The sequence below is a fragment of the Suillus fuscotomentosus genome (assembly GCF_016647785.1).
Source record: "Suillus fuscotomentosus strain FC203 chromosome Unknown F5891scaffold_86, whole genome shotgun sequence".
NCBI classification, from domain to species: Eukaryota; Fungi; Basidiomycota; class Agaricomycetes; order Boletales; family Suillaceae; genus Suillus; species Suillus fuscotomentosus.
The window spans coordinates 1-202,340 of NW_024539598.1; the positions used below are offsets into that span (position 1 = coordinate 1).

General features: G+C 47.1%; 59 protein-coding genes across 59 annotated transcripts; 27 read left to right on the forward strand and 32 right to left on the reverse strand.

Annotated features, from left to right (window-relative positions):
• Positions 1 to 74: 74 nt before the first annotated feature.
• On the forward strand, positions 75 to 1,358 carry F5891DRAFT_962141 (uncharacterized protein; the record flags this gene model as incomplete). The annotated part of the gene is made up of 7 exons (XM_041375880.1): positions 75 to 214; positions 267 to 363; positions 402 to 616; positions 664 to 796; positions 848 to 976; positions 1,032 to 1,177; positions 1,229 to 1,358. Coding segments are annotated over 7 exons (990 nt in total), but the record flags the coding sequence as incomplete, so codon positions are not given.
• A 2,346-nt stretch (positions 1,359 to 3,704) lies between these two features.
• On the reverse strand, positions 3,705 to 6,647 carry F5891DRAFT_1063893 (uncharacterized protein). The gene is made up of 11 exons (XM_041363024.1): positions 6,374 to 6,647; positions 6,149 to 6,318; positions 6,002 to 6,083; positions 5,825 to 5,949; positions 5,142 to 5,771; positions 5,080 to 5,089; positions 4,931 to 5,028; positions 4,641 to 4,878; positions 4,378 to 4,589; positions 4,254 to 4,327; positions 3,705 to 4,204 (listed from the first exon to the last, which is right to left on the reverse strand). The coding sequence occupies exons 2-11, from the start codon at positions 6,199 to 6,201 to the stop codon at positions 3,834 to 3,836; spliced, it is 1,893 nt and encodes a 630-aa protein (XP_041219563.1). The 5' UTR covers positions 6,202 to 6,318; positions 6,374 to 6,647; the 3' UTR covers positions 3,705 to 3,833.
• Positions 6,648 to 19,348: 12,701 nt separating this feature from the next.
• On the forward strand, positions 19,349 to 20,105 carry F5891DRAFT_1152713 (uncharacterized protein; the record flags this gene model as incomplete). Its single annotated transcript, XM_041365171.1, has 3 exons — positions 19,349 to 19,410; positions 19,458 to 19,578; positions 19,674 to 20,105. The coding sequence occupies exons 2-3, from the start codon at positions 19,567 to 19,569 to the stop codon at positions 20,103 to 20,105; spliced, it is 444 nt and encodes a 147-aa protein (XP_041219564.1). The 5' UTR covers positions 19,349 to 19,410; positions 19,458 to 19,566.
• A 2,180-nt stretch (positions 20,106 to 22,285) lies between these two features.
• Positions 22,286 to 23,083, reverse strand: F5891DRAFT_962133 (uncharacterized protein; the record flags this gene model as incomplete). The annotated part of the gene is made up of 2 exons (XM_041375878.1): positions 22,286 to 22,783; positions 22,847 to 23,083. 2 exons carry the CDS (start codon positions 23,081 to 23,083, stop codon positions 22,286 to 22,288), a joined length of 735 nt encoding a protein of 244 aa, XP_041219565.1.
• Positions 23,084 to 23,446: 363 nt separating this feature from the next.
• Positions 23,447 to 23,923, reverse strand: F5891DRAFT_1195684 (uncharacterized protein; the record flags this gene model as incomplete). The annotated part of the gene is made up of 1 exon (XM_041368176.1): positions 23,447 to 23,923. The coding sequence occupies one exon, from the start codon at positions 23,921 to 23,923 to the stop codon at positions 23,447 to 23,449; it is 477 nt and encodes a 158-aa protein (XP_041219566.1).
• A 1,883-nt stretch (positions 23,924 to 25,806) lies between these two features.
• F5891DRAFT_1195685 (uncharacterized protein) lies at positions 25,807 to 26,990 on the reverse strand (the record flags this gene model as incomplete). Its single annotated transcript, XM_041368177.1, has 3 exons — positions 25,807 to 26,307; positions 26,361 to 26,719; positions 26,783 to 26,990. 3 exons carry the CDS (start codon positions 26,988 to 26,990, stop codon positions 25,807 to 25,809), a joined length of 1,068 nt encoding a protein of 355 aa, XP_041219567.1.
• Positions 26,991 to 28,475: 1,485 nt separating this feature from the next.
• On the forward strand, positions 28,476 to 28,922 carry F5891DRAFT_1195687 (uncharacterized protein; the record flags this gene model as incomplete). The annotated part of the gene is made up of 1 exon (XM_041368178.1): positions 28,476 to 28,922. The coding sequence occupies one exon, from the start codon at positions 28,476 to 28,478 to the stop codon at positions 28,920 to 28,922; it is 447 nt and encodes a 148-aa protein (XP_041219568.1).
• Positions 28,923 to 29,235: 313 nt separating this feature from the next.
• Positions 29,236 to 31,121, reverse strand: F5891DRAFT_1131068 (uncharacterized protein; the record flags this gene model as incomplete). The annotated part of the gene is made up of 6 exons (XM_041364620.1): positions 29,236 to 29,495; positions 29,545 to 30,027; positions 30,174 to 30,248; positions 30,299 to 30,488; positions 30,539 to 30,738; positions 30,791 to 31,121. 6 exons carry the CDS (start codon positions 31,119 to 31,121, stop codon positions 29,236 to 29,238), a joined length of 1,539 nt encoding a protein of 512 aa, XP_041219569.1.
• Positions 31,122 to 33,844: 2,723 nt separating this feature from the next.
• F5891DRAFT_1256555 (uncharacterized protein) lies at positions 33,845 to 34,462 on the forward strand (the record flags this gene model as incomplete). The annotated part of the gene is made up of 1 exon (XM_041370027.1): positions 33,845 to 34,462. One exon carries the CDS (start codon positions 33,845 to 33,847, stop codon positions 34,454 to 34,456), a length of 612 nt encoding a protein of 203 aa, XP_041219570.1. The 3' UTR covers positions 34,457 to 34,462.
• Positions 34,463 to 34,924: 462 nt separating this feature from the next.
• F5891DRAFT_1131069 (uncharacterized protein) lies at positions 34,925 to 37,325 on the reverse strand (the record flags this gene model as incomplete). The annotated part of the gene is made up of 9 exons (XM_041364621.1): positions 34,925 to 35,373; positions 35,473 to 35,720; positions 35,835 to 36,054; positions 36,107 to 36,192; positions 36,322 to 36,480; positions 36,530 to 36,741; positions 36,793 to 37,028; positions 37,187 to 37,205; positions 37,239 to 37,325. 9 exons carry the CDS (start codon positions 37,323 to 37,325, stop codon positions 34,925 to 34,927), a joined length of 1,716 nt encoding a protein of 571 aa, XP_041219571.1.
• A 625-nt stretch (positions 37,326 to 37,950) lies between these two features.
• On the reverse strand, positions 37,951 to 39,569 carry F5891DRAFT_737666 (uncharacterized protein). The gene is made up of 5 exons (XM_041373030.1): positions 39,093 to 39,569; positions 39,019 to 39,036; positions 38,816 to 38,963; positions 38,568 to 38,765; positions 37,951 to 38,517 (listed from the first exon to the last, which is right to left on the reverse strand). Exons 1-5 carry the CDS (start codon positions 39,246 to 39,248, stop codon positions 38,207 to 38,209), a joined length of 831 nt encoding a protein of 276 aa, XP_041219572.1. The 5' UTR covers positions 39,249 to 39,569; the 3' UTR covers positions 37,951 to 38,206.
• Positions 39,570 to 39,642: 73 nt separating this feature from the next.
• On the forward strand, positions 39,643 to 42,376 carry F5891DRAFT_737682 (uncharacterized protein). The gene is made up of 6 exons (XM_041373031.1): positions 39,643 to 39,919; positions 39,972 to 40,437; positions 40,498 to 41,083; positions 41,133 to 41,371; positions 41,428 to 41,965; positions 42,027 to 42,376. Exons 1-6 carry the CDS (start codon positions 39,739 to 39,741, stop codon positions 42,231 to 42,233), a joined length of 2,217 nt encoding a protein of 738 aa, XP_041219573.1. The 5' UTR covers positions 39,643 to 39,738; the 3' UTR covers positions 42,234 to 42,376.
• Positions 42,377 to 43,589: 1,213 nt separating this feature from the next.
• On the reverse strand, positions 43,590 to 44,947 carry F5891DRAFT_1063916 (B-cell receptor-associated protein 31-like-domain-containing protein). The gene is made up of 7 exons (XM_041363025.1): positions 44,821 to 44,947; positions 44,740 to 44,773; positions 44,564 to 44,685; positions 44,383 to 44,511; positions 44,195 to 44,318; positions 44,050 to 44,140; positions 43,590 to 43,992 (listed from the first exon to the last, which is right to left on the reverse strand). Exons 1-7 carry the CDS (start codon positions 44,829 to 44,831, stop codon positions 43,889 to 43,891), a joined length of 615 nt encoding a protein of 204 aa, XP_041219574.1. The 5' UTR covers positions 44,832 to 44,947; the 3' UTR covers positions 43,590 to 43,888.
• A 119-nt stretch (positions 44,948 to 45,066) lies between these two features.
• Positions 45,067 to 47,216, forward strand: F5891DRAFT_1131072 (uncharacterized protein; the record flags this gene model as incomplete). Its single annotated transcript, XM_041364622.1, has 12 exons — positions 45,067 to 45,225; positions 45,279 to 45,314; positions 45,367 to 45,442; positions 45,498 to 45,526; positions 45,581 to 45,606; positions 45,662 to 45,739; positions 45,789 to 45,967; positions 46,019 to 46,148; positions 46,201 to 46,315; positions 46,365 to 46,520; positions 46,570 to 46,918; positions 46,975 to 47,216. The coding sequence occupies 12 exons, from the start codon at positions 45,067 to 45,069 to the stop codon at positions 47,214 to 47,216; spliced, it is 1,575 nt and encodes a 524-aa protein (XP_041219575.1).
• A 48-nt stretch (positions 47,217 to 47,264) lies between these two features.
• On the reverse strand, positions 47,265 to 47,999 carry F5891DRAFT_985353 (anti-silence-domain-containing protein; the record flags this gene model as incomplete). The annotated part of the gene is made up of 4 exons (XM_041377580.1): positions 47,265 to 47,391; positions 47,441 to 47,786; positions 47,838 to 47,925; positions 47,979 to 47,999. The coding sequence occupies 4 exons, from the start codon at positions 47,997 to 47,999 to the stop codon at positions 47,265 to 47,267; spliced, it is 582 nt and encodes a 193-aa protein (XP_041219576.1).
• A 171-nt stretch (positions 48,000 to 48,170) lies between these two features.
• Positions 48,171 to 53,068, forward strand: F5891DRAFT_1195697 (uncharacterized protein; the record flags this gene model as incomplete). Its single annotated transcript, XM_041368179.1, has 5 exons — positions 48,171 to 48,354; positions 48,403 to 48,556; positions 48,621 to 50,028; positions 50,079 to 52,289; positions 52,349 to 53,068. 5 exons carry the CDS (start codon positions 48,171 to 48,173, stop codon positions 53,066 to 53,068), a joined length of 4,677 nt encoding a protein of 1,558 aa, XP_041219577.1.
• Positions 53,069 to 53,260: 192 nt separating this feature from the next.
• F5891DRAFT_737879 (quinon protein alcohol dehydrogenase-like superfamily) lies at positions 53,261 to 55,179 on the reverse strand. Its single transcript, XM_041373032.1, has 8 exons — positions 54,815 to 55,179; positions 54,494 to 54,755; positions 54,287 to 54,439; positions 54,216 to 54,230; positions 54,138 to 54,161; positions 54,002 to 54,085; positions 53,792 to 53,950; positions 53,261 to 53,741 (listed from the first exon to the last, which is right to left on the reverse strand). The coding sequence occupies exons 1-8, from the start codon at positions 54,886 to 54,888 to the stop codon at positions 53,454 to 53,456; spliced, it is 1,059 nt and encodes a 352-aa protein (XP_041219578.1). The 5' UTR covers positions 54,889 to 55,179; the 3' UTR covers positions 53,261 to 53,453.
• Positions 55,180 to 56,355: 1,176 nt separating this feature from the next.
• F5891DRAFT_1131075 (riboflavin synthase domain-like protein) lies at positions 56,356 to 58,604 on the forward strand (the record flags this gene model as incomplete). The annotated part of the gene is made up of 11 exons (XM_041364623.1): positions 56,356 to 56,538; positions 56,587 to 56,861; positions 56,910 to 57,185; positions 57,235 to 57,362; positions 57,408 to 57,580; positions 57,675 to 57,776; positions 57,832 to 57,940; positions 57,988 to 58,131; positions 58,179 to 58,401; positions 58,453 to 58,496; positions 58,522 to 58,604. The coding sequence occupies 11 exons, from the start codon at positions 56,356 to 56,358 to the stop codon at positions 58,602 to 58,604; spliced, it is 1,740 nt and encodes a 579-aa protein (XP_041219579.1).
• A 2,328-nt stretch (positions 58,605 to 60,932) lies between these two features.
• F5891DRAFT_1256575 (uncharacterized protein) lies at positions 60,933 to 62,542 on the reverse strand (the record flags this gene model as incomplete). Its single annotated transcript, XM_041370028.1, has 5 exons — positions 60,933 to 61,412; positions 61,468 to 61,664; positions 61,720 to 62,094; positions 62,149 to 62,262; positions 62,283 to 62,542. 5 exons carry the CDS (start codon positions 62,540 to 62,542, stop codon positions 61,072 to 61,074), a joined length of 1,287 nt encoding a protein of 428 aa, XP_041219580.1. The 3' UTR covers positions 60,933 to 61,071.
• Positions 62,543 to 63,003: 461 nt separating this feature from the next.
• Positions 63,004 to 65,720, reverse strand: F5891DRAFT_738039 (cytochrome P450). Its single transcript, XM_041373033.1, has 14 exons — positions 65,375 to 65,720; positions 65,221 to 65,318; positions 65,079 to 65,170; positions 64,984 to 65,027; positions 64,836 to 64,933; positions 64,607 to 64,779; positions 64,299 to 64,549; positions 64,178 to 64,244; positions 63,937 to 64,134; positions 63,862 to 63,891; positions 63,574 to 63,807; positions 63,477 to 63,509; positions 63,394 to 63,422; positions 63,004 to 63,345 (listed from the first exon to the last, which is right to left on the reverse strand). Exons 1-14 carry the CDS (start codon positions 65,499 to 65,501, stop codon positions 63,203 to 63,205), a joined length of 1,617 nt encoding a protein of 538 aa, XP_041219581.1. The 5' UTR covers positions 65,502 to 65,720; the 3' UTR covers positions 63,004 to 63,202.
• Positions 65,721 to 65,907: 187 nt separating this feature from the next.
• On the reverse strand, positions 65,908 to 67,419 carry F5891DRAFT_1063946 (uncharacterized protein; the record flags this gene model as incomplete). The annotated part of the gene is made up of 4 exons (XM_041363026.1): positions 67,351 to 67,419; positions 67,080 to 67,295; positions 66,554 to 66,931; positions 65,908 to 66,493 (listed from the first exon to the last, which is right to left on the reverse strand). Coding segments are annotated over exons 2-4 (1,046 nt in total), but the record flags the coding sequence as incomplete, so codon positions are not given.
• Positions 67,420 to 67,498: 79 nt separating this feature from the next.
• Positions 67,499 to 70,165, forward strand: F5891DRAFT_1063965 (guanine nucleotide binding protein, alpha subunit). Its single transcript, XM_041363027.1, has 10 exons — positions 67,499 to 67,634; positions 67,710 to 68,093; positions 68,142 to 68,162; positions 68,220 to 68,835; positions 68,886 to 69,004; positions 69,054 to 69,103; positions 69,159 to 69,447; positions 69,525 to 69,607; positions 69,725 to 69,758; positions 69,811 to 70,165. Exons 2-10 carry the CDS (start codon positions 67,886 to 67,888, stop codon positions 69,858 to 69,860), a joined length of 1,470 nt encoding a protein of 489 aa, XP_041219583.1. The 5' UTR covers positions 67,499 to 67,634; positions 67,710 to 67,885; the 3' UTR covers positions 69,861 to 70,165.
• A 286-nt stretch (positions 70,166 to 70,451) lies between these two features.
• On the reverse strand, positions 70,452 to 72,950 carry F5891DRAFT_1063972 (sodium/hydrogen exchanger). The gene is made up of 6 exons (XM_041363028.1): positions 72,653 to 72,950; positions 72,459 to 72,467; positions 72,328 to 72,404; positions 72,059 to 72,265; positions 71,764 to 72,001; positions 70,452 to 71,693 (listed from the first exon to the last, which is right to left on the reverse strand). Exons 1-6 carry the CDS (start codon positions 72,914 to 72,916, stop codon positions 70,560 to 70,562), a joined length of 1,929 nt encoding a protein of 642 aa, XP_041219584.1. The 5' UTR covers positions 72,917 to 72,950; the 3' UTR covers positions 70,452 to 70,559.
• Positions 72,951 to 73,288: 338 nt separating this feature from the next.
• On the reverse strand, positions 73,289 to 75,052 carry F5891DRAFT_1116359 (60Kd inner membrane protein-domain-containing protein). The gene is made up of 5 exons (XM_041363797.1): positions 74,926 to 75,052; positions 74,824 to 74,872; positions 73,949 to 74,773; positions 73,783 to 73,893; positions 73,289 to 73,728 (listed from the first exon to the last, which is right to left on the reverse strand). Exons 1-5 carry the CDS (start codon positions 74,985 to 74,987, stop codon positions 73,501 to 73,503), a joined length of 1,275 nt encoding a protein of 424 aa, XP_041219585.1. The 5' UTR covers positions 74,988 to 75,052; the 3' UTR covers positions 73,289 to 73,500.
• A 61-nt stretch (positions 75,053 to 75,113) lies between these two features.
• Positions 75,114 to 75,973, forward strand: F5891DRAFT_1063976 (uncharacterized protein). Its single transcript, XM_041363029.1, has 4 exons — positions 75,114 to 75,185; positions 75,241 to 75,401; positions 75,486 to 75,776; positions 75,832 to 75,973. The coding sequence occupies exons 1-3, from the start codon at positions 75,172 to 75,174 to the stop codon at positions 75,737 to 75,739; spliced, it is 429 nt and encodes a 142-aa protein (XP_041219586.1). The 5' UTR covers positions 75,114 to 75,171; the 3' UTR covers positions 75,740 to 75,776; positions 75,832 to 75,973.
• An 8-nt stretch (positions 75,974 to 75,981) lies between these two features.
• On the reverse strand, positions 75,982 to 77,530 carry F5891DRAFT_1176220 (uncharacterized protein). The gene is made up of 2 exons (XM_041365756.1): positions 77,302 to 77,530; positions 75,982 to 77,240 (listed from the first exon to the last, which is right to left on the reverse strand). Exons 1-2 carry the CDS (start codon positions 77,353 to 77,355, stop codon positions 76,338 to 76,340), a joined length of 957 nt encoding a protein of 318 aa, XP_041219587.1. The 5' UTR covers positions 77,356 to 77,530; the 3' UTR covers positions 75,982 to 76,337.
• A 2,297-nt stretch (positions 77,531 to 79,827) lies between these two features.
• F5891DRAFT_962145 (uncharacterized protein) lies at positions 79,828 to 81,936 on the reverse strand (the record flags this gene model as incomplete). Its single annotated transcript, XM_041375881.1, has 8 exons — positions 79,828 to 80,001; positions 80,060 to 80,152; positions 80,206 to 80,334; positions 80,405 to 80,608; position 80,658; positions 80,709 to 81,232; positions 81,305 to 81,366; positions 81,426 to 81,936. The coding sequence occupies 8 exons, from the start codon at positions 81,934 to 81,936 to the stop codon at positions 79,828 to 79,830; spliced, it is 1,698 nt and encodes a 565-aa protein (XP_041219588.1).
• A 1,201-nt stretch (positions 81,937 to 83,137) lies between these two features.
• F5891DRAFT_1131085 (uncharacterized protein) lies at positions 83,138 to 84,108 on the reverse strand (the record flags this gene model as incomplete). Its single annotated transcript, XM_041364624.1, has 4 exons — positions 83,138 to 83,268; positions 83,327 to 83,489; positions 83,546 to 83,873; positions 84,050 to 84,108. 4 exons carry the CDS (start codon positions 84,106 to 84,108, stop codon positions 83,138 to 83,140), a joined length of 681 nt encoding a protein of 226 aa, XP_041219589.1.
• Positions 84,109 to 86,909: 2,801 nt separating this feature from the next.
• F5891DRAFT_738446 (uncharacterized protein) lies at positions 86,910 to 87,624 on the forward strand. Its single transcript, XM_041373034.1, has 2 exons — positions 86,910 to 87,384; positions 87,441 to 87,624. Exon 1 carries the CDS (start codon positions 86,965 to 86,967, stop codon positions 87,298 to 87,300), a length of 336 nt encoding a protein of 111 aa, XP_041219590.1. The 5' UTR covers positions 86,910 to 86,964; the 3' UTR covers positions 87,301 to 87,384; positions 87,441 to 87,624.
• Positions 87,625 to 89,015: 1,391 nt separating this feature from the next.
• Positions 89,016 to 91,083, forward strand: F5891DRAFT_738455 (uncharacterized protein). The gene is made up of 8 exons (XM_041373035.1): positions 89,016 to 89,514; positions 89,570 to 89,649; positions 89,701 to 90,186; positions 90,234 to 90,437; positions 90,485 to 90,637; positions 90,689 to 90,781; positions 90,830 to 90,878; positions 90,934 to 91,083. Exons 1-8 carry the CDS (start codon positions 89,334 to 89,336, stop codon positions 91,041 to 91,043), a joined length of 1,356 nt encoding a protein of 451 aa, XP_041219591.1. The 5' UTR covers positions 89,016 to 89,333; the 3' UTR covers positions 91,044 to 91,083.
• Positions 91,084 to 91,197: 114 nt separating this feature from the next.
• On the forward strand, positions 91,198 to 93,454 carry F5891DRAFT_738472 (uncharacterized protein). The gene is made up of 6 exons (XM_041373036.1): positions 91,198 to 91,848; positions 91,903 to 91,979; positions 92,024 to 92,371; positions 92,428 to 92,772; positions 92,820 to 92,900; positions 92,955 to 93,454. The coding sequence occupies exons 1-6, from the start codon at positions 91,308 to 91,310 to the stop codon at positions 93,099 to 93,101; spliced, it is 1,539 nt and encodes a 512-aa protein (XP_041219592.1). The 5' UTR covers positions 91,198 to 91,307; the 3' UTR covers positions 93,102 to 93,454.
• A 985-nt stretch (positions 93,455 to 94,439) lies between these two features.
• Positions 94,440 to 96,449, forward strand: F5891DRAFT_1152750 (uncharacterized protein). The gene is made up of 5 exons (XM_041365172.1): positions 94,440 to 94,530; positions 94,583 to 94,888; positions 94,942 to 95,080; positions 95,130 to 95,309; positions 95,359 to 96,449. Exons 1-5 carry the CDS (start codon positions 94,516 to 94,518, stop codon positions 96,021 to 96,023), a joined length of 1,305 nt encoding a protein of 434 aa, XP_041219593.1. The 5' UTR covers positions 94,440 to 94,515; the 3' UTR covers positions 96,024 to 96,449.
• A 732-nt stretch (positions 96,450 to 97,181) lies between these two features.
• Positions 97,182 to 99,239, forward strand: F5891DRAFT_738537 (WD40-repeat-containing domain protein). Its single transcript, XM_041373037.1, has 3 exons — positions 97,182 to 97,569; positions 97,619 to 98,434; positions 98,489 to 99,239. Exons 1-3 carry the CDS (start codon positions 97,327 to 97,329, stop codon positions 98,942 to 98,944), a joined length of 1,515 nt encoding a protein of 504 aa, XP_041219594.1. The 5' UTR covers positions 97,182 to 97,326; the 3' UTR covers positions 98,945 to 99,239.
• A 494-nt stretch (positions 99,240 to 99,733) lies between these two features.
• F5891DRAFT_738566 (uncharacterized protein) lies at positions 99,734 to 100,644 on the forward strand. The gene is made up of 3 exons (XM_041373038.1): positions 99,734 to 99,891; positions 99,949 to 100,081; positions 100,136 to 100,644. Exons 1-3 carry the CDS (start codon positions 99,858 to 99,860, stop codon positions 100,329 to 100,331), a joined length of 363 nt encoding a protein of 120 aa, XP_041219595.1. The 5' UTR covers positions 99,734 to 99,857; the 3' UTR covers positions 100,332 to 100,644.
• A 2,889-nt stretch (positions 100,645 to 103,533) lies between these two features.
• Positions 103,534 to 106,075, forward strand: F5891DRAFT_1064054 (uncharacterized protein). Its single transcript, XM_041363030.1, has 3 exons — positions 103,534 to 103,841; positions 103,897 to 105,360; positions 105,410 to 106,075. Exons 1-3 carry the CDS (start codon positions 103,638 to 103,640, stop codon positions 105,713 to 105,715), a joined length of 1,974 nt encoding a protein of 657 aa, XP_041219596.1. The 5' UTR covers positions 103,534 to 103,637; the 3' UTR covers positions 105,716 to 106,075.
• Positions 106,076 to 108,608: 2,533 nt separating this feature from the next.
• Positions 108,609 to 109,018, forward strand: F5891DRAFT_962183 (uncharacterized protein; the record flags this gene model as incomplete). Its single annotated transcript, XM_041375883.1, has 2 exons — positions 108,609 to 108,678; positions 108,735 to 109,018. 2 exons carry the CDS (start codon positions 108,609 to 108,611, stop codon positions 109,016 to 109,018), a joined length of 354 nt encoding a protein of 117 aa, XP_041219597.1.
• A 1,845-nt stretch (positions 109,019 to 110,863) lies between these two features.
• F5891DRAFT_1064074 (uncharacterized protein) lies at positions 110,864 to 112,402 on the forward strand. Its single transcript, XM_041363031.1, has 8 exons — positions 110,864 to 110,970; positions 111,027 to 111,077; positions 111,190 to 111,236; positions 111,328 to 111,412; positions 111,468 to 111,491; positions 111,546 to 111,800; positions 111,850 to 111,908; positions 111,931 to 112,402. Exons 1-8 carry the CDS (start codon positions 110,872 to 110,874, stop codon positions 112,001 to 112,003), a joined length of 693 nt encoding a protein of 230 aa, XP_041219598.1. The 5' UTR covers positions 110,864 to 110,871; the 3' UTR covers positions 112,004 to 112,402.
• Positions 112,403 to 114,307: 1,905 nt separating this feature from the next.
• F5891DRAFT_1064080 (uncharacterized protein) lies at positions 114,308 to 116,460 on the reverse strand. The gene is made up of 6 exons (XM_041363032.1): positions 116,251 to 116,460; positions 116,022 to 116,193; positions 115,683 to 115,837; positions 115,117 to 115,631; positions 114,710 to 115,067; positions 114,308 to 114,650 (listed from the first exon to the last, which is right to left on the reverse strand). Exons 1-6 carry the CDS (start codon positions 116,302 to 116,304, stop codon positions 114,642 to 114,644), a joined length of 1,263 nt encoding a protein of 420 aa, XP_041219599.1. The 5' UTR covers positions 116,305 to 116,460; the 3' UTR covers positions 114,308 to 114,641.
• A 2,450-nt stretch (positions 116,461 to 118,910) lies between these two features.
• On the forward strand, positions 118,911 to 120,290 carry F5891DRAFT_1166271 (origin recognition complex subunit 2-domain-containing protein). Its single transcript, XM_041365422.1, has 2 exons — positions 118,911 to 119,024; positions 119,045 to 120,290. Exons 1-2 carry the CDS (start codon positions 118,965 to 118,967, stop codon positions 120,173 to 120,175), a joined length of 1,191 nt encoding a protein of 396 aa, XP_041219600.1. The 5' UTR covers positions 118,911 to 118,964; the 3' UTR covers positions 120,176 to 120,290.
• Positions 120,291 to 120,363: 73 nt separating this feature from the next.
• On the forward strand, positions 120,364 to 122,268 carry F5891DRAFT_1064088 (ERG4 ERG24 ergosterol biosynthesis protein). The gene is made up of 7 exons (XM_041363033.1): positions 120,364 to 120,787; positions 120,841 to 121,055; positions 121,110 to 121,325; positions 121,377 to 121,617; positions 121,674 to 121,755; positions 121,810 to 121,944; positions 121,996 to 122,268. The coding sequence occupies exons 1-7, from the start codon at positions 120,418 to 120,420 to the stop codon at positions 122,060 to 122,062; spliced, it is 1,326 nt and encodes a 441-aa protein (XP_041219601.1). The 5' UTR covers positions 120,364 to 120,417; the 3' UTR covers positions 122,063 to 122,268.
• A 2,619-nt stretch (positions 122,269 to 124,887) lies between these two features.
• F5891DRAFT_1256601 (uncharacterized protein) lies at positions 124,888 to 125,786 on the reverse strand (the record flags this gene model as incomplete). Its single annotated transcript, XM_041370029.1, has 3 exons — positions 124,888 to 125,148; positions 125,313 to 125,501; positions 125,775 to 125,786. The coding sequence occupies 3 exons, from the start codon at positions 125,784 to 125,786 to the stop codon at positions 124,888 to 124,890; spliced, it is 462 nt and encodes a 153-aa protein (XP_041219602.1).
• Positions 125,787 to 127,644: 1,858 nt separating this feature from the next.
• Positions 127,645 to 128,687, reverse strand: F5891DRAFT_985375 (uncharacterized protein; the record flags this gene model as incomplete). The annotated part of the gene is given in 5 exon segments (XM_041377581.1): positions 127,645 to 127,861; positions 127,881 to 127,972; positions 128,025 to 128,290; positions 128,333 to 128,386; positions 128,528 to 128,687. The coding sequence occupies 5 exon segments, from the start codon at positions 128,685 to 128,687 to the stop codon at positions 127,645 to 127,647; spliced, it is 789 nt and encodes a 262-aa protein (XP_041219603.1).
• Positions 128,688 to 130,397: 1,710 nt separating this feature from the next.
• On the reverse strand, positions 130,398 to 131,578 carry F5891DRAFT_985376 (uncharacterized protein; the record flags this gene model as incomplete). The annotated part of the gene is made up of 6 exons (XM_041377582.1): positions 130,398 to 130,516; positions 130,568 to 130,850; positions 130,881 to 130,940; positions 131,034 to 131,098; positions 131,154 to 131,418; positions 131,468 to 131,578. The coding sequence occupies 6 exons, from the start codon at positions 131,576 to 131,578 to the stop codon at positions 130,398 to 130,400; spliced, it is 903 nt and encodes a 300-aa protein (XP_041219604.1).
• Positions 131,579 to 132,421: 843 nt separating this feature from the next.
• F5891DRAFT_1195717 (uncharacterized protein) lies at positions 132,422 to 134,465 on the reverse strand (the record flags this gene model as incomplete). Its single annotated transcript, XM_041368180.1, has 11 exons — positions 132,422 to 132,482; positions 132,548 to 132,732; positions 132,789 to 132,965; positions 133,019 to 133,192; positions 133,239 to 133,291; positions 133,341 to 133,773; positions 133,825 to 133,920; positions 133,971 to 134,072; positions 134,120 to 134,143; positions 134,197 to 134,280; positions 134,334 to 134,465. The coding sequence occupies 11 exons, from the start codon at positions 134,463 to 134,465 to the stop codon at positions 132,422 to 132,424; spliced, it is 1,521 nt and encodes a 506-aa protein (XP_041219605.1).
• Positions 134,466 to 141,226: 6,761 nt separating this feature from the next.
• On the reverse strand, positions 141,227 to 144,363 carry F5891DRAFT_1256603 (uncharacterized protein; the record flags this gene model as incomplete). The annotated part of the gene is made up of 15 exons (XM_041370030.1): positions 141,227 to 141,273; positions 141,359 to 141,532; positions 141,575 to 142,022; positions 142,105 to 142,132; positions 142,674 to 142,682; positions 142,740 to 142,766; positions 142,817 to 142,841; positions 142,957 to 143,015; positions 143,067 to 143,089; positions 143,377 to 143,483; positions 143,537 to 143,738; positions 143,836 to 143,949; positions 144,008 to 144,127; positions 144,180 to 144,181; positions 144,321 to 144,363. 15 exons carry the CDS (start codon positions 144,361 to 144,363, stop codon positions 141,227 to 141,229), a joined length of 1,428 nt encoding a protein of 475 aa, XP_041219606.1.
• A 5,069-nt stretch (positions 144,364 to 149,432) lies between these two features.
• F5891DRAFT_1195722 (uncharacterized protein) lies at positions 149,433 to 150,296 on the reverse strand (the record flags this gene model as incomplete). The annotated part of the gene is made up of 3 exons (XM_041368181.1): positions 149,433 to 149,931; positions 149,986 to 150,132; positions 150,205 to 150,296. The coding sequence occupies 3 exons, from the start codon at positions 150,294 to 150,296 to the stop codon at positions 149,433 to 149,435; spliced, it is 738 nt and encodes a 245-aa protein (XP_041219607.1).
• Positions 150,297 to 150,377: 81 nt separating this feature from the next.
• F5891DRAFT_1195723 (uncharacterized protein) lies at positions 150,378 to 152,588 on the forward strand (the record flags this gene model as incomplete). The annotated part of the gene is made up of 10 exons (XM_041368182.1): positions 150,378 to 150,542; positions 150,596 to 150,795; positions 150,858 to 151,584; positions 151,635 to 151,667; positions 151,717 to 151,824; positions 151,887 to 151,900; positions 151,953 to 152,255; positions 152,305 to 152,404; positions 152,462 to 152,488; positions 152,541 to 152,588. 10 exons carry the CDS (start codon positions 150,378 to 150,380, stop codon positions 152,586 to 152,588), a joined length of 1,725 nt encoding a protein of 574 aa, XP_041219608.1.
• Positions 152,589 to 153,131: 543 nt separating this feature from the next.
• On the reverse strand, positions 153,132 to 156,359 carry F5891DRAFT_1195724 (uncharacterized protein; the record flags this gene model as incomplete). The annotated part of the gene is made up of 11 exons (XM_041368183.1): positions 153,132 to 153,568; positions 153,616 to 153,827; positions 153,885 to 153,959; positions 154,010 to 154,215; positions 154,261 to 154,542; positions 154,594 to 154,722; positions 154,768 to 155,767; positions 155,814 to 155,967; positions 156,062 to 156,191; positions 156,242 to 156,264; positions 156,314 to 156,359. The coding sequence occupies 11 exons, from the start codon at positions 156,357 to 156,359 to the stop codon at positions 153,132 to 153,134; spliced, it is 2,694 nt and encodes an 897-aa protein (XP_041219609.1).
• A 3,520-nt stretch (positions 156,360 to 159,879) lies between these two features.
• On the forward strand, positions 159,880 to 161,167 carry F5891DRAFT_962136 (uncharacterized protein; the record flags this gene model as incomplete). The annotated part of the gene is made up of 7 exons (XM_041375879.1): positions 159,880 to 159,986; positions 160,068 to 160,200; positions 160,249 to 160,442; positions 160,496 to 160,628; positions 160,682 to 160,810; positions 160,867 to 161,012; positions 161,062 to 161,167. Coding segments are annotated over 7 exons (948 nt in total), but the record flags the coding sequence as incomplete, so codon positions are not given.
• A 1,964-nt stretch (positions 161,168 to 163,131) lies between these two features.
• Positions 163,132 to 164,458, forward strand: F5891DRAFT_985383 (uncharacterized protein; the record flags this gene model as incomplete). Its single annotated transcript, XM_041377583.1, has 4 exons — positions 163,132 to 163,389; positions 163,443 to 163,819; positions 163,860 to 163,971; positions 164,051 to 164,458. The coding sequence occupies 4 exons, from the start codon at positions 163,132 to 163,134 to the stop codon at positions 164,456 to 164,458; spliced, it is 1,155 nt and encodes a 384-aa protein (XP_041219611.1).
• Positions 164,459 to 167,280: 2,822 nt separating this feature from the next.
• F5891DRAFT_962167 (uncharacterized protein) lies at positions 167,281 to 167,928 on the forward strand (the record flags this gene model as incomplete). Its single annotated transcript, XM_041375882.1, has 1 exon — positions 167,281 to 167,928. A coding segment is annotated over one exon (648 nt), but the record flags the coding sequence as incomplete, so codon positions are not given.
• Positions 167,929 to 171,574: 3,646 nt separating this feature from the next.
• Positions 171,575 to 172,350, forward strand: F5891DRAFT_1195728 (uncharacterized protein; the record flags this gene model as incomplete). The annotated part of the gene is made up of 4 exons (XM_041368184.1): positions 171,575 to 171,787; positions 171,836 to 171,979; positions 172,025 to 172,218; positions 172,290 to 172,350. The coding sequence occupies 4 exons, from the start codon at positions 171,575 to 171,577 to the stop codon at positions 172,348 to 172,350; spliced, it is 612 nt and encodes a 203-aa protein (XP_041219613.1).
• A 10,140-nt stretch (positions 172,351 to 182,490) lies between these two features.
• On the reverse strand, positions 182,491 to 185,284 carry F5891DRAFT_1116393 (GMC oxidoreductase-domain-containing protein). The gene is made up of 16 exons (XM_041363798.1): positions 185,138 to 185,284; positions 184,826 to 185,077; positions 184,680 to 184,771; positions 184,447 to 184,626; positions 184,378 to 184,388; positions 184,212 to 184,328; positions 183,918 to 184,144; positions 183,775 to 183,870; positions 183,670 to 183,718; positions 183,484 to 183,621; positions 183,373 to 183,433; positions 183,228 to 183,316; positions 182,955 to 183,178; positions 182,887 to 182,906; positions 182,705 to 182,827; positions 182,491 to 182,655 (listed from the first exon to the last, which is right to left on the reverse strand). Exons 1-16 carry the CDS (start codon positions 185,181 to 185,183, stop codon positions 182,554 to 182,556), a joined length of 1,827 nt encoding a protein of 608 aa, XP_041219614.1. The 5' UTR covers positions 185,184 to 185,284; the 3' UTR covers positions 182,491 to 182,553.
• Positions 185,285 to 185,784: 500 nt separating this feature from the next.
• Positions 185,785 to 187,752, reverse strand: F5891DRAFT_1064123 (uncharacterized protein). Its single transcript, XM_041363034.1, has 7 exons — positions 187,662 to 187,752; positions 187,570 to 187,612; positions 187,233 to 187,508; positions 187,124 to 187,184; positions 186,190 to 187,074; positions 186,096 to 186,132; positions 185,785 to 186,046 (listed from the first exon to the last, which is right to left on the reverse strand). Exons 1-7 carry the CDS (start codon positions 187,698 to 187,700, stop codon positions 185,897 to 185,899), a joined length of 1,491 nt encoding a protein of 496 aa, XP_041219615.1. The 5' UTR covers positions 187,701 to 187,752; the 3' UTR covers positions 185,785 to 185,896.
• Positions 187,731 to 189,046, reverse strand: F5891DRAFT_1064125 (uncharacterized protein). The gene is made up of 5 exons (XM_041363035.1): positions 188,868 to 189,046; positions 188,736 to 188,798; positions 188,465 to 188,521; positions 188,370 to 188,409; positions 187,731 to 188,318 (listed from the first exon to the last, which is right to left on the reverse strand). The coding sequence occupies exons 1-5, from the start codon at positions 189,017 to 189,019 to the stop codon at positions 187,962 to 187,964; spliced, it is 669 nt and encodes a 222-aa protein (XP_041219616.1). The 5' UTR covers positions 189,020 to 189,046; the 3' UTR covers positions 187,731 to 187,961.
• A 40-nt stretch (positions 189,047 to 189,086) lies between these two features.
• Positions 189,087 to 192,035, forward strand: F5891DRAFT_739101 (uncharacterized protein). The gene is made up of 3 exons (XM_041373039.1): positions 189,087 to 189,105; positions 189,156 to 191,602; positions 191,654 to 192,035. Exon 2 carries the CDS (start codon positions 189,169 to 189,171, stop codon positions 191,599 to 191,601), a length of 2,433 nt encoding a protein of 810 aa, XP_041219617.1. The 5' UTR covers positions 189,087 to 189,105; positions 189,156 to 189,168; the 3' UTR covers position 191,602; positions 191,654 to 192,035.
• Positions 192,036 to 195,130: 3,095 nt separating this feature from the next.
• Positions 195,131 to 195,289, reverse strand: F5891DRAFT_962106 (uncharacterized protein; the record flags this gene model as incomplete). The annotated part of the gene is made up of 1 exon (XM_041375876.1): positions 195,131 to 195,289. A coding segment is annotated over one exon (159 nt), but the record flags the coding sequence as incomplete, so codon positions are not given.
• Positions 195,290 to 198,810: 3,521 nt separating this feature from the next.
• On the reverse strand, positions 198,811 to 198,981 carry F5891DRAFT_890789 (uncharacterized protein; the record flags this gene model as incomplete). The annotated part of the gene is made up of 1 exon (XM_041373288.1): positions 198,811 to 198,981. A coding segment is annotated over one exon (171 nt), but the record flags the coding sequence as incomplete, so codon positions are not given.
• Positions 198,982 to 200,653: 1,672 nt separating this feature from the next.
• On the reverse strand, positions 200,654 to 201,578 carry F5891DRAFT_962126 (uncharacterized protein; the record flags this gene model as incomplete). Its single annotated transcript, XM_041375877.1, has 2 exons — positions 200,654 to 201,026; positions 201,082 to 201,578. Coding segments are annotated over 2 exons (870 nt in total), but the record flags the coding sequence as incomplete, so codon positions are not given.
• Between the last annotated feature and the right edge of the window lie 762 nt (positions 201,579 to 202,340).

A 202,340-nucleotide genomic window follows, 5' to 3' on the forward strand; every position in this document is an offset into this window, starting at 1 on the left:
GGGCCCGCAAAAAAGGGTGAGTTGTCCCTAATGTTTGGGACAAATTTTCCAGACTTATCCCGCCGCCCAGCTCTTTATCAGACCCCCTTATATCACATGGGCGTCACTTTGGTCGAACTGTGTTCGCGCTGTGCAACTACCCTTCTCTACTGACCAATGGTATCCTTAGATTGGAACAAATGGAAGAAACTCCTCTGGAAGACTTCTCTGCTGAGTGAAAAGGCATCATCTTCATTTGCTAGTTCATGGACTGACTCGTTTGGCAGAGAACGACGAGAGCATCGCGTTTTCGAACAGCTTTTGGACTCTTATCCTGGCCTGTTAGAGCGACTTAGGAATGGATCCGAAGAAGAAATTTTGCATGTTGGAGAACTAGTGCGTTGTTTCTTACGTTGCCGGAGTTCATACTTACAATTTTAAGATTGGTAAGGGAGCGTCAGGCGCAGAGAGGTGACGACACTAAATCATTGAAACCTGCAATACTCGATTGGATCTCCCCAAAAGGAGCAGCGATCCAGCCTCCGTTACATAGGAATTCGAAGATCGATCGAGGATTTAACCATGAACTTACCGGGTCATTACTTTGCCCCGCTGGGTTGAACTGGCACGATGCAGAGTATGTTTTCATTTTCTGGCATCTACAGTCCTAACAACTCGAAATAGGACGAGAGAGAACCTTCGCAGTGGCGAAATCTTGGTCTGCGGAGATCAATGGCCCGTTTTTTTGTATGCTCACCATACCTATGACGCGGAGGACCCATGGTGCGGTCTCCTCAGGAGTCGCTTGCTGACATGTGTAAGTGGGCACGCACAAATTCTACGTAGTCCTTCACTATATCATTTTCAGGCTTACAAGCATGTATTCACATCCCCGAGTTCGGTCGACAAAGACCCAAAAGCCACGCGATCTGGAAATGCTCGGCTTCATGGCATGAACCGCGTCACCGTTGCCTCCATAGCTTACATTGCTACTCAGGTTCGTAATAGCATATCTTTATAGCTCGATAATCTTGACGTACATACAACTCCAGGTCCGATTTGCCCTAAGCTCATCCTCGGTATTCTCACGAACCGACACATCCACAGACTCTGAGACATTTTACCACAGCCTCCTTGACCTTTTCGAAGACCCGGACGAATCCAAGGAAGTCGACGAGCTACTGACATGGTGGAATCGGTATTATTTTAACTCTTCGACATTTCGCTGAGCTCATTACTATGTACCCAGCCAGGTTTTCCCTACATCCTCTGCAGCTAAACGGCCTATTAGCGCCAATAGTGCCTTATCCAAAATCCGAATCAAACGCCTTGCGGCCAAAAACACCTCTGATTCAAATGTAACTGTAGCCTCCACATAGTCTTCGTTTAAGCACTTTATTATGTACTAAATACAAACACAACCTAATACCAATATGTTTTGGCCCTCGCAACCAAGTTAACATGCTGAAGAGAACAAAAATAACAGAGTCTGTGGGGAAAGCACAAGCTCACTTAAATTGCAACGGATGGCCAGACCTCGGCGGTTGCTGCAGTATGGTACTGCAATACCATCGCTCCGCACGCTCGAGTCGAAGGCCGCTCGAACCGAGACAGCCTGCCCTTGTAAGATATCACCTGGCGTCGGCATCTATGGAGAGTTTGCGGAGACAGCACAAACTCGCTCACCTTGCAACGGATGGCCAGACCTCGGCGGTTGCTGCAGTATGGTACTGCAATACCATCGCTCCGCACGCTTGAGTCGAAGGCCGCTCGAACCGAGACAGCCTGCCCTTGTAAGATATCACCTGGCGTCGGCATCTATGGAGAGTTTGCGGAGACAGCACAAACTCGCTCACCTTGCAACGGATGGCCAGACCTCGGCGGTTGCTGCAGTATGGTACTGCAATACCATCGCTCCGCACCCTTGAGTCGAAGGCCGCTCGAGCCGAGACAGCCTACTCTTGTAAGACATTATTCGGCGCTGGCAATTATGGAGTCTCTGTGCAGGACAAAATAGTAAGCCAACATTATATACAATGAACATATGTCGTCAAGATTGGGAAGGATGACAGCACACTGTCATTGGTTACTCACATTGTGTACTCAGCGAAGTTATCCCATCCAATCTAGCGTTATAACTATATATTCCACAGCAACGATGAGGAAGGCTTTGTCGAGATTACAATGGCTTGCATGCGACAGCCGTATTGAGACAACATGGTAACGCACTATCATGGTTCCACATCCTTGGACACTTGGCAGCGTTGATCCCACGTAGTCCAGCCATATATAGCTTTATCTGATGTTCGCGTTCATCTAGAGATTGTGAAGAAAAAATAAAATGCCGAAAGTTACATGCCATGACCAGGGCAGGGCAAAATTGTAGTGTACGACAAGTAATACTCAACTAGGTGATTGTGCGGTATTTTAACAACATAATATTCCTTTGTCATGCTGGTGGGTGTTACAATATAGGCCATCTTGATGATCAGCTGGTAGATAAATGTAATAAAACCGTCACAAATGTGTATTTGGCGGGTTGTATCCAACTTAGTCCAGGTATACAAAGCTTTCTCAAACGAAATACAATTATGATGCATATTATACAAATTGTACTTCAGATAAAGCTTTCTCAAATTTTATCATTTTCGCATCGGTTTCCTGATGGGGGGGGCGGGCCATCAGAGAACCTGTGAGAAGAAGATATCGTCATATATCGTCATATATCGTTATATATCGTAATATATAGGAAAGGTTTTCGTCACATTGGAATATAAAGTGATATAAAGCAATATATGACTATGTAAAAGCACCATAATCAGCATGATCCCCAGCAAGAACTCACCGGTTTACTGATGGAGAGGCACTGGTACTACTGGTCTTCTTGATCACAGCAGTGTTCATGACTCTGTCGTCGAGAGACTCGATATCAGATATTTTGTCCTGATACTTCTTACGTTTGGAGACATCTTCCCACAGTAGCCTTTGCACCAGCTTGTCTCTCTTCTAGAAAGAAAAGCGGTTAACACAACGACGCAAAGTAAGACCAGGTCACCAACATCAGCGCGTGCGATTGCCTCATCCCTCGCCCTTTCAAGTTCGCGCTTTTGGGATTCCCATGAGCTCGCAGCATCAGATGCGGTTGAACAAACCTTTCCCTTGGCCTCTTCAATAGTGGCATGTTCCAGCTTCATCGTTTTCGTGCGTTCATCGACGGTCTCGTGGGGGGAAATGGGGATTTGGGTGGTGAGCTAGAGGGAAACAAGTCAAAGTCAAGAATTTTATGGTTAGTACTGGAAAGGAAAATAAAGCGAAATATTGTGGAAGTACCTCGCACAGAGGGTCATCTTTGTCACAGTGGTACACATGGATAGCGGATTTTAACTCAGAATTCTTCGAGTTGGGTGGCATGCTGATACAGAAATCATTAGGATGTTTGTCCACCATGTACCATATTATGAGGTTGGTAGGTGGAGCCATGGCGGTTGGTGAGTTCATCGTGATTGGGTACTGGAAAGATGACAACTTAGGAGAGTGGGCCGCCCCTGTTTGAGTTTCGGAAGTCAGATGCTTATTACATAATATATTGAATCCTTTCGGCGATTTCGGAGTGGACACGGAGCCTCGAGGCCTCAGGTCGAGGCAATACTAGTACTGGAGCCTCGTAGCTTACTTTCCGTGCAGAACATCATGGACGAAGCATGTCAGTTAGACTGATCCCTCACTTTTGACTTCGTACAAACTTCACATACTATTAGAATCCATTATCATGTACAATAATCTTCTAGGATCATAGTAATAAGCTATAACGATCGCTGATCACCCGTGTCCTTCATCCTCGTTCTATAATCACTTCAGGGGGGAGTCGCAATGTAAATACCAATACCATTAGGTAGGAAGTTCAGACCAGTGGCATTGGTATTCTGTGAGACAGAGAGTATCCGTTCTACCTGCGTGGTCGTGTTGGTGATCGCGCCCAATCCAACATCCTTCCACGGCACGTAGACCTGCGCATTTACCAAGTTGGCAACGATGAGCAAGTATGCAGTGCCATTGTGCCAGAGACCGGCATCCACACCCAAATAGTCGTAGGTGGTAAATGTGGCGTTCGGGTCGACGATGAATGGCTGAACGATGTCTGTGATGATGACAGTGAGGTTAGTCGCTGTCCCCTCGATTGTCGTAACATTGCCGGTTGTGGTTGGGTATTGGAAGGACTTGGAACCTGGCGACGCAAGTCAGCGTTCTTCGTATCTGGTTATCGCATGACTTACCTAGAGCACCATGGTTAAAGGAACTGAATCCCAAAGCAGCCCATTGCTGCCCAGTGGGAGTGGTGTTCCAGTATCTGCAATGAGAGTCAAGATAGGTCGCATCGGGGGGTTCGTGACGACTTACGCGCCACTGCCGAATGCCTGGGGCGTAGTCCACACAGACTTGGTGCGGTCAAAGCCCAAAATGTTGAGCCTGTCTTTGAAGGTCTGGACACGGGCCTTGACATCATACAAGGTACCCTTGCAGTTGTCGCAACCACAGTGACCGAAGTCCGGAGTACACGCTGTGTGCCACACAGGAGAAAATGTGGCGTTGATACCAATAGGATAGGCATCCTACACCAGAGATTAGAAACACGAGCGACGAAAACGTGACGAATGACTCACATGAAGAACAATATCGGCTCCATTGACGTAAGGTGAGAAGTTGTAGTCCTGGCAATTCAGAACAATAGAGATAGGGTGGTATCCGTCCAGCTGGTATATCAAGTCATATGTCGACTTGGCCGCATCTAGGGGGTCGGAGTTGCCATCGGGCTCGTGGGCGGTTTCCCAGTTCAATAGGTTGGGAATCGAGGCGTAAGTCTTGACTTGTTGAGCGACAACGGTCAAGTTTTGGTAGTTTCTGGATAGAAGATATCAGCAGCCATGTGATAAGGCGGTGAAGTCTGACATACGATCGCATATCATAAACGATGTACATGCCGGCACTGATGGTCTTGTTGATGACTTCTTCGAAAATAGTAAGGTTGTTATAAGGAGGAATTGGGTGAATCTATGGCATAGACGTTCAGTACATGATAGATCAGATGTTCGCAAGACATACAGTGTTGAACCTGGAAAAGATTTGGGTAAATTTGCAGGAGGTGATAAAAATATAAAACGAACCCGTCGGCTTTAAGTTGATCGATCATAGTCAAATTTCCCGCCAGATACTCGTCGAAATTTATGTAGAAACCTTGAGGGACGAAGGGTGCAAACGCTCCACCCTTGCCATCTGCGGGCCTCACCCAGAGTGCGCCAGTGCGCAAGTCAGTCTTGGTGACGGAAGCATTTGTGTCAGGGAGATACAGAAGAGATGCGCCAGTCTTGAATTTCTGGGACTTTGAGGACGAAGGGGCAGTGTATGTAGCGGAGCAGGTGACATTGTATGCAGCCTTCCGAGCCTGGAGCTTGCTGATATCTACGGGAATTTGGAATTTGGTGGCATTCAGAGGGACGTTTGCTGTGGTCTTAACGGAGCCCACGTTGATTGTGACACTGACGGTTCCTAGGCCAGTGGAGTTGCTAGAAGAGCCGGAGGTAGAAGGAAGTGAAATGGGCTCAGCACCGGCGATCCAGTCGTAAACAATTGATGTATCCACGATGAATGCTGCGCTCTTTGCATCCTCCTGGAGGTATGGGCGGAAGACAGGGGCACAACGGAACGACAAAAGCGGATCAACACTCTGTGCAGGCAATACAAACTGGCCACCAGGGGGCACAACAGATTGATTTGCCATATAATTCTTTCCACACCTGGAAGGATTTAAGAGTCAACAAGCGATGTGCAGGATCGAAATTGTATGTACCATGTCTGAGCTAGCGAACCTCGAACCAAGGCGGCGACAGCCAAAGCCGCGAAGCTTTTATTGTATTTCATTTTATCCTCAGGCAGGAGGAAGATTGAAGGAAGGAGGTGCCGGCGTGAAGCTCTCTGAAGATTTGAGTCCTTGCTTGCCCACTACAACTTATATAAGTTCACGCACAGCTATTCGTTCAATTTCGCTAAACCCGGCAAAGGCAATCAGGATGATCGAGCGGCGCTCTACTACCGTGTGTTGATGGTGGCTTGCGACGAGTCAGGACAGATTTGGTTAGTCAGAACAGGCTAGAGCCGGATGGCTGTAACTCACCAAGCTTGTGACAGTTTAACAAGGCGGCTGAGTCCAACCGCCGTCGGTGGCATATCATTTGGTGATCCATGGCAATATGTAGGTGTCAATTACATAGCATTTTTGGTTGTCGTGAAGAAAAGTCGGACCGCAGACCGGCGGTAAAATGGTTTGTATAGAAGTCGGAAGGCCTTATGCGATGGCATTTAGTGATGATCATCGAATGTTGACCTTGACAATGCTCACTGATAGTTGTCTTGTTCATATCACAGTAGTGGATATAGTACGGATGAAGCACGAGTATAGCCTACCTGTGAGTCCAATGCAACCCTACACAACCGCCCGCTCGGGGCCCGCCAAGCTCTGCTTAGAAACATGCGCGTGTCGTGTCAGGACCATAATCATGATGCGGCTGTCACGGTTACAGGCTCAAGTGCGCGTTCCTGCGGGGTTGTTGTGTAGTAGAGTGCATAGGTGGTTCAAGTTACTTATTAAGGCAGTGACAGGTACCGAGTCTTCCCGAGGCTCCATCGCTTCTCTCTCTAGTGATGGATAAGCCTGGCTAACTCGAAGCAGACTAGAACCTTGGGGCGATCCATTCTGGGATCCTCAGTACTCGTCAATTCCAAATTATAAATACAGCATCGTTCCGGACTCGGAGGTACCGGTCACTTGCCGCTCTACGGCCACTCTCCTGATGTGCACAGTTTTCACTCTGTGCAAGTCTTGACATTACAATGTGCACAATGTCAGACTTGGACCAACTCAGCTAGTCTATACTACAGGTTCATACTAGTCACCAAGTCGAGATGGCCAAGTACCTCCTCTCACTCAAATGACAAGTCTTGGAGCCGCCGTGATCGGCACGAAGGAGTGCATTTGTTCAGATTCGCCCATCCGGTTTACCAAAGGTCACCGCATCCTGAGAACGTCGGTCACGCTGGTCAGCTGGCATAACATGACACCATCAACATTTCCGGATCTCATCACGACCTCATGACAAATTCCATAAAGTTAGTAGTGGTGATGATGATCGAACTGTTCCAACTATTTCTAAACAGGTCAGATGAACTCACTGCCTTTGTTCAGTTTTAGAGGGGCCAGGTGAAATTGACGCGGCCCTGCCGCGGTCGTGACGCGCCTGTGACGCGCCTGTGACGCGGCACTGACGCGGCATATGTGACGCGGCACTGACGCGGCATATGTGACGCGGCACTGTAAGAGCTAGTTCGGCAACTCGATATTTTCGATATTTTTCAATATTTGCTTTGGCATGTTTGCGAAAATGTTCACCGGCATCGTTCCGAGATGTCGGAGCTCGAACCTTGCTTCTCTCCTACTGTACATATTATCAATGGATGTATACCCTCATCTAACCCTAGAGCGGCGTAAGAGGCTTTTTGCTGGTGCGGTCGCGATCACTGCGATCTGTGCACAGTACACTACTCTTCTCATGGCCCAACCTGAAGTCAATGCTCCCCCTAAGTCCAAGGCGATTCGGAGCTTGAATTTGAGCTTATCAACAAGATCAGTGATAATGAGGGTAGGGTATATACCTTGATGGATCCCCAACCACTGGGGTTCGCGATGGAGCGCCAACGCCTAGCAGCGCTCATGACGAATCCTCGGCCAGAGGTCCGGGAACGACTCCTCAAATGCATGGTACTCGTAATCAGCATCGTTGTTGCTTCTACGCACGGCATCCTACAATCAGTATATCCCAAAGATCCCGAGCCCTATCACACTTCAGCGCTAACTGGGCAAGACTGGGTGATCGAGTTGCTCACTGGTCACCCAGAGCGCATCAGGTGTGAGCTTGGCATGCGCGCCAATGCATTTGTGGAGCTTATCTCCGAGCTTCGCACCATGGGCCATTCAGACTCCAAGTTTGTGTCCCTCGAGGAACAACTTGCGATTTTTCTTTACACCTCTGTGACTGGCCTATCAATCAGGCATGTTGCGGAGAGATTTCAACGCTCGAACGAAACGATTTCACGGTGAGTTTATTTTATTTTATTTCAAGTGACAGTATCTAATAGTATGTAGTTATTTCCGCAAGATGCTTATCATCTTCACGTCGGACCCGTTCTATTTGTTAAGGTCGTACTCTCGTAAGATCGGATCCGAAGGACTTCGGCCTCAGCTCGTACGCTGTGCCCCTTTCCCAAGTACTGTCCCTTATTTCAAAGTACTAACGATAACGCGTCCGAAGGTCCGGACGGGTCTCGTAGTATATCCGGAAGTCTTCCGGATATCGGAAACGCGTATAAGGCTAATCCGGACGTATCCGAACTAGAAACTAACAGAGTAAAGACTACCCGAAGGTAGAGCCGAGGATATAGACTATCGGAATCTATCCGAAGTCTCGGAGAGTGACAAGAGTAAGGAGAACTCAAGTCCGGAGGACAGAAAGAGGACAAACTAAGATGATATTCGAACTGAGGTACTACAGGACATATACACGAGTTTATATACTATGAGGATAACGGAAGTATCAGTAAGCAAGGGTCCGAGGCTATGTACGAAGCATGTGCAAAGGTTATCAAACGCGAGTCGGAAATGAGACATAGGTTAACGGATCAGTAATCATACCGGTAATAAGCATAACCGAAACACCGGGAAGAGGAAATACCGAATAGGCTGTGTTTAACGTTATATGAAACAGGAAATGAATTAGAAAGCTTATCGTAAATCAGATCGGAAGCGGATCTATACATCGGACCGGACCGGATCTCAGGGTCCGAAGTCCGGAAGAGAAGCGTGAATATATGGGATATGACAGTATCCCCCCCTTAGGGCCGATCCCTAGAGGCACAAGAACCATCGGTCCGGACCGGACGAGATTATCGCGAGATGATGGAGAAGCGTCTGAGTTCGGAATCGGACAGGTATACTCAAGGGCGGACGTCCCAGGATGATTCTTCCTTTCCCACTTTTTACTCTCTATAACGCTCTATCGAAAATGTCTGGCAACACCTCCGGATCTCAGAAGACTGCTAAGCAGAAACTGCTGGAGCTTCAACAGCAACTAGCGGACGCTGAAGCTGCGGCTCGGAAGGAGGAGGAGGAGATTCGGAAGCGTCAGGAGGCGGAGCGGAAGCGTGAAGAGGAACGGAAGATTCAGGAGGATCTTAAGAGGATTCGAGAGTCCGAAATTCGGGTGGAGGCAGAAAACAAACGGCGCAGGGAGATAGTAGAGGAAATGGTGAGTTTCGGATGGTTATGATGGCTTTGCCTGACGGATGAAAAGTCTCGTGCCATTTCCGCTGACAAGGACGGATCCTGCAAGCGTTGCAGCGACAGAGGCCGGACTTGCCTTTGGACGGATGCGGAGAGCAATGCTCTGGTGAGTTAATCCGTGTTTTTTTTTTGGATCCGAGTGTTTTGACGTCCGGATAGGTCAAGTCTTGCGATATCTGCCGGAAGGACAAGGCCACGTGCCCCGGACGACCCGGAACTGTCAAGGTGCCCAAGGGCAAGAAGAGGAAGCATGCTGCCGGATCTCCATCTCCGAAAGGTAAAGGTAAGAAACGTCAGAAGAGTCCGACTCCTGAAGATCCGGAGGAGATGGAGACGGAATACGATGATCAGGCTTGGGTGGCCGCAGCCAACAGTATAGTGGCGGAGCTGGCTAGGACTAACACCCTTTTGGAGAGAAGTATTCAGGCGGCGGAAGGCAGCAGGGCTGCAGCGGACCGGATGAGCTCCGGAATTGAGCTGTTCCTTCAGCAACAGAGGGAATTTCAAGCCATGTTGTTCGGACATATTCGGAAGGGATTTCGGACGTCTCCGGGTCCGGAGGAGGAAGATGAGGTGATGGAAAGGGCGTCCGGAAGTGATGCAGGCGGATCCGGAGAGGCGGATGGGTCTATGGAGATGTAGGAATTTCTGGTCCGTTTATGCTTCTTCTCTAAATGTACTTGTATTTCGTATGCACACTATGTACTTCAAAGTTGAATAGGACCGGGTTTGTTCGGATATGCAGCGTGGAAGTCCGAAACTAGTTCGGATGCGTTACCGAGCTCCGTAGCAAGTAACCATGAAGTCTCCTCGTCCGTTCCTTCATATCCGGACCATCGGACGAGGTATAGGAGTTGACATTGTCTTCTCCGACGGTCTAATTTTGAGTCCAAAACTTCGGATATCTCATATTCGGGTTCTCCGTCGACTTCGACCGGAGGCGGAGGCGATTGGATACGATTAGGAATGGTATTGAGTGTGGCTGGTTCTAATTGCGAGACATGGAAAACTGGGTGTACGGAGCGCATGGAATCCGGAAGTCGGATGGTGAAAGAATGCGTACCCGGACGAGCTATGATTTCGAACGGACCTAAGTTCTTTTCCGAGAGTTTCTTGGACGGACGGGTGGATCGGAAGTATTTTGCTTTGACGAAGACCGAATCTCCGATTTTCATATCCGGAGCAGGTTTCCGTTTGGCGTCCGCAGGTCCTTGATATCTTTCTTGTGCGTGGGCCATTTCTTCTCGGAGGAACTGATGGAGTTCGTCAAGGTCTACTGCATAGTCTCGTGCGCGGGCGGATGAGAGGTCACGTTCCGGATGAACGGATAGGTTCGGATGATATCCCTTATTGGCGAAGAAGGGTGATACTCCGGTAGTAGCACTCGGAGCGTTGTTATAAGCGAATTCTGCCAAGGGAAGTAGTTCCGACCAGTTATCCTGCTGATAGTTGCAGTATATCCGGAGGTATTGTTCAAGGGTTTGGTTCGCTCGTTCGGTTTGTCCGTCTCCTTCCGGATGATATCCGGACGTGAAGTGGAGGACCATATCTAATGCTTTTCCTAAGGACCGGAAGAAATGCGATACGAATTCTGTTCCTCGGTCCGAAGTGACATGGGATGGAACTCCGTGCTTGGAAAACACGTGGAGGACGAATAGACGAGCGAGATCCGGAGAGGTAATGGTGTCGTGGGTAGGGATGAATATAGCTTGTTTGGATAGACGGTCGATTACGACGAGGATGGCTGTAAAGCCGGATGAGTCCGGAAGGTGCTCGATGAAATCCATGGATATAGAATTCCAAGGCTTTTCCGGTATGGGTAACTGCTTGAGCAATCCGTAAGGTTTGTGTCTCGGAACCTTAGCTCGGCCGCAGGAAGTACAAGACTTGACGTAGTCTTTGACATAGGTACGGATTCCTGGCCAAGTGTACTCGCGTCGGATGATATCTAGCGTCCGGTTCTGTCCGAAGTGTCCGGACAACGGATGATCATGAGTATTCTGGAGGACGCGAAGACGGAGATTATTAGATTCCGGAACATATATACGGTTGTCGCAGCGGAGGAAACCACTATCGTCCACCGTCCATCTCGGATCCGAAGGTTCCGGAAGATGTTCGGATGCGATAGGGTCATTAGGAAGTGCGGTCAGGATGTCTTTCCGGAGCTGGTCGATATCAATCAGAACGGCTGCCCTAAGAACCGGAGTGACTAGAGTTGAGGCTCGGAGGGACGAAGCTAACTGTTCCGAAGTGAATACCGGACGGAAATTGTGAGGGTTAACTCGAGCGTAGTCCTTATCCCCCTCTTTGGGATAGACGTCCCAGCGTCTAGTAAGGGAATCCGGTTTAGCTCCGAGTTTTCCGGGACGGAAACGGATGACTAGGTTAAACTGATGGAGGAATTCCGACCAGCGGGCCTGACGGCGAGAGAGGAGTTTTGTGGTAGAGAAATACTCAAGGTTCTTATGGTCCGTGACAACGTCTATCGGCTCGGCAGAGCCTTCAAGGTAATGTCGCCACGTCCGAAAAGCTTCATGGATGGCTAGAAGTTCCTTATCGTGAGTGTCGTAGTTGAGTTCCGGAGCGGTAAGCGTCCGAGAATAAAATGCCACCGGACGAAGCTCTGAGTCCGGACATACTATGGAAAGTATTCCGGCTATAGCGTAGTCAGAGGCGTCGGTTTCTACGACTATCGGAACATTCGGAATCCAGTGCGTAAGCACCGGAGCGGACGTGAAAGCTTTCTTGAGTGTTTCAAAAGACTTCCGACAATCATCGGAAAAATCCCAAGTAACCCCCTTGCGGGTAAGACGGGTGAGCGGAACTACGATGTCCGAGTAATTGAAAATGAATCGACGATAGAAATTTGCGAATCCGAGGAAGGATTGAATATCCTTAACTTTCCGAGGTTCCGGCCAGTCAACGATGGACTGGATCTTCTCGGACGACATGGTCAAGCCGTCCGGAGATAGGATGTAACCAAGGTATTCAACGGATGTGGTATGGAACGCGCATTTTTCGGGTTTAGCATAGAGTCGATGTTTTCGGAGACGGAGAAGGACTTCTCGGACATGTTCCTTATGGGATGCAAGGTCTTGGGAATAGATGAGGATGTCGTCCAGATATACGATAACGCATACATCCAGCATATCAGCAAACACGCTATTGACAAAGCGTTGGAATGCAGCCGGAGCGTTAGTGAGACCTTCCGGCATTACCAACCATTCATATGAGCCATAACGCGTTCGGAACGCGGTCTTCCATTCGTCTCCGTCCGCTATCCGGACGAGATGATAAGCGGATCGGAGGTCGATTTTGGTATAGACTTTAGCGCGGCTCGGAGAGTCTAGGAGGTCGGTAATGAGAGGTAACGGATATCGGTCTTTCTTGGTAATCTGGTTAAGTCCACGGAAATCTACACAGAGGCGAAGGGAGCCATCCTTTTTCTTGACAAACAGGACAGGAGCTCCGTGAGAAGAGGATGAGGAACGGAGGAGTCCGGAGGAAATATTTTCATCAAGAAACTTCCGGAGGGCTGCAAGCTCAACTGCAGATAGAGAATAAATGGTTCCGAGGGGCGGACTAGTTCCTTCCTCTAACTCGATTTTGAGATCATAGGGACGATGAGGAGGAAGTTGGCTAGCTTTGCCCTTATCGAACACATCCGAGAATTCGTGATATTCCGGAGGAATTCCGGACAGGTCCAGAGGATCGGATGAAAGGGAAGCGGACCGGAGGTCTACACCGGTCGGACGAAGGTAGATGCTGAACTGTTCCGATCCTTCCAATTTGCAGGCCCGGCAAAAGGCAACCGCATTGATCAAGGAAATGTTGGGGATGGTTTTATCAGCGGAGGTTCCGGATGTAGTCGGAGGAGGTAAATCTTCCATCGGAGGATGCGGATCCGGAGACGGAAGCGACGTCGGAGGTGTCGAAGGCATTCCATGAGAAGTCGTTCGGAAATCGATGCTGCCCGAAACCCAGTCAATCAACGGATTGTGTAGGGTGAGCCAGCTATATCCAAGAACGATAAAACAAGAAGAATCCAACGGAGTAACGTAAAACGTATCGGAGGTAACTACACCGGACGGAAAACAGATAGGCAAATCTATAGCTTCGGAAATCATATTATTACAAGTACCATCAAACAAACGGAGAGAAAGCGGAGATATCGGATATGTAGGAATTTTATTTTTTCGGACGAAATCAGAGTCTATAAAACAGTGAGAGGAACCACAATCAATTAGTGAAGGAAAATCAGAAATATCAGGAAAAGTAGGAATAGAAACGTATGGACAAAGAGAGTTCGGATCGGAAAGAGAAACAGCATTGAGACGTAGCTCCGTTGCACGGGTAGAGTCAACGCAACCCTCATCCCGTGCGGAGTCGGGAGGGTTGCGGACTATTTTTTTGCTTCATCCGAAGCCTCCGGTTTGTCTTCCGGAGTTACTACTGCAGCGCGGCCTTTGGCAGCGCGCGAAGTAGACTTGGTGCATTCCCGAGCCGAATGGCCGGGTCCACCGCAGAATAGACAGAGTTTGTTATCCATCCGTCTCTTACGTTCTTCGGACGTGAGCTTCCCGTCCTTTCCTAACTTGGAGGTAAGGTCCGGAGGTTTAGAAACGGAGGATGATGCGGAAGTAGCGGGTTTGTCGGATTTGTACCTCGAAGGTCCGGACGAGTTGGAATTCGTCCGATCGGACGTGGTTTGCTTAGGAGGAATGGAGGTGGTGGGTTTAGTTTCGCGGGCGACTTCTCCCTTCCGTTCCCAGTATCGAGCGTCGATAGTCTGGGCAAGGATCTTGTATTCGGAAAGGGTGGAAGGTTTACCCATGCGACTGATTTCGTCTTTGATACGAGCCGGAAGTCCGTTATAGAATTGGCGTCTTAGGGCACCGTCACCCCAGCCACGGACTTGTGAAGCAAGACGCTGAAATTCAACAACATATTTATTAATGCGTTGTCCGTCACGCATATGAAGTTGCTCCAATTGCATTTCCGCATCTCCGGACGGATCGTGCGGTCCGAAATTGGTTTGGAGTCCAAGCATGAACGCGGAGTAATCATCCATCCAATCCGGACGATCATCGTCCTCGTCGGCTAGGAGATCCGGTTCGAACCACTCGAGTGCCATACCCTTAAGGTAGGATTGGGCGAAGTTGACTTTTGCCCGTCCGGAACGGAAGGCTTTGGGTTTGCTTTGGAAGTGGAGCTCGCATTGGACGAAGAATGCACGAAGCTTCCGAGGCTCAGTGCCATCGAAAGTATCGGGCTCACGGATCTTGACTTTAGAATCTTCGGACGAGGTCGGACGACGATTGTTGCGTGCGAGATTGTCGATGGCTTGAGAAAGCCGAAGCATGACACGGTCTTGTGGGTTTAACCCGTCAAATTCATCATCGTTGTCATCCGGTTCATCATCCGGATCACCTCCGAAGTCATCCGGAGGGTTTCCACCAGGAGTATCTTCATCGTCCGGAGGTCCTTCGTCATCCGGATCACCTCCGGCAGGAGTGCGCGTAGGGGTTTCCGGATGCGGACGATTCATGAGTTGCGAAATACTTTGAGCAGGACCGCGTGATACACGGCGCTGAGAGAAACTGGTGAAGGCGTTAACTACGGATGTCGGATCGCGTCGGGTGGACGAAAGTCCGACAGCGTGCAAAGCGGCTTGGTTTACTTTAGTAGGAGCCATGATATGAGTAAGTGTACTTGGAAAGGTGTGAGTTCGAATATACTGTTAAGGTCGTACTCTCGTAAGATCGGATCCGAAGGACTTCGGCCTCAGCTCGTACGCTGTGCCCCTTTCCCAAGTACTGTCCCTTATTTCAAAGTACTAACGATAACGCGTCCGAAGGTCCGGACGGGTCTCGTAGTATATCCGGAAGTCTTCCGGATATCGGAAACGCGTATAAGGCTAATCCGGACGTATCCGAACTAGAAACTAACAGAGTAAAGACTACCCGAAGGTAGAGCCGAGGATATAGACTATCGGAATCTATCCGAAGTCTCGGAGAGTGACAAGAGTAAGGAGAACTCAAGTCCGGAGGACAGAAAGAGGACAAACTAAGATGATATTCGAACTGAGGTACTACAGGACATATACACGAGTTTATATACTATGAGGATAACGGAAGTATCAGTAAGCAAGGGTCCGAGGCTATGTACGAAGCATGTGCAAAGGTTATCAAACGCGAGTCGGAAATGAGACATAGGTTAACGGATCAGTAATCATACCGGTAATAAGCATAACCGAAACACCGGGAAGAGGAAATACCGAATAGGCTGTGTTTAACGTTATATGAAACAGGAAATGAATTAGAAAGCTTATCGTAAATCGGATCGGAAGCGGATCTATACATCGGACCGGACCGGATCTCAGGGTCCGAAGTCCGGAAGAGAAGCGTGAATATATGGGATATGACACTATTCAAGATACGTGCGCTTTCCAGATGGTTCGGTCCCCCGCAAAATTCGGAAGAACCCCAAATGGTGGCCCTTTTTCAAGGACGCTATTGGGGCGATCGACGGCAGTCACATCCACGTCACGCCTAAGGCCATCGAACGTCCGGTGTATCGTAATCGCAAGGGCTTCGTGTCGCAGAACTGCCTTTTCGCATGCGATTTCGAGCTCAACTTCACATACGCACTTACAGGCTGGGAAGGGTCGGCCACTGATGCTCGCGTCTACGAGGACGCCTGCTCTTACGACTTTCGCACTCCCGCTGGCAAATATTTTCTTGCCGACGCAGGATATCCTCTACGTCCTGGGTTGCTGGTACCCTACCGAAGCGTGCGTTATCATCTTGCCGAATGGGGTCGCGCCAATATACGGTAAGTTCATTCTCGATTGATTTTCAATGTGCTAAGTACTAAGTTTACAGGCCTTCTAACAAGGAGGAATTATTTAATCTACGTCACGCGTCAGCACGAAACGTCATTGAGCGCATCTTTGGCGTTCTCAAGCAACGTTTTCGCATACTGCTCTTACCACCGGCCTACGCTATGGAGATTCAAGCGCAGATTCCAGCCGCGCTTTGCGCCCTACACAACTACATTCGTCTTCGTGACCCTAGCGAGGGTCATCCTCCTGCTGATGACGAAGATGAAGATGTTGAGGATGGTGGTGGTCTTGGCGCTGACGTGGCTGCGGAGGATGACGCAGCAGCTATTGAGGAGGATAACGAGGAGGAATTTCGTCAAGGAGCTGCGATGCGTGATCGCATTGCAGCAGCGATGTGGACGCAGTATCAGCGCGTCATACAGGAACGGGGTTTAGACGCACTTGATATCATGGACGATGACGAGGATGCTGCTGCTGATGCCGCTGATGATACTGATAGTGATGTGTAGGCTTACTTTGTACTTACTACTGTGCTCCATACTGAACAATGAACAATGAAGTGAGAACGCGCTTGTTATTGACACACAAGAGTTATTCTATTCAGTTCACAGGTGGTAGGTAGTACAACATATAGCAACACAACACAAGAAGTAGCGAGCGAACACACACAGCATGATGAGATTTAAAACATTGAAAACGAATATTGTCCTGCTGGCAGGCGGCTCAGCCCGTCATTTCAGCATCAACACGCGGCGCTGGACCGGCATCACCTGCATCAACTGCCTCGCCGATCAGCTTCCCCACGAATGCACGCCTCCTACTCTTCTCCTGAAGATTCACGTAGAACTTGAGGTAATGTTCATTGCCCTTTGAACCAATGAACATGATGAGAGCAGCCTGCTGGTCCGGCGGTATGTCAGAGTCCTCGCCTTCCAGGATTTTGACGGCTCGCATGACCAGGTCCTCACTACCTTGTGCACCATCAGGCCCTCCTCTGACAAACCATTCAAAGACGTCGGTGAGCCGGTTGATGGTGCCTTGCATCCCCACCACAGCAGCTGCCGGCGTGATCTTTGCAGCCTTGGCGGCACTGCTGATCTTGGTGACACGGCTGTTCTGGGACACCACCGGAGTCCGTGGTTTCTTGGATGGGGGGGCTGACACCAGCGTGGTGGAAGGAGGTCGCATGGACGATGACAAGTGCGTGGAGCCAATTGACTCCATGTCCCCCATCACATCCGAATATGGGCGCTTGCTGGCGTTAGAGCCAGCAGCGGTAGACGCAGCGGTAGACGCAGCGGTAGTAGAGATGGCGGTGGAACGTGCAGGAGTGGAGCTAGTGATGGACGTAGAGGTGGCGGCAGTGCTTAATGGGCCTGCAGAAGCGGGAACAGCAGCAGCGCTTGGAGCAGCAGGAACAGCAGCAGCGCTTGGAGCAGCAGGAACAGCAGCAGTGCTTGATGGGCCAGCAGCATCCGCAAGATCGTTATCAGCATTGGTGGTGGAGGGAGCAGCGCCACCTGGACGGAAGACGTGCCGCCCTCTAGCGCCGCCCAATGGGATGATGGTCTGCATTTTTTCATAATGCTCCCATCCCCTGTTGCGGAAAGGACGCATGAGGTTATTTGCCTGACAAAAGTCAGCGCTCAAATCAATATGACGAAGAGGGGACATACCTTGACATACGATGTCCATACAGCCGCAGCCGCAGTTCCTTCAATCCCAGCTCCAGTCTCATTGTCCCAGTGGACCCCTGTCTGGTTGCGGTACTTCTCGATAGCATGAAATATGTTTTTAAGCTAGATGAGACTCGTCAGCTTAGATCAGATGAGATCAAATAGGGCTTACTGATGTCCACTTGTTTCGAGTTGATTTCGCTGTCTTCAGTGGACCTGCGCGAGTGGATTGAAGCGCCTCATGATTGTTGATGAACTCTGCAGCAGAGCCAAGAACCTGCTGCTTGAAGTTGCCTGCCCCTTCAGCCTCTGAGCGATGATCATAGAGATAGTCTACAAGGGTAACAGTCTCGACATCATTCCACTGCGCTGGTGGGGCCTTGGAGTGAGGGGGAGCATTGACTTCAGGTTGGGCCATGAGAAGAGTAGTGTACTGTGCACAGATCGCAGTGATCGCGACCGCACCAGCAAAAAGCCTCTTACGCCGCTCTAGGGTTAGATGAGGGTATACATCCATTGATAATATGTACAGTAGGAGAGAAGCAAGGTTCGAGCTCCGACATCTCGGAACGATGCCGGTGAACATTTTCGCAAACATGCCAAAGCAAATATTGAAAAATATCGAAAATATCGAGTTGCCGAACTAGCTCAAATTCTCATGTACAAATCATGTTTACACAACTTCATATCGCATTCCAAACACTTTGAATCATCGTTAATGATCAACATATGAGTGTCTGCCTGCGTACAGGCTCTATAGTGCTGTATTCACCTCTCACCAAATTTACAGTGCTTGTCCTCTGCGTTCATACTACTAGTATGCATCTTGCCGTCAGTCCTATATTGTTGCATTACCTCTAATTCGTTCATCTATGTTGGTTTTCAGATGCAGTGTCAAATGTTGTCTCACTGTGTCAAGCTTCGACCTCACCCTGCCAAGTTTGATCCACTCTCTATACCCTACACCAACACGTCGAGCCCTAACCATGGCATGTCAGAAGCCTCGTTTAGGCTGCGTCAAGCACTACTCACACCACGACAAGTTCTCCCAAATATCTTCGCAGTCTCTGTACTAATATCAACATCCACACTCTATGCCGCGTCGAGACCTACTACAGTGCCGCGTCAACCATAGCACATACCGCGTCAGTGCCGCGTCAACAAGTTGTGCCGCGTCACAGGCGCGTCACGCCGCGTCAAACCTTGTCACTGCCGCGTCACCCGCGCGTCACGCCGCGTCAAACTTCATTCATGCCGCGTCACAAGTAGCACATGCCGCGTCAAACCTCACCTCCTCAACTGTCACACTGTCCGTATAACTTAGGTACATTTTACTTTACATCTGTCATAATAATTGATATTCTAACAGTGTTCCTTTTCATCCTGACAGAATTAGACGTCGTACACTGTAATTGTCCATAGGCAGTAATAAATTTATTTTACTAAGCATTCTTTCGTTGTCTCCTCTGGGCTCGAGAAACAACCGTTATTATCGCGCTTTTGTAAATCGTATCATGGCCTTTGTGAGTTCTTTAAAATACGGAGTAAACTTGTTATAACCATCTTTTAGCAATTAATCAAACATATATTCAACTTTTTCTATCCCAACGAGACAGAGAATCAAAATTATCCAGATCGGCCGGGTCCGCTGCTGAGTTTTGGGGACCTCATACCCTGCTATGACCGTTCAGGTGCGTCATCCGACATATTCTCCTTGTGAACTCAGATTTGACAAATAGAACTGCCTTTGGTGCATGCTTTCACTCTCGTGGTTGCTCACCGAAAGGCCAGTGATTTTGAAAAACGCATCGAAGCTCGAAACGAAGAATGGAACGATAGCATGCTGTTGAAGATGGCTTGGGCTGATCTCATGATAAGCTATCCTACCAATAGCTTCGTGGCTGATGTCGACCTCGAGTGTCTGACCGCACTAGAAGGAAGGATGTTCGAGGATTCCGAAGAAGCAGGACCTGCAGGCAACCAGCAGTGGGGTTTGGATGCTGGCCAACATCACAGGCGATGGAAATTGTATCTTGGAATTCCTGATGAATGGGTTTCTGCAAGAGATTATAGCGAGAGTGAACTTGAAGTGAGGAAGACATTACCTGCTCCATTCGATAGATATCTAACTTATGTGATTGACAGCGCGGCCCCTTATTCAGTGATAACTCTGATGCTACATCTTTGGAGTCTGCAGACGAGCTATCCGAAGCTGTAGTTCCTTGTCTGCCGGCCGAAGAATGTCCGCCCGTTAAACGTCGATGTGCTCCACAGGCTCGAAGGGTCCAGAGAGGGAGGAAAAGAAAATAGTCATTGGCTTATGTATACCTAGTTGTACATGGCTCTGAGGCAAATAAAATAACAAAAGAGTGGTCGTGAACTCATCCAACTTGATCTGGAAGTTGAATATAGAATATAGGAATGGCGCGTCAGTGGTCGCGTCAAGGATCGTTAGTGCCGCGTCAAGGCTCGTCAGTGCCGCGTCACATGCGCGTCACGCCGCGTCACGGCCGCGTCACGACCGCGTCCATCAGAGAACCTGTGAGAAGAAGATATCGTCATATATCGTTATATATCGTAATATATAGGAAAGGTTTTCGTCACATTGTAATATAAAGTGATATAAAGCAATATATGACCATGTAAAAGCACCATAATCAGCATAATCCCCAGCAAGAACTCACCGGTTTACTGATGCTCAGGCGCGGCAGGACCGCGTCAAAATAGCTACGCCCGTTTTAGAGCGAAACACACAACTGCCCCGCAACTCCCTGCCCTCCTTCCCTGATTGGTATGTCACATATTTTTAAATCCAACTACTCTACGTCACTTACAAGGGCTCGCTGGCACGATGACTAGCAGGCCTCACAAGCCACTAGTTCAGTCCGCTTGGTGACCACACAGCACTCGGCAGCCCAGTGATGCTACACTTCCAAGTTCCAACCAGCCGTAGCCCTGACATTCTAGTTCAACACCGTCAAACAAACCGCGCCTCTCCAAATTCTTTCCGATGGTCTGTAGCAACAACATCGGTATCCCTCGCGTCCTGATACACACTGTGACTCTTGTAGAAAACCGTCCGGGGTACGCTCTTAGCTCCGAGTCCACACGAGCTTCAAGGTACTGATGACTGTGGTGTTTGAGTCTTAAATGCGACGTTATGCTCCTCACTGTATCATTGAGAGCAATAGACGAGGATGACCAGCTTGCGAGGGCTTTTTAATGACGGGCCCTGTGAGCCCCGAAAGGCAAAGCGCGCCATTGACAATACGACAACTAGAGTGACTGAGTGACATGGCCAATTTCAATGTTGGCAGACATTGTGACCATTATCGATTAATGATTGACGGGCTCTGTCATGTGTCAACGATTCCCTACCATCATGATGGTGGACATTATGACGCTCGATCCCGAAGCTGTGCTGCCGCGGCGCCTTTGTTGACATTACACTTTAAAGAATCTGAGTTCATCGATTTAGAAATAGCTGTCATTTGGATCTCGTGCCTAATCAACATGTACATGTGGAAGAATATGGTATGGCACCCTTAAATAAGCGTATGTACAGAAGTGCGGGCCAACACACATCGTATAGAACCTGGTCAACGGCACCCTGTCATGAAGCAGCACCGCGACGATTGCAAATCGGTTACCCCTATATATATCGTCTGTAGTACGTGATGTATACAGGGTTACCTGACCCGTGCGCTAGACTGCTTAGTAATTTGAAATACGTTCAAACGTTAACGTTTGATCAGAAAGTCCACATGTTCGTTATGTGATGTTTACCCAATCTCCAGTGGTCTAACTAGTACTGGACTAGCACACACCTGTTCTGCCTTCAGCACAGGTCGCAAAAAAAGAGCACTTCGTGCTCTTTTTAAGCTCCCTGGCCTCAGCTTCATCCCAATAATTCAGAAGGCCCCTGATGAGCATTGTTCCTTTGTCACAGGAAGCCAAGGAGGGCTGTGCCCTCTTTTGACTTCCTGGCTTCAGGCTGCATCCTAATAAATTGTACATTTTGGATAATTTATAAATACATTTATGAGCAGCTTTTTAAAAAAAACTCAAAGTATAATCTATCACACCACATAAAAGTACATCTACAATATGTAAGGATGAAACATTTGATCCTGTGGAACCAATTCACATGACTTTCCTGTCTGTGCTGGGCCATCATACAGATTTGTTCACACACAGTCAGCTTTACACTGAACTATTGAGTGTGCAATGTCAAAGAGACATTCAGGCACTACTGTAGAGCTACGACACTAGCTTTGTCACAGGTCACAGCCCTTGATGAATCAAATCTATTTGGTGTGACCGTCACATGAATTTTGGTGGGACGAAGCTAATTTGTGACATTCGGAAAAAAACATAGGAAAAAACATAGGTTGTGCACTAATGGGACCAAAAATCGTTATACATCGAATTTGTGATGCGTCTATGCTTTCCACACCCATAAACAACCTCCGGAACACTGTTCGAGCCACCTTCCACATCTTCAGCAGCAATGTCACCCACATCATAGACTTCAGAGTGGTTTGCACACGAAAGTCCACCATCTGCATTGATATGGTAGTCAGAACAGACCTGTTCACCCTCAGAAGCCATATGGTCAAGAAGTGCATCCATTGGCACATCACTGGCATCAAGATCATGCTCACCGGCATCATCGAACAGGGATTCAACTCCAATAGCATTAGTACTAGCCTCGTCCTCTGACTCAGAATTTGTTGCCCATTTGACACCATCAGTCTTGTACTGAGCAGTAGCAATCCTCGCCCATCTAGCTGGATCATTCTTCTGAACATCACGTAAATATTGCAATGCCTCCCAACTTGTGAGACTTGCAAATGAGAGATTGAACTTCTCCCCAGCCTTACACATGAAGAATGCCTTTGAAATAGGATTTAGCTCTGTGCATCAAGATTCAACAATGCAAGTAAATGAGAAACAAACCTGCTTTACGAGCTCAGGCTTGTTTATAGCATGATACCCATTTACAACCCACTGCAATGACCGATCACGAAGGGTGCCAATTGTCGTGTCAAGTCGGATGAGTGATGCAGAACTGTCATGGGTGAGTCGAGCGAGAGACTCATTGACTATATCAGCATGCTTCATCTGTTTGACAGCGAGTTTGAACGGACGTTGAATACCAACATCACATGGCTGACCAACACCAGTGCAGCCCATGGGGACGAAGTGGTATTTGATCCAAGGGTAGGTCATATCCAACCACATGCAAAATTGAATTGATCTGTGCACACTCCACACATCGAGGTGCAAAACACACTCCTGGTCAGCTGGTGCATCAAGTAACACTTTCTGCTCTTCCCAGTATGGCACCAGAATGTCATTAACATACTCGCACATGAGGGGAAATGTTGACCAGTAGGTGTGCGTGCTTGAGTACGAGATTTTGAACTTGAGTTCCATTGCTTCCTTATATTGCAGAGTTGACTTTGAAGGAAGGGAGCGAGAAGTTTTCTCCTCATAGATCAATTGCAAGGGGAGGGTGTGACCTCTGGCCAATATTCCATTGACGATGGTAAAAGCTCATTTTTCTTCCTGCCCAATCACAGAGACTTGCTTTGAGCCAGTTGTTTCGAAAGTCGAGGTGTTTGATGGTTGATAGACAATATTTGTTTGGTCAATATTGACAGTGAACACAGCATCGAAGATTGCGCAGTTATGAATTGGGAGTGACAGATGGAGGAACTGGTTGAGGAGAATCTGATCAACATTGGGTGGTGTTTTTTGTGTGGCACGTGTTGCCCTGCGGAAGCTCCAACTGAGGTGTTCATAAAGAAACTCCTTCACCCAATTCTCAGTACAGCGGAAGCAAGAACCATCCTTGGCAACAGGCTCAAAAATTTCAGGAATGGAGCATTGCAGGCGTGCAAGGATGATACCATGGCAGCGGAGAGTGTCCAGTGCAACACCAACTTGACGGAGAGACTGAAGGTCATTCATGATCAATTTGACTACATTGGGATAAGAGGATAGAATGTGTTTCCGTGTGTTTTGGTACATGGGTAGGCTGCATCATTGAATGCGAGCAAGAGTTGCTGTGCTCCAAACAGCTTTGTCACCCGAGCAGTGACCTGCACCAAATTGGTTTGATGCATGAATGACTAATGCTTTCTCATGAGCCTAATTACCAAAGAACCATTATGAAACAATTTCTCTCTATTCTGAAGTGACAAGGCAGTTCAGACAATATTCCAATTCACTAGGACTAAGATAGGCTGAATATTTTTGTACATTTAATTTTGCGATAAATCTTGATTAGTCACCCTCAATGATGACTCAGAATAAATCCCATGCATGTCAGGCAACTATGAAAAACAATCCTCGCATGACTTACCCTATGGAAACTCCTTTAAAACCCTAAATACATGGCTCGCATCATTTCTACGGATACAATGTAACATCAGAACAAGGCACCAACTGACCAATAAATCTTGAATACGTCTTTTGCAAGATATAATCAACTTATTACATAATTTTTAGTCACATATGATATAACCCCGACAGTCAGGTGACCTAAGACCTAACACAAATTATGACAAAGCTATATCTTGAAGTGACTAAGGACTGATGACACAATCATGATACAAATGACTCATGTAACTAGTTACTGGTACTGACTGAATAAGCCCATTTCTCCTATAGAATGTGGGAAATAGTAGCACAGCCACCATATTTGTCTATATAAGACCCCAAATTTTGCTCATAATAAAAAAAATAAGGCCCCCACTTTTGAAAGATAAATTGAGCGTGAAGTGTGATAAGTGCCAAAACACAGTGGCAAGAGCTGTTAAAACAGCTAGCTGAGAGGTCATTGTAAGCAACAGCAAGCAATACTTTTAGCTCATTGTCAGCGAAACTGTGAAATATTTTGAGCTCACTGTGCTCAACAGTGAGCCAGATAGTTTTTTTGATTTTCTGCTGGTGAACCTCTCTTTCTTTTTTTTCTTCTGTTTTTTTTTTTCATTTGTCTCTTTTTCTCTTCAATTCATTCGCGTATTAGTGTTATTGTTCTGAATTTGTTCCAGGATCTTCATGTTGTCTTTACGTCCATCTAGGCAAAGGCTTAGTGGGAAGACTTCAGGAGTTGATAGTGATGCTTGACCTCACTCATCTGAGTAGCGATACTGAGCCAGGGTCTTCCTTGTCTGCTAGACTTTAGTTATTGAATAGGGGACTTGGTACTGAAAGCCAAGGACGTCCATTCCTGATTCTGTTTAATACTCATCGTGAGTTCCTTGGCAGCAGGTTCAATAGTGAGCTAAGAGTTCTACTGAACATTGATTAGTCCTGACCTTTAATTCTACCTGTTTGTGCTGAGGGGGTGATTGTTGTAACTTCGCATGACTTTCTGTAGAAAGTTTATTACAAAAAGCATTATTACAGAAGGAAGGGTTTCTCTTATCATTCTATTTTTTTTATCAGCATCATACTGTTGGGCTGATTTTCTCTTTTTTTTTCTTTGATCACTGCCATACTGTTGGAGTGATTGCATTTGTTGCTGACCTCACAGAAGTACTGTTGTCTGAATGTAGCTTGGAGAAGTGTAAACAGCCACCCACGAACAACCATGTTATCAGTCATTGGTATTTGTCTGAATCGCTGACCGTGGAGATATTTGTGTTTATAGGTGTTTATCTATAGATCATCTATCTAAGAAGACAGCGGTCAATCCACGTTCCAACTACCTGCAGAGTCAATGTCCGGAATCGTGTTTAGTCCCTCTGCTGAAGATCCCGCACAATCTCTATGGGAGACATGCCAATCCCTACTCGAACAGCAGCTTCAGCAATAGTAGCCCATAACAAGGGGTTTTGCCAGTTGACGCGAACCACAAGAGTTTCTTCATGCTTCCATTTGCGTCCTTCACATGCCCTCGCATCTCTTCAAATCTTGCGGTATGGGCAAGACACTTCTGCAAGGTCCATCATTGGCAAGGAAGGAGCAATGTCAGATGGGTCATTCGTAGTGGCCTTCTTCATAGCCTTTTCACGAGCGTGTTGGTTCTGTTTCCGTTCCCTATTTCCCTCACGTCGGTGGATATCTCGTTCTACTGCTTCAACACGAACCCTATGGGCATCCTGCTCACAATTCTCTAGCTCCCAAGAGAAAGAAACCCACACCGCTTGGAGATGTTCCTCACATGTTGTAGTTGGAAAGTACTTGAACAAACCAACAGATTTATCCTCTTCGCAAACCCTAAGATTCAAGGTAACACGTTCCGAGCTAGTAGATGTTGGTGGTGGAGGGGAGGGGCATGATGCTGGCAATTCTGGTGATGCTGGTACTGGGCTGGGATATGATGGTGGACACGATGAAAATTCGACACTAAAATCACTGGCATCATCTGCAAAAGAGCCATCTGAAGACTCAGAAAGCTGCTCAGACTGTTATGAAGAAATGAGTTATTTTGAGTCATAAAAACACAGTAAAAACAAACCTCAAAGTGGCTCTTTGCTAGCATCAAAAACACCTCCATGTAAAGTTGATACTTTGAGTCATTGGTAAACAGTGAGTGCCTGAAGACAGCGTGCTTGATGGTATTAAGAGCTGTGATTGCACACGAAAAGGAGTCTGTTTGCTCCCCGTGAGACAAGGATCCTTTGCCAAATGGTGCAAAGCCGTGATTTTTCAACCAGTGGCGCATAGCATCAACATATGAACTGGGCATGGACCATTCAAGCGAGTCACCATACAAGATCATCTGTGTACTAGCATCCATGCTAATGATAGCCCAATGAACATTGGCGACATTGATAGGGAAAATGACATGCTGTATGGTGCCATCGTGGAGCAAGTCTCCAAGGTAACACAGTCAAGTAAAGGCTCTGTCGAAATGATACTTTGACCACCGCATGTCACCTAGGAGCAATACATTTGCAAAATCGAGTGTCTCGACAACAGTACCATTGTGTTCATCCACATGATCATTGATAACGGCAACAAGAGCATCAAGTAAACGACCATTGACCATCGAGTCAGCAAGTAGAGGGAGAAGCTCAGATGTGCGAAGACTGGTGTGAGCATCAAACCCCTTCAATTCAACATCCCATGGCACATGCTCAAACATGCTGAGAACCTCGTCTATGACTACTGACTCAAAAGCACAGTTATTGTCATCTTCATCTTCAAGCCTCTGAAGGACCCAATCATGGGCCGATATCCAGGTGAGACGGGCCTCGAGGGTACGTGAGATCTCTCTCCAGTAGGAAAGAACCCAGAATGGTGAAGGTACAACAATTCAGATGGTGAGTCTGAACAATGTGTTGGGTCTTGCAGAACCTAGCTGCTATTCGACCCTAAAGGGTTTCTGGACCAGGCTCAAGGCTCAGAGTAGAGGAAATATCATAAAAACTTGCTGATCTCTCAGACTCATACTGGTAACTGGTGAAAAGATAACTTCATTATGTAAGCTACAAAAGTGCCAACATAAGGTAAGGTAAAAACAGTCTCTACAAGCCCAGCCAGAAATGAATCCCTACAACGGAAGATGAAATGTTGGGGAAAGTGGATGGATGACTGAAGCATGACCATTGAACCAAGCCTGACTGAACTGATTGAGGAGCCAAGTGACGCAATGGAGCGGAGGAATTGACCATGTCATGAAATCATTGGGAAGGCTGAGGAGAGGAGGATTTGTTGAAAAAACGATGGTGTCTGAGCTAAGAGAGCAGTCCAGTAATACGCAAAGATCAATGTTGAGTAGCTGCGTGACAGACAGAGTCTGAGATGAGATGGTTGGCTGCATTGAAGTCAGGATGCTGAGTAACCGTTTGATCTCACATCGTGCAGAGGGTGGCAGTTTGCTCTGGTCAAAAACATGACCATGCGAGAACGACTCTGAAACAGTGAATGTATCAGTTTGTGACAGCATGACAGGCACTTGAAAATGGATCATAGACTCACCTGGCAGGCTTTAAGACCACGGAGTCTCCAAGTCCACTCATTACAATTTAGTGCTATGCGAGGCAAATCCTGAAGCAAGTTGCTGCAATCACAAAGCAGCATGTCAGAATGACAGGCACTTGAAAATGGATCATAGACTCACCTGGCAGGCTTTAAGGCCACAGAGTCTCCAATTCCACTTGTTACCATCATTAGCACTATGCGAGGCGAATCTTGAAGCAAGTTGTCACAATCACGAAGCAGCAGCATGTCATATGGTTGCAAGCAGCAAAGCATCTGTGGGCGAATCTATTTGGGTGTGGTCACAGGTCACATGGACATTCGACACCTGACCTTCCCAATAAGTCAGCCTTACTATGCTGAGCTATCACGTGTATGGTTGAGTATTATTTGGCTAAGTTATGACAATCCTCAACACCGGCATTAAATCATGTACTAAATAATCTTATACTTCAGGTATTCTACTACAGTAGTAGGTGGCTCGGCAACGTGCGCCCTACGCGCTTTCGGCAAAGGTGCACCATTTCCCGTAGTGGGGTTCCCACACCCCTTGCCCTTGCTCACCATTGTTGTCAGTGCACTCTCTTGTCCTCCTCACCGTCCCGGGGCCACCAATCTCGGCCTTCTGGATGCCATCATCAGCTTCTTCATGCACTTCTGCCATCCTGCACTGCTGCCATCCTCTCTTGTCCTCCTCACTGTCCCGGGGCCACCAATCTCGGCCTTCTGGATGCCATCATTGGCTTCTTCTTGCACTTCTGCCATCCTGCACTGCTGCCATCCTCTCTCGTCCTCCTCACCATCCTGGGGCCACCAATCTCAGCCTTCTGGATGCCATCATCAGCTTCTTCTTGCACTGCTGCCATCGCCATCCTGCACTCCTCGGCCTCTCACATCTCCTCAGCCATCTCCTTCCATTTATCCCCTGTGGTATCTCTCATACATATCTGGGTATCTCTTACCTCCGCCTCTTTCTTCTCAGCCTCTCTGGCATCCCTCGTACCTCCGCCTGTCCTCTGCTTCCCCCAATGTTGCCAATGGTGCTCTCTCGACCCATTATTCTCCTGTCGAGCAAGACTCCCAACCTGCCGAGTAATACTCCCAGCCTGCCGAGCAAGACTCCTGAGGATCTCTCAGACTTTGTTCATTCTCATTGGTTGCCCTTCTCGTACAATGAGTCAACATACAATTAATGTTTTTCTCTTTCCTGATATGAATTTAATTTAATTCCTTGTCCCTCAATTTGATTGGCCAACAGAGAGAACATTTGACAAGCAAGGTAACTAAAGTCTATTTGAAGTTTATGAAGTCCACACATTTGACAAGTAAGGTAACTAACATCTATTCAAAATTCACGAAGTCTAGCATACCTGAGATACCTGAGATACCATCAAAATTAAATTCGGACCTCATGTCAACAGATGTACCAGTGCCGCGACCTGCAGGCAAGAAGTCCATGCCAAACATATCACCATTGAAGAATGATCCAAGACCGGCTGTTGACGTGAGCTCGGGGATGACCAGACTTGGGACAGTGGGAGGAGTGGATGATGTGAGCTTGGGGACGACCAGACTTGGGACAGCGGGAGGAGTGGATGATGTGAGCTCGGGGATGACCAGATTTGGGACAGTGGGAGGAGTGGATGACGCGAGTTTGGGGATGACCAGACTTGGGACAGTGGGAGGAGTGGATGACATGAGCTCAGGGACGACCAGACTTGGGACAGCGGGAGGAGTGGATGATGCGAGCTCAGGGATGACCAGACTTGGGACAGTGGGAGGAGTGGATGATGCGAGTTTGGGGATGACCAGACTTGGGACAGCGGGAGGAGTGGGCTCAGGCATTGTTGATATGCTGCCAGCAGGTGTATGCTCATGGGAAGCTGTATTGTTAGGGATGTCTGACTCATCATCGCTTATGACAGTTTGAGCGCTCTTATATGTCTTCCTGCGGTGACTGGAATGGTCTGAAGGCTGCTCGCGCTTCTTTTCTTTATCAGAGCAAGTCTGGCAGCGTTTTTTGATGACCTCGCCACTGCTGACCTTCTCACAACGTTCTTGACGAAGTTTCTCGTACTCATCTTCGTCCAGATGCTTCCAATGGATTTCTCCAGTCTCCCATTTGTCCAAAAGCATCTCCAAATCAGGTAGGGCACTGGATACCGTGCTAAGGTTGACAAAAGGAACATTTTCAGGCCAACCTTCGATGACAACAAGGTAGCGCTGGACAATATTTCACCAGTAGTGTGCCCAGTGCATCTGTGCTTTCGGATCTTGTGTGATTGCCTCTAGAAATATTGTCATAGTCAGTAACATAAAAAAAACAGTTCAAATGCAGAGCACTTACAAAGTGTCTTATTGATTTCCTGGTGGATTGCGCTCCGAATATCTGACGTGCATTTTTGGTGGTTCCTCACAGCGCCTAATAGATGCAGTCAGCGGAGAGTAAGTCTTTGAAAAAATGATCCCTACCTTTCATCCCCTGGACAGCAAACCCCTCCATTTTACTCACAAGGTCCTGGTTGTCGATATTCATCACAGAGCCCATGAACTCATTGACGCCTTCAGTTGCAAAAGCAATACCACGGAGGGGGAGATCTGTAGAGCCATGCGTGGTGTAGAGGATACTCTCAGCGCCTGTACGTGTCCATAAGTTCTTGAGCTAGTAGATGTGTCAATAAGTAGCATCAGAACAGATATATAATGACTCACCTCATTCTCGACAGCCTTGAGTGTCTGTGTTACATCATTGACTTTTGATTTTGTTGAGATACGGATGCCGGTAGTCTTCGTCTCCTTGTGTTCGCAGTACTCCTGCAAAAGCTGTGCCTTCTCGTCATCTGTGAGGTTGCGATATTCAGCGTGGTTCTCATCCCCAACAAGATCTTGCAATACAGCCTTGCCTGCGGTCCCTTGGTGCATTATCAGTTTGTGCATGCTAAGGACAAAGATGTTGTTACTTACCATTTCCCTTGTCTTCATGGTGCTTCTTCCAGCAGAATGTGTTCCATGCGCTCAACTTAGAGTGTTGGTAGCATAACATCCCACGGCCCATGCATAAGTCATTCTGGACACGACGGAAACTCTTATGGTGTGAGGACACAATGGTCTTCATAGTCTCGTCGAGCTCATCCCAAGCATTGTGAAGAGCTACCCTAAACTGATGGGATTTATTGCGACGTTGGGCAGTTATGGCTGCACGAGCCTCCTTGCTGAGGGTCACCTTTGGATGGCGAGGGGGTTGGGCTTGAACCCATCTGCAACTGTTTGTTGCCACAAAGCTGTGCGAAACCATCGGTGCCACAAAATTCACGCTGTCAATGAACAGATTTTATAAGTCAACAGCGGACACAATTTACGATACCAAAATGACAAATGGAAGCAAAAAAACAGCAGGTGATCTATGAGAAGAACAAATAAAATAGATAAATTGCGCACAAGAAACTTAGGCTGCCAACCATCCTGAAAATGTGTGTAAGTAACGAGAGAGGCGGCTGTGAATGACCACATAATCAGCAAACTAAAATGTGATGGAGGGGACTAACTAAACCTGTTGATGCACTCCCTGGAGGTCCACAAGGAGGGCTCTAGCTAAATTTGAAGCCTGTTCATACATTAGATCCCATTTCGGGGATCGAAGCACCGCTTCCCAATGGCTGCTGCAAACAGATCCGACGAGTGCATGAAGCCTAAGAAGTATTGTATCGTCCATTTTGAAACGATCAAGCATGGCATCTGTATGTGGGCCGAGGCTAATTAGTGGTGATGTAAAGGATGCTGCTGCTTGCATCTCTTGTATCTCGGGCCTGGGAACTGTCAAACCCTTAGTGAAAAATGTGTTAGCAGGTCGACATTATCGGATCTTGTTAGGTGGCATGTTGGAGTCCAAAAGCGCCATAAGATAGGCGTCACTCTTATCCAGCACCGCTTACATCAGCAAATTGAGAGCCTCGCCATTGCTCAAATTATGGGCACATATATTTATTTCTGATGTTATTGGATCCTAGGAAATATTTAACAGCAGTATAGTTTGAACTGCCAGGAAGCAGAAATAAAAAATATTCAAAACTGAATGAGATTTTCATTGTCCAATTTTTTTTGTTCTATTAAGTCAGAAAGTGGTTCACAAGGCCATGAGATGCCAGGGAATAATTTTGAAGTTCTCGACTCACCAACATTTGGCCGCTTATATAATACATCACGTGATGTGTGCCTGGGCAGGACGAGGAGGAGAAGGCAGCAAAAATCAGTGATATTACCCACAAAAAGCATCTCACAATGGGTGCAACATCTAAAGCTAATAAGGCTCGTCTCAGGAATATTCAGTCTGCACTTTCCAGGTCCCACAAAACCACAATTGAAGATGTCTCTGACTCTGAGGAGGAGTCGGACTCGAGCTGCAGTGATTCTGAGGATGATATAGGGTTCCGCACACTTCATTTCTGCGTATGCGTAAGGTCTTACTGGTGGCGAGGCAGCTTGGGCTAACCATCAGTACCATGGACATCTCACTCTACCTCCCTCCATGATTCTCGAGGTTAAGGAGACACTTAGAAAGGCTTAATGCACTAGAATATAGTGTTACTGCATGTAGCATGTACTAATCACTCATCACTCGTCACTAATCCTTCTTGCAGCAGTCTCAACTTTTGAAAATTTTCAAGTCGAAGGTTTGGCCGCATTTAGGGTTAGGGTTATGATTATGTAAGATGTGTTGGAAAAGAGTGACGCCTATCTTAGCTGTACCCTCCCAAACAGCAGAAGAGGACACTGTGTTGGACTGGGCATTGGCTTGAAGATCATGCTGAAACAGCTGAGGAAGATGCGCTGAACAATGAATGCGGGAACCTGTAGCAGCCATAGGTGCTGGCAAGTGTGGGACTGCAGATGAATTGACCTGACTCTCTGGGTCTTGTAGGAACAAAAATGCAAATCAATTTCAGATCGTCATGAGAGAAAAGGAAGGTGCTGACTTGCAGTGGTGAGGAGGGACAACGCCCTCAATGCGGCAGCGCTCTGTGAAGCATTGCAAATGTGGGATTGCAAACTCTTCCCCAAAAGCCTGCACCAAGATGGATATATCTCCTCCAATGTGGTTGGGAGATTCGCATAATTCACATGGTGTGATATAGAGATCGAGGGAGAGATGCTCTGGTGAAAGAGTTGGTGTAGCTTGAGAGCCAGGACAACGAATGACAAGAGAGATCCCGCCATCAAGACGGTCTTGCATTGTGACCTATTGTTCCCCATGCCATTAGCATCCTCCAGGTAGATAGGACTAGTTGTACTCACTGCATCAAAGAGGTCCTGCAATGCTGCCTCAACAAATTCCTCGTGTGTCATAGACTTCTCATCCAAAATCATGTATGAGTTGAAAGCAACGTATGAAGGATGAAGGCCAGCAGGTTTCCTGGTGTGAAAATGAGTGCTGTCAAGGTGGGCATCATGTCTGAGCAGTGCGCATGCAGCCGCCTGGTGTTCTGTCTTGGTAAATTCCTGAGCAAACATGTTTGAGTGTAAGGCAGCAATGCTGGCCAGCGAAAACCGAGGTTGGTTTGTGCTGGGCACATCATTTATGATGGCAGGTGGCATCTGAGATATAGACTGCAGCGTACCACGGAGTTGCAAAGGTACTGATTTGACTTTCGAAGGTGAGAATACTATGTTCGAGTCCATAGTAGATGTTGGATTGTACCAAGGAGTACTGAAAGCGATTAGTGAACGTGTCCGATTAAGTAGCATGGCGCTTACCAGATAATACAAGCCCACCACATTTTGAACAGCTGTGCAAGGATAGACAGTAATAAAGATCATTCGCATCCAGTGTAATTGCTGTACTAGTAGTCCTTACTGTTGGCAGTCCAACCAGTGAAATCAATTGGAAAATCTACACACGTGCACTTCCAAATGATCTACTGTTACAAACTCAGTACTCAAGTACTAATTGAGATCGACAGACACCCAGTGGCACAACCAACCAACCACAACCCAATTTATCAGATCTACCACCTATTTACTATGACCCAGCCAACCACAACCCAATTTATCAGATCTACCACCTATCTACGACCCAGCCAACCACAACCCAATTTATCAGATCTACCACCCATCTACGACCCGGCCAACCACAACCCAATTTATCAGATCTACCACCCATCTACGACCCGGCCAACCACAACCCAATTTATCAGATCTACCACCCATCTACGACCCGGCCAACCACAACCCAATTTATCAGATCTACCACCCATCTACGACCCGGCCAACCACAACCCAATTTATCAGATCTACCACCCATCTACGACCCGGCCAACCACAACCCAATTTATCAGATCTACCACCCATCTACGACCCGGCCAACCACAACCCAATTTATCAGATCTACCACCCATCTACGACCCGGCCAACCACAACCCAATTTATCAGATCTACCACCCATCTACGACCCGGCCAACCACAACCCAATTTATCAGATCTACCACCCATCTACGACCCGGCCAACCACAACCCAATTTATCAGATCTACCACCTATCTACTATGACCCGGCCAACCACAACCCAATTTATCAAATCTACCACCTATCTACGACCCAGCCAACCACAACCCAATTTATCAGATCTACCACCTAATTTCATTGTCTGCCTGCCTGCTCACCTCTGATCTCCTGAGACGACCAACCACAACCCAGTTCATCAGATCTACTACCTAATTTCATTATGTCTCTGCCTGCCTGTTCACTCTGATTTTCATTCTCACTGGACCACCTTGTAGATTAATTTGATAAAACATATGATTATTCACAACATGAGGATAAGCGCTGTAAATAAATACTAGTCTCCGACTGAGAGCAGATAGCTAGCGAAATCATCCGTCATCTGCGCTTGATCCTCCTCGAGAACATCGCCATTTGATTCAAAAGAGATAATATCAGTTAAGTCAAGTCTCTCAGCACGCTCTCCATCGATACCAGTTGCAGAAATGCCTGAAAATCATCAATTAGTGAAGTAGAAGAACAAACAAAGTCCACACGGACCAGCGTTTGGCAATGAAACTGTTGCCTCTGGGTGACCATTTGGCGACACTGACAGGTTTGCAACTCAGACACCAATACCACATCTGCCTGAAAATGCAGGCTGTGACTCTATTCGACTTAGTCGGTAAAGATGGACAGCATTGACAGTGGCACGTGCCTGCCACCTCCTTCTCAACTCCATGGCAAGCAGGGAATTTGTGATGAGGAGTTGGTCTATCGTTGCAATGGTCTTGGTTTCTTCATCATGTATTGCCGTGCGCAGACGACAAATTTCTATATTCAGACACTGTATTTCTTCACGAGCACATTGGAGCTTGAAGTATTTGACTGTAGCTTCCCAATGAGCGGGTGTGGTCCACTCAACGTCTCGAATGTCAGTACGTGAGTGACGCAATAAGTCAAATTCGCCAAGGAAGCTATATTCAACGATATCCTTCCACATTAGTTTTGGCCTAGGTGGGACCAGAGCGGCAGCCTGAGTGTTGTAATGATTGATAGTGTTCCGAATAGCATCTGAACATCATTGAAGGGCTTTGGTAATATGTTGATGTAGCTTATAACCTAAACAAGCTACAATTCAATCCCAAAACAAAATGAAGACAACTCGCTTACCTGTTCCTGATAACGAAAGTTTGGACAGTTCAAACAGGCGCTCAAGTTCATCAAGCACTGAACAATATCTGAGAAGCAAAGCTTCTTCTCGAAAGCAATTATAATGTTCACCTCTGATTTCCCAGTGTTTGTCGATGCCAAGTTGAACCTCTAAATATCCAGCTAGCTGTTCTGTGTTCTGAAGTTTTGAATATGCTGTATCGACACGAACCCGAGCTTGATTGAGAGCAAGGTGCATATGACTCAGGCTGCCGACATGAATTTCAACTAGTGAGCAATTAGCAGCTTCTCGGGCTTGATTCCATTCCAACCTCGGTCAAACTTAATAAATAAATTAACTAGTGTGAAACATTGGAACTCACTGGCGCTCAGCAAGCTTGTCAAGTACATTGACATATCGGATGCTGACAAGATCCTTGACTGGTGCTTGTTTCAACCCATCAAGATATTCACGTTCTTGCGCATGAAACCGAATAAAGTCAGCATCAGTAAGATTGAGGGTTTCCCAGATGACCGAAAGTTCTGCTGTGAGGGTTTGTATATCTGCAAGCGCCTCCCGATAATGATTCCATATAAAAACACCTGGACAAGGGTGTCATGTTTGGTCATCGAGTAGATATTTATAAAAACGTACTTAACGCTGTATACTTATCCTCATCCCAAAATGTAAAGTGTTGCTCGATTGATTGATGTTGGTGAAAAGTTGTAGCATGCCGCGTGCTTCATGCAAGCTCATTTGATGAAGAAAAAATGTGTTTGCATCCTTCACCCTCCGTGTGTCCAGTGCCTTCGATATACATAGGATGCCAATCAATCTGGCACCTTCAATTATGTGCATGGCCGTGAAACGCTCCTACCATGATCCGCAAATTGAGGGTGGAAGCACGTGGTCCCAAAGTACTGTTCCCTAGCATCTTAGCAAATGCACAACCAATATTGTACGCACAACCTCCATTTTTGCCATATACTGTTAGCAGTTGATCGACAACCGCCAATGGATATTCTGCACTAACAATGATTAGCAGATACAAATTGAATGGAAGATAAAATAGCTTACAGTTCGCCACTCTTAACCATGTCGCAAGCAAGAAGGATGAACCAGTGTCGACATGCAGCAATAAATATCCCTGACTCATCAAACACTGAAAACATCCTTTTGCGTTGTTCTGGACCAGCATTTCGCCACTGGTTGACACAAGTAAAGGAGGATGACGGCACTGTTTCGGTTTGCTTGATGTCTTGCCCGTTTTCAGTATCCGCAGTCGGGTGCTAGTCAGGTTGAGTTGCAGCATCATATAGAGTGGCAGTGAGAAGACTTACAGTGTGTCCTCGCACTTCATCCTTGAACTTATCAACTCTCAAGCGATCAAGCCAGTAGTCAGAGCGAAATGTGCATGAGTCATTTCGGGCAGTTGATGACATCCATCGTTTGAGGCTATTGTTGCTGTCCATAGTCACCAGCCACTCCAGAGACATGTTTTCTTCATCTTCTAGCTTGTAGAAGCAACACGGGCAGGAATTCAGGAGACGCCAGTTGAGCGAGTCGCAGTTAAGCGCTTGGTTGATGAGGACATCAATGTGATGCAGGATTTTGAGATAAATATTGTAAGTGTCCGAAAATTGCGCATTTAAGTACGATCAATACGGAATCTAAAAGAGTTCGAAATGAGTAAACGATTATGACAGACTCAAGAGCTTACATCATGGAGATGACACAACACCTTGCATTGTGCCTGAATGCTGAATCGGGGACAAGTTCAGTGAACCTGCCGATATGCTGTGAGTGTGCAGATGGAGGTGGCGACAGTAGGAAATAATGGGGAGCAGCCTAAGTAACCATGATGAATGAGCATTTTGTTCGGATACCGGTGAGATGGACGAGGCTGCAAAGATGCGTGCTTCCGACCTGGACAATGTTAACAATAGAGCCATACAATGTGACCCGAACTTACTAAAAATATCAACTAGTTCAATATTTTTGAGAGATAGTGAGGAGGACGAGAGAGTGCACTGACAACAATGGTGAGCAAGGGCAAGGGGTGTGGGAACCCCACTACAGGAAATGGTGCACCTTTGCCGAAAGCGCGTAGGGCGCACGTTGCCGAGCCACCTACTACTGTAGTAGAATACCTGAAGTATAAGATTATTTAGTACATGATTTAATGCCGGTGTTGAGGATTGTCGTAACTTAGCCACATAATACTCAACTATACACGTGATAGCTCAGCATAGTAAGGCTGACTTATTGGGAAGGTCAGGTGACATTCGAACCAGTGACACTGAGTGTGACATAATCACACGCTGCACGTGACGAAGCTAGTGTCGTAGCTCTACAGTAGGTCCGTGCCAGGTACAAGTTCGGATCCAGAATCTGGCTTTATTATGAGAGACCCCTATTTTTGAACGTACTTTGGAGAAGCTGGACAGATCAATTGGAAAGGTGATTAATATCATCGACGAAAGGATGATATTGCGGATATGCGGACAGGGGGAGGCAGAGGCCTCCAGACTTCAAGGACCAGAAGTACGGAGGTGGATTGTTTATCGAATCGACTAAAATGATGGTACTACAGCAGTGTATGCATTATCACAAATATAAGACTTTGAGGGATAGCCAGTAGCAAAATGTGTCAACGATGTTAAATGTAATACAGGTAGTTGGATTCCATATCCATGAGATGACAAGTATCAGAAAGGCGGATGAGAGTCTTAATGAAGCACAACGCAGGATACATTAGTCAATGCAAACAGTCCTGGCAGAAGCAACTGGTCGCTTCCCAGTGCAAAAAATGCCAAAATATTGGGCATTTGTTCGAGTGAACACCCTTCGAGAGCGAGAAGGTTCCTCGTTGTCGCCCGATTGAATGTTAGCCGCTGGATATTCCTTAGGCACTAAAGGTCTTGCCCAGTTGTCACCTGGGTCACCTGCTGGGTATTGCTTAGGCACTAGGTGTTTTCGTGCGTGTGACTCCCTCGTAGGTTGCTGCTTTATAAATTCCCCAAGCCGGTTGATTCTCGCTCTTTTTTTCGCGATAGAATCTGGTGCTAATAATCGTTTGTCAATCTAGGGTTCGTATTGCAGCAGGTTCACATACGTGGCATAGCCTCCGCCACGTTTGGTTTTGTTACTGATAAAATAGCAGCAGCAGGCGGGCAGGTCATTTTTCCTGCGGCTGGTGCGTTCGGAGCAACGAGTAATTCCTTGATGCCCAGTTGGGTACGGGCAGTGTCAACTCCCCCGTAACGTATGGCGAGATGAGTATATAGCGGAAGCAAGAGCCGGTTTACTCTATCTGTACGGATCGTGAGAAGAAAATACAGCAAATCAGCGGTAAATGTTCACCGTCCAGTTCCAAAGGAAAGGCATATTTACGGTGTCTGATTAAAATCAGCATTTTGAAGTACGCTGATTTCAACGGCAGCAAAGTCTGTGAACAAGTAATGAACAGGTACAATTTCACTCCCATACGTGTAAGAGTGCTGCGTGCGACCTTAATTACCGAGAGCATTATTAAAAGGGCTTGCGACAATTTAAATTATATTCACCTCAGTCAGGGCGATAATCTTCACAGAGAAATCATTAGTTGACTGTAAAATGGAATTAACTAGAAAGACAAGACTTTTCGACCGTAGCGCTGAAATTCTGAATCTTGCGAGTGGCTGAACTTCAGGAGGTCGTTGATGCCATCTTGAACACGTTTTTGAGAACAAAGACGTTCAGTGAGTTCCAGAGTGACTCGTCGACGATGAAGTGTAGGGGGGATGACATTGTTCATGACTAGTAGAAAGTGGGTGTGAGTGGAGGGAGGTGGAAAGATATGGAAAGAAGAGAGATACTGGCAACACAGAACATGTAGTAATATTAATGTGGCACAGCTTGAGTGATCTCTTGGTCCACGAATATGATTACATAGAAAGCCTTGCCAGCCAGTGCAGGCAATGTAGTCATCAAAAGAATGAATATAGATATCATCACAAGCCCTTCCAAAGTCACCTGTGGATTTCCATCGTTCCTAGAATGTGCCACAGCCATGTCTGGTGGCATACTTTGCGCTGCACCATTCACAAATGACTACACCCTAGTCACGGTGACCCACTGTGGAACTTTGGTGGAAAAATACAAACCTGTCATATTTACGTACAACATCATCAAATAACACGTCCACAAACCACAACCTTGCCAACATCTCAAATACAGCGGCTTTCATTACTACAGCGTGTTACTCGGCTGTACCAACCACCGCGCGTCAATCAAGGCGACACTCAATGGAATCATCTACGAACAGAACAGAACAGGAGATACAGAAACAACTAGAAATTCGGAGAGAGATCGAGCGCTTGCAAGCTCAGCTTACACCCTTTCCCGACTCCGCCAACGATGTAATCGGATCTCCCAAGAGGAAACAGTCATCTGAAGCTTTGCTCGCACCCGCTACGCCATCTCCTAGTAAGTAAGCGTGCGTGCTCTCGGGGTTTTATCAAATGAACGCTGATGGCAGAGAAGAAGAGGAGGGTCGATCATGCAGGACATACACACCATTCATTACTTGGCAGAACGAGTGCCACCTCAGGGTCCCTCTCAGCATCTGGAGCTCGGAGCGTGAATTCTCGGCCTTCGGGTAAAGGTCCGATTGCTGCAGTGCAATATCAGAAACCTGCTCCCTCGAATCTCCTGAGCAAGCTTTCTAAATTATCAGGCGGCACAGCAAAGCAAGAACAAGCAAATTCAGCTCAAAGGTCTCACAGCTTATTGGCTCGGCCCGAACCTGAGCTTTCCATTGCTTCAAATCCCAAAATGATTGCAGTGCCACCTAGTGCCTCCCAGCCTGTTTGGGACATTGTGCCGAACAGAGATGACCGACTGGCTATCATCGAGCAGCTTAAAGTCGGCCCCATGGATCACAAGCCGCCGCTTGACGATCCCCATTTTGAGCGACTTGAGCCAAATTCTGGCATCAGACTTTCGTACGTGTTGTCATCGCAATTGAAATCGATTAGATCATTGGACTCAAGAATCGTATGCAGGTCTCGTTCATTATCGCACGATGATTTGCAGGAGTATCTCCGAGGTCGATATTACCTCTCACCGTCTACATTTTACTCTTGCATACGACTGTTACCCAACCAGTCAGGCTACGATGTGCCCGTCGAAGGTGACTGGATCACTATCGCTGTAGTTGCAGAGCGGGGCCCTATAAAGACTACGCGTGCCCCCGTAGACATCGCTCCTGGCGACGATGGACGTGCAACCGACGATGAAGGAGGCTCCAGTAACACTAACGATCGTAAAGCTGGCGACAATTCTCGTACCCAGGACCCGCAGAAACAGAAGTCCTCGAGAACTCATGGCAAAAAATTTGTCAATATGAAATTAATTGACTTCGGGGCGCGTTCACGACCGTCGTCATCGGGCGCAGTGACCATTCGAGGAGACGCATTTCTGACCCTCTTGCTATTCGAAGCTGATAGTTTTGACCGTGTCACGAGCGACGATGGCAAAGTCAAGAAGCTCTACAAAGGTGGCAGCAAAGGCGCTTTCGAATCGATGTCAAAGCTTAAAGAAGGGGACGTCATCGCTCTTCTCAATCCAAAGGTCCTCAAGCCCTTCCAGGTGAGCTTGCACGAGTAGCATTACCCATGATAGTGAATAACTTGCTCAGCGAAACAACAAAAACGGCAAACCGCACCCAACCGACAACATACTCGCTGTCACACCCGAGTCCGCCGAATCCATTGCTGCCATCGGACGTGCACAAGACTTGGGCATGTGCAAGGTGCTCAAACGCGACGGAAAAATATGCGGAAGCTGGACCGACAAGCGAGTGAGCGACGTATGCGACTGGCACTTGACGAACGCTGTGCAACGGCAAAGAGCCGGGCGAGCTGAGTTCTCTGCAGGGTAGGTAATGTGAATGGTTCTATACCTTTGCTCCGACTCACAACCCCGTTCCTCAGGACCTCTGGAATGACAACTTCGTCATCAAAGAAACGCAAAGCAGATTATGATCCGCAACGCCAGTGGGGACTGAAGCCTTCTGAAGCATCTGGCTCGCGTGGAGACAATACCACGTACGTTGTCTCAGGGCACGTCGTGAGCGGATCGAATCGGGATGTCTCGTCAATGTTTGTCGCTGAGAACATGGGGCGCGAAGGCCAGGCGCGCGCGAAGCGAAAGCTGATGCAGGATGCTGATCGCGAGCTAAAAGGCCTACTCGAGAGGGACCAGGAAGGCATGCGTGCTGTTGCCAAGGCCAGGGAGATAGGCGCGATGAGGGCGAAGCGAACCTCTGATAGTGCTAAGGATAAGAAGTCCTCAAAGCAGAAGCAAGCCGCGAGAGATTTAGATGGTATTTCAGAATCTGATTATGCGGAGACATCGAATGCACCTCAGACGAAGCTGGCCTATTCGGCAGATATCATTAAGAAGCTTGGATTCGATCCTGCAGCGAAAACAGGGCAAAAGCGGGCAGTGCAGTCTTCTGTGCAAGATAAAGTGCGTTGGTTAACAATATCTACTTGTTCTCTCTAACAGAGCCTTGGTGCTTGTTTCATAGATTGCAGCTCTCGCAGCTGTCCGTGAGTCCCGGAAGGAAATTAATCTTGGTCCGCGACCAGGCCCTAGAATTCGTTCTGGGGTGACTGTTCCTGCGTTCATGCTAGAACATGAACTGGACAATGATGATTGTGGTGAGGAAGGAGATGACAATGTCAGTACTGGAGATGGACATGAATGTGACGAGTTGATAGATCTCGATGACTGATTCAGAGGTCACAACGGACAGGTAGTACTCAGAGATACAGACAGCCCTAGTTTTCACTTGCATCTCTTCACGTTGGCAATGCAACTTGATGTGGTGCCAAAGGAGCGTGTCGTGCAAGAAGATTCTGCTGCTTGTACTCATACGTTCTATGTGTACTTTCAAATACTAATGACCACAGATCTCGATTCTCCAAGTTGCATTCAAGCTCCTTGCAAGGTGCCATGCTACAGGCTCGGACCAGCTGGGGTCATCATCTATGTACGTGAAAATGTATTATAAGGGTTATCGACTATACTGACACTCAGGGCAGCGTTCGACGCTCGTGCATTCTTATTTTAATGTGCAGCGAGAAGCATCAGATACGTACCAGTGTTGCAACGTTCCTCCCGTGGAGCATCAGGCCTCTCAAATCTCAACTCCCCCGGCGCGATAGATTTCAGCGGCGAGCACAAATTTGCTTCTCCCGTCTCATACTAATCCTGCCTCTAAAAATTTATTCAGTCCCTGAACATGCATGGAATAATTTATGTGATTGGGACACAGAGGCACTTTCGATTCTGGAAAGCGCCAGTCGTACTAAAGATGCACAGAGATGCACACGTATTACTGCGATACGCACAAAAGCTGCCGCTATTATTTCTACCATCACGCACCAGCTCGCACTAGCTTTCCCGGTGCGCATTCGAGGCAATATCGAGGAAGCAGTCGAGGAAGACAAGATGCTCCTGTCGCCTAGAAATTGTCGCAGCGATCTGTCTGTGTATGCTGCCATGGCCATCAATTATATCTGCCGCTCGTCATCATCCGAAGCAACGACTATATTTGTTCTTTCATGAGCAGCCAACTGTGGCATGTCAATGTTAATATCGATCAGCTTTTTCGACAGATTTCGCAACTTCGGCTTCGGAGGATCCAATTACCACTGCCGGATGTTGGCGTCTATCCAATTCATCTCACAGACCCGTTTCCATGCAAAACTGGAACATCTCTCTCATGTGGATCAAGAAAGCTTGGCTGCGATGCTTGGAGCATTTTCACCTGTTATCTTGAATTCATCTGATGGGGAAATGTTGAGATCTATGATCACGCTTGGCTCTGCAACTCTGTGACAGACCCTTTACGCTCGAAGGAATAAGTTATAACGCACGACACGAGCACCTTGCATGTTGCTGCCTTGGTTTCTTTGTACAAGAACCATCGAAGCCCAGCGGTAGATGGTTCGTTCCGCTGCCCGATTTATCGATTTCTGCGCTGGGTTCTTTGGCCTAACACGGCAACAAAATTTGAAATATATTTCCTCTGTTTACGGAGACAACACTGCGACATTGGGCGTTGTACTCGACAGTGGCCATACTTCGCTTACTCTCTCATCATCTGGTTATAGCAAGAGACTCATTTATCCTTGGTATTTTTATCATGTTGGGTGAGGGTTCTATGCCAATAGTCAATGAATTAGACATGGCTTGGGTCTGTCGGACAACATTGTGGTTGGCATAAATTTCTCAGAGAAGGTACTGTACCCTTCAATACATGTCACTGAATTTGCTACTTACTACACATTCTTAGGAAGGTCACGGGAAAGATGGGTAACTGATCGTCAACAAGAACTAAAAGAACATGAGAGCCAGTACACATGACAATTACGCAAAGGACCTCTAGTCCAATTTCTTGTCCGAAACAGCCCCAGTCGCCTCATTGTGCTTACCCACAAGCCGATCAACTTCAGCAGCCTGTTGTGCGGCCTGCTTTTTGAGGTTTGCTGAGGGATGCATGTTGAGTTTAGGAACGAAACGTCGATAAAAAGCGATAAACGCACCAAAGTCACGGTCCTTTGCTTCGCTCGCGGCTAATTTTTTCTTGAGTTCTTCGATTTGCTTGGATTGGTCACCCTTGGCGCCAGCACCAACCTGTAAAATCAATGATATATAAGCAGGAGCCAACCCCACATGGAGGGTACTCACAACTTTCTTCAATTTGGCGTATTCCTCCTGCGTGTGGATGAGGTCCAAGATGATGGAAAACGTGCGGGTGAGGACCAAAGAGAGGAAGAGGCAGAAACCAGTTAGGTAAGTGTTTCGTTGAGCGCTGATAAGGAAAATAGAACGCGTCAAATTGAATCATACGTTATGACAGAGGATGGGGTGCGCACTAAAACTTGCGAGCGGCGAAATCAGTTCGTGCGTCATGTGTGCCCTGGCCGCCTGTTTTTGCCATTTCGGTTTCGGCTGTTACACGGAACATGCGTTGGAGGGCATCTAGGAAGAGAATGCCTACGAAACTGTGACATGATATTAGTAAGTGAGTGAGGTGTGAGCGATTAGAGTGCAAACATGAAGGAAATCTTAAGTCCATACGCGACTTTGGCGACGATGGGGCTTTCAGAGAGAAAATGGAAAAGTTTTTTGCGGACTGTGAAAGGGAGTGGGGATACAAGCAGGCAGAATGTTGCCATCTAGTTTGGACGCATTATGAATCATGAATTGAAGTCAGGTGCTGCCAGACTTACTTCTGCTGCTAGGAGTAAGAATGTAAGCGAGTAACTGTGGAATCATGAGAGCTTGTCGAACTCGGTTTGTTCAATACATACTAGATTGTCATCGTGCTTAACGTCGTTGTTGCCGTCAATGTCAAGGTCGTTGTCGAAGCTTTGAATTTAAAGGTCAAAGTCTACGTCGCAGCCTTTAAAACGGGATGGGTGCACTGCTTTGTGGAACGTGTTCAGCGTGACGTCACAGACACGTCCCCATCATTACATAATCGATTCCCATCTACCCCTTGAACGCGTCACTCTGATCACCCGATTACGCTGCCGCAGACCTGCACATCCAAATCAATGGCTCCACTACAAGTACACGTTAAACACGCAGGAAAAACTCTCGATGTTGACCTAGAGACATCACTTCCACCTGCCGCGTTCAAAGATGCGATTTATCAGGTCACGGGCGTGCCACCGGAGCGTATGAAAGTTATGATCAAGGGTGGCGTGCTCAAGGTGCGAACTTTTCATGTTATGCGGATGCTTCGATAGATAGCTTATTCGTGTAGGATGATACGGATTGGAAAAAGGTGGCTCCTAAAGCGGTGAGTGCGCTCTTGTTTTGTTTTGTAGAATGTGTATTAAATATGTGGTTAGGGACAGACGTTCATGGTTATTGGCGCTGCGGGTGAGCTCCCGAAGCCACCTGAAAAACCGATTGTTTTTCTTGAGGGTAAGCATCTCAGTATGCATGTGATTTAAGGGTTGTAGTGATCGCTTTTGCGCAGACATGGACGAGTCGGAAATCGCAGAAGCCGTACGTTTCTTTTATTTGCGCTCGTGTGGATTACTCAGGTTTTTATTCTTGCAGCTCTCTTTACCAGTTGGATTGAAAAAGTAGGTGCTACAACAATCTACAGTGTACCGTGAAGTGACAAGTATATGCTCGCAGTCTCGGAAATACCTGCTACATGAACGCCACCGTCCAAGCGATGCGTGCAATACCAGAACTTCAGACAGCTCTTTCAACGTATGCTTCTATTTCTAACATACGTGGCTCGTGATCCCATGTCTCATAGGTCACCACATTTGGATGTCCTACCTCGTGCGCTGAGAGACTTGTACGGCGACATGTCTCGTACGACGGAGGGATATATCCCTAATACGTTTTTGAGCGTGTTGCGTCAGATTGTGCCTCAGTTCGGGGAGGTTGATAGATCGGGCAAGAATGGAATCTTAGGGGGGTTCGCGCAGCAAGGCGAGCGGTTTTCTGCCGTCTTTTTGGTTGGGTCGTTGACTTAAGGTATAGACGCTGAGGAGTGTTGGACACAGCTTGCGAATGGCTTGAAAGAGGTTCCTGGGATTGATGCTACGGGTAACACAGTAACGGGGGGGAGGAGATTCGTCGATCAGTTTATGATGGCAGAGATACGCAGAGAGTGATCTAGATTTTCCCTTTTTTGCTCAGCTTCAGCTGACTGATTCGGACAGATTGAAATGCGACGAAGCGCCTGAAGAGCCTAGCACTGTCACGATAGAAAAGGTGCTGAAAATCGAGTGCAATATTTCGGCGACAACGAATTATATGCATACTGGTATCAAGGATGTATGCATGTTTTTTGTGCTTGAGTTGGTCTTTGCTTATGCGTATGCAGGCACTGAACTCTCAATTGGATAAGAACTCTCCTTCGCTTGGACGTCAAGCAGTTTACAGCCAGACATCGCGTCTCTCGCGTCTACCGAGTTACCTGACGGTGCACATGGTTCGTTTTGCATGGAGACGCGACATCGGAAAGAAGGCCAAGATCATGGTGAGCATGAATCATTTCTAGTTCTGCCTCACGTCTCACGGTCCCCTAGCGCAAAGTGAAGTTTGCGTCAGAGTTTGATGCGTTGGAAATAGTGACCGATGAACTGAAATCGAAGCTCACGCCGGTGTCCAGCCGCCTAAAGTCTATTGAGAAAGAGCGTGCCGAGCGGCGGAAGGTGCGTAAACGGACGAAAGTGGCGCAGGAGGCGTCGTCGTCATCTAGGCCCACAGAGGAGAGTGCGGATGTTGAAATGGCGCCTGCGAGTGAGGTGGTGCCGGGGGACCTGGAGGAGGAGAGCATATATCGTGCGCGGGAACTGCAGGAGCTGGAGGGATTGGCCGATGCTGACCTGAAGAATGATTTTGGGTGCAGCGTGACTGGGTTGTATGATCTTGTTGGTGGGTGTCGTTGTGATTTTGCTTGGGGATAATCTGAATTTTGGAATTTTGGACAGCCATCGTTACGCACAAGGGAGCAGATGCTGATGCGGGGCATTATATCGGTTTCGTGAAGAAGAGCGTATTCCATGCAAAGTCAGGTGATGGACGTGCGTTTGATGAAGACGATGAAGATTGGTACAAATTTGATGATGACAAGGTGTCGGTGTTTCCCAAGGAGAAGCTGGGGACGATTGATGGAGGAGGGGAGGACGCATCTGCCTATGTGCTTTTGTACAGGAGTAAGCCGTTAGCATAGTGTTCGATAAATGACGGTGCGTAGGTATAATGCAAGAATACAATGAATCTAAGTACTACGATTCGCATCATCACCATCCAGGTCGTTTGCACCATCTAGGTCGTTTGCAGAGGGAACGGCGGCTGATGCTGCAGCGCCTGCAGCGGCGTAACCTTGTGATTGTGGCACGACGTCCCTTTTGAGTAGATGAGATTCAGATCACAAACATGAAAAACAAGACGAACCACTTGATTTGAAAGCGGGTGACGCGTAGTTTTGTGCTTATATCGCGTACAAGTCTATCAAACTGAATTTTCTCCGGAGGAGTGGCTTTCATGTCCTCGTTATCGTACTCTGTGTTCTGATAGTACCCAACGCGTACAAACTCTTGATCACGATAAGACCCTGTGAGGATAAGAGCAGCGACGCCCAGGACGTCCTCTGTTGGTATTTTCGCGGGATCAGGAGCGAGACCCTCGAACTCGAAAGAGTTTACGCCGACTGGGACTGGACCTACGAGGCAGTCGTCTAGTTCTTGGTCTAATTCTTCATTCCCTGGTGAAGATACATAGATGAGCTTCCATTCTAGATCTATTTTTGAAAATTAGCAGGTGAAAGCTACGAATGAAGTATTGTACTGACCGTCTTTGAGAGGCGCTATGCACTCAAAAGTGACGCGAAAGTGGTACGGATCCAAGAATCTTGCTGGATTGTTAAAGAACTCGACATTCTACGGATTCGTTGACGATTTTCAGTGATTTTTTGGTAGTGAATTAGACGCACGCGGATTGTAACTATCGACATCGTGGAAGAGGATGATGCGGGGTAAGGCACGTGGTTTGCATGCGGTGTCACTCTGCTTTTGTTTCTTCGAAGCCACTTATGTCTTACTGACAGTCAGCCGCGACTACGACACCGACCACGACGACCACGACGACCACGACAGTGAGGGTGGGGCTGAATATGACGTCGGCGATGAGTAGCGCGACGACTGACTCAGAGATACCCACAGACGAACTCGCACCAGCAAACCTCTTGCTCCCAATTCCCGCACCTTCTTTAAACAATTCACAGTCTTCGTTCTCATTCTCCCGTACATCAGATACAGAATGGAAATCGCTCCCACAGGAAGTAGCATCTGCAGACATTTCAATAGCTCGTATGTTCTTTATTTGTGTTGGTCCGCATGCCTCTAATCTTTTACCAGCTGATGGCAGCTTCGTCGAGACTTCATCTGGTTCAGCTGCCAGAGAATTAAAGAGGCGCTACGATCAATTTCTTGGTGTAGGTAAAGATGTCCGTTCTCCATACGCCATCACCGCCTTCGTCAATCAGCACGGAAAGCAGATGTATCGTGTCAGGTGCGGTTACTCCTGTGTCATCGCCACCATGCACAGCTAATTTCGTTACTTCCTTATTTAAAAGTCGTCGCGATGCAGTCGCTCCCGCCGCTGCTGCAGAGGAAGCAGAGCAAATGACTCACAAGGTGTCCATGTCCGTTGATGCCTCTCGTACTCGTGCCTCCAAAACCCGTTCCCGCATGAGTTTTCTCACCCAGAATAGAGTAAAGTTCACCGCCCAGGAATCTCAGTCTAGTTCCACGACCACGCAGCCGCGCAAGTTAGTACGAAGGACCCGCTCTATTCCAGACATGTTCGGTATGGCTGCTAGCTCGTCTGTCGCAGGCCCATCCACACAACCCACCTTCACTGGTAGGACTCATTCACACAGTGTCACTGGTGCAGATATGCCACGTCCGCATCCAACTGCGCTTTTCCCTGATTCGCCAAAACAGCCTGTCGCAGACATTTTTGCGGAAGTCATGCAATGGCCAAACGGCTCCGTACCCACCTCTCCATTTTCGAATTCTGAGTCCGAAAACAACGCTTTACCAGGTCTCATCCCACATCCATTTGGACTCAGTACTACTTTCGAATCGCCCACTAGACCTTCTTCTCATGGTTTTTTACCCATGCCGCGCGCACTACGGGAGATGCAGTCGTTTGAGTCCGGTTTGACTGCTCGCGCAGGAGATACCACACAACGAGCAGATACCCCTGATTCCATCCTCCCCCTCCGTGTCTCACCCGACCTCATCCAAGATTATTCCCCCTCCCCACCCCCAGGCATCGTCCCATCCGACCCAGAACTCATCCCACTGCCAGAAACGAGCATGCATTCCCGATATTCAACAGAGGTGTTCGATGTTCTCCAGACTTACCGCGGTCTTCCACAACTGGATAGACTGTTTTCAGATTCTGCAGGGGAGACGACTATCAAAATGTCTCTTCGCGCAGAGGATAGCGCTGCACCCCGTAATGACCCCCGTTTTGTCCTCTGGGGGGAAATACACGTTTCTTCTGATTTGGATGGTGATGATGTCTCAGTGTCGCAGAGCAGCCGTGGTGGAATGTCTTCTCCTTCTAATTCTCGCAGGGGCCGTGGGCCTATAGATGTCCCTGTAGTGCGTGTCGACGGGGAAGGTATGACCACCAAGGTGCTCATCGCAGCAACGATCGAACGATGGATCGCCCAGCTAACAAGCGATCTTGATTACGACGAACTACTCAACTTCTTCCTAACCTACCGAACATACATATCTGCCGTCGACCTCTGCCACCTCCTCATCTGTCGTTTTCACTGGGCGCTGAGTGGTAAAGATGATATGGTACGGAAAATCGTGCGCGTGCGGACGTTCGTAGCTATCCGATACTGGCTCTTAACGTTCTTCGTCATGGATTTTTTACCGAACCAAGAGTTGAGGCTTTTGTTGGCAAGTTGGTTAAATACCCTTGTGAAGGATCCTATTTTGAAGAAACATCAGGATGGTCTGGTGAGTCTTCCCTCTTTTATGGGTTTTTTGAGCTCAAGTATGAAACACAGAACATCGTAAGGAAACTCATTAAAGTCGTCAAAGACTGCAAAGAAGCCCATACCCGCAGACACCGCTCCGGCTCCGTTTCCGCGCGGCAAAGCTTAAACATTCCTACCAGACCCCGGCCCACGCACGTCCTAGGAGAAAAATTTGCAGAAGCCATATCCTCCAAACAGCAAGACGACTCTGATGTAGACCTCGATTTTGCACCCGACGAACCACCCGCACATCCCCAATCTATCTTTCATGGCGACAACAGCCACGCATTTTCGTTCAATTCTGGCAGCGTGTCTTCTCCACCCAGGGCTGCTGCGATTTTGCAACAACCGTTGCAGATGAACATACTCCAGCAGAGTCGAGCTTCTATCTCAGCAGCATCTTCTACCACAAGCGATACCACCCCTACGAACAGCTCCCCCCCTCCTATTGTGTTCCCTCAGAGTGCGATCTCTCGTGCATTCGTGAAGACAATCGGGCGTTTGGGAAGATGGAAAAGAGTGTTGAACTCGAGGCAGACTGTGGATACGGGCCTTGCAGTTCCTGCAAACGTTTCGGCGTTTGATTTGGAGTTGAATGCGACGGGGGATCTATTGATGGTCAGGGGCGGTGTTGAGCAGTATCTGAAGATGATTGAGCCAGCGGGTGTGGGTGGGTGTAAAGGAGAGAAGGTGTTGGATGGGGGTGCGTGCCCCGTGATTGGGAAGCAGAGTCAGAGTGTGGTGGAGAGTACAGTCAAAGGGCTTGAGGCGAAGCTAGACCTGTCATCGCTGCAGACGCAATTACGGGTTGTTACGGAGGTGGAGGAAGAGGAGGAGCGGGACAGTGTGGCGGTGGGTTCTTTGAGTGATAAGCGCGTGTCGATACAGGAGAAACGTCAGTCTACTCAGGAGAGACGCAAGTCTACACCAGAGAAGCGCCTATCCATATCGTCGGTCTCCCGCGCGTCCACGCGCACACATTCAACAGACTCCTTCGGCTCAATCCTATCCTCACGATCACGGATCAACCCACTCGTCGCCCAAGTGCAGGCACAACCACCATGGCGTTTCGATGTCGTCTCCATCGACGATCTAGATCTCTCAGATACCTCTTCTGAGGTGCATGGCGAAAATCCACCCGCACCACCAGGTCTGCGCAAGCCCCCGCGTCGACTGCCTCTTAGGCGGGATTTCGAGTTCATACGCCGGTCGGTGGACAGCGTTTCCTCGTTGGGGATTCGTTCTCGGGACTCGATAGCCTCGGGTGGATCTGCTGTGTCGTCTGCATCTGTCGGAGCTGCATTGGGGAATGGTATCCAGCAATGGCAGGTCAACGCCCTCGTGGATTCCTTGAGCGACGAGGAGGATAATGGGGGCGTCGAAGAGGCTCTGAAACGTCTTGAAGGCCAGATCAATCCTCAGAAGCGGAAAGAGAAAGCAAAGAAGGTGGACGGGTGGGTACGTACGATTCAGGAGCGGATAGCTGTGGGTGATTTCGGGGATGAGCAGCCGAGGTTTTTTGCGTTGGATAGTGAGGATGAGGAAGAAGAGGAGGATTATGAGATCGATCAGCACGAGACTGGGGTATTGAGGGTGGATGAGCAGACTCTTGTGGGCACTGGATCGCAGGTGACAATTTCGGGGGCTACGACGACGACGACGGATGGCTTCTTCAGCTCGGTGGCTTCGGAGTTGACAACTAGAACGGTGGAAGCCATGTTTGGAGGGTCGGGACCGACGTCACCGCCCGTGAGGATGAGCGATTTGAAACCTGCGCCTGAAGATGCTGTTCCACTTGAGATATTGCAGAGCAGGGTACCGTCAAGACCATCTACGTCCCACGGCTCGCCTACAGCATCCCCCTTTATAATAACCTCTCCATCCAAATTCATATCTCCTGGTCGAAAACAACACCGAAGCTGGATCCTGAACGTGAGCGCTGACGCGATCGTACAGCATTTCTCGATGATCGACCGAGAGCTTTTCTTGGGGGTCAAGCCTGAAGAATTGATCATGGACGATTGGATGTCGTGTCAAGAGGTGAATGTGTTGGATTGGGCACAGTATCTCAAGGACCGGGCGCGTTGGAAGGCCGAGTCACGGTGGAGCCAGAAGACGACTGCACTGGCTGCTGTTCGAGGGCGGTTTAATTTGCTTGCGAATTTTGTGGTTGCCGAGATTGTGATGACGCATCCGAGCGATAGGGCGATGTTGGTGGGCAAGTTCATTCGTGTCGCTTTGGTGAGTTTGCATTTCGATGATGTTTTAGTTTAAATCTGACTTTGCGCGACGTGTTTCAGAAAGCATACGTCCAGAGTAATTTCAATACGTTGGCAGCCATCATCACCGGTTTGCAAAACGAGTGGGTCGTGAAGGCTATGCATCGGCATTGGGGACGCGTGAGGTTGTGGGAGAACGGGGTGCTTCAAAAGCTGAAGCAATTTGTGTCGCCGGACAATGATTTCAAGGCTATGCGCGATGCTATCGCTGCTATGGCAGACCCGAAGACTCTGAGTGTGACGACGCGGACGTCTACGGTCTTGAGTAGCAGCAGCACAGACCTACCCTCGGGAAAATCAAAAGGTTCTCACGACGCCAAGACGCCATCAGCCTGCGTCCCATTCATTGGGGTCTATCTTTCTCAACTATACCGCTACAGCAGACTCCCAGATCTGATCGACCCAACCTCACCTCACGACCCCGTCGGCATCGATTCCCAAACCGTCAATTTCGAATCTCCAGCCCATCCAGAGGTATTCGATTCGCTGACGCCTCTCCCGCCTTCAATGCAGCTGGAACCATTGATCAACGTGCATAAGCAACGGCTCATTGCTGGCGTGATCAAGGATCTGGTGGGCGGGCAGCATCTTGCGAGCCGGATTCAGTATCAGGTCGATAAGAAGTTATTTGGGAAGTGTCTTAGGATAAGGGGCCTTGATGGGGAGACGATACAGATGGCGTATGGTATGTATGTGGAGTCGGAGACGGGGGCGGTGCGTCCGACGGGGTTCCCTTTGTAGAGTGTGTCATGCTGGATGTTATTCCGCTATGCCAGTGGGTGGCACTTTGTGCTGCTTTTGTTCTTCGACATTCTCTTATTTCATTTCATGCGCAATATGGATATAGAGCCTTTTTCGATTTTTGTTGTATTGACAAGAGTAATGTATGCAATACGTAATTGAGTTTAAGGTCTTGCGAGGACTGATGCCTTTCCCCGTACTCATAAGTACAGTAATAGTCGATCATTGTATATCATCACTGCTGATCATTCACAGGGAGACTGCACCTAGAGAATCTGACCATGAAGTACTGCATAGTAGTGTTGGTAGGGGAAAAATAGTAGTAAAATAGACAAGAACGTCAGCACATAACGAGAAGTAATGCAAGTGATGATACGCTGCTTCATCAATTATGGCCATTCGTGTTGTCAACAGAGACACAGCAGATACAGAGCACTATGCGAGTCCATAGGCCGATGAGACTGTTGACAGCAGGACGCGACGGTGTTGCAGTTGCAGACGCAGGAGTTGCACCAACAGCTGCAGATGTCGTGGATGCTGTGGTAGCAGAGGTCACGGGAGGACGAGACGATGATGCCTGGCCATGGGATTGACCTTGTTGTTGCTGTTGGCCTTGAGTGTGGGTACCTTGCAAAAGTTTTTTTTTCTGGCGCGGTGGGGAGACATACAAGGCCTTTGAAGCGAATTATCATCGAATCAGGCAGAACTCGGAGGTAGACATACCTTTCTATCCTGGACGGTGGGCACCTCAACGACACGAGGCGTAGTGTGGTCAAAACGTGGGAAGAGCGAGGAAAGCCGACCAAGGATGGTACCTGATGATGAGGGTGTTGTACGGCTGCCACGACCATGACGGGGAGGGGGACGACGCGTTGCAGAAGACTGAAAACTTGATTGTCATTAATATGTTGGACCATGATTCCGGAAACTCACGCCAACGTGTACATCATTGAAAAAACCTGGCGGCAATCGATGCGCATCCGAGAACTTCTGATTTCGACGTGGTGTGGCATCCGCCTGGCACAAAAATGAATAAAAGCAGGCCATGTTTAAAGAAACGACTCATTACCTCTAAAATTGACATGCCGCCAACCTGAGATAATACGGATCAGTACACATCATTTTCAAACATTCAAAGTTGAGATACCTTTGGGGCGGAGGTCTAAGGCACATGCCATGTCATCAATGTGATCGATAAGAAACAGGAACCAAACTCACAGTCAGAAGTTTACCAAAGCCAGCTTCCTTGACGATAGCAGCGGCATCCCATGTGTATATGTGATCATCACAGACAGTAGCTAGCAGTTTGCCATCAGGAGAAAAGACCGCAGATCTCACCGCGCCTTCATGGAGGAGGGGTGGTCCAATAGGCTGACCGTTTTCAATGTTCCAAAGTCGCGTTGTCTTGTCAGATGATGCGCTCACAAGGATACGGTTATTGGGAGATAATGAAAGGGCTTTAACAAGATGTTGATGTCCTTCGAGCACAGCAGTTTGTGTCCCAGTGGCGGTGTCGAATTTTCTAAGGGAGTGGCCTTCAAAATTAAGTGACCCGGAGATAATTGTGTTGACATCCGAAGACCAAGCCAAACATAAAACTTCGTTAAGCACTGGCATGTCTGCCTTGAGTTTTTTGAGTAGTTCGCCTGTCTTGACATCCCAGAGTTTCACCGAGCCCTCGTTGACGCTGTTGTGCCCGCCCGTTGCAATCATTGTTGCATCGGGTGAATAGTGAACTGTGCGCACGTATATATGCCCAGTCTTGATTGGTTCAAGGATGGTCTCGCCGCTGTCGACATTCCACAATCTTGCTGTTCCATCGTTTGATCCGCTCACCAGTCGACCTCCGTCCGGACTCCAAGAGATAGACGACACCTCCGAAGTGTGGCCTGTCCATCTTGCAGTGACTTTACCTGTCTCAATGTCCCATAATCTCACTATTCCATCATCACTCCCACTTGCCACTTCCTTGCCGCCCGGCGACAACGCTATGGCCCACATTGTTCCACTGCCTTTGTCCTCCCAATTTCTGCCTTGCTGCTTGCCACTCTCCAAGTCCCATACTCGCAACGAAGCGTCGTCAGAACAGGTGATAGTGCGCCGTCCATCTGGGAGGTACAAAATGCCCCAGACTGGTTCCTTTTGTCCTGTAATCTTCCTTTGTGGTTTGACCGCTGACATGTCAGGTGAGCTATGGATGATGCGCGGCGAATTTATCTACACAGTCCAGCTCTGCTCTGATCTTTTTCTATAGCGTTCTTCAATAGCACGAATCTTTATTTCGCTGGACAGCAATCGCTGGTGCAGGTCTATCCCTCTTTTGCCTCAGTGGTTTTGGCTAAAGCGTATAATACATGTGGTCACTCACCAGCAAATTTCAATAGAACTCGATGTCCACACACTTAGCATGAAAGACCGAATCGAAGGATGTGTTTTGTTGGACGCAGAGGCGAGTTAGGATGCGTGCTTGTATGGGTTGTTTAGTTGCATACCAGGTGCGCCACAATAGCAGCGCCTAAGTCTAAGCTGCCATGCCCAAGTCTGCGTCATCGACACTTGGGGCGCTCCCCGCATTACTGCTATGAACCGCCTGGCTCCATGAAAATGAGCATTCATATCAATATGATCGTGTATTGATGACATTGGCATATGTCCACGGCGCAGTACCGTACTGTCGTGCATATTATGACTAAGAATTTGACATTATTTCATGGTTGGGTATATTCATAATTTATGCCAGAATTGCCCAACGGTTAGTTCTCTGAGAGTGTTCTTGATGCTTCTGGTCAAGTCGAAAAATGGCTCGGTGGCATGCTTTTGGTGCACGTTGTCACTCTCGTTGCTCATTGAAGGCCAGTGATTTCAAAAAACGCGTCAAAGCTCGAAACGAGGAACAGAACAATAGTCCATGCTGCTGAAGTTGGAATTCTAAGTTGTAGTTCTCTGCCGGCTGAAGAATGTGCGCCCGACGTGCTCCACAGACTCTGAGGATCCAGAAAAGGAGGAAAATAAAATAGTCATTGGTTGATGATGTACTGGTTGTGCATATCCCTATGATGTATAAAATAACAAGGGGGTGGTCGTGAACCCATGCAACTTGATCTAAGAATCAAATGTAGAACATATAGGGATACTTGCATTAATCATGATGGTGCGCCAGTGGCCGCGTCAAGGCTTGCCGCATCCGCGTCACGACCGTGGGAGGCGCGGGAAAATAGCTACGCCCTAACCCTAGGGTCAGGTTCTGCTCTCGTTTCATACAGCTGAAATTTTTGATCATCCAACGTATGTCTACACACGGTGACCATAGAACAGGAGAAGATGATCAACATTCATCTGCGTCTCGCGAACTTTTGATTATTTACGCTACGGAAACAGGTACAGCTCAAGAGGCTGCTGATCGCATTGCGAGGGAATGTCGAAGAGTCTATTTTCACTGTCGTGTGAAGAGCATGGATGCGTATCCACTAGTAGGCGGCTTTTCAGTCGTTACAGCATAATATTCAGGTCCGGTGCAGGAAACATTGATCTTGGAACGCTTGGTCATCTTCGTAGTTTCGACCACTGGCTGGGGAGCTGAACCCAGAGCTATGACTTCGTTATGGAACATGTTACTCAGGTCTGATCTCCCAAACGACCTATTCGAGGACACGGATTTCTCCGTTTTCGGCCTTGGGGACACCTCCTATGAGAAATTCTGTTGGCCAGCGAAGAAGCTGTCGAGACGGATGCAGAGCTTGGGAGGTCATGAAATTTGTTCACGAGGAGAAGGAGACGAACAGCATCGCATGGGGTGGGTATCCTTTGTTTACTGCGTTTCCCGTGGCTGATCGATGTGCAGGGTGGATGGTGCATTGGACCCATGGATCGAATGTCTCCTAGAAGTTCTCATACAGCTCTACCCACTGCCGCACGAGCAAGATAATATTCCTGCTGGTCGACCACCACCTCGCGTATCCTTGAGCAATGTGGCATCTGATACGTCGTTGAATCCAGATCCTCTAGATGAGGACACGAAGCTTCACACAGCTTCGGTGAAATGTAACAGACGGATCACTGCGGAAGATTGGTTTCAGGACGTACGCCATTTTGGGTTTTCCTTCGAAGACGATATAAAGTACGAGTCTTTGTCTTTTGGATTCGCGGCTACTGATTGGAAAATTCAGATATAGTCCTGGAGATGTTGCTGTGATCCATCCGTCTGCAGCTGCATCAGAAGTCGACTCTTTCCTTGTCACCATGGGCTGGGCGAATGTTGCCGACGATTTCTTCACAGTAGAACACACAATGTTAGGTACGACAAAACAGGACCCAGTAAACCCCATCTAATATCTTACAGATCAAACGTTGCCCGACCATCTACCGAAAATCGTTTCCCGTCGGATTCTATTCACGCGCTATCTCGATTTCAATGCTGTTCCCCGCCGCTCTTCTTTCCAATTGCTGCGATATTTTGTTACCGATGAGCTTGAAAGCGAAAAACTTCATGAATTTGTATCGATAGAAGGAGCGGTACGTCGGGTTTCGTCATTTTTCTTTCTTTTATTGAGGACGTGCAGGACGAAATGCATGATTATTGTCACGCGTGAAACGCACAACCTGGGAGGTATTGTCTGAGTTCCGGTCCACAAGGATACCGAGAGAGTATGTCTTTGACTTGTTCCCTCCGCTGAGACCAAGAGAGTTCTCAATTGCTAGTTCCATCAAGGTGAGCTCGAGTCAAAATGTGTTCACTGCAGTTCAATTCACCTCTGTTTCGTCAGCTCCATCCCCGTGAAATACATCTTTGTGTTGCTATAGTGCGCTATCGCACGAAATTAAAAATTCATCGGAAAGGCGTCTGTACTAGTTATCTATCAGGGCTTAAATTAGGTCCGCACGGCGTCCTAGCGTAGTTCCTGAACTCATATCATCTCCAGGAGATACCCTTCGTATCGGTTTCAGAAAAGGCTTCATCTCACTTCCTACGGATCCAAACACACCAGTGGTGTGTGTAGGTCCAGGGACAGGCATCGCACCTATGCGTGCCGTCATTAAACAACGCATACACGAGGGACACAATAGTATGTTTGGCTGTCTTTGTATATCAGCTGATCCTTGATGACCCCAGATACTACCTTATACTTCGGTTGCCGTTCTGCACACAAGGATCAACATTATCACACGGAATGGGAATCTCATGCGAAAGAACGAAAACTCCGCTACCGCGTTGCGTGTTCTCGTGATGGACCAGAGGGTGTCAAACGGACGTATGTGCAAGATCTGATGAAAGAGGATGCACAGTATATCTGGACAATGCTGGGGCAACAACGAGGCATCCTTATCATCTCAGGGTGGGTCAAGATTATATGTGACGTATGATGAACCCTAAACTTTTATGATAGTTCTTCGAACAAAATGCCTACTGCTGTCCGTGACGCTGTGCGACGTGCAGTGGAGAGGTTCGGAGGAAGGCCGAATGCCGAATGCCGAGGCTGTGGAGTATGTTGCTTCGATGGAGAGGGAGGGAAGGTTGATCGAGGAATGTTGGAGCTGAGAATATTCGAAACCAGTGAGCATAAAATCGTGAAGAAGGCATACTCTTTGATAAGCAGATTTCGCAATTTCCGTTGGGTCGCATCAAACCTTCAGGCAAAACGGTCTCAACTTCGCTCGGCTTTGTAGTCCTACACGGCAAACGCTCTGGCAACGTGCTCGCATTACTGCTGCTTATCGTGCCGTACACATCTTCCTGGAGGTGATACTCAACGAACACATTTTATCGCCAGCTCTTTGGACTGCAAATCTCAGACTGCAAACCTCACTCAAAGAACTGTCAATTTTTGGACGAAGTGGCTTCGGCTTCGGCTTCATGCTAAAGTCTGATCGAATCTGGGAGACGAAGCTTTCTATTCTTCCACTTAGAAGTTAGTACCCCAATTAACCTGTAAACCAACCTGCCGGTGGGTCATGAGTATCAGGTATGCACTTGGTTGCAGTAGTGAACAAACCATCTACTCCCTAGGTGGTATAAAGGCTTAGTGGTATCCTCCTAAAAACTGTGCGGTAGGTGTAGGGGTAGCCCCCTGACAAGAACCTTCGCAGGTTCAAAACTGCTGCCTCCTGCCCGTCTAGCGTCCCTCTAGCTCTAGTTAACAGACTCTTACCTTGGGAGATCGGTGCCTGCGGCAGGTGCCAAGAATGTGGTCTACTTCGCGACACTCAACTGGATGCTCTGGCTTCGGCTTCGCTTCGTAGCCAGTCACTAACTCTCAACTTCGCGCTTGGAAATTGATTGTCCAAGCTCCACTCCGCTTTGCAGTTCTAGTGTCGGCAGCTACAACTTCATTGTAACCGTCCTAGCAACGTGCTCGCCTCGCCGCCGCTTATTGTGTTTAGTCTGGTACTTCCTCCCACTGGTGTTGTTACCAACCCGGGTTGTGGCTGAATATGTTATAACTGGTGTGTCCTGCTTTGAATTAATCGCAAAATGACAGGTGGAACAACAATTAATTACTCAAATTGCTAGCTAGTCCGAGTCGTCAATAACGATCGAGCTCGATGACCATTTCTCATGCCTGATGACACCGCCCAGACATTTCCGCTAGTACTCTCTTCCTCTTGGGGTAGATGTGACGACATTAGCTTATAGAGTAAAGCCTCACTCGCCATGTTTTTCACGCCTTGGAATTCTTTCAATCTCAACAGACGATTGAGCATGCCGTGGATGCAAAATACCCTCTTCTAACCGAAGAGGGTTGTTACTCTCGGGTCTCGTCGACCTGCAGTATTTCGTGTGCCATGGCCTGCTAGCAGATCCATTTAACTAACTTAACTGGTTACGAACAGGTCAAGTTATAATTCTCAACGGGTCAGTAACGACATTGCTTTCTCCTGCTCATTCCGACTAGAGCAGACACTTCATCCTATAGTAGATACTTTGATGAATACATTTTTTTCACCACCGGACTGTAAGCCTCACCCAAAGGATCGTCCATTTTTACACGAATCTAAGCAACGTCGACTTACCGGCAACTTCCATAGCTCCTGGTGAGAACGCGTTCAGTCTAGTCTTATGATAGTGACCTCCACATCGCCACGCTGTATTATCTAGTCATTTCATCTTCGATGGAACGCACGTCTGACACTGCCGGCAGGAACGGCGAACTGATGGTACGCCTCACACTAGGGCATTCGTGGTCCCGAAGGTACGGAAGGGACAGGGGTTCCCAAGGCTATGGTGTATTACCCTACGTCACGGAGTACTACTTTTATTGGACAAAAACTTCCATAACACAGTGACGACTTGCAAAGCCGCTTTTCGCTCTCTTTTACCATATTCTTCCAGTATTCGTCCGTTCTTTGATCGAGTTCCATTACCCTGTGTAAGCACGCATTAATTACTAGAGTTCCCGTAATCTACATAAATACTAATATCCGCGATATCAAAACACAAGCTTTGCCTTTTGGCGTAATAGTTAAGCGGACGACAGTCTTGACTAAGTCACAGCCTGTCATTTTCTCCACCATGACGCTACAATGAATATAACAAGCAAGGTTTCACCCAGCCGATGCACAGGTAACACGGTTAGGCGGTGCGTTATTACGATGATTGAGTGGAGCTTCGTGTCGAAAGATCAAACTTAGGTTTAAGATCACTGTCACCAATGGGTCAAGAACACAGGTTGCTTGTATGTCATTCCGGTAGTTTGCGGAATGAGGAGATCGACCCAGACTGGGGCACATACGGGGATATAGTCATCTGAATGAGATATAGCTTATCAACGGTGACAAAATATATTGCACCACACGAGTTTACCGCATTGATTCTGATAGGAATGGATGTCTTCCGATGGACGGAACGGAAGATCCAAATCTTGAAGCTTGAAGAAAGTGATCCGATCTGTGAATGCCTGTAATAGCGACGATGGGGCCCGAACGTTGCGACTACAAAAGAGCACGGGGATCTCGGACGCTTGCTTGACGGAAATTAATCCTAGTGACCGATTATTCAATGACACATCCTATAACACTCCTAGACCGGCTTTGAGCTGATCTGCGAGATCGTCTGCTTCCTGGGTGTTGCTATCTGATTCCTTCCAAACCTTCTCTTCCGTAACACAGCGCTCACAACGGCAAGGTCCGAATCCCCACTCCGATAATCTCCGGCGTCGATCCCTGAGACTGCTCTGGGGGTTGGTGTATGTAATGAGGAGCTCCTGGCCTATTTCGAAATCCTCCTTTGCGATCACTGTGATGCGCGAGAGCGCGGTGCGCTGGTCCAAGTGTCTTATCGAAACATTGGGAGTGCAACTGTGGTTAAGGTGAGAGTGCAGCCTGTACAGTCCGCCATGGGCCTCCAGATCTACGAACCGATGTAAAACAGCGAAAAAAAATACGATGGTTATGGAACAACTTACTGAGACTCATGCGGCCCAAGCCACGTAAGAAGGCCTGATATTCGAAAGTAAATTTCTGTAGCTCTTCGGAAATTGGCTTTTTCAAGACGCGTGCGAGTTTTTTCTGTTCTGCAGGTGTCCGAGGTTCTTTGAATGCTTGCAAATACAATTCAAAGGCTCTCCGCCAATTGTCGCGATCGGGCTCTAATCCCTGCTCGCTATTAGAGGGTCAGTAGCCATCCACCATCGAAGTGTTGGAGTTCAACGGCTCACCGAAGACACTGAGCACGTTCTTCCATCCCAAGCTCAGCGAGGCCCTGGACTACTTCCCAGTCCAAGTCGAACGTTGCAGCATCCTGCTGAGAAGCCAGTAAAAGTCGGCTGGTGCACTGCGCGAGAGCATGCAGGGCCATCCACTGCGCATCTCTTGCGAAGGCAAGGAGTGGTACAGATGCGGGATTGCGTGCGGAACATAGGAGAGGGTGTACTTTTTCTGCCTGCAGACGGCAGAGCCTATTGCAGTATCTTGCCGTGCAGGGAGTTGCGGTTGTGGAGGCCTCGCAGGATATATGCAACGGGGAATGATCGCGGATGATGCACGAGCAGAAGGAGCACGCCTCAGACAAGTGCTGGAGATCATAGATCTCCCTTTCTAGACATGAGCTCTTCCATTCGAGAAACGGAACGTGTAGGAGTGCTCACCATTCTGGGGCCAGGATGAAGGGATCCTCTTTCCATAAAACATCCCCTTTGGCTATATTTTCTTTAGCAACGAGGCCCTTGCCCTTGACCGCGTCGAAGTACTTGACTTCTACCCTATTGGTCCACTTGTTGACATCGAGGCTTTATTGAGCCGAAAAGATGGATGGATGATGTTGGTTGTACTGTTGGGCGTCCCAGGGTCTGAATTGATGAGCCCTTCACTCTGCAAGATCTTTCGGACGCGTTTTTCGCTGACCGTCCATGATGAATTTGCGTGAAGTAAGAGGCTGTGGATTTTGGCGACGCCAGAAGCAGGGTTGCCTTTTTTCAGCTCAATAATAGCTTTCCTGACTTCATCTTCGGTGGGGATGACATTCCTGCTGGTGGATGACATGATCGTTGGGTTCGACGAGACGGTTTCAAATCATGATCTGTTCTTTGAGCCCTTGGTAATCAAGAACGGACGAGAAACTCCTTGTCGAAGCTCTACCTGGTCCGGACCGAGTCTGACTAGCTAGTACGTAAAACTTTGAAACCAACTTGGTACTCAGGCTGTTACTACATCTCCTATGGATAGTAACAGTGCAATGCATGCCACTAAGCTACTGCAACGGGGCCAATTTTCGTAGCAATTGAGAGCTATCCCCCCACCGAGAGCCACGGTGAACACGAGGTAAATATTGAAAGCCAAGTAATTTGAATCCCCGGTCGCCGCCCCTTGGACTAATCTCATGGTTAAACAAGACGCCAGGACGCGGGACGCTGATCACGATGCTCAAGACGACAACGACAAGTAACAGAGGAGAGTACGTAGATGAGTCGTGCTGAAAGAGTGTAACACATAATATCTCAAAAAATAGTACTCACCGTGAATGCATTTCATCTGACACTAAATTACTCCACTGTACTGTCCGTAGACTCTAGGAACGGGACTAAATTGTCCCCAGTTCACTTCAGACCGACTAGTATACTTCAAATATCACATAGCAACTACAGCTCGAAATGCCGCAGGACCCCTGATTATGTTTCTAGCACCGCACGCATCGATGTGATATCATCTCGACTCGACTCGGAGCGGCAACTGCCACTTAGCATCCTCAGAACCTTTGACGTTCGGAGATGACACATGCAAGGTCCAATCGATCTCTTTCGTCGGAGTAAACTTAAATGTCTGAATGAGCATGCAAAGGACGATTTCTGACCAACTTGTTAGCCGGAATCTGATTAAGAACGAAACCTACGAACTCATCTCGAGTTCTGAAAACTTGAATCCGCTATGTATGTCCTCATCAGAGACCGAAAATCGTGGCACAACGTTTAAATCTCACATGCACGCTCTTCCACCACCAATGAATGTCATTCTGGAGGAGAAACGGATCACTGGGTATGAGTGTTCTGGGATTAATATTCTCAAATACCACTCACAAGTGGGAGTAAACCCCTGGAATCTCGGCATCGATAACACTTTGTGGAAGCGGAGACAGCCATCTTTCCGGTTTCCACTGGAGCGCGTCGTCTCCCCAGATTTCAGGATCTCGGTTAGAGTTCAGGATTGACACAACAACATTCGTGTTCTTGGGCACAAGGACCTCGCGCATGTATGTCCCATCATTCCCTTTGATGGGACGCGAGAAGGGGATGACTATATTGTCACCTGCACTAGAAAAAGCAGGTTTGTTCGAACATATCCGGCGAAATTTGGGTGGGACATACGTGCGTGTGACGGTGGTGACTGGAGGATACCTACACCCCTATGAGTATACAAGTCAATAGAAAATGAACCCTTACAAGCGCAGTGTCTCTCGGTATACTGCGTCGAGGTACGGCAGATTGACCAGGGTATCATAGTCAAGCACGCCAAGTTGAGTCATTGCTTGTCGGATTTCCTCGCCCAGTCTGTCTTGTGCATCTTGGTGATGAGCCAGAGTCAAGAGAGTGCGACACAGAGCACCGGAAGTCGTATGTGTTGCGGCAAAAACAAGTGTGCTAAAGTAATATTAGACAGATACATGAATGCAGTTACGCCCACCTCATTTGAGCCACAAGCTCTGAATCTGGAAGACGGTCTTCCACTGAAGCGTTCATGTTGGCTCGCACTATTGCAATAGATGGCTCAGTGGTTAGGGACGCAATTGCTTTCATGAACGCACGTAGTATGCTCATGATGTCTTTTCCTTCTTGGAACTGGTGCAATACCGCGCCGTCTCCCTTAGAAAGCGCACGTTTCTTTTCCTCAAAGACCTTCGTCGTTATCTCGTCCATAACGTCGACAATACTACAGATCTCCCTCAGTGCCTTCCATGGAAAATTCTTCACGACGAATCTCCTGAAATTAGGAGAACCAACATTGATAAGAAATGGGAGAAATTTCCTCGCAACAGACAATTTGAATAATGTTGGCCTGAAATTCTCGTTAACCCTCACCTATAGAGCTAGAAGGAATCATTGGAATGCGTACAGGAGGTTCTTGACGGCAGCACTGTAAGGATTGGCATAGCCTTCCTTCATACAATCAAAAGAATACCCCAGTCCGCACTGCCCCACAAGTTCAAGAGCGGTGCGATCGAGCCACTCCAACATATTGATTTCACAGGGCCCGTGCTCTACCTGCGCTGCAATGCCGTCTCGGAGCTATTATATGTGCGCAATCAAGAACGCCACTGACGCCAGACAGGTAAGGCACTTACGCATTTCGTCACCTCGAGAAAAGCAGGCACCATGTCTCGCACGTGGCTGATAGAAAACACAGGGTTGAGCATCTTCCGTTGCTTTCGGTGGTGTTCGCCTGCATTTGGAATAAGATATAGGGACAACACGACAAGAGTCCCACCGCACCCAACGTCGACAGCAGGCCATTTCCAAAAAGGACCTTGCTTGTCCTGCAGGGCTTTCCAGTGAAGTGAAACATCAAGTACAGTGGAAATCCCTACGCCAAAAAGGTATGAGTCACTTCAAAATTGTTCTGATCTTTGACCATGATATGGTACATGGCCTTTGGATCAAATACATAGAGCTCCCTTGTCTGTGAACATCGTTCTCAAAAAATGCGATGCGTTTGTGCGATTGACGTACCCCAAAAAGCCCATAGAATTTCGATACTGGACCATAGCGTTCCGCAAGCATCTTGTGGAAATCCCATGCATACCGCGCAAATATCTGTTCCAAGTTGCCTGAACGATTTTGTCAGTGCATTAACTCCCTAAGATTGTGCGCTCGGTACCCTTACCTGTCCACCAACGCTGACAGGGGGGGCCAGGAATGTTATCTAGCGGGTTTCTCGCAAAGTAGCTACCCCAAACAGCGTAGAGAATTAGCCCTGCGACGCACAACAACTGCCAGACATAGTAGTGCATGATACTGAGTGAATACCTTTTAGTTAAGATCAAAGGGTCATGTATGCCAGAACGTTAAAATTTATCTCATTGATGTCACCCAGACCCTTCTTCCGTGGACCATGTCACGAACAAGAAGCGAATTACTATCAAGCGCTGCGCGATTATCCGGTGATCGGGATCTATTCGTATCCCCGAGTTACTTTTGCACCAAGATGGTTAGCATGATAGAAATATTGACACCAGAGTTGAGGAACAAGCTAATAGGCAAGAAGCGCAAGTTTTTCCGCACGAAGGCGCAAAAACTGTTGAGGTTCGCCGTTAATGCAACAGGAGATAAAGCGCCAAGATGCGGCAACTTCCCCAGATGCGGGGATAACCAACGGAATAGGTAGAACGCACGGTTCCACGCATATCAAATGTCCGTTGATAACACAGGGCTCGGAATATCTAGAAAAGGCACTAGAAGTAAGATTTATGTGATGCTATCATACAGCTGAAAAGATAATACGAACTACATAACCTCAATCAACTCTCGCACGTTTCCCGGGCCTGCCTTCTGAGTCATCACCACTACCTTCCTCTGGTCGATTTCCAAGCTCTGTTCGTACTTCACTCTCACCAAACGGACCTCTGTTAGACGGCCCATCCTGTCCTCGCTCGACTGAACGTGAACGAGATTTATATGGAATCGTTGGGGCCTGGCCCGACACACCCCTCAGCACATCGAGTTCATTCTCTGCTCTTTGTCGTGCAATGCGTTCCTCCTCCCATAGCCTTCTTATGTCCTCCAACTGTGCTTGCAAGTCACCCATTGCTTGATCCATGAGCAACTTCTCTAGTGTCCATTTCTCAATGTTGCGCGCCTCGTTTTCTTTCAGATGATGGATATACTGCACAGCACGCTGAAGAATTGCGCCTTTTGCCTTTTCACCAGAACTGTTTGGTACTATGCGACCGAGTTCGTTGATGCCCTCGTTGATATTTCCTCGGCGTCGACGCTCGACTTCTTTCTAAGGAATTACATGAGTACCGATGACAAGAGCACACGAGGACTCATCAAAAACACCTACATGGTTGTCCTTACGCTGGCGGGTCCACTCATCGGTGCCCATTGCAGCGCTCCTGGCGGCCCGGGATCTTCCCGTTGTTCCGGACGGCGGTTGTGGAGCTGATGAAGGAGGCTGTTCTCCAATGTCTGTGTCACTGAGGGCGTCCCCTCCATCCTGCGTGTGTTGGGTGGCTGGAGGGGTGTGACCTGCAGCAGCTGCGGCTGCAGACAAATGCCCAAGGTTAGGAGGGCCGCGGGGGTGTGAAGAAGGGCCAGGATCGCCAGGGAATGGTATTGGGTGCTGAAGTTGGTGTTGATTTTGAAGAGGGAACAACCCGGCTTGAGCGAGAGCCTGCAAAGATTGAGCAGCCTCTCCGGTCATATCGCCCTGAGTAGGAGACTGTTAATGTGACAAAAAAAATAGTGTCAGCGGCACATTCAATAAAAATTGACGAATGCGACAGAGGCAGAGTAAACTTGGACACCCGTAACTCATCAACCATAAAAGGGTAATCCGATATAATATTCAAGGATACTTGGTCACGAACCTTGTGGAAGAGACTAGGTAGGTTCTTGAGGAGATTAGAAACTTGAGCAGCATCCATACCCTCTATCTGCAATGGAATGCGGTCGCCATTGGGAACAGAAACTGCAACTGGTGCTGGTGAGCTCTGACCGACGCTGGTGGTGGATGCGCCGGCGGGAATGGAAGAGTGCTGTGCAGAGGCCATGGCGAGGGCTGGAGTCGCCAACGAGCCAAACAACTGCTCATGTTATTTTATTTATTTTGTGGATTGTTTTGAGAGTTTTCTGACTCACAGTTATAACAGGGATGTAGGCACGGGATGACTTTGAGGGAGCAAGGTGTCGTGCTGGTCACGGGGTAAGGAGGTCAAAGTCACGGGAAAGTCACATGTCGCCTCTTATATCGCGAAACTGATTCTCACAAATATAAACAAATATATCACGCCACATTACTCACGCAAATTGTAAAACGTTAGTTAATAAGCTAGGGACACGGGCAAACCTCCCCACTCGGTGGCATAGTCAAGACAATTTTCGTGACGGTCCTGCAGGACTGACATAGCACATTTACTACTTCCGCAAGTATCTTGCAGAGACAGTCAATTATGATGATCAAAACATGGTTTATCAATTTATCCAACTTACTTCTTCAGGTTCTGACATGCGCCAAGGCTTGTGAACTCTCCAGGCTAGTTATCCATATGCCGTACGGCGTCTATTGATCCATTTGGTCGTCTCCCTCGGCGGAGTAACAATTCATCGTCTTTTCTCTCGTCTTCATCCTCCATCTGGTAACCTCTTTGTTTCTGATACCATCTAATCAGTGACAATGCGCATATCTCTGGAAGACCCTCTTACACTTGCAATCGCACCACCTAAAGATGAAACACCCAAAGAGAAAGAGACACGGGAACAGGCTGAGATCGAAGCTCGTCGAATAAGCGAGGATATCGACGAGCAAATCCGTCAAGAACGGACCGTACTCAAAAAGAAGAAGAAACCCGTCAAAGTACTTCTCCTTGGACAGAGCGAGAGCGGTACGTTCGTCAGAGCATGATTTCGGCAGTGAACTTATTCTTATACAGGAAAATCTGCTACACTCAAAAGTACGTTTCGAGGGCACTCGTGGGTTACTAAGGAGTTAAGATGATCACATTTCACAGACTTCCAATTACAACATGCACGACGCGAGTGGGCGGAGGAGCGAGCTTCATGGCGGATAGTCATTTATTTAAACCTCGTTCGCAACATTGTCAGGGTCCTGGATATCCTCAGTCGGGAAATTTCACTAGCCGAAAGCGAAAAGCGCCCAGGGTCTACAGGAATAGAGTATCTCAGCGATTCCGACGACGAGACAACCAACCATGAAATTGTTTATCATTTCTCGGACAAGCATCGTTTCATGCAACGGCGTCTCGGCCCGTTACGCAGCATTCAGGGTGACCTCGAGAACAAGCTCGGTCCTGAATCGCAAGAAGTTCGCTCAACGGCTTCCATATCCGCAACGCCATTTGATTCTCCGAGCTTTCAACTATTACCCAAACGCCCCTCGCGAGATTTTGGTATCAATTCAACAAATGGATGGAAGTCCGCCTTGGAAAAGCTGCGCCCGTCGATGATGGCCAGTGCCCGACCTCAAAGACGGAGTGATAGCGATCACGACGAGATTACTGATGTGCTTGTTGCGTGCAAGGAAACCATGCTAGAGTTGTGGCAAGATCCCATCGTCCAGCAAGTTTTGTCTCATCGCAAGACAAAGATAGAAGATTCTCCGGGCTTGTGAGCGTTCCCTATCCCGTATCTCAATAGCCTTACTTATTGGGTCGAAGCTTTTTGGATGACATTGACCGCATCGTATCATATGACTATGAACCTAGCGACAACGACATTGTTCGTGCGCGTCTACGAACGGTTGGCGTTCAAGAACACAGAGTCGTAATGGACGACAGTAAGTTATTCAATTCTTCCGAACACTTACATTAAGTAGCATTCCGCAGGCAACGGGAAAGAATGGCTATTGTATGATGTTGGCGGAACGAGGTCTTTGGTAATCTTGATCACTGATCTAGTCATGTTTTGGAACTAACAACCCTCCTATGAAGCGTGTAGCATGGGCGTCGTATTTCGACGATGTCGATGCCATCATTTTTCTTTGCCCAATCTCTTGTTTCGACGAGCAGCTCCGTGAAGATCGTCGCATAAACCGCCTGGAAGATAGCTATCTCCTGTGGAAATCAGTCTGTTCATCTCGTATTCTAGCCAAGACCGAGATCATTCTCTTTCTTAACAAGTGCGATCTCCTGCACAATAAGATCAAGCGAGGATTGTCCATAAAGGATCACATCCCGAGTTACGGCAGTCGCAAAAACGATACTGTTACAGTAATGAAATGTAAGCCCAAATTTGTGTACTGTTTGCGAACAGGTCATCGCTATATGTCGATGCTCACACAGTCCTCTTATTTTCAGACTTCCAACAACATTTTAGGGAAATTTTTAAACAGCATTCCCCGGAGCAACGGCCGTTTTTCATCCATTTCACATCGGTAATCGTGAGTATCTCCCATTATTTGACGTGCCTGGGTTCCATGAGAACGTTCCATCGTTGAGGGATTGCGTACCCATGGCCACGCTGGTACGGGGGATGCCTAACTGGTTTTTATTTTTAGGACACCAAGGCGACCGCAGCTACGCTAAGCGTAGGTGAGTGTCCACAACAGCTTAGGATGTCTCGTTCTCACATGAGTACTCGTAGTCGAGGAAAGTATCCTTCGTACTCATTTACGGAATGCGGATCTTCTGTAATATTGCTGTGTTATCTTATCACGACCTTAGTATACCCCACCACCACTTCACTACTTTCTAACGCGTTGTACCACCATCTTACTAATGTATTTCTCTCCATACTCACTAACATTATCGATGCTATAAATGGCGACGACCCTACCTACATTTAGGTGATATATACTATGCATAGGGCAGTAAGACTGATTAACACGCTTTACTGCACCTAGATTGCTATAATCCATTTGTGGTGAGGGGAATACATAGGGGGATCTCTCTGGCCATGGAATTCCGCAGCTCACAAATACAGCCATATATACGTCTAATTAAGATACATCAGGAGTGAGCCCTGAGTATACTCTTACCAGGTGCATGAACTTAAGGAAAAGACGTTCGGATCCGAAGTTGTTCAAAACGCGTGTGATGCTGCTGTGATTCCACTAACTAGAACTTGCCTGGTAAATGTGTAGTGATTCAAGTTTCATGTCACTGGTCGACTGCACATTACACTTACTGCTATTCAAAATGTGCAGGCAGGTGAAAGACCTGACGAATGCACTAGGTACCTGACTGCCTCTCGGACATACCACTAAGGTTCACCGCTAATTTTGGTCTAGTGGAAAATCAACGACTCTCAATTGAGTAAATCCTTGGTAGATCACTTAGCAAAAATACTCTAACGAGGTACATAATACCATGAAACGACTAAGACAAATGTCTTTACGAACCCGCTCGACTCTGTCCTTCATCTCTACCGTTTCCGTTCCGCAAGACGGGCGTGGCGAGTCCCCTCTCAGAACGCATTTGCTCATCTGGAGATTGTGAAAACTGCCTGCCAGGCGTTATCGTACCCACTACTCCAAGCTCCACTTCTGGGCTCTCAGCCTCGTCTTCACTGTCCTGCGGCGTACCCAGTGCGCTTAGATTCGCACCTGCGGGTTGACCGGATATAGAGATATTCCTCCGCGCACGTCTGGCGTGGAACGTGCGGCTAGCAGTGGCATTCGAGAACAAAGGAAGAAGATATCTCTCATCTAACGCCTGGAACCATTTGCCATCCTCGTTGACCTGTCTGTCATCATGTCTTTCCGCAGACGGACCGGCATCCGTTGAGGTCGTGGCCATGGGAAGTACTTCCGCTTCTGACTCAAAGGACTCCGATGATGCTGCAGAAAACATAGTATTACCGATCGGTGATGGTGGTGCTCCCGAGTGGTGATTATAAGCTCGTGATGCATAGTGTGACCCTACTCTGCCTGCAGCCCGCCCATATCCATGTTGCGATGGCGAAAAATATGGTAAGGGCTCAGAATCATCGGTGTACCTGTTCCATGAACCACTATGGCGGCGATTCTGCCATGCGTTGCGTCCTGGAGGTGCATCTTCGTCGCTGCTGCTAGCAGCTTCGTCTTCAACGCCTGTGCGAATACCAAGGATCTCTAGCATGCGTGCAGTTGTACCCCCGAAAACGAAAACAGTAAGCACCACTACAACAAGGACAGTCGTCCGCAGTGTCTGCGCATTCTCGCCCTTGAACCCAGCCGCGAGTGCCACACCCACTGCACCTCGCAAGCCAGCCCAGAACAACATCATCTGGTAAGAGTGTGGAATCTCCTCTGTTCGCTGTCCCCGAGCATGTCGAGTGAAGAAGTTGATTGCTTCAGATAGTGGGAAGACAGCTGCGTATCGGGTGAACACGACTGCAACCGTCGTGACCACAATGAAGAGAGGCTTGACATAGTTGGTAACGCGCTCAGATGATGGAGGACTTGTGAAAAGTGAGAGACCGAGGTAGATAAAAATGAAGTTCTCGGAGAGTTGAGCGAGAGTCGAGAAGATGTATTTTGTTGTTCGCTTGCGTTCGCCGGGACATGGTATGATATGCATAGTGTTTCAAGGTGATTCCGCAGAACAGGAGGGATACGATGCCAGACATTGACAGGCCATTAGACAAGAAATAGCAGGTATATGCGCACAGGGCAACGAGACAAGATTCGATGGAAGGATACAGACTCATTGACGAGTGTTTCAGGGTCAGGGACATTGCCAGGCCGAAACTAACGCCAAGGGCCATGGATACGCTGAATGAAAGCAAGAAAATTCCAATGCCATGGAATATGGACGAGATGTATATCTCTGTGCCGTGGAATTGCGCGAGAGTTCTGAAAATGACAGGATAAGTGACGAATTCTAAGGGGAGAAGGGCAATTCGAACTTACTCATACATGACAATACTGACCGCATCATTTAGCAGACTCTCGCCAAAGATGATGGTGTAGAGCTTTGGGTCCACCTTATACTGATTGAATATGGCAAGAACGGTCACTGGATCAGTTGCAGATAGTGTGGAGCCGTAGATCAAGCACTCCAGCAGTGTAACATCTAAAGATTCTAGTCCCAGGAATGAGTAGAGATACACCAGCACACTGTCCTAGAACAGTTAAGCAAAGTATCGATAATGCAAGTAGCGTTTTCGCATTTGACGCACCCGACACCGACAGCTGATATTAATGTGCCCAAAAATGCAAAAGTAAGGATGGAGGCGAAATTTCGGAAAAAATTCTCCTGCAGCAAGGTTGTATATGTCTGAATCTATTTGGATATCTGCGCATTACTCACTTGCTTGAGCTCGTATCCGGAATTAGAATGATGGGAGGAAGTAGCAAGTTGAAGAACAGAGTATGTTTGAAAGTCTATGAATCAAACTTCAGCCACGGCACTCGCAGTTTTCAAGTATCAGAGACATGCAAGACACCAGTCTGGCATCTGCCAGCAAAAGCAATGCAGAGACGTGACGACGAGTGGATACTCACCAGCATTTCTCGAATCATCGTTCCTGGTGCAAGTCTAACCACCAACCCTACAAACATCCCTGCAAAGATAGAGACGGTGGTCTCATGAATGGCCCGGATTTTCCTGATTTGCAGGTAATAAGATGTCCATAACGAGACGATGAGTAGCAAGCAAACAAGAAACAGAGACCATGACGAATAGTACTCTTCGTCTGCTGGAATGGGGGCTTCAGGGGATGCTGCGGATGGCGCCTGTACTGTTATTGAGCTCAACTTGAAGGCCATGAAGTGTACGCAGCCGAAAGTACCACCGTGCGGCTGTAGCCAAGTCGGGATTATGGGTACTCCCACGCATTACAACCGTAGCATTACGTAATAAATGCGGTATCTTCCTTTTACTATTAGATCGTAGCGGCGGCGAGCGCCAGTCCCCGACTCCGATACTCCGATAATACCTTGATCGTTTTTTGTACTCTCACAATTTCCATGCGAATTCTCATGGGCTCGTCTAAGTCCTCCCATTCATGGATATAACAGTCAGTCAGGCCTAAGCTAACATCACAATGTACGAGTCCCACCACAGGGCACCGGAGGTAAAAAAAGACAATAGGCAATATTGGGTCGAGAGTACGGAGTCTCTTGAGAAGGCTGAAGGCGGTGAAAATAAATGAATAAAGACAGTGAATCGTAATGTCTCAGTTATGTACGTAATCAATTCCCACGACACGTCCATTGACAGAAAAATGAGCATGTTTGCGTCTGACAAAACCCTTCTCCCACTTCGTGGGAGTTGGGGAACGAGCAGAAACCTGGGTGTATTAATGGATGAGATATACAATAGGACACTCTATGCATGTTGGCTGCTTATTTCATCTCCTCCGGGTCTTTTCTCCCTGAGTTCGAGCAGCGATAATCTCACTCCTCTTGCTCATGTACCACGATTTTGCATACTGCATAGATTCCATCATGGTGGGTGGTTTGACCTTTGGTTCTACACGGGGAGTTATCTTGAGCCACCTGCGCACTGTTGTACGTTGCAGGATGAAGGACTGCAGGCATGACACTGCTACACCAGTCAGAATGGACAACCACAAACCCTGAATACATAATTGTTAGAATTGAATGTGCAGAAATTAACAGGGAATCCCTACGCTAGGCAGTGAGCCCATGAGAGGGACACTCATGAACGAAAAGATGCGCATGAAATTCATGAGATGGGCCATGTCGGGACGCTCAGCAAAATTAACGTCATTTTTCATCACCTGCGACCACCATTTAGTGTCAATTTCCCAGTGCATGACTTCTAAACACACGCACCGACATTTGGATGTTGATGGCAACAGTGGACAAGATGGGTAGGATATAGTACGGGTCTGACATAGTCAAGTCAGGCAGAAAAAAGACGCCGCTCTGCTTGAGCTGTTCTACAGGAAGCATGGTCATCTTCCTGACAGCAAAGAACAAACCCAGTGTGACTGGGATTTGAACAAAGGGCATGATAATCGAAGGAAGCACCCGGGCTCCCGCTTTTTCGTAAATTTTCTGTCTCTTCAGGGATATACGCTGCAACGCAATGCGGTCGCTGGTGTCGATTGATTTCCATTCCGCCGTCACGGCCTGCAGTTTATCGGTATAGGGAAGTAAACGCGACGAGTTGCGAAGGCTCATGATATTGGCAGGTAAAATGAGCACACGCCACAGAAGTGTGCCAGCAATGATCGTGTAAAACCACGGCATTCCAGTGCTGACCTGTAGAAGTTCGAATGACCACCTTATGATACCAGCCGGTGACCAGCCAGCGAGGCCTAGTTCTGCTAAATCTCCATATTGAAGTGGTCGAATGACGGTGTCAAGCGCAGGAATATCGATACCCGCACCGCTATCAACAACGGCTGTTAAACTATCCTGCGTGGTAGTCACTGGTATCGGAGCAGAGTCTAGCTCCAGTGTCGCTGCACTGGTTGTTGTTGCTGATTCCAAGTCCACAACAGTGGTACCGATGTTGCTACTGGAAGCTGGTGCTGACTCCACTACCGACGCCGCCTGCTGCTCAGGTATCGCCGATTTTGATTTTGACCACCAGAAGTTACGAGTATGCGGTATGTGCCGGGAAGAGATCACCCTCGGCGTAATTTTTGAATGCTACAGGAAAACTGAGTAAACGAGCGTATGCGATACCCTTTAACACGCACCGGCAAGGTTAAAAACCGCGTTTGGTTTTGAGACACTTGCGGCCATATTCTGTGGTGTCATTAGCAGTGCTATGTCGGTAGACTCATTCATCAGAAACGTACCTTGCACCAGAAACCCTTGGACCCAGGCGAATGCCTACGCGTACCGTTGAAGGCAGAAGCATCAATTTTTAATGTCAAGCCTACACTCTGCTCAAGCTGACCACCACCTTCGCAACTCGAACTGTAAGTAAAGGCTAGAGAAATAATTTAATGTGCCGAACCGAGCCGAGCCAATTTCTCACAGTACTATCGATCGATGTCGATAATTTTGGACCCATGATATGATATTGATGCTTCACCTTCATCATGCACACATACCGGTGAGCTCTACGAAAATAACTTGCGATCATTAATATGGTTGAATTATTATTATAGAGGTCATAGAGCAGACTCGTACAAGCCAATTGATGTCCTTGAGCTCAATGAACTTCGGGCACGCAATCGCACATTCAACGGTGCTTACCGCCGTACCGCCATTGCTGCCCTTGGGTATGCACTAACGGCCCTCCGACTGTTTGATTCGCGTTTTCTTCGAAGTAAGTCTGCTATCTTATCGTCTTTGAATTCCTCCATGATGACCGTCACCTGGTTCTCCCTCCGCCAACCACAACATCGAACAGTTGGTATTGTCTATCTAGTTCTCTCCATTCTCCTTTTCGCTCTCGGGTATATTCGTGCTCGACACTCACAGCATGACTTTTCCGACGGATCAAAAACTAGCGCTCTTTATGAACAGGCGCTCCCTACTGTCGGGCAGGAAGACAAACGAGAGTATGGTCGTCCATTCATAACGGCTGGACGTGATGTTATTGCTGTTGGTGCACTCGTGATGATAGTGGAAATCCTGTTGCTTGCGTTTATACTTCAAATGTGATTCTTTTCTGTGCTGCAACAACTTCATGTTGGGTATGGTGCGATGATTTACCTTGCTAGCTCGGAGCTCCATCTAAACTCATTTGTATATAGCTATCTATTCATACCCGCACTTCCTATCCTGAGTCGTTGTCAGCTGAGGAATGTGGAGCACTTGATACGCTACTTAGTGTCGATGTAGTGTAACCATTGTATGAAACTCAGATGCATTTCCAAGGATTCGATCATCCATCAACCGCTGATACGTTAGCAAACTGTACTTGTTTATTTGGATACTGTAAGTATAGAACAATTCTAAGGTCTCGCGGCACAGCCGACAAGCTTATTGTATCATTAATGAGATGAGTACGTTGGTATATTGAGCCGACTTGGTACCGGGCAAACGACTGAAATGATTCCAAGCACACCATGTCCACAAGGATCGAAAAGTGAAAGGGAAGAAGACAAATAACTTCAAAGATGATGCCGGGAGAGTATTTGTCTAAAGAGGAATTGCAACAGGTATAATAATAGACAAGTCCGTTCCAGTCACCATAAACAAACCATCAAAATTCCACAACTATCAGCTACGAGTCTTCCAGACTTGTATAGTGTAGGCCTCAGAAAGCTGTGACCGCGAGACCTGCAGCACCCAAGATAGCACTGACGAGCAACGATACATCTGCATTTATTGACCGGGGACTGCCACTGATAAGGCCACTGGACAGACCGCCGGCGGCCTGCACAGCGCCACTCAAGAAGCCACTCGAGCAAGTTGTCGTGACGGCATTGTAAAGAGTAGACTGACCACCGAGCAGTAAGCTGTTGTTCAGGCCTGGGGCGTAAGGGAGACTGGACTCGAACGTGATGTATGACGTGAGAATGTTGCGTGTGCAAGTGGTGCAGAGTTGAGTCGAATTCATTTTGGGATCAAGGAAGAGGAACACGAGATTGGTATCCTGGAATGTCGTGGTGTTGGGAATAAGTGCAGTGGTGGAGTTGCTGACATCCCGACGTGCGGAAGCCCCGCTATCAGGCGTTGTATACAGGTATTGCTGCAACGCCTGTTGTTTATTGGGGGTCACCAAAGCCACATTTCCAGCAGTAGAACTGCTGGACGTGGTGTTTAGCTGTGTGACACAGTATTGCCCGTTGTCAGACTTTGAGCATACGGCTTCTCTGAGTGGCGTCAGGACATAGAGAACATCATAAGTCCTGAGGACATCGGTATTGACATTCGTCGTGAGTTCTGCTGAGCATGCCGAGTAGTAGGACAACAACTGAGAACGAACAGTGCTGTCAGGACATGCAGCGAATGCAGATGTCGAGCAGAGGTTGCTCAATACAGTGTTGATAAGGCTCGTGGTGATGTTGCTCGAGTTGACCCCGGGTGCAAAGGCAGATGTCGCAGATGTAATCGGCGTTGTACAGGAGGAGAAGCTGCTGTTGCTGTTCAGACTAGTCAAATAGTCTGAACAACTTTGACTGATTCCTGAAGGAATGTAAGGATTGGAACTGGAGGACTGGTTTCGAAACAGTGTCGTCAGTCTAGCAACCAATGATTTCACCAAATTTAATACTTACAGACTGTGCCAAAGAAGCAGTAATAAATAAGGAGAGAATAGCAAATGACTTCATTGCAAGGTGGGTATGATAGATATCAACGAGTGGACGGGTTCTTTGCAGTCAATGGCGGCGATGGCGACGAAGTTTCTGTTGTGAAAGAAAACAATCATGGAAAAATATCATCTATCATTTATAAACAAAGCCAAATACATAACACACGTGGTGACCAGTCAACTAGCGTTTTGCTCCAATATTTGTAGCTAGTCTGCACTAGCAACGGGGTTTGATCAAAACATGCGCCCATTGTGACAGATATCCTAAGATGGGGAATACGAGGCTTCAGGAAGTTATATCACCCTCAGCACTCTTCACTCTAAATACGGCATGCCGCCGCCGCTCGTCCCGAGCGGACTATCATCGATTCATCCCTGTATATACGGCCCGCACCTTTTTAATGTACCTTTAGTCTTCAGTAAGGATGCGGGGGATACAGGGACGAATCGAGGCCTATCGAGGCACTGCTCTGGTTGCTCTTTCACCTTATCGGTTGGTCTCTACCAGTGTGAGTGTACCATTTACCTCGGTACCTGGCTAAATCCAACATTAATCTGTTCCACGCGAGTCTCACTCCACAGATCAGTTGGTTGATCGGGCCGCAGTTCGGTATCTCACACTACAAGGAGCATGCAATAATTTATTGCGAGTCGTGACTGAGCTTACCCATATCCGATCAAGCACGGATCTTGCAGACACCTGCCAAGTGGCCCATACGGCTGCATCACAAATGTCCTACCTGAAGTATGCACCTTTGATTCCTTCTCAGACACTAGGCTAGTGATCAGAATTCCCAGTACAGAAGATTGCCCTCTCCTACTCTCACCCGGATTCCAGGAAAAACCTACTAGTACGGACATGAAAGAGTCTACGTTCTACTCCAGTAAGTCTATCGCCGCTTAATCTCGCCTGGCTCATGTGCGTCATGTTCAGGATCCGCACTGTCGTGCTGACACCGCTTCTGTTCACATACCCCCAACCTATCTGGATTCTTGTTCAGTTAGGTTACTTCTGCAGACAAATACATGACATGTACATACAAGGAAAGCACTTTGAGAGTACCAGGACGCTCGGATTGGATCGTACTTGTTACAGCAAGTTGCTTGACCAGAGTCCTGGAACTCCGCTCAGTTCAGGTTGCGAATCCTCTTATCTGCGCTAGGTTGTACATGCGGCAAGGCCAGCTGATATTCTACCGGCAAGAGTTCATCTCCACAACGCGGTAAGCACCGAGTGTCTCCCATAATTGCTTATCGTGGCGACCACTTTTTTGCCGCCTTATTCCATCTAGTATCCATCGAACTACCTTGGCTTCGATTACCCTAGTCGTAGGCGGGTTTGCCCCGCCGGATAGAGTACTGGCCTGTCTGCACATGACATATAAAACGGTATGATACCCATTTCGCCAACAATCGCTTTCGATGCTCAAAGCCATCTTTGCATGGAGGATATGCATGAACGTTCAAGAGTCAGCAGCGCCAGCGTGCTGGTTGTCCACAACCATTTCGAGTTGGTCAAATAGATCAGTGAAAATAATCCGCATTTGGGTCCATTTCGAACATAATCACTCATTTCCGTCGAGGTGCTGCATGAACCATGCGCTCATGATCGTTCCTTGTGTGGCATATCGTCATCGATGTCGCTACCAGTCTATAATATCGGGAGCGCATTTTAATAACACGTAACCGCTCAGCAGACCACACCTTTTTGTATTTGAATGAAATGAGTGAACGGATGAGCTCCCGGGTGGGTGAAATACATAATGCAGAACTGAGGTATTGGCAATAAATTGGAAATATAGTCTGTCCAGCTGAGGAGATTAGCGCAAATCGTAACTGTATATCATTCAAATCATGGGGTGCCACAAAGGTCTAGTCTGCGGAAGTCGGAGATTTGTAGAGTCGTGTTTTATGCATCTATGTTCGGCACCATAAACTCGAGGAATAGAAGACGATCTGTCGGATTGATGCGCAACATCAATTCCCGCAAAGCCTCGCAACCAACATGAACCTTGTCGTGAAAATAGAGGTGTCGGCTGGTGTCGGACACCTCACGATGATCTTCGATTGATCAATGGGGCGGCGATGCTTACGTCATAGCCAACCAATGAAAATAGTTTATCAGTTTAGATGTAAAGCCGGACACAACCAGGAAGCAAGAACACGCCAGCTGGATATGTTATCTTATCACTCAAGTATATCAAGCAAGAACTTTGGCACAGCACGGAAGTCAGGATCTCTCATTGGTGGAAAGGACTCAGCTATGACTAAAAAGCAGCAATATTATTTCCGGAGCTAGCACGAAAACGACGCGTCAAAGCGTTTTCGGCTTTGCTGGTTCATCAGTAGATTCTAGGTCAGCCCGGGAACTCCAAGAGCTCTTACAGCAGGAAGTTCTGTCCACGCTACCTTCCCCCTTCCCACAATTGGCGCGGACTTCCGTGTTATCTTCCAAAATAAGAATTACAATGTATTTTACAAAAAGTTTCGTCTACAGTCTACAGTAATGGGAAGGCGGATCATCCACCTTGGTCAGGCTAAAAATGCCCCGTAAGCTCTCACGTTCAGACACACTAAAAGACCTCCAGCGTCCGACAAAGGAACGTCTATTGTGGATGTAACCTTCAAAGATCCATGTCCCACGTCCCTCGTCACCCGAGTATTTCTGCGCAAAAAATACGTCATAAGAACGTGAAAAATACGTCGAGCGAAGCAAGGCTAACTGGTTTTCTCGTCAGAGTGACAAGTCCATCAGATAAGCGGATTCTTCCAAAGAAGATAAATGCACCCCAGGTGGCTTCCAGCCTGCGTGGAGTCTAGATGAATGCGTGAGCAATCCAAAAAACCCTTTTTATAACGAAATACTCACTTCACCAGTAATCACGACATCCAGGGCATGCCGTGGGTCCCTGTAGTTTTCCGAAGAATCAGTTGGGCGAAAAAGTTCATATCGATGTTTTGATGATGATCCTGTGGCGTCCGAAAATTCATTTGCTGTCTTTGAGGTGGGAAGGCATGACAATCGTGTCAACAACTATGAACGCAGTGAGAATCATACGCACAGTGACTCCTTCACAATCATTCATGGATAGATGCTTGAACGCTGACTCCCCAAAATCACCATTTTGCGGAACGCTGGGCAATGGAATGCATGGTGTGAAGCAGAGGTGTTCCTCAAGTCGGCATTGGATAGGATGTCTGGACACGAAATCAGGCAAAACCGTGGGATCCGATTTCTGGGAAGGGCATCGACAAAACGATGTTGGTGATGTCTAAGGAGGTTTTAGTCGAGTTCTCGAAGCCACATTGACCATCGCCTACCCTGTGAAATTCATCATCGATTAGGACTAGTAAATGATATCAGGCACTCACATATATGTACCTTCCCAAGTTCCACTTAGCAACCCAATGCACGACCGAAGTTCCCAAGTGTCATCCGGCAAGCCCAGGCGATGGGCAATACGATAGAACTCTTCATCGTGAGCGAGACTTCTTGATGCCCGCATCTTCCTTCCCGCACGATCCGCAAAGGGCTCACGGGAGGAGCTTTGATGACCCGAATCAGCGACAAGAGGTGTCCTTCTCCTTGTGATGGCAAAGAAGTCTTCTATAGTGGGACCATCATGTTCCGTGGGGCGTGCAACCACCTGAGTTTGTGGCAAGTGTTTGGGCACTTGCAGAGCGATCGCCTCCTTCAGTGCAAAAGTGAGAAAGATTGACGCGGAAAGAAGGCTGGGAGTGGTTAGCGTGTATTCCTTAGTGTAGATCGAGGATACGAGCGCCCGGTAATTATTTCCGACACAGGCGCCGGGCATTATTTCTGGTCCTCGGCTGTACGAGCCGTCCAATGATAAAGGGCATCGTCTTGTCCCGCTGTTCACATGAAGCGAAGGAACCTAATTAAATGATGTCAGTGATGGTTTAATATGTGGGCGCGGTCACTTCATCACATTTGACGACCCTGTGACAAAAGGTCTTAGTTCCGAAAGCGTCTGACTGCGTTCCTCCGGCGGCATATCGGTAATAAATTCTGGACGATGCATTAAATCAGGAACGCCTATATACTAGAAAGGTGTGCAATAGCCTCACTGTGAGACCAAACCAAACATGCCACAGATATAGCTAATGCGCGAGCCGTGTCGTCACGGAAGGCCCCTTGTTGGCCAAGGCAACGTTTCAAGAGCATACGTATATATTGCGCAATGCCGGCAGAGTGAAGCTGAAATTCGTTCATCCCATCGCTCTCCAACAGCATTAGGTAGATTGTCCAGAGGTCGGGAAGGATACTGTGATCGGCAACATGGCGATGCCGGATACGTCGAAGCACCGCACATCGGCGCTGTAACTCCAATGCCAGGTTCGTAGTTGTTGGAGATGGTAGCTTGCTGCGACGGAGATGAGCAGCTAGGTCGAATCTACTGCGAAACACCCGCGCATAAAGCTGGGGGCAAGATTTCAGGGAGAGGGCGTCATGTAGGTTGCGGCTACACAAAAGTAGCTGGAGAACAGCACCAAGACCAGTGAGCGGCGCGGAAGCAACAGTGAAGAAAGCTATCTGCGACAGAACATCGACAGGGATTGATTCGAGGTGAGGAAGCATCATATGCTGTGTAGAATCATGACTGCAAGCCCCTTTTAAACTAGAAAACAGGTGAGTGGCGGAGTGCCGTTCGAGCAATGAGATCACCGCGCGAACTAAGCGGAGGTTCACTTTTCTCATTGAGAAAATCGAAACGTCTGAAAGAGAGGTAAACACACGTTCTCCAGATCAGATCTTGATTGTAATCGTGGCTACATACCCGTGTGCCTGGTTGAATTCATATATCCGTCTTCACAGCAAGTGCTATCGGAAGCGCACCGTAATTCCTGGCCAAATAGTTTCCACTTCTAGCACGGGGCAATATATGTGGCGTTGATTGCGCAACTGCTGTCCTAGTAGTCGTCTCCCAGACTAGTACTGCTGAATCAGGGCCGACCGCTAAAGTTGAACGTGTACATCACTCCAAATTTGAGTGCAAAGCAAGAAGGCGGATAGCTTGCTGCGACACCATTGCGCAGTAAATGACTGCTGAGCACTCAATGGATCCACCATATCTTGTGAAACATCCTTTGAGCTTCCAGCATCTGACGAGGGTAAGAGAGCCTCATCGAGAGCCGTCGCTGCCAAAGCAACTTGCTCTAGCACGGAGATGAATAATCCAGACTCGTTGTTAGATGGCAACAAGCGTTCCGAGCATCGAACTACTCCGATGGTGCATTGGCATTATGATAACGGTCAAATGGCGGTGGCAAAACGCATTTCCTAAGATACGCTAAGAAAGGCAACATAGGTTTGCACTGCTTTGTGCATTCCCCCATCTGTTTGAAGTTAACCTTGTCCACTGACTGATCTAGCGTGACAACCACTCACAAAGTTGTGCGTGAGTGAAGCGAAATGTGAACCCGCGCGTTGCCTATGCACTGTGCGCAGCAGCTATTTCTTCTCTGTATGTAAATGCCCTAAAATTTACAATCGATATTGATGCGTGTTTTGTGCATGCGGTTGGCCGATACTATGCAGTGTCAGCGTTATGAACAAGCCAACTCATCATACGGTTGGGACTTTGCCTTGCAGGAAGCGTCTGATGTGTGGGTCCATTTAATTGGCACTAGTACATTCATCACGCACATTAACAATGATCGTATCGCACAAAACCTTCACATTTCCTAGAATGATGCTTCTTCTTCTTAACTTGTCTTGTCACAGCTTACAAAATCTCGCTCATCCACACCCAGTTTAATTACAGTTCTTTAGGAAGAAGTTAGGTGTAAATCGTTATGCAAGATACAGGAGGATGCTTACTCTGCATGGCAGCGATATCGGAACTCTGGACGTAGTCATCAAATTCAGCAACCTTCTCCTGTAGATCGTCCAAGGAAACGAGTTCGTCCTCTGTTCAAAACAGTCATGAATAACCCCTTCATTGATACGATGGGGAATGATAACTCGCCAACAACTACAGTGATTTGAAGCTTTTTGATGCCATAGCCGACAGCGACTAGTTTGCTGGCACCCCAAACAAGACCTTCCTGTTCAATGGAACGTACCGCGTCCTCGAGTGCTTGCATGTCGGTTTCATCGTCCCAAGGCTTAACCTCCAAGGTTACGACAGACTATTTGGAGGCAGCTGTCATAAGCGCCGCGATATAAAGCAAACGAAAAGACCAACCTTCGCAGCTGCTTTGGGTTTATTGGCTTTCTTTGCATTGTAAGCGGCAACACGTTCTGCTTTGAGCCTCTCTGCCTCTGCGTCTTCTTCATCGTCATCAGCGAAAAGGTCAACTTCGTCTTCATCAGCAGCAGCAGCAGCGGCCGGAGCCGGAGTCGATGCCGATTGAAGGAAAGCCTGCCCAGCTGTGCTTGTGCCAGGTAAAGTCGCATGCTCCGCGGCGTAAGACTTGATGTGAGAATACCATCTGGCAGAATGCGGGTACTTGGATGGCTCTGGTGCCGTAAGCAAGTTGTAAACGTGAACGTCTGCCTGAGAGGGCGTGTAGCTGGAAACAAGAGATTTAGCTAAATATAACAAACATTAAAGGCCAAAGGAGAATCAGAAGGCTAGGTGAAGAGTTATCGGCATATCTGAGCAGCGGTGTCTAGTCGCTTCTTGGAAACACGGACCATAGCATAGTGATCATCACGAAAAAATGTTGAAGGATGGACAAAAACTCACCCTTCGATGTAGGACCTGGTACTTAGGTGTTGCTCAAGGGCGTCGAAGTTCAAAGACATCTTTATCGTCAAGACTGCAGCGATGGTTGAGTAGAATGATAAGTTTAAAATTTAAAGTTGTTTTCGACATGCCTCTTTAGGGCCGGCCCACCAAACAAGCTCGACCGCCGGGCGACTTGTACTACAACTCGAAGTACTAACAACAATTATCTTGGTGCTATTACATCTGCCCTGCGGGATACTACAAGCTGTCATTGGCAATCCATAGAATGCGAACCTGACGATACCCGGACCAGCAGTTGACCCGATGTGATTTTTTCTGTATACTATGAGGCTGCAATTTATTGACTATCCTAGACTTTCACCAGTGCTGAGCACTGAGTACTGAGCATTTGTAAGTCGTCCTTGTATTCCCTTCGTGTGTAAAACTTGTTAAATATGGTGTCCTCTGCATTTTATAGAGCCAAACCATTTCGCCATATCAGACACACCCTTGCCTCATGGCATCCTGTGCATTCATATATGAACTTTTCTATCACGGTGTAGAAAGATCTACGTGGATGAACATGCTTTTGGCATAGACGAAATGCACCGGTACCGGGGTGAATCGATCCCATTGGCCCAACTGCGTGACTTTCATCTGACTTTCAAGTTGTCTTGGTGCTGAGACTTCTCAAGATGATATGACGCTATTAATTTGCCTGAATTATGGGACTAATGACACAAGGCAAGTGATTATTCACTCCTCTTACAAAGCCTTTACTCATTTCATGCAATGGGTAGTAATCAAGCAACGGAACAGCTTGCCAAATATGATGCAAAACTGTCATCTTACCTATACTTGGAGGGAATTCTTGTTAATTCTTCGTGAGTACTGCTTGCCAAGCCAGTGACAGTTGCTCGTATCGTATGCCGGAACAGGAAAAATCAATTGTTGGTGACGATGGGCCACACAAGACCCCTACTCAAATGTCTGTCCGTCTCGCTTCATAAGGCGGAAATTGACTGATCAGAGTTCGCTTATGGAATACCGCTTGATCCCGATATCTCAGCCCTGCAAGGCCTAGTCCCAATGAGAACACGACATTTATACCGCATACCCCCCTTTCGAATAAAATATATAGTCACTCGTTCTGGTCTCCGTCTTCCCCGCGATGAAGCGCCATCTTGATACTGACGTTCCTCGCATACTATGCGCTTCCGTCATTCCTCGGGTACTCACATGATGACCGTCAGGCTACATTCCCGCTATTCTATCCGCCTAATAGACCCTCGCGCTTCGATTACGCTGATATGGTTTCGATATGGAGTGGTGCGAATGTCATTATATTTATTATGAGATCAAGGGTTCGCAAGCAGTCTGATGCGCGTCCATTAGCGATGGTGTCGGCATGGAGCTCCTAATGATTGAAAGCTGGGTGGCTACTGACTACCGTGAGCGTCGCGATCATCCTGCGAAATTGCCTAGTTCTCACCTGATGGTTGTGATTGTCTTCAATCCATCATGATGTTCCTCTAAGGGTACTTTCGCGTAATATTCCACTTCATGTCACTCCAGAGTGCTTACTTGTTGACCGCAGCGCCGTGACGTCAATCAACATTTGCAGTACTTACAAAAGTTAGTACAGAAAATTCGAATGTGGTGTGGAACGTGTGGATGCCGTCAAGGCTGTATACATGCGTTCGGACACAATCTGGATTCGCGCTCGACGACCGTTGCTCGTGCTTTTTTTTTTTTGGGTTCTGCCTGATGTATGTAAGCGTGTATAAGGCTAAAGCCCAGCTGTCATTGTGGTGATTGGCATGAGTGGTGACGCGCGGGTTTCCGAAGTCGTCGGAATTTAAGTACTCCGTCGGGATCACATCATCTGAATCCTGGAAAGGATACAACGACTATGAGGAGTCGTGTGAATGAGTTTTGAGTCATCGAGACTCATTCACACGACTCCTCATAGTCGTTCGTCTGCATGCTTGCAAGGGTGCGACCATTCATCTATGAAGCCTTGAGGTGAAAGGTAACGTGTGAAGGGTGACAAGGTGGTAAACATTGTATTTGGCGAGTTGTGAGAGACGCATATGAACACATCTTGATATCAAGCAGGAGGTCATCAGATTTGACATGAGAATCGCAGAAGTGCTGAAACGATAAAGACTCTCGTAAGCCGCAACGTGCGTTAAGGAGTTGTAACATACTTCTGTATCCTAGATCTCGAGAATTGCTGTGGTACAGCATTCGTGGCAGTTTTCTGTTCGTGCCTCTACTTACCTACGAGATAAATTACTCGACTGGGCGTAGTATGAAGCCTATTAGTGCGGGGAGCTTCATCCACATGCCCAACAACGAAGGCGCTGAAACGCCTACTTATCACCTCGGGATTTGGTGATACGTACTGCCGGCGTATCGATGAAGAGATTGTGCCATTTGACCCACGATCAGTGGCGGCTGGGTGTTTTACGAACATGCTCGGACCAGAACGTTTTATCCGAGACTGTGGCGGGAAGCATGTGGTACGTGCGCTGTTAGGAAGTCGCGAATTGCACTAAGGCTTTGGACCAAAACCTTGCGTCATGACCCCATGATGTTGAGAGTCTGTCCCACGGAAGTACTCGAAATAGTTAAGCTGAGTCCTAAGAAAGACCCTGTTTTGGAACATAAAGTTAACATCTCAACAAGGAATAGAAAAGGAAAGCGGTTAAACTCACAGCCATGGTCCTGAACGTTGACAATAAGTATTGCGTGTTGACGAAGCGTCGCAAGAACGGAAGGGATGATTATATCACCACATAATCTTACGTGCAACTTTTTCGTGAGATAAAACTCTAGTAATGGTGGATTATCCCCTTCAGCTGAACATATTATTCAACGGTGGCCTTGAAGGCTGAGATGGGCATGAAGAAGTCCTGGCGCAAGTGTCGATGGTGATACTGTTATTGGCCCTACATCCGCTCACGCCAGTCATAGTGACTGTTATGCCTCGTTGCAACTTGAAGTTGGCGATACTTTTGGGAATGACAGTGATCCCACCTTCAGGACAAAGGTTTGCTCTTGCGAGTTTTGCTTCCAATGACGTGAGAGCAGCGTGCATAGATGCAATGTTTTTTTTTTCATCAATGGTCGCAGAGTACATCGATGGGAACTGGTCATCTGATTCCATTTTCCATCATGGTCATGCACTAACGATGGCAGAAGGAGTCGTGGACTTTTACCGGGCGGAGGGGCGTAAATGCGGCACAGCAGTAGTGTGCCTATGAGAGTATCGAATTAGCTGATTCTTGTCATGAGTCATACAGTAAACGCTCAGTCGGGTTCCTGTAGCAAATGCAATATAACACATTGTGAGTTGGTCTACCCTGAATCGCGGGCGAAAACTTTGCTGACAGGCCCGTCATAGTACTTGCAGTCATCTGGATCGGCACTGACGAGAGAGTGGAGCTGGGGTGTAAAAGATGAGGGGAAAAGCAGAGGCCAGATTTAGTGTAGACCGCAAGATGACACGAGGAGGTGCCCAAGAGTTGCGGAATGATGACTGATTGAAGAACGGGATGATGTTCTAGCTATGTAATTAGCTATAAGCGTAGATATGCAATTGATATACAACCAGGACGCGTCCGACTCGGTCCTCGGAGTCTTCGAAGCGAATCTCGGGACGGAAGGCTTGTCCGAGTCGAACTCTAATAATTATCGAACTCATTATTTCTTTAACAAGTTACCTCCCCGAGGGTAATCGGGACTGAACAATTGAATGGTTTAATATTATCAATATATATCATTCAAGTATACCACTTGACATCGGGTAAAAGTTCGCGCGCCGACTAAACCGTACATTAACGTTTCAACAGTGAGCCGCGAATTGTTCTCTTTTGCTAGCTGATTATCTCCGAATGCACTTCTGGTAATCGAACACTTCAAATACCCGCCTGCACTGAGGTCAGTGCGTATTATCGTACATTGTATGTCTGTCGAATTGTATCTTCACTCACAAGGCGCGCGGAGCTCAATTCGACGGAAGCGAAGGTCCTGCCCCATGGGGAACCCATGTCCACTAAGCCTATGTAGTGCAACACCGTCTGCTTCGTCGAAGAATTATACGGAGTCGAGATCTCGGGATGATGATCCAGGCCCAAGGTACAGACAAAATCGTTTGATCAGGATGGAAAACGCCATGTTAATTGGGCACGGCGCCACTGCTATGGGTCCGAAAAAGCATGAGGTAAGTTGTTAGTTTAACTCTCGCTTGAGCAATTACGCCTACCAATGTCGGGCACCCTATGCTCATATTTCCTATCGCCGCCTCTTGTCGCCTTGAATCATTTCACGTGTTTTGGCATTGCAGCCCTGTAGGGCCAAAGGTCGGCCAATCGAAAGAAATTTAATGTCATCTCGTTGCACGTAACAGGGAGCGGCCAGGGTACGGAGTCCGCGATATTCAACGAGCTCCTACCGTATGGAGACATTAATATTAGTAAGAGTCAAAAGGTTTTCAGTCTAATAACTGGTATTATTTATCGAAGGAAGTACCCGAGATGATGGCACTTACTATTACTAGTGCGCCTCGGATACGACCTCATGACATGCTGCGCATACCGTGATCCTCTTGCTGCGTGTTGTAACCCGTGTGCGTTCTTCGTCACTAGTACCGAAAGTTTAATCTGAGATTCTTTTTTCCTATTTAGGTAATATGCGTTCCAACAGCATGGCGCAATCACATTCCGGATATAACCGGTAAGTTGGTTAACAAGACTGAATTATATTGACGTCCTTTATATGAGCGGCTTACTTTCGCCTTCCAATGATATCAGTGACCGTACCATAGCTTCTTCGCGGAGCGCCCTTGCGATCTTGTTCACATGAGAATCTCGTGCCAATCTATACCCTTCCAAGCAATGATTCGCAAGTCGCCGTTTCACTGAAAAGCAGAGTCATTCTTCGAGTTTTGTCCCTCCTCGAGCATGTCCGCCTCTCTTATCACGACTCCAGCTGAGCTTTTAGAACAAATCGTCCTAATCGCAGCTCGCCAGCATCTCCAAGGCCCACCAAGTGTCTTGCGTTCCCTACGATTAACGTGCCGCATGGCTAACAGTGCCCTTTCACCTGAGTCAAACTCATATATGTACTTCATGTTATTCAGGGACAGATTTTCTCCTTGGAGACATTTTCAGGCGGTCAGCTCACAGTCGATAACATAGAGCATGAGCTGAGGAAACGTTTTCGAGCACTTCAACGCATTCGGCGAGGCGATGTTGCTGATCCTGACATCCTAGAGTCCCTCTCCACCATCTATATTATGATGCTGGAGGATGATGGTCGGAACTGGGACCAGTTACTTTGGGCTCGACTTCCAATTTTTATGACGCGCTTCCTTCGCGAACGTTTAATGGTTGGTGCCGAGAATAACAAAGGATGGCCCACAGAGAATGAGGTCAATGTCTTGGCGGTTTCCATCTTCTGGTTGATGTCCTGCTCAGGTTAGTATTTACCCAGTCTTCATTACCTGCATCCGTGATTATCATGCCTCCGCAGAGTCCATATGCGATGAAACCGATGAACTCAGGAGAGAGTTCGTGCAACTGCTATCACCATACTCCTTTGCTGGGTTTCGAGTTCGTTCTCTATTAATTATGCTTGTTATATTTTTACAACACATTTTCCAGTATCCATGTTTCACTGGGCTGGAGTACGATTTCTGTCCTTTGGAAAATTCTCCCAAGACTGTTGTCACATCTGCTTATGGGGTATATTCTCCCATTCGTCCAGTTTCAACTACCATATGCTACTTTGGGCGGCCAGTACCGTTCAACCTTCCACCTGTTGCTCCATATGCTATCCTCGTTCACTTTTCTCGTTTGGAGACTCGCCCTCTTATGATCCCTCCACATCTACCAGAGACTCGAGCAGAGGCTGTCGCGAACAGTATTTCAGGGCCTACAAAGGAGGACATAGTATACTTTAATACTCGTTGCAAGACTCATTTTCCGGGCACGATGTACGGCAACCGCTTCGACACTCTGCTTAAGAGCCGGCGACATGATCCTGATTGGACGCGTTCCATTCGTGATCCTCTCTATCGCTCCCCTTCTTCCTTACCTGGACAATATATCCCTGGTACGATTTCCGGTCGCTGGCAGGGATCTTTCATTGTTGAGTTTTGTACTTGTTCATCCCACACATGGACTAATATGAATAGGCCCCATATTATGATGTATACAAGGATATGCTATCGTCTCCCTCTGCTCCGTCACCTTTTCCAACATTTGGCCGGTTCCCTCTTTATGTTACTTTCAGAGAGCTTTACTGTTACTCTCCGTCAATCCCCCTCCCCTTGGGAGGCAATGAAGGCGTATTTGAAAATGCATTTTTGCCAATCGGCTGTCGGTGGCATGAGACCGAGGCTAGTCCTGTCATTAGTTCTTGAGCAAAGGTTGACATTTTCAACAGACAGGGATTGAATTTACTGGAAAAAACGCGTCGTTCAAGGCCTATTATTCTCCACCGAGGCAAGAGCACCTCGAAATTGGCCTCGTCGGAGGCATTGCCGGCGAGTCAAAGCCAAGTGCGCATGGTGCTTTTGATGTCATCATTACAGGAGTGGTATGCGCCATAAAATCCTTCCTGTTTCGTATATAGTAATTTGTTCAACAGACAGAGGATCGATATGCAGCTGCTTGGGGTGGCTACCGCTACATGGGACGGATACGACCCTCAGATGGTCTAATCGTTCTTCTCCGTGAACCAGTAAGGAACGCTAGTCTGCTGTCATTTCTACGCTCAAGCAGTATGTAGCTGGACCCTCAGATGGTTGAACTTGGGCGAGCGTTATTCAGAGGCTACAGTGCGTTAGGTCGATTCAAACGATTGGTGTGTAGTCGCTGACAAGGTTGCATTAGTCATCTCTTCTCGCAACTTTGTGGGTCGCTGGAGACGTGTGTCCAGCGGCGTTCATCCTCCTGAATGGGAGTCAATATTCAGTTTGTGCAAAGACATGTCATGGGAATAGCGTCAATGTGATTTGCGTTCTCCTTAATTGTTGTACATCGCCATAATACCTATTAGTATAAAATACATGTTCTCACACCGAGTGTTTGGGTTAACTTCACCTGCTAAGGAAAAGACTGGCCGACGGCGGCCCGGCAGGACATACCGGTACTACACAACAACTCAACAACTACAGTGTTTTTTGAACAATCTATGCTCACTGCCACTGCGACCGACATAATGTCCACTCAAGCCGTTGCGTTTGACTGGCTTCCCTCAGGAGGTGATGGAGAACATTGCTTTCTTCGCAGCAACAACGACAGATATAGGACCTCCCTCCGACCTGCTCCCTTTACTTCTAAGCTGCAGGAGCATATATCATGCTCTATCACTTGATGCAAATCTACATCTTTGCGCACGCATATTTGAGTATAAATTCGATATCAGGGCCGCCGTTCGTCGTCTAGGCCAGCATATCGCTACGCCTGATGTCTTATCGAAGGAGTTGCGCAAGAGATTTGTTTACCTGAAGCGAATACGGGCGCGGACAGATTCTCGAATCTGTGCACACAGTGCACCAGACATGTCGAATTCGCCGATGATCAGCGAGTTGCTTTGGCTCGCCTACCTAATGATGCTTGAAAACGACGGAAAGAATGTCAAGCAACTGAGGGAATACGCTGGAATGGAGCAATGGTTGATGGAGTATTGGTTCGATGATAAGGGTGCATCGCTCGCCTCGAAGGCGCTCCTGGAAGATGTGTGGCTGCTCGATAACGAGCACAATTCTCTGGCAATGTGGTTGTTTTGGTTGTTTCTCAGACCCGGTGCGTCGTATGGGTTATCTCCACCCTGTACTTCTGTTTAACCCTCATTCACAGACCGTTTCCAGCGTACTGAAAGAAATTATCGGACTTTCGCAACCGTTTTGAAACCGACTGCTTTGGCAGCCAACAGGGTATGTCCTTATTTCTACCTCCATGCACCTGCTGATAATTCAAGTATAATATATGTCACACTCCATGGGAGGACTTCATCCCCAAGTTCTGCCTGCTTGAGCCTACGTGCATAAATCACTATTCTAATCCATATCAATTAACTCCACCGACGATGGCTATTCCTGCAATCCTCTCTTACCTCAGCTTGGTGGGTCCTCTTGTGGGTCCAGCAAGGGCTGTCTACAAAGGACTACATACACCGAACGGCTTTCCATCCTCTCTGAATCAGAGTCTTGAATGGGAAGCTGACTGGCAGAGGTGCATAAATCTTGCTAGAAGCCCTCTCGCTAGCCAATTCTCAGGTGCATATAAGGTGGGCAGTCTACAAGGTGTGTGGGAAGGTGTCTTTACGGTATGTCGATTCATAGCACAAGCCTGAAACCCTCCGATTAAACAAGGTATCTTTAGTACACGGAATTCACTACCTATGCTGCGCTCCTGTCTGGACGCCCACCTTCGATCCTCCATAACTCTATGGTTGCGCAGCACCGTCAAACCTGGAAGTTGCGAGAGTATTACTTAACTGTTTCGAGGGGCGCTGATGGCATTGCTGGCGGTCTAGAATTACCACCGCTGAGCTCGGGTGATCCGCTCAAGGCATTTTTTCCATCTGGCATCCGTATTCACGAGCATGCAGGCAGTGCAGAGGTGCACGAGCCCGGGAAAATAGTTCCACTTTCCTACAGACAGCCATCGGCTTGTGGCGTGGAAGCCGAGGGCCTCGATATTCAAGATATTATTGTCGTAGGAGAGGTCATTAATCATTTACTTATCTTAAACTGTTCTCATTTTTTTGCCAGGGTCATTCTGCTTGGGGCCAATTCAATCTCATTGGTAGGGTACGACCTTGCGACGGTTTTGTTAGTTTTTTGAAAGAATATGTACGTCTACTCAATTCATATTATGTATCGTGCATGAACTCGTCTGTTTATTAGGTCGAAGGCGATCGAGGACAATGGCTTTATCGGGGTTATCTGGTCGGTAGCATCAACGGGAGCCTCTCGGGGCGCTGGCGAGATACACTCAGTCTCCCCGATGCCAATGGTTATGAGGGTTGTTTCGTGATGAGTAGGCGGAGATGATGGAATCATCATATACTGATATCTAGTTATGAATTTAGTTTACCAGCATCCTTACATTCTTCCAGATTCAGGCGAAACCAGAGCGCGTGCATCTCACCTGGACTAGTCTTACGACAAGGTTTGCCGGTCTGTCCAGGATGAGTCCGACTGTTGAGTGACAGAACGAAGATCTTGGGTGAAATGAAAAAAGGGAGCTGATTAATGATTATGGGCGAGTAGGTAAAATATGATGTCTACGCTGGTGTCTATAGCGTTAGTTAAATAGATCATAAAGGATACAGACTGAGGGATGGGGCAGATAATACAGGCAAGTGGTTGGGGTCTAGGAGGACGATGGAATTATTCGTGGATGTCTTGTCAAAGGTCATATGTCAACGTGCATTTGCTTATCAAGGATTCGTACTCACTGGTTAGATCTGAGACTTGGGCGGTATGCTACACAGAAAGTTAGACAATATTGCTGGCAAAATTAGGGACCTGAAATAGAGTAAGAATAAATGAAATGAATCAGACCGTCACGCATATATCGAGTGGCGTGTTCCCGGTGACATCATATCACCAGATTAAGATGTCAAGCCGCATCGTGCGTGGCTAATAGGAGCTTGTGCCTGGTGATTGTCAGCTACGATGATGAAGTGTCCCCACTTGCATAAATCGACTTGTATGAATAATAATCAATTGAAATGCAACAAAATAATCGGGGAAGACGTACTCAGCGGCCGCGGCATTTGACGCAAGGCAAGCTAAATTTCGCATCCTCCGATACCCGAGGGGATGGACATGGTCGTCCGCCCATGCCCTTAGAGCAAGGCTCAAGTACATAGAATCGTACCTGGTGGAGTGAACAGAAGTAGGCTTGAGAGATGCACATCGTTAATATTCTTGCGAGGAGTAATGGAGTGCTACTGTCGACTCACCGCACATTTTAAAGTAGAGAGGAGTGACGACGAATTGAGATAATTATCTCTTCGGGGACCAAGTAAAACTGATTGTATTTGGTACTCACGAGGGCAGTGAAGCTAAGCAACGAGCTTCGGTGGCGTCGGGTGGATGATGCTTGTCAGGATTCCTCGGGAAAGCGGGCAAGACATCCAACTACCATAATTCTGGCGTATACTATACAGGTTGTGCTGGATCGCGCCCATTTAATGCGATAGATCGACTTCATGAGCAAAGCCAAACATAGACAGTCCAAGCGAAGTCATTTCGCTTGGACGGTGAGCTCAGTCTCACTTGAGCATGCAGTATTGAAAATCGTCTCGAAGGAGAACCGAACGTAATATTTGTAGTATATGTACTGCCACGTGCTTCATCTCATCCATTTGGGGTAACTCTAGTATTAACCATTATCGAATCGATCATCTCATGAAACACAGCAGGGAAGGAACGTGTTTGCTCTTTCAAAGTCACCGACATGGAGTACGCAAGTGTAGGTCCAACTATTACGCCACATTTTTTGCAGAACTGAGCCCCGCCCGTAGAAGGACCTCACCATCCGCAAACTCAGGCGCACAACCGATTTCAAAAATCTCACTTTCCGTATAGGCGGCTATACCGAACACGAGCTGGGGCGCTTCTACCATCTGTGGAAGAATGGCCAAGTCCTATCTATCCAAGCAGAACCATATCGTCGTCCTGGCTTTGACTATCTAAAATCACCCTCGACTCAGAACTTAGGCTCATCTGACAAGGAGGCCTTTTATTACCTGCAAGAAGTGCTGCAGACGATGCTCGATAATCTGCAGTTTGGTACAGAGAACAATTGGGCACATCTTGTGAGGCAAAAGGTGAGAGTAACTGAAATCATCCTCCATTTCGTTATTCACAAACGATCACCAAGGACAATACCTACAGCCTGATCTACACTAGAAAGGAGTTTGTTCGTTTGAAATGCCCGGTTTGGACGAAGAAGGTAAATTTGGATGATATAGAAATTACTCGCATTGTGGACTGCGCTTTATGGGAGGGAATACACGAAGGTCATGTAGTGTAATGCCCTCTTGAACATGATTCTCATACCTCATACAGGAATGGAAGTCGACCTCTTCATGGGCGTACACGCACTTTGGTCTCAATTTGTTGCTGCAGAGAGTCTTGGGCATAAGCTCATGAACGAGGCTGGTGTCAGCCATTACACTTATAAACTACTCGCCCACGTTTACAAAAGTGGGATGATCATTGGTGTCATGTGTGAGCCCATTATTGGACGTAAGCTGAAGTTATACTTGATGCCGTCGTTCGCGCTCATTTCATACAGGGCGTGTGTGTCCTACCGATCGTGCTGTTGTTTTCGCAGCAGTAGCTGATATCCAGAGACACGGAATTCTATTGGGATCTCTTCTCCCTCACGATATCCTTATCACTGAGGAAGGTGTTCGCTTCCTGAATATTTCCGGTGTTCAATTTTACAAGGATCACGACAAGCTAGCAGCCGAGGCCGAGACATCTCACTGGGCTGAATTGGCGCAGACTTTTGGGTCAGGAATGATAGCACCACACACCCCACTTGGCTCTAGGGCCCGTGATGCCCTATCCTACGTTATACCTCGTCTGCCTTCTCCTGGGCGTCCAGTTTACACCACTCCCGAGCTGGCCATGATGCGATTTGTCTGGTCGGTGATGACATCACCAGGAGAGTTTGCTCGTACAGACGTTCTGCCACTGCTCAAGTTCAGAGACTCGGAGCAGCAACGGAAGAAATCCGCCGTCACTCATGATCCAAACCACAGAAGACGTGCAAAGATCAGTCGCAAAGTGCTAATCGCACCTCTTGATTGTTCGGAATCGGAAAACCGCTTTGAAGAACTTGACCAAATCGTCCCTACTGATGATGAACCCTACAATCCAAAACGGCGTTCCTCACAACACACCCCGTATGAGCGCCCGAAGAGGAAGCTCCTTCTCCCAAGGGATGATGAATGATCCACGAGTCACAACTCACAGAACGCATGTCGGTGGATCAATCCACGCTCAATCTGGAGGGTCTAGATCCACACGTCAAATCCACCTTATATTTGATCTCAAGGAAATTATTTAATTCGTTCGTACTTTGCTGCTATCTAACCTAGCAGCTATGGGATGAAGTGTTAATTGGACCGCTATTCGTGTCAGTGATGTCGCGAGGTAGTGGGCATTGCGGAGATAATCTCGATGGTCTTGATTGTGTGTTTGCCGAGTCCTGTACATATGTCTTAATTACAGTGTACAAGATATCCCTGTTTATAGATTTTACTAGAGATGTTCGGGTGGTTATGCTATCATTTCACTCGCACGGTACAGCCCAGCTCAGGATGAACATTTGTCTTCAGAACTCAACGTACGTACTGGCAGGTACTTTGCAAGCCCAGCGGGGCCCAATCACTTGACATGAGGTTGACGGCGTTTTGCGATACTAGTAGTTTCTGATCCCTAGTTTACATAACTTGCAATTGCCAGGTTTCGGTGATGATGCATATGACCCGCCACAATTGTACATGTACAAGCTTAAAGCGAGCACGTCACTGTCCTTTCACTGGATGGCCAGGACTACCACAGCGATCGACACCAGAATACAACTACGCCTTAGAAGGAAGTCGCATTTTTAACCAATCTTGTCAAAGTGTACAACAGTGGCGCTGCGTGTGGACTCGGACTTGGAATGGCTTACGATAGCATGATGGTCCCGACATCACGATTCTGCCAATCATTCACATTTGATTCAAATACTATATATCCAAGTATTTATCTGTAAAAACCAAAGAAGGTGGCCCAAAAAGTTGTCAACCAGCAGCGCCCTTCGTTAAGAAGTATAGGCTGTGTCGTATCGGGTGTCGCAAAAACTAACATCCGACTCAGAGTCCGAGTGACTCAGTGGCCGACTTCGGGAAACTTGGTAGGTATTGGCAGTGCAGTGGTGCGACGATAGTATGATAGATATAAGCCCAGGGAGTAACTGTTTCAAATGACAGCGGTGCTTGCCAACTAGCCCGCGGGAGTCAATTGAATCAAACTTCGGGTTGAAATGACGCTGTCGTAGCCCGTGTGACAACCGTATCATATAGAATGCGGTTGTTTGGTTGTATCTTTAGACTCAAACAAACACTGATACTATCCGCTGGCTGCCTTTCTAACCGTAACAACGACGGACAACGCGTCACGACCAAGAGTCACTGGATTTTGGCTGAAGTTGGAAGAAGTTATCTGTTCACTCTCTGGATTCCCTTCTTTCATACTGCAGCAAACTATCATGTCCTCGTTTGTATTCCCGTGTTATCTACAGGCGGGAACTAATGAAATCCACAGTAAATATGACAGTATTACAGAACCCATCACCCCAACGTGTGCCACGATAAAGCGCACTCCATCACGCGCTAGTGTTTCGAGCACATATTCAACCCGGAAGCGAAGGCGGGTTTCCGTGGCTTCACTTCACTTGGGACAAGATTTGGCAAGACCATCAGTACCGGAGACTCCAATCGAGGAGATAAACGTAAGAACATTGCTTAGCCAACATATCATGCTACACAGAGGAGATTTAGGGAGACCGATTTGTGACAGTCCGAACTTCAACGTCATTGCCATTGAATATTACACCGAGAACAAATCGTATCGCCAAAACATTCGGTCTACTTGACGACCGTGTATTAAGTCCCACCAACTCTCCCTCACTCTTTTCAGACCGTTGTTTTCGTTCATTGCTTCGCCGAAGTGCTTCAGAATTGTTTTCAACTTCGCGTGCTGCATCTTTGCTCTCAGCAAAGGCCAATTTAGGGGCTCGGAACCATTTTGTACTAGCACTCGATGGACCTGGGATGTCTACGGACCTTTTTGCCTCTCCAATGGCATGGTCGCATGCCAACTGCATCGGGGTTGCTTTCAAATATGACGTGTATTTTCAGGACCTTGAATCCCGGGCAGTGGTTCACCTATGTCGTTCCTCGCTTTCAGACGGGACGGTCCACAGTATTGATTGGGGTGGCAAAGCCAAACCTTATCTCCTCGCCCTTGGGACGACATTTGGTGATGTTAGAGTTATGGATGCTGAGAAAGGAATGCAGCTCGTAGATTGGGTCGATGATGGTCATGGCATGGGAGGCATGCACTGGAATGGTGATGTTCTTGCCGTTGGCAGAGCTGGCGGCAATGTGACTCTGTTCGATATCCGGATGCGGGCTGAGATAGCCAACATTATGGGCCATAAACGCCGAGTACACGGTGTAAAATGGTCGATTGATGGACACCATCTGGCTACAGGGGATGACAGTGGTATTGTCCACATATGGGACCATAGAGCAAGTAATCTTTTAACGAATGGGGACAAAAATATCCGGATGAAACACAAAGGTCCGGTCAAGGTATGTAGCACAATGAGATTACCTTTCCGCGGTAGTCATCACATTTTCTTCAAGGCCTTATCATGGAGTACATGGCAGCATGGCCTGTTGGCAACTGGAGGGGGTTCCCCCGATGGTGCAATACACATTTGGAATACCGGAAAGATGGCCCCGTCCTCTGGCCCTGTGCATACCATCCCCTTACAGACAACTATCACATCTTTGCACTGGTCCCTCCACTGCAAGGAGCTCTTGAGCACCCACGGATCTTCGTGGGCTGTACCCCAAAGTAACGTACACCCGGCAGCTCATGCATCACCCGTAGGTGTAGAAAACTCACTCGCCGTTCATTCTTACCCTTCCTGCCAACAAATTGTTAACGTCAAAGCACACTCCGCTCCTGTGGGCCACTCTTGTATGGCCCCTGACGGATGTTCTGTATTTACTGTCAGTCCCAAGAGGAGACGATTAAGATGTTTAGGGTGTGGTCCGCGCCCGATGACAAGGACAAAAATGAAGGTAGTGACATGACCTTCAAGTCCGCCATACGATAAGCATTAATATTTTCGATGCATGGACCACTACTACTGCTACCCACGTACTTATTCATTCATAGCACGCCACCCACATGCTTCTATATTTTTGCACGTATACCTGTGTTAATGATTTCCTTCTCTTCCTAAATCTGCATGCATACTTATTTGGATACCTTGGGCCCACCTGGCTGGTATCTACATATCATCATTGGCGCCCTTGCGCTCTGCCTCTGCTTGGACTGTCCATATGGTTCACCCTATATATGTATGACGGACGTGGTAGGTGTGTCCTGGATTAAATTGTCCTTCTACAACAAATTTTTTTGAATGGATGTTATCTGGTGATTACCCCACAGGATAGACTTCAGGCCTCGGGAAGCTATAATCAGCGGATCCGGAGGAGCACAGCACGTTGCCAATCTGTTGGGGGATCAAAGCCGCCACAATTTCGCTTTGACCAGACACCTCGAAGTTGATCCATGGAGAAAACTTCATGTTGAACTTGTGGGCTAATCTTGGGCATTTCCCTATAAAAATCTGACCAATGTCGGTGTCTCGATCTTTCAGGGCGGACTGAGGGATATATGCATGAGACGAGAGCTGATTCAGATAATGAGGCAATATGTCGTCGTGGCTTCGTTGTGGTTCAACTGAAATCTCTACATACCTCCCAACGTTGGTCTTGCATGTATATCGCTTTTCGATGCTATATATACATAGATCACCCTGTTATTACCCTGGCTAAGGCTGGCTTGGTAGTAGTCACATGACGTCTGAATCGGTTGGTGAACCTATCTTGACTCTTGAAGCTTGAAGCTTGAAGAGAGAACTGTTCAGTGGGAGTAATTATAACTGAGTAATACTCATTCACTTCTTCCCATTTCCCCCTGCTTGTTTCGTTAAAGGATATGGCACCTAGTATCGTACTAGTAGCACCTGGAGGTCAGCCACAAAATCAGACGCCTTATTTCCCAACGCTAATCTCGCTTCTCCAAACAGAACCTCGCGAAGGCAATAAGCCACAGCCATTGGGAAATTTTGTCCTAATATTCCTCTTCACCACTTCCACGTTGTGCTTGCTTTACTTGCTTTGGCGTCGTGCAAGTACTCTGCGTGCAGTAGTATCCCACCAGTGCGATCATTCAGTTGAGTTTGTGCTACATAATTTGGACTTATACAAACACAGACTACAAACGTGGACAAGACCGGAAGGTCAAATTCGCCTCTCCGAGGACGACGGTCCATCTGCTACCGAGTTTCTGACTGATGGGGACGACGAAGATGTTGGGATAGTAGATGGTGTGATCCTGGATCAGGACGAGGAACGACCAAGGAATGAGGTTATCACTCTACCTTCTGTCAGACCTGGCTCCTCATCGTAAAACATATATTCCATCATTTGTTTTGCCATGACCTGCCGCTTGATTCTATTCCTGGGGACGGTAATGCATGATGGTCATTTTCACACTGGGTTATCTGACCTTCTCTATCGTCTCAGAGTATCTCGTTGGTCTAACTTCAACACCATGCCTTGCTGTTTAGATTCCATTATGTCTGCAAGCTAGCGGATCTTGTTTTACTATTGGCTTGTACGACAGGCTCCATGTGTTGACATTTCCCAGATCTGATGTTCAGTGGTCACTCCTTGTCGGGTCTTGTCTCAGCAAAGACAGTGTCCATACAGGTCTCTGGACATAAAATATCTCGAATGGTCGATTCTTGTCATGCGCACCCTGGTGTCTTGTCTTAGGATGGCACACTGGATGTATCAAGCTATTCTATGGCCTACCGCCTTCATAGATGACGCCCATTTTCTCTGACTCTTCCATTGTTATCTTTTCTTCCAGTCACAAATGGTGTAGCCGCACTGATTTACTTCCGGACGATTGGCTTGGCGTGCACTTGCTGTCACTGGCTTTGCGGCGGATAAAAGAGTTACCTAGGCACAAGGCGCGGTATGTCTACTCCCAGTGTTTGCTATGTTTTGTGGCTAACGCGAATGTTTAGAGCAGCACCTTTGCTGCTGATGACACACTGACTCAGTACTTTGCCCCAGTACCATGTTAATATACATGACATTGTTATGGGCACGAAGTCAGTGGTCTGATGGGGTTATGCATAAACGCCCACAATTCTCATTTCTAAGTTGCAGGAAACTTTTCATGCGAACTACTGCAGTCCAGGTTTGTCAAGTTGTTCAGAGTGCAGTTCATACAAGGCCCAATCCATCATTCAAAGTTGAATGGGAGTCTGGTCCAGGTCTTCGGGACTGCAAACGACGCACCTATAACTTCCGAGTCATTCTATTTCAAACCATATACACGTTCAAATTGGCCCGGTGTCTATGCGAATTCAGTTACCAATGATGTGCTCTTACGAAGTTGTCCAAGACCAAAGATAGATTCTACCGAACATTTTTGGTGGAAATGGCATTGTTGCATCCTTTGGCGTCTGCGTCGGTGATCATCAAGAGATATACGAGACACTCGTGTACTATTAAGTTGGTTTGCAAGTTTCAGACGACGTCGCATTCCCGCGAATAGATGACAAATGGGTCAGTGTTGCGTTTCAAAATTTTGGACACGTTCGCTGAAAGTCTGCGTTTCAACATTAATCTCATACTTGCGCAGTATGATTATGTTATTTCTTTCCTCTCTCTCTCTCTCTCTCTCTCTCTCTCTCTCTCTGATGAGTCCCCGACTTCCATGTTAATTTTTTTGTTTCCATTAACCACTCACCATTCAATAGAAATCTTGAATTCAATCTAAATTGACAATTCTGTGATATGGCATACATTTACCGCAGATCTCTGCAGAGCGAACACAGCATCATCTATGGTAAATGCAAGCACCTGGATACCCAATAATCGATTGCCTCGCTTCCAACTGGGCGCAGTCATTTCAAACACTCTTGGGAGCCTAGTGATGACTGTCCTCATTTGTGTACCCCCAAGCGAGGTACGGGTTTAGGGTTAGAATAAGGACTTCGTGCAGCGGCTGTGCAGCATGTGGCTTCTTTGCTCCGCCTAATCACCACACGGTGCCAGGCTCCAGCAAGGTCTAACGTCCTGTCTGCAGCCTGCCACCTTTCGTATTTTCTTTTCCCCACCCACGGCTCCCTTTCTTGCACAGCCTATTACCTTACGATTTTCTACTATGCTCATACTCAAGTCACTTGGCTACATAGTCACATCCTTACTAGTCTACTAGTACCGTGACTAGGGCCCCGGGTGTCTACCCGAACCTGCCAAGTTTGTGGCAGTGTGGGCGGGCAGCTCATCTCGGCTCACTTTTGCACAGGTCGGAACCGCCGTGTTACCCTTTCGGAACTTCCACCTTAGCTACTTGCAATCAAGCAGACATTTTCTTTCTCACTACTTACACAACTGTACAAGAGTGCCCACAAAGTTTGTCCGACTTGTCAACTGCTGGCTGGACATTTCCATGACAAAACAATCGATTACCACGGACCGGCGCATCTTTGTCAGCAACCGAAACTATAACAATTAAGGAAATGCCGTCGGCAGAGTTTCGACCACATGGCCGCCAACAGACAAACAAGTTTTTGCGTGCCTAGTACCTACGGTTTGGTCCCCTGGCCAGCTGCGGGCTGCGGTTGGACCGGTAACATACAGGTGCCTCATTTACGGCTAGACAGCGTGTCGATTGAAGATGTGAGTTCTGCAGCACCTTGCCTGCTGCGTGTCCGCATATTGGTGGTCATTGACTTCTAAGAACGCACCATTGCGTAAATGCTAGGGTTGCTCGACCTTCGCATCTACAGTCGGACACTGGAATTACGCTTCTCCAGTGAAGGAGACTACTGAATTTGGTGCATTGCGGACGAACGCATATCTCCGGTAGTACATGATGGACTCGTTTCGTCTCCACAGTGGATGCTAGGGCCAAGCGCATCTCATCATTGGTGGTGGCCTACTCAATTTGGGGGTCCTTTGGCCAACGAGATATACAGTCCGGAGTGTGAGTTGTACTCTACAATCATCTAAGTAAGCAAGGGTTCTGATGTCTACACTACTAGTTAGTCTCCGAATCTGCAACTTGCCGGGCAACTCGAAATCGAATACCTTCGGCGAAGCACCCCACTTGACGTCATCAAGCCCCAAACCTACACGACATCCCACCTATAGTCACCGCTACTACATCACTACCACTCATGGACACTTACTCATCCACTTGCCACCGTCCCTTAGGCTCGTTAGATGCGTCAACCTTCTTGAGGTGCGCAGCCCCAGCGGCCTGGCAGGACATAGCAATTATTTCCTCTCCTCTCAGAGTATCGCCAAATGGAGAGCCTGAGAATGATAGTATTAGGCTAGTACTATATTTATGTAACTGTGCTACTCTAAGCGCCGGAGTGCAAAGGTTTGGACGAGGCCGCCGCAGGATGCAGTGGGATGTAATTCCTTCGCATCGGTTACCATACACTTTCACGTTTCTGCAGGCGCAGCTCCTCAGTTGACAGGGCTCTTGTAGTGTCATGACCTTACGTGACCCGTATTTGTCGCTGTAGGGTGCCGCAGTGCCGACGGTGCGTATATATGAAGTAATCAATGTCATAACCCGTACGTACATAGCCGCTAAGCTGGCAAGATACTCAAACACTTTCTTCCTGCTGCTCCTTGATGGTCCTTTGAGTGTTCCGGGTTCGCCCTTCTTCGTAAGACCATCATGTTCTCCAGTTTCTCCTCCTTCCTATCATCCATTCCACAACCAAGTCAGGAGCAACGCTCACATCAGTCACCATCAACTCCAAATAATGACACTCCAACCAATGACGCTCCAGAGCCAGATGTTGATTCTCGGCCACTGGATTACGCTGCTAGTGATTCCAAGGCGAAGAAAAAAGACAAGAGGGAGAAACTTGTAAATGAGGCGCGTCTCATACTGTTCAGGTCGAATCTGAAAGGCTCAACAATATATCGTTCAGACATTCATTGTTGTGCGACCTCCACCGAGTAAATCAAATCACCCGCTCAATCTCCAGGTTCAACTCGTACCCCCGCAATCTCGTCATGATCGACCCCATGCGACTGTCCAGGCGCTCGACCAGTCAGCCCCAGATACAGTTGACACCACTTCTGATTCTACGGATCTTCGAAGAACTCCTTCTGGCCAGTCAGAGACGTCTTCGTATTCAGCTTACACCTCTGCAACCTCTATATCATCATATAATTCGTCGTCAACTGCGAGCTCGGGACGTCGCATGATCATTCCACTTTACAATCTTCAAGCTCATAACGTCATGACCAATGTTATAGTTGATGCTGGCACTGATGCCAAAGTGGCTAAATTCGCTAAGAGAGGTTTGGAAATTCTTGGTCTGGCTATCCTCGAACCCATCGAAGTCTGGGGCACTGTTCCGTTGCCAGGTACTTTACTACCAAGCAGCAGCGCGCGCACTAGCATTGATGAGCCCAAACGAGAACTAGGTTTATTCCCTCGATCACCCACCCACTCTTCGAACAGCAGGCCTGTTACGCCCGAAATTTACACCACTCTCCTTCCGCCTTCTTCGCACACGGATATTCCTCGTAAACCCAGCTTTACCTTCATCCCCGCTACCACAGAAGAAACCATAACAAGCAACGCACAGCCCCAGCGCGGAGGCGCTAAAAACCTGTTTACCAAGATTTTCAAGAAAAGAGACACGTCTTCACGAACGCTCCCATTAGTGACGGCGGCTGCCGATTTGCAGGGTTTGCCAAGCATAACTTGTGTCCCGTCTCGCCAATCGCATGACATACACCTGTCGAGTCCTCAAGTTGTGGATGTACCTCGTTCTCATGATAACCCCCCACGCACTTCATTGTCAGGAATGTCACCCACTGTCACACTCTGTCCTCCTGTCCTCGGTATCCAAGCTTCCCTTTATCCGTCAATATCTCCACTCAAAGGCCGACCTACTAAGTATGTTTGGGTGGTCCGTAAATGGCTGAAGGGCACAGACACAGGCCTTTTGAATGGAATGATGGGCAAATTGAGCGTAAATGGGCGCGGGGATCTCGCTGGAGCCAGCGCTCCGCAGGTGGAGGTGCGTTTTGAGTGGTCACGAGGGCTGAAAAAGGAAAAGGAGCGGGGTAGGAAGTCCCGTACTGATAGGAGATCCCCGACGCAAGGCCCCGAGAATGGGAGCGTTAGCCGCCGCGGAAGTGCGGTTGTGGCATCCGAGCCTCTATTGATGAGGTCGGTTCACCAATCACCATCTCGTTTGTGTGACCCCCCATCGGCCCTCGATACTTTACCAACAAGCCACAGTCAATCAAGGTCCTCGCACCACAGTACCAGTTCAGATGGTAGCAATAGCATCGGAAGTAGCGCTCACCGCGCAGACGATTCCGGTGACGACAGTGAAGCCGAGGATTCAGAGACGCCTTGGACGTGTACTCTCACGGTGCAACGCACAGGGCATCCGCCACTTGATGCACAGTTCTGCACAACAGCAAGATCATGTCCGACTGAAAGTTGCCACACTTAAGCCGACCCCACACCATCCCAAAGTCGTCGGACTCCTGAAAGTCCCCTTTCCGTTGCCAGACATAGACGTTGAGCGCCTTGCGGTGCACCGTCGTATGGTTGCTGCGCAGAGCGTTATCCGAACTGCCTCTAATTCGGGCGAGTTAATGCTTACCGCTGAGGAGATCAAAGATTCGATTTCATCCACCGCTTTATGGCTTGTCGTACGAGAAGCGTTCGGAGGCGTTGGCCGAGAGCGCAGAAAGGGCGACGGGTGGCGAATCAGAGCCTGATCGCTCCCGGTGCAAAATAATGTCCGTTTACTGCGTTCTGGCCTGTGACATATCTCTTCCGACACCGAGCCATTCCTACCTTATCTACCTTGCAATCTATCCACCCCCCTCACAAGGTATCAATTTATCTTCCTGGTTTTTTTTCGTTTGGCAAGTAGGTACATCGCGCTAATGTATTTATCTCGAACGCTCCTTTACTGCTTGGTCGCGTTTAACTCATCATCTTCACCTGTCATCTTTTCATCACTCATATGATACACTGAAGTCATCGCAGTTTTGTACATACTAATGATCTGATTATATTATCTGATATGTACTCAGCATTGTACCTGATCACAATCATACATCTCGTTTCATGAATCGTATGCAGGCAATTCATGATTGGTCGCGTGATATTCTAGTCATATTGGCAGCAACAGAACAGGGTCTCACGGCTCACGCGATGATCTGAGATGATGCGTGCCGACGGATAAGTGATCCCCTCGGTGGTCGAGGCGAGCAACATGCATAGCCTTGAGACTCATAATTCCGACATTAATTTAACATTCCCATCTTTGAACCCTTTCGAACTGAACCAGATGTAGATGCTGGGAAGAGAAAACGAAATCTTTCCCGCTCTAGACGGACGGACTATGTTCCGCAGTAAGCAGCGCCTGTGAAAGGTTTTTTTGAAACAAAAACAATACTTTTTGTGTTATTCACTAGGGCTACACTCTAGGATAAATCGCGTGCAATCGCGTGCAATGAGTACGTTGCCTGGAGTATGTATTGGGCCGATCCCGCGGCGAGCACTCCATATACTTGCCCCGCATATTACAAAAGCGGGTGATCCCGTCGTCAATGTGTTTATCAGATTGACGCGTGGATCAGATGAATCACGATCATACCGCGGACCAGCGGGGCCGAAATCATTGCCAGCGGCTTCAAGGCAACAAATGGCTTTTTTATTGGTTCGCATGCGTCGATGGTCCAACGGAACAGATCGAGACGAGCACGCAATCACCTCTATATGGGAAGTGGTCGGATAAGCGCTGACTCGGAGTACCTTAGTACTGCACCCTGTTTTTGCGAAGAATCGGACTCGGGCTACTAGGAGAGGGAGTCAAGGTGGACTAGTCCTCCACGGAAGGTTATAATTATCGGTGACAAAGTCAGCTTGAGTAACGATGCGTTAAGTCCAACGCTGGCAGGCGCTGGCCTTTAATAACCTATAATGAGATCGCAACATGGTTTTGGCTTGGTTACACGCACGACACCGCACGACAGCGAAATAACGGACGATACCAGGCTATACCCTCAGGAGAACTGTGCAGTGGGTAGCCCTAATAGATTCTGCTCCGTGATGCGGCGTTTGGAGTCCATCAAGATCTTGGCTATCGGCGCATCAGAAATGCATCAAGAGTAGTACCATTCATTTCCCCGCACTTTTTGGGTTGAACGTAACCTTCTTGAAGCCCGATCCCCCTACCGTTGTGGATTGGGGTGCAGATAGGCCCACCAAATCTTGGATACGCTGTATTTCGTGACTGGCACAACCCCTGATGGCCGCACCAGTGCCTCCGTAATCGGCATCTCCTGGAAGAGGAAATGCTAAACGGTTCATATGTGTGTTGTCTTGTGATGAAAATGCTTCCCAGAGAGATCTCGGTTCTATTTGTACCTTGATTACAGCTAATCAAAAGACGCGTATGCGGCAAAGAACTACCACTTACACTTCCAAACCTTCTGTCACTTTGCTAAGTTTGGGCGAGGAAAGCTGTGGTTTCATTTGTCCAAGAGAGACGTATGCGGTACACTGGTCCAGTCATCGGGTCGGATCAAATTCGACCAGGATGAAATCTTCCGCAGAATTTGATACATGGGGCGCCAACAGGCGTCCATAACACCAGATATTGATGACCGGGTAGATATCATTAACGCCCAGTTGTCTTGAAAACTCAATAAGGAGACACTTGCAGAGATTTCATCACCGAGAACTCCTTTTGAAATGAACACGACTTGGATACAGTTTCAACAAACATTATTGTGTGAGCGATCTGGTGTTTCGGGGATAACAGTCGATGATACACTGGCAAGTTTCGCGATTAGTAGCCTGAATCGTGTAAGCCGGGACCGGAGAGAGTTGAATCGAGTAAGATGTTGGCTGCACTGTGAAAGCTGAAGTCAGCAAGGTGACCTAGGCCTGGTATTACGGCATGACTACTTGAAGAGACGATCTTAGATCGGATTCTTCTATGTAACGGTATTCGACGAACTCGGCAGTTTCTTTAATATCGGGTATAGATACTAACCACAACCCTCTCCGTGGCCTGCAGGGATTCGGCGTGCTAGTGGAGAGCACCCTCGGCTTTCTGGCTTGATCGGTGTGATAGGCAGTCTACCTCCGGTTCATGACCTTTCGCCACTTGGTCCATTACCACTTGATTGGTTGATTGAAGCTTCGTAGAAACAGCCTGAAATAAGGACACACGTACGTCTTCTTGATCGTCTTGTTGGCACGTGGCATTTGGGGGCAACTCATGATACCGCAGTCAGATCTTGGGCCTTCACCTATCTCTTCCCGATGTAGCGTATGAGTTTTCATACTAGCGCGAGATTTAAAATAACAACGCCGAAGCGGATTCTGGCTATACGGGCTGTACAGATGGATATACTTATTTACCCGACTTATACGAGGTTGGTTCTGCATTAAATTCTCTAGGGACATCATAAATTGCACCAGTCATTCCTGCCCTTCCTCTCCATCATTCCCCTTCTCTGCTTCTCGTAGACGTCGCTCTTCGTACAACGATAATACAGTTCTAATGTCTTCACACGTATGTGCACACAGTTCGTATAGCAGCTCCCATCTGACCCTCCTCAGTCTACTAGTGGTCAATATAATTACAACCCTATGGATGACGACATGACAGTCCCACGGGTCCCGCGTAGGACAGCTATGGCTTGTCAATTTTGCAGAGGTTGTGCTTTTCTAATATAAAGTACCGATACGCGTACTGAACACTTCTTCTTCATCAAGGTCGCAAGCTAAAATGTGATGGAAGTCGACCTAGTTGTGGTAACTGCAACCGCCGGGGCTATCCCTGCGTCTATACCCCTGTGTATGACATTCTATCTCATTCAAGGCAGAACTCCTTTAATCACTCTTTCCAGCGGTTCGGAACAGCAAAAATAGCCACATTGCTATATACTTCTCGCAGGATGCGTTTATTCGCCTCGTGCAATTCTCGTTTTCGTGGCTATAACTTTCTTCGTCGCGGAACATTCTTCCGGCCGATTCCGCTTCTTCAAATCGTACAATGAAAGAGCATCCCAATGGGGAAAGTTAGCATCTCTTTGACATGGACTTATCAGATATACATAGGCTACACCTGGGCCTGAGTAATGAGCACGCAGCCTCCTGTTTATAGTATTTGATCAAGCATTTTGTAGATTTAAATTTACTTTTGGTTCTCTTTTACCCACTGACCGACTCACTGGCTCCGCGTTTCCGTCGCCTTAAAAGCATCACTTATAAGCACGATCATTTCGGAAAAAAATTATCACGGCATCCATGATGGATAACCGCACTTCGTAATCTCGAGCGGGAAGGTCACCCAGGAGAACAAGTGACACGTTTAAACCACGACATCGTATTGTTGGCCATTCATTTTCATGGTCACAGCGGCAGTGACGGCACCAATCAATGGGATAGATCCCGATAAGCCCGTCGATCGCAAGTTTGAATACTTACAGTTGTGTGCGAATAACAACCTGGTCGCAACCTGATGTCGTAGTCTGACGGCCCAATATTTGGTGCATTGAGATAGTCGCATGAAACGAAAAGCCGACACCGGGCCATGTATAATGCACGGTCTTCCGGATCTCGCTCAGGATCTCGAGTACCTATATCCGGTTCCCTGTCCTGTGTCGTAAACTGCTGCCAATGAAGCATATAGCCTCAACACCTTCAATGAAGTGCACCCGCGCCTGGTAATTTTCATTTCGACTCACTGGCTGTACTCTTCTACTTCATGTAATATTTTCGAGTGCCTGTCAAGTCGGGTATGTTGATCGAAGCTACACTTTTGATAGAGCTTTACACTCAACTTAACTGGACACTGGTCAGGTTCGACGCACGGAACCGTTTTTGGCGCTACGTTTTGCCATCCGATAACGAGAGGAACAGGTTATCGGCACCGCGAAGGGTTCTGTTGATATCCAGGGGTCAACTTCGAATCTGATGTATGAACCTTTGGCTGGCTCCTATAACATACCATGAATAGGGAACGAGCGTCTGAGGTGTCCGCGAGATCCCCGATCAAAGTCGAAGGACTTCCTTTTCAAGCACGGACATGGTCATGCATGACTTTTGCACAAACCGTAGTAGTATTAGTATTAGACAGCAGTGCTGCACATGACAGTAATTTGCATACCATTTGAGGGCCCCGCGAGGATATTATATGGGTTTAGAAATATCCGAGATCCGCAACACTAGTTAGTATTGCTGCTAAAGCAAATCAGCTCTCCCTTTTTCGAATGTTTCTGCATGCCATGCGACTAACCTATGTTTGGCTAACTTGACCCCGAGCCAATATTTGATATGACCCCATACGAACGAAGAATTATAAGGGCAGTACCTGCCGCCATGAAGCCTACGCCAACCATAAAAATACACTGATCGCGGATGGAAACGTAAGTGAGTCATAAAATTGTACCATCATGATTATTTCTGATGGAGTGCGGTGAGAACGGATCGTGGAAGCAGTAGCCACCCGAATACATCCAGCCAGTCCATAGATGTTCAATGTTCATTGACGGAGATAGGCGTGCCTCCGAACTCTCGAAGGTTCATGGAGAGGACCTTATCACAAATGGGATATTAAGACAAGTCGCAAGACAAGCGAACCAAATGTGAAGTAGCCCAGTGAGATGGATTCAGGGTGGCCGCGTAGCCTGACTAAGGCAAAACTAGTTGTTCGAGGACTAGTCGGGGTGGTTTCTCTGTCTAGCGAAAACGGTGTGTGAAGGAAGTAGGTTGCACTACTCACCGCACCCAAACCGCACCACCGCACAAACGTGGCCCAGATTTGGCCCAGATTGTACTGAAAGGACATGACGTAAGAACCTGAGTCTTCCCAAGCGCGATGCCGCTTCTCGGTTCAGATGATACCAATATGGACCTCCTTGCTGAACACCACCTGCAGGGAACTTCAGCTGTATTCTATATCCCAAACTTCATCTCCGAAGATGAGGAACAGTACTTACTACGGAAGGTGAGTTCTAGCTAAACCAGTTAGTTTCTTAAGTGCGCTCCTTAGCCAGTTGTCAGATAAAAGATTCCCCAAAGCAGAAATGGAAGATGTTGAACAATCGCAGGTTTGTCACTGCACACCACTTGCGCAGCAATTCGGAGGCTAATTCGTTATCTTTATTTAGACTACAATTATGGGGTGAATAGAGTCATCCGCTGCTGGTTGAGATCCCTCATGCAGGCTCCTTCATTCCATACAGGGGGTGAAGTCCTCCAGAAGAACATTCTGTTTCGCCAGGAATTCCTGCATTCTTGAATGATTTGTGGGTCGATTATCATGCTTCGCGTAGTCTGTCTCAATCGTCTTATCTGATAACAGTCCCGATGTTCTAGGACGTCTCAGACTCCTTGGCGCCTTCAACCAATCCCCACACAAAGGACCCAATCACGTTATACTGAACGAAGTGAGATCATTTCATCTCACGAATAATTGTTACACGCCTCTCATCGTCGTGAAAGTATCATCCAGGACAAGGCATTATGGTACGATCCGAAATATCCGTGTTTCAACGCCGGTGATTGATACCCAGTTTGAAGCCCCACGAAGACGGTCCCTCATATCACCCAGTCGTCGCAACTATTTCCTTAGGATCGCATACTATCTTCCATTACTATCAGTATAATAAGGATAAAGACAGTTTGAGTGTTGACCCCGGATCGACTCGGATGGGACGTAGCGTCAATCCAGCACCTTCATTGTCATTGTTTTTGGAGCCTCGCAGTGTTGTGGTTACGACTGGGGAACTTTACACAACGCATCTGCATGGCATAGACGAGGTAGATGCCGACACAGTTCACCGGCGATGGTTTCCTGCTTCTTCCCAATGGATTGCACTCACAGATCGTCAATCGCCACATGATCAAAGACGAGACTGTCGTGAGAATGATTGAATCGGGAGGGTACGGTCGAGAGGACGACTAGGTACAGTCTCACTTGTCGCGATGTCGAGAAAGTGGCAAGTGGGAGGGTAGCAGGAGTCGTCAATCGTACTTGACTATGGTAGCCTTTGGCCTAGAAGGACGACACCCCCACGTTCAAGTCCTTTGAGAGCCTTGAAGAATAACATTCTTACATCACAACAGTTACGCTTGGACTTGATTTGGTCAAGGTGTCGATCGAGGTATAGTATATCATTTGATCCCACAAGGCGCTTCCTTTCCTCTTCCCCACATAATTGTCATATACGATAATGATAACCTACGTGGCTTCCTTGGGTGCAAGGGACACTTCAGCAACTTCTGCTTCCCCGAGGACGTCCTTGATGCCAGGACAGCTATCATCTTCGCATAGTGCGCCACTGTGCGCGACGATGTTTGCTTGTGGTGCTCACTCAACAGCACCGAGTATCGCTCGGGCGGCACGTTGGATTACAGCAACTAAGATTATGTCTGCCAGGGTTAATCTCATGATTCTCAGCGACGAGGAATTTGAGCGAGCGTTTTGTAAGCACATCGGCTTACCTGAGTTCCCATAATTAGTACTAGGGTTCGGGGCATTTGGGGTGGGCAAATTTGCCCGGCTAATCAGCCCTGTCGTTGATATTGCAAGCTTAGCTTTCAGTCTTCTACCTTTTGGTGTAACGGTTGTGCGCGGGCGGCAGTCTGACCTACTTACACGTTGTCGCATTAAAACACCCTTAAAATCACATCGAATTCCTATGTACAAAGACTGACATCTTCATTGTAAGCCTGGAATAACCGCAGAGCGGTCCAGTATCTGGATTGCGTTCAGTCAGTAGAACTCATCAAAATAGAACATAAAACAGAACTGACACATTTAGATTGGATCAGGAGCACCTCGGAGAGTGCTGTTAGGAGCCATCGGGTTCGATATAGGAACTCCGAGACGTTCTAGTAGTGATGGAAAGCATTGTTTCGTTGAACAGCCTCTTATACTAGCTGCTACGCAGAGTAGACTCCACAATCAAACAGTTTTCCGAGTATCGGCTTTTCCAGAGAGCCACGACCTGTGTCCGTACTGCGCCATGCTCAGTCTCTGAAAATGAAAAAGCATGTCTTTCAAATCCGCAACTAACCCTAGCATGCATATTCCAGAAGTGAACAACATGCGGGGATTGTCAGGGACCGGTGTCAGTAGTTTGAATGCTTCGCGGATCAGAACCGTCACCTTCAGATGATTTTGAGAACTTTGTCAACCGAGTCCAAGGAAAAGAGGGAAAGGGTTACTTTCGATTTTAGATCTGAGTATGGCTATGTACGCTTAGAAATACTGATCGCAGTGAAAGAAAGGACGTACAATAGCAATGTCTGGTACTGAACGTGGTTACTTTAATTTGTCGAACAAATTCTGGGGACTTTCAGAAGAGATGTGTCTCGCCCCTGTACATCTCACGTACGCCAGTCTTCTCCGGTTAGAAATGACACGCATGAGACACACGCCCAGAGACTGGCTGGTACGCACGCCACGGTTAAGATTTGCAAATAGACTCACCGAGGCTTGAACCGCCCGAGGTTGTATTCCTCGTAGATTCGGAGATTAACTAGTGATTGTAGCGCTGGCACTATATTAAAATAACATTAGCGTTCCTGATCATGGCGGAGTATCTAGGAGCACATACCGTTATCATGCAACACATGTTGCCTCATTGTTTCCACACTTGGTGAATGGCAGGCACTGGCAGTGCTTGCTGATCAGTGTTAGATACTGATGCTCGACAATTCCTTGCTAGAATTGGGATGCACCGCCCAGACTAACGTCTCATTGTGATGATGGACGGAATTATCCACTAGTCTCCCGTGGTCAGACCATATAGACTCGGAGGAAGACAGTCGTTCTTTCTGTATCACCGCGCTAGCTGGAAAACGTTCATTCAGGGGTGCAAAGAACGACTGGAAAGATTCTAGGGACGGTCATCTTCCTTCTTTAAAGTCTGGGTGACAACGATGGAAGGAAGCGTGTGCTAACGCTTAAGTTTCGCCTATCAAAGTTTTGATGTCAAGTTATGAACATTGAACCTTCGCGCGGAGACAAAGTTTAATGATGCTGCGGAAATCAGAATGGTCAAACCCAGTATCCAAATTCTTACTTGCTTCGTACTGCTTCGGTACAAAGGACTTCATAACCTCTTGGCTATGTTTGATCGAAGCTCGAGGTGGATATCCGCCGGCACCACTTTTGTCGCAAAGGATACTATTGCCTAGCTCGCGCATTAAGTTAGTCTTGGTGCATCCTCAAATTCAAAAACCACATAAAGCTACTTGATCATAAGGCTCCAGAATGCCCTAAACCTATGAACTGATTGCCATCGGACAAGAAATTAATGAGGACGTGACCGATCGCAGCATGAAGCGGCTTCGGAGCTTGAACATACACGGGTGTGCCCTCGAGATGCCGAGCGGACTACGAAATAGGCCAATGTGACTAAACTGGTTGTACGTAATCGGATCGGTAACGTCAGTTTACTTGACGATGCATTCATCTTCTTATCAACTTCTAAGTAAGAGGCATCGAGTGTAACACTAGACGGTATGTGTGTAACCACTGCTCTTCCACAAACGTAGGTCAACAGATGGCTAAAAGTAACAAGATCTACATATAAGAAACACGATGATACACGAAATCAATACTGCAGCTTCCCAAAAGTCCCGCGTTCTCCGGCCTATCAATACTTTTTACTTGAACTGCAACGCAGATATCAGCGAAAAGTCATGAAACACGATAGAAAGAAAACAACACTTACGTTCTTTCCATCTGCCCATTTCTTGCCATCGACCTCCAGATCCCATGCAAGTGCGCCCTCAAAGAAGGCTTTGTCCTCTTGATTACCAAATACATCCAGTTTGGTGTAATTGTAGCTTTCATAGTCTGGTGCGCAGTCTACGGCCGCCTTTGACTCTTGGCCCCTCAGGATGAGGACACCAGTGATAACAGAAGCGTTGGCCTGGCCAAGCACGCCCACTGATCCGAAGAGGTACTTGCGCGATGCCTCCAGGCGGTTGAAGAAGCCACCGATCTGGTTAGAGGACATGAAGACTTGCGTGAGTTCCTCGTTGTATTTGAAGTCTACGCGCCAGACGGAGAAGCCCTCCTTATCAAAGCTGCGAGTGCCTTAGTCAGCACGACCAGCAAAGGAGAGGTGTGGCTTACTTGGCGTAGAACCACTCCAGCGAACCATCAGCGCCGCGCGTATCTTTGTTGCTGTAGGCACGTTTCCAGTCCTCGAGGTTGAACGTGCTCTTTGGGAGCAGTTCCAAGGGATTCTTCTCCTTGGGTTCCTCAGGAACAAGGTTGCCATCATCCTCATCATCGTCCTCAGCAACTTTCTTCGGCTTCTCTTTCTTCTCTTTTGATGCGGCCGGGGGGGCGGGCGCCTTCTCCTTTTTTGGAGGGACGTATTGCAGCGCCTTCTCGGTGTACTCAGTAGGACCGTAGATAGCTTCGAGTTTGGGCTGATGCACAATAGTCTCCAAGAAGCGAACAGTGTTGATGAGGTTGGCGCGTACAGCGGCATCTGCGGTGATGCCAACGGCGCGCTGGAGAACAGACGCAACAGTGATATCAGCAAGAGTGATGCGGTCGCTGACGAGGAAGGTACGGGTGCTCAAATGAGCTTCGAGGGTGTTAAGGCTGCGCAAATGGTTCTCAGCCATGATGGTGTGGATCTGTAGGAGGTCATTGAGTGCGAACAGTCTGGTGGCGAGAAACTAACTTACGCCTTTGCTGTAGGGGATGTAGTTATTAACCATCCCTATAATTACATCGGTGAACATGGCCATTTCTAATTCGGCGAAGTGAATCCATTGATCAACGGCTGCGACCTCCTCTGGTGTTGAGCCGAGAAGGCCAGAGTTGGGAGCAAGGCCGGCAACTGAAATCAAAACGTTAGTATATGCGTTTCAACCCCACAACAACACCACATGAAAGTGAGAACGGATAACACAATCAGAATTACATGAAGCTATCGACATAGAATTAAGACAGGGATAACCGTAGATCTTCTCATCCTTATGATATCCTAGATCAAAATCAACATGGAAAATGGTATGACTCACGATACCGCGCGATCGGGACACCCTCCGTGAGGTTAAAGCCGTTTGCGCCCTCTAAAGCGGGGATCTTTCCATGAGGGAACTTGGCGAGAAACTCTGGCTTCTTGTTGTCCGAAAAGTGCTTGTACTCGGGGATCTCCAGCTCAAGACCTGCTAATGCACAGACGCTCCTGATCTATGGGTTATTATGAGTCATATTAAAAAAGCGAAATGATACAAGTGCACTAATTACCGTCTTGGTCTGAGACATGGTAGAAACACAATAGAGCTTGCCCACAGGTGCCATTTTGAAAACTTGAAGGATGTGGAAGATGGGGAGAAAGATGAGATGACCGATTTGATTGGCGCACCTCCTGAAATTTTATCGGAGCACAACCAAAACACAGGTCAGATAATCGCAATGAGGCCCATCTGATCCCATTAGGGCAGGCTTTATCGATCAGAGATAGGAAAGTATGACTCCAGTTTCTTTCTAACACAACGTTAACGAGTCACCCTACTAAATCGATGTACCCCAGCATTCGATATCCTATGATCAGCTTCCCATTCAAAGAGCATCTGCGTCCACAATCGCGCTAACATCACACACCGCGTCACAACACTTCGGGTCCGTTGACAGTTTCACCATAGTGCTAAAAAAAAATTTCAATCCGAGTCTTCTGGCAGCATAAATCACTTGCGCCTAACTCTTTCTTGGACACTTCCTTAGCCTGCGGTAAGCTCTTAATCTGGTATCGTGCAACTTTCGGCTCTGGACTAGAACACGAGTTGACCCACGGGGCTCTCGTATTTGTCGGATGAGCATCAGTGATCAATGTTATTGTGTGCATCGCACTAAGTAGTCCTAGTGCGCTTACGAACGTTGGACCCTTGGTCCTAAGCGGCAAAACTAATGGTTCCCGACGGTTGCTTTGCTTTCCAATCTAGGTATCGAGTTGTCAAAGTATTTGTGCATGCTGGATCTCTTGGTGACGCCAGTACTGTACAGGCGAATGAATATTCAATATTAACTTCCGACACGGTGAGGCCTCCAAGTATTCGTAGTGACAGTTGGCATGGATAGTAATAAGTACCATGTCCGTTATTGAATGAGGACAAGCCCGGTGATCGCTGCCAAGTGTGCCTCGGTAGGGATGATGCTGCAGTAGTTGTCGCAATATAATTCGAGACGAAATAACTGAGTAAACGGATCTGCCTCGCGCCCTGTCTCCCAGACCTGCTTGTCGCAATGTAATTCGAGACGAAATATCTGAGTAAACAGATTTGCCTCGCGCCTAGTTTCCCAAACCTGCTTGTCGCGAAACGAAATATATGAGTAAACGGATTTGCCTCATGCCCAGTCTCCTAATTGAGCAGGTTTGAGAGTGAACGGCGTCTCTGATACAGTCGACTGGGTCATATTCCTGGTATATTACAGCCGTTGGCTACCGTGGACGGATCGATTCTATAGGCCGACCTGAATCGTTTTCTCCGGAAACTAGTTAAATAGCATGATCATATAGCATGAGATGTATTTGCGCAAATGTGAATCCACACAATTCATGGAGTTTGAGGTCACCGATGACGACAGAGCTCTTGGTGAATTATCGGAGAACTCCTGAGGCTTGAAACACCATCCCAAAGTACACCGACAAGTTCTGTCTTGGTCACCGAGTGCTGTACTTGGAACTGCTGAATCAAAGTTTTGGAAACCACTGGCAAAGTCCTCGGACCCCCTCATCCACAATGTGTATCGTCGACAATAAATATGACATTCATCTTGTGCAAGACCAGAGCGAAGCAGGGAGTCGATGGTAGTGGAATGATCAAATAGAATAGTTCTTGTTGGTGAGATATTTTCACCTGAAGAGATGATGTCGCGGTGAGGGTCTTTCAATGGATGCATCAGGGAATAGACAACTTATTCCTCTAATAGAATCTAACCTTCCTCCCCTTGGTGACCTCCTGCACTTGGTGGTGGTGGTGGTGAAATGAAGGAAGGAGGAAGAAGGCCACTTCTACACGATGCACCCGCCCGAGCTACGTCACTGTCGTCACCAAGAAATGTTACATCATTGCACCACGATCGTGGGGTGAGCATGCACGTACACACGCTCAGCCAACCCGCCAAGCTGTCTCCCAATGCCATATTTTGTACCAACGAAAACGTTATGTCAGCCCTTGCGCTTTGCACCAGTTACTAGCGCAACAAAGACTGATGACGAGATTGACATGAACAGCTCATTGCAACCGCTGTAGCGAGTTCCCGCATCAACTGGGACCCACGAAGGCGAGTGACCAAAAGACTTTACAATGTAATGGTATGAGAGGGCCGTTGCACATTGACTACTCAGTGATGTGGTCAAAATGCTAACATTGATGATGATCAACACAAGTGGAGGCTGGAACCTGCTTGAACTGACCTAAACATTCAAGAACGACATAGGTCGCTGGTTCTTGAAGCTCAAAGTCTTGGAAGTCCCGACTCGTGCTGTAGTCCACCGACATCAACCAAAGGAACTTGAATCTAGAAATCCTTCAAGATTGTACAGGATGGGTAGGTGCAGTCTCCGTACATTCATGTTTCTTTGCGCACCATTTCTGACGTCCTCAAGTATGGAGATATAGTTTTATTACTGGCGTAAGAGACGTGCGGGTAAAGAGAGCAGTGTTTGACACACAAAAGATACAAATTGAGTGAACCATACTAAGGCTCTTCCTTTCGTATCTTTTATGTGCAACGTGGTTGTTGTTATGCGGTGATTTGATCGCTTGCTAATGCAGGTGCAAGTTTCCTTGTTCAAAATGCATTGTAAGCTGCAGAGCGAGCTCCTTGAGAAGGATGTTGAGCAAGTGGTTGACGTGACAGTGGTTTGGTTTGAATCCAGAGCTAAATAATAGGTCACAAACAAACAACCTTAAACGGACCCCACATCGTGATGGACAGCGACGAAGGATCAGAGCTATATGCCTCAGACGTCGAGCACAACTATGCCACCAACATCTTCAAAGAATCTGAAACTGACGGTCTGATCGACTCTTACCAGCCATCCTTTGATGCTTATTTTACGCATGCTTCATCACGCACGCGCACATCTACCAATGTCTTTTCACAGCGTGTCGTGCCCCTCAGCCCTGAGGAGCACAATGCTGCTCTCGCACGAGCTTCCGTGCATGCTTGTACGCTACAAGTTCCCTTTGATAGTTCCAGTTTCAAGAGATGGGCTCGCGAGCTCGACGAAGGCTTCAATATATTGTTCTATGGACTGGGTTCGAAGCGCGGTATTCTGAACGATTTCGCAAAACATGTATCGAAACTTGGACATGTTGTCGTAGTCAACGCCTTTCACCCTTCGGTAGCCATGCGCGACATGCTTGTGTCCATTGCGCGCGTCCCAGGTGTACAATCCACCTCTACTTCTACTCTTACCCTGGAGCGTGTAGCAGAGCACTTTGGAAACTCAGACAGCCCCCATCTGTTTCTGATAATTCATTCCCTCGACCGCTCTCCAAAACTTGCACGTGCCATTTCTTCACTCGCACTCAGCCCCCACATTCACATTGCCGCATCTATCGACAGGCTTAACGCGCCACTGCTCTTCAGCGCGTCTCAGCTCGCAGCTAGGAAAGGTTCTTTCTTTTCTTCGGATCGTCCTACAAAAAACGTGGGGTACAGCTGGCTCTGGCACGACCTGACCACTCTTGCACCATACACCACCGAACTCACGTTCGCTGACCGTACCTCCATTTCTGGCGCCTCATCATCCCGTGCACGCGTTGATATTACCAATCCTATCTCTGGCCCGCTCACAGAAACAGCGGCAATGCATGTCCTTGCAGCAGTGACCGCTAAAGCCAAGAAATTGTTTTCCTTGCTCGCCGCAAAGCAACTCGAGAACGCCGACTCTTCCGACGTCTCGGAGGTCAATTCCGCACATAACCCTCATGACCAGCAGCATTTTGGCCTGACATACGATGCTCTCTTTACTTTGGCGCGGGACGCGTTCATTGCTACAAATGATACTGCACTCAGAGCTCTGCTTGGCGAATTCAGGGACCACGGACTTGTGGTAAGCGCAGCACAGCCTGGTACTAGTGGAAGTGAGGTGTTGTGGATACCTCTGAGGAAGGAGAGGTTATCAAAGCTAGTTGAGAACCTAGATGGGAACGCAGCATGATCGTGCGCCTGTCATACTAATTATTTAGAACCATGTTCTCGTGCTGTCTTCGTGAAGAACCACTGCCTGTATATAGGAGGCTGTAGGACAGAAAATACAAGATTTTGTTATTTCATACAAATATGGAAGCAATCGGACCAAAATAGCATCAATTCCGTCGGAAGCACAGGCGCGCACTGATCGAACCACTCAAACAGAACCACCATTTACTGCGCGTTTCATCGCGTTCAAACTTCTTGACAATGTCGACGACGACGAAAGACGAGTCAGAGCCTGTGGCAGACTTGAACCCCCGCTCGACGACCTATGAGTTCCTGGGCCCACCGGGTGCCTTTCTCATCTCATTCGGCGTCCCTTTCATGACGTATCTCCTATACTTTGGTTGTTCAGAAGAATCTGGCGGCTGCCCTCCCCCCTTGCAATCTGTTCCAGACCGGTTCGTGGAAGCATTGAGTGACAAGACATTTTGGGCAAGTCTGTGGGATACCGAGGCCAGTTTGATTTACATGGGATGGTACGCGTTTTGCGTTGTTGCATGGGCAGTGCTACCGGGAGATTGGGTTGAAGGAGTGACCATGCGTACTGGGGAGAAAAAGAAGTACAAAATCAATGGTTCGTGTCTGATGATAGCGACGAGCATTGGCGCTGATGCTGTTGTTATGCAGCTTTTTCGACATTCCTTTTTGCAATGGGCATCTCTTGTGGCTATATCGTTCGCAACGGTCCCGAGTCCTTCACCTTTTTGTATCAGAAATGGATAGGATTCGTCACTGCTTCGTTGGTCATGTCCTTGGTGCAGGCCTTCTACGTGTATGCAAGTTCGTACCGCACGGGCGCTCTCCTCGCGCTTGGTGGCAACTCAGGAAATTTCATTTATGACGTACGTTTCAAGTTCGCTTGTCAGTGCCGTTCATGACTCAAGTGACCCATTTAGTGGTACATTGGCCGTGAGCTGAACCCTTCCATTGGTTCTTTTGATATCAAGTCTTTCAATGAGCTCCGCCCTGGCCTCATCCTTTGGGTGTTGGTGAACATGAGCATGGTCTGCGAGCAAGCTGCACGTCGCGGAGGTTTCGCAAACGTGACCGACTCGATATGGGTTGTACTCGCATTCCAGACTTGGTATGTCGCTGATGCACTGTATAACGAGGTTGGTCTCTCCAATTCTACACAATTGAATTTGTACTAATCCAATATGCAGCCCGCCATTCTAACGACCATGGACATCACAACCGATGGTTTTGGGTTCATGCTTGCTGTTGGAGACCTCACCTGGGTGCCTTTTGTGTACTCGCTGCAGGCACGCTACCTTGTGTTCAAACCCGTTGAACTTGGACCCCTTCGTACTGCTGGAATACTTGCGTTCAATCTCCTTGGGTATTATATCTTCCGCGATGCCAATGGAGAGAAGAATGATTTCAGAAATGGACGTAACCCCAAGAGTGATTTTTTCCCCTTTCACAGATGCCTTTATCAATATTGATTTATTGCTGTTTAGATTTGAAATATTTCACGACGTCTACCGGCTCGAAGCTTCTCACTTCAGGATGGTGGGGTCGATCAAGACATCCCAACTACTTGTGAGTTCCTCTTTTTGTTCCCTGTGTTCTTGAGATTTGATTCGTGTTGTGCAGCGGCGACCTGCTGATGGCATTTGCATGGTCGCTTCCCACCGGGTTCGATACGCCAATTACATACTTCTATGTTGTGTACTTCGCGGTCCTGCTCATCCACAGGCAGCGCCGTGATGATGAAAATTGTGAGAAAAAGTGAGTCGGTCGTTCCTCTATGGTCGATGTATGCTGACCAGTTAACACCAGGTACGGCAAGGATTGGGAGACGTATAAGAAACTGGTACCATACCGTATTATTCCATACGTTTACTAGGAACGATAAATCGCTACTCACTTTATGGACGATCAACTTTTGGGAACGTTAATGTATTATGTTCTGCTGTCCAGGAACAATGTAGATTCCCTGATCAGGTAATACAGAGATATTTGTTTGTCGTCTTGTCACTGTCCAGCATCAAATTTTATCATGCAAACGACAGCTGACCGTTTCGCTCCCAGACTGGCGCGCTTCCAATATTACGGGATGACACGCTCCAAGGTTGGAGCTCGAGGCTTGGCGCTTAGGTCCTGCCACTGGTGATGTATCACATCGGGGTGAACGATATTTAAAAGAGGTTTATATGTTGTACAAAATGTGCAGACAATATTTAATATTTAAACTAACATAAAGATGGGTGCACGACTTCAAATTTTGGTGGTGTTTTGTGTGTAATCCAAAATATCAAATATTCACAACCATATTCCCACAGACAATATGTCAACAAACATAAGAAATATAGTCAGATTTTTCATGTCTGCTTCAACTTAAAGTTCAATTTCCATGTAAAACTTTGGAGAAAACTTGAAGTTTTACAGATGACATGACATTAAAACTCGATTTAAATGTCAAGCTTTGGCAAAACTTCAAGTTTTCTCCAAAGTTTTATGTAAGAATCAAACTTTAAATTGAAGCAGACATGGAAAATATGATTATATTTATTATATTTGTTGACATATTGTCTGTGGGAATATGGTTGTGAATATTTGATATTTTGGATGACACACAAAACACCACCAAAATTTGAAGTCGTGCACCCATCTTTATGTTAGTTTAAATATCAAATATTGTTTTCACATTTTGTACAACATATAAACCTCTTTTAAATATCATTCACCCCGATGTGTATGACAGAAGTCTATGATGTGTATCATTAGCGCTACAAATGCTGGAAAATCCATTTCCCTGAAGGTATGCATCAGTGGAGCCGCTTTTATTACGAGATCAATTACATAATCAAAATTAACTTTCGAGTCGGAGAGCGCCAAGTTCATGGACCAGTGGAGACAACTTATTAGTTGCTCGCTCCACTACACACTATAGCTAGACCGATTTGCTACTTGAAAAGAAGGCAAGATAGGGAATTCAAGATCGTTAATTTTTAGGTATATCTTCTCGTGCAAAACATCCACGCTGTCACGCTTGCTTGCACTTCTGGGATCCATCGCGCTGTTTACCCAGGCGCTCTTCCTAAACCTGGAGATACTTCTTACTTCGAAGCGATCTCCAACCACAGAGTGCGTGCGACTCGAGCTACTCCAAGGATGTCATCGATTTTCAGACGCGGGCCGTATACTGCCTTCCTTGAAGTTCCTGCATAATGTCACTCATGGACACGCAGACAGACGAGAAAGGACGTGGTTCGATATCTGAATCCATCTTCGTGTTGGCGAGAGGAAACTTGCCTTCCCATCGTGACGTCCACGGACATCACAACTGATGGTTTGTACTGTTTGGGACCTCAGTTGGTTGCCTTTTTGTGTACTCGCTACAGGTGCACTACCTTATACTCAAGTCCGTACTCAGGCGTGCGTCAATCTCTCGACCTCATCAGAGAGAATCGTTCTTCAGTTTCGACACTCAAAGAAGCAGAGCAGGCTCTTCCAGACGCACCCGAACATACGCCAGACTACCTCGCGATGTTGACACGTCCAAACACGCCTCCCCATCGACTGGATCTGAAACTCAATGCCGTATGCGCAATACAACGAAATATGTACGTCGAAACCGGATTAGTACGGAATGCTAGAGTGCGCACCTCTGCAGATTCGTTGAGGTTCAGATTCCTCATAGTACCAGAGAGATACATTACCTGCCTCGGATCTCCTTCTCTTTCAGTTCGGCGTGTTCAAGCTGGACCATGAATCGCGACAGTTTCCCCTGCGGTCTGCCTATGCGACGACGCTCGAAAAGACCTCGCTTGACCTGCACACGGATTCGTTCGCACACGGGCAGCTATACACCAGCACTTTCAAGAGTACGATGTCACTGGGACATTCGAGCGCTATTTCTGAGAAGATGAAAGACTACCACAAGTGTACAGACGTACGGACATTTCTTATTACAATTCACGATAGAAAACGTCTGACGGTGAACGGACCGAAGCCTTGTATGATTTTAGCAACACAGAAACGCAGATCTATAAAAATATCTGAAGTACGTGTGTACATTCATATGAGTCCAGCTTCGTCTGGCCCAAAAGTCGCTGACCTGATCTGACAGGTTGGGCTAGACCGAGCGTTAGCTCAGAGTGGGACACAAGCAGGTAGAGCTCTGAGGGATAACTGCTTACAAATTCGACCATGTCGAACGACTCTTTGAGTAACCACGAAACGATTATGCATTATATAAAAACTTCAATAAGAACAATCGATTAGGAGAAACTATGTATGAAGTGAGGGTGCGAAGACGAAAAAAAGGAGTGGCTGTACGACGAACTCAAGTGGCACGTGGTAGAGGGAGAAAACGAACGTAGGAAGCGAACAGCGCGTTCGCTTGGCAGTTGGACTCGTGGTGCCAGTTCATTCCGGCAGGCTACATCACCTGGCACCTCTACAAGCACTGGAGTTATCAACGTGATTTTCGGCTGATGGAGCTCGACAATCTAATGTGCGAGTAAATACAGAGTCTCAGAAATTTGATGGCACTATAATCGAACGGCAAAGAAATTGAGTGAATGAAGGATCCGGTATGTGCATGCGTGAATAGCGGTGAAGGTGATTGATCATAGCATAATTATGGTCGAGCTGAAGCGACGATTATTAGAGCATCTCTACGGTTAAGTTGCATGTTGACTTACCTAGTTGCTCTTTGCGGTAGAACTAGAAGTAACCTAGTACAATGACAGTCTGGCAGGTCAGCGCCAGCCAGAATGGAGCGGAGGCCATCGGGCTGCCCTTGAGACCATGCGAGAAGTCCCATGTTCCGACATCAGGGAATACGCTCCCTGGGCCGATGCGGTTTGATGCAGTTGCGCGGGCGGCCATGACACAGATAGACCCAATGACCTGAGCGAGAGCGAGCGCGGAACAGACGTGTAATCTTGACAACGTCTGCAGGAGAATCATTCCCAAGCCAACACCCTGTACAGCATCTTAAATGCCGAGCCAAAGCCACAGAGAAAGACCAAGGTATGGTCCCCCTGAGCCAGCCCACGGAATATAGAGCGCAAGAGACGAGGTGCCCCACAATGTCTGTGACACATGTTAGATGACTGAAGATTGATGCAAGATTGACAAGATCATACCTGGCACCATCTTGGAGCGCCGAGGCCGACAGCGAACACAGGCAACAACCAAGTATGGGTCTTACTCAAAGACGTGAGGATATAGAACATGAGAACCCAGACACCGACGAAAAAGAAGATTATGAGAAGCAAGATCGCCCACTTGGGGATTGAAACATTCCACAGGAAACTCCAGTTGCGACCGTAGGGCTGCAATAAGGTCAGAACATAAGGATATCAATGCATCAGGCCTAACATACACCGCTGAGCCAATAATCACATAAGATTTCCGATGCGAGGAACCTTGGGTGGAGTCACTCAGCATCATCAACTTGGCCGCGAGCAAGAAGACCCTAACCAAAGAACTAGCTTCCTTCGGAAGAGAGTTTTGAGGAAGTTTGGAACTTTCGGAGGAGTTTGTTGGTAGTACTCTGTTTTGTAGTTGGTATTATTGTCCTGCTCGAAAATTCAGACAGGACTTACCTGGCAGTCCATGCAGCATCAAGTATGCAAACGCAAATGACATCACTGAGAGCGGCCACAATATAAAGACAATCCACCAAGGCGTAACGGACCCAGGCGTCGCGGTATTCAGTGTGTTACCCCAGTACCATAGGGCAGCCACCCAGATCTGTTGAGAACCTTGTACAATGCAAGCGCGCAGTGTCCAGACTTCAGTAGGGGCAGCCTAAAGAACAAACATCAGCTGCATACAAATGGACCCCAAAAAATGACGCACCGCTTCTTCTCCAAAGTTCAAGCCGAAAAAGATGAAAGCAGCAGCAGAAGCGACAGCATATGACCAAGTGGCAATGTCCGATAAGATGGTATGACATCAGGAAATCAACCCGGAATTGATATGACCAGGTAGAGCTGACAAATACAACCCATTATGATACATCTAGATTTGGAATTAAATACTATTATGTTTGCACAACATGTATATGAAAGAATACATGACTTTGCCTGGGGCATGTCATTGTGATGTGCGCATTGCAAGTATGCATCACATATATGAGAGAATATATAGCTTTGCCTGGGGCATGTCATTGTGATGTGCACATTATGTTTGTACAACATGTATATGAAAGAATATATGACTTTGCCTGGGGCATGTCATTGTGATGTGCACATTGTGAGGATGTGTCACATATATGAGACTTTGCCTTGGACATATCATTGTGATGTGTGCATTGTGAGGGTGCATCACATATATTAGAGAATATATGGCTTTGCCTGGGACATGTCATTGTGATGTGCGCATTGCGAGGACACATCACATATATGAGATAATATGTGGCTTTGCCTGGGGCATGTCATTGTGATGTGTGCATTGTGAGGACATATCACATATATGAGAGAATATATGGCTTTGCCTGGGACATGTCATTGTGATGTGTGCATTGCGAGGACGCATCACATATACAAGAGAATATATGGCATTGCCTGGGACATGTTATTGTAATGTGCACATTGCGAGGATGCATCACATATATGAGAGAATATACAGCTTTGCCTTGGACATGTCATTGTGATGTGCACATTGCGAGGATGCATCACATATACAAGAAAATATATGGCTTTGCCTTGGACATGTCATTGTGATGTGCACATTGCGAGGACACATCACATATACAAGAGAATATATGGCTTTGCCTGGGACATGTCATCATGATGTGTGTATTGCAGTGGAAGGAAGACAACTACTGAAGAAAAAGACATATTAATGGATTATGCTCCTACTGCATCAGCAAAATCTCTGATTCCCTTTTTCTACTTAAATGACTTAATGAGCACAAATAAGCAAACATCAACAGGAGCACTGGATAAGCAAGTGCGACTTATTCAGACAAGTCAATCGTCTTAATCCTCTGGTATTGAGAAGAAAAGTGTGCATTGTGCTCAACTACTAGTAAAATAAGTAAGCTAATGAAATGCAAAAAAACAACTCGAATTGATTAATACTAGTAATAGGATCCAGCAAACGCAGATGATTTGAACTTGGAATACTTCGCAATTGGCAGACAGAGAATAATGGTAGTGCAGAGGATAGGAAAAATAGTGCCAGACTGGGAGTCTGTTGAGATTTTTTTAAAAGTAAGTCGGTGAGGTGGGGGAGAGACAAAACTTACAAATGAGGGCGCACTCACCAACACTCTCAACATCATCATCTGAGAAATTTCCCCTCAGAGACTTCTTCATAAGCCTTCACGCACAGGAATGATTGGACAATGGCAAGACGTGCTGAAACAAACCTTCTCCAGCTGTTGCTTTTCCTGCAAGTTCTAAGATACGACCGGACAATGCTTTATCGAACATACAAAAAACTTGCAAGTACAGCCTGAGTGAACATTTAAACTATTCGGCTCATGAGCAGTGCTTGCATGAGCCACTCCGTGACGTGACCACTAGATGAGACCGTCAACATTGTGTGTAGGTGGATAAGTAAAGGTGCTTGCCAGAGTATTGCCACAAAGTTGATACGGTAGTGCATTGAGTTCTCAATTAGTGCAATGGGATCACTAGGTGTATCGCGAAGGTCTATCCAGATCACCTCAGTATATTTGGTACTGCAAGCAAAGCACTTACAATTTGCCACGAGCTAACCTCTGCTTAAGAGAAGTAAACACGCTAACACTGCGAATGCGCATAGAATATGTGAGCCAGAAGATCGCAATGATCTACAGAAGGAACATCAGCATCAGATCTGAGCAAAATCTGACAGTGTCTCACATTAAACACAGCGAATCCAAAGACAATGCCCAGGTTTCGCCAGTGATCACTATATTTAATGTTGAACCTCAAGTACATATACTCGTCTGTGGTCTTGTAGGGACAGTACTGGCAGCCCTCTACAGCTCCAGGGTTTGTGAGGTAGCCACCAGCGAATTTGAGAAACGGATCCATGTACTCGCTGCAAGTCATACCCATCGGCAGGTTGACGGAGACTAGTTCCGTAGAGGAGCAGATAATGGTTTGACTGCCAACAGCTAGGAGGACTAATATAAGTACAATTGTTCGGCAAGAAATCATTCATGAACCTTGACCAAGGAGGCCCTGTACATCCATTTCCACCAGTTCAGCTCGAAGAACGGCTGAACGACACCATCACTGGTAGATTGTTAGCATGAGCTGGCGTGGCTCAAAATGTGCGTCTCACAAGATCAGCATGAAGATCATGAGAGTTGTGAAGTATATGGATGCAACTGGAGCGGTTGGTGCCATGGATGCGATACCATGTCCAAGTGTGGTATAGTAGAACAGGAAGGCGATGGAGAGGGCGAGGAAGGAGTAACCAGCCCGGCCTGTGGGGTATCCAATGGTCCAGTACCAGCACAAAAAGAATATCGCTGAACTTGTGATATTCCAAGGAAGCTCAGCGACAAGCTGGGACATGACAAGAGCAGTCCAGTTATATGTTCTAGTGTGAAGAAGTTTGGACGCGATGAAACGCGCGGTAAATGGTGGTTCTGTTTGAGTTGTTCTATCAGTGTGTGAAGAACAAGTTTGAAGTCGACATACCAGAAACAGAAGAAGTACAGAAGCCAACTCCGAGAGAGCACGCTGCATTCTTCCATGAAAGTTGAGTAAGATGTGGGTGAGGATTGTAGCCTGCATGATATTAGGAACTCCAGACTTACCATTGGATCAGTTAAAGAAGTCTGTCTTGGTATTTTTGTCATTTGAAATTGGCCCTTCGTGCTGCTTCGATGACAGGTTCAATATCAAGTGAGTGAAGCCTTCGTTGAGGTGGAATATCTGCATGACTCAGAATGTTCTGGAAAATGATCATGAAGTATAGTAAAGCCTTGATACAAATGTGTCACTTGCCATGCATTTCTGTATGGTCTCTGCACCGTGTGCACACTTACTAGCCAGTGATAGCATACTACAACTTTCAACAACTTGCTCCTTGGTCTTTGTGACCCAATCGGCGGCGGTGATTCAGAGCATGTGTTCAAATTGAAGTTCGAGCACCATGATCGGACATGTTGATGGAGAGTCCAGTATGAGCTACCTAGTAGCACATTAGCGAAATAGTAGTATGTCATGTGAGGTAGTACCAATAGTTAGTAGACACGTCAGGAAGAAAATGAGTTAAGAAAGATAATAAGTAGTCACAGATGATGGCTTATGGTAGGAAATACTAGTATATGCCGATACAGCTGCAAATGTGATTGGTATACTGGGAGTCCGTGAGCAACATGTCATATTGCTATCTACAGACTCCACTTGTAACACTCCGCAACTAGTATCTCCAAGGTCATAGCATAGCACACACATCCAAGTCATTGAATCAGTAAAGCGGCTATGGGACCACAAAACGCTGTGAGTAGCTTCAATATCTGCATTGATCTCAGTCTCGCACTCAAATCACATCAGCGGGCATGTGGATTTCATGGCTTGAAGGAAAGGCTGAAGGCCGGGATAGAAGGGTCGCTTTCGCAGAAAGTAACTATTAGACCAAGGCTAGTGCGAACTAGTAAATGGTGCGTACCTCGCCTTTCATGTCTGATTGCACTGATATCCATGATCCAGTGAAGGGAAGATTGGGGAAGATTGTGAGATGACAGGTGTTGAGAGGCAAAGGAGAGTCGTCACGGACAGCGGGGGGCGGAAGTATGGTCTCCCGTTGGGGAGGAAGACCCAGGTGAATTTGAGGCGGTGGTGAGATAGGCTTTTTAGATCGGTGAGGGAGAGTCGTGACCGATGAGATATGGAAGTATGGTTACCCTCGAATATACCTACAATGGCTCCAACAAGGGCCTGAGATTGTGGGGTTTTTTTCTGCTAAAGATGACATGAGTACATTCATAAAATTGGCTCGAATATGATCTCACTATTGCGCAGTCTAGTTTGTATTTTGCTACCCACAGGAACTCAAGGCTTTAAATCTCGTTAATTTTGTCAAAATGTCGCGCTCAACTGACAGCAGTTGTTATCACAAGTAAGGAATACAAATAACATAGATGAAGTCCAACTTACATACAGCCAACTGATGGAGAATACCATATAACAGTGATAGTTATCGTGGATGTATACCAAAGACTTCGACTGTAGAAGGAGAATAGCTACATACCGGGAGTACAAGTAAAACCAAGAGGATCACAAAAATTCAATATCGGAAGAGCCATACGAGGTCGACACCCAATCGTCAAACTGATCTTCGATATAGTCGTCAGGCAAAAGTGATGCATGTGTCACAGCGCTTACAGAAGATGTAGCTACAAAGAGATTCTTAGTATGAGAAAATGAAAGTATAAGCTACTGCCCACCGTCATCACCAAACTCAGAAATGTGTGATATGGCTTCGGAAAGCATGTCCACTTCAGATTGCGTGCATTGCTTCTTTAGGCCCAGAATATAGATATCGGACTTAAGAACCTCATGGGTTTTCTGCTCCTTTGCTTTGAAGCTATCATTGTCGTGAATGTAAAGGGGCTTGGCTTCTGCAAAGGTCGCATTCATGTATGCATGATAGGTGACATTGTCAACCCAAGCTTTCAATGAGCGAGGGAGGGAAAGAAATTGATCGTTAGACTGCCTAGTGTCAGAACCCTAGTTCACCATAGCATAGATAGGACTTACTCTGGGAGAAATTTCTGCTGTTTTCAGGGAACCAAGTGTTCCAGTTGCATTGGAATCAACCTGTGTGATGTCTAGAAAATGGGATGGTGCATGGAGCCATGCATTGCATTTGTCTCAAATGACCTGTGAAGGTTCAAAGTGATCGAGGCTGACCGGGTTGAGCTCTGGGGATGCCTCTGCATATGCAATAGTGTTCACTGGGGGCTTCTGTGTGCTAACTGCTAGTAACATTTCATGAGGACCGGGCACAGTACATTGAACATCATGGCTCACTTGGGTAATTTCTAGTTTCCAGGTATTCACACAAGTTTGCAATAGCATTACTAAATAATGAAATTTCCATCTGAGCTCGATGCATCCTGTCTTCCTTCAAACATGCCCCCTGCGAATGGAATCCTGTGTAACTCATATCTTCCTCTTGCTGAAGCTGTGTCTGCATTGTGATCTCTCTTAGGCTCATGTCAAGGAGAGCTGTGATATCATGAGTGTTGACCCATCCAGATAGTATGGAAGCTGTGGTCAAGAGAGAGTCTGGAAGCTAGAAATGAAATCAGAAAAAGTACTTGAAGATGCACCAACGAGCTTACCATGTCACATCCCTCGGCTTGGAGCCAAGCTAGTAGGGCTGTCTCATTCTGTTCAATTCCAAGAAAATTAGTCTTGGAAGTAGTTTCACATGTGGAATTGATATTTGGCATGTCAACATTGGAGAGGAGGTTAAGGTGTTATTCTTACGATCGATGAACACTCACACAACCCACAATAGGTTTGCTTATATTTGATCTGGGTGATGCATTGTCGCTGAGGTGGTAAATGACATGTAAGCGAGTGGTGTACAGGAATGGCTGATGGCCATCAAACTCTAAAAACATGATAGGTTAGATTAAATGGATAAAATAATAAATAAATAAATAATTTTACGACAAGTCCGAGTCTTGGCTGCCTTCCTCGCGGGTCTGCAAAATAATGGCGGACGTGGATGAACATGCGAATGCAAGTAATGAATGTGGTACACACCGCAGGATAGCAGCACCCCTCCCTTTCCCAACTATGGCAGGGATTGGGTGTGATCGAGCGACCTGCTAATTTTTAAGAGCTGCAAGGATTTTAAGAAGTTGGATTTGTACCCGGCATGAGGAATATCACAACTGCAGTCTACAAAATCAATTTCATGGATAGAGCAACTCTTAAACGAGAATCAAAAATTACACCAAAAAGAAGTTTATTGCTTTAAGCTATGCTTTTATATAACTGTATCAAGGTGGTGATAGTGCCTACTATTGCGCATGGTCAGTACTTATAGCCTTGATCCAGAACAGAATGCTTATGGTGGAATTGTGGGCATATGTGTATGGGTTGAAGCATGGTGACATCATGATAGCAGAGTCAATGGTATCTGGCAGACATCCTACAATCAGACTAAAGATTACATTTGGTTGTCCGCAATTTTTACATCATAACCAAGGTTTGCAGTCCAATGGTCACAAACCTGTACATTTCAAAAGCAGGTGTTACAAATAGAACCATGACAAACTTAGATATCAGTCAGCATTGGACGGCCTGGCAGCATTTGACTGCCCAATACGGTACACATCCATTTCACTGGATGTCCATTTCATTAGAAGTAGTACAGTGACCATATTCCGTTGTATCATAAGCAAACTCACATTATGAGACACAATTGTCTTAACTCAGCTCTGAGACGTGCAATGTTCAGATCATTCTCCTGCTGGAGCAGCATGACAGCCATCTCGCGAAGTTCGCTGTGTATTTGAGCCGCGCTAGGATAATCTGGCATCATCTCATTTGCCCCGCAGAGGGACAAGAGTCTTGCCCAAAGGGCTTGGTAACACTAATGGAACAAAAAATGTGAACAGTACATCCAGATTCGGAGTAAAAGGCACTGACACTGGATCCCACCAAGGCCAATGTTTCCACTGGTGGATTGGCGACAGTCCTGAATGTAGCAGGCTCTAAGTCAGCGATGGTAAATCGGATGCAGCACGTCGATGTGGTCCTGAAGATCATGTGATAAATAAGCTCTTTAGCAATCTGATGCATGAGGAATGTGGCGAAACCATTAATCTGCGGGCAAAATAAGTGTTGGATAGCGAAGGTAAAGTCTGGAGAATATTCACCTCAATTGGGAGCATATGTGCATGGGGATACATGAGCATCTTTAGCAGGTCAACAATGATCCCCCTTTGTGCTAACCCAAAGAAACCACACAGGCCAAAGATACGAGGGTCATCCATGCTGTTGACCACTACATGACGATTGTCATACAGGAACTGCGTAACCCATGGACTAGCCTATCCTAGAATAAGACCTGATAAAAATGAACAAAAGACAACATACGAGCACTAAGACATCACTGTGTGACATTGGAAGTTGTGTGACTTTGGTTAGCACTAGGAAGGATTCAGCATATGCAAATATTAGAGAAATTGAGTTCCTGACCTGGTTCCAAGTCCTCAGAGGCGACATTAGCGCGTAAAAGGCATTCAGGCCAAATGCTGCGAATGAGCTCCAATCGACGCATAGAAAAATCCACGTTGACGAGGAGATGGGGATTATCACAGTGACCACAACAAATAGCGATCCTCAGAAGCATACGCAAGTATGCGAGAGCCCTGCGCCAATTCAGGCACATCTCCATGATTTGGTGCAAACTGTGCACAGCTTGGACCTTTTTGCCTGGGCGTGGCTGCTGGTGTCCCACAGTGGTGTGAGGAGTGTCGAGTGTCATGGCCGAGGAGCCGATCCACGTCATCTGGGCGATTGTCAATCTGTCAACCGAAGTATCAATACCAGGAACTGAGACATAGTTCCCGAAAGGGTACGCCGTGAGGTGCACTTTGACTTCAGACTCATGGGCACGAGCCACATCCATCTATGATAATTCAGTGCAAGAACAGATACTAAAAGTACAAGGCAGACATACATAGTGATAAACACCATGAAGTACAGTGTCAAGGCCAGTCCTGCCCCACACCCACCGCAAATTCAAAAAAGGAATAGTGGTTTCCATAGCCTGTGCCTACATGCATAATGAGTGCCAGTGGGATTGTTAGATGGGATTGAGCCTACTACTGCAGCAAACAATGGAACCTCAAATCCAGGGAGCTCCAATGCCGAGCTATGCACGATGGGGGTTTCCAAATAACCAACTACGGCAAGCTGGCTCTTGAGCTGGAAAAAGTCAGGATAGTGTGGGACCCATGGAAAAAATCACCTACAGCGTCGAGGCCAAGAGGGGGAGACTATGTGCATAATAAAGATATGAAATAATTTGGCAAAACAAATAGATACTCACATATAGAGGATATATCACTGGCTGTTCTGGGTTCGGGTACTGCAGGACGTAGCCAATGAATTCAATGTTGATGGTGGGGACACTCTGATGGGACGGTGAGTAAGATTTTCCGTCTTCGCCAGGCGCAAACCACTTACTGAGAACGACACAAGCATGTTGAAGGTGGGCTCGAACAGAATCACATCATGGTTGTTGTCCACTATGGTGATCAACGTACTGGTGTTGATGCGCTCCGATGCAGAGGAAGCATGATTGAAGGAGGTAGACATGTTGGCTAAGGAAAATACGAGCAATGCTGATGCGTATTTATGTAGGGCTCCTACCAGTAACCGGATTACTGTGACTGAGTGTAACAAGTCACAAAGTGATGCATTCAGGCTGAAAAATACATACCTCACTTAAGCTACTTCGTCAATAAGAGTCATAGGATGACAATTGGCCATCAGAACACTACCAAAGAACAAATAGCGGGGAACTACATACATACAAATTTCTGAATGTTACCTGACATTAGACAGGAAATGGCAACTAGTAACCACAGACAGGAGACTGTGTAGGGCATTAGAGCAAGTCACAAGGTATTCAAGTTACACATGTACGTACCTATTTTGAAATTGTATCACATGTGGCTTAGAATGCCAATGGACCATCGCAGCGCCATCGAGGGGCTCATTACGTGCGCCATCATAGCATTATATTAGGGTGAATGCCTTATGCCTTATTATGTGCAACATCACACAGGTATGTATCTCGGTGTAGAAACAACTATACAATGAGGAACAAAAGAAGCTCCTGACTGTATCTGTAAAAGTTGTAAGGTCGCGCGCTGCCTAGTCTGCGTTACTTGAGAAGCAAGTGCGTTCGACCCTATAGGGGAAGTGAGTGCAGCAAGGATCTAGAAGTGTGCGCTTAAGCGAAGCGCGAGAAAGCGCGCAAGGTACAAAGGCGCGGGAACGCGCGCGCGTATTAGCGCGAAGCGCGGGAAAGTGCGCGCGCGTATGCGGAAATGAGAAACTAAGCTTAAGTAGTGATATAAAGCAAGATAAGAGATATAAGAGTGCAAAATGTAAAGGAATAGCTTTCTACTATATTCTGCTAAGTAGTAAGTGGGTAGTAACTAGTAAGTGAAAAGTAGGAAAAGTAGGTCCTGTGTAGTATGTACTGCTAGCGCTTATATAGCGCGCCTAAGCGCGCTCATGCGGAGCCGAAGCGCTACCGAGTAGGTATGTAAAAATATATATGAGTGAGAAACTATGATAAAAATAAAGGTGGAACTATGCTAATAAAGGAAATGGAAATATACATACTAGGGAGCTTGGTGGACAGTGGATGGATGCATCTGGATGGCTGGCGCTATAGGGCGCGCCGTATACATTGTGAAGCGCGGGAATGGTGCGCGCATGGCGCGCGTTGCGTGGGAAAGCTGCGCCTCATATAGAGATAGCTGCGGGTAGCGCACAGAGTAATGCTATGAGTTCGTGCTGTATACTCCTTGGTGAAAACTACCATATCACGCCATGAGAGGCATGATTCTCTACATCGGTCTTGTATTACATCACAACACCCGCCCACAGGACTTAGATAGTAATCTATGAGGTAATGTGATAAGGCCTGGGATTTAGTTCTCATAATCAAGTTCTAGTTCACTATTGTACATCTCATCAAATTGAGATGATAGTGATTCATTGCTGGAGCCATGCAAAATTGAAGTCTCATTGTCTTCAGATGCAGAATCTTCTTCATCTTCTTCGTCACCTTCAATGACCTCGAGGTGGTCTATGGGGACTTCAATAGCATGTGCAATGATGGCTGGTCATGTGCTGGCTCCATTCGGAGGCTCAGATTCCGAAGTGCGGTGATGAGAGTAAATGTGACCAACTCCCAGGCCAAAATGGAAACACATGAGCATATCATGGTCCACGAAACTGAAAATGATGAGCTCGACACAAGTGATGTGTGACCCTTGCTTACCGATTAACATAGTACTCCTGCCAATCATCCTTGTCCCCTGCACATGCTGACACACCTGGTCCACGGAAGTGCTTCTTTTTGCTGGCGAAAGATGGTATAATGTGGCAACCCCTGATAACATCCGCTGGATCCAGAAAGTCAAGCGAATGTTTGTCTGCCAAGGGCAGAAATTTAACCCAATCTAGAGTTGATGTATTCCATGTAGAGACTTCATCTATGGGCTCATACCATTGCACCCATAAAAACTCCATTTGGAGTGGAGTGTAGTCAACCATCCCCCTTCCGATCACGATTATATTGACATGGTATATCCCCAGTACCTTACCATAAACAAACCTGTGACCTTGGGACTCTATATCATTGTCGCCACTCAGGACCATGACGTTACAGTGGGAGGTCCATGGATTGATGACATCTTGGGCTCTACGAACATCATACGTAGTGAAGTTAAACCTGGCAATATTATGTTGATAAATTCGATCGTCTTTGAGGATAATTGTGTTGATGTCATTCTCATCTGCTGACAGGATATTTCTTGACTCGGTGGAGGAGATGAGTCTTGAGTTTCGTCACAAAGTTCTGCCAAGGGATGTGCAAGGTCATTTGCACAAGTATCATTAGACTAACCTTAATCGCCGGATCACCTTCATGACCACGCAAGAAGGATCCGATATGTACAGTGTGTTTTTGTGTGAGCCCAATGTGGTGGTGGGCATCTGGGCTTCTCACTAACTCTGCAATTTCGAGGTGGGGATGATGAAAAATTCTGTTGCCTATATGATGAATACGAGCCTGGTGGCATTCAATCTGAGTGAGCTGTTTCACAAACAGCCTGCGATCGGTGCAGCGGTATCTGGCCTTGGGCGAATGATATTCAAGTTCGCCCTGGAAAGTCGGTCAGCTAAGTCCAAATATGAATGACAGGACTGACTGGTTCGGTGCTGTAAGAATCGGCCATACCGTACCAACATATTGTTGATACATAATCCCCCAGGGTGTGGAACTTGTATGTCTGGAAATTAAAAACCTTTTTTTTCGTATGTTTTTGACAACATTATCTAACACCTCCACTTGCTCAGTAACATGAGCAGCTTGCTTGCCCTTATGTTTTGCAGCTTTCTTTGCATTTCATTGGGCGCAAGCCTTGACCTCCTGGGAAAGTTTGTGAGTCTCATATGTGGAGCAAACTTTAGCTTTGAAATTGTGAAATTGCCGGCCGACAGCCGAAGTCACTTGATCCATGATGTCTAGGGTTAAGTCAGAATGCATTCGGAGCTTAGCCAGCCCATGCCAATGGGCCATTGTAAACAGTAACTGGAGGATGACTGTGTTGTGTGGTCCAGGCAGAAGACCATCAAATACAAGGATGGAACACTGCACACTTCGTCAGCTCTATCTGACTCCAATGGTGGTCTTGGAGGTCATACCTGAAGGAGGTCCTCAAAATTATGAGCTGCCATCCATTTCATGTCCGAAGAGTTGGATGAAAATTTTCGAATGGTAGCCTGGCCAAACGTCGGAGTCTGCCTGTATCTAGTGGGAGAGCTCAATTGAATGAGGCAAGTTCATTCGGATGAGCCATACCTCCGGTCCAATTCATGGATGAGACATTTATCATGTGAAACAATGATGCGGAGCAGATGCGAAAAGCATCTTCCACACGCCTATCTCAAACTCGTGTAATAGATCTACCATGAGTGCACAGAAGATGTTGAAACCCATATGACCAAGATGGTCAGAGAATGCATTCTATTGTAATAGGGTTAGCTGTTATCACTAACGGGAATCCAAGTCTTACGGAGGTAGGCACCCAGGACTGTGGTTTGAGAATTTTTTCTATCGATGTGCTACCGACTGCTAAGTTCCTGTCATAAATCAGTGAACATGCAGTATCAACCATCATGCGTCTTTTTGAATCGTCACGCTCCAGAGTCTTGCGTTGTTGTCGATCTTGAGGCATTCCTATATTCTGAATCTGATCCTTGGGTATGAGACAACGAGGACACGGACACCCTCCCAGGTTTTGAAGTACCCTGAAACAGAATTGAATGTCATCCAATGCAACAAGGATATCACGTACTTTTCTGGATAGTCTCCAGAGTAGGTGAATATTCTTGGGTAGAACCTACGCTTGATGCCATTGCAGCAGCAAATGACGATACCATGCTCGTACGCTTCAAGAAACTTGTCATCGAGCAAGATCTTCCACTGCTTGTGGTAGAATTCCCTGCGACAGTGCGTTGCGCATTCAGCAGTCATACCTTTCCCATTCATAAAATCTTTGATTGAGTCTGGGAGCTGGTATGGTGAGATTAGCTATACACTAAAGGTAAATGCGGACAGGCACACCGTCTCAAAGTAAGCCACATGGTTACTCAAGTTGAGTGATGGCTTGCAACAGCAGTACTTGGACTCATTGCTGAAGTATATGTAAGTAGGCCATAGCTTGGCATTGCCAAATGAAGTAAGTTGCGTCGTGTCAGACCAAAACATAAGGCCAGCTACAACACAAGGTAAATTACAGCCAGGTTCTCCCAGCAATTCTTGCAGTTTGGTGTGAGCTTCCTGGAAAGCTGGGGATGTGTATAGATCTCCATATATGGAGACCTCAGCGTCCAGGTGGGGAGGAGCCCAACGCAACTCGTACAGTTCATAATGAAACAGTTTGTCATCTCGAGGATTGGCTAGCTTCTCCCGCAAAACAGCGATGAGCGAATGATGATATAAGTGTGCTGCATCATAAACCCAAGGACCTGGTGTTTCTGTGGTGTGAGACGAAGGTACCTTAATGGAGACCGGTGTTTTCTTCCATCCGGCGTCTTTGTCTTCCCATTCTTCCCCTTCTCCCTCATCATACTCATTTGTACCCAGTTTTGAGTTAATTTTCTTCCAGGATGTAGAGCTCACATTGGCAGCATTGAAGGAACTGTTGCCTACAATCCCCAAGAGTTTAGTATAAGCCGCCTGAAACTTTTGTACCCCCTGGTTCCAGTACCAATCACCAAGGTGAAAGGAGGAACAATTGGGATAGGGGTGGTAGATAGAATTATTGCTCGAAGTAACACCTTCCTGGAAGGACTCATTGACTTGAGGGATGCCAGAAATTAACAAAAGGTCCATGCTCGTTATGTACTCTTCCAGATTGTGAGATGCTGGTTTACCGGATACGTATTGGCGAACTAGACCAAAGATGTTCAGGGGAGTGCGGAACACAGCACGGACTGGATGGGCTAGATGGGTTTCAGCACTGACAACAGATCCGACTGATTCCAGAAGTAGGTCGTGCAATTCTGAGGGAACAGTAGATGGAGGTTGAGGTAGTACATCTCTGAATCTCTTCAGCAACTGTCGATTCTGACACCTAGGTCTGCGCTGCGCCAGACTCATGTCCTCCCCTTCCTCCATGTCACCTCCTTCACAGTCATGGTTACCTAATTCTTCAGAAGCTCATGGTGCAGACATCACAGTTTCGGGACGTTGAAACGCTGGTGGTGAAGGATTGACTTCACTCGCGGGTGAGGGGCTGGTGCGCAAAGATACCACGACAGTTTCATCCTTGGAGGTGCGTAGCTTTTTCCTACGGCTTACAAACTCTTTGAAAGAGGTTATTGCCAACGAAAGATGCTTTTTTGTCATCAAGCATGAGTGTTGATGTTGAATGAAGTAGTTCTGCGCCATAAAAGTGCGCCCGCAAATGCAACTGTAATGGGACACTGACATGTGGGGTAGATAACTAGAGCAAAAAGTGTCACTCGAGCAAGGAGTCTACGGATGAAGGTAACCAAAAAACAGCAAGATGCTATGGCGCAGTGATAGCAGCTTAGATGTGTAATGGGTGCCATTACTGCCATACATAGCCAGGAACACAATGGTGCTGAGATGATGGGCCACAGACGGGGATATATACTTTCAGGTGTGTGAATGCCAGGCCTATCCAACAGCAACCTGCAATGTCTGTGCCACCTTCCCCATCTTCTTCTGCATACTCAACCATGGAACCCACAAGATTTAAAGCCGACCCCAAGGTGGTGGAGATCTTAGTGAGGATCATAACTGCATGCCATGGTATACTTCATTACCATGGCCAAACAAGAGAACTGGCAATGTTTCAATGGTAGATTAGTTATTTGCATGGAGATCATAACTAAAATAACACATACAACTGATCTACAGGCCAACCACTCGACATGGGCACAAAATCCACCCTTCATCATTTGCTGAATATTGTGAGGTGCATGCTTTCTGATACCCATGTTGCCTTTGCGGCACGGGTGACCGGTACATTGAGGTGTCAATATTCCAATGAACTGAAGGGATATGTTGGGGGGAGTACATCGCTGAATGCACAACCCAAACTTGCGGCTACATGCGTTGGGTGACTTTCTTCAATCAAAGTGGGTGGTTGGCTGATCTTTTATTCATTAGTAAATGTTGAGAAATTCGTTGGCAGAGCCGACGTACTGGCTATCTATTATCCTCAGCTCCAGGAGGTGCATGTTCATGATTGGCACGTCCTCATAATTTCATCTTGAGATCCTTGCAGGTTGATCCATGAACCATGGCTGCAACTCCATCAGTCTATATTAATATCCACCTGGGCAGGAGGACATCTTACCGTCTTGTCTTACACACTGCGAGCATGTGCTGATGCATTGTTTCACCTACTATAAATACATTTACAACTCGGATATATAGTACCACAATAATTCACTTACATGTGCATAAGTTTCACTACTACAACTACACTACGCTTAAGTTCAACCAAACATCAACTGCATCAATACAAGTACATGAATGTTCGGAAAAAGGAATCATGTGAGCCAAGTAGCGTTTGTATAGAGACTGACTTTGAAAATGGAACTCCGCCGGCAGCATCCGACATACATGAAATGCTGAGTAAGCGAGTCCAAGCATCTTTGTATTGCGGTCTGATGAGCCCTTCATCTGATTTACATTTACTATGTGGTTCTCCGTCGCATCACTTTCATTTTCTCATTTTCAGTTGCAGATATGATACACCACATTGCATGATTCAGGTATACAGAAATAAGCTGTACTTCTAAAAGTCGTAAGTAAAGAACGAATATTCAGGCCACCAACCAATGTCTACAAATATTTTTGAGAAACATCAGTGGGTTAGATCATGCTACAGAGTGCTATGGAGACTCTGGAATGATGTGTAATGAATTACATTTCCCTGATGAATACTTCTTCACCCCTTCCGTACCATGAACTAATGCCCCAACCACTCTGTCTGGCCGTATCACAAACACCTTTGTCTGACCAGCTTCCATCAGGTAAGCTGAATAAGCATGGCCCTCCTGATCAATGAGAACGAGATCAGCAGGAGATACGACAGACATTACTGATGTCGATGATGGCAGAACGACTGCCGATCATATGACACTTTTGTTGTATGTCTCCAGTGCACCCAATATCAGGGTGGCATCAGCGAGACCCAGCGCAAATACAAGGATTGTGTGGTACCAGGGTCTGTACAAACTAAAAAGTGTAGTTGTGCCAGGCTCTGTGCGCCCCACCTGCAGCATATTGGGTGCATCAGGCACCCTGTCCCCGGCCTCCAGATGCCCCTCGTCAAGCACTCCGTATGTGTTGATTGGTTTTGTGACTGAAGTCACAAATTCATCGAGTACGATGGTGCTGAATCGGCAGTTGATGCCGAGCATGAACAGGATGGAATTTTGTTCGATCTGCGGCTCTTTAGATGCCATCGTCTTGTTGAGAATCGAGGTGGTCACACCGAGCATCTCAGAGATCACAGGCAGACGCTCAGCACTGTATGTCTCGAGAAGAGATTTGTTGGCAAGCCCTTTCGATGAGCGCAAGCTTCCATCCTAGATTGAACTGGTGTAGTGTTACGACGGTAGTCGCGTGTGGACTGGGATAATCTAACAGCGACGATCATGACAGTGATACCTCGTGCTGAGAGTCCAAAGGTCGGCTCCTACAGACGAGTAAGAGTTGCTTATGCTCACGGAGGCGAGCAATGATAGCAGTTACAGACAGAAGGGGCTTCAAGTCCTTCAGAAGGTGCGAGTCGAATGTCGAGCAGGTAGCTTTAGCAAGACAAGGAGTTCAAGGTAAAACCCAGTAAGATCAAAGTAAGGAACATCTACTTTAATCTATCGACCTTATATAAGGCTACTCTATCATATCTAAGCTCAGCTTGAAGCTGGGTTCTAAGTGCTTATCTATCGAGTCAGAGATACCATGCATGAGGCAGGCTTCTATCTATGATAAGGACATGTGGTCGTCCTTCTATCATTACATGAGGCAATCATGAGGCTTGCCTTCTATCTTGATAACATTAATAGGTCTTCTAGACCTATGTCGTCATATCATGTAAGCGATCCAGACCGCTTATCTAATCTGGCATCTTCCAGACTTCTCTTCTAATTGTTATCTGTCATCAAGGCCTAAAGGCCCAGGTATCGTGTTGTTGCCGTGCAGGGTGGCAGAGGGCATATCTGTAGCTGGGGGCTCACGTCATGTTACTGTAACATGTAGGGCGCAGTCAGTTGCAACACACATGCTGCATCTACCCGACTCACTGCATCTTGTATGCCTGAATTGAGTCCCTGTTCATAGACAAATGAGCAAGTATTAGGAACAATCAGATCAACCATACCTGACCACCCATTGGGCTATGGACACTTGGATATGTGTTAGTGGTAGTTTACGAAGAATCATTCAAATATAGCATACTGAGCAGCATCTATGATGACATTCATGAGCATAGCAATGCACATCTTGAACAGAACCACATACTGCCTGCAACGAGCACTCGACCCTTGCTAAACTTATTCACCATCCAGATATTACTAGGCCTGGAACGAACCAGGTGAACACACATCAACAGACAGAAACACAAAACGCACTTGAAGTAGCTCATCCAAACCAGCTTGTTGAATGAAATCTCCATTGGCATTAACAACGTGATGGTCTCGAAAACGAGCTTTCGCTCTTGGTGATCTTAGTCAAATCTAGTTCATGGCCAAAGAAGAAAAATTGCCAGCCATCAGCATCAATTTCGTCTGCTGAGCGCAATGAGAGGCTGCATATAGTCAATATACATGTCTCCAAGCTCAACTGAACATACCCTTGTTCATTCCAGTTTCCAAATCAGTGCCAATACTTCAAGACTACATTAGAAGAGCTTTCCATGAGATATGTGAAAAATGGACGTACCAGTCTTTCGAGGCCAACGTCTGTCAAGCAGATATCTCCTGTCACAACCTGGGCATCATCTCTAGTCTCGCCCAAAAATGTGAGGCCAAGTTGCTTGCGCACGATGCCTGCAAAGCCACTTTCAGTCTCGTGTGTCCCAACAGATTTAGCTGCATCTCACTTTTAGTGCCATCAGCGCCAATGATCCACTTGGTATCAAAAGTCTCTGATATGCCATTCTTTGCTAGAACAACAGTGACTCCCTCATCAGACTGCTCGAACGAGCGGAGTTTGGTGCTGATCTTGACATAACAAGAGAATTTCTCTAGGTGGTGTTGCAGAATGACATCTAGGAGTTGTTGACCCATCGATCTGTGGCCGTTCTAACAAAACCGAGTCAGAATGAAGGTTTGATCAGGCGACAGTGTTGCACATGAATGGTATTGCTGGAGTAGATTCGACATGCGGGACCAGCACTACATCTTTCAGACTTTCCAATGTTCTGGGCTTGTAAAAGCGGATGAGAGGGGCTGGTTTTGCCAGACTAATGACTTCTGAAATGCCCAGGAAGTTGTAGAGTTCGTGGGAACGTGGCTAGATAGAGCATGCCTTTAGTGAGACCAGCAATGTGACAAGTGGATGTGCGACAAACCCACATTCCAGTACCACACTGTCCGATGCGAGGATGGGGGTCTTTATTGATGATGCAAACTGAGATACCATTTTGGAAGAGTGTCAACGCTGCTACCAGACCCACTGGCCCAGCGTCAATCTAACAAGGAATTCAGCTGAGATGTAAACATGTGTCATAGGTCGCCACTTACAACTAGTACGGGGATGAGCAGTATTCATGGATAACACTAACACTGACAGGAGGATTAGTTGGTTCGAAATCCAACGATTTGGAAGAGAGGCAGGTAGCTATAACTTCATGGAGACTGGGCCGATCCAAAGATGGTGCTAACTTAGCTGCACCAAGTTGGCCCGAAGCCGCGTTGTTGACACCATGGTATCACATAATTTGTCCGATATGTCTCACTGCAGAAGGGGCACGTGCTGGGGTGTTTGAGAGAAATACAGACATTCTAAATATGAAGCTAATTCTTCACTGTAGAGACGAATCAGATGACATGGGCCTCACAGATGATGGATTCGAATCACTACCACACATTCATTCTGACTCATCATCAACTGTACAGTTTTATAACCAAATATGTTCCCATGCATCAGCGTATAGGTGCCTGGATGTTTGGATCCGACGAAACCCTCTTCCTACCAAAAGTGGGAGTTGGGGATCGAAATATATATAATTAGAGGACTGGGAAGGTGCACCAGAGAGCTTCGTGTGTCAGGAACAAAGGTACATACTGTGCTAATACCAATGTGCGTTGTCAGCAAGCCAAATTAGATAAGGGATGACACACACTGATTGAAGTGCAGCTTACAGAAGAAACTGAGGGCATACCTCTGAGTGAAGGGACAAAACATGCTATTTGTCGCCATCATACTCTGGATACTGTGTTAGACTCTACAAGAACTGGAGGATATCAGGTCACCTACTCTACCATGATACCGAAAACGATCATAATGTGGTCTCCATCCTCGAGAGTAATAGAGGCTGACGGATTGCAGGCATGTCGTCCTCTCTCTGTTGTTCTACCATAAGGTTCTTAAACTTGTTATTAAATAGTTCGAGTCTGGGAACGTATGCTATATCGGCCTAGAAGGCTAGTGAGCTGAGCTTCATGTCCAAATTTAGTTCATACCATGTTATCTGGTGTATATGGGCCCACTCTGAATTCATAAGCATCACGAGAAATCTTTTTGTTGTTCACGACTAGCAGTTGCTCCTTGCGACAGACCCTGTAGTTTTTTCCAGCCTTAAGCACTTTAGTCTCTGTAATTGCAGGTGAGTGTCGAATAGAAGAAAAGAATAGTGGTAGAGACGGACCAGTATAGTTGTCATATCCCCCTGTTCAATGCTATCGAGTGGACCGGTGATGAGCCACATGATAGTCTGTTAGAACTAATGAGTCAATCATTATTGTTATAAGAACGATAAAGTGCTGGCATGAATGAGATACTGCAGGAACTGGGTGAAGTATAATAGAGAGAGTTGTTGCACAAGGGGTCAAACACGCAAGGTATGGTATGCCATACTATTTGCCACTGTAGCTACAAAATGTTCAGTGATATTTGCGGGTAGTTGGTGATGCCCAGTGAAAATCGACAAGAATGAGGTAGATAGGTAGCAATAGACGTCTAAGTACAGATTGAGATAGATAGAAATCTAAGAAATTCGAGATGAGAAATTTGCAAAATGAGAAATTAAAATGCAAAGTGCAAAGTTCTCAAACATGCGTTTCATTTTGCAACATATGCTATGCAAATTACAATCAAATTTTGCATATTTGGAAACTTTGATTGCAATTCGTGCATGCTTAGATCAGATTGCATCGACATTCGAAATCGCTAAGTCCGAATCTGCTTAGTATGGACTCCATCCAGGCTGGCGCACACAGATTAGATGACGGCACCACTATCTATGTCTGCGACTGTGATGCCTGTCTTCATAAGACAGGAGGACGGAATACACAGGTATCGCGAGCTACTTACTTTAGACACAAGCCCATCAGACTCGCCGCATCAATTCTTCTTCCTCCGATCGCTCTTAGCATTGCGCCAGATCTCCCATCACCAGATCTTCGACACACCCCTCCACCAGCTGCATCCTCATCCAGCAAGAGGCCACAGGAAGATCTCGATGGTGGGGGACCTAGAAATCAGAAAAAGGGACGTTCTGACAGCCCAGAACTAGTGCATACATCTGAGGTAAGTCCGATTGTTTTATTCCAGAGGCTCACTCACATATTTCTAAACAGCCTGACACCCACCCTGATGAAGGTACGAGTCCTTCTACTTGATCATGATCGAGAATTAAATATTATCTAGATTTTTATCAGTATGATGGCCTCGAGTATGACACCATACCTGAGGCGCTTCCTGAAGAGGAGCTTCCTGACGATCGGCTTCCTGATGAGGCCCTTCTAGAAGAGGATCAAAATTCTGACCAACCTCGCGGTTCTCAAGGTGCCGCACAGCCAGACCAACAACCTCCGGTGGCACCTATTGATCATATTGACGATCTTGATCAAAACGGAGAAGAGGGGAACGGAGAAGAGGGGAACGGATCAGAGGGGAATGGGGCAGAAACACGAATGATGGGCTGGACTGATGAAGACTTAGACGGACTTCACTGCATGGCGTGTCTTCAGGATGCTCAATACGCCATGGCTTTTATCACTGCCCTTCGAAAAGCTTCTCTGGACGACCCTTTTGCCTGTCTACCTCCTGATGCGCTCGATCGACTTCGAAACCTACCACGTGCACTCCCCGACGTCACAGATCCCGATCTCTTAATGTCCCTTAAGCTTTTTTTTGCCGACACGACGATCAAGGCATACGACCTCATTCGCGCAGCCATTTCCGAACGACACCCCGATGACGACATGTACAGCCACTACCGTGTCAAGCAGCTCTGCACTGAACTCGGTGGGGTTGTACCCCTTGTGCATGATATGTGTATCAACACGTGCTTGGCCTTTACAGGCCCCTTCGTCGATCTTGATCAATGCCCAAGGTGCGGGGAAGATTGTTGGGATCAGAAGAGAAGCACCCCGCAAAAGAAGGTTGCTCGACAGAAATTCGACACATATCCTATTGGTCCCCAATTACAGGCTCTATGGCGGCATCCTGATCACACCGAAAAGATGCGCTGGCGTGAGCAGCGCACACAGGAAATTTTGGAGGCGTTAGGCATGACAGATGGGATTCCCGACGTCTATGAAGATGTCCTTCATGGGAAGCAGTATCTAGACGCCTGCCAATCGGGGAAAATTAAAGAAGGTGATCCCGTACTCATGTTCTCAATCGATGGGGCCCAACTGTATGAATCCAAGCAGTCAGACTGCTGGATCTATATCTGGGTCCTGTTTGATCACTCCCCGGATAAACACTATAAAAAGAAGTACGTCCTCCCTGGCGGCATAATTCCTGGCCCCAAAAAACCTAAAAACCTTGACTCGTTCATATTCCCCGGACTCCATCACTTATGCGCGATCCAGGCCGAGGGTCTTCCAATCTGGGATGGTGCACTTCACAGATTATTCACCTCCAATCCTTTCCTTTTTGTCGCAACTGCAGATGGGCCTGGAATGGCATTTCTCACCGGTCTCGTCGGACATCACGGCAAAATGAGCTGCAGGCTCTACTGTGGGCTTCCTGGTCGACATAAACTAGGTGCCCCCACTTACTATCCTGTACTTCACCAGCCGATCGGTAACCACGATCACCCCGATATTCTCATCCATCAATTACCCCCCGCCGGATCATTCGATTACGAGGCAAATCTCCATCGCATTGTCTCCTGCAGAAACACTGCAGAATATGAATTCGCGCGCCTGGAAACAGGCATCACAAAGCCTAGCATCTTCTGCGGATTTCATTCTGATCGCATTCTCCCAGTGCCACACTCATTCGGTTCAGACATTATGCATGTAGCTGCCATCAACGCTGGAGATCTACTGATACCACTCTGGAGAGGGACATTTAGAGCCGACCCAACGGATGATAAAGCCACATGGCGCTGGGCTGTACTCGTTAAGGAAACTTGGAGGAAGCATGGATCGAGTATTGCTGACGCGACACCATACTTGCCCGGATCATTTGATCGCCCCCCTCGAAATCCCGCTGAAAAAATTCATAGCGGTTACAAGGCCTGGGAGTGGCTTCTGTATCTCTATGGAATGGGGCCAGCGACACTCTATGGAATCCTTCCAGAACCCTACTGGTCCAATTTTTGTCACCTTGCTCGAGGTTTGCGCCTCATGCAACAATATCATATTTCCCGTTCCGAACTTCTTGATGGCCATCAGCACCTTCTGTACTTCGCCGACGAATTCGAAGAAATCTATTACCAGCGCCGCAACGATCGGCTTCATTTCATTCACCCATGGATTCATTCCCTCACTCATATCGGCCCTGAGACAGTCAACAAAGGCCCTCCCATCTGTTCTTCTCAATGGACTATGGAGAGGACAATCAGTAATCTCGGCCAAGAAATCCGCCTGCATAACTCGTCTGCCTACGCCAACCTTTCTCAATGTGCCATCCGATGCTGCCAGATCAATGCCCTCAAGGCCATCATTCCCACGATCGAACCATCAACAAACGCACTTCCTAAAGGATCCTTCGATCTCGGCGAAGGCTATATTTTACTCCGTCGACGAGAAAGAACTGCACACATGGTCCGGCCTTGCGAAGCTCAAGCTATAGTTAGATTCCTGGCCAATGACAGTGGCATCGAGATTCCTTCTGCACCTCCAATTACCAAGTGGGCACGTCTTCGCCTTCCCAATGGCCAGGTTGCAAGGTCGGCTTGGAAGGAAAACGCCATGACAAAACAGCCAAGGATGGCATGCAATGTTAAGGTATGTTTATTGCATCTACATAGTTCAGCAAACTTATTTTTTACAGTTACACCTCGACGGACAGACAGCAATCGGCGAAGTACATTACTACTTCAACATGACTATACATGATCGTCGCAGGACCTTTGCCATGGTCTCGGTATACAGCGATCCACATCAAGATCTTCTTCATTGTTCCTTTCACACCGTATTCGCATGTCACCACCGCGGGGACAATTCATTGCGACTGATCGAAGTTTGTGCCATTCAATCCGTTGTGGCTATGGTCCCGCATCAGTTTCCAGGTATCAACGGTATACTTTTCTATCTTATAGAGCGACCGGGTTTGGATATCATCACGATGAGTGGTATCAATGAGGAGGACATACCTGACGAGGATTAAGGTGAGTATTCTACTAGTATTTGACAGCATTAACTGACTACATCCCAAGACTAGAAGCTGACAAGGGAAGCTGATCGCATCATTGATCGCATTGATTGCATTGATTGCATCATTTTGAACATCGTTTGTATAACTTTCACGCATTTTTGAGTCGCTCATCTGTACAATGCATTCTAGTATACAAAAATACAATTCATTACTCTATTCTAATGAAGGTCCTTTAAGTCTTGTTTGATTTGACGCACTGTAAGAAAGCTGTTGTCGGCATGCGCACGATCATACCATTTGGCGTCTTCTTCTCGTGAAACATACTTCCAATAACAGGAATCTGGACCAGGGGGACTCGGAGTGTCGAAGAAGCTTTTCTTCTTGATCGGGGTCTTGATCGGTAAGTCTTCGACATCACTCTCCGGCTCAGTGACACTGCTGGGATCGTTTTTGGGAAGACTCTTGATCGAGGGCTGGGGTAAGGGCTGGGGTAAGTCTTCGACATCACTCTCCGGCTTGGTGACACTGCTTGGCTCGTTTTTAGGAAGATTCTTGATCGAGGGCTGGGGTAATTCTTCGATGTCACTCTCAGGCTCAGTGACACTGCTCGGCTCGTATTTTGGTGGGGGAGGGATTGGTGTTGTTTTCGCCAAAACAGATGGCACTTCTGGCTCGCTTTCTGACTCCATGACAGACTCCGTGGTGGATGTAGCTACACTGAAATTAATGAAGTCAAATGCACAAACTTACATTAAAAAACTTAAAACTCACTGTGTCACTGGTGGTAAGTCCATAAATGATACCAGACGTGCCCGAATCCTGAGAGCATGAGAAGAAGGCCAGCATGCAGGATTGGCAACCAAGTCGTCTGACAAAGTCATAACAGGTGTGCTCGAGCGGGTGTCGTTGGAATCAAGACTTAATATAATCGTTCGGTCAGATCCAGATCCCGAAGCAAAGAAGATCCAAAGCAGAGAACTTGATACTCACCTGGTATCAGCCTGGTAACCGTTATCAAGGTCATCAAGATCTGGATCCAATGATAGATCCAGAAAGTCCTGGACGGCTGATGGCAATGGCATAATGTGTTTGGACGATATACTATGGACTCGGTGAGTTGCCTTTCTTGACTTGAATTCAACCAAACACATACCTATACCATCATGTCCATCAACGACATTTCGGACATGACAGCGATAACCCCTGCTGGATATGCAGAGTTGATCAAAACTCATCTTCCCCCACTATCATTTCCCCCGTCTTGTGATCCGAGCGGTTCCCATCAATACTATTTCATACATGGCGACGCCCCCGATCCAAATCATAATGTGAGTTCTTGTCTGATCATGATCGGAGACATGAAACACTTACTTGATATCAGTCTCTTCTATCACAAAGTTCCAGCCTGCGATCTCTGCTCGATGATCAAGACCCCGCCGTGCCTGCTGATAGTGACAATCTAGTTGTCGAACTCAAATGCCAACTTATGGAACTACAACATACAGTAGTGAGTCTCCGAGCAGATTTACTTAGGGTTACGAGTGAGAAAACATCATTACTCTCAACCTGCCAAGCATTACAGTAAGTGCCATATCATTTTCACGCGCATATATTCACTCAAATGCGCATATATGCTTGTACAGGAACATTATTGTGAATATACGAAGCTCTGCAAGCTCTGTCGCATCGAGCTCATCAGCCTCACCCCCTTCCGACACATCAAATACCACAGATGAACGCAAGCCATCTTGCCTACTGGACGGAATGATTGAAGAGGAGTGCGATCGCGAACTTGATCCGGCAGACTATCGATCGGTGAACTCCTGGACGAAAAAGGATTGGCAGGAACACTTCCCAATGAGCTCGTCCGCTGTACCTGGATCTTCTTCGAAGAAATCAGCACGTGGTTCCAAGCGTATGGCGCAAGGTATCAATGTATCTTGTACTTACCTCCAGGACGAGAATGGCATACCTGTGTCAGCTCAGCGCGCAAAGGTAATTCGGACAACAATGTTGTCATGCTTCCAGCAGCTACATACCCAAGGATTTGCACCAGAATCGATCGGGCAAGCTTCACTCGACGTCATCAAGTGGCTGGTTCACACGTTGCGGAAGGAATACCTGGAGCTTCGTTTGTGCGCCGACAACTGGAAAACCACGAGGCTCATGATCGATAACTATTCCCAATGGTACAACTACCACATCAAGAAAAAGGGTGGCAAGCGTGTGAAGGCCGAGTCTGAAGACATGGGCCTAGAGGAAGAGACTGCCTCCAAAACGACCCCGATCATTAAAAAAAGAAGATTGTCTGACTCTGACGAGAACCACACCGCAAAGCGCCCACACGTAGATTCGTCATCAGAGGATATAGTAAGTTTTCATCTTCTTTGCTTGTCGCTACTGACATGATCGGTCTATAGCTAGCATCACCCCCTTCAATATCAACCGAAGAAGTAAGTTTTAATATTATTGTTTTATACTACTGACATAGTTGGTGTACAGTTAGTGTCACCCCCTTCGCCATCACACGATGGCACTACACCCAACCGTGAGCCAACCCCTCCACCACGAATGGACAAAGGCAAAGAGAAGGAAGTTGTTGCTGTCGAGGTGAGTCTCTCATTGTAGTACATGTTGTACCTGGCACTAATTTCACGTGTCTGATCTTACAGGTCAAAAACCCTCTGTAAGTCATCAATTCTATTGATGCGCTACACTGATGCGATCAATTCATTTAGCTCTAATCTTGTCCTCAAACCTCGACCCACACCTGTTTCACAGAAACCCCCTTCACCTTCTATTGTTTCCTCAAGTTCAGGATCCAACCCTGCTGTAGTGCCGCCCTCCACCAACATCACGCCAATCTCCAGGCCAGAGATCTCATCGAGTTCCGATTCAGCTTCCCTTGCTGTAAAAATGGAACTTGTTGGAGTGACCCACGCCGAACAAACGAAACCCACGATCAACTCGAAGCCTGATGCCATCAAGAAGCGACAGCCAAGTACCAAGCCGATGCGTGTGAGCCCCAAGATCACGGCGCGGTGCGTTCTATATATTATTTTCATAGCTAGATTAACTCTATCATTCTAGGAATCTTTGCGCCCTCGAGTGGCAATCGAACGGCAATCAAAAGGAACCAGCGAGCATCTTCGCGACTTACTGGAATGGATTGTCTACTGCCGACAAAGAGGTGCGTCATTTTTTTCTTATATTAACATCTATTTAATTCTGTCTACAATTGTTCTAGTTATACAAGCGCAAAGTATCTGTTCAGGTGAGTTCTGTTGCCTGCATTCTATCACATGTACTGACCAAGTGTCCTATAGGTGGCTTCCTCAGGACTGGTTCAAGTGGACGACAACCACGATGACTAGAGGGCATATGGCGGGATGGCGGGATGGCGGGTGGGATAGCGGACGAGGCGCAGCGAGCAGCGATACCCTACTCACCTAATGATAGCGATACCTATAGATAATGTCATTTGCTCTCGTTAGATTTGTTTTTGGATCAAATCGAGTGATATTTCGTATGTAAATGTGTATTGGTAGGTCTAAACAGATCGAGAATCGTATCTAAACATCTAAATTTTTTCTCGATGTCTTTCTTTTTCCATCTCGAAAAGTCTCATTTGTCTAAATACATTGATAGATTTCATGGGCCTTTATTTTTTTAGATATCTATCTACATATATCTACCTCATTCTTGTCGATTTTCACTGGGGGTGATGTACGATGCGAAATATAAATACCCTAGCATGCTCACAATGATTTAGTAACATGCTGTCGGTATTGCCCAATGCCAATCAAACTCAAAAATGGTAACTTTAAGTGGAAATGGTATGGGTAGTAGTATGGACTGAGTAGGACTGCAGAGATATCTCGAAAAAAAGTATAGTACAATAGTGCACAATGCTAAGTCTATCTGTTTTGTTCAAGTTCAACAAGACAAACTTCCTCAAAACACAATGTGAACATTAAAGCAGTCCCACCCATAAGGGTCAGCTCCACAGTCCATGATTTGACGTTACACTTTGCCACAGGAAAAACGAGTCCACGATACTGCCTGTTCAGAACAAGGCAGAGTTGGTTCTTTCGGTGCGGAGGTGCTGGGGTGAGATCCTTGGCAGGAATATGATAGTGTTTTAGGGCAGCTCCTGCACTGTTGGATGTGCAGTATGCTGCAACAGAACCCTCGGGTGTGGGACCATTCGGACCGCAGAAAGGGTCAGGGCATGCCGTCGACATGAATCGGTTAATTAGGCGGCCTCCCATGACATTCGGCGAGACTTTCAGCAATACGTGATATTCCGATAGCATTGAAGAGAACTCCTTATTCATCAACCAGGGTAGTGGACCTAAATTCAATGAGTTCCATGTTGTGATGCCTTCATTGAGGACTCACCCGTGCCTGTAAGTTTCTCCGCTTCAGCCTCAATGCGATCATGGATGTCATCGAGATTATTGGTAGTCCAGGGGTCGAATATCGATTCAGAAGTATTGACACCCGATGGATGGTTAAGCACCATATTGTTATCCTTGACGCTGGTGGACCAAGGGGACAAGACGTTGGAAGGGGGCGAAGAGGAAGAGCCCTGATCTGTGTTCAAGGTGGAGCTGGATGGAACTGATGCTTCGGGTGGGGGGGTGACACTTCATTGTGGCGTCACGAACAATTTTTTCCGCATTTTGCAGAAAGAAATTAAGTTGTTCCCTTCGATTATTGCACCATTCAACCTCAATGCATAACTTGACGGTGGTGAACGATTAGTTCACCATGAAAAATGCACACTGCTCACCTGGTAGCAACATCATGGTGTTTGAGTGTGACAAGCCTCTGTCCATGAACAGCGACGGTGCAGGTGTTGCTCATAACACTGTACAGAGTGGCTCGGTAGCCCTTGAGATCGCCCCCGATAATAAATACTTCGCTCCCGATTACACCCTTGAACTCATCCAGGCTTTTTTTGTGCAACATCATTGTGAATCTGATGGGAACTTCGATCTGTCATGAGTTAGAGATGCACCAGTTGAATTGAATTGGACTTACGAGTGCGTAATCACTAGAAGACTGTATCCTCATGTGAGCTGTTGGAAAGTCGACGCTGTGCATGAAGCCCATGGTCCGATACTTGGGTCCATGAACGACGCTCACAAAGTCTCCAGGCTTTACATCATAAGCCCTGTCCTTGGTGTATTTAATTGTTGGGGCAAGGTGTGTCCGCCGAACCATTGCCGTGGGAACTTGAGTTGGCTGCGGTCCTTCCATGTCATCCGCATTCACGTCAAGGCCCGCATCCCACAAAAACAGGGTGGTACTTCCTGCGGGAAACTATTCCACAATACCAGATTTCCCCATGAATTCTCCTTCGAATACTTCTACATAATCCCCAACTTCAATAGGGTCATGTTCAGGGGGAGGCTCCACAACTTGAAGTAGTGGCAGTGCCAGCTGTGCTTGCAGCATGTGTCTCAAAGGCCGATGATCCAGGTAGTACTTCAATACTTGGATCTACAGGCTGTGTTAGATACTTAAGTAGGAATTTGTACAACATACCTCTTCCTTTGTATCCTGTTGACAAACATCAAACATCTCATCAGACATTCCAATGATATGCCCTTCCAACCCTAAGTATGAAACCACTACAACTCTAACTGCGTCACTGACCCAAAACACACGCTCTACGTCCTGGACTTGAAGGTCTATTTCTCTCTGTAATCCATCGGTGTTAATTTTCAACCACACGGAATCAAATATATGATCTATTGAGATGACTTTGCCGATCTCTGAATGAACCTCTCCTGCAAGAACCCTGGCCGCATCACCTTCGCACAAAAACTGCATAGAAAACATAAGTTCCGTGTTCTTGATGAAGCGAGTGTCCCATCTGGATTGGAGATGCAATCGAATATTGTCAGGGTGAGGGATGATGGCGAGCTCTAGAAGATAGCGGTGAAACTTTTTCAGTAGCAGTCCCATGTAATACTGCTCTCCTTTGTACGTCCATCCGACAACTTTCCCATCACGAATGATGTCAGTGGTGAACTTGCCAATCGGAAGGCGGGCTAGGTCAAACAGCGCTACAGACCCCTGTGGCATGGGATAGGGGAAATCCCATGGAGGGATTAATACCTTCACGAAATTGTTGTTTTCCTCAGACTCCTCGAAGATGCAACCTATGGCGCCGTTGTATTTGTTGCACATGCTTGTCTTAATTTTGACCCATGCGGGGCTGGGAAAGGTCAATCGCACATGTTTGACTGCTTCATGCTCTGCATCCGAGATGTAAAGATACTCTTTCACCAAGGGATGAAGTGAGGTTGGAAGGGACAATGAGATGGTTCTGGGACTATCTGAAACCACATAGAGCTGGCCTTGTCCCCAAAGCAACACAGTGATGGGGAACCCTTTTCTCCGAAGGTGTGCAGCGATGTATTGGGTAGATGTTCCTGAAATGCAATGTGTGACACGCGACTGGGAGCGAAGATAAGGACCTACTATAGACAAGTAACAGATACATCCTGCTTTGAATGGTCTCGGGGGACTAAGCAGCTGTCTGATGGAGACATCTGTCTGGTGAACTGAACACGTTCAATTCGTACTTGTCCGTGATATTGTTGATAGCTGCAGCCAAAGTATGTTTGGCAGCCGGTCCTGGCAAGCAGGTAACATTCAGCAACCACGTAGAGGGGCCACTATCACCCTCTTCCTCGGCATCACGAAGGGAATCATACTCATCCCCGTCAGAACCTTCTTCTGCTTCAGCGTCGATGTAAGGATTCTACAACTGTTATTCAGACTGCTTCATTAGAACTGCATGTTTCACTCACCCTGGCAGTGGGTCATTGACGCAAGGACATATTGTTCCCTGACCACGCAGATAGGTCACTGTCACCCTCCTCCTCGTTGGCAAGTTCAGTTTCATCTGTGTTCTCATCACTATGATCCTCTGCTTCAGTGTCAATGTACGGATTCTTTGACTACAGTTATTGTTAGAATACTAAGTCAGAACTGAATGAATTTCACTTACACTGGCAGTCGCTGCCCGACTCCCTGTGTAAGTGGCAGTGAGTAACAATATTAATGGTTTCGTACAACTCACAACTCACCTCCATCACTTCTAACGTGCTTCGAGACTCATTCACCATTACTGGCACTCGGTGCTGCGCGCCGTTTGGACATTATTCAACTTCAAGAATAGGCCTGTCTATAGTCCATCTGATTAATTTTCTATATAACAATTCCAAAACATAACATGATCCTACTGATGATATTTGTGTTGAAGTCTACTCAAATTAAGCTATCTGTTCTAAGCTTCAGGTATTGTATGGCATCGAGGTGGAAAGAAAACTTGCAATGATGTTCATGATTAGTATTTATAGTGAATGACTAATGCCGAACACTTACTACAATTAATCGAAAACTGTGAATTATGGTTGGACATCAATTGCCAGACTCATTGAATGCGCAACTGTGTCCTGTGATTGTACACTTAGCAATTTATTTTCCATGCTCATTAGTGTTCCGCTATAGTACAATAGGAAGTAATTCCAAACTTTACTAGGTAGGCGTAAATTTAAGTGTATATTGCTTACTAGTAGACTATAGTAGGAGGTCACATAGTAATCGGTAGTAAACAGTACTAGTACCATTATGCACCGTGTGGTGGACCTGCCCAGTAGCTTGTTGAAGGTCTTGGCGATTCAAGGTAATACTACTTCTAGAGTGCCAATGACGGTGTCTTCTTAGATAGATGATCTATAGATAAACACCTATAAAAACAAATATCTCCACGGTCAGCGATTCAGACAAATACCAATGGCTGATAACGTGGTCGTTCGTGGGTGGCTGTTTACACTTCCCAAGCTATGTCAGACCACAGTACTTCTGTAAGGTCAGCAACAATGCAGTCAATCCAACAAAAATGAAACTGAAATGAAATCACTCCAACGGTATGGCAGTGATTGAAAGACGAAAGAAAACTAGTCAACCCAACGGTATGGTGATGACAAAAAGAAACAAAGAAAAAAAGACACCTCTTCAAACCTTCCTTCAACAACAATGCCTTGTAACAATCGTATCTCAAAAGAGTTGTGTGGAATTACAGCAATCAACCCCCTCAGCACAAACAGGTAGAATCAAAGGTCAAGACTAATCAATGCTCAGTAGAACTCTTAGCTCACTGTTGAACCTGCTGCCAAGAAACTCACGATGAGTATTAAACAGAATCAGGAATGGACGTCCTTGGTTTCAGTACCAAGTCCCCTATTCAACAACTAAAGTCTAGCAGACAAGGAAGATCCTGGCTCAGTATCACTACTCAGATGAGTGAGGTCAAGTGTTACTGTCAATCCCTAAAGTCTCCCCACTAAACTATTCGGAGTCTAGATGGACGAAAGAGACAACACAAAAGCTTCTGAAAATATGAATGAAAGCTTAGCACTGAAACTTGAAAGAGAAGAAAGAGAGAGGATCACAGAGAGAGAGAAAAGAGAGAAAGAGCGAAAGAACAAAAAAAAACAAAAACAAAAACAAAACAAAAACTAAAACAAAAGAGTGACAGAAAAGAAAGACAAAGAAAGAAAGAGAGAGAAAAGAGAAAAAGAGAAAGAAGAAAACTAGAAAATCAAAGAGGAAAAAAATAAAAAAAAGTTCTGTCAGTCGTTGAGCACAGTGAGCTCAAGGTCTTGGTCATCGTTGGTGGTGATGAGCTAAGGGTGTTGCTGGATGCTGATGCTGATGCTGATGAGCTTAGGGGCTTGCTGGTTACTGAAAGTTGCTGGCTGACTACTGGTTACAATGACTTTGCTGAAGGTACTTGACAGCCCTGGTCACTGTTGTTGACAATGATCACACTTCACACACAATTTTATTCTGAAAGTGGGGCTAAAAAGCTCTCTTCTTTGGGCAAAAATTTGGGTCTTATATACAAAAAAAAGGGTGGCTGTGCTATGTTTTCCCGCCATCTATGAGGGGTGAGCTTAGTCAGTGGTACCAAAAATCATTTTGCAGGGGTTGCTTATGTTGCACCAAATGAGACCATAATTAGTCAGCATTAGTCAGCATGCTTGGGCTGAGTGTTCTGTCATCACTTGATTTGGATCAAAAATCACCTGACTTAAGATCATGTGATTTAGCATCATGTGACTGAAGGGTCATGTGACAGGCTGATTGTGCACTGCAAGAGAAATATTCATGATCATTGGTGTTCCGTTCTGATGTCACTTTGTTGAATGAGAAAATGACGCGAGGCAAGTATTTAGGGTTTTGAGGAAGTTTTCCCAGGGTAACCCATGCGAGAACTATTTTTCACAGTCACCTGGCATGTGTGGGATTCAGCCTGAGTCATTGTTGAGGATGACTAAGCAAAATTCATCGCAGAATTAAATATACAAAAATATTCAGCCTGTCCGAGTTCCATTGAAAAGATGAAATGAAATATTTGTCTGAGCTGCATTCTGGCTTTAGAATAGAGGGAAATGGTTTTGTAGTGATTTCTAGGGTATTAGGCTCATGGGAGAGCATTAGTCATCCATGCACCGAACCAGTTTGGTGCAGGTCAACGATGGCGGCGGTTCTAGGCCAAATTGTGTGGTGGAAGTCGAAAAGAAATCTATTTTGGGAGAGGATACAGTTGATATAGTGAATGACTAATGCAAAGTTTAGACCCAGCTGGCAACACCCAAGTGCGCAGTCTCGACTGCACACTCGGGTGTTGCCAGCTGGGTCTGAACTTCATTCACTATATCAGTACGCTCTTGAATCAAACATGTTCTCTTTTCCACTTTTACCTTAGCATTATCGACAGCTTAGTATACTTATGTCATGTCATGGTGTTTAGTATTAAATATTAGATACTCAACATATTGAAAATATACTACTTGACCAAAGTTGGACTTCAGAATAGGCTAATAGGATCGCATTTGTTAAGGCTCGCACTACTATAGTATCAACTCGGAAATGATATATAGTATAGTTGAACCTCCTTTCAATGAGGACACTACTAGTACTAGCAGTGACTACTACAGTTCGGAGTCTGGGTCTTGAACTTGGAGTCATTGTAAGTCTAAATTGAAGTCGTTCGCTATCTTTGATCATCTAATAGCACCCGCAGACCGGAATATACTCTCCCTTGGATTGATTGATAGAAAATACAGTAAGCGTGGTTATTTTCTGTAATGCTTGATCATCGTTACTAGATTGCTGACATCTATGTCTTGAGTCAGTCTGAAGTAAGTGCACAAGTTTCAGTACTGGATTTCATTCTGAACAGCTCAAAAATTCTCTAGTGCAACATCACTGCCAACTTGGATGCAAAGTTCTTGTAGGGCATCCGAGAGGGGGCAGTCCTGAGCCACACATCAAAGTATGTAACATGTTATGATATCTATGGCACTCAAATGGCACTTTTTTTTTCTTTACGACATTGATGGCGCTCAGTCGATGAGGCTGTTTTTCACAGTGTGCCTGTTGGGCTTCACACATATAAAGCATCTTATTTAATGCTAATTCAGTAGAACCCAACTTAATTGGTATGAGTGGCGATGAGAATCATCCTCCTCCTAGCGGTCCTTCGTGCAAATGTGGTGGTTCAGCACTTCATATGGGGCCCCAAAAAAAGGCATAAGCGAACTTTTAGCCTCAAATGCTAGTCCTACCTGACTTGGAGTCTTGACCAGGACCTCATCAAATCCCCTCGTTCTCCATGAACAACATTTTGGTCGGATGGTCTTTGCGTTATGCAATTACCCAGCTCTTCTGACTTCGGGGATCCTGTGACTTTAAGAATTACAGGATTCTCCCCTAGAGGATTTTCCAGTGGAGTGAGTACAATTACAATAATTAAATGTCCTCAGCACTGATATTACTATCGACACTAGTGTTCGACAGGAACACAGAGTATTTATGGAACTAGTAGATTCCTACCCTGGTCTTCTGGATCACCTGACGAATGACGAGGAGGAGGATATTATATACGTAGGAGAATTGGTAAGCCTTCAATACTGAAAGGTCATTACTATGCTCACCGTCTTTCAGCTAGGTAAAGGAGTGTCTGGTGCGAGAGGTGATGACACTAAGACCCTCAAATCTGCCGTGCTCAAATGGCTTGTTCCCAGGGGACAGCCGGTCATACTGCCTCTATCTCAAAACATTAAGTCTGACCGTGGGTTTAACCATGAAGTAACCGGTGCTTTGCTCTGCCCCGCAGGCCTCAATTGGTCCAATTCAGAGTGAGTACTATCATTCCCACCAACCAGTAACTAACCGTCATCATGCTCTTCAGTACTAAACAGAGTCTCAAGAGCGGTGAAACCACAGTGCGTGGCGACCAGTGGCCCATGTTTTTGTATGCTGGATATGCATATGATCCTGAAGATCCCTGGAAAGGTCTGTTGAGGAGCGAAATACTTGTCTTTGTAAGCTTATCATATTGCCGGTACATTCTCAATAAAAGCAATTTCTTTCATAGGGCTTCAAACATGTCTTCACGTCTCCAAGCTCGGTAGAGAAGGAGCCAAAAGCCACATGCTCCGGTAATGCTTATCTGCACGGTATGAAGTCGGTGACTAAAGGATCTCTTGCCTATATTGCCACACAGGTGCGCAGCAAAATCAGTGACCCATCGCTCCTTACTATTTTTTCCTTTCCTGGCAGGTTCAGTTTTTGTTATGCTCGTCATCCGTATTTTCCCATACTGACACAGTGATGGACTCAGAAAATTTTTATCATAGCATTCTTGACCTATTGGAAGATCCTGATGAAAGCCAGGAAGTAGTCGAGCTGATGACATGGTGGACGTGGTTCATAATGATTTCCTCACCTTAATATCTAAGTTGACGCCTTCCACAGTCAGGTTTTTCCTAATTCTTCATCTGCACAGCGCAGTATCAGCAAAAACAGTGCTGTCGAAGATTCGGGAAAAATGTGCTGCCCTACAAGCCATTGCCAGTGCTAGCATCAATTAGCTCATTGTTTTTAGTTGTTTTTCATAATCACGCTATCTGTAAAGCCTGTGACCCCTAATATAATCGATGAAAGTTTCATCCATAATCTATAATACAGCACCAAAAGTGTGAAAAATATGTTACATGAGGATCCCCTATCTCAAAGGCTTGTCTGAGATAATGAAGTGTCAAAATCTAACATTGTGATGCAGCAAGACAACCCAGTGTTACCCCCTGAATAATTGATGCTGATTAAAGACTTTGTCAAGATATGAACAGTTCGGTGGACATGATATGAGAATATCACCCTGCAGCACACAGTTGCTAATTGCAGCCTCTGCTATCAGAGGCTGCCTATATAAACCCAGATATGTTTGGTGTACATGATAAGGAAGTATCGCCCTACAGCACATAGTTACCAATTGCAGTCTCTGCCATCAGAGGCTGCCTATATAAACCCAGATATACTTGATGGACACGATAAGACAATATCGCATCACAGCAATCTGATGGACATGATAAGGAAGCATCGCCCAGCAGCACATAGTTACCAATTGCAGTCTCTGCCACCAGAGGCTGCCTATATAAACTCAGGTATGCTTTGTAGATATGATAAGGCAGTATCACTCTGCAACACCTAGTTGGCTATTGCAGCCTCTGCCATCCAAGGCTGCCTATATAAAGCTAGATATAGGTAGATACATTAGACAATGATACAGCAGTGTGATAGTGAATTACAACATGACATAATGGGTCTGCCAATATTATAGCTGTGGGAGATTCCGTCAACGTAGTCTGACTTTCTATTGCTTTAACATATCATCTGTAATTGTGATACTTATTTTTAATATTTTTAATTAGACAAAGCTAGCCAAACCTTTGCCATAGTCGAGTCAAAAGCCTGATGCAAGCGACACAAAATGTTACACATTGTAGCACTTGTAAAAGGCATAAATAATACTAGCTAGTTTGTATACATATGCGCAGCGAGAACCACCTATTCACTATGCTACATGGTCTAATATTTTCATTTTTATTAATAACAGTGGTCCTATGAAATAAAAATGTACTTACTACTTGGTGTCATGCTTGAATAGTAAACATTGTGATACCACCTTTCCTCCAGCACTCTGAGTGCATGCGTCCGATGTCAAGGTCGGCCAATAATAGACGCTGGTTTGCAGCTTCTGCCCAGTGATGGGAGATATGGATAAGTATTTTGTGCTGTTCCAAAAGGCAGTCAGCCAAGTGTTTTTGAACTTGACACACTTTGTGTTTGGCCTGGGCTGCCTCGAGCGTGAGGTTGGAGTCTTCTTCTTCTGCAGGCTGATCAAACAAGTAGTTGGACTCGGCTGAGTCTCGTTCCTGCAGGTATGAGTAATAAAACAACAGATAAGCGGGTACAACTCACAAAATGCATTGGTATAGGTAAGCTCTCGTCATCATCTTCCTCCTCCTTGACATAATACGATTGCAGAGGATGTGTAGGGCATGGATGTCCTTTATCAGGCCAACTTGAAAGGGATGATAAGGCTCAAGGAGTTGAGGAGCCATCAGAGCCGTGAGAGTCAAAAGAAGGATCATAGGAATGGTGAGAGGGAGGATAATAGTTCATTTTAGGAGAGGAATGAGTAAATATCTCAGAATGAGAGAACATATGGATGTACACGCGCCTAGACTGAATGAAAGATGTATAGGAACTTCAGTGCACACATCATCAATGCCGACACCTACCTGTCCAAAGTGTGGGAAAGTCTTCACCAAGGACTCCAGTGTTACTCGCCATCTAAGTCAGCCTCGTACATCTTGTCACAGTTCCATTCGTGACATCATCAACATCTTGGAATTCACGGACATAGTTCCGCCACAGCGATCCCTCAATCTACCTCAGAATTTGGATACTAGTAGTGTTGGTATGGGTCAGGTATTTGGGGTTGGGGATGACTCGCAATTTGATGATCAGGCCAGGGATTCCATGGATATAAACTTAGATGGAGACCTTGCAAGAAATTCACCTCCGACCAATGAGGAATGGTATGAGGGTGCAGCCAGGTGCTATTCTCAGGACGGCGACACATTTCTAGATCTTTTTGACGCCAATGAGCATGCAGAATACAGGAAGGAGAATCTGTTCTATCCATTCACATCGAGGGAAGAGTGGGAGGTCGCCGATTTCCTCCTGTGTTCTGCCCTTAGCATGGCTGCAATCAACAATTTTTTGCAGCTCTCTATGGTATGTATCTTCCTTGTTGCTTTTCACGCTTCAATCTTGACATTACCTCGCAGATAAAACACTTACAACTATCATTCAAAAATGCCAAAGATTTGCAGAGTCGGGCTGAAATGCTGCCAAAGGGACCAAGCTGGAAATGCCAACTCATTCCCTCGCTCCATGGCATGAAGAGCCCAATTCGACTATTTTGGAGGGACCCAGTTGAGTGTTTGGAGAGTCTCTTCAGCAATCCTCTCTTTCATGACAAACTTGACTTTATCCCTCGTCATGTTTACAAGACTGCAGCACGCCTCTTGCATGTGTATTCAGAATGGTTGACGGGTGACGCTGCTTGGAATATTCAGATATGTGCTGTTGATGGACTCACAATGCGCACAATCTCACAAGACTGTAGGATCAACTGCCCCAAGGCGCAACAATCCTTGGCACTGTGCTTTCGTCTGACAAGACCAATGTCACGACGATGACAGGTGCCAGGGTCACACACCCGCTTGTGTTAGGCCTTGCAAATATTCACATGCGCACTTGTACGAAGCTCTTGTCCAAGGCCTTCATGCTCGTGGCTCTCCTCCCTATCCCACAGTACTTACACCCTAATCAATAAATGCGGGGTATGCTCGAGGATTGTCTCATCCACGAATGTCTCTCAATTGTTTTGCAGCCCTTGATGAAAGCCGCCGAACTTGGAATTATGATGTCTGACCCAGTGGGAAACATCCGCCACTGTTTTACCCCCCTTGCTGCATACATTGTTGATACTCCCGAGGCATGTATGCTCACATGTGTTCATGGTAAAACTTCTCCATTCACACTGGTGTCGTACCTGCAGTTCGGGGACAACTTTCATCACCCTGCATGTACACGTGCCATCACTTTCAAGCAGCTCGCCAGTGTCAATGTCGATCCCAACGATCTTGAAGCTTTTTTTGCTGCATGCGCAGAATTACGGCTAAATGGTGTCTTTACACCTTTCTGGAAGGGCTGGTGCTTCGGTGATCCTGCAATATTCCTTACACCAGAAGCTCTGCATCACTGGCATAAGCAATTCTACAACCACAACATGCAATAGTGCCTTGTAGTTCTTGGAGCAGTGGAATTTGATTTCCAGTTCTCGATATTGCAACCCATCACAGGCTATCGCCACTTTGCCAACAGAATCTCCAAATTAAAACAGGTCACGGGTAGAGTTCACCGTGATATACAGTGTTATATCGTTGGAGTGATTGCTGGTGCAGCACCTCGTCAATTTGTGGTTGCAATTCGTGCTCTAATGGATGTCTGATACTTAGCGCAGTCTCCCTCACCTGATGACAATGTCCTGGCATCTATCGACAGATTGCTTGCTATATTTCACGATAACAAGAATGTCGTCATGACTCTAGGCACTCAGATGGGCACAAAGAGAGTCATCAATAATTGGCACATTCCCAAGCTGGAGCTCATGCAGAGCATTACTGCTAGCGTAACCCAAGTTGGCATCCTCATCCAGTGGTCTGCAGATGCGACTGAACACACACACATCTCCAAAATCAAGGATCCAGTGCAGCGCACGAACAACAATGATTACGATCCCCAAATCTGTCGTCACTTAGATCGAGCAGAGAAGCTTCATCATTTTGCAATTGCCACAACTCTCAAGAGCCTTCCCACTGATCCTGATCCTGAAGAACTTCATGAGGATGAAGGGGATGGGGACTGGGATGAGGACGAGGACGAGGAAGAAAACAGGGCACCAATGGATCCATGGACCGCACTTTTAGAAGAACTGAATCACACACATATGAGTTCCAACTACTTCAGCAAAATCAGAATGTTGGCTACTGCAAGGCGCAATGAAATTCCTCAGGCTCACCCTCCTTGTACATTCCTTGCTGGCAGCACCACCATTCATCTCAACTGCAACCCCACCTGCACTGGCTTGAAGATTAATGAGGTCGCCGATGAATTTAACATACCAGATCTGCGGTATGCTCTCTCAGACTTCCTTCAATGCGATGCAAGGAACGGAGATGGAGTTTTTGGGGTGGGGGTCCCCAGAAGATCACTGATTGACTGCCTCTTGAATATTCCTTTCGAGCGCGTTCAAATTTGGCATACTATTCACTTGCAGCAAGTTTGTCTCCATGATCCCAGTGTCATTGTACCTGCACAAACCATGCATGCGTCTCCTGCATGTGTTGGGTGGCCAAAAGGTTGAAAGGATGTTGCCATTCTCAATGTCGATAGTGTGTATGATTGGCCTAAGTCTGGGTTAAAGGGTGAGCTCTTTAGTACTTGTATACATTTTGATTACCCTTGACACCTTTCCCCTCTTTTGAAGGTCATGCTGTCTGCAAATTGCAGCTCATCATGCGCCCAATACCTCAATGAGGCTCACATATCACATGGCATGATCAATACCTTTGTTATGTGTGCAACTTCAAGATCGGTGCGGTTGATCCCATCACTGAGATGCACACATTGACATGCGCAAAATATGCCAATGGTACTCTGGTGGGAGATGTAGTGCCTCTGATGCAGCTTCGAGCATTCGTCAACATTATCCTGAGACTGGGTACTGCAGCGGATCCTCGTCTGACTAAGTCTACTTCCGCGCATTACCATTCCTCATTCTATTTGAATAAGTACTTTGATAAGCAAATTTATGATACCCTGTACTTTGCGTCACAAGGATAGATACCAGCTGTTGGATTATTTTGTTTCTAGTGATACTACTATGACAGGCTGTTTTATCTACTCCATATGGAAACTCTGGGAACTCAGTGGCATTCGATTGATGATGCACCAAAGTGAAGGCCAGGCCCACGCTGCGGCTGCCTTGCAACTGTGCATAAGCCTGAGGGAGCGCTTGCTCAGCAAACTTGCCAACCATTCAGACAAACAGGTGAATTGTCATTGTAGGGTGCATTGGTCCACAGTACTCATTCAATACTCCATAGCGTTGACTGGTCTTGACTCTGAATTCATTAGATGCCACCATGACATCTGACTCACTTGCTCACCAAACTTCCCCAACTTCACTTGCCACTACTTCATTCGACCTTTATCTCTGTGGCCCTTCACTCAGTTCAACGGGTTTCCTGCCTGAGGGCGGTTGCACGAATGATCTCATCAAAGACCTGCTCAAATCAGAGCTCGAGGGCCACGTCATCTTTGAAGGTGACCTTAACATCAAACACAGCGCTAGCCTTTTCCACCACTTCATTCCCAAATTCTTATTGAAGACTAAGCATATCGCGCAGATCAAATACTACGGCCAAAATAACGGACTGCCAGTATCTTTCCAGGGCGCATGGAACTTCAATCAGAAAAAAAAGCCCAAAGCGAATGAAAAGAACAGCGACTCCGAGTCAGACAACTCTGACGATGAATCTCACAATAGCACAGAAGTTGCTGACACAGATACTGAGGCCTTGGATTCTCAACATTCTGGGATGATGTCTCAAGACATGGATGGCACCTGGAGCTGCGATGAATATGATGGGACTGCAGAGCCAGGATCAAAGAGGGCATGTAAGCCTTCATTGACTGAGAAAGACTTACAGTGCCTCTTCAAAGCCGTTCAGTACGCCCTGCACCGTAGATCGAACATGCGGGCCAAACTTCCCTTCCAAATATTGAATATTGAATGATACTGGTCTGCAGAGTTTGCTAACTCACCAAAAGCCTGATCTTGCTCTGTTTTATTACAAGAGTAAGGTTTTCGAGAAAGCATGGACAGACATACTTAGCTTTGTTGAGCACACATCCTCTGATTTTAGCAAGAGGCATGACCTAGGAGTGTACTGGGGGTCCACCACTAAAGCATATCTCATCATGTGAGAACAGCCATGGCGTCGCTTCGTCCTCTCATTTTTTATCTCTGCTGAACAACTTTATGCCCATTTTTGCGACCGCTCGGGCCTCATCATAACTCTTCCAACTTCCATCCAATCATCACCCGCTCATGTCACTGATGCAATCACTACTCTCTCGTTAGTGGATCTGACCCTCTTGGGTCTCGACCCCACAATCCACATGTGCATCCCTTCTTGCAAGGGTACTCACACTGACCTAGCAGAGGGGGTGATTGGTTGGGTAACCAACAATCATGGTAAAATATACTCAATTTTGGCTGTTCTATGGAAGAGCCAGGGTCTGTTTTGTCGTGGAACAGTTTGTTACCGCATTCGGGATCCTGTAGATGGGAAGGAATATACAATGAAAGATTGTTGGGTGGCTGAGGCCAAGAGATACCACGAAGTGGACATCCTTGAGAGGGTCAAGAACATCTCTAATGTGGTCCAGCTTGTAGACCATTGGGATGTCCTATTCGACGGGGAGCCTGACTGCACAGCCCACATTCAGGATAGATATGGTATCCTGCCTGAGGACAGGCCAGACAAGAGGTTTGTAAACAGGTATCACCGACGCCTTCTCTTGACCCCCTGCGGAGATCCATTATGGCATTTCAGCTCCAGAAAGGAACTGATTTGCACCTTTTGCGATTTCATGGTCAGTGAGTTCAGTTTCATGTGTTTTATTTATTGTATTATCTAACATTTTACCTGTAGCTCATGAAATGATGATCCAACAACGAGTTCTACACGGAGACCTTAGCCCAAACAATTTCATTATCCATGAAGGCATTTGGTATTTCATCGATTTTGACCATGCATCAATCATGAAGGAGGGCGAGACATTTACTATTTCATTTGGTACTGTAAGTTTGAACATGGAGTTCGCGGTTCTCATTACTGATCATTGATCGCATTATTGCAGGGAACCGTGCCATATATTTCTATGCGCATTTTGAAAACAATGTCAAAGAACGCTGACATCCTCAAGAAGTCAAAGATGAGCATCAACGCAAAGAAGAATAGCACCAACACTAACAGCATTGTGCAGCTGAAACTGGTTGAGCACAACCCCAGTGATGACCTTGAGGCACTGTTCTACATTTTTTTCGAATTCATTTCGAAGTATGGGGGTGCACATGGTGCAGTTGCTCCGACTTGGGATAAGACAACTATGCCATGGGTGGATGCTTATGAGAATTTGGGCGCTACAAGCAGTTTGCTTGCCACCTTTTTGGCAAAGAAGGGAGCCATGTCCAAAAGTGATATCCTGATAGACAGGGTATCAGACTATTTTTCAGAATTCAAGCCCATTATTGACGAATGGCACACTCGAATTTATCATATGGAGTCCAATCTCGATGGGGCCATTGTTCACGATCACATCTTCCAAATTCTTGTCAAATTCATTATGAAACTTGACAATGAAAAACCCACTCCATTGCCCTCTCCAGTAGCTCTGAGTCCCCCTGATGCTCCCCCCCCCCCTGGTGCCCCAAGTCGTACCGGGGCTCCCCCCACGGCAGGGCCTTCACTCTGTTGTTCATTAAGGCTCAGCATGATGGTAGGCCAAACCTAATGATGCTGGCATAATTTCCTTTCATTAGAATATCTATATACCTCGCTATATGTCTCCCTTGTTTCACTACACCACCATGATTATGTAACATTGATTATGTCATGTTCTTTGAGCCCATAACTAGCTACATTCGTACATGATAATGTCGTCTGATCTGATACATGCCTCCAAGGAAGAAGCCCAGGCGTTCTTCTCCAGATCTCGAGGTGACTGCTCGGCGGAGTTCAAGACCTAATCGTGGTGTTGGCGGTCATGCAGCACAGCTGCAAAGAGTTGGAGAAACAGTTGCTGCCCCAACAAGGAAACAACCAAAGGACAACGATCTTCAAATCAGCAGCTCAGAAGAAAATCCTATGGCACCTTCGCAGCTTCAGAAAGGGAAAAAAAAGGTAATATGAATTTATTCTGACTGTGTTTAAGCTAATTTTTCAGCCTCCTGCAAAATCTTGCAACATTCCCAAGACCAAACAGAACAAATGCCAGCATCCTCTGGCCCCCACTTCCCGTCCAAATCCATATGTGGCTCGCTCTTTCGAAAGGTTCGGATTCAAGGAACCCCAGTCCAATGGCCGTGAGAAGGCCAGGGAGGGACAGCCTATGCAGAAGGACACACAGTCCAGTGGTCATGAAATGGTTGAGCAGGACATGAGTCAGTGAGACACAAGTCATGAGAGGGAGTCCACGGAACGTGATAGCGGTCGCCAGAAGGACAGGCAGGATACAGATGATGACAGGGAGTTTCCGCATAGCTCTCATGAACGTGATGGGTCTGATGATGACAATGATGACAATGCTGACCGCGATTTTGACAGCAATACACAGATGTAAGTGTTCTTCTGTGTCGCTTGTGTGCTTCCTGATATTATATTCTCATTGCAGTGATAGAGATGTTGGCCGGTATACGCACCAGCGAATGGACAATGACACAGGCGACACAATGGATTTTGACGAAAATCTGGCACAATCTGAGGATGAAGCTTGGGGGGATGTTCAACAAGGAGATCCGGATGATGAGCTCGCAGATTCGGAGCAGGATAAGGTATTTACATTTTTCCTCTCAAATCCTGTGTTAATAATATGCACTAGGTTTATGATGTTCTCGAGTGTCATCACGCAAAGAATGGGCAGTGCAAAGCTCCTTCACCAACCCATTTGTCAAAGGGGAAGGGATATGAGTATGTATGTACCTTCAATCACTCAGAATCCCCTCAGCGACGCCCATCCCAACATGTTCGTTCCAAATCTTCTTGCCCATGCTCTCCTCAATGTATCAAGCCCTCGAAGTCCCCTCATCGATACACATCATCTGGAGCTGTTCGAACGGTTCAAAGACAGTCACCTGCACGCTGTAGAAACAACAATACAATGAGGAACAAAAGAAGCTCCTGACTGTATCTGTAAAAGTTGTAAGGTCGCGCGCTGCCTAGTCTGCGTTACTTGAGAAGCAAGTGCGTTCGACCCTATAGGGGAAGTGAGTGCAGCAAGGATCTAGAAGTGTGCGCTTAAGCGAAGCGCGAGAAAGCGCAGGTGCACGCAAGGTACAAAGGCGCGGGAACGCGCGCGCGTATTAGCGCGAAGCGCGGGAAAGCGCGCGCGCGTATGCGGAAATGAGAAACTAAGCTTAAGTAGTGATATAAAGCAAGATAAGAGATATAAGAGTGCAAAATGTAAAGGAATAGCTTTCTACTATATTCTGCTAAGTAGTAAGTGGGTAGTAACTAGTAAGTGAAAAGTAGGAAAAGTAGGTTTGAAAGGTAAGTAATAGTATGTACTGCTGGCGCTTATATAGCGCGCCTAAGCGCGGTCATGCGGAGCCGAAGCGCTACCGAGTAGGTATGTAAATATATATATGAGTGAGAAAACATGATAAAAATAAAGATGGAACACTATGCTAATAAAGGAAATGGAAATATACGCACTAGGGAGCTTGGTGGACAGTGGATGGATGCATCTGGATGGCTGGCGCTATAGGGCGCACAAGCGCGGGAACGCGCGTGCGCGTATACATCGCGAAGCGCAGGAATGGTGCGCGCATGGCGCGCGTTGCGTGGGAAAGCTGCGCCTCATATAGAGATAGCTGCGGGTAGCGCACAGAGTAATGCTATGAGTTCGTGCTGTGTACTCCTTGGTGAAAACTACCATATCACGCCATGAGAGGCATGATTCTCTACAACGCCACTCATGTCGTTCCTCTCGTTCAAAGTCTCCACATCAACAACAATCATCTCAGCAAGTAAAATATGCATGTGCTTCATCCTCGTGCATGCACTCTCCTCTTTGGCACCCATCTCAACCAGTTACTTCCTCAAGTCATAGTTGCACACAGCCCACCTCTCGTGGACGCTCACTGTCACACTCTTTATCTGGCTCTACTCTGGTTCCAAAACGTGAATGCTCTTGTAGCACTATACCCGAAGACGCTCATCGATCTGGCAGCAACAAACGGAAGGCCAAGACAAACCAGGAGAACCCCTCAAAGCTAGGATTCTATCCGCCCACTTGGCAAGTATTCCTGCAAATGGCAAAGTTAGAGATGCGCTTGCAGGCCGTTCTAGCCCACCCAATTCCAGAATCGCAGGATGCCCTTGGCCTTGCTTGAGAAGTCTTGGACACTGTGCTATGGACATACCACGAGAAGAAGAATAAACTCGAGAGAGGTATATTCTCCTTACACCACTGTTCACCCTTCTCACACATTTTTTTAAGGTTACTTTCTGGAGTATGATACAGATATGTGCCGGCTGGTATGTTCTTACTTTATTGATGGCGAATGCACTCGCTGATAGTTGATGAGCTGTGCGACGATCTCTTCACATTCTGCACAGAGCTCAAAAAGGTCACCATCCCCATTGCAAAAAGGGCATATGATATCTTCCCGCAGGGCTCCACAATGCGAAAGGAGGAGGTTCAAAAGCAGGTCACCGCAGCTGCTACTAGGCTCCTCAAGAGCGGTGACTACCTCCGGCTCCCTGACTCGTCTGGTGTAGGTCGTGACTCCTGATAATAGCGTCATTTACATTAATTCTTGCAGGGAACATTCAAGAATTTTATGGTGCAGGCTCTCAAGGATGCATGTCTCGAATTTTACTACAGCAACAGCAAGAAGGCATTAAAGAACACAGACAAATTCTGCCACACAATCCCCGTCAACACAATGCTTCTTGTAGCAGCAGTGGTATGCTTATTATTATTTATTCTTTCGTCGCTAATGATTCAACAGTTGAAGGGTGTTATCTCTGGCTTTCAGGAGACCGGCACTGACAAGGTCCCTGACCTAACTGCTGAGCAGTGCAGGATCCACTTCGCCAATTTATGGAAATCAGTTGACAAACTACTCGAGGTTCCGGAGCGCCGCAAAGAGCTTGAAGACATGTTAGACCAATGGGCTAGGACTGGCATGGGCAACTTTGATGGGTATGTGTTATGACTTGGATAGGTCGAGCCTCCTGATGCCGAATGGCAGATCTCTAAGCGATCACGCAAAGATGGAAGGATGGTGTTCTAGCCTTGGATGAAGCCCAAGGGATCCTCCATCGAGCTTGGTAAGCGCAGTGGCTCGTTAAGCTGAAGGGCTAACAGATATATGGCTAAGGTAGCATCAGCTTGCCTTAGAAGTGCAGTCTAGACAGAGGGACAGGGGTCACTCTAAAAGGATGAACAAGTACTGGGATTGTACTAGTTTCTAGGGAATACCAAGTAGATCAAAGTAAAGAATACAATGATATCTGTCTAGTCTATATAGGTTTATCCTATAAGGTTCAGTAGGAGCCTGTATCGTGAATCTATCTGAGTCAGAGATAAGATGAGGTGAGGCAAGCCTGGCTTGTCTGATAAGATGCATAAGGCACCTCTTCTATGTCAAGATACGTACATGAGGCGCTCCGGCCTAAAGGTCCATCAACACATGGGATAGCATGTGTTGGTCTAGTTCTACATGAGGCGTACAGCTGTCATGATGGGATCGGGAGGCTTTCTGGGCCTCAGAAGGAGTCATAGCAGTTCCAGACCACTGTCAGTCAGGACCTAGGCAAGGTCCGGCAATGTTATTGTAACAGTATGCAGCTGGGAGTGCAACAGGCAGTGATGCGGAGGACTTTAACATCATACTTTGATTACCATGTTTTTGTTACACAATCATTACAGTTTATGTGAGCCTTACCAGGCGGTATGTCATGTTTACTGTGTGAAGCCTGTCATTAAATGTATCCTTGGTACAGTCTGTGTTGTGTGTACAGTTTGTGTCATATGTACAGTGTGTATTGTCTGTACAGATTGTAGGAGTATGTGACAGTATTGTAACGGGGAGACTTCCTTGTGTAAGTGTAATGTCTGTACAATAGTGTACAATCTGGTACAGTATTGTACAGGTGCCCCCTAGTTTGCTGATGTACATCTGCAATGAGGTGCACAACAGTTGAGTTCAAATCCTGAATTTGACCTTTGAGTGTATTGTGAGTATGATGATAAGGATCCATGTGTGGTGTTGCTGGTTGCTGACGATACTGTATACATTCGACCTTAGGTTCATCACAGCGTCGCCGACACCCCGAACTGAACCTATTTCGTGTGACAGTCACAAGCATCTGGCGAGGACAAACTTAAAATTGTGACATCTGGTTCTCTCATATTTATCTGCAAGATATAATAAATTCTAAATAGTGCATGTTGTTGACTAATAATCAATTGAGCTAGCATAGATTCAATCAAATTCTGAGACTCCAAGTCCTTCAAGGGTAGTCTGACCACCCCAGCGAACCTATCTTAAATTTGTCACAGGTCACAGTGGTGAACAAACATGTGAATCTACCATTATGTCATGTCACACCACAACCCCCATGAACCTAAGGTTAAATGTATGTATACAGTATGCCAAGTAGATCTGCTGAAACCCCTCATGAGAATCACCTCCACTTGGCACCTGTGACTGTGATCGCGATGATGGCTCACTGCCTGTGAATGGTGTGTGCGAATTATGGCCAAAGTAAGGAGTTTCACCTTGCTGAGAACCTGAGTTTGACGAGTAGTTGGGTACAGCAGGTCTTATCAGCAGCGCTGGCGCTTGTTGCCCACCTCCATGCATATGACTCAGATACTGCCCATGATGGTCATGACCTAGGTCTGGTGACTGGTGTGGGCTCGGAAGATGTGCACGTCCATCATGAAGCTCCAGAAATGATCCTGGTGTATACGGTTCCACAGGCTATGTGAAGTAAGATATCTATGTCAACAATATCTAACGATCTGCTCACTCTCTTTGTTGTATCTAGACCACGAGAAAAGATGTTGTCAGGCTATGGCAGCGCATGGTTTCTGACGAATAATGGTGATGCATGAAGTGCTGCATTAATATTCATCTGGCCCGGGGTGCAATATGTGTCTGTCATCTGGTGAAGGTCCTCTCAGTCAATTCCTCCAGCACTTTGGCTTGGATTGGTCACAGCACCACTGGGACAGCGTTGACTCGGAGGGGCTTGACCAAACATTGAGGGCTAGAAGGAGCGGGGAGGGAAGGAATTAATTGTTTCAGGAAGGCCCACCATGGGGAACGTGAATCCCATCAGCAAAACCCTGATTTTGGTACAGCGCCACAGCCACACAGCGTGTCACAGGTCACATATTTTTTTTTGCAAAGGCTCTGTAGCATCACAGAAGTACTGATTCTATGTAAAAATAAATGTAATGTAGTCATAAACATATATATAACAAGATGGTATACTAATAATTATGTTTTATTGAGAAATTGTGTAGTGTGCAGCCCTGTGCAGCACTGTACAGCACTGTGCATGGGGGGACCTCGCTGTGACGCTGTGATGCTGTGCAGGGTTGTGCAGCGCTGTACATAGGGTTAGGGTTTTGCTGATGCCCTAGAAGCCATGGGGAACACGAATCCCCGGAAGCATCATATAAGATAGGCCTCATTCATACTCTGGTTCATCATGTGACTTTAGTGTGACATTTCACTGAATTCACCTGTAGCTCACTGTACATGAAGTGTAATTGAAAATGTTTCCATGATTATGTGCATAGAGTATGTGGCAATACACCCATGTAATTTTTACGAGTTTAATCGAGAAAATGAGGAATGAGTAGGCATTACAGTTATCAAAAAGCTTAAATGTGCAAAATGAGTGACATCAGCACCACCCGCATACCAAGATGGGTTAGATAGAAATGAAGAAAAAAGAAATTCGGCAAGCATCTTGAATGGTCAACCAACCTCAACATGCCACGGAAGCACCAGTGAATGGAAATGCTCTATACTGCTACCTATGTGTGATTGACTGAAGTAGCGCTGAGCGCTCCGCCGCTGATTGTGGCGCCGTTCGACGGTCACAGATGGTCACCAAAGTCACAACGAGTCACAACAGCGCATCTGCCACCAAAATGCCTACTCCTCCTTTGATTGTCTGAAAATTGAAATTATAAGTAGAGCGTTCTGATACTATAGCACATGCTTGCAAAATCACAGAACAGTCTTCGCTACTTGTACGTTGCTGCAGAGTTATGAGGCAAAGATGTGTTTTTGACCTCTTAGGTCACATGATGAACCAGAGTATGAACGAGGCCTATCTTAGAAGATGCGATGTTTATCTCTACCTTAATCCAACCTCTATTTGTTATATCCAGACGTGATTCAGACATTGAGTTAGGAGTAAAAACGGCTATCCTACCCCAGCACACATGGTATAATCCACTTCTATTGGAAAGTAAAGCTAACAGACGAGTCTCAGCGTTAGGAGAGAAGACGCTAACATTGACAATACCTAACAGACAAGTCTGGGGACAAATTGTCGTAAGAGAGAGTGGGCGTGCAAACGAACGTACTACATACCTCAGTGTTAGGAGAGAAGATGCTGAGGTATAAACAACCGTAGACAATGATATAATATAGTAATGATAACAAATGAGAACAAACATAACAAACATTGGTGATGTTGACTTCCAACACACCCCCTCAACTTGTTAAGGTCGTACTCTCGTAGGATCGGATCCGAAGGACTTCGGCCTCAGCTCGTACGCTGTGCCCCTTTCCCAAGTACTGTCCCTTATTTCAAAGTACTAACGATAACGCGTCCGAAGGTCCGGACGGGTCTTGTAGTATATCCGGATGTCTTCCGGATATCGGAAACGTATATAAGACTAATCCGGACGTATCCGAACTAGAAACTAACAGAGTAAGACTACCCGAAGGTAGAGCCGAGGATATAGACTATCGGAATCTATCCGAAGTCTCAGAGGGTGACAAGAGTAAGAAGGACTCAAGTCCGGACGACAGAAAGAGGACAAACTAAGATGATATTCGAACTGAGGTACTACAGGACATATACACGAGTTTATATACTATGAGGATAACGGAAGTATCAGTAAGCAAAGGTCCGAGGCTATGTACGAAGCATGTGCAAAGGTTATCAAATGCGAGTCGGAAATGAGACATAGGTTAACGGATCAGTAATCATACCAGTAATAAGTATAACCGAAACACCGGGAAGAGGAAATACCGAATAGGCTGTGTTTAACGTTATATGAACAGGAAATGAATTAGAAAGCTTATCGTAAATCGGATCGGAAGCGGATCTATACATCGGACCGGATCGGATCTCAGGGTCCGAAGTCCGGAAGAGAAGCGTGAATATATGGGATATGACACAACTTGCCAATGAATACACCCTTTCAGCGTGACGTGAGTGACAAGCTAGTGCGATGCACAACAAAGATGGGCCGAGGTAAGGCCTTAGTGAAAATGTCGGCTGTGTTCTTGTGAGTGGACAACCATACTGGCAGGAAGGTACCTTCCTCAATGTGATGACGGATAAAGTGATAGCGAAGATCGATGTGTTTCATGCGGATATGATTCGCTGCTTCCTGTGAGAGTGCAATGGCGCCCACGTTGTCCGCGAAAAGGCGTAGCGGCAGGGACACAGGGATGCCGGTACAGGCAAGGAAAGATTGCAACCAGAGGCCATCTTGAACTGCAGCGGTTAGGGCCATATACTCAGCCTTGCACAAGGACAGAGCGTGAGTGGTCTGCTTCTTGGCTGAATGCGAGACTGGCCCGCCGTTGAAGAACCAGATATATCCCGATATTGAGACACAATCCTCTGGGCAGGATGCCCAGTCTGAGTCGCTGAAGCCGTGTAGAGCAGGGTTAATTCCTGTGCCGCCATAGTGAGTCTTCATGTGAATAGTGCCCGAGAGGTAGCGTAGGACATGCTTGGCTGCCGAATAATGGCAGGGCTTCACTGAGGCATTATGTTGCGCCAGCCGCATCACGGCGAAAGCGATATCAGGGACGGGTGTACATTGCGAGGTACAGAAGCTCGCCAACAAGCTTCCGATACTCAGACTCTAACTCATCGACATGCGGGTAGATGTCAGTGACACGCCCGAATGGAAAGTTTGGGTCCATGGGCAGGGAGATGGGGTTGCATTCGGACATACCATGCTCGTCGAGTAGGTAGGTGATGTAGTCCTCTTGGTGCATCCAAAGCTCACGAGTGTGCCGATCACAGATGAATTGTATCCCTAGGTACTTGCTGACAGCACCCAGGTCTGCAATGCCGAAACACTCGGCAATTTGCCCCTTCGTCCGGTCGAGAAACGGACGATTATTGCTCCCGGCCAGCCCATCGTCCACGTGCCAAGTGATAATACATATTACCCGCACTCCTTCGCCGTCGACGTGGTCAAAAATGAAGACAGCGTAGTCGGCTTCACAACGCAGGAAGCCGAGACGGGTGAGGACGTCCCACAATAGCTCATACCAATCGTAAGCTGCCTGTTTCAGCCCGTACAGAGAGGATAGAAGGTGGCAGACAAGCTGTTGCTCGCTAGGTCCAAGGCGCTCGAAACCTGGAGGCTGCCGCATATAAACGTCCTCCTGGAGTTTCCCCCAAAGGAAAGCTCGCTTCGCATCGAAGCAGTCTAACTCCCAGTCGTGTGCAGCTGCATACGCTGCAAGGATGCGAATGGAGGTGGACTTAGCTACCGGCGCAAAAGTTTTGCCGAAGTCAATTCCGGGGATTTGGGAGAACCCTTGAGCGACCAGTCGAGCCTTGAACACTGACCCACCTTTGAGATCCTCTTTGAACTCGAGGACCCATTGGCACCCGATAGCACGGCGATCCACAGGCAAAGGAACCAGTTCGTACACACTCATCTCCGACATAAGGTTCATCTCTTTCCACATTGCAGCTAACCAGTTATCACAGTCTGGACGCCGGACTGCCTCGTCGTAGGTAGTGGGCGGAATTTTCAAATTATACCCAGGTACAAGAGGGTTTCGACAGGTATCACTGCAGTATCGAGAGACACGCAAACTCGACGGCAATGAGGTTAGCAAGCACACGGGGAAACCCCACCTCCTCGTCATCCTCAATGATCGCATCTGGATCAGCAGGTCCGGATGCTGTGGGGCCAGGAAGAATGACAGGGTGTGCTGGTATGCTAGGGACAAGGGTCTCATCAGACAATGAAGGAGGGGGAGGCACTCCCTGGATGCGAGCTGCACGAATGGTGCGTTGCCGATCAAGCCGTTCTTTGTCAGCCATGATCCGGCCTTGGAACAGAGCTCCCTCTCAGTGGGTACTGGAATCCGACCTGAGCGACGGATGATATCGGCATGGGGAGGAATGGGTGCAGGAGGGGTGACGGGTGCAGGAGGTGCAGGAGTGGGAAATGTGCCGGTAGGCGCTGAAGTAGGTGCTGGAGGTGCTGTATCCCATGAACAGGGCTTTCCGCGAGCGAGGGCCGAGTTTTTCCTGCAATTCCGGAGGATACGAGCGAAGCAGTGTGACCCAAAAACACGGAGATGAGTGAGCGTGGGCTGAGCATGGTGAAGCATCTCATAGGGAGTTTTCCCTGGGGGTAGTGTGCGGGATTCTGATCTGTTGAAAAGATAACACGCGGTAAGCGCCGCTTCACCCCATAGAGAACGCGGAAGACGCGCGTGGTCAAGCATAGCATACATCCGTCCTTCAATTGTGTGCATGACGCGCTCGGCCTTCCCATTCTGTTGGTGCGCATAAGGTGCTGAGCGTTGGCGTGCGATACCTGCCTCCTCAAGTGCCGTGCTAAAGGCGTCACTCATAAATTCTCCACCATTATCGGACCGAAAAGTCTTCACCTGACGCCCAGACATGTTCTCCCACCGCGCACGAATAGTGCGCCATGCTTGAAGTGCTTGATCCTTAGATGCAAGGAGCTGTAGATTGAGGACATGGGTGTGATCATCGAGAAACACTATGAAATAGTGTTTCCCGTGGGGGGTGAGAATGGGAATGGGGCCGCACACGTCCGAGTGAATGAGATCGAGGAAGTGGGTGGCACATGCCGTTTCAGAGGAGTGGAAGGGCAGGTGCGGATGTTTTGCGAGAATGCACGATTCACAGTGCGATAGAGGGGCCACTGAGTCAATTGTCACTCCTTTGGCGATCTGCAGGAGTCAAGTGACGGCTGCTTTACCAATGTGTCCCACACGCGCGTGCCAAAGATCCATGGTGAGTGGCACATGTGTGAATGCTGCGAACTCTGGCACCATGGGGAGAAATGGTACAGGGTGCGTAAAACGAATGAACTCGAGATCCGGGGCATAGAGCTTCCCAGTGGCAGGGATGGCCCCAAGTAGGACATTGCGATAGGAGAGCTCACATGTCATGTTCGCACGGAAGTTCACATCCCACCCTTTGATGTTCATGCTGCTGACAGAGATGAGATTGAGTAGCGCATCTGGCGCATGGAGACAGTTAGACATGCGAAGACGAATTCGCCGTCCTCCAATGGTCAGCCACACCACGCATGTGCCACGCCCAGCAGTCTGAAGAACACCATGATTAGCGGTCTTAACGCTGATCGGGTCTTCCGTCGAGTACGTGTGAAAAAGGTTTCTATCTTTCACAAGTGTAACGGTTGTCCCGGAGTCAAGGATGACCGAAAATGGGAGTGGGAGGGCACAAGCGATGTCATGGTCAGGCAATTCCGCAATAGATGCAAATGAGACATCTTGATAGAGACTGGCGAGCGATGCGGCTGTGGTAGCGATGTGGGGTGGAGGAGCAGGAGGTGCGACAGGAGGAGGAGTAGGTGTAATGGTCACTGCTGCTGTTTCCGATTCACCCCTTTTCTTCTGCCATGGTGCTTGCCCTTCCATCCCACCACCCTTCCTGTAACAGTGAGCGTGGTCATGATCACCCTTGTTGCAACCTGCAGTAGTGCAGAAAACGCCTTGCAGATTGTGCTTATGCTTGCGTAGACCTGTAATAGCATTGATACCGGCAGATGAAGATGAGGATGGTGCAGCAACAGCATGGGCATATTCAGAACCAGGTCGTGCTGATTGTATCAACTGCACATTCACGTGACGAGCTGCCTCCGCAGTGATCCACAACATACAGCTATCGAAGGTGAAAGTGGGAGGAGGGGCAGGATTGGCTGCAGTTGCAGTTGACGCCGCAATCTGAGCATCATGCATGTGCTGCTCTAGTTGAGATTTATACTGTTGCCAGATTGAAGTGGGTGGGAGACCCATGAGCAAGTTGAAAATCGCATCCACATCGCCGTAAGGTGCGCCAGAATCAATGAGTCGTTCTCGCAAGGCAGCATGCTGCCCAATGAAATTTGACGCATCTGCTGAATCTTTCATGCACAAAACCTGTAGCTGCTGACAGATCTGATATTGTGAACTAATGTTGTTGCAATTGTAGTGCTCCTTGAGTGTGTCCCACGCCTTCCGTGTGGTAATGGTATGTGAGCGGGATATGAGTGCATTGACAGGAATACTGAGACACCGTGTGATTAAGTCCTTAGCTTTCATGTCGTTCAGCAGCCACGCGCGCATCAACACCTTTTCAGCATCGGTGACATTCGCTGGATCTGCAGCTACAGGAATATGCGAGGGTTGACCGAGAAGGTCAGCAGGATCAGACTTGTTGTTGACATGGCACCACAGATCCTCGCACGTGAGCGAATACTGCATCTTGGTAGACCATCCAGCATAATTCTCCAATCCCAACAACTCGGGAATGTGATCATACTTTCCCATGACGATGTCGACAAAGGACTGACGAATTGATATGAGCGGCGGGATTTTAACGCGAGGGGATAACGACTGTTTAAGCTTCAGTTTCTGACTCTATTTGAGTCAGGGCTCATAACCTGTTGGAAAGTAAAGCTAACAGACGAGTCTCAGCGTTAGGAGAGAAGACGCTAACATTGACAATACCTAACAGACGAGTCTGGGGACAAATTATCGTAAGAGAGAGCGGGCGTGCAAACGAACGTACTACATACCTCAGCGTTAGGAGAGAAGACGCTGAGGTATAAACAACCGTAGACAATGATATAATATAGTAATGATAACAAACGAGAACAAACATAACAAACATTGGCGATGTTGACTTCCAACAACTTCGGGATTTGATCTCGAATGGTCACTTTTCTTTACTTCAAGCGGTAGTGATTCGCACATTAGCTATTGTCTAGTTTATCGTTGCTACTTCTACCTCAACCCTATCGGGTTAATTTCTCGTTTCCGCAGTGACTGCTAACTCTAGTGCCAGTCGACTCGAGAAATCCTAGTCCACCCCTCCAGTACCACCTTCCCGTAACCCTCCCGTATCTGTCGCTATACTTCTCGCGCCTCTAGAAACCCTCTCACGACACCTCTCGTGGACCGCCAGAAACATGTCTCATACCTCCAGCATCTCCCTCGTGTGCTTCGTTTCCATGAACTTTGCGTTGGAGCCTTATTGATACATTCTTCATGATGGTATACCTTGTCTCCACTATGTCATCCTCGACAATTCCCACTCACAAAGCTCAGTTCACATCTTCAGGGCTAGGCCACGATTTCGTGAGCCTGAGGAAGGCTCGAGACAAACGAAAAACAAAAACGTTGGTCAAGATACCGGACGCGCGCACCCCCCTCGCACCTCCAGCGCGTCCCTCTCAGAGCACCATCACATACCTCTAGAACTCTCTCTCATCACCATCGTACAGTCGTATATTTCGAGTACAGCTTTTACCTGGACTTGAGCGAAGGCCGGGTGAGTTCAATGAAGTTTCTCATTCGCTACATACATGAATTTATTAATACACTTCGCCAGGTGAATGTATAGAGCTGTATCAAAGACACTAGGAGATGGATGGAGCAACTTTGTCGGTAGCTTCGGCAGTACATCGACTATATCTCTCTTTGTCGACGTATTTGGTCTCAAATACACAAGGCTTGTGTTTTTCCCGTGTATCTTATTTAGCATAAACTTGTATATCTTTGATTCCTGTGCTCCGCTCACAGCGACTTTACGCACTATGCACCCTTGTTCATGAAATTATGTTAGTTCATGATGGCAGGGTGTTGAGGTGACTGTATATGCGCTTGGCCTCCTCCTTGTACGTCTCGTACTGACAATATTACCCTCACTTAGCGTTAGCAGATGCTCATGAGCCATATGCTACCCGGCTCGAAGACACCAAGAGCGTGGAAATGGACTGCATCGATAGGCAACTGTACACCTTGTACTGACTGTTATGGCCTGTTACATGGTTTGCATAATTTCGTTTTTTTTGTCGATATAGCTGCTACCCGCCCATGGAAACCAAGTCCCTAGTCAGAGGGTTGCAAGCTAATATACTATTACCAGAATTTGCCATCCATATATTGTCCTCACGATTTTGAGATACGTGTTGATTGCGTATCAACGGCTGACGCGTAAAGTACATGCTCAAGATTACTCCTGCGAAGACACCAACTGATCACAGACGTGGTTGAGGTGATGACTGACTTCCAATACCCAACTCATCAGCAATGATCATCGCAGCCTTCTCCCCAATGAGAAGCGCTGTCCAATATGTGTTCTAGAGAGACGGTTAGACTGCACATTAATGATCCCCGACCAGTACCCACCGTGCCAACATTCATCGGCGCAATAGACATGTCCGCCACCTTGAGGTTTGTCACGCCGTACACGTTTAGCCGAGTGTCAATGACCCCTTTATCTGCCCTTGGCTTCATGGCGCAAGTTCCGAGCTAGACATGTAAAGTTCAGGTACCTCATGTGAAAGCATGAAAGTTTTAGCTGTACATACCGAATGCCATGTCGTTTGCACTGAGTATCAATTCAGTATTTTGACACAACGATAGGGATGCAACATACCGTGGTCACGAAGGTATCGATCGATCGCATCGTCATCTTCTGCTGTGTAGGTTATGTCAGGCGCATTCAAGTCCACCGGCCCGGTTGTTTCTCCGCAGACTGCAGCGCTTCCCTGTGGGAAATGAGGGTGGCCCATGGGGACTTCACCTCTATATGAAGACATGCGTCGAATAATTTCGCGCAGCTTTTTGTACCCGAAGATAAGAGGTACAATATCGGATGGACTGTGAGGATTATCGTAGTCACATCAATGAGTTGAAATTTCTGACTCACTCATCCAGGAAGCCTGCATTGAAATCGAGTCCTTCCTGGCCGTTCTCGTCCAATTTGATATGAACGCTGCCAGCAGACACGGGGTACAGCTATTGGAAGATTCAGAACAAAAATCACGGGGTAGTACTAAATATGGAAGTAGTACTGTAAAATAGTTGGCAGCCATGTAACTGCGACGAGGAAGGATACGCGAGTATCCACCGGCTCTGGTTATCGTGAGTATTCGTGCGTCATCAAACGAAAATATTGTGCACACCCTGCACAGAGAGCAAATAGTGCAACAGGTTTATCTGGGCGATTCTGGAAGAACTCTTTCCATCGTGGTTGAAAGGCTGAACCCATGGCTTTCAGCTCGTCGTCATCAGGACGCCATTTTATTTTTGCATCGCTGCCACTGAAATGCCGATCAATACGTCACCAGTATTGGAGATTTTGCACCGACTTTTGGGCAACAAGTGACTTGCCATCAATTTTCCATTGCGCCATATTTTCTATAAAATTTCATGGGCAGTTAAATGAACTCGGAATATGGCGAGAACATGCTTACTCTGGACAACAACGTCACTCTCCTCCCCAAGATAAAGGGAGTCCATAGTCACAGTTCCCTTGGCAGCAAAGTATGGAGTAAAGATGAGGTTGTGATCTCTGAACCCTAAGTTAACATCATGAGACAGATGGTTGAACGCGGACCTTGATAATTTTCTCCGACGCCAGGCAAGTCCACTAGTTGCTTGATATTGCACCGCTTGAGAAGTGCTTCTGCACCGATCCCAGACCTCTCGAGGATGGCTGGCGAACCGAATGCCCCGGCAGAGATAACAACAAGCTTTGATGCTTTCACGATGCTTGATGACTGATCCGCGTCTGGGCAAGACACTGGATCGCTAGTGAACTCGACACCTACAGCACGCTTATCTCTTTCATTCGAAAAAGACATCAGCAGTCTGGCACAGTTGAAATCCAATCCGAATACGGAACACTCACTGGAAGATCACGCGCTTCACGCGCTTGCCAACCCATATTTGCAGATTTGCGTTGTGAGCCTGGTTGTAGACATAGTGGTGGGCCGCATCAGAACGCCTTCCAGTTGCCCCAATGTACCTTCTCATCTGTGAGCGCAATTAATAATAGATGATGGGCACAAGCTCACTTCGCCCATGGCTGAAGTGGATCTCGTGAGCGGACTCCACACACGGAGAAAGAAATTCAGGTGGCGCACGCTGTATGTGTTGCATGTTTGTAAATCATCGGTGTCTTCAGCATATTGCCTCTTGTGATATGTCGTGCCAACGTGGATGAACTCTTCGGAGATACCTAGTTTGCATCCACCAGGGGACACTTTGATAGGTCCACCGTACCCGTGGGTTGGGCGATCGGGTTGTACTTCATATGTCTCCAGCTAAGCAATGAATAGTTCAGCTTGAGAAATATAAAGATGATTCAGTCGAAGACCTTCTTCATGAGGGGAATCAAGTTCTTAGATTCCCACCCTTCGGCTCCCCAGTCGTCAAAATCTGAGGCAGGTCCACGAGTGTAACACATAGCTGACCGAGTCAACTTATCAGAGCCATGGTATTCAGTGCAAGAACGTTACGAACCATTTACACTTGAGCCTCCACCAACGCAATGGGCGCACTGAACGATCGGAGCACGGCCGTTGAGACGTGGACTTGGATTTCCAACATTGAATGTCATGGTGGTACTCGTTGGCGCCAGATGCCTTGGAAATTTGCAAGGCTGCACATGCGCAGCTTGATTGAGAGTGTGTTGGCCCCCTTCGAGAATTAAGATAGTAAGCGAGGGATCCAATGCAGCCAGGCGGCCTGCGACAACACAAGCTGTGCTACCACCTGAACCATGATACAGCGTTATGTCAAGATAATCACACCAACGCGAGATGCATCACTCACCCCCAGCAAAAATAATATCAAATTCTGATATGATTGGATGAGGCATTGAGGGGTGCTTCAAGCGGGAAACTAATTATCAGTATCCAAATTTATATCCCTACTGGTCCGAACAACAAAGATAGCCCTGGCGTCAATCTAGAAGGCGAGTTTTAAAAAAACGGACAATTGCGATGCCATTACGCTTTTCCGTCGTGGTTCTGGTGGCCCATCAGCAGACATGCCGTGATCTACTAGCGATTTGGGCCTGGCAATATCCGGTGCATCGCAACAGGGTGATATGGTTGCGAGGTGAGGGTGTTTAGATTTCCGAGCTCAGGCTCTCGATGGACTTGCTGTCGCGCGAACATGTGAGTTGAGGAACACGCTGGATTTCGTTTGGACGTACGCCTGCTGGCGATGCAAATTCATTGTAATGGAGGCTTTTGTAACTAGATACCGGAGGAAGGGACTTCAGGGGTATTTTGTAAAGATTCTGAATCCGTAATCCCAGCATGATGATGTCACAGGCCCCGTGATGATTGTGTGTCCACGTCGCGACGAGTCTGATCAAATTCTAGCAGACAGGTGGTAGAAATTAGAAGCAAATGTTGTCTTTATCGTCATCGCTGGTAGAGTGGACTCCTGGCCGGCCACTACCCAATGTCAACTTAGTACCACGGCAGCAATCAATTTTGATTGAAGATGACAAACGCTATTGTTCAGAAGCACAAGAATCTACGTGCGAGAAGCGTTCGTCAGAACAAAGGAGTGCTAGCTGAACTAAGGATGGTAATGTCCGGTGTGTGTCACGGGATCGATCAGATCTAATTCCCTCACGTCAACACCTTCAAACGACTTGTTCTTGACTCGCCGGCTCTGCAGCTCCCGTTTGGTAAGCCAAAGATGTAGGAGATGCAAGCAGTCCTTTGCCTGGAACGGTGTCAGTATAAAGCCATCGTTGATGATGTTGGTGGCATACAACGGTGAAAAGACCCAACCCTAATGAGTTTCTCCACCTGGATCGTTTCCTTGATAAGAACCCATGCCTTTGATCGAAAGGAACAAGCACTTACCAAACAGGATCACATTCTGCCCAAATGGGAGTTCCCCGCCACGCGACGCTAAGACCCATCAATCCAGCGACGCTGAGCCGTTTCACAGGGCTCAACTGGCGCCACATTTCCTCATCGATCCAAGTCCCTACTAGCGACGGCCGCACATCAGGCGGAAGAGGTGGGCGCACAGCAAGGAAACGACGCAAAAGCGGTGAATACTTGGATAGTCGATACAATAGCGAGCCCATGAAACTGGAGATGCGCGGGATAATCAAGGCTCCTCCAATCAGTCGCCCAAGGGAGGTCCCCGATACCCGAATGGTATTCTCGGCGGCAGCAGCAACGTCTCCTGCAATGGCTTCGCCATCGGCATTCGGATTATTGTTTGCACCATTGTTAGCAACACCTGCACCTCTGTCCTGCTGGCCTTGACCGTTAGGCTGAAGCTGGGCGTTCCGTTCTTCGCCGTTAGCATTGATGCGAATGCGAAGGAATGGGTCGTCATCCTCCAAAGCAAGCATCATGGGCTGTGTGGTATTGGTGGCATCCGGTTGCGTATCCAGCACCCATCTCGAGAACTGAGAGAACAGGCGGTTATATGTGATACGAACAGACGGATAGATGATCAAGCCGAGCAATACTGGCGGAGGGGGCCAGCTTGGGAGTAAGGGGAACATTTCCCGTTGTATTGGTACCTGGATACCCCAACGATCGAGAACTATGCGCTTGTCAGTCCGCGGGGGGGTGGACGTTGGCCATGCGAGGAGAAGGGGAACAAGTGGCGTGACACTAGAGTTAAAAGGAAGACGCGAGATGATGAGAGCAAGGGGAATGAGTGGAAGATTGAGGTAGCAATGCCACGGCCAATTAGTAGGGTCCTCCGTTAACAGGAGATCATACATCCTACAAGCATGAGATTTGCGACTAGCTGCCAAATGAAAGTGGCACATACTCAGCACCCAGAAACTCCTTCAGAGCATAGGCACCATATGCTGTGCTGAGGATATACATTCCTATAAAATCTTATAAAACTGAATCTTCAAAAGTAAATGCCCACGGACCAGTCCCAAGAGAAACCACCACCACTGTCACGCTTGCGATAGTTACAATCTTTCCCATCGTCGAGAGGCCCTTGTTTGCTGCGTCCAAGATGCGTAGAATGAGTGGATTGTTGCTTTCAAGCTCATATACTGAGCTGCACTGCGGGCACTTGAGAGCATTTGGGGCTCGTGAGCGGTTCTGCTGCGAGGTCTGTATCCATTGCAGCAGACAGGACTCGTGTGCAATAAGTGTGCATTTGCATGGATGCGTCCATGCTCGGGGAGGATGCTCGGGTGCTGAGAACGGACGGACAGGTCAGATAAGCGCTGGCATGACAATAATGCGCTTTTGACATACCATCATACCACTCCTCCTCCCTGCAAATGTAGCAAAGCTTGATCTAGACAACTGTGAGCACCAGGGCTGTGCATATTTCAATGTATGCGTACCCTGAGGTCGCTAATGGTGGGCACTCGCCGCTGTGCCATGATGGTTCAATAAGGAATATAACTTGACAGCATCATGTGCGGCGTGAACGCTTTTAGACGGTAGGCTAAAGCTTCTCATAACTAACTTTGTGGCGACAACATAAATTTGACGCAACCATCACATTAACATCTAACAAAATGTGACTACAACATTCACAAAAAAAGTTACTACGAGTAGAGAAACAAAGTCTCTGGGATTATTTTGAACGAAGAAACGTAGAGAACAGTTTACTCATTTCACTGTGTAACCCGGCATAATTTTTACGGCGCGTACGGATTTGGGGTGCGCGACTGCAAATCACGATCATCATCTTTCTTGTGATCTTCCATCGGAGGAGTACGCGCGTGATCATGCCTCCTCCTTTCAGGGGAAGGGCTCCTCCTCCTATCAGGGCTCCTGCTCCGCCTCCTCCTGTCCCTCTCCCTGTCGACATCGCGGTCACGTTCGCGTTCGCGGTCTCTGTCACGGTCGTCATGACGGTCGCGGTCATCCCTGCTGTCTCTTTCGGAGCGACGACGAGGGGGGCTTCGAGAACGCTCACGATCACGACCTGAACGATGAGGAGGAGAAGAACGCCTCTCGTACCGCCAAACAGAAGAAGGGGGATTCTTTGCCCACTACAAATATAATTCAGGACATTGAATTGCTCTCATGAGGTGCTGACTTGCCTGAATGCTCAAGCGAGATCCCTCAAAGTACCTTCCATGCCTACGCCTGACGCGTCAGGCAGGTTACAAGTGAGCGTGCGAGAGAGAGAACATACATATCGTAGTAGGCATCTTCAGCATGGCGCTGGCTTCGAAACTCGACGAAAGCGTAACTGCGAGACGGTGCGAGACATGTTGAGCGATAGGTGATTCTCGGAACCCGAAACATCGAATGATATGGCAGCGCAGAGCGGCGAATACGAAGACGACTCGCGAGTGACTAATCGAATCGACGAGACAAGGCAGCAGGGCATCGCAAGGCAATCGTCCCTCGAGTCGTGTTGACTGGACAGAGGTGAAGAAAACAAAAATTATGATTACACTTACGGGTTCGAACTAGCATGAGGATTACGCGGGGCTGGAACGTCACAGCGGACCAGAGGACCGAATCTAAAAATATGAGGAAAAAAAATTGAACATTTTTGACGGTCATAAATTGAAGGTCATAGATAGGCTCACCGTTCGAATTCGAATGCGAGGTCGCGTGCCCTAGTAGAAGGATGAAATCCACTGACGAAGAGGATGCGCGGCATTTTCGAGTGTTGGGCAGACAGATGGTCGTGGTTTGGATCTAAGAGGAGCAGGGTTTGTGCGGAGTGTGAACTCGTCATATGTGTATCTATTTGGCTTGTGGCGAGTACGACCATCAATTTTGAGATCAATTGAAACCTAGTTGATCCAAGAGCCTTGACACCAGGTATACTTCCTCTTGACAGTTTCATGTGTTATTTTTGATGATTTTTGTAGATGCTGTTCGCGTATGCAGTATCTTGTCTTTTCTCTTCATAGACGACCATCGCAGTCTACTTTCACCCGACTCTATCAGAGGACTTATTCTTCTCTCTCAGGCAGTAAACGTCTCGTCAATTTCGCGAAGCAAGCTTCCATTATTACAAAGGACCCTGTATGGGATCTCGTTCTTCAACTGAAACGCAAGCGCAAAGATGAACAGATACACAATGCTTTGGAGAGCTGTAACATACCATTCCTCGATTATGTTCTCTGGAAACATGTGGTACATTCACCCAACCTAAACACTGCAATATCTGCAATAGAACAGAGTCAGGGTTTTGGAAATCAACTCCCTGAAGGTTCTGCCAATGCACGTCAACAGACGCTGCAGCTTCCCGCGTGGGTTGCTTTCTCCTTACTCTGTCACAAAGTTCGGACTGCGCAGGATGCCCAGGACGGTCTCTTACGTCTCACATTTAAGCATTCGTGGACCCTTGGCTCTAAAGACCGCCCAGCACTATTGATTCTGTCCACACACGCGCTCGCCCACTTTGACATTCTTACGCCGATGCGTAAAATCGTGGAGCAGTTCCTCGCACGCACGATTCAGTTTCCCGCATTTCACTTTAATGCTCTTCTCCGCGGCCTTTCTGGTTTCACTCGTTCAGAAGAGGCGGCCAATCTTGCTGTATCTGTACTCGAGGCAATGTCAGCGCGAGGGGTGCCGTTATGGCTGGAAACATACAAGTCGCTGATGCGAGATCGTTTTGTCACTCTCCAATTGACCAAGATCCTCCACACGAAGATGGTCCACGAAGGAGTTGTACCAACCGCAGAACATTTAGAGGCCTTTCTTCGCATCTTTTCCAAACATGGAGCCGTTCAGGATTCACAGGAATATCTCCGTGCCATCCGTCGATACTGTGTAGAGCATGGCCTAACAGTACCTCACGGGCCGGATGTTCACCTCCGTGGTGCTGATCTCACAGGGACAACACACCCTGCAAACACGCTATATATCGGATCTCTGCGGCATGACTGTGCTTCCGCGTTTCACTATCTCCATAAGCTTCTGCAGCTTGATGCTGCCCACAACTCTAGACCTGTCACAACCGTCCCAGGACCTTCATCTCGCCACGCATCCACAAAATTCTGGTCTGGTACCAAGACCAGCGTGGACATCTTTGATTGGACAACTGCACTCATTTCTGCAGCAAACGACAAGCGGACCTCCACATCCACCCTTGTCACGCTTTTTGAGCGCGCACGCGAACGAACGAAGCAGTTCAGACCCACTGTTGTCACATATACCGTCGTGCTTCGTGGTTTACTCTTCCGAGGAGTTTTCGATGAGGCCTTAAAGATATGGAATCAGTTGCTCGATTCAGATCTTTTACTTGATCGCAAGGCACTGACTGTGGGTGTACAAGTCCTTGCTCGTGCAGGGCAACCGCAGGATGCATTCTACCTTCTGAACTCGTTCATGGATGCACAGCGCACCTCTTCGCATCCAGCATCCCTTCCAAATGACAAACATATCGCCCCAGCAGTCCATCATTGGATCAATATCATCGTCATCAACGAGTTCATGGTCTCCCTGCTGCGCATTCGCCGCCCAGATGTCATCTTCCAGCTGTGGGACCACCTCGAACAGCTCTATTCTGTACTTCCAAACGAAGCCACGTTAAACATCCTCCTCAAATCTGCCGTGCTCGCAACCAAGATGGATAATGAGTCTGTGCGAGGGACATTCGCGCACTTGTTCCATACGCCTACAGCAGAGTCCAGCAGCCCTATCGACTTGATCATGGAACAACTTCAGTCTGCGCATCCGCCGTCAGTCGTTGGGATCTGGAAGGACCGCCGCGCGGGTGACGTAGCTCGAGACATATTCCGTACTATAATGTATGGAAATTGGAAGCGGCTCCTAGATGTGAAGGCACCCGCTTCCGTCGTGCACTCTCAGAACGCTGAGGCTACCCCTCTTTACCCGCTAGTGGAACTAGCCAAAAGCATTACAATACCGTTCTCCACGCGCAAAGACCGTGATGCGCAACTGAAAATCATTCCCGCGGATGTCCATTCACCCGAAAAGAAGCCATACCATCCCTATCTGTCTATCGTACCCACCGACCTGACCTTCTCGACCTACATTCAGCTTCTGGGTTTCACTGGGCGCGCGTCAGAAATTTCGCTTACACTCGCGTGGATGCGCGCGCTCCAGATAAATCCCTCGCGCAACACATTGTCCATCGCGCTCGTGTTCTGGGCTGAGGTATCCTTACATGGTCCATTATTCGAGGAATGGGCGGAACGACGAAAGAAAGGGGAGAGTGAATATGGGCGGCTGGTTAGATGGATGACTGAGTGGGTTGGGGAGGAGGCTCCGACAGAGTCGGACATACAAAAGGCGTTGAGAGCGGTGGCCAAGATGAGAGACAGTTCTTTTGGTCGATCATGATGTACGATATTCCATATTTTAATGCCGGGTTTGTTTGTTGAAGTTGATGCAGCAGCCACTAAGCTCTGAGACATCCTACAATCATTTGCCTCACGACAAGCAAAAAGACACCACGAAAAATACATATCACTAGTTGGCAAATTATCCGCGAATCTTGAGCGAAGATGAAATAGTACAGGGAGGAAATAATGGATTGACTAAAGCAGGGAAACTGTTAGTAACGGAGGAAAGAATCAGTGACTCGAACATACACCTACTACTGACAGTTTCTGTCCATCAGGAAAGCAACATACCAAGAAGGTTCCGTTGTGAACGGAGAAGATAATTTCTAATGATAAGTGGGAGGTCAGCCGAGGCGATTGAGCCGCAACTTGGGCCACAGCTTTGACGTTTCAGCATCTCAGCCCAGGAGGGTTGCTTTTCAAGTGGTCTGTCAAGGATTATCTCGAATGGCGTGTTCAATTGTCGCAGCCTGAGAAGGAGACGGTATAAGTATTATTTCAATACACATCAGAGACAGACTCACCTTCGAGTTACCCGGGGTTGGAGGTTGGAGGAAAAAATGAAGGAAAGCAGGAACTATCGCTCATAGAGGACGAGTCGGAAAAAGTTATGGGCACACTGCGCAGCAGCGACTAATGTGGCTCGTACATCCAGAGAGATCAACGCCTCAAAGGACGAGTAAAGGAACTTCGTCGTTCAATGATATCCTCACATAGTCGTGATCCTTCTCATTGTCCAAACCGAGATTATGTGGCATTACTCGGTTTTGATGTTCCACCGGAGTGGGCTTAATCGCGCTGTCTACCTCGGCTCATGCGCATGTTGGCGAGGAAGCAGTGTGTCACGACCGGACCTGGCGGCACTGAGGGGGCGAGCATGATGGAACGTCGGCCAGGCACCCTGCAACCTAAACCAGATGCGGAGACTGGGCTTGGCGGGCATCATCGGTCTCATGAACAGGGGTCCCACTCGAGCTCAGAGCAACAAGAGTGTTGAGTTAACGTAGGTCTGGTGCCATCGAAAGCCATGGTGCGGTGGCCAGACCTGTGAGATGCTGAGGCCTCGAGTGTTAAACATCAAAATGTTGATGTCCATTAAAAGGCTCGCTTTGGAAACCTAGGCGTGAATAATAAAGCAGCGTCAGTGGTGAGGCTGGCAGGTGTGGCTGACAAGACATACTAGCAGCTGTTGCGTCCTATGATGCCGGGCCCTGGGTACGATGAAGAAAACAAAGCGTTAGTCGTCTGCTACATAGACAGCGAGCACGACACATACTCTTGTGGTGCTGAGCGTGGGAGATGAAGGACAGGGCTGCTGGCGAAAATGACCAGAGTGTCAGATGGTGCCAGCGCCACTGCATGTACCTCATGGTCACATACCTTGGTCGAATATCCAGCATGGGATGAGGAGGTTGAAAGCTATGTGAAGATGAACGGGTAGAAGAAAGAGCGGATGAAGAAGTGAAGCAGGGTCTATGGTGTTTATATACTACAAGCAAGCGGCTGACATTATCTGGTTTAGGATGTGATAGAGCAATGATGCTATCTGAGAGGGGTAAATTCGCCAAATGCGGATTTGTCGCTCAGATCTGCAGAGACAACACTGACATCAGTAGCTGCACGATGATACACCAAATGTTTCGAAATTTGTTGCTCCTCCAGGTCCTAGTTCGGTCTGGGCGTTTCAAAAGGAACTGTATCTTCGAGCACATATGGTTTCCAGATCTGCAGGGTTTTCATACTATTGCATACACATTGATAACCATCTAGACGCATGTATTCACCAACGTTATGTTTTTGGCCGGCCAACTTGAAGCTTGGAAATATTCATCGGCAATGTAGTGGACAAATACCATCAAGGCTAGTACTTAGTAGTATCATTACAAGTCTCCAAAGATCCTTGGCAAGTGACAACAATCAACAAGGGGTTCGCCGACAGCCCATTTGGGAACCTGACTAGTCATGAATAAAGAAGCGTGATGAACAAATATTCGAACAAGATGAAATCACAGTATCACACCATCGATCCTCCGCGAGTCACGACCGGCTCTTGCGTCGACGAGCAGATATTATGCTACCCTCGGTGGAAGAAACATTCGCACCGAAGTGGTGAAGAACTGCGACCCTGATGTCGTTGTGAAGAGTTATGATCATAAATCATCGCACCTGTAATTAGTGTTGCCGCGGCTCCGGCTTACTGCCGGTTTTAGCCGCGGCCGGAGCCGTGGATAGCTGAGCTGAGTGCGAGGTTATAGCTTACATAATGTACGGCCTGGCCTGGTTGGACTAGCCGTAGTTAAGGCTAGCTAAGGCTTCAATCCGGCTCAAATGGATTAAATTAAATATATTTTAAATTAAAACTGAAAATACACGAAGAATCAGCTTCAAGTGCTAAAGAAGGAAGCTGTGGCCTGTAGCCTGTATCCTTGCGTCAATCACACCAATCGCAACAATATACCTTGAAGATCTGACCTCAATGGGCCCTCAAAAGAAGGCAAGTGTCCTCGCCGATGTTCGATCAAACGCTAAAACGATTTTAGCTCTACGGCAGCGCTAATCGCGTGCCAAAAATAAAAAAAGATCATACCAATGATGAAGCTCTGTGCAGATGCGCATCAAGGATGAGAGACGGGCATCGAGGGGGAGACGCGGATGGAGGGAGAGACGTGGATCGAAGGAGGGACACGGATCGAAGGAGAAACGCGGATGGAGAGAGAGACGCGGATGGAGGAAGATGTGTGGATCGAGGGTCCGTTGTTGAGGGGGGTCAAAGGATCATTGTCGACAGGCCGTCGAGGTCGAAATCGAAGTGGCGATGCTGGCTTTTGAGGATGTGTTGTCGTGAGGTGTGAGAGGAGGCGGAGAATTTTGCGATGTGGAGGATAATGCACCGGGTATCCTGTGTAAGAGTAGATATGAGTGTCACCTGCTAGTGCTTCAACGAAATAACGACTCACCATACGCTGATGTCATGAGTCGCTGGAAGTACCTGGGGGCTGGTGCGAAGATGATATATAGAACTCCTGTAATATTAATTGAGACAGAAAATAATATGTTCGCTCAGCGAAGTCCGTATGATGTATGTAGACGAAATACCACTCACCAATTTGCAATACAGACCACAAGCATTGCAATTCAATTCATCGTTCGAGCCCCTTCTTCATAGTGGGGTATGGTATTATCTAGAATTAGCAGCGAAGTCTGTACAATGTATATAGACGAAATACCACTCACCAATTTGCAATACAGACCGCAAGCATTGCAATTCAATTTGTCGTTCAAGCCCCTTCTTCATAGTGGGGTATGGCATTATCTAGAATGAGCAATGAAGTCCGTATGGTGTATATAGACGAAATATTACTCACCAATTTACAATACAGACCACAAGTGTTGCAGTTCAATTCATCGTTCATAGTGGGGTATGGTATTATCTAGAATTAGCAGCGAAGTCTGTACAATGTATATAGACGAAATACCACTCACCAATTTGCAATACAGACCGCAAGCATTGCAATTCAATTTGTCGTTCAAGCCCCTTCTTCATAGTGGGGTATGGCATTATCTAGAATGAGCAATGAAGTCCGTATGGTGTATATAGACGAAATATTACTCACCAATTTACAATACAGACCACAAGTGTTGCAGTTCAATTCATCGTTTGAGCCCCTTCTCCATAGTGGGGCATGGAATCATCAGAAACAGCAGCTTAAAGTAAACATTGTTAAGACACGCTCTTGGACTCATGAATCAACCTAGCAGAGAAAAGAGTCAACAATCAAAATCAAGATAATGAGAGTCAGACAGACGTAGCGTAAGCAAGTACTAGGTAGTGGTACACAAAATTATAAAGGAGGCAGAAAAACGTCAGGAATAGAGGGCAGGAACATCGGGAATGCTGTCACATTCATCTGCTGCTATGGCTTTGAGAAGAGCGTCGTGTTGGTGACTGCTGCCGGTACTTCCGGCAGATGACAAAAGTTCCTCATGGTGCGTGTCATCCAACTCCAGTGTGCACTGTATTTGAGTGAAGTACTCCATCTCCCGCTCTGATGCTGCCCACCCTTTGACGAAGTCAAGTCGTTCTTTCTTCAGCAAGAACTTCAGCATCTGCAGGATCTCCATCATAGCAGGGCTGAGGCGATTGCGCTTTTTTGTGCACGTCTCGCTGCTTGATGAGAAAATATGTTCGCAGGGAACAGCGGAGGCCTGGATGGGCAGATAATCCATTGCAAGGCTGTAGATGGTAAGAAACAGCGATTTTGAACTCTGGTCAACATATGATTAATAATGAACAGAAGTGACTCAATATGAAAAACTCACATTCCAAAATGCGAGCACGTCGGTTCCTTGAGGGCTAACATGAGACATACTGTACATATTAAATTCCTCGTCAGCTGTTTGAACACCGAGATGGTGACGCGATGGCAAGTCAACATCAGGAATACCATAAATTTGCACACCCAAGGTTCCAGTGTGTGATTGGCGAGCTGGTGTTTCTACCAGTGGACATTGAGTAGAGTCAGCTCTCTTCTCCCGCAGCTGTGGGACATGTTAACTTAAAGATGCGTTGTTTGAGTCAATGTAGACGTACCAGCCTCATAATAGATTCCCTGGCAGTGCGAGCTCATTCTTCGCCCCAGTGAGCATCAATCCACGACAAACGTAATGTAGGGTCGACGACTATAAGAATTGTGAGAGATTGACCGACCCGTACCCAGACCAAACTCACACATCGCAATTGCATACACATTTGTCTTGCTCATCTTGTGGCCATATTTGTCTGCCCACGCTAGGCCTACATTGATTATAGGCACACAATGTGTGGCTATCCGGGCTATCCCTTCCCATTGTTCCATCAAATGTTCCAAGGCGGAGACTGCACCACTCAGCATAGGGGTGCTTTCACTAGACATTGATTGTTGGCACACATGGGGTGCCTGATATAGATTAACACACATCATAGGTGTTTCAATGATGTCGACACTGACCTCTAAGATCACTTTGAGGTCTTGCAAGACCATCCACTCCGTTGGACTCAACCCATGTTCGGTTAAGTTGTTTTGAGTTGCAAGGTAGCAATCAATAGCCTGGGTCACTGTGAGTTTGTAAAAATATTACACAAGATAATGTCTTACCGGGCGAAGTGTTCGAAGACGATTGAGCATGAGTCGTTGGCCTGATGCACGGATGACACGCACAAGATGCTTGCCTCGCTTGACAGGTTGAAATGTTAGAGCTTCTGAATACAACTCCTTTTTGACAATCACATTGCAGGCTAGCCACTGGGCGGGCGCTGTTGAAAATCCACGGAATGATAGCTGGCGATGATGTGCTGAATGCAAATATTAATGATGTGTGGGAAACACGGGATCTTGCGATCAACAGGATCAAACTCGATACCGCGTTCCAACAGCAGATGAGAAAGCTCGACCATGGCAGTCTGATTATTGGTTGCGTTATCTAAAGTAAAATGGCCGATCTAGATCAAGTCAGAATATGTTACACGGTGTAGTTAATCACTAACCTTGTCCGTTACTTCTGCACGGTCCAGGAGCCCTAATATGATTGCAGCGAGTGATACCCCATCGTGTGAACCAGGAATATGGGTGAAAGCTATAAGGCCAGCCTTGAGGATGAGCTTTGATGCTTGCTGGGCAATCCAGTGAGCCGTCAATGCCATGAATGGACAGCAATTCTCGTCTGACCAGAGGTCAGAGGTAAACGATATCTTCCCCTCCGCTTTCTGAAAGAACATAAGATATTTTGTGAGATAAAATAGTCGTACACTTACTGCCATATCTTGCTTTAAAGCATCGAAATATTTGTACCATGTTTCTACTATTAACTTGCATAGTTTTGTCCGATGAGGGATGTCGGACTCCCGTAGATCTTTTCGCAGCAGTCGGAGTAACCTTCGGAATTCAGGGCATTCCATTAAGTTCATCGCCTAAAAATGTCAATTAATAACAACATTGTAGAAACACTGGAAGCATGAAAGACTTTTCCAGCATGAAAAATCTTGAAAAAATCCTAAAAAAGGTTTAAATAAATTTCATGATTCTGTTGCCTGCAAAATGCTGGTCAAAATTTGAACTTTCTATCTACTTTTTCGTGATGCAAAAGGTTGATCTTAGTTAAATCTTAAGTCACTGTTCATCCACAATATTGTCTCAACACGTAGTTTAACCATTTGAACAATTTTTCTCTGGTACAAACCTAGACAAAACTTTGACTTTGTGGTGTGATAGTGAATAAACTTTTGAATAACTTTTGTCAACATTTGTTCGACCATAAAAGTTGATGTTTTTATCACCCTTTTTTTAATGTTTTTGTTACCTAGATATCTTGGATGAATTTTTTATAATGCATCAGATAATATTCAATGTAGTAATCAAGCTTAGATCAACATTTTGTCTCTCACTTTTGTTTACCTTTGTTCAAGATTCAAGCAGACTTCTTATGCCGTTATTATTTTATATCAAAAACAATGCAATGCATTAACTTTGTTACAGTTAGATATATTAATCTTACAGTGAATCAAAAGTTTGTTGGGATTTAGAATGCTTTCAGGAGAGAATTTTGTGTTGTAACATCAGTTAAAGCTTATTAGTATTTTAAGTGTGGTCAGGAGAAGGATTTAAAATGATGTTACTAATCATGAATGACATGCAAGGCCACTCGCAGCAGAGCCTGCTTTTCTGAGGTATGTATACTGCTGTAGCGGGAATCAGTAGATTCAGATCCACATTTGTGCGGAAAGAAGATTAAGCTTTTGTTGCTTTTGCCTGTGAGTTCGAGCCCGAGAGCGACCATTATGCATGTCATGAATAAAAAATACAAGAACATTGTAGCCAATGATTTATCAAGTGTAAAGTAGTCTCAATTCCAGCATTCCGATCAGCATCAGTGGTTATCCGCACCTGGCCACCCCCATCTAATGAGCCGAGTTGCTCCATCATGCCACGACTGTACTCTGGGGCTAGCTAGTGTGGACGTAGTAGAACCACGAGTGCCAACAAAGGTTCCATTCGACTGAATGATAGCGTCGAGGAGCACCGGATGCCTTATAACAGCCACAACTTTTAGCGTCAGAATGAAAATATGACATCTAATCCGCTCACCATTTTCCATAGATCACCTCCGTCTGCTCTGCTACATAATCTACCCACATCCACCCCAATGCCCTAACATCTGACTATCACTCCGGGTCCCTTTCGTCGCTCATCATGGCAGCCTTAATCCCTTTTCGTGTGCGAAACTCTTCTTGCACCTCAGACACCCTGAGTGCAATGTCAGACAATGGGGCAAAGCACTGATCCACTGGGAACTCCTTGCATTGTTGGCTGAAGTCACCATACCGTATGTGGATCGATATATACTCAAGTTAGATCTGTAGAGCAACTTATACCCAAAACTTTCACTCACGGGAGGAGTTGGCTTGTATGATGGGCGCTCGTGTAGTGAAGTAAATCAAAGGATAATATGTGATCGTCCGGAGGAAGGGAAACCTAGTGCTGAGGAGAAGGACAATTTGTGAATGATAATTCCAGGCTTTTCAAGCGAGTTTCTAGAAACCTGAGTGATGCGAGAGACCAAAAGAGTGCGTGATTGTGGTGTATGCTAGGAGATGTCAGCTCAACCCAAGCTGGGGTTTGTGTCCATGAGACATCTGCGATGGCCACGCATTTAATCACTGAAGAGGGATGTTCGAAGTTGTCTCACCGAGTTTGAGCAGGTTCAGAGAGCGAATTCGTTGTGGTGTTTGGTTGCCAGAGTTGACGTGCTCCATCCTACTGAAGTCCACGATATAATGTACTTCGTGTCGTTGCAAAGGTTATCTGAGACCAATCTTATGCATATGGTGAGACCCAAGCCTTGGACGTTTTCACTGAATACTGACCTCGAGAAGAACTGATGAGACTGTAGCAATACAAAATGGCCCTGTATCTGGAGTTGAGGACGGACTGTTAGGTAGAGCACGCTTAGTCAGTGCACTAGTAAAGCTTTGACAAATTTGAAAGTTTCAACTGAACTTATAAATCCTGTCACTGCAAATGAAACCTGTCCGCCCTGGGGTGACAAACACATGTACTCATCTCTGTAATTTATGGCTTCAGCATCAGGTAGTGGCCCCGTGTTCAGGATTTGTAAACACGAGGCTAGTATCTGCTCCACTTTTGTTCTTCGGTTTTTCTTTGCGGCATTCTGTAAGAGGTGTCAGTGGTGAGGTGAGGTGAGGTGAGGTATAGAACGTCAGGCATACGTGAACAGTATACAAGCACGGGTGAATGAAAGGACAAGATGTTGAACCAGAAAGATGGAGATGACACACCCCAAGCAACAATGCTCTTCTCCCCTGTGCCTTCGAGAACCCCTCTTTCGTAAGCCCCACAAGCTGTTGAAGCAGCTCGTCCTGTCTATCTGTCAAGATCTTGAGGTGGTCTGTGAATATCGTGCGTTTGATGAGTTTCTGTGGGTCGACATGAGTCCGGATGTCCAGAAAATGAATACACTCACCCGCTGAGCTAGAATCCACATGAGTCCGGAATCCGGATGTCGATCCACGAGCGTGGATGCCAATCTGCATGAGTTCGGATGTCGATCCACGAGTCTGGATACAAATCCTGGTACAAGTATACGAGGCGTCTTGATTTTTGAAGACAAGTTCATGTCACGTCCAAAGTCGTACTGTACTGGTCTGCGCATGAATGAGTCCGGATGTCCAGAAAATGAATACACTCACCCACTGAGCTAAAATCCACATGAGTCCGGAATCCGGATGTCGATCCACGAGCGTGGATGCCAATCCGCATGAGTTCGGATGTCGATCCACGAGTCTGGATACAAATCCTGGTACAAGTATGAGGCGTCTTGATTTTTGAAGACAAGTTCATGCCTTCGGAGTCAGATGTGTGTGCTTTTGGAGGTGGTGGTGTGGGTTGACGTTGACCTGCAAAAGATAGGCGCAAAAATTTAGCGATTGTGAGGTGCGGGTCTAAGATTGGACATTCATTCCTAGTGTGCTTTACAGTAAATACTGATAAGGGTCTCTATGCCAAGACAACTACTGGAATATTATGACTGTGACGGAAAAGCAAACGGTCCGTGAAACAAGTAAATACTATTCTACGGCCACTTGTGACTGGAGCGCTAAAGTGAGCGAGGACCCGAGCTAAGACTGCCAATAGTTGACCGGGGCGAACGGGAATTTTGATGCCTAATTGCGGGACACAGAACTCCCCTCCCTCCCAGTCACCAACCGCAAAAACAAAAGCATAGAGCGCACGATCGTCATTCCAGTCGATGTGCACGACCCCTGACCCCGATTCTTTTGCGGCGATTGCAAAAAAAGGTCCTCCCATATCGAGATTTGGACGCAACTGGTATTTATGCCCGAGGTGCTGATGCGCACGAGTATACGCTCTAAAATTATTGGTGGGATCAATAAATCATGTCGATCATGATAACATAGACGTACTTTTGAATTGCCTCCCATTGGATCGGCGCATGATCCTTAAATACAGTGGAAACTTTGGGAGCGATGGCAGTTTTAATAAAAAACAAAAGGTCATCCATCGCCTTGATAGCCTCAAGAGACTGTGCCTCAGTCTCCGAAGTCAGGCGGGGCTGCGCACCAGTCACCTCCCATGTGCCAAAATGGTATGCGTCCGTAGCTGAGCGGTTTTTGTCTTTCTTGAGGAGGTGCTTCGGCTTGGTGTGCAATAAACGATCCCAACGGACCCGGAGGGCTTTTTGCTGTTCGTCTGTGATGAAGTGCTCGAATCTCATGATGAGGTACGGGGGGATATCATCAGGGACAGATGCTGGTGGGAGGTGATCAAGGGGAAAGAGAATTTTTCCTTTGGAAGGCAGTGTCTCGAGCTGCTGAGGCGTACTGGTAGCACTATATTTGCTTGTCACAATGCTCCGAACGGTTTTGCCGGACCGTTTGATGGCGAGAAAATCGGATGGGAAGTCTTTAATCTTGTGAATATCTAATAAAAGTTTGAGTTGGTCTAGAAGGGGTCCAAGACAGTCCACTTACATAAGTCCCTTTTTACGTATCCTTTCACCTTCTCAAGATCCCTTTTTTCTCCCCATCGCTTGTACCTTTTAGCACGACCGGCTTCGCTGCGACCTCCACGTCCCATGGTGAGACTTATAGCGGTAAACTTGAAAACATGTAAGTATAGGTGAAAATTGAGGATTACATAATTATTTGTACAATGGTTTGGCTGAAGATTGGGACTCCCGAATTGACCTTCGGAACGCTTCGGTGATCTGATACATAAGCTTCGCCTCAATATCATGTTGGACGATGTCCCCAACTCTTGAATCACGGGCAGGTGGCAAGTGATCTATGTTAACGAATGCGACTTTAGTCAGCCACAAGACCGAGGGCTTCTTCCACTTGCTCCTTGGATCCTTGGCCTCATCGACGACGAGCATCTCCTCGAACGCGCAAAAACTCGATCGAAGAAGTCGGGTGGAGGTGTCTCCTCGAGCGCACAAAACGCCATAATACGACGTATCGACATGAAAAGGCGTCAGATTCTCGACTTTCAAAGAAGACGAGTGAGCGAGAGATGTAGAAAAGAAGATGCGTACATCATGTGAGTATCGCTCGCTTAGTGAAGCACTTGTTAAGTTTGAAAGATATTGTGCACTGCGAAAAGCGCGTGAGATCGTGGGTGTACCCACAGGATATAATAATAGGTGTTGCGCAATGCGAGTTGA

What these genes read in the sequence shown, in the direction of transcription:
- F5891DRAFT_739101 (XM_041373039.1), top strand. Translation starts at nt 189,169, where the DNA reads ATGCAGTATCTTGTCTTTTCTCTTCATAGACGACCATCGCAGTCTACT.
- F5891DRAFT_1064123 (XM_041363034.1), bottom strand. Translation starts at nt 187,700, where the DNA reads ATGGCACAGCGGCGAGTGCCCACCATTAGCGACCTCAGG. An exon ending in AAGGAGTTTCTGGGTGCTGA is followed by an intron (nt 187,075 to 187,123) that starts GTATGTGCCACT and finishes TCATGCTTGTAG; the next exon opens with GATGTATGATCTCCTGTTAA. An exon ending in GGTTGGGTCTTTTCACCGTT is followed by an intron (nt 186,047 to 186,095) that starts GTATGCCACCAA and finishes ACACCGTTCCAG; the next exon opens with GCAAAGGACTGCTTGCATCT.
- F5891DRAFT_737666 (XM_041373030.1), bottom strand. Translation starts at nt 39,248, where the DNA reads ATGAACAATGTCATCCCCCCTACACTTCATCGTCGACGAGTCACTCTG. An exon ending in CTTTCCTTTGGAACTGGACG is followed by an intron (nt 38,766 to 38,815) that starts GTGAACATTTAC and finishes CGATCCGTACAG; the next exon opens with ATAGAGTAAACCGGCTCTTG. An exon ending in CGTGGCGGAGGCTATGCCAC is followed by an intron (nt 38,518 to 38,567) that starts GTATGTGAACCT and finishes AACGATTATTAG; the next exon opens with CACCAGATTCTATCGCGAAA.
- F5891DRAFT_1064125 (XM_041363035.1), bottom strand. Translation starts at nt 189,019, where the DNA reads ATGACGAGTTCACACTCCGCACAAACCCTGCTCCTCTTAGATCCAAAC. An exon ending in CCTCATGCTAGTTCGAACCC is followed by an intron (nt 188,522 to 188,735) that starts GTAAGTGTAATC and finishes ACCGTCTCGCAG; the next exon opens with TTACGCTTTCGTCGAGTTTC. An exon ending in GAAGATGCCTACTACGATAT is followed by an intron (nt 188,410 to 188,464) that starts GTATGTTCTCTC and finishes CGTCAGGCGTAG; the next exon opens with GCATGGAAGGTACTTTGAGG.
- F5891DRAFT_1064074 (XM_041363031.1), top strand. Translation starts at nt 110,872, where the DNA reads ATGGACCTCCTTGCTGAACACCACCTGCAGGGAACTTCAGCTGTATTC. An exon ending in TGTTGAACAATCGCAGGTTT is followed by an intron (nt 111,078 to 111,189) that starts GTCACTGCACAC and finishes TCCCTCATGCAG; the next exon opens with GCTCCTTCATTCCATACAGG. An exon ending in GTCCTCCAGAAGAACATTCT is followed by an intron (nt 111,237 to 111,327) that starts GTTTCGCCAGGA and finishes ATCTGATAACAG; the next exon opens with TCCCGATGTTCTAGGACGTC.
- F5891DRAFT_738566 (XM_041373038.1), top strand. Translation starts at nt 99,858, where the DNA reads ATGGCACCTAGTATCGTACTAGTAGCACCTGGAG. An exon ending in CGTACTAGTAGCACCTGGAG is followed by an intron (nt 99,892 to 99,948) that starts GTCAGCCACAAA and finishes TTCTCCAAACAG; the next exon opens with AACCTCGCGAAGGCAATAAG. An exon ending in CGTGCAGTAGTATCCCACCA is followed by an intron (nt 100,082 to 100,135) that starts GTGCGATCATTC and finishes ATACAAACACAG; the next exon opens with ACTACAAACGTGGACAAGAC.
- F5891DRAFT_1064054 (XM_041363030.1), top strand. Translation starts at nt 103,638, where the DNA reads ATGTTCTCCAGTTTCTCCTCCTTCCTATCATCCATTCCACAACCAAGT. An exon ending in GGGAGAAACTTGTAAATGAG is followed by an intron (nt 103,842 to 103,896) that starts GCGCGTCTCATA and finishes TATATCGTTCAG; the next exon opens with ACATTCATTGTTGTGCGACC. An exon ending in CTTGGACGTGTACTCTCACG is followed by an intron (nt 105,361 to 105,409) that starts GTGCAACGCACA and finishes TCTGCACAACAG; the next exon opens with CAAGATCATGTCCGACTGAA.
- F5891DRAFT_737879 (XM_041373032.1), bottom strand. Translation starts at nt 54,888, where the DNA reads ATGGAACAGCAAGATTGTGGAATGTCGACAGCGGCGAGACCATCCTTG. An exon ending in GCGGCATGTCAATTTTAGAG is followed by an intron (nt 54,086 to 54,137) that starts GTAATGAGTCGT and finishes TTTTTGTGCCAG; the next exon opens with GCGGATGCCACACCACGTCG. An exon ending in TCAATGATGTACACGTTGGC is followed by an intron (nt 53,951 to 54,001) that starts GTGAGTTTCCGG and finishes TCAAGTTTTCAG; the next exon opens with TCTTCTGCAACGCGTCGTCC.
- F5891DRAFT_1064088 (XM_041363033.1), top strand. Translation starts at nt 120,418, where the DNA reads ATGTCGACGACGACGAAAGACGAGTCAGAGCCTGTGGCAGACTTGAAC. An exon ending in CAGGAAATTTCATTTATGAC is followed by an intron (nt 121,056 to 121,109) that starts GTACGTTTCAAG and finishes TGACCCATTTAG; the next exon opens with TGGTACATTGGCCGTGAGCT. An exon ending in CTGATGCACTGTATAACGAG is followed by an intron (nt 121,326 to 121,376) that starts GTTGGTCTCTCC and finishes TCCAATATGCAG; the next exon opens with CCCGCCATTCTAACGACCAT.
- F5891DRAFT_1176220 (XM_041365756.1), bottom strand. Translation starts at nt 77,355, where the DNA reads ATGAAGTCATTTGCTATTCTCTCCTTATTTATTACTGCTTCTTTGGCA. An exon ending in CTGCTTCTTTGGCACAGTCT is followed by an intron (nt 77,241 to 77,301) that starts GTAAGTATTAAA and finishes TTTCGAAACCAG; the next exon opens with TCCTCCAGTTCCAATCCTTA.
- F5891DRAFT_737682 (XM_041373031.1), top strand. Translation starts at nt 39,739, where the DNA reads ATGGAATCATCTACGAACAGAACAGAACAGGAGATACAGAAACAACTA. An exon ending in ACCCGCTACGCCATCTCCTA is followed by an intron (nt 39,920 to 39,971) that starts GTAAGTAAGCGT and finishes CGCTGATGGCAG; the next exon opens with AGAAGAAGAGGAGGGTCGAT. An exon ending in AGGTCCTCAAGCCCTTCCAG is followed by an intron (nt 41,084 to 41,132) that starts GTGAGCTTGCAC and finishes TAACTTGCTCAG; the next exon opens with CGAAACAACAAAAACGGCAA.
- F5891DRAFT_738446 (XM_041373034.1), top strand. Translation starts at nt 86,965, where the DNA reads ATGGTGATACTGTTATTGGCCCTACATCCGCTCACGCCAGTCATAGTG.
- F5891DRAFT_1152750 (XM_041365172.1), top strand. An exon ending in ATGGGAGGGAATACACGAAG is followed by an intron (nt 95,081 to 95,129) that starts GTCATGTAGTGT and finishes TACCTCATACAG; the next exon opens with GAATGGAAGTCGACCTCTTC. An exon ending in GTGTGAGCCCATTATTGGAC is followed by an intron (nt 95,310 to 95,358) that starts GTAAGCTGAAGT and finishes CATTTCATACAG; the next exon opens with GGCGTGTGTGTCCTACCGAT.
- F5891DRAFT_1063916 (XM_041363025.1), bottom strand. An exon ending in TTCGCCGCTCGCAAGTTTTA is followed by an intron (nt 44,319 to 44,382) that starts GTGCGCACCCCA and finishes TTTCCTTATCAG; the next exon opens with CGCTCAACGAAACACTTACC. An exon ending in AGCAAAGGACCGTGACTTTG is followed by an intron (nt 43,993 to 44,049) that starts GTGCGTTTATCG and finishes TGCATCCCTCAG; the next exon opens with CAAACCTCAAAAAGCAGGCC.
- F5891DRAFT_1116359 (XM_041363797.1), bottom strand. Translation starts at nt 74,987, where the DNA reads ATGCTTCTGCCTTCAACGGTACGCGTAGGCATTCGCCTGGGTCCAAGG. An exon ending in CGCGGTTTTTAACCTTGCCG is followed by an intron (nt 74,774 to 74,823) that starts GTGCGTGTTAAA and finishes GTTTTCCTGTAG; the next exon opens with CATTCAAAAATTACGCCGAG. An exon ending in TCATGGGCTCACTGCCTAGC is followed by an intron (nt 73,729 to 73,782) that starts GTAGGGATTCCC and finishes TTATGTATTCAG; the next exon opens with GGTTTGTGGTTGTCCATTCT.
- F5891DRAFT_1064080 (XM_041363032.1), bottom strand. Translation starts at nt 116,304, where the DNA reads ATGGCACCTGTGGGCAAGCTCTATTGTGTTTCTACCATGTCTCAGACC. An exon ending in TGTCCCGATCGCGCGGTATC is followed by an intron (nt 115,838 to 116,021) that starts GTGAGTCATACC and finishes TTTTGATTTCAG; the next exon opens with TTGCCGGCCTTGCTCCCAAC. An exon ending in CTGGAGTGGTTCTACGCCAA is followed by an intron (nt 115,068 to 115,116) that starts GTAAGCCACACC and finishes AGGCACTCGCAG; the next exon opens with CTTTGATAAGGAGGGCTTCT.
- F5891DRAFT_738537 (XM_041373037.1), top strand. Translation starts at nt 97,327, where the DNA reads ATGTCCTCGTTTGTATTCCCGTGTTATCTACAGGCGGGAACTAATGAA. An exon ending in CTCCAATCGAGGAGATAAAC is followed by an intron (nt 97,570 to 97,618) that starts GTAAGAACATTG and finishes GAGGAGATTTAG; the next exon opens with GGAGACCGATTTGTGACAGT. An exon ending in AACACAAAGGTCCGGTCAAG is followed by an intron (nt 98,435 to 98,488) that starts GTATGTAGCACA and finishes ATTTTCTTCAAG; the next exon opens with GCCTTATCATGGAGTACATG.
- F5891DRAFT_1116393 (XM_041363798.1), bottom strand. Translation starts at nt 185,183, where the DNA reads ATGCCTCATCCAATCATATCAGAATTTGATATTATTTTTGCTGGGG. An exon ending in TGATTCCCCTCATGAAGAAG is followed by an intron (nt 184,627 to 184,679) that starts GTCTTCGACTGA and finishes TTCATTGCTTAG; the next exon opens with CTGGAGACATATGAAGTACA. An exon ending in TCGATACCTTCGTGACCACG is followed by an intron (nt 182,907 to 182,954) that starts GTATGTTGCATC and finishes ATTGATACTCAG; the next exon opens with TGCAAACGACATGGCATTCG.
- F5891DRAFT_738039 (XM_041373033.1), bottom strand. Translation starts at nt 65,501, where the DNA reads ATGCACTACTATGTCTGGCAGTTGTTGTGCGTCGCAGGGCTAATTCTC. An exon ending in GTGACTCATACCTTTTTGGC is followed by an intron (nt 65,028 to 65,078) that starts GTAGGGATTTCC and finishes AAAGCCCTGCAG; the next exon opens with GACAAGCAAGGTCCTTTTTG. An exon ending in GTTTTCAGAACTCGAGATGA is followed by an intron (nt 63,346 to 63,393) that starts GTTCGTAGGTTT and finishes CAAGTTGGTCAG; the next exon opens with AAATCGTCCTTTGCATGCTC.
- F5891DRAFT_1166271 (XM_041365422.1), top strand. Translation starts at nt 118,965, where the DNA reads ATGCCTCAGACGTCGAGCACAACTATGCCACCAACATCTTCAAAGAAT.
- F5891DRAFT_1063965 (XM_041363027.1), top strand. Translation starts at nt 67,886, where the DNA reads ATGCGCATATCTCTGGAAGACCCTCTTACACTTGCAATCGCACCACCT. An exon ending in CCTTGGACAGAGCGAGAGCG is followed by an intron (nt 68,094 to 68,141) that starts GTACGTTCGTCA and finishes ATTCTTATACAG; the next exon opens with GAAAATCTGCTACACTCAAA. An exon ending in CAGAGTCGTAATGGACGACA is followed by an intron (nt 69,005 to 69,053) that starts GTAAGTTATTCA and finishes AGCATTCCGCAG; the next exon opens with GCAACGGGAAAGAATGGCTA.
- F5891DRAFT_1063976 (XM_041363029.1), top strand. An exon ending in TGATTCGCGTTTTCTTCGAA is followed by an intron (nt 75,402 to 75,485) that starts GTAAGTCTGCTA and finishes AACATCGAACAG; the next exon opens with TTGGTATTGTCTATCTAGTT.
- F5891DRAFT_738472 (XM_041373036.1), top strand. Translation starts at nt 91,308, where the DNA reads ATGGAGAACATTGCTTTCTTCGCAGCAACAACGACAGATATAGGACCT. An exon ending in TGTGGGAAGGTGTCTTTACG is followed by an intron (nt 92,372 to 92,427) that starts GTATGTCGATTC and finishes AGGTATCTTTAG; the next exon opens with TACACGGAATTCACTACCTA. An exon ending in TTAGTTTTTTGAAAGAATAT is followed by an intron (nt 92,901 to 92,954) that starts GTACGTCTACTC and finishes TCTGTTTATTAG; the next exon opens with GTCGAAGGCGATCGAGGACA.
- F5891DRAFT_1063893 (XM_041363024.1), bottom strand. Translation starts at nt 6,201, where the DNA reads ATGCCACCGACGGCGGTTGGACTCAGCCGCCTTGTTAAACTGTCACAA. An exon ending in ATCGTTTATGATATGCGATC is followed by an intron (nt 4,879 to 4,930) that starts GTATGTCAGACT and finishes TCTTCTATCCAG; the next exon opens with AAACTACCAAAACTTGACCG. An exon ending in CTTTAACCATGGTGCTCTAG is followed by an intron (nt 4,205 to 4,253) that starts GTAAGTCATGCG and finishes TTGCGTCGCCAG; the next exon opens with GTTCCAAGTCCTTCCAATAC.
- F5891DRAFT_1063972 (XM_041363028.1), bottom strand. Translation starts at nt 72,916, where the DNA reads ATGGCCTTCAAGTTGAGCTCAATAACAGTACAGGCGCCATCCGCAGCA. An exon ending in ATATCAGCTGTCGGTGTCGG is followed by an intron (nt 72,266 to 72,327) that starts GTGCGTCAAATG and finishes GTTCTAGGACAG; the next exon opens with TGTGCTGGTGTATCTCTACT. An exon ending in GCCTGTCAATGTCTGGCATC is followed by an intron (nt 71,694 to 71,763) that starts GTATCCCTCCTG and finishes GGCGAACGCAAG; the next exon opens with CGAACAACAAAATACATCTT.
- F5891DRAFT_738455 (XM_041373035.1), top strand. Translation starts at nt 89,334, where the DNA reads ATGATGCTGGAGGATGATGGTCGGAACTGGGACCAGTTACTTTGGGCT. An exon ending in ACTCCTTTGCTGGGTTTCGA is followed by an intron (nt 89,650 to 89,700) that starts GTTCGTTCTCTA and finishes CACATTTTCCAG; the next exon opens with TATCCATGTTTCACTGGGCT. An exon ending in ATGTCATCATTACAGGAGTG is followed by an intron (nt 90,638 to 90,688) that starts GTATGCGCCATA and finishes TTTGTTCAACAG; the next exon opens with ACAGAGGATCGATATGCAGC.